The sequence below is a fragment of the Mangifera indica genome, chromosome 10 (assembly GCF_011075055.1).
Source record: "Mangifera indica cultivar Alphonso chromosome 10, CATAS_Mindica_2.1, whole genome shotgun sequence".
NCBI classification, from domain to species: domain Eukaryota; kingdom Viridiplantae; phylum Streptophyta; class Magnoliopsida; order Sapindales; family Anacardiaceae; genus Mangifera; species Mangifera indica.
In genome coordinates, this window is record NC_058146.1 from 1,005,445 (window position 1) to 1,246,742 (window position 241,298).

The window sequence follows — 241,298 nt, forward strand, 5'->3', positions numbered from 1 at the left end:
GAATTTCAGTGCGTTTTTATTTGGTCCAAAAGTTAAGATATCTGCATTTTGTGGTTTGCAGTGGAGATCAGGACAGTTCTATTCCATACTTGGCGACACTAACATGGATTAGGCTTCTTGATGTTCCGATTTTTGATGAATGGCGACCTTGGCATGTTGATGGCCAAGTCGCAGGGTATGTCTCCGAACAACCTCAAAATGTTTTTCAGTTAATCCGTCTCTTTTTTATCTCATTGTAACTTGACGTATTTTTATTGCAGATACCAAACAAAGTATATGAATGATCACTACCGGTTGACATATGTGACTCTAAAAGTAAGAAAATAGAAAAATTTTACTAATCATATGTAAGGGTCTAAATTTTACTAATTATATGTAAGGGTCTTTATAAGTGTTATTGATCTCTTCTATCCGAAAAGCTAGTAAAGTGGATCAATCGGTAGTAAAGGAAACAAAAACCTTCCAACAAACCTAATCACCTTCTGTCAACCAGCAAATTGGGGATGAAGGAGATGGAAACCTCCCCTCGTTTGGGGTTCCAGGGACAGGATTTTACCATCGGATTCCTCCCAACAAACCTGGAGATGGAAACCTCCCCTCATTTGAGTTCCAGGGATGGGTTTTTACCAACGGATACCCCACAACGAACTCGGAGATTAAAACTTCCCTCCTTTGGGGTTCCGAGGATGGGATTTTACCAATGGAAACTCCCAACAAACTTAACAACCTTCTCTCAAATAGGTGGAGTAAAGGAGATAGAAACCTCGCCTCATTTGGATTCCAAAGATAGGAATTTACCAATTGAAACCTCCAAACAAACCCTACAACCTCCTCTCAACCAGTCCAATCGGGGAGTAAAAGAGACAAAAACCTTCACTCATTTAGGGTTCTAGATAGAGCCTCTTCTAACTCAAAAGCTAGCTTAAGGGATAAGGCTTTACTTACGCTTGCATACCCACATCATCCACCTTAATTCCCATCAAATGTGGGATGCTCTAGCATCATGAATTAATTGTAATGCATTATGCAGTAGAGTTAAAGATCTTACACTCTGATTTCTTATTCAGGGTGCAGGTCCTACGGCTCCAGAGTTCAAGCCAAAACAAGCTCTGGCAATGGTTGACAGGTTTTTCGCTCGTTATCCTATTTAATTCATTATGGCGACTCGGAATTCCATTGGCGATAAAAATTCAAGTTTGCAGAGCGTATTCAGAATAAGTTCTTGTAAATTATTAATGTAATCAGGGCTTTCTGTAAAATGTGAACTCTACTAATTTTCCAAGAAGAAAAATTAGATTCAGTACAAGTCTCTGCTTGTTAAAGCATAATCTAAATTTGGCCTTCACATTTGCTGGTTCACTTGAGTTGAATGCTCTCAATTTCAAGTTGTGTTCCATGGAAAATTTTGAGAAAATGTAAGTTTGTTTACTTTTTGTCTGGTTTTACTCTGATTTCTTTTAAAAATTTAGATAATATTATTATGTAATTAAATAATTTTAAATTAAAAATGAATGGTAAAAGTGAATCATATATTCCGTTATTTAAGATAATTTAAATGGCAAAAGTAAAAGGTATCTATGCATGAAAGCATATATTTGAAATTTATTAATAATATATTAAGATCTAACAATTAATTTACTTGATATAATAATTGTAAAACCGATCATTGAATAGTTTTATCGTTATCAAAAAAATATTATAAATTCTCTCTATTTGAGTATTAAAAAATTTATTTTCTATTTATCTATCAAAATCATTCATTACTTTTATTAGTTAAAAGATATTTATGTCATTTAATGTGAATATAATAATCAGGTTTACGTTTTTTAAACTTTATTTTGTTCCTCTCTATTTTTAATTTTATCTCAATTTTTCTTCTTCTCCAATTAAGAATTGCAATGATTTGGTGTGATCTTGATTGAAGTCACAATAAATCAATGTGATTTCAGTCAAAAATCTCACTAACTTAATGCAATTATGGTAAAAAATCACACAAAATTAATGTGATTCTAAGGGGCAATTTCAATTAAAAAATTAGCATCGAGACTCAAATAGACTTTATTTAGGTGGGGGGCTCAAACTCATAAAATTTTTAGAAGAGGTCGATTAAAATTCAGAATATTTTATATAAAAAATTAAATTAAATAAGTGGAATGAAAGATGTTTAAAGGTTTCAGAGACAGGAAAATTTCGTTTTCATTCTTTATCTGTTGGAAGTTGAGAAAGGCAGTTGTACACCTTAAGACATATTGGTACACCCAGATTTTTTGATGTTTTTCAAAACATGCTGAATGGCAACATGGACAAAGGAAATTTGAATTCCATCACGTTTTAGATAAGATAATTAAGGTGAGAATTTGTGTCGTAAAATTTGTCATGCTATAAAGGGGGAACTCTCTCTCACTTATACCAAAATCAATAAGTTTTTACCCCTAAAGTGTAACAAAATGACATCTTTTTTTCACTTTCTATCAAAACTCAAACACTAATTTGAATGGTCCAAAACGGTATTTTCATTCACTTATAAAATATATGAATATTAAGATAAATGAATTAATTTTCTTTCATAAACTTTATAATTTATCATTTAAAGTTTATCTTTAATTGAAAATATGATATTTTAATCTAAACTTTAATTAGGTTTAAAACTATAATTGTATCAATTAAAATAGAAATTATGGTTAAAATCATATTGAAATATTATCATTATGATGTAATGTCGTTTAAATCGCATCATATCAATATAATTTTTGTTATTTTGATGCAAATTTAGTTGAATTCATATGGTGTGACAAGTGTGATTTCAATCCAAATCACACGATTTTGGTGCAATTCCATTCGTCACCAACGACATTCCACAGCCGTGTTGAGACGAAAGCACCAAGTGTTGCTACCCCAACTAACAATTGGTGAAACTTTACTTTGGGATGAAGTCCTTCCAAGGCTGCTGGACGATTAACCGTATTTCAAACAGAATGTCCATTTTCAACTAACTTTTTCACTATCCTCTTTACCAACGTCTACTTTTCTTTTTCAAAATATGACCCCAATGCGGAACAATAATGGATCTACAAGTGCTACTTCACCAACCTATCAAAGCTCTAGGGTTATTCTGATTTAAAAGTCCGTCAAGCAAGATCAAATGGCCGCGTGCAACAAAATGTCATCCTTTTCGTGTTTGCGTCTCTTTCTTCTTCCCATGTTCTCTGCAACTGCTGTTTTCTCTGGCACCATTGTCAAGCCCTTCCAGGTTTCGATGGTGAACTGCCCTTCAAACTTGAAACTGGGTAATTAATAGAACAGAATTTCCACATTTTTCAGCTTGGAATCTGATTGTATTGTGGGTGATTATAGTGATTGTTTTGGCTTTTTTCTTGATCAGGTGCGCGAGAGTGGGCACATCGGAGTTGTTTTACTACTTCATTGAATCTGAAGGAAACCCTAAGCAAGATCCTCTGCTGCCTTGGTATAGTGGTGGCCCTGGCTGCTCTGCTCTCAATGGTCATGTTTACGAAATCGGTGATATAACTTTTCTTTAAACGGCCGAACTTTGTCTGATAGTGGCGATTTAGTGCCAAATATATTTAAAACAAATGGTAATATTTTGTGCTTAAATAATAAAATATTATTATATAATTAAATATTATTTTAAATTTAATTTTTATCCATCTAATCAAATGATAATACGTTTTATTTATATATAAAATTATGTATGTAATACTATTTTTAAACAAAAGGTTAAGCCAAGATTATGTTTGTATTAAGCCACAGGCCAAAGGACTATTTTCCACCCAAGGTATGCGCATTTCTCAAGTTTCTTCTCGTTAACTTTAAAAATCTCATTTACCCACTCGTGCATGTTAAAACTAACGGTTTCAAGGGTAAAATTGTCATTTTTTTATATTATAAAAATAAACTTAAATTTGATTTATTTTCCTCCCCTAAACTCTAAAAACTAACAATTTTCTTCAACCTAAGTTTTAAAAAATAACATTTTCCCCCTAGGGTTTTCAATTTTTTAGATTCAATTTTTCGACGCTGTTTTTTCCTCTCCGGTGACCTCCAGGCAATGGCTATTCCTCTTCAGCGGGGTCTTCTTATGAAGGCTCTCCTGAGAGTGGTCATCAACGAAGACGAGTCGTCTCTATCGAGACAAAGATTAATCATCTTTATTTAGAGACGAAAATGACTTGTCTTCGTCGATGACTGCTCCAATAAGAGCCATCGAAAGAAGATCATGCCGAAGAGGAAGAAACGACACCAGAAAATTGGATCTGAAAATTGAAAACCCTAGGGAGGAAAATCTTATTTTTTAAAACTTAGGTTGGGGGTGAAATTATTAGGTTTTAGGGTTTAGAGGAGAAAATAATATAACTAACAGACTCAGTTAATTTTAATAGTATATAGGTGGGTAAATAAGATTTTCAAAGTTAATGAGGGAAAATTTAAGGAATGCGCATACTTTGGGTGGGAAATAGTCCTTTGGCCTAAGCCAAATCACTATATGCCACCCAACGTTTGTTGAAGTTAATTTTCCATTCTTTAATTTCAAAAGTTAAATTCTCACTCATTGTTCAATTGTATTAGTGAATTTGTTTGACTTTTTTTTATAAATAATTGATTTATCTTTTTATTAAAATTACAAATCCATTATTAATATATTAAAAGTTACCATTTAAACTTAAAAAAAAATAAAAATTTTATCTAACTTATGGCTAGTCAGTTTTTCTTAAGGAATAATTGATACTTTTTAAATTATTAAAGGGCATATTTAAAATTTTAAATTAACAATTAAATCTTCTTAGGCACTTCTCATGGCTGAAACAGTGCCCCTAAAAAAGTGAGAAATTGTATGGTAGACATGGAGGAGATGAATTGGGCCAAGCCGAAGACCACTATATAGCCCAACCTTCCTTCAAAAAACTTGTTTGGCTATTATATCTCATAGCACCTCGGCATTATAGGCTTATCGCTACCAGTCAATATATCCCTCTTCTAAACCTACCTATTGTCATTTGCCCATACCCATAGGGAGGGTTAAACTCGAGCCAAATCAAAACAAGAGTTAATTCAAGCTTACTCAAATCTAAAATTGGTAAACAATAATGTTGAAGAAGGAGAACAGTCACTAGAAAAGATGAAGAATCAAATGTATATGAGATTAGATATCACACGTAGAGTTGTTTTCTACTGAAAAATAAAAGTCTTCAGTATCCAATCAGCAGCTGTCTTCTTCATCTCAGTCCACACGAAGTTCAGTTGTTTTTGAATGTAAAGTAACAGTCTCCATTGTTTGACTTATAAAACCCATTGACTGGTCACTACTACCTAATTTTCAGTTTCGTTTTCGTTGATTATTAGGTCACTCCACGTGCAAAACAAAATATGTCATCCACTTAGTTGGCAGTCCAATACATAAAATCCATTACGTTTTGTTTTCAAAATCAAATCCAACTGCAACAAAACTTTCTATTGTTTTTTTTTTTTGGGGGGGGGCAAAGCTATGGAGCTTCCTGAAGCTGGAAATGTCAGTAGGATTTTCCTTTTGAGTGTCTTTCTTGTACTGGTTTTCTCTCACATTGCGGCCTCTCAAACCATTGTGGAGAGTCTTCCAGGACTTCCTGGGAAGCTTCCCTTCAAGCTAGAAACTGGGTAAGTCATTTTGTAACTTCTGGATGAAGGAGAAGCCGATAAAAATGGCAATGTTTATTTATCATTATTTTTTTCATGTGAAGATATGTTGGAGTAGGAGAGATGGACGAAGTGCAGTTTTTCTACTACTACTTTGAGTCTGAGAGAGACCCGCAGTTTGACCCTCTTCTGCTCTGGCTTACAGGTGGACCTGGTTGTTCTGGCTTTTCTGCCATTGCTTTTGAAATTGGTAAGTCCTCATTTTACTTCACTTCTCATGTCTCTGATACAAATTTACTTTAGCCAATTAAACTAGTTCATGGTTTCAGAAAGGGAAAAGGAATATTCCCACCCATTTTTTAGGCCAACCTTAACTGATACCCACAAGAGATAAAAAACTATTTCTCCCACCTATGATCAAACTGCCATCTAATTTCCCAGTTAGAGACAAGGGCAAAATCGATATTTTATTATTTATATTAAAAAGTTATAAAATTTAGTACTTTTCACCCCCTTTAAGTTTTAGAAACTAACATTTCATCCATAACCAAAGGTTTTAAACTTTAAAAAGTAACATTTTCACCCCCAAACCTAGGGTTTCCATATTTTTTAAAACACAGTCCTCCCCCATAACTTTCAAAAATAGTAATTTTACCCCCATTCTTCAAATTCATCTTTCGACGTTGTCACTGGCTTCCTCCTTCTCCTAGTGCGATGGTGGTGGTGCGACGAAGAGATCTTCATCTCCTCGTCGCACAGTGCGATGAAGAGACAGAGATCTCTTTGTCGCTTCACCCAAACGATGCCTTCGTCACTCGTTGCGTTGTCCAGATGCGAAGATGAAGCGTCATCCTTTGTCTGTTCATCCAGATCTGGATGACGCTTCGTCGTCCTTCGTCACACTTTGTAGTCAGAGATGCGAGATAGGTGGAATGCGTCGGTCGTTGGTGGTGGCTGGAGAAGGAAGCAAACCCTAGGGGTGAAATCTAAACTTTTTAAACTTTGAGGATGGGTTAAGTTATTAGTTTTTAAAACCTAGAGAAGGGAAATGGTGAAATTTTAAAGTTTTAAAATTTTAAATAGTAAAATATCGATTTTACCCCTGTCTCTAACTGAGAAATTGGATGACAGTTTAGTCATAGATGAGAGAAAGAGTTTTTCATCTCCCGTGGGTATTAGTTTGAGATAGGCCTAAAAAATGGGTGGGAAATAGTCCTTTTCCCTTTCAGAAATAGCCGATGTACCATCCTTTCTGAATCTATTAATTTTTTTAACTTACATGTATTATAGTGTTCAGTGACCTGTCTTTCTCTCCTGTTTTAGTACTATCCATTAGTCATATCAAATGAAATTTTTTCGTGGGGAAACACCTGATAACAATATTTCCATGAGGTCGAAGGATTATTTCCCTAACCCCCCCGCCACCAAGATATAGTGTGTTCTCAAGTCACCCCCATGAGGTTTGAAAAACTAAAAATCTCACTTATCAGCTAACTTCTATTAAAAAAAAGTAAAGTTAAAGGTAAAATTATCATTTCATTAATAATATTAAAAAATATAGAATTAATTATGTTCTCCCCTCATTATTTTAAAAACTAATAATTTCACATTTATCTAAAGTTTTTTAACTTGTAAAAGTAATATTTCCCCCTCCAAAATTTAAGGATTATTTTTCAAACATTCTTTGACTACTATCTCCGGCAACTGATGACAAAGATACGTCTTTATTAATTCTAGATGAATCAATGAAGACACATTAATTCATTTGAATCGATGAAATGTTTTTCGATTTTAGAGGAATCAACAAAGAAGAGTATCTTCATCGATTCTTCTAGAATCGACGAAGTAGAGTCTTTGGTGCATCATTTAGAAGGTTCAAAGGTAGACGGTAAGATGGTGGGTTGAAGTGCTTTCTTCGGTGGTCGAAGAGCCTCTAGAAAATAAATCCCAAGTTTTGGGAGAGAAAATATTATTTTTGAAAGTTAGAAACTTTAGACAGAGGTGAATTTGTTAGTTTTTAAAAGGCCAAAGGACTATTTCCCACCCAAGGTTTACTTTTTCTATAAGTTTCCACCTATTAACTTTGAAAAATGCATTTACTTATCCATGGGTTATTAAAAAAAACGGATTCAAGGGCAAAATCATCATTTTATCTGTAATATTAAAAATAAACTTAAATTTAATTTATTTTTTACCCTTAAACTCTAATAACTAACAATTTCCCCCAACCTAAATTTTCAAAAACAATATTTTCCCACTTAAGGTTTCCAAACTTTCGATTGAATTTTCTGGCAATGACCGATGATCTCCAGGGGACCTCTCTTCCTCCTCAGCGTCTCCTCTTTCCAACCGTGGGGCATCTTCCCCTCCTGGGAGTCATCGTCGACAAAGATGATGCGTCTTCAACTCTGATGAAGACAGGTCGTCTTCATCGACTACGACGTCGTACAATATCAGAAGTGTACAACTAAAAGGAGAGGTTGTCAGAGAGGGAGAGTGAGTGCTTGGAGATCGTTAGTCGTCGTCAAAAAAATTGGATCTGAAGTTTGAAAACTCTAGGGGAGAATACAGTTTTTGAAAACTTAGGTTGGGGAAAACTTTTAGTTTTTAAAGTTTGAGAGGCAAAAAGAGATAAAATTTTAAGAGGTTTGGGTTATGTTAATTCTAACTGCTCATAGGTGGGTATTTGGTATTATCAAATATATAAGGTGGAAACTTGAGATTGCAGCTTACCTTGGGTGGAAAATAGTCCTTTAGCCTTTTTAAAACTATGAGAAAAAATTAATATCATTAATAAAATAACAATTTTATCTTTACTTTTTTTAACAGAAGTTAGCCCATGTGTGGGACTGTTAACTTTTCAAACCCCATAGGTGTGACTGATGACCCACTGAAATTTGGGAGGGGAGGAGACATAGGCCTTTGGCCATTTCATAAACTCCAAACTTCGGCCTACTTATGGGATATAAGAGTTTCCTATTTTTTGGGCTCAGAAACCATTTTGGCCCAATAATAAACTATTCAAACTGGAAGTTGGGGTATCCCCAGCTTTAATCGTTCATGTCCCCGACAGAGTCGTTTTCTTCATTGATTTTTGAACAATTCTTCTTTTTTACTTCCGACAAAACTTTTGCTTCTTCTCCCCTTGGGGCTTCTCCAGTGAACTCATTGTCAATCTAAGTGAGTTGCTTTCAAATTCAAATGGCCAATTTAAATTTGAGTCAAGTTTAAGTTGACTCTTGTTGGGACTTGACAGGACTCAAATTTTACCTTGGTCACTTTTTAAATATTGAATGTTGCTTCTTATACGTTTTTTATTGAATTAGTGTTGGAGACTAAAAAAAAGAATAAAGAAAGAGAGTCTTACATCTAATAAATAGAATATAAGAGAGTGGTATATAAATGTGTGGATTGGATCTTAACACAAGCCAATTAGTTTTGTGTAATATAAGTTTCAATCTTCACACTTGTAAACCTAATTTTTATTTCCGACATAGTATCAGAGCACGAGTTAAACGACGGGTTTAACAGCCTAAGTGTTCCTGGATATAAGTGACAATGCACTCAGCCAAAAATCAGCTGAGCCGAAAGACAAGTCTAACAGCCTAGGTGTTTGTACTTAAGTGGGGGTGTTGAAGACTCAAATAAAGAATAAAGAAAGAAAGTCTCATATCTAATAAATAAAACATAAGATAGTGGTATATAAGTGTGTGGATTGAATCTTAACACAAGCCAATTGATTTTGTGTAACATGAGTTTCAATCTTCACACTTGTAAGCCCAATTTATATTTTCAAGAATAAAATAATCATTTTTTAACTGAGTGGAAGCTTATTACATCATGAATGGTATACTGAGGACCCATTTTTATCTTCATATAAATTTTATTTCCTTTATTTAATTTAGCTGTTATCAATAAGTGACTACAAATTTTACTTTCAATCTCCATATGAACTAAGTTTTGACACTGACTGAGGAAAAAACTGATAAAAAGTTATCAGAAATAACCATAAATAATTTTTTTTCATTTTTGCAGGTCCAGTTGGCATTAATACTACAAGTTTTAATGGAGGTTTACCAAGTCTTACGCTGAACCCATATTCATGGACAAAGGTTCATAATTCTTTTATATATATATAAAAAAACAGATTCTAATTATTAATTTATTTACTAGAATTTCATCATAGTACTTCAGGTGGCCAGCATAATATTCATAGATGCACCAGTCGGAACTGGATTTTCGTATTCAACTACTGTTGAAGGTGCCAATAGTTCTGACACTATAAATGCTGCCCAGATATACGCTTTCTTAAGAAAGGTAACTTCGAAATTTGAATTCTTTTACTTGAAAGTGCTTCTTAAACTCAAAACTGACTTATACAAGTTGTAACACAGTGGATGTATCAGCATCCCCAATTCATTGGACATCAAACCTACATTGGTGGTGATTCATATTCCGGCATAATCGTTCCTATTGTGGTGACAAATATACTCGAAGGTTAGTTGGTTTCTACCATTTCAAAATGTGCTTGTAATTTGGTTTCTCGGAGATTCTGATTTATCCCGAACTGCAGGTCTTGAAGCTGGCCTGAATCCGCATATTGATCTCCAGGTACAAGATCTGACTTCAAGTAAGGACTATTTATAACTGACTTGCATTTCATTCACTCTGGTTTAATTTGTATCAGGGATACATAATGGGAAATCCGGTTACAGATGAATACCATGATGTGAATGAAAGGGTACCATACCTTCACAGGGTGTCGATTATATCGGACGCCTACTATGAGGTGATTTAGCGACAATTTTAACTAATAATTTTATTCTTATTGAAATCATCTTACTGTATAGAGCTATATGTGCCATGTTATGCTTTTGCAGGCAGCGAAATTGCAGTGTCACGGTGACTATGTCAACATAGATTATAACAATACATTATGTGTCACAGCAATACAAAATATTAAAGAGGTTTGATGAATTTTTACTTCTGGTTATTCTGATAATTTGTTTTTCTTGATGTTAATTATATCTGTGTTTTTTTGCAGTGTTATCTGCAAATAAAGGTCACACAAATCCTGGAGCCTCAATGTGCTATCACAAAACCGAAGGAACCACAATGGGATGTGAGATCTCAGGAAGCAAACACCCAGGACTACCTTGACGCAAACAAGCTTCCTGAATTGAAATGCAGGGTAAACATTTTGTTTCTCCTCTGCCTTGTCCGCTTGACAGTTTAGGAGTTCACAGACTATTTTTTCACTTTCAGGAATTCGGGTATGCACTCTCCTATAAATATATGAATGATAAATCCGTCCAAAAAGCTCTTAATGTTCGAGAGGTATGCGAATCTAAAGACCAATGCCTTGGAATTTTTCTGGTTATCAATAAATCATCTTTATCCATATTTATTATGCTTTATTCCATCAGGGAACTGTAAAGAATTGGGCCAGGTGCCTGAAAGTCTTCCCAACCTACACAGAAAACATTAATAGCACTGTTGACTATCACAAAAATCTTTCAAACACTGGTATGCGAGCTCTCATATACAGGTGACTCTTATTGCCTTCTCCTGAAATATAGTTTCAGAATTTCAGTGCGTTTTTATTTGGTCCAAAAGTTAAGATATCTGCATTTTGTGGTTTGCAGTGGAGATCAGGACTGTTCCATTTCATACTTGGCTACGCTAACATGGATTAGGCTTCTTGATGTTCCCGTTTTTGATGAATGGCGACCTTGGTATGTTGATGGCCAAGTCGCAGGGTATGTCTCCGAGCAACCTCAAAATGTTTTTCAGTTAATCCGTCTCTTTTTTATCTCATTGTAACTTGATGTATTTTTATTGCAGATACCAAACAAAGTATATGAATGATCACTACCGGTTGACATATGTGACTCTAAAAGTAAGAAAATAGAAAAATTTTACTAATCATATGAAGGGGTCTAAATTTTACTAATCATATGTAAGGGTCTTTATAAGTGTTATTGATCTCTTCTATCTGAAAAGCTAGTAAAGTTGATCAATCGGTAGTAAAGGAAACAAAAACCTTCCAACAAACCTAATGAACTTCTCTCAACCAGCAAATCGGGGATGAAGGAGATGGAAACCTCCCCTCATTTGGGGTTCCAGGGACAGGATTTTACCATCGGATTCCTCCCAACAAACCTGAAGATGGAAACCTCCTCTCATTTGGGTTCCAGGGATGTGTTTTTACCAACGGATACCCCACAACAAAGTCGGAGACTGAAACTTCCCTCATTTGGGGTTCCGAGAATGGGATTTTACCAATGGAAACTCTCAACAAACCTAATAACCTCCTCTCAAATAGCGGGAGTAAAGGAGACAGAAACCTCACCTCATTTGGGTTCCAAAGATAGGAATTTACCAACTGAAACCTCCTAACAAACCCTACAACCTCCTCTCAACCAGTCCAATCGGGAAGTAAAAGAGAGAAAAACCTTCACTCATTTAGGGTTCCAGATCAAGCCTCTCCTAACTCAAAAACTAGCTTAAGGGATAAGGCTTTCCTTACACTTGCATACCCACGTCATCCACCTTAATTCCCAACAAATGTGGGATGCTCTAGCATCATGAATTAATTTTAATGCATTATGCAGTAGAGTTAAAGATCTTACACCCTTATTTCTTATTCAGGGTGCAGGTCATACGGCTCCAGAGTTCAAGCCAAAACAAGCTCTGGCAATGGTTGACAGGTTTTTCGCTCGTTATCCTATTTAATTCATTATGGCGACTCGCAATTCCATTGGAGATAGAAATTCAAGTTTGCAGAGCCTATTCAGAATAAGTTCTTATAAATTATTAATGTAATCAGGGCTTTCTGTAAAATGTGAACTCCATTAATTTTCTAAGAAGAAAAATTAGATTCAGTACAAGTCTCTGCTTGTTAAAGCATAATATAAATTTGGCCTTCACATTTGCTGGTTCACTTGAGTTGAATGCTCTCAATTTTAAGTTGTGTTCCTTGGAAAATTTTGAGAAAATGTAAGTTTGTTTATTTTTTGTTTGATTTTACCTTTATTTCTTTTAAAATTTTAAATAGTATTATTATATAATTAAATAATTTTAAATTAAAAATAAAATAATATTTGGTATTTATTGTCCAGTAATAATTAAAATTATGAGTCAATGGCCTAACCAATGCAATGAACTTTCTGAGGGCCCAGTGCGCCCCATCGCCTTACAGTGACGTTTGCATTATATTTCTTCTGGCACACTAAATTTCATTAACATAGAAGTGCATTTAATCGCTAAATTTCAAGTATATAAATAGGGTTGGATTTAAATAAAGTTTGTATATGATTGAATTCAAATTTAAGTGTTAAATATTTTTGCATTCGAGTTTAAACTTGAACTTTACGAGTGTTCAATTCGTTATACTTACGAGTCAAAAAATTCTCGATACAAATAAATTAAAATGATATTATTTTAATATTTTCGATTAGTTACAATATCGAATCGAGTTCAAAGTTTGATTTAAACTTAAATTCAAACCAAACTTAACCTTTATTCCTCTCAAACGAGTCGAGTTCAAACCCTTTACAAACAAACTCGGTTCAGTTTGAATTCAACTTTATATCTAAGTAGTGTTGAGAATAGGTGTATAATTTGGGAGGTGTTTAAGATTTTCCAATAAATTTTGTAGTGTTTGGTTGAGGAGAATCCAGGGGACAATTTTTCATTAATTAAAAATAAAAATGTATATTTAGTAGGCATAATAAAACAACGTAAAGTTGTCTTACAATCTACAATTGTCAAATTCTATATTTAAAGTTACATGGACACATTTTTAAATGTACAGTTAAGTACATAGATGATGTATTATTATGTGATTAAATAATTTTAAATTTATGATAAAATAACACTCAATTATATAATAAAACATTATTTATATATTCAATTATATTATATACTTAAAAATATGTATACATTATAAAAATCATAACAAGGACACTTTAACAAAATCATGGAAAATATGATTTCTCTATGATATGATACATCTTAAATTCTTAATCATACATTCAAGCCATTATTCAATTATCTAACATGGGTGATTTAAATTATTAGTTTTGCAGCCATGGAAGCTACCAGTCATCTAAAAAACGAAATCTTTGAAAATATTGGATGATGTTCCCATACATTAAAGATAAAATATATTTCTAATCACATCTACCAACATAGAATATTTTATCAGTTCTCTTAAAATGATAGAAAATAAATATATATAATCCTAAATTAACTAAATTTATCAATTTTTTATAATCATTTTCTTCTTCCTCGGTCCTTTTAGTGGTAAAGGTGGCTAAAGTAAAGGTTTTCGAACTTTTACAAAGATTAAATTATATATTTTCAAAGATGTAAAAATGTTAATATATTATGATTTTAATATTGGTGTGAGATTTATTGAAGGTTTATTCTTTTAATTTTTTTCAGAATTTATGGATATGCAAATTATTATTTTACCATTAAAATGTTCATTTTTATATTAAAATATAGTTTTATTTTGAATAAAAAAGTGTAATTTATATTAATATCAAACTATAATGTTTAAAATAGTTAGGTGAGGTCTATAAAAGAGTGACTATTTTCAATTTTTTCAAAAATTATGAATAATAAAATTATTATTTTTCCGTTAAAAGGTTAGCGTTTTTTAATTAGGGTTTGGCCGAAAAGGATAATTGAAGTTATGACAGTTGAAAATTTGTTGGGGTCAAACACTGGGTGAGAAAATTAATTCCCTCACTTTTATATACACACACAAACAGACAGAGGAAAGTTAGATGCAATATTTTGACAGCTACAAACTGATTTTCAAGCTCATGTCAGCATCTTTTTCAACTTTTGAACGGCAGCTCAACAGTTAAATAAGAATGTTCAGCGAAGGTCTTGGTCAGCTCTATTGACAGTCGGGAAAAAGGGACACAAAACAACCCAAAGTCAAACAAAACCCATTAAAATATCGCCAGTTAGTCTCATAAACGAATGTATATATCCTATATTTGAAGAATCCGATACATGGTTTCTGCATCCAGAAAACATTTTTTTTTTTCTTTCATCTAAACACATACAATTCAGCGGCCCGTAAAATATGGAAAACGCTTTCTGGGTTTCCTTTGTTGCATTGATTTTCTCGACCGGATGTGTAGCTCAATATATTGTTGAGACTCTTCCAGGCTATCCTGGGAAGCTTCCCTTCAAACTAGAGACCGGGTGAGTTTTGTTTTCTTTTTTATTTTTTTTTTCATCACCTTCTTCTTCTTCTTCTTCTGGTTAATATTTTTGAAGATTAGTGAAAATGGGTTGTCTTGTTGTTTTCAGATATGTGAGTGTAGGAGAATTGGAGGAAGTGGAGTTATTTTATTACTTTATCGAGTCAGAAAGAAACCCAGTGAGGGATCCTTTGCTGCTATGGCTTACTGGAGGCCCTGGTTGTTCTGGTTTCTCTGGTCTTGCATTTGAAGTGGGTATGGCATCATCTTCTTCCATTTCTTCTTAACCATATGAGTATAACTTACATAATTTTAAAAGTATTGCATCAACTATATTATATACATTTTGATTCTTTGTATATAAGGTTTAAGGCAACTCCTCGTGTTAGTAAAATAAAGCAAATCATTGGCAAAAATTAGCATGGTAGTTGAACACTGGACGGTATAGGATGTCTTGCTTGACGCCCAAATATAGCGTACTGTAATATGCCTGACATGGCCCAAAACATAACTTTGGCTGGAATAGGTATGGCCAGTTAACGATGTGATTATTTACCATTTCAAGCTAATTGACCTTAAAGAATTTGCATTTAACGTAAGGATTAAAAAAAGGCAGCAAGATCCTTAAGAGGTAGTTACCAATGTTACTTTCTATTTTCCAATTGACGTAATCTAAGCCAGCTTGCTTGGGTTTGAATCAATGTTAAGCTTTAACAAGCCAAACTCAATATGGATAGTCTAAGCTCGAGATCAAATTGAGACATTTTGACTTAATTGAGACATAAAAAATTTATCAATAGATTTATTTATTTTAATAACTTTTCTTCTTTTTCAAACTTTTCCCTTTTATTATTATTTTTAATGATTTTTTTATTCTTCTTGGATAGTTTCTCCAATGAATTCGTCATCAATTGAGCAAGTTAAATTGATCAAACTAGCTTTTCTAGATTTGACTTAAGCTTAACTTGGCTTTTATTTAAAATCGGCTCCACTCGACTCCACCCACAGTTGTCAACCTGTAGATTTAATTTTTAGTAAATAATGAAAGGCATATTTAGTCCGACTTACTCATTTTGTATGCTATTGTCTCACCATAAATTATACATAGGTCCACTACTTTATGACTACCGGGCTTTCAATGGAAGCTTGCCAACGTTTGTAGATAATCCATATTCATGGACTCAGGTGATTATCGTTAAATCCTGCTCTCTACTTATAAAATTTTGAAACCAACTGTGAAACTTTTTTCCCAATAGTATTCTGGCTACAGTAATTTTGTATATCAAACATTTATTACTAATTTATTTAAATGATTATGCGTATTTGAAAATAAGAAAAATAAACATTTATATCAAAAATCACATAGTGTCATGTTAATTTGTATAAATAAATTAATAAAAAATATTTATATACCTAATTTTATTTTTCTGACTAACATGAATCGGTGGCTATTTTGCAGATTGCGAACATGATATTTTTGGACGCACCGGTTGGCACTGGCTTCTCCTACTCCACAATCCAGAAAGGATGGCATTCTTCTGACACACTTTCAGCAGAAGCAATCTACAAATTTATAAGGAAGGTGATCAATTAAACACAACACTGAAAGACTGCAAATCTGAATTGCCTTAAAAATCTTTTCTACTTGCAGAATTTTGTTACAAAATATTATTTTCTGCTGTCTTGCTTGCAGTGGATCCTAAAGCATCCCAATTTTAGCAACAATCCTCTTTACATAACTGGCGATTCCTATTCAGGCGTGATTGTTCCCATGGTTTCCCTGGAAATAGCAAAGGGTATGTGTTATTCTGCAAAGTAATGCCTCAAGTGAAATTTATGCCAAGTAATACTTGGATTAATTTTATTGGCCATTTTGTGTAGGAAACAGGGCTAAAAAATACCCAATGTTGAATCTGCAGGTACGGGCATGTTTAATTATTTTCAGTTCTTGTTTTTTGGATAATTTTATCAGCTTTAATTCGGATGCTTGTCGGTTATATATGAAGTAGGGTTATACGCTTGGCAACCCGGTAACAGATTTACACGATGACGAGAATTCAAGAGTCGAATATTTTTACCGGGTGGGACTTATATCAACTGAACTTTATCAGGTAATTAGAATTATCAGGGTAGATTCAAATCGAACCGATTTTGAAATGATTCTTTTGGAGTCTGAGCTGATTTTAGCTAAACCTTGCTTGGTTTCTGTATGAATCAAATCCAGTCGTGAGAATAACCCACTCACCCTTTGGCAATTGTATTTCATTTAATCCTTTTTTTTTTTTTCCCCTCTAGTCAGTCAAATCGAGTTGTCAGGGGGAATATATTTCACCAGATATCCATAACGCTAAGTGCTTCGACGATATTGCACAAATAGCAATGGTAAGAGAAGAAGAGCTAATATTTCTATTCAGAAAACTCAGTATATCCTTTGCCTAAAAAGTATACTCATATTTCAATTTGTAACAATGGATAATAACACGGAAATGTATCAAACTATTATCTTTTTAATTTTTAAGGGATCGAACTTTATTTTTTAAATTGAACTGGCTGAACTCTTTTTTTTTTAAATTGAAAAAATTTGACTATCACAGAAAAGCTAGTGAACCAAACTATTGAATTTGTTTTGCAAGTAAAGAGATTAGTCCCAGTAGTAAGGATTTTCAAAAATTCAGTCTTTTCAAATTAAAAAAAAAGTTCGATCACTTTGATATAAAAAATTATAATAGTTTGATACTTTCAAGTGTTATTATCATATATGATAATTAATTCCAGTGCACTATAAAAGTGAACGACGCACAGATTTTGGAACCCAAGTGCAGTTTTGCATCTCCGAAGCCTCATGGTCTTCACTGGGGACGTAGGTTTTTTGACGATCTTCCCATTGATATAGCCTTGGCAACAAATAAACGAGAAGAGAATTGGTGTAGGGTAAAAAAAAATCATTATTCCTCTGATATATATTTTTCTCTCTTTTTAGAAGCTACTCTTTTGATTCATAGTTGAATATTATTTCTCACAGAATTCCCACTACGTGCTCTCATACATATGGGCAAACGATCAAACTGTTCAGCAAGCTCTTCATGTCAGAAATGTATGTAAATTCAAATCTGTATATCTAGGTGAAAATCGTCTTTATGAGTAAGTAAATTCACTGAATTTTTGTTATCTTTTTGTATTTATACTGCAACCAGGGAACTATAATTGATTGGAAGAGATGCAACAAGACGTTGGATTACGATAGTGATGTCTTGAGCACTGTATATTGTCACAGAACCTTAATGGCGATGGGTTATCGAGCTTTGATATACAGGTTTTTTACAGTATTTTTGTCAGCAACGCACCAAAAGGGTCGAGGACCCCCTAGTTTGAAAAGATTTTAACTCTTAAAATTTTACACCATCCTTTTATATTTTAGTCTTATTCAACCTGTCAAGTCATCTTCCACCACCACAAATTCAATACATCATTTCTGGGTCCAGTGGAATTCATAGATATAGAAAGTAGTCCTGTAAAACAGAGATTTTTTTCTTTCGACCATATTTCTATTGTTAATATGATATATAAGTATTGCTGCTACAAACAATATTACACCCTTGATCTTGACCTTTCTAAGTTTTACTTTTTGAGTCCGTCATTAATTTTTGTTGTTAGCTTTTTGTATAATTTCTTCTCGTAAATTTGGTATTGTTACTGAATTTCTAACTTTCCATTTCAGTGGCGATCATGACATGCTGATTCCATACACGGGCACAGTTTATTGGATCAAGACTCTCAATTTGACTGTCAGTGATGCCTGGAGACCATGGTTCGTTGGGGGTCAAATTGCTGGGTTCGTCTTGAAATTTTCATTCTTTTTTGGTTTTTCCTTTGTTTCAAATCACTTTCTCAATTTCCGACTTTGTTTTTTCTTCATATATAGATTCACAACGAAGTTTTCGGAAGCTGCTACTATTGGGGACGGTCTGGTTTTTGCCACTGTTAAGGTATGATTAACTCTGGTTTTATTTGGAATAATACTAACATAAACTAACTAATTTATGCAATCGGACAATGGGACAATGGGACAATGGGAAAATAACAAAGTTTTATTGGAGGGCCGGACTTTCTAATTTTTTGGTTTTTTGTTTTTATTTTTATTTTTTTTAACAACTCATCATCTATATCTTCTTATTATTATAAGGACTAAAGTTATTATATTTTTTATTTAAAATACTAAACTAATTATTTTATTTTAAAAATAAAATAAATGATTTTAATTATACTATTTTGACACATTCAATAAAAAAATTAAATGTTTAGTTTATTTTATAAGAAAATTTGAAATTTTGATTTTTTTAATAGAAAATTTTAATATTATAATTCATTTAATAAAATAAAAAACAAAGTTCGTTCCTTTCAATAAGAAAAAAAAAGATAGTTTAATAATTTTAGATGTTATCTTTTTATGTAATCTAACATTATCAGATATGCAAACTAGACGAGAATACTTATACCTCTACAATTTTATTCTTATTCTTTAAATACTGATGTTAATAGATAAATATACAAATTATGAGTTTAAGTATAATTTTTTGACCTGAGGTCGAGTTACTCGTTTTTATCTCAAGCTTGATTCAGGAACTTCCTATCTTAACAAGTGTGGACATCGCCTTAAGATTAATATTTAATTTGTTAAATTTTAACAGGGAGGGGGTCATACAGCTCCAGAATACAAGCCCAAGGAGTGTCTTGAAATGGCTGATAGGTGGCTCTCTTATTACTTTCTCTAGAGTAAATCTGATTGTATTTCCAGATATATCTTAGAGAAATTACCCCTATAATTATGTATTATACACATTAAATATATAATTATTATAACTCTCTTTGAAGTGTTCGATTAGAAAGTAATAAAATACCAACTTAGTTAAGTGTTCAGCTTGATTCAGATAAAATTTGAGTTAAAACTTCAACTTAATTTGAGTTTAACTTAAATCTCCTTTCAGTGGCATCATTCATATCATCGATGACACTACTCATTTTATCAACAATCCTTCAACTATATTTTCGGTCAACTCCAACAAATTTGAGTTAATTATTATATATTTAAACCAAACTTGAATTAATCGGTATTCACTGGCGTACGAGACTATTATTTCCAATTATAATAGATATTTCAGTTTTCCTGTAATAAAAAAAGATCAGATGCTCTTAAAGTAAATTTCAGATTGGAAACTTTCCATGATCTGTGACTTTGGTCGTATGCTTAACTTTACAAAATGTATGCCCCATTAAGTCTGGAAGCAGACCTCTGGTGTTCCTGTATTCAGGACATACAATATTTATTTGTAATATACAGAAACACAGCATGAAGCATCAAATTTTGGAAAGTTGCATTCATATAAAACATACAACACAACACAAATCTAATTATTGGCTTCTTTCACTCCAACAAACGCTTATGCTTGCACCAGGCAATAGCTATTAGATACAGGAATATGCTCCCTGTTGTGCAGCCGCCAACAGTCCACAGAAAATTATGCATGCCTGCTGGGTTCTGGTCAAAAATATCAATGTGGATATTCATTCCAAAAACACCAGCCACAACTACAAACGCAGTGATCACAAGGGTTGCAGTCGTTAGCATGACCCCCATTTGCAAAAGATGATTCTGTTTGTCATCCAGCATTATGTTAATGTAGTCTTCTGTGTCATCCATGTACTCCCTCAGCTGCCAAGAAACAAAAACGCAATGATAAGAAAATATGCGAAGTGATTTGTGAGTTTGTATATATAAGCAAAGAAAAGTAACTTCCAAATCTATATTTTTCCCCATGCATCCCCCAATGTGTTGCATGAACCTTTACATAACCATCATTTCAAATTTCAGCACATCCCTTCTTAAAATGGAAAAGCAGAAAACCCTTGTGGAGCTAGTGGAAAGTTTTTAGTTTCTGAAGAAAAGAGCTCCTTTCATGGAACGTGTCTCAGCAACCATAACGAGAATTAGGTAATGACTAACAGTAAACCTCAAAATAAAAATGTCCAAAGCCACATTCACTGCTTCTGAAAGGATTCATGGTAAGAGTGGCTTCTACTTTAAAAATGTTTGTGTATGAGCACATCTGAGCAAAAATGTCAGATTTCTAACCATGATGGAAGGATGAAATCTGAATTAATAAATGCAATTAAGACTCCACAAAGATCACCACTCTGTTATACTGTACTATACTTCTAATATATTCATAATACAATCAATCCTAGGTTTCGCAGCCCAGAGACAATCCAACCTCATTTTTCCCCATCCAACAATAAAACAAAGAGCAAGGAGTAGTCCCTGTGAGGCAACCAGCCAGCAAAGGATAGAGCTAAGGATCATAATCATACTATTAAATAAGTTTAGGCCATGCTGCCACTGACTGATAGACTCATAATCATAGAACCGTATTGGAACAAGGTGGACACTTACAAAATAAAATTCCCATTATGAAGAAGAAGACTAATTAAATCCTCATTGTGTCAATGTACTATGCAGTTGAACTGAGTCAATAAACATCAACATCACAGATCTCTGGGGATTGGAGCATGAGGGGTAATCCTTGTAATGTTTAGGGGAGGCAAATTACAGAGAAGTAGTGAACTGCCTTTTGGAGGAAAAAAGTTTTATATTTTGAAACAACACGGGGCTTTAACGTGTTTACTTTTGGTGTTGTGGTTGCATATATATATTTTCAAACAAGACATCAAGAGATTATCACAACTACTTTAGTATTTAAGTCCTTTATTTGTTATTTTGAATTTAAGTTTCATCAAAGAGGATCGAGTTGTAAAACTGAGTTTCATACCGTAGACAGCTTGTTTAATGTACCCTCAATCTGCACAAAGTATGCCTCCAGGAGCATTTCAAGCTCCTCGATGTCAAGTGGCTTGCCTGTAACACTTTGAGTGGTACTGGTATGAGTCCCATGGCTATCCCTGTCAAGTACATTATGGGCAGTAAACAACTCGTGGGTGTTCTCTGTGTTAAGATCAGCTTCACAACTAATGGATCTCCCAGCAGCATCCACTGATATTTCAGCAGCAGTCCTGGAACAGTAGGAGATATATTGTAGGAGAAAAGCAAAAATAAAACTTAACAATTGGAAAGCCCAGATAGAAGTGATAGAAATTGGCACCTGCCATCCCTATCTGATTGGAGAACTTCATCGTCCATGTCATCTCTCTCATTTATAGAAGAAGTGGAGGAGTTTTCAAGTTGTTGAACCAACTTCTCAGTTAAATACATCTCAGCCATGTCTTCATCATCATCTAGCAAGTGTTCTAATTCATCCCTCACCTGGAGAACACATGCTTGCCGTAGTCAAAAGATTTCCAAAGGAAATAAAACTATCAATAACTTCAGAGCATCATTGATTAGGTGATTTGATATGAACTCTTAAATTGCATCTACAAGATCACTATGTTATACCAGCCTATTCAACAGAGTAACAGAAAACCACATAATCCAAAATCTTGAAATAACTCAACCTTCTGAACACGTCCAGTTATTGCAACCAAGCGACTCTTAATTTGACGGACACGTTCCAAATTGAGAGTACTGATCTTTGAAGTCAGCTTATCTAATGCTGGGTGAGCTTCTTGTTCCAGTGTTTTTGCCTTATTTAGAAACAGGAACCAAGTACAATTATAGAAAACAATAAAATAAATGCAAGATGGCTAAGAAGTAAAGCAGGAAATAAGGTCAATTACTTCAGTTTCTAAGCAACTGCAAGCAGCCTCAAGGCAGGCCTCCAATGCAACAAATTCAAAAGGAAGAACCTTCAATCCATCTCTGTTCTCAAGACCCTGTTTCCCATCTGCCTTACTTTCCTCGTGTTGACCCTCATACCGTGAAAAAACTCCGGAAAATTTTTGAGGACTGGAATCTCTAGATTGTGGTTCGTCCAAATTATACAAATTTTTCCATTGTGAATTATCTCCAGTGCCCTCCTTTACAAAAGAGACCATAATAACAACAAATTCATATAAATCAAAATGAATATAAATTGAAGTTTAAGGCATTGCAGCCCATGTAATTAATTGAGAACTGGCCTTTGACTCAGATAAATGTAATTTATAAAAGTAAAATAATCATCCTTATAAATATTATTGACCTTCCTTTTAAAGATAGATTCATAACAATTTTCATATTTCAAGAGAGATTGCTGATGAAAATAAAACTTTAAAAAAAAAAAAAAACACCTGATAGTGGCACAAAACCCTCCCCTGTAGCTCCTCAACAAAGGGAGCAACAAAAGGGTCTCTAGAATTGAGTAAAAACACTTCCTGGGCAGTAATTATAGCCTTGATGTGCTCCAAATTAATGACAATTGCCCGTTCTCGGCCGAGCACGGTTGAAGGGTACGAGAGTTGCGGATCCAGGATCCTCAGGTCACGCGCCGGAAGCCCCGTGCGGCGCATGATGGCGTGTTTCCCGGCTTCCACCACCTGGGTCTGCCCACTTGAGTCAAGAAGTAGCCAGGGCCGGATCCCCACTCCCTTCTTACGGAGACCAGCGGCGGTGGAGAGGGCCACGTTGGCGGAGACGGTTTGTGGTCGGGTTGATTCCGGGTCATCTTCGGGGTGGGTATGAGTCTGTTTCGTGCACGGAGGGTGGTGGCTTCTCATTTTGCTGTCGGAAAGCTGAACTCTGAACTTTGTGCTGATCAGTTCCAGCTGACGTTTTGAAATTTCATTTCAATTTTGTCTGATGTAGTATGTGTGGCAAGAATGACATACGAAGGCAAAACTTTTATTCATATGACTACGTGAACAATTATTTGAATAAATTTTTATATTATTTAATTATATTATTTTGAATTATAAATAAAATAATATTTAATTATAAAATAATATATTATTATTTATATATAATTATTTATATACATAAAATTGTTAAAATTTTAATTTATTTTATATAATAATTAAGATATTAATGATGAGATTAATCATCAGATAAAAGAATTATTAGTTTCGCGATCATCATTAAATTTTAAATTCCCACGTATTATTTATTCTATTAATGAATTCCTTTTCATTTCCTGAGCACTTAAAGTGTTGACTTTTTATTGTGATAAACTAAACTAATTGCAAGTTGGGAATATAAATTAATTACCTCTTAATCAATCCTAGTTTGTGATGTGATTATAACTAAACCAGAATCAATTACCTAAAATAATAAAAAATTAAATTAAATATTATTTTACAAGTAGATTTGACTTGTGAAGAAAAATATAATATACGAAGATGCCAGAGTGCCATCACTTAAAGATAAGATCCAAAGATTCTCAAGGGTAAAACCAATTACAACACATTATGTATATAATTAATTTTTCGACTATTAGATTAAATCAGGTTAAAAATTTCTTTGTTTTTTCATTTTCATTTATACTTGATTTATTTTACATTATAATAAATATCATAGTCTATTATCAGATCTTAATGTCGCTAATAAAGTCTAGCATTCTAATTTATGCCAGATTTCGAATTGATAAACCTAAATGAGCTCATGTTGGCTATAGTGATGAACGATGTGGGCCTATGACACTCACAATTGGGAAGTTATTGTTTTCTTTTCCGATGAAGATATATAAACTTGTTATTAAATGTATAAATAATATATTATTATATAATTAATAATTTTAAATTAAAAATAAAATAATAGATCAATTACATGATAATACTTAATTATATACTAAAAAATATATACATATAATATTATTCTCTCTTTTTAGTGTTCTTTCATATTAAATAGAGATATAATTGCACTAAAATTTTTGTTTTGTTATTTTAAAACTTTATTTTACCAAAATAAAAAAAAAATTAAAGGGAAAATTTAATTAATAAGAATTGGATAAAATATGAGACAAAATTTAAAAAAAAAAAAGAATCTTATAATACAATTATTATCAATCTTAAGTCTTTAACGGTAGAAAAATTCAATTCCAAAAAAATAAATAAATAAAAGTAGCGGTATCACAAATTTCCATCCAGAAAATTCTGTGCTTTATTGGCAATTCTGATTATTTAATTATATAATTTTAATTTTTGATGATATGAAATAAAACTTGAAAGTAAAAGTATGGCAGAGGAAGAATAATAAAATTTTATTTTCACTTAAATTGCTGATAAGAGCTAAAAATGACTTCCTCTCTCTCACATTTGGCAATGTCTGGTCTGGGTCTGGGCCTAGACGGGCTCCCAATGGCTCCTCGAACTTCTAGTGGCATGTTTATTGTGATGGCTCGGCGTAAATGGGCTTACATGGCTCCCCAAACATACAATACCATGTTTGTTGTGATGAATTAATTTATATTAGGACAGGAGTCGAATCAAACTGGTCTGGTTTCAAATGTTGGTTTGGTTCAATTGACTCAATTTAAATTTGGAATTACATATTAATTAAAATCAAATCGAATTTAAGAAGAAAAAAATAATTGGAACATTGGAAAGAGAATTAAATTATAAATATTGAAGTTTAAAAGAGAATTTAAGTTGAAGTGCGTGTGCTTGCACGTGCAAACATGTGTGTAAATATATGTGGAAGGGGCCGCACGTGCCTACATGTGTGCTCGGTTTTCTTGAAAAGGTGAGCAGTAAAATGTGATGGCATGTGGATTCAGAAAAACCTAGTCAACTTCTCTTACCATTCCCCCAAGACACTGCAACACTCTCCACTCATCCCATCTTCCCTATTTTACATGATATAAGCTTATCCATAAAATAAAAAATCAAAGTATAGATAAACTCAAGCCCTTCTTAAATTTAAAAACTTCAATTGAAACTCATTTGAAGTAATGATAAGTTTGTCAGAAAGAAAATAAATTGTTGGAGAAGGTGAATTCATCAACAATTTTCAATCCTAAATACACACATATGTATGTATTTAAATTTAGATTATTCAACTCAAACTCGTTTAAACTAATAATAAATTTATCAAAAAGTATTTGAAAAAAAAAAGAATTATTTAAAAAAGAAGAAAAGTTACTGAAGAAGATGAATATACCAATAATTTCTAACCTTAAATGAATGTGTTCTCACACGCACACACGACAAAACATGCAAACACGCACATTCTTATTTGTTAATAATCACTATCATTATTTCCCAAAATTATGAACCCATCTCAAAAAATGAAAAAGCTTTTATTTCCGGTAGCTAAAATTATGTAAACCCCTCACATGATAAATAAAAGAAGAATACGCATAAAAAGGGAAAAATAGAGTAAATAAACAAGCCAGTTACTAGATTTGTCTGCAGATATGCATAACATCTTGGCTTTGTTAGTTCAATAATGTTAAGTTCAGAGAGGACCACACGCATATTTACTTCAACTCCCCAACTAAAAACAACAATGTCCATCAAAAGAAAGCAATAAAATGTCTCCAAAAAAAGAAGCATGGCAGAGAAAGAGAGAGATCACCAGCAAGAGATGTGTCCATATTCTGAGGAAGGAGAAAAATGGACGTGTAACTGGTTTTGTTAAGAGGGTAGAGTATGTACACTATGCCTCGCTGTCTCGCACGTGAAGAAGTATTGGCTTTCTCTTCAGTCTTCTCTCTCTTACATGCACCCACTATAATCCCCCTACAGCCCATCCGGGTTTTTTTCTTCATTGTTAATTCCCTCTCTTCCGAGCTTCTTTCTCTTTGCAAAATTATTAACAAAATGAACTTTTTTGGTTCAGAGTGCAGTAGTGTTAGTGAGTCTGGGTGGACTCTCTACTTAGAGCAATCTAATTTTACTTCGCATAGAAATACTAACAAGTTTGTGGATGGTGAGGCCGGTTTTTGTGAAGAACGTTTTCAGCATTTTGATGATGGTGATGATGATAAAGACGAGGATTTATCTATGGTTTCTGATGCGTCTTCTGGACCTCCAACTTTCCATGAAGATGAAGATCGTTGCAATGATGTTGATAGATGTAACCAGTTGCAATATCCTCCTCCTTCCAAAGCTACACGAGAGGCCAATAGTAGTGGGAAAATAAGGCTGAAAAAGAAGGAGAAAAGAAGCCGTGGCCAAAAACAAGAACCCTTGCCTTCTTTTCTTGACGACACTGCTAGTTCTCCTGTTATTAACTTCTCCTCCAAGGTAATTTAATTTAATTTACTTGACATTTGTAGCATGTTTCATAGGTTCTTAGCTCTTACTCATTTACTTGCAGAATAATTTTGGTGCCATAAACAACAATCAGGCATCCATGGAGAGTGTTTTAGATTATTCTCAAGGATACTCAGCAACTCACTTTCAGGTATATTTCCATAGCTACTTTAATTGTTCTAATATTTGGTTGTTTGTTTGCTATGTGTGCATGTCAATGACCATTAATGAGTTAATTTCTTCCAGCGGAGGTCTGCATTTCAAGACCCTTTCAGTTTCCTGCAATCTTCTCACTCTGGAAACCATGTTCAAAATAACCAGTTGAGTAAATATTTTCATTAGTCTGACAATATTTCATCAAATTCAAAGTTTGAATATTTTTATCTGATTGAGAGTTTCAATATTTTGAAATTACAGGTGGTTATAAAGGGTAATTTAAGAGAATGATGGAGAGGAGAAATGGTGCTTGCTGCTGCTGCTATTGCAGAAATGTTGGTGTAGAAGTTGCTCTAAAAGATGGTTTATAGAGCTAGCAAAATGGATCTCAAATTAAGAAGAAGCTAGCTTGTTGCTTTCTCTTTTTCCTTTTCAAGTTTCTATTAATTTTACCTGTCAATGCAGTGGGAAACAACCAACCTGTTGGGAGCAAAAGTTGGAAATAAATTTATTGTTTGCAAAATTCACTTAGCTTGTCTATGAATAGTGGGTGCAATTGAGCTTAAATTTTGTGCAATTATATATGGGGCCCCATCCCCTCTTTATTTCACCATCACTTGCTTTCTCTCCCACTCTTATCACCCAAGAGGCTATGTGTTCATTATGAAATCAAGTATATGAAACACATCAACGCCTTTGCCTTGAGACTCCCTTGAGACTTTCCTTTACACTTTGTACACTTAGCCTCTTTTCTAATATGGAGAATCTGCGAGCCAACAACTCAACAATCTACCCTTACGACACTCTTTACAAGCAATTATCTGGAGGAACTACAAGTCCCTTATTAGGGTTTTACATTAAGTCATCTAAAGAAACTATAGGTTATTGATTGAAGTTTTATATTAACTATTCACTTTTGTAGACTTTTTTAACTATACCACTGTTTGGTGTTATTAGGTCTCTCCTAATCTAAAAGTTAATTGTCAGACTTTCTCTCACACTTTGCACACTAACACTTGGCTCATTTTTTCAACTGATATGAGACAACTCAACAAAAGCGCACAAACAACCCAATAATAAGCAACTAATTATTGCATAATACAATCTGCGAAATCATTAAGAAAAATAACTCTTACAGAGGCAGTGAGATTCTTTTGACAATTCTTTAACTCATAACTCTAATTATATATTTCTTATAGAAAAAAAAAAAAACAAAAAGGACAAATGCAATCACTATGAAACACTTGTTTGGTGGATACTCACTAGAAAATAAGTAAGATCAAATAATTGATTAGGTGGGATTTGCTCAAATCTATTATGAAATTGAAGAGTTTGATGAGTACAAGTAATAGAGCCAGTAAGGACAAGAACTTCATGTCTCTCAGTGTCCAGACAAAGCTCCATCCTCGTTGACACCTGCTATTTTCTCATAATGAATACCAAATTAAAAAAAAAAAAAAACTGAAAATGCAAAGAAAAATGAGACTAGATGATGGGAAACATAATGGGTTATGGGCAGTGAGATCAGAGTTCAGAAAATAGTGAAGGAAATGACAAACTCAATGTTGGAATATTTCATATGCATCTTCATGACCCTTTTTTGAAGCCCAGAAGATCCTGCCTGTGATCTTCCTGACCCGATGGAACATGCTCCATTTAATTTAATACGTACTTTTTATCTCTTTTCTAAGGATCTTCCATTCAAACCATTTTTTTAACGCAATTTTGCTCCCACCAATCCTGTCTGCTTTGTGGCTGTCATTGAACTTGATGTCATGCATAATTTTGTATCTATCTTCCCTTCATTTCTTTATTACAAAACTACTCTAGTCATCAATTTGGATAAGGATCTAATTCAAGTATGGGCTAAACATCTATGTTCTTCCAACTACCACCAAAACAAGAAACTTCATTGCTTTCTTGTTTCTTTCATTTAACCCAATTCTATTCCTGTCTCCATGGCCCTTCTAGCTTCAACCTTGTTTCCATTTTTCATGGCATCAATGACAACTGTCTTTGTCCTTTTATCATCTTCACATTCATTACTATCTTCTTTCCGGATTGTTCTTCATTTTTAAGTATTGCAGGATGTGAATCTGACATGAATTCATCCACATAAAAGATTCGGCCTGTCAAGCCTTATCATTCTTTTGTTATCAAGTCATGCATAAAATATGGAGGGCTCTCAATAATCAATAAAATTGTATGTATTCAATTTTGAATATCTAATTAGATATTCAAATAATATGATTATATGATTTTAAATTAAATATAAAATAATATATAGTAGCATAATAACATACTTTTCGAATTCTTAATTGAATGTTTAAAATTGTATGTATATAATACTAACTTTTTTTTATAAGTGGAAAAAAAAGCATTTATTTATGGCCTGCAGTCACCTAGTTGTGTAACGTCTGCTTCCTCAGTTGTGTACAGAAGTGTTACTTCACCTGTGAAAATGGAAACACGACCCTTGCGAAAAATGCATTTGAGAGATGATAGCCTTGAAAATTAACATGTCACTCCAAAAAAAAATTAAATTAAATTTTAAAAAGTAAATTGATCGTGGGAAGGTGGGACCAAAAAAGAAAATCAGATAAAATTGTCGTATAGTAAAATTACATTGTACGGACGTGAACTAGAAAGCCGCAGCAGCACCGACCATGCGGATTGTCAGTAGCCTTACACTGTTACCATTGACATATTTTTCTCTATTTTTAACTGACATTTTTCCAGTAAATTTTAATATGAAAAACATATAGGCAGTGTTGAGATAAGAATTATCGTCACAAAAAAGACTAGACACTTCCAGACAAACACGTCAAGGGGTTAGCCCGTGCCTGATTTGATGTGAACCGCTATGCCACGGGCCATACCATGCTACCGTCAACCAATGTCTCAACTTTGAAGCTCACCCCACCCTAAACCTTTTGAATTGTGTCTTCATGAGCTTTTTTATGGGTTGATCCATCAAGAATTGATTTTTTCATATTTTTAATTTTTTTTTATCTTTTAATTTTTTATAATTTTAAAATTTTTGTATATCATTTTGAATCCATAGATCTTGGCATAATTTATCTTAACAAGTAGACCATTTCTTAGCATGGACAAACATGATCAAATACTTCAATACTTTTGTGGGGATAATGGATCAATATCCAGCCCGTTAACATATCCCAAAAAACCATTCCACTAGTAAACGTGGCTGAGTATGATCGGAGCCTGAGGGTGGAGCCCAAAAAAGGTGCTGTTGAATTAGGTTTTTTCAGTGGAGGGTGGGTGGTTGTTGAATACTGGTTTGTCTCATGCATTGCCTGTTTCTTCTCAGTCCAACCAGATTAGCTGCTTGTGATGGCCTTACCCAGCCTTTGTCTTTGTGGGCACGGTATTTCCCAACTCTTACCCCTAGAAGTTTTGTATACAGCCTGGTTAGGGGACCCAGATTGCCCAAAATTTGTACAGGAAATCTCAGCCACAAAATTTGTAGGGCCCGGTGTTACCAACAATGAGGGAGGGCAAAGTCAGAATTGAAAGATGATGGGCATGGAGGCAAGATAACATATTTTATAGTTTTTCAAAGAGGAAATTTGATATAACCATACACTCAAGACATGTGCATTGGAATGCCAATAGGGTGGGATAAGAAAAGGATGAATATCCTTACACTCGAAAACATGTGCGTTCGGGTGGTAATAGGGGGAGGCTAAGAGTTGATGGATATCCATACACCTAAAAACATACTTCTTATTTACACAAAACTAGGGATGACAATAGCACAAGAGGGGATGGATATCTTTGTCACCATAAGATGAGAAATCTCGTATTATCCCTCTTATAAGAATTATAAAAATTCATATCGTATCGAGACAAAGAGCATACGAGATAGGAATAATATTTTAAAATAGAGTGTCCAAGCAAAAAATATACAAAGATAAATCTATCTTCATCATTCTTTGGGAGAATTGTTTTGTCTCTGTCTCTACTTATTTTAAAAAAAATTTATCATATTTTACAATACATTCACAATATTATAGTAATTTTCTAATTAATTCTTATGAATATATGGTTAAAAATTATAGGAATAATTGAATCATCAAGCCTAAACGATTAATAATGACATACAAAAAAATGTGGACGTTCATTTCTCTCTAGCATATGTATAAAAACACTAGAGATAAAATGAGACGTGAAGGTGGCGGTCTTATTTACGGTTCCTGTACAACCAGAGGAGAGGATGGGAGCCTTTTAGCGAATGGTTTGGCTTCCACTTGGCTACTCGAGCCGGGATTCTCCGAACGAGTGTCGCAACTTCCACAGGCAGCGGCATCCAGTACACCGATAGGGCTTGGCGGCACTGCTTGCTGCTCGGCTCTCCCGTCCTCAAACCGAGCCAAAGAACACGTGTCGGTCAAAAACTCCCCCATTAGTTGATGACAGCTTCTCACCATTTCCTGTCAAAAAACGCACGTTTTAAAATATTTATATATTGACCCCAACAAAACTATTTTATTCACAGTCTAACCACAAAAAGCTTACTTTGTTTACTCTCTCGTCTATACTCGTTGGTAAGACTAAACTTTCACCGGCTGCGCGTAACACTGCGGCCGCTGCTATTGTAGATGGTGGAAACCCCATGAAAACAACCACTAACGGAAAATAATTAATAAAAGTATTAATAAAAAAAGAAAATATTAGAAATTAAACGGGTCGGGTCGGGAAATACCACGAATGGTCCTGAGAATGAGGTCTGAGGAAGAAGGAAAAACAGAGGTGGAAGAGGAAGAGGGTAGTTTAGAAATGAAGTAAGGAAGAAAATGAAAGGGAGTGACAGATTTGAGTCTCCAATTTAGAACGGACATGACTCGGAGCTCCATTCTTTGAACTGTTTTTGGTTCAAAAAAGAATCTGGGTTCGAATATTTGGAGATCCGATAACGAAGGCACTTGGGGTTCTTCCATTTTCGCTGCTAAGGACAAGCACGCAACTGACAGTAGCTGAAACGGCCACCCACTTGCTTCCTATAACAACAAAAAGAACAGAAAAAAGAAAACAATATCTTCGTAAGTCAGTTTCAAATTCATCTTCATTTTCCCGGATAATACGGCATTTTCCCGGGAAACTAAAATAAAAGTAAAATGAGGATTACCGGGAGAGAATGGGAAGAGAGGAAACGGTCAAAGTAGTTCACTGAAAGCATCGCCGTAACTGGCCTGAAGTGAAAATGGGCATGCACCTACATTGCCATATAATATTATCGACATATTCATATAAAAATATATATAAAAAATTAATATATCATCAGATTTTACCCTGAGGATCCAGTTGATGGAGTCTTGACGAGCGGTGAGGAGAAGGGGCTGGCGTCGGCAGCGATGGAGGTAATCATGGAGAGGCATGTGGTGGGTCTCGGAGTCAATGAGGGATGAAACGGTAATCTCATCGGACGGTGGTGATTGTGGAGGTGGGATGGTTGAAGATATTAAAGAATGTTGATGAGAGATGGAGGGGAGGCCCACGAAAGAACCATCTTCCGGGCAATGCAAGGAGGAAGAAGAAAAATAAGAAGAGTTACCGGAGGAGGGAAGAGACATGGCGGAGGAGAGGGAGAGTCACTTCATTTGGGGTGTTAACGGCAGAATAAATAACATGGTTTAAGTCGCGTCTGTTCGGAATAATTACTTTTGTTTGGTTTTATTTTCTTTGTATCCGTTACGTAAAGTGGTGGATTGGAGCTGGAAAAAATATATATATATATATATATATATATATATATATATATATATATATATATATATATATATATATGTATGTATATGTATATGTATGTAAAGTGATATTTTATATTTAATTTAAAATTATTTAATTATATTATTATAATATATTATATGTATTTATTTGTATATTTAAAATAAAAATATATAATTTATTAAAAAATTTTAATTAAAATGCTCAAAATGACAATGAGTTTATCAAAAACATCGCTTAAAGTTTAAAAGTGAAAAAATATATATGAATTTATCAACAATTTTTTAAATATTTGATTGAATCAAATTAATTCGGCTCATAAAAATAATTTTTTTATTAGGTGTGCTCTTAATGAATGCTATGTTAAGGCATTTTGTGCACACGGAAATAACAAGGCAAAAAACTTATTGCCATCCAAGGTATAGTAAATACCAAATTCTTATCTTTTAATTTTTAAAAATTTAAATATTTATTTATAAATAAATTTTGATTAAAAGTTTCAATTAAAATTAGAGATACAATTGTTATTTATTAAAAAAATTAAAATTTTCTCATATTTTCTTTTTTAAATTTAAAAATCTTATAATTTTTCTTCAATACAAAATTTGAAATGTGAGAATTTTTTCACAAAGGTTTTTTTCCTCTTCTGTCCAATGACCAGTCACCGTCTTTGTTAGTCGACAGTTCTCTTTCCCACTTTATCTCTCTCCCCTGACTTTCCTCGATTTCCTCTTTGATTCTCTTTATCTTAGACATTTAAAAAAATGTTCAATATTCGTATGACATTTAGTGAAATATGATATCGAGAAGTATTGTTTGATACCATAAAATCTTAGAATCCAAATTCCAAATATGTTGTGGAAAATTAGTATAATTGAAAAGAGAAGACAATATTATAAAATTTTGGCATACTATAAAACATAAGAAACAAATACAATTAGAATTATGATTTTGTTTTATTTAAAAATTTAGTGATTAGTTTGTTCTCTCAATAAAAAAAAATTAAAAATTTAGACACCTTAAAAGTAAAATATGAAAGTTCGCTATCTTTGATATAAAATATTATTTTTTAATTATTTTAAATTACTTTTATACCCTTTTAAGGTTAAAGATAACCGAAAAATTGTCATTTTTCGGCTTTTAATATAAGAACTTGTTTTTCATATATAGTTTAGATGGGAAATATTATTCTTCCTTTAATTAACTAAATAATGTTTATTCATACCTTAATGAGGTAATTAAAACTAGAGGTTTATAATATTTCTCCATAAGAAACACTTCCAAGCATAGCAGAAATATTACTATATCCTACATCCTTTGATTTGATGAATACATAAAGCATAGTCTCCAACAAAATATTGATTCTATTTACTGCATTTGAAGCTCTTCATCTGATAAGCCAAAGCCTAAGATGAAGGAAAGAACCTGTCAAGGTTGTAAGGCAGCGAGTAGAACTCTTCACTCCTTGTATCTCGTCCGAAATACCGGAACTTCTCCCACCAGTGCCGCCCACTGTCTCGCCGGGTTGCGCTGTGGCCAACACTGTGAGTGCAGTCTAACAAGTATGCAACCATAAGTGCCACTGTTGCCGGGGACGAGAAAATCACTTGAAATACGTTGTTCAACTGTAAGGAAAAAAGAAAATCTAAACATTACTTAATTGCTTTAAGATACACGTAACAAGGGTGGATTCAATTCATATCAAATCGAGTTTAAGATTGGTTTGAGATCAGATCGAATATATATTACCCAATTCGAACTCAAATTTAAGCTCACTCGAATTTTTGCACATAGTATTGCGACAATGTAATCAAAAAAGCGAATAGTATCATCAATGGAATAAATTATATTATTGTATAGACAAATAAACCAAGTTACTGAACTAAAACTCCAGTCCAACTCAAAATAGGGATGTCAACTTGACCCTTAAAATAGGCTCCCCACCCACCCTATATGGGGAGAGAATTCCTCAACCTAAGCGGTGATATAACAGAGACAAAAACAATCCCTGTAAGTAAAGACTTGAATAAATATATCTCTGATTCACTATGTTTTTTCCCTATTCTATATCTATTTATAAATTATAATTTAGAAAAATTTATTACATTTTTAATTATTTATCACAATGTTATTACTATAATAGTACTTAAACAAAGAGAACAAGAATAGGGTGCAGAAGAGGAAGGAAAAAAAAGAAAATTATTTTTAATAAGAATAGAGATCTCTTTTAATTTTCATAGTAGGAATAAAATAAAAACGAGGATGTGTCCCACCATGAGAGGACAGGAATGGCCATCCCCGCCCCTCCCTCTTTATTGTCATTTCTAACTCAATAATGATTTATTTAAATTAAATTGTAGATTTTATCCAAACTTGGATCAGATCCACTCCTAACTTGGAATCAAGTGAATGAATAGTGGTGAGACTAGGGAACAAGCTAAAAATTGCTATACATACCCCTGTTGAACCAGAGTGCACTGGGCCATGACCGGAAGTGAATAAATATTCATTGAAGTATTGTGGCACAGAAAGCCCCATGAAGAGAGAAAAGCCTATGATGAACATAGTTCTGAAGCTGTTTAGGTTGCAAAACTGGAGTAAACCCAAACCTGCTGAAGCTGCTCATCTCACAAGTGAAAAACAATCCAAGTTAATATGAATTTTAATAGAGATTCAACATTAGATTATAGCATACGCACAGAATATATACAAAATGTTAGAATTGTCAACCACTCCGTGAACAAGACACTTAACTAAGGCATACGAGGCTTGTTGCCAGGACAGTGGGCAGGCTCTACTCGCCGCTGAATGGGTGGAGTTTGGGTTTAAAACATAAAAAACCGTTTCAAGATTTCTTTTAAGAATTTGAATCATACAATGGAAGAGATGAGAAAATATTGAAATAATATTAATTTTTTTTAGCATAATTTTGTTTTGGGTAAATTAAGATAAATCATATATCCTTTTTTTTAAATCCTTGAGTGTGATTGGTTATTTTATTAATTCTATGTACTCTTTAATTCATTCATTCAAGAGGTAATTTATATATCTACAAGTCACAACCAATGCACAATTCAAACCACAACCTTTATAAAGAATTCAACTAGGGATACATACCCACATAGGCAAAGAGGACACAGTACAAAGCTGCCACAATTGGTAATGGTATAGAAGCAAGAACAGCCCCGAATTTCCCTGTTCATGATGCCATGTAATTAATATTTGAACAAAATTCACAAAGATGTTTGGTAAAAATAAACTAAAGGCTGGCAAAATTAAAGACATAATTGAAATACTGGATGCCGCACCTAATAAAGAGAAGAAAATCATAAACCCTGCTGATATTTGAACGACTCTCCGACTTCCATTTCGTGTCAATCCCAAAAGACCTGCATTTTCACTGCAAAAGCAACAGAAATAATAGTTGTCTTCGTTAAATTTGGCCCCCAAAATAATACAATATGGAAGTTTTAAGCTTAAACATTCAGGTAATATATGAGACAGAGGTGCCTCACACTGAAGCAGTGGTGCCACTTCCTGTGCCAAAAGCACCGTCCAGCAGTATACCTATTCCCTGAGATTCGAAAAATTTTAACCAGTGATCTTGATTCCAGAAACTATTGCCACAGGGCATACTACATAACGTGGTTATGAAAACCGGTTTGGCCACTCAGAACAATGTGACCGGGATGCAGGTCAGTCTGGTCCGGTTAAATAGTCTAATGACATCAGTCATTATAATGTCATTAGATTGCTATGAAATGCAATTCAACCGAGCAAACCACACAGGTTTGCAATTTGCAAAATTTTTGGCAAATCTGGGATAAGTCTCAACAATTGAACTACACCCATTGTTCCTGCTAATTTCATTTGAAAATGTCACAAACATTTATTTATTTAAAGAGAATGGATTTTTTCGCTTGACTATTGATCCAAACGGTCGAATTGAAAATACCCGGACCAGGTCTTTGACTAAGTTTAGGGTCGGTCCAATAATTAAAACATTGCTAAATAATAAAGCAAGAAATGATAAAATTGATTGCTACCTGCCAACCAATACCACGGCTAAGTACAGAAGGTGGGATGGGAGTGGCGCTGCCATATCTTGACGCTGCAATAAAAGTACCCGTAGACTGCACGAGGAAAGAAGAAAGAAGTTTTCTCATCATGAATGTAATGTAACTTCCCATTCTACAAGTTCCAAGAGAAGAATGATAATTCAGTTCACAATGGAAGAATGGTTACGTCAATGATTTAAAATTCGGATCAAACTGGTCAATTGGGAACTTTTGTATTGGTTTCCAAAACCAGGGTTACCTTTTGGACCGAGATGAACTTTCTTGGTTTACCCCACATGCTTATGTTAATATGAAAGTTCTACTTAAGTTAGGAATAACCACCGAGTAAAACTATAATATTTAATCCGGTTTGAAAAACATTGGATTATGCATGTATTTTAAGTTTTATCAAGTACAAGAGCTTATGTTTCATTTAGAAGTGTCTAAATTTAGAGAAAATCATTCATATAGGCAGTCATGACAATTCCCCGGTTTAAGAAGCATATCAAGAATTGTCTAGAGAAATCAAACCTCAATAATAGCAACAAAAGAAGAAGCCATCATTGCAAAAGAATCACCAGCATTAAAACTTGGAGAACCCCACTGAAATGGATATGGAACCCTGATCCTGCACATGCATGCTGATAATTCAGCAAGAGATGAAATGAAGGAAGCTTCATGTAGGTTTTTGTACATATGCTCACCATGGAGCAGCACTGATGAGGCCAGAACGATCAGTTCGACAACTGAATTGAGTTTTTGGGGATCTTTTATTGTATGCCCCAGCTAGAGTCAAAACTTCAGCATATACCCATACTATGGCAACGGTAAACAGGACTGCAAAGCGCTCAACTAGGCCTCTGCTGGATTTAGTCATGTGGGGAATGTACTGCAAACACAAAAAATTCAATCTTATTAGGCACGCAACTGGAAGCATGAACTTGAAAGCTATCTGCAGTGGAGAAGAACGGTTGAAAATGAATTACCTGAGATACGAGAACCAATATTAGTAAAGCTGGAAGTCCAATTTCAATGCATTTTGCCAGCTACAAGCACCAATCTTAGAGTCATTTTCACAAACAAATAAAAAGTTGTAAAGAAGAAAATGCAACCCAACAAAAGAGTTTTGTATAAATTAGATGCATCCTGGCTTTGTACCTGTGGGAAACCTAGAGCATAGAGCCCAAGTCCAGTAAGAGTTACCAGAGGGACTGCGGCAAGAGGGCTAAGAAACCTTCGAGACAAGAAAACAAACCCAGGTCACCAAGTAAATATTTTTTGTGATTATAAGAAACAGTAAACCTTAATTAAACATCATACCTTGCAAAAATTCTCCAGAAGCCAAAGAAACCAATTATCATATGAAAAAGTGATGCTATAATTAGTGCCCCTTGTATAGCTCTCATGGACTGTTTAAACCTCTACAATTTGACCCAAAAAACCAGAAAAAAACAAATTATCGTAAGTATGCAAATTCATCATCAAGGTGATAAAAAATGGTAGAGCAACCTGATGAGGTTCGACATTGATGTTGAATCTGTTTGAGATAGCAATGGAGACAGCTGGGATAATGAAAGCATATGAGCCACCCATCACAACTGGAAGCCGAGTTCCAAACCAAGTTTGAAGGAGCGTGTTTATGCCCGCAACAAATAGCAAAGTGTTTATCACTTCAGCCTTCTCTCTCTATTGATTAACATGGCGAAAACAACATTTAGCTCTTTGAATGAACTATAGAAAACGATCGAGATTGAGTTTTCGTAGAATAGTCCTTACATTGCCACCACCCATTAAAGGAACAAGTATGGTTGGGATGAAAACAGCGGTTCCGAGCATCACCAGGTAGTGCTGAAACCCAAGAATTACCCCTTCAACTGCAATTCATGTAATAAACATTAGCAATTTTTACATTCTTATAGCGCAAAAATGTGCGTGTAAATTTGAAATGATAGAATCCGAAAAATAGTCTTGCCCTGTTTCTTTACCACGATGAACTATGAAACAGAACACTTATAAAACTCATCACTTATTACAGAAACAGGGCTCAATATGAACAAAATAAAAACAGAACCACAGAGTTGAACGATTTGTCATTTCCTGGAACATAAGACATCACTAAATTCCAAGAAAAAAACACTTGAAAACGAACAAGAAACTGTGTATGAGATCAATAAAAAATAATCAAACAGTATAAAGAAAAAACACCCGCGGTTTTTTTCTGGTTTACCCAAAACTGAACCATGTTCGATAGATTCAGCTCAATATTCACATTAACCGCTACATGGGCAATGGGTATCTAGAAATATGCTCAGAGTTAAAACAATAAGTAAAAGTAGAAGAGAAAGAGGGAGTACGCCAAGAAGGAGAGCTGGAAACGCAGATGTCGACGCCAGGAAGTTGATCTTTAACAGGATGTGGCTGAAACTCATCAGCTTTTTGGCCTCCTCCTCCTCCTCCTCCTCCCACAGCCATTTTCAATATTTGCTCTCACGTAGTAGACAGTGTTACTGGGTTGTGCTGGTTTTGAAGTTCAAACAACGTGGTAGAGATATAGAAGCCAGAACGAGAAGGCAAGCGTGTTGCGTAAGAAAGAGTAGCGATGGTGACTGTGATGAAAGGCAAGTGTAGGTTAGGCAGTGTCGTTGTGACTATCTGCAACTACTCACGCATTCTCTTCTATTCTTCGCCATGGAGATTATTTTCTCGAAGCAGATTGACTGTGACCTCCCTGACAATCTTTCTTATTATTTTTTTTTCCCCTCTAATAATTATTTGACGTATTTATGGATATTATACGTTATCATGTCCATTAATTACTTTTTTTTTTTAATTGGGGAATAAATACCTACATTTTTACCCAAATTAATGTCACTTTAAAGTAGTTTAAATTATAGCATAGGAGACACCTTAAACTAATAGAGGTGGATTCGAATCCAGTTTGATTTGATGTTAGGCTCAAATGAGCTAAGTTTCATATTGGAAAAAAGACCAAGTTACCACCTTTTTGCTCAAGTTAAGATGGACTTTTTATCAGTATTGTTGCATTAAAAGACTCCCCCTCATCGATAAGATTAGACCCACATTAAGTTAGTTTGGTTTTGAAAGTTAATTTTGGATTAATTTGGTTTAGATCAAATTCATTTTTATCAAATTTGAATCAAATTCGAATTAATCCAGTAGTGGTGGTACTTGATAGGTTCACCTATGTAATCCACCCTTCATACATTTCAAAAACATTATAATGGGAAAATTATGTCGAAATCACATACAGAGACAATTATATCAGAATCACATTCAAAAAGATGAAATTCTTCTAGACTCACATTTAAGAAGGTGTAACTATGCTAAGATTACACCAGACCTTGTGTGATTTCCTTTCGAATCGTATTTAAAGAGATGTAATCTTGTTTAGTCATATTTGCCTAGTGTAATTATAGTAATTTCATCCACAATATCATATCTTGGCTATGATTTCGATCATTGAGTCGCAGCTTAGTTGATGTGATTTAGCTATATTCGACAAGATCACACCTTCTCGGCGCACTTCCAATTGTCAACTTTGGCAAGAATGTTAGTGACTACAATAAGGGATAATATAATAATTTAATAATAATAGCTAATATAAGGTCAATTTATTTTATAACATTGTGTTAATGCCCTTAGAATTAGATTTTAGGTGAAAATTTATAGTTTACAAATTTAGGGGGTGAGAAATTATTTCGTCAAACATTGGGTGAGAAATAGTAAATTAGTCTCTAATCCTTTCTCAAGTATATACTCCTATTTGCTACCAAAATTTAATCGGCGTACAAATGGAGCATGGACTGCGTGTAAGTTGTCTCTGATTAGCACACAAAAGACCCAACCCAATGAATTAGCAACACAAAAGTAGTACTTTGGACTAAAGACAAACACAATTAACACAAGCCATCCAATACTTCTTGCACAAGCTGTGCCATGGTGGTCAAAGTAGATGTGCCAACTCAACTCAGGTTGATTGTTTAATTTAATTAGAGAGGATTAGTATGCCCACTTTGAACTAATTTAATACGACTGATGTTAACACTATTATTATTATTATTGATAATGGTCTCTGCAGGTTGACCTTCCCTTTGGGTCATTCGGATCAATCTTCAGTATGCCCAATTTGTATTACAGGCCCCAAAGAGAAAAATTTAAGAGGCTTAAGCTTGATGGCATGGTTGTGTTTAGACTAGACAAACAAACAGGCCAAGCAGGATACGGGTATGCGATAAAACGGATCAATTTTATTGGATCGGGAATATGCAGACCCGTACTCGGCCTTGCTGATATATGAGTGGATAATCGGGTACCTGTGTGATTTTAGCTGCATAGAAGAAGAGGAGAATCTTCTGTCACAAAGCAGACCTCCAGGGCTTTTCATCAAAGGAAGGTACACCCGCGGAGTTGTATGTGTTTTTGTTTTTTTTTCTTTTTAAGTTGATAAAAAAAATTTATTTAAGTCAGATTATTCTTTTAAATTAAATTAATTATCTCAAATAAATAAAATTTTATCAAATTTATATTTATTATATCAAATAAATTAATAGTTTAATGTAGATATATCAAACACAAGTCCTTTTTGTTGTTTGAATTCCAATATTTTGTTGCCGACCAAAACAAAGAAAACTAAATAAACCAAGATGAAGTGTTTGACTTTGAATTTCTTCCTTCAATTAGTTCAGTCGACATTATGAGATATTAATTAAAATAGATAAAAAAATTTTTGTCTAAACATTTTTATATATACTTTTGTTACAGTTACTTTTTTAAGTAAATTAATTGTTTGTTTCAATAATACACTTTTCTTTTAATATACTTTCCCTTCAGTCATGTTATTTTTCAACACAATCAATGATGATATACTCCAATATTACATCATCACATTAAATACAAGATAATATGATGATTTATATTATAATAAATCTAAACTTTTGAAAAAAACTTGTTGTGAAAACTTTAATGGATAGAAGTTTAAAATTTGGAATGCTGATTTCTGAGAGAAGTTTGATTTTGTTTATTTATTTAATTACCGGTCATATTAGTTGTGTAAACAGTGAATATTTATTGTATTAATAAAAATAGAACAAGTTTTCATGTTAGATCGAAACGAAAAGCAAAAATGTGATTTCTTAAAAACCGAATATGAGTCTAAGTGTAAATACAAAATATGAATATAAGTATAAAGTACGAGTGCAAAATACGAGAATACACATGCACAAAGTCATAAATACGAAGAATATGAAGTGCATCACTATAAAAATTTTATATAAATATAAAAATAATATAAATATTTTTTATATTTATATAAAAATATATAAATCTTTATAAAAAAACATATTTTTATATTTTTATAAAAGCATTTTCACATTCGTACTTTGTGCATGCATATTCTCGTACTTGTATTTTGCATTTACATTTACACTCATATTCAGTTTTCAAAAAATCATATTTTTACTTTCCAGTCTAATTTAATATCAAAATTTGTTACACTTTTACTAATATAATAGATATAAATTATCTAAATAACTAATATAATCAATAATTAAACAAATAAATAAAATCAAATATCTTTCATAAATCAATATTTAAACTTTAAAAATTAGCATTTAAAGTTTAAAATTTCCATCTGTGGGAGTTTCTACAATAAATTCTAAACGAAAGTTTACATTTTTTATTATATAAGTTATTAGAATATAGGGGACGGTCATACTCATACTATAAGGGACAAATTGCTCGCTGCCGATGAATAATGCCGGCGACTGACTACTCAACCTGAGCATAGGGCAGCTTGGAGATTTCATCAGCATCAACGTGCTGAAAAAAAGAAGATTCTGGTTTGGCCTCAGCTTGACCACTTCGCAACTTCTCCCTTTCCTTAAAGCATCTTTTTCGATAGGTTGAACGGAGTGTAAATTTCCTCTCTTTGGTTCTCGAACCGGGAATGAACTCCCCGGGGTTCTAGCTTGGAGCAGGACTAGAACGTGCTACATGGGCATTGTCGTCTCTGTCCTCCAAAGAAAGCTCGTCGAAGTCCTTACATAAAGCAAACATTTGTAGATTCTCTATCTCTTCTAAAAAGTGGTACCAAATTGAATTGTCCATTTCGGCGTTCTTTCTTATATCATTTTTAGAGTCTCAATCGAGCCGGTCAGATCAATTGAGAAGTCAGGCACGAAGAGGCTCCAATAAGGAGAAGGTTGAGGCTTTCCTTGCCTTTGTGGTGTGGAAAGAAACCTCTAGTCATTCCAAGATAAACAAGTCGGTAACCGGTAGCCTAGCTATGTTCTTCTTTCCATGGAAGTTAAAGAAAGGAAGAAGTGATCGGAGGAAAAAGCGATGCCATCTATTTTGCTCTTGCCACAGGTGGGTTGGGCATTAGAAAGAGGCCTAAGCCTAGGATAAAGAAAGTTCACTAAGCCAGAGCTCCTTTCTTCCTATGCAACCGATTCTCCGCCACTCCTGAAAGAAGCCTGCATGCCCACTCTCCTTTCCCCTCCCCTCCCCTCCTATATTGAAAGGGAGGGCCTCGCCTCATTATTGGAGGCTACAGATTCATGACAAGGTGGTTCTACGACAATGCAGGAATCGGCCAAAGAGTAGCAATCATCCACCAAACGCTTTTGCAGTTAGAATATCTTGTATTTAAGTGATAATATATTAATTATATTGAAAAAAAAAAATTGGCTGGAGAGAAAATATATTAAAAAATGATATTACTAAAATAATTGATAAATTTATTTTTGTGCAGTCTGGTCAGCGCATCTGTTTCGGGTTTTCTCAGAGGCCAAAGTGCAAAGCCCCGTAGCCTATCCCTAGTCAGGAAGGTCGTACACACAAAAATTTCGATTTCAATCTAGTTCTAATTTGCTGACAAATCTGGTTCAGTGGCTATTCCATACCGTGGATCCGTCGTCCGTCGTACATGCATATGGATCTTTCTGAGTTTCCACCCCCCTTTTTAGTAGGAGTCAAATTTGTCCTTAGTGCAATGGTAATCGTACTATCTTTGACTGAAATAATAACCCAAAGCAACTTTTTAAAATTAACCATTAATTTTAAAAAATAAAATTGGTTCCTTGTACGTGCAAGGAACCAATTTTTGTAACTGAGTGGTAGTATTATTTTTTGTCATGAGCAACCAACCGGGTCATAAATGTGGATTTAAAGGAGTTAATTCCATTTACCAACTTGGGGTTTAGTTGTTATTACAGATTTAAATACTAGGATATATCAGAATCAATGGCAATGACAAAGTAAAAATGGTTAGTTTGAGGTAGAATTTGGGTCATATTTGAAAGAATTGAATCAACCATAATAATAATAATAATAAATGTAGGAACAAACAAAAGTTCGATATTAATTTTATTGAACTCATTATTGATAAAGTAAAGTATATTCCCTTCCAAGCTAAGAAATAAGCTGTACTCTGCTGGCCTTGTCCTGTCCTGGGTAGACCCAACGAAACTTCGTCTCTAATAAATGAAGATTGAGAAGATGAAAGGAGAAATTATAATTTTTTAAAATTAAAAAATTTTAAATAAAAATAAAATTAGTAATTTTTAAAATTTAAAAAAAATATATAATAAATTTTATATTTTTAATATTATTAATAAAATAATTATTTTATTTTTATTTTTAATAAAAAATTTTAATATTAATTAATCTATCAATAATATTTTAAAATTTTTATATCTTTTAAATATAATTTTAGAAACGTAATAAAACTTATGTGTGGGTAAATCCTTTGGCCGCCGAAAAGAAGATAATCTGTCTGCTCTGCTCTTATCCATCCTTAACCGTGGAAATTTTAATCGTTTCTGTCTGGTAAAAACTGACCGCAGACTTGGTCCCCAGGGGCACGTTATCATCCACCTAAACTTATATAATAATAAGTCATAAATAAAATAGGGAGAGTGCTTAGGTCTTTGGTACGAAAAACGTTGTCGCATAAAATAAAATAAAATAAAATGATATATATACATTTGTCAATCCAACCTGCTTCCTTCATAAGTTACGTCGAACATTTGTCAATTCTACAATATTTATTTTGTAAATCACAATGCCAGCTTCAGGTGATTACTGGGATTTATTTGGCCGCCTCTGCTTTTCTCAGCCTTGTTTTTTGTCATCCTGTAACTTGACAGGCATCCATGCATGCATGTTCATCGGTAAAGTTCCATAATTTTTATGATAGATATTTTTTATTTTCAAAAAATTATTATATATATTCTCATTTTAAAATTAATAATTATAAAAAAATCAATTCAAATATTGAAATAATTATCAATAATAATTACAACCACATTAAAATAATATGATTTTAATAAAATTTTAAGATAGAAGACCATGTGATGAATATTTTAGTTGGTAAGGAAAATAAAATTTGTTTATATTTTAAGAGTATATATATGTTCAGACTTCATAATAATAATAATATTATTAATAATAAATAAAATATATTTAAATTAGGATAATATATATGATATGAGATTTGATTTGATTATGATATATTTAATTTAATTAGGATAAGATTTGAATTTTAAAATTTAAAATATTAAGAATATAAATATGAATGGTTGGACTGAGAAGGGTAGAGAAAATTGAATATTTGGATAATTTGGTTAATCTGATTAATTTATTTAAAATCAAGTCATTAGTTAATTTTGAATTGAATTAAGTCATTATCACGTTTGTAAGTAGGATCAAATTGAACTCTATATAATTAAAGTTTGATTCAATTTAAAAACAAACTGTCTTTTTCAACTCAAGTTTAATTTAAATTCAACTTAAACAAATTTAAACTGAACTAAATTAATTTAATTTTCAAAACTGAACCCAACCCTAGAAATAGCTGATCACCCTCGATAAACCTCGCTACTTCAACAGTCATGAGGTGGAAAGGGAGAATCTTCATGTAAGAATGATTCAAGAAGAATGCGAATAATTTGAGTTGTGATGTGAAAAAAATCCAACCCAACATGGGACTTCAGTTTTGGAATGTTTGTTTTTTGACTCCCAATCATAAAAGACAAATGCTTGTAGGGAAATTCCATGTTCCTATTTTGATTTTTGTACTATTCAATCCCCACAACTATTTTTGGTATAAATACAAACATATAACAATACATTCAATAATGGCCAATGTCTAATGTTACATAATGACACATTTTTGGGGGCCTAATAGTTGTTACAATAGACACCTAATCTTTTCCGAAACATTATTTACTCAATAAACGATAATTTTGTTAATAAAATTTATTAAATCTATTATAATATTAGTGAAAAGATAAAAAAATATTATTTATACAAAATTTAAACAGTATTTTTCCTCTTAAATATTTATAAAATATATTATAAAATTAAAAATTATTAAAAATTGTTATAAAATTAAATATTATTTTTACCTGTTGACTATTATTCCTTTCTTGATGTTATCACCCTTACCTCGTTGCCAACTAATTTTTTCAATTTGTGTGACTAGGGAAAAAAGTAAAAAAAGGTAAGATTAGGAGGACAAAAGGACAATTTGCTAAAATGACAGCCGTAATACATGGTTAAGAACAACATTAAAACTTTCACATATCAGTGCAGTTGACCTTTCAAATTTAAGAGGGACAAGTTCTTTCATAAAAGTTTGGGTGAAAAAGTGTGATTCTTCCTCTGTAGCTACAAGAGAATCGCCCAATTTGTTTCACTAGTTCCGAAGTAACCCAAACGGTACGTTTCAATTTTCCACTACGGATTTTCCCGACGTGCCTAAATCCATTTGTCCATCCAACTTATGCTTATGACGTGTCAACATCCCACGCCCTCAGCTCTTCAACCCACACTAGCCTCCTTTCTTCACCCTACATCTACCGTCCCTATAAGAGCCTGCAAAAATATCTCTTTCTTCCTGGTATTCTCAAAATCCTCCCACTCAGACGGGACGACTTTGCCTAAGCAAGAACACCGAGATCCCTCTTCTTCACCAAACTTTGAACTCCGATAATGAGTTACTACAATCAACAACAGCCCCCCGTCGGCGTCCCTCCTCCTCAAGGTTTCACTCTCAATTTATTCTTTCATATTGATTTTATTTTTTTCAATCTTTTTTCCGATCCTTTTGCTATGCCGTCAGCTTTGTTGAGTCATCGGTGATTTAGGGGTTCTGGGTTTTGTTTGTTTTAGATCTGGGAAAATTAGTTAAGCAGTCTCTTCGATTTTATTATTGATCTGTTGTTGGGTTTTGTTTGGAAACGCGTGATAGGTTATCCATCGGAAGGATATGCTAAGGACGCCTATCCGCCTCCGGGATATCCTCCACCGGGATACCCTCAACAGGGATATCCTCCGCCTCAGGGATATCCTCCTCAGGGATATCCTCAGTACGCTCCTCAATACGCACAGCCTCCGCCTCAACAACAACAACAGAGTCAGACCACCGGTATCTTGGAAGGATGGTATATTTTCTCTTTCTTCTTTTCTTTTGTACAAATTTGGTTGAGTCGGGGTTAGATCTGAGTTAACTCACGCACTAGGTTGCGAGTGAATAGGGTAGGTCGAAGACCGTGTCTGTGTTTAACGATAAAAAAAGAGAAATCTCCGTTCACGAGATATGTATTTTGTCGGCGGTTGAAGGGTGTTTTGGTAATTTAAGTTTGTGGTTGGCTCCCAATACCTGGAGTAATGGGCCTTTGACAGCGTTAATATCCAGACTTCGAGTTGGCCGGACCTCGAATTGATAACATACAGGGACGGACCGGTTCAGTTAGTATTTTTAAAATAATTTTTTTATAATTAATTTAAATTATTTTAACATAAAAATACAAAAATATAGGTAAAATAAATCACAAAAAGACCCAATTTTCATCTGAACTGATGGATCTTTCTTCCCCGAGTTCTAGTCTCCGACTTTTAAAAGCAAATCAATATTTTTGTGTTTAGAGTTGATTGCGGTTTGATCGAAGTCAAACTACGATTTAAGAGGTTTAAATGGTTGGATCGCGGTCCAATTGTTGACCCTGGTTTTTGGAGCAAGTCTGAACGGAGCTTGCCTCAGGTTTAGATAAGACCGGCGTAACCGGGGGATAAGGGTTCTATAACCATGACCTTTGAAATAATATTTTTGTGACATGTGCAGCTTGGCTGCTTTGTGCTGTTGCTGCCTGTTGGATGCTTGCTTCTGATGAGAAATGGTGATCGGATAGATTCGAGGTTGATTTTGGGTGGAGCTGCTGCAATTGTTGAATTGTTTTACATCTTCGTATGTGTAATTGTCGTGGGTTTTAAGTCTGATAATAATATTGAGAATATTTGGTTGGAAGTGTTTAAAATGTTGGAGATTTATGATTCGTAAAAGACTGATTTATGTAAATTCTCATTTGTTTTGATGTTTTTATCAAAGTAAACTTGGACAGCTGCTGTTATCTGTTTGCTTTTGGACTTAGGTGATGGAATAGAACAAAAGAATGTCTGGGAATAATAAGCTTTAGTGGAAGGAGGATCCTAGTTCGTGTTAAGGGGTAGAAGATAGATAGTTCAATTTGAACTTGACCTGATTTAACATAACATGCTTTAGTAACTTATCATTGTAACAGAGATTGATTCAACTCCATTGATCTGTTTTGACATGAGACCATCCGAATGGACCTGTTTTGAAAATACATTATTTGAACACAACGCATATAAGTTGTATTAGGGTTATTATGAAAGATCAATCTGAACATGATTTGCAAATATAAACACAGGTCTATTGTAAAAATCTCAGAACCCATATCCTTACTTTTTGCATGTCGGTCTTTAAAAGGTGATGGTATGTGTCATAGGCCTTATAGTTTTGTGTATTGCTGTCCTTCCTTTTAGTAAGGGTGAACTTAGGTCGGTCATAAACGAACATCTCTTTTGAGCTTGGTGCTTTTTATTTGTGCTAATAGATTTTTTTACTTAACTAAAAAAACAAAGGATAATACGCGATGGTGATCATTTTGTTTCCATGTTTCAATCGTTCAACTTTTGAAAATTAGTAATTTCCATGTGTTTAGAAGATATTTATAAATTTTTGAAAGAGCAATGCTAGGTGTAACTTGGTGGTTCGCATAAATTGCATGGATATCATTTAAAGCAAAAATGATGATATTTTCTATTGGATTAACTGGCAGCTTCCACTTTGATCTAAATCAGTTGGTTGAAATTGACAAGACAGCTTCCACCCAATTTCTGTTTATTGCGTTTCAGGACGGTAGTTTTTAACTATTAAATCTTAAATTCTTATTTGTGAATAGTAAAAATTAACTCTATCACATAAATTTTCAGAATAAAATTATTATTTAATATTAAAAATAATAAAATATTATTTATCTCTTTTTAGATGTAAAAATTAATAATTTTTAAAATTAAATTTTAAAATATTATATTTTTTTAAGGTTTTTTCTTCTTTCATTTCCATGTTTTTAGACACTATCATTGGCTGATTTTCTCTCCCTCCCCTTTCATTGTAATTTCTGATGCTTTCTCTTTGTCTGCATCACTTCTTCGAATGACGATGATAAAGCAAAGGCATAGAAAATTATAATAAAAAGGAAGAGAGAGAGAATCGGTAGGTGACAATGCTTGAAAAAAAGAAAAAAAAAACAAAAAATTATAATAATGTTAATTAGTGTCGTTAATTTTACCCATCCACTGATGGGTGTTGAATTTTCAATAATTAAAGGGTACTATCTTGATAATGCAATGAATTTTGGGTGGGAATAAGTTCTTTGGCCTATATTAAATAATATTTTGTTTTTAGAATTAGTTAAAAAACCACTTTTATTGGTTTGACCAAGTCACCTTTTAAGTATAAAGAATTATGAGTTTAATTTTTTTTTAGTAACATTTTAAGGTAAAATTTTTGACTTATTTAAATAATTAGTTATATAATTGATCATTGGATGTAAAATTTTATTTGCTTTGTGTGATTAGTTCACTCATAAAAAGTTAATCTGATTCAAATATAATCTCTTGTTATAAGAAAAAAATTCGAATCAAATCGAGTTTCAATTTGAATTTTAAATAGTTGGCTCAAATTTGAAAATAATATTAATAAACTCATATCATATTATATTAATAAAATTCAACTAATTTATTTTAAATATAAAGATATAATTAATAAATATATAAATTATATAATTTTTATTTATTAAAAATATAATAATATAATAAATAAATATATAAATTATAACACTTAGTTATAATTTGTTGAGGAGGTGAAGTATAGTAAATCGAGTCCAATTTAAACCGTTAAATCCAATTTTATTTGATTTAATTCGATCTAATAACGAAATGATTTTGAAAATTTAAATTAAATTCCCAACCTAAACGGAGTTGTTGGGGTCCGCCAATTAACCATTTTACTTTAGTTTCCAATACTTGTAAGACTTATCACGTAACTTAATTTTCTAGCATGTGTCAAAATTCACGAATCAACGCACAACGCTCACATTTCGTACCTGGACATCGCAAAAAAAAAAAAAAAAAAAAAAAAAAAGAGCCGAAAATTAAAATTAAAATAAAAGTTGTCATCTCTGGTATGATTCTCTCTTCTTCTTGGTAATAATTGCAATTTCTATTGTGTTTATTTTTTTTGTTTGTTTTTAGTTCAATTTTTGGTGTTTGTTTTGTTGATAGAAAGGTTCTGTCTGTTTATGTTTACGGAGACTAATTATAAATTTAATTGCATTTTTATAAAATTTATTTATTTAGGGTTTTCTATTTGTTTTTTTTTGGAATCCTCTTTTCCATCGTTGTTTTTTGTTGTCATATTAGGTGCTCTGATCTTTCGATATTGTATGATGTGGTTAAATTTATTTGATTAATGAGTTTTTTACCTATTGAATTGATGCTGTTATTTAGTTATAGTGAGAAAATGGGTTTGGTTGAAACTTCTGCGGTTTGGATTTGTGTTGCCAGCGAGATTTATTGAATTAGAGAATAGAAGAAAATATTTCAAAATTTTGTTGAATCAGGCTCTGAATCATAAAAATGCACCATCGTGTTTTAAAATCTTAGTTTACCTTTATATTTACTATTTGGCGCAATGTGCAGTCTTTTTCTTCATCTGGGTAACTGAAGTATAAACCATTTTAAAAAGATTGCTAGTGTCTTCATGTAATGTATGTTGCGTCTTTGAAGTGCACAAATTTGAAAATGATTTATCATAGTTAGTTTAATCATTTTACAGTTACTGTTGAATAGAGTATGCCTATGTGAGGACAAAATATTTCAGTGTATGGTGCTTTCATGGCTTTGATTAAAATAGTTCTGTTGTTTTGAGATTTTAGTTTCTTGTACATTCAAGTAATCACTTTATCCTCAAAAAGGTAGACGTTTGTTGTTTTTAGTCATTTGGTTGGTCTTCTGTAGATTTATTTCTGCACGGAATATGAACTTTGTTTTGTTAACAAGATGATGATACCTGCAACCTTTAATCGTGTAATATTTTGTGGGGGTTAAATGATACTACAGTTTCAACTTTGTATAAAAACATATGTAACGCATGATGAATTGTTGGGGAAACCTAAAAAAGTTAATGCAATTAATTAGAATGAATGGTGTGTCAATAAAAGATTGATGTTACTTGATTTTGTAGACAAAGTTTGTATGTTTGGTAAATGTTTGAAAGTCCTTTCTTTTTGAGAGTTTTGACTGCATCGGTTACTGTCATTTGATTGTTTTTATTTTATCATCTGCACATTAGGTTTGCAGTTCAGAATTTCAGTTGATTTTTAGGAGTTTCTTTAGCTGTTCTTTATGGGTGCTCCAAAGCAGAAATGGACACAAGAAGAAGAGGCTGCACTAAAAGCTGGGGTTATTAAACATGGAGCTGGCAAATGGCGCACAATACTTAAAGACCCGGAATTCAGTGGTGTCTTGTATATGCGTTCTAATGTTGATCTCAAGGTTGGTTGTATCACAAATTTTACTTACCTATGTTGCTGAGAGAAGCATTTTTACCCTTAACTGCCCAACCTGAGAGTGGACAGCTAATGCAGTCCACTTATTGAGCAGGGTTCTATGGTTTGAATGGTGATTGATTGCTATGTTTTGATGTGGGGTAGGACAAGTGGAGAAATATGAGTGTGATGACCAATGGATGCGGATCACGGGAAAAGTCTAGGTTAGCTATCAAAAGAACACCACATGCCCCTAAATTGGAGGAGGACTCTTTGTCTCTTGCTGCTAATGCTTCTTTAAGCGATGAGGAAGAAATTCAAGATGTTAAGCCAGTCCCAGTTGCCAGTGGTATGCCACAGATTGCTGCTGCTCCAAAGGGATCTATAGTAAGGTAGGACTTTTTTTCTGATGTAATTAGTTTTGCATTTTCTCAGTTCTTAACTGATACATAAAGACCCCCCTTAAGAGAGGGAGAGAGAGAGAGAGAGAGAGAGAGAGAGAGAGAGGAAATGGAGATACTTTGGCACATGGGTAATGTTGCCATTATCACTGCACTTCGGATAGGTCCCATACTTTTTTCATTTTTACTGATTGGATTTTTGTTGTTCTTTATATTTTAGTAGCTTGCTTCAATACTATCTTCACTATGGTTATCAAAATTAATTGAACTCAAGATCTATATATATTTTTATCCCTTCATGTTTACTTCTACTATCACAATTGAGTTTGAGAAGTTTTTTTAATGAAAATACTCAAAAGCCTTATCTAAATGTAGTGTCATGCATCCACTCTGGATTTTGTTGTATTCTCCAACATTTAATGCCATTTAAGGTTATACTTCGGTAATTTTAAAACGTAATAAAGGTACAGTGTTTTACCATTATGTATGATTGTGAAATATATTCTAATTCTTTGTTTTCGCTGTTTTAGGTTGGACAACCTTATAATGGAGGCTATAACCACCTTGAAGGAGCCTGGGGGTTCTAATAAGACATCCATTTCTGCATACATTGAGGTACTTCAAGATATGAGGAAAAAATGTTCTAGAATATAATTTGTTCTTATTTTATAGGAATTTCTCTTTGTTTTTTGAGATTTATTTGTAGTTCTATTAACATTTCTGTTTAACCTCATGGTACTTAAATTATAGTTTGCGTGATCTATTTGGTACAGTTCTTCATTGGTCATTGATTTTGTATGAGGCCGAGGAGTATTTAGGTGGAATAAGTAATTAATAGGACAGTTTCTTGACATAACTGGGTCTTCCAGTTTTCCTTAATGCTATAATGTTCCTTACCCAACAAAGTTAGTATTTTTAGCTCATCCATTGATTAATGATGACATTGTTGGTACTAATGCTTTCCATAGTTTGTATTGACTGCACATTCTTCATTAATACAGTTGCACGTTTGGGCATGGTCTAGATCATGACATTTGAAATGGATATGTTGATTATTGGTTATTTTTACGTTATACATATCTTATTAAACTTTCATTTCTTTTAAGAGTAATGCTATGCGTATACACTTTTAAGTACACAAATGATTTGTCATTGTATGATTGAGTGTTATTTTATTCTTAATTCAAAATCACTCAATCGCATGATATCACATTATCTGTGTACTCAGAAGTGTGTACAGATAGTTTTATTGTTCTTTTAAATATGTCATGGCCTATACTTCTTAGTATTGATAAAAGTTTACTTGTCTTATATGCTCGCCTTCGCCTTTTATTTGTTTTGCAGGAGCAATACTGGGCACCTCCAGACTTTAAGAGGCTACTGACAGCTAAATTGAAGTATTTAGCAGCAACAGGGAGGCTCATTAAGGTAGTAACTAGTTATGTGCTGCAAATCTGTGGTGTATTGTTAATTGACTTGGATGCCTGTTAACAGTAAGCTTTGATGCCGTTAACCTTAACAAAAGCTAAAGTATCTACATCATCCTTGTGTGTGTGTGTGTGTGTGTGTATTCTAACAGTGAAATCTAAGTGAATGAAACACTTCTTTATGCCATGTTACAGTAAGCAACTTGGGCCTTTAATAAGTTAATATTCATACATATTCCCAATTGGTGGAATTTCTTATGGACTTTTTGGAGTGAGTTAGATCACACTGCATCTTTATTGACTGTGGATTGCATATGAAGTGAGTGATTAACAAGTTGAGTCTTTTGCTGTTTGAAATTGTTGAAACATGGTTTTTGAAACAAAGATTTATGCAAGAGCCTATGTGGTTAGGATGTAGGCCCTTCTTGCTTGTCATTTGAAAGGGTTTAAGTGAGATATTAAAATCTGAAACAAAGACAATTTTACTGTTTTCTACATATTACTACTATCAGAATCATACAATACTTATAAGAATTCAATTTCTTATATTTGGAATATACATATATGCTATCTAATCTAAAAAGGAACAAATAGTCTGCTTTACATATACAAAAATAACAAATGATTTCTTTCCTAAATCTAAATATAACATATAATTTCTTTCCTAAGTATTCATCAAGATTTCCAGTACTCCCTCTCCTAGTTAGTAAATTTGTATATTATATGCATATTATACGCGTTCGTTGTATTTTACTGTTTTAAACACGTTCATTCATACACTCATATCTTTGGACCTAAAACGTATAAAACACGTATTTTATATACTTACCATATTAAACCTGTATTAAATGCCCGTATTATACATTGCCGTATTTTTTAATTTTTTTCTTTGACAAAGGATAAATTGATGTTATTTTACAAGACACAAAATAACATCATTTTATATAAAAATATATAAAACCCAACCTAAACATTAACAAGTTGCCTTCATTTTCTTCTAAACTTGAAAATCCCTTACAACCCCATATATTTCCTTTTTTATTTCTATTTCTCACCATCAACTCATCATTTTATCTTATAATTTGTTGATATTTCAAAATGACAATTCACTCCGGTGCTCCGATCAAGGTAAGAAACCTATTATCTTGTCAAATTTATACTAGAATAGTCTTGCGATTATAGATTTTGACCTTCATTATTTTGAGTGTAAAGAAAACTTGAACTTGATTAATAATGGTTTGATAAATCTTTTTCTATCTCTATCATTTGACAGTAAGGCCCAATCTTGATTCATAAGTGAAAAAATATATAAGCCTAATTAATTCTATTTAATAATACAATCATTAGGACTTTAAGTTCTTTTCAGTTAGGGCAAATGATATAGGATAAAATAAAAAATTGTACAGATATAATATAATTTCTTTAGATTTTTTTAATTTAGGGTTTAGGTTTTTTTAAATTAATATTTACTTCTAAAGTGTATTTTTATTGTTGAGGATGATATCTATAGGACTTGAATTTGATTCGGCTATAAAGGATTAAAGTAGAATATAAATCATCTACTCTTGTTAAATCTCTTCATGTAAATGTTATGTTTTTGATAGAGTGTAATTGAATCTTGACTATGTATTGTATTTGGAAGTATTGATATTATAATTTGAAAATTGATCATGTATAGTGTTATGTTAGGTCTAATGACCAATGAAATAATTTGATTTGAAATGCTATGTTGATTTTAACTAAATCTTTCATGAAAAGTGCTAAAATTAGAATTGATATTGCTGTATTTTGGAAACGTATTTTTGATGATATGATGCATTAAATCTGTATATATATGTTTTATATTTTTTCCATATTCGAATTTTATAAATGTATTTTTACAAACGTATTTTTCACCATTCGCTGAAGCATATCTGTATATTTCCTGTACCCTTTTTTTTCCTGTTCCCTTATTTATTTGCTAAGCTCTCTTGCAAGCTAGTGAATAGATTTTAGTCATTCCAAGTTTGTTTACGCACAAATCAAAACTAGGTTTAGGCAAGAACTTTGTAAGAATGTTTGTTTCATGTGACTTAGTGAGAACATAGGATAGAGTGATAGTCCCTTGTGATGATTCTCATGTGCTTCATCCAGTCATGTTGAACTGGGTTGTGCACTATGCTTATTGCCGCATTACTATCCCTGAACAATTTTATAGGCTTTGTCAAAGACATGTTTAATTCTGTCATCAACCTTTATATCTAGATGAGCTCACATGGTCCATGTGTTGTAGCTTTGAATCAAGCTTCTGCACAACTTTGGGCCATTACAAATTGTTTCTTGCTCCTCCATGTAACCAGATTCCCCAAGATCTTTGCGCAATATCTGATTGTAGGATTGCTATCCTCAACAACATTTGCTCAATTTGCATCAGAGTATCTGACTACATCTTTGGATTTGGTTTTCCTGGAGAATAGTCCCTTGCTTGGACTCCTTTTTAGATACCTCAAAATTTGATTTCCTACATTCATGTGCCTTTTCGTGGGAGCATGTATAAATTGGCTTACTACACTCAATAAAAGCAATATCCAACCTTGTGAGGGACAAATAGATTAGCTTGCCTACTAGACGTTGATAGTTGTCATTACTTACCGAAGGATCTTCTTTTGAAACTTTCTGTTTCCAAGTTTTTTCTAAGGGCATTCCAGTTGGTTTGCACCCTAGCTTCCTTGTTTCCTTAAGTCAAGTGTATACTTTCTTTAAGAAGTAAAGATCCCATTTTATTCCTTTTAATTTCCATTCTTAGAAAGTACTCAAGAGTTGCTAGATCCTTCACTTTAAATTTGGCCTAAAGTTTCCTCTTGGGGTTCTCAATCTCCTGTTGATCATCTCTTGTAACTACCATATTGTCTACAAGCACCGTTTGTTTTCTAGATTCACCTTTTTTGATAAATAGAGTGAGGTATGTTTGTCTCTGGCTGTAACTGAGTTGCTCCATTACAGTATCGAACCAAGTTACCCATGCTCTTGGAGATTTTTTCAAACCATAAAGGGACTTCATCAGTTTGCATACATCCCCTAAATTCCCGTGTGCTTCAAGGCCTGGTGGAGTCTTTATGTACATTCTTCTAAAGTACCATTCAAGAATGTATTCTTGATGTCTGATTGGTGTAATCTCCAATCCAAATTTGCAACAATAGACAAAAAATTTTTGATTGAGTTCAAGTTGGCCATGAGAGCGAAAGTTTCCTTATGATCAATTCCATCGGTTTGGATTCTTGGCATTGCATTAGAGTTCGTGATCTCCTCGATTAAACATGAATTGGTTTTAGGTCGGTGTGTAACTCTTCCCCTTGACTTGATTACGGGTGTTGGTACACTTTGGTTGAAGAACAACTTGTGTAGGTATAATTAAGGAGGAGACAAGTGCCAGTACCAACATTGTTTTAATTTCATTTGACGGAGAAACAAGCATAGGTATGAGTAAAGCGGATTCTCAATGTTTGTCTCCCTGAGTATCTCTCCTCCCCTGGAGAGAAATTTGGGGGTAGAGGCTTGATATTCGACAAAGGAAACATCAAATGAGAAAAAGGAAGCACTTTGAAGGAGGGTGATAACACTTCTAAACATGATGATACACACACACACACACACACTCCAATGCCGTGGTTTTCTTGTTTGGTACTGCAAATTCAAGTAACTTACATCTATTATTATGATGAGGCAATTCTGCCTTAGAATCACACAAAACTTGACTAACAGGAAACTAAATGTTGATTCCAAAATATTGGTTTTCTGGCTAAGTGGTAGTATTTTCATTTTTTAGGGTTGGATTTTAATGCCAAGAAATTTTTTCTTTGCATGCAGATAAAACGCAAGTATAGGATTGCTCCCACAATACCATTTTCTGACCGAAGAAGAAATTCTTCCATGTTAATCATAGAGGGAAGGCAAAGGGTTTCTCCTCAAGTTGATGATGATGATGTTAATATTCCTACACAATCTCAGATTGATTTAGAGTTAGCCAAGATGAGGAGTATGACTCCCCAAGAGGCTGCTGTTGCTGCTGCTCGAGCAGTTGCTGAGGCTGAAGCTGCCGTAGCAGAAGCTGAAGAAGCGGCAAGGGAGGCAGAGGCTGCAGAAGCTGATGCAAATGCAGCACAAGCTTTTGCAGAAGCTGCAATGAAGACACTAAAAGGAAGAAACAACCAAAAGATGGTAAAATGATATTATATATCTTCATCATGTTGATATCTATGTAATATTGTCAAACTACTAATAATAAAAATAATATAGAGCAGCTCAAACAGAGCTCAAGTTTGAGCTTGTTTGGGCATGATAATTGAGAAGTCAATTTAAGTTGGACTATCGAATCTGCTTGGAGCTGTGCTTGAGCCTGAATTTTGAAGTTCAGCCTGGCTGAGCTGAGACTTTATCTTGAAATATTTTCTCATTGCCATTGCTGAAATTAGTACAGCTTGGCATGTTTGCCCTCCCGATCCTCCAATTCTGATTGCCGAAATCATTATAGTAGTTTCAAATTGATGTTCTGCTGAGATGTTTTTTGAGCATTTGAGTTAATTCATCATCTGTAAACTGTGCAGATGATAAGAGCGTGATGGAAATTAAGGAAGCAACTACAAAGCTTTGTAGACTCAACAAATCGCTGCCATCCAGAATGGACAATGACGAGCAATTGACAAGTGTATTTTCTAGTTGACTTGCTGTGACATCAATGTCCTTTGGTGACATTTGTCTGTATACCTAAATACTACTAGGCCTTTTGGGACAGGTCTGTGCAGGATGACCTTTACATAATGCCATATACTATTAAATTGGTAGATAACAAATAGTTTTTTTCTTGTTGACCATTTGGAAGATGGGTCATATCCTGCTTTTTTTATCTTCATGTTGGCTTAGGTAGGATCTTCTTGTTTGTAGCTGGTATTTATTGATTTTTGGAAATCTGAAAATGCAGCAAAATGCATAGAATTAGAGTGTAGAAAGAAGTAATAAACAGTTGGATTCGTAGTTTCAGACTGAGATGTCTGTTATGTAACCCTTCTTTCTCCATGCCTTCGGGAAATCTGTGATGGAAGTGACTGTATCCGTATTCTTGATGGTTTTTCTGCACCTAATTATGAATAAACCATGTTTCGGGTTTCTCATACAGTAATCTTGTTTTGGGTCTTTTTTATTTTTCCACATCCAATTGAATCATCATTCAATTATATGATGATTCATTATTTGATACTCAGTTGAGTACTTAATACTAGTAGCACAGAGCTTTATTGTTTACCTTTTGCCGTGATTCCTTCAAATTGTTTGAAGTGAGCTGTGAATTTAATTTGAGTTGGATACACCCCTAGACACTCAACTCGAATGTGAGTTGTCTACGTATTTACGATAGGAGGGACGGCTGAGATGTTAAACAAACCTAAGGTATCTGCTAGTTGGCAATGTGTACTGTCCAAGATATAGTTATTAAGAGATGAGTGCTGCTTGGACAACGCAAATTAACCTACACAAATACTTGATAACATTAGGCTTTATAAGTTTATATTTGTACATCAATTTTATAACCAATGCATAAAAGATACCGCGTACCAATGATATGCCCGTGGCCAATCACTAAATCTACTCTTTTAAAATGAACATGACTATCAGTTTTTAAATATCAAAGGAGATAGGCTTTAAATGAATAATAATATAATTAGATAATTTTAAATTAAAGATAAAATAATATTTAATTATAGATGATATAGTATCAAATTACACATGGAAATAACACATTCATCTTATGGATTGCACAACCTATGAGGCAAGTGATTGGATATGATAATATTAATAAAACATCGTTCTATAAATGAACAGTTAATCTCTTCGGTATGTGGGCATTTGGTCTAGTGGTATGATTCTCGCTTTGGGTGCGAGAGGTCCCGAGTTCGATTCTCGGAATGCCCCTATTTTTTAATTTAATCAGCACACCGTACAGTTTTGAAACCGAAACATAAAATGAGAACAGCGTTAATAGTTACAATGGGTGAAACATGTGGAATCAAAATCGACATACCGGCTGTTGTGAAGTTTGACATTATGATGAGAATAGATAAACACAGTCACTGTTATGTCAGTGAATATGTACATCATTTCGAATACTGAAGTTCTGTGTTTCTTTCTTTTTTTTTTTTTTTTTTTTAATTTTAGAAGCTTGATTCGAACTGGATATTCTTATTCGGGTTCAGTTTAAATCCACCCTAATCCAAAGCAATTTATAATATGAGATAAAGTGCCACATGCTTCAGAATCAGATGTATAAAAACCATTATTTCATCAAAAAAGCAGCTCAAATAGCAAGTTTACAACGCAATTCACACCAAAACCTATACAAGACTGGAAATGCTTAATAAACCCAACAATAATACAAGGATGTTTCCCAATTTCTAATGCCAACCCGAACAAAGTATAATAGAAGACTGAAGCCAACTACAACAAAGATAAATGCTCACACATTAACAAACCTTTGATTAGACACAGAGCATATGTCACTTTCTCCACTCTTATATCGGTCAGTTAAATGGAGCCAATACAAGCTCAAAACTACATGAACTGATCACTCAATTCTTTGATTTCGAATGCTTTACCAGCCAGTCAATAACTGAATCAATGTTTGAAGAGTTCTTGCATGATATCATGTAGCAGCAAACTTCTCTATCAGTAATAGACTTCAGCCCCCTGCATTGAAAAATAGAACAATCATATATTGATAAACAAATAAAAAGGGCTGCTACATCTCGAATTTTTTTTTATGAGCAATGCTACGTGTTCGGTACTCAAAACTGGGTTGACATAATTTTATTGATTTTAATATATTCTTTCTTTTAGCTCCATTATTTTATATTCTCAACCTCTCAATATCATTTGCTTATTTTATTGCCAGCACATACTGGGCTAATAAGTGCATGTTCCATTTTTTCCCTGCTTTTTTAGGCAATTTTATGGTAATGTGATATTGATGATAACAGCAGATAAAAGTATTGACAAACCACATAGAAAAGTTCCTGAATCCCTACTTACATTTGTTCACTCAGATTCTCTTTAGACAAGGCTTCTGGTTTATCAATCTTGTTTCCCAGAACCAGTAATGGGATGCCATTCAGTGAAGGCTTACTTAACAAGTCATGGAGCTCACTTCTTGAGACATGCACGTTCTCATAATCAGCAGCATCAACGACATAACTGCAAATTACAACATTGACATTAACATCTCAAGAACAAAATAGTATACCAAATCCAAATTATTGGTTCAATAGACAATTACTTCCTGCAATGTCTGACAGAGAATGCATCATGAAAAATACGAGCATCTTATTTGCAGACAAACCTTAGATCATGAAAGCTTGAAGAATCACATTACTAGTTCACAAAGCCTCATTAGTAAAAAGTTTTTGAAACATCAAGCAAGTAGAAAAGTAAGAAAAGCAGTGAATAACTGCATGTATATATACCATAAATAAAGAAGAAATAATCGGAATGTCAACTGAAAACGATGAGAAAAAATGAAGGGTATGCGATATGATGAGGCTGCAATAGTTTGTAACTAAAACTCCCAGCTTCCTGATCCCAAGCAGGTTATGAATAAGGTTTATGTAGGAAGTTTCATCCAAAAGTAAAACTAAATATAGCAGTAGTAGTTTCAAGAGAAAACATGAGGAAGAAAATATTTATATTAAGAACAAAAGAAAATAAGAGAAATTGAAATAATATGGACAAAAAAGAATGATGAATAGTCTAGATTTTGAAAAAGAAAAATAGTATTAACTGAAATTTTGATAGCATTTGAAAGTCCAATTGCTTTCACTGAAACAAGAATATCTCACTGGAGCATTATTCCTGTGTAACAAGCTTAATGCCCAGACTGATCGAGAGAAAATAAAAAGACAATGATAGAAGATAATAAAAGATGATGCTATGTAAGAAGAATACACTGTGGAAATAATTTTCCTGCATGCATACAAGAAAACAAAGCAAATGGAAAAAAGAAGCACACACTGAAGAGAATAAGTAATATCCCATACAGGACAACAATTCAGAGAATTTATATAAAACAAAAATAAACAAACCTAATGTCAACTGTCACTGTTTTTAAACCAAGAGTAAAAAGAAAACAAAAAACAAAAGGCGTTGAAAGTATCACAGTTAAGTATGTTCAAGCTAGATAGCTATTGGCTTGCACCAGCAATATGTTGACAACAGAATTGTTGGATCTCAATTTTTACTCCAGACTTAAATTAAAAGAAGCTTCAAAATGTTATTCGGAAGAACCCCAAACAGTTGACAAGATAGATTACTAGAGAAACAATCTCCGAAAGAGTAGTAACTTCATATGGTTTTGACAACAATAAATATCATAATCTTCTTTATATAAACAATATGGATCAGAAAATTGATTAACAAATTCAAATGAATTCATATGCAACAAAATAACCAAACAAAACATAAATCATACACAAGAGCCATTTTATAATATTTTGAAAGAAGTAAAAATGACAGAAAGGTTGCTAGTATATATATGGACAAAAATTATAAGTTTAAGGTCATACACAATAGCTGAAACTGCACGGCAGTATCGCTCCCACATACTGCGAAACCTTGGTTGACCTCCGAGATCCCATAACTTTATTGTTACATTTCCTTTAGTCACCTTCCTCATATTAAATCCTACCTGGAGAGAAAAGATGCATAAACCAAAATGTCCACAGAAATAGACTAAGTATAATAGAAACTTGCTGAAATGCACATATGTTGGCATGCAGAGTGCCTTTCAATGGTAAAATGAAAAGAAAAAGATAGCTCTTTCAAGTTAACTCACTGTTGGAATCATGTCTTCGCTGTATCCACCAGTCTGCAGTTATGATTATGAAAATAAATTTAGCCATCAACACAATAATTAAAAGAGACAAGTGAAAGACATACCAAAAAGGAGATTAAATCTCCCATACAAATATTTACTTACGGCTATAACATTCACAAGGGATGTTTTGCCAGCATTCTGAAGGCCTATCAAGGATAGCTCCATTTCTTGCTTAAAAAAGAGACTACAATCAGAAAAGAAAACTATAAGCAATTGAATCATTTTATTCAAAGGGCTGCTCCAGGAGTAATAAATACACACACACACCAAAAAAATAAAAAGTGTGTTTGATCTGGTATCTAGAAAATAGATATGGAGACACAAAACTCATTCAGCATCTTTAAGTTGGAAAAACATTAAGCCCACATACTAGAGACTCTGTTTTAGGTTAAGCAGCTACTAGCAACAGACTTGTGAAAACTGACTTTTTAATTTGCAACATTCCCTTGATATTTTGCGAATAGAGAAAGCCCACATACTAGAGCCTCTGTTGCTGGATAAGCTAGTTCTGAGTATGAAGAAGCTCCCCTCTACAATTAGATGAAGCCCATGCTGTAGAGCTCCATTCTAGGCATAGATGAAGTTCACATGCTAGAGCTTATTTGTAAAGGAAATATGAACCTCCTTACTGTATTAATAGGGGATTGCTATAAGAAATTCACACATTAGAATTTTAAAATTCATATTTTGATCACACAAAACTATATGAATGTGCTAATATCTGGTTTATTCCAAAAAGAACCTTAAATAACATTGCCCCATGACCATTACCATATTCTAATCAACCACCATAATTAATAAAAGAACATTCCAACACCTACACCGTCAGCACAATGCCGTTGTCATAGCTTCTACAACCACTAACCACCATTATCGCTTCTCATCCACAGTGCTACCTTCATCACAAGGCTCATACAAAGAAATACCGCATCCATCAACCAATCACTAAAATCCCATAGTAAAAATAGCTTTTAAAACATAAAAGTAGCTAAAGGTCTCATAAATCAGCTATCCCTCGTAAGATGCTCGATCATGATCACCCATAATCCTTTCCTGATCATCAACCAACTCCACAGAAACTCAACAACGCAGAATCATAACAGATCTTCCAAAAATTTGAATTGTAATAAAATTTTCTTCCTTTTTGTTTCTTTCCTTAAACAATCTTCAGACTCATAATTTATAAACCTATATGTCAAAATCAAATTCAAACGACGCAAAAATCTAACTGAAGCACGAATTCCCCTAATCTAAATTCAAAAAATAAAATCATGATTCCTTCATATTCTGAGCAAAAACGGATAAGAAAGCTTACCTTCGAAGCCAATTGAGGAACGCTTCCCACAATCCCATTTTTTAACAATCTGATTAACAAGAAAAAAAATTAGGGTTTGGAGTTGGAAGTAAAAAGGAAAATTTTCCAACTTTATCTTCACTTAGCTTCGTTTCCTTTTTATTTTCTCTTGAATTCCCTCGCTATTTAAATCAATAAATGAATTGATTCCATTTATGAATAAGTAAAGACAATATAAAGAATGTGTCTCCCACGCGCTGAGAGAGCCAGCCGATCTTGCTTTAGGCGGATTAGTACGACGTCGTTTGTCATCTCCAGTTGTCACGTAATGGAATACTCGTGGTTCCAAGTGATTGGTTGGACGTTGGAGTTTATTTATTTATTTACTATTTAATAATATTGATTTGGTACGTTAATACTTTAAATTATTAATTTATATTATATTATTGTACAATAATAAGATGACGACAATTTATTTTTATTTTTATTTATAATTACACCTTATATAATTTGACCGTCGGAGAGAAATAGTTATCATTCATGGATTGCATACAAAAGACACGGATGCTTACATTGGTTTGATTTAATGATCAATTCAAATAAATTGAATTTAAATTAAAAAAAAATTTGTTGAGTTTGAGATTGGTAATGATATTAAAATTCATTTTGTTGGTAATTTTTTAATATATATATTTTTTTATATTATAATCGCAAGTTAGATTTAAATTAAATTTAAAATAATCCCTATTTGAAGACATTCTTCTATTTTTAATCTTTCCCTTTATAATGTATAAAAAATTGTAAATTTTCCAACTAGTTTTATTTAAACAAATTAATCGTAAATTAAAATTTTAATTTGACAGTTCAATTCACTTGTATATATAGTATGTTACTTTCATCCGAGATACTATTCACTCCTTGGATTATAATATTTATTTGATTATAATTCTTTGGTGCATCATATATCAATTTGAATAAGTTTGAATTCAAATTTAAATTGAGTTTATAGGTTTGGTGTAAATTTGAATTAACCTTAGACTTGATTCTGAATGAATCTATTTGTGAATTTTTCTGCCTTGTATACCTTAGAAATGAACCCAACTAGATTTGGTTATCTTCCTCCGTATTTTTTAAAATAATTGCCGTTATAAGAATAAGCCATGAATGTTGAAATTTTATCATGGTGGATCCAGAGGATATTGGAGAGGACAAAGTTGAACATCCAGTTGGGACCCTCGAACGAAACATCCTCGAACTCTCTTCTATTTCATTTTTTCTGCATAACTCCAACTCTCCCGCCTTCTAATATCAATTTCAGTTTCACCATTTCTTCCCATGCAAACCTCCACCGTTCCTTCTATTCTTCTGCTACATTTTTGTCTTTAAGTCACTTCCCTACTTTCAGTATTTGTTTCTCTCTCATTCTTCCTGCTATAGTACTTAGTGCTATATATATATATATATATATCTATCGTTGTATACAATTCTTTCTTATATTTGAGTTATGGGAATCTTGGTGGAGATTTTTAATGGGGTGTGTGTTTGTGTTTCTACTCTCTGGGATTTGCAAGAAATGCGTTTCTCAAACATTTTTGACGATGTAAGTTTCATTGCAATCACCATTGTCATGGCGGCCCTCTCATGCGTTCTGTCATTCAGAGGCTACTGATGATGATGATGATGATGATAAGGCATGCATATGCATTGCAGCAGAGGATTGCAAAGATTCATACTTTTAAATCATTTTCTTTGTAATTTGTTTCTGTGTTTGAAAGAGACTACTGCGGCTAGCCTCTTGTATTTATGATGTATGTCAATATCGATCATAGATGGGCTTAAAGAGATTGTTTCTTGCTTGTTAATTTCATCCACATGCTTTCTGATTTTCTCCATACTTTGCCCATCAATGGCTCGCTCAGATATTATAATATAAAATATCAAACACAATTTAGAAATTTGTGGTTTAGAAATGGCATCTTTTCTCGATTTTCATTGTCTCCACGAGTAGCAGGGAGCAACTTTATTACAATTAATAAGGTAAAGTCCTATAAGAAGATTAAAGAAACTCTTACCTGCTGAGATTACAGTTAATAAAAGTTTGATAATATTGAATAGATTGATAGCTTCCAATGTTCAAAATAATTTCAAATTAGAATAAAAGTTATTAAATCAAATGAAATAAAGTGGATGTTAAATCTTTATTACTTTAACATTTGATGTGATACTCTTAAACAAATTCTATATCAGCAAAACATAAAAAAGATATTAAGAGATTATTTAAATAATTTTATGAGTTTTTTAAACTGTAAAAATGTGTTTTGAGTTACAAAACCTAAAATCAAAATCATAATAAACTATGTGTTTAAAGTGAACAATAGACTGAACTGTTAAATCAGAGATATTATAAATGGTATCAGAGTTATTCTGTGCATTCTTTAAAACAATCTTGATAATGGGTTAGTTGTGATTATTTACAAATTATAACAGTTGTTCAATGTGTTATAATCATCCATTACAAATAGTTCATAATATCTAATTAAGGTGTTTTCTCACTTTTATATTTAACGATGGATAAGTGAACAATCATTTTTTTTGTAGCACTTAAAATATTCACTCTCGCTCTAATACTTTTTGTATTATTTTTACCGAATTTCTTAAGAAATCTAAAAACTTTGTTGTGTCTGGAAATGAAATTACATTATACCAAAATTGTAAACAGAAAACAAATGTTGTTTATTAAAATTTAAACAATATTTTTAAACACTTATTTTTTGTTTCACTACGATTTGCAGATAGCTGTCAAAATTATTCTTAAAACCTCTTTTAAGGGGTCAGACCTAAATTGATCAAAGAAAAGCATTTTAATTTCATGGAGAATCTCGAAGAAGCAGGGTTGAAGAACTTGTTGAGGGTGAGACGTCAATGGTGTGAACTAAAGAGGCATTTTTTATATCTGGGTGATCAACCTTTACCAGATAATCTCCATGGAAAAGGGAGGTCTCAAAGAGGCCATTATCATCTGTTGTAGTTTGCAGCTTTCTTCTTCCCCATTCATACAATAGTTTGTCTACAACATTCCCAGTTGCCAAGTTGTTGAAATTATTATCAGTTAAACACATCCTGTAACATCCTTGAGGTGACCAAGCACCCCAAATGACTATTCCAGTAACATTAGGGTGACTGTGCCCTTCTCTTAATACCTGCTCTAGGTACCATGCCTTTTCACATAAATCATCCAGGAAAATAAAAACAAGTCAGAACAGTGTCAATGCAATTATCAAGTGTTGAGTTGATTTAAGTTTTTACCTGATTGGGGCCATTTTCAACATCCACTTCGGTGAGCCAAATTGGAACGCCTGCTGCTGCAAGCTTATCAATGGAAGCTCTTATGTATGGAATGTTTGGTACACGGAAATGAGACTCGAGTCCAATACCCAGACGTGCACCTTTAACGAGAGATTTTTGGATCCTTCTTAGCTTCTTAAGGTAATTATCAGGAGATGCTGCCTTATCTCCCATCTCCTCTATTGTATTATAATCATTCATAAACATTAATGTCGATGGATCTTTTCTTATTGCATACTGAAGGCCTCTATGGATGCAGCTGCCCCCATCTTGCTTTCAAAGAAAGAAAAATGCAGGTTCTCGTTAATAACATCCCAAGCAATAAGTTGGCCTTTATATCTTGAAACAATGGATTTTGCCCTATTTTTGGCGCTGAACGAAACGCCGATGGTGAGAGTGAATTCAGCCAATAAGGTTGATATTGTGGATCATCCCAGAAGATGTTGTGACCACGAACTGCAACGTTGTGTTGTTTCATGAATTGAAGCATGGCATCAGCTACTGAATAGTCCTTCTTTCCTTGGGAAGGTTCAGTGCTGTACCACTTCATTTCATTTTCAAATGTCGTTACACCGAATCTTGAAGTGAACCAATCTTGATACTGCTTATTGTTGAGGATGTTTTTGTTTGTTGCACATCCAATTGGGATCTTTGATGAGGCCTTTTGCTGAATGGAGAGTGTTGCATTCGTCAAGGGCTTGCCTTGTGAATCAACTGCTTGCATCATCACTCTTCTCTTATGTTTCTGCCAAATGTAACATATGTAAGAATATACACTGAAGGTATTTGAAGTAGGAAGCAAAATTTCATAACACATTACCTTCTCAATGCTTTGATCTTGATGGGAGTTCCACTCTTCTTGGGTGAATGGCTGTAATGAGATGCTGTCCACCCATATTTCAACTGATGTGTGATTGCTCTGGTGAAGTTATTTATAAAGGTTAGGAGTATTTGAACAAACTAAAAACATATTAAAAACCAAGGTTACAGGATAAATATTTCATTTAGAAAGCACCTTAAAATAGAGCTCAGCAGGGCCTGACTCATCCGCTGTGAAGCCGCCTTTAAACATGGACCAACATTTGGACTCAGCAACAACAGCACCAGCGAATTTATTGCCACTAATTGTTTTGATCAATACAGATATTGGAACTTCTCCTTCACTCACTTGGAACCAGGCTGGATTATCAATTTACCATGAAGTTATGATTATTTTACAAGGGGTTTTAGTTCAAGTAGAAGAAACAGAAGCTGGCTAAATACCTGAGAGGGTGTAGTGCATGTTCTTGCGCAGGTAAAGCTTTTGTGAGATGCTATCATGTGGTTGATTTCTGCTATGACACACCACGAATTTGTTGCCTCCTGCTTGTCTATGTTCCATTGTTGCGTTCCCAAATACGGACCATCCTTCTAGTCCAAGATCCAAATCCGGGTTTATGATGATCCCCCCATCATACTGAGGTTTGTGGGGATTTTCCAAACACTGAACTTGTTGAAAAAAAAAAAAAGTAAAAGTATGTCATAAAAAATAGTAATAATAATGCTGAAAATATATTGAACTTACAAAACAAATATTGAAACTTATATTATATAAAACCAATTGATTTATATTAAAATTCAATCTTCAACTCTTATATACTACTTTCCTATATTCTATTTATTAAATATGAGACTTTTAGTCTCTAATACCTCTACTTAAGTGAAATCACCATAGATTATTAGATCTACTATTTGGGTTAATAAGTTTTTGGTTAGGTGTATTTTCATTTGTATCCAGAAACATTTTACATTGTTAGGCCTACTGTTTGATTCGTGCTCTAATATAATGTTGGAAATATATATTGGACTTATAAGTATGAAGATTAAAACTCAAATTATACAAAATCAATTAACTTTGTTAAACACCAATCCACATATTTATATATCACTCAATTTACTTAATTTTATTAGTGTGAGACTTTTTTTATTTAAGTCTCTAACACTATGACTCAAATATAATCACCATTGACGGTTAGAAATAACAACATATATTAGTTAAGAATGTAAATGATGGGCCACCATAACTAGTTAATTGAACTGGTTTGGTAGTATTTCAAATTGAATTGAATTTCAGATTAAAAAGTAGCATAAAAATTGAACATTTTTTAAATCAAAATGAATTTTCAATTACTTTATCATTTTTAAACTTTTTTTAAAAGTAATTTTAATATTTTATTAACTTCTTGTTCAATTAAAAAAAAACAATTTTTAGGTTAATAGATTTTTAAAATAAATAAATTCCTAACTGAAAAAAAGACCAATGTTTCTATATCTATAAATTGGTATTTGAAGCAATTTTTCAATAATTCATTTTTGGTTTGATTTTCAATTCAAAAATTAGTTTAGTTTGATTATCAACAAATTTTGAACATCCCCACTTAAAAGATTATTTTTATACTACAAGATTTCCCAAAAATTGACTTTGCATCTACAAATTCAAATTCTATTATATTTCCCAAATCAACATTTCGAGTGATTTATGACAAAAAACTATTTATTATTACATATAATATAAAATATAAAATATATGATGGTATTATTTTGAAAAAAAAAAACACAACTATGCTGAAAATTTATTTTTTAGGTAGATCTATATTTTTAAAATTAGATTTTGATTTCACGTATTTTCATGGCCAAAGGAGCGTACAATACAATGAACTTAGTGAAGCATAACTTAATAGAAAATACAACAAAATTTATCAAGGGATTGAAATAGAAAAAGAATTATTTTAATTTTCATAATGTCTATATAAAATAAATGAGTCTATATAATATAATTTTTAAAATCATATACAAGGAAGCTTACCTCAATGGTGGCCGTGTAGTCATATGAAACCCTAGCTTCAAAACCTGCAAACAAAAGAAACGTAAAACGTGTTAGTAATTTAATAATAAATGCGTGCAAAACCCTAAGATAGTAAAATGTTTCAAAATTTAAAAAGGGCTTTCTTGTTGATGAGATAAACCTGAGAAAAATAGTGCCCATAACGGCAACAACAAGAGAATATTGCTGTTTTGCACTCCAAACTTCATCGTCTCCAAAGCCTGAAAATGTTTCCCTGCACTAATCACAAACACAAAAACACATGAAAAATTAGCGAGATTTATAAAAGGGTTATTGGATAATACTTTACTGAAGAAGGAGAAGCCGAATTAGAACACTGAAGTGCAGAAGATTGGATTTAAAAACTGTAAGAGATCAAGTAAATGGTATATACCTAGATTTTGGTTGTGGATTTTTTTCCTTTTTATTAACAAATTTCTTATTCTGAAAAAGAATTAATGATTTTATAGGAAAACATGGAGAATCAATTAATACTACGTACGTAATAACCCACTTTTAAGGTAACACATTTAAGTTTTTAAATAAAAAAACCAATCAATAAATGAGCATAATCAACGTGGCAAAAGGTAATAAAATCTATTAATATTTTTTCCTTTTATATCTATAATTTCAAAATTGGAAATTATTTATGGAAGAATAGTTGTAAATAACGAAGAGAAAATGAATTCTGATAGAGAAGGATTTCATTCTTTTTGGCTTATATTTAATTTCATTTAAAAAACAATTTTATAGCGTCATTTTCTTAATTTATGCAGGCAATTAGATTGCAATTTTCATTTTTTTAATCAAAATTCAATTTATTAGAAACATAAAAAATTAAAAATAATATTTTTAAAGTTAAAACTCTCTAAAAATTTAAAACTATGGTTCAAGATCGAGCTATAACCACTTATTTTAGGTTTGATCAAGTTAAGTTAATAATCAAACTCGAGTCAGTTCGACTCAAATATAGTTCTAATAGTCATTGTAAAAAATAATTCTGAAAGTAGAAATTTTCCTAAACAAACATAGGTTTGATGATTTTAAACCACTAAATTGGTTTCTATGTTTAGAGGAAGAAGACGAGTAGAGAAGTTTAAACTCCATTTTTTAATCTTAACCAAAAAATGTAGAAAATTTCTCTTGTCAGTGAAACAATGGGTAGCTATGTCAACAACAAATAGCTATATGCTAATTTATAACACTATCAGTTAGTCTTGTTACTAATGGGTAGCTCTGTCATCAGTGAATAGTCTATAATTGTCTGTTAGTTTATATTATCTTCTGGAACAACGATCCTTGAAGAACATCCTCCTTCAAGGTGATCAAGATGACTATTTTGTTTAGCTTGCCTTAACTTTGGCTCATCACATCAATCTTTCAATGACAATCCTACCTGAAAATGATTGGTAAACTTGTTTGTTACTGCTTTATCTCTTACCTTCTATACTAGCAATAGGAGTCAATTTGATTAGTTTAGATTTAAGAATATCAATTTAAGCTTGAGGCAATGCCTTTGTAAAATATATCCAGCATCTATTGACTAAAAGGAATATACCTTACCTCTAGTTCTTCTCCCTGATGAAGTGAATATTAATCTCAATGTGTTTAGTTTGGATATGATACACATAGTTAGATGCTAATGCAATTGCACTCACATATGCCACACTATAAAACATGTGTTTTTCCATTAACTTGATTTTTGGCTCTTTAAACAATTGAAGAATCTAGATTGCCTCAGCAACAGCTTGAGCAAGTTCCCTATACTTTTAATTTGTTAATTATCTGGCCACAACATTCTATTTCATTAGTGGCCAGTGAATTAGATTATCTCCAAGATAAATCCACTATTAGATCTCACATAAAATATCAACTGCGTACAAGAAACAAGACTCTAAATCTAATCCGGTAAATTAATTAAGTTAATCAATCACAAAAAAAAATCAATCGCGCATGAAAAATAAAACAAAAATCCACAAAAAAGAACACATAATTTCCCTGTAAGGGAAAAAGCCATGACCCAAATATATGCTATCACTTTGATATTTTTATATTATATTTTTTACTGAATCTCTTGAAAAATCTTAAAACTTTGTTGTATCTGGAAATATATTTGCCCTATCCCAAAACGGTAAACAGATAACCAGTATTGTGTACCCATTAAAAGTTACACACTTTATTTCACTACCTTTACAGATAGTTGTCAACATTATTCTTAAAACCTCTTTTAAGTCGTCAGACCTAAATTGATCAAAGAAAGCAATTTTATTTCACGGAGAATCTTGAAGAAGCAGCGTTGAGGAACTTCTTGAGGGTAAGACGTCAAAGGTGTGAACCAAGGAAGCATTTTTTATATCTGGGTGATCAACCTTCACCAGATAATCTCCATGGAAAAGGGAGGTCTCAAAGTAGCCATTATCATCTGTTGTAGCTTGCAGCTTTCTTCTTCCCCATTCACGCAATAGTTTGTCGACAACATTCCCAGTTGCCAAGTTGTTGAAATTATTGTCAGTTAAACACATCCTGTAACATCCTTGAGGTGACCAAGCACCCCAAATGACTATTCCAGCAACATTAGGGTGACTGTGTCCTTCTCTTAACACCTGCTCTAGGTACCATGCCTGATCCCAGAAATCACCCAGGAAAATAAAGCAGGTCAGACACAGTGTCAATGCAATTATCACGTGTTAAGTTGATTAAGTTTTTACCTGTTTGGGGCCATTTTCAACATCCACTTCGGTGAGCCAAATTGGAACGCCTGCTGCTGCAAGCTTATCAATGGAAGCTCTTATGTATGGAATGTTTGGTACACGGAAATGAGCCTCGAGTCCAATACCCAGACGTGCACCATTACGGAGAGAATTTTGGATCTGTCTTAGCTTGTTAAGGTAATTATCAGGAGATGCTGCCTTATCTCCCATTTCCTCTATTGTGTTATAATCATTCATAAACATTGTAGTTGATGGATCATTTGCCATAGCATACTTGAAAGCTTCTACGGATGCATCAGCCCCCATCTTGTTTTCAAAGAAAGAAAAATGCAAGTTTTCGTTAATAACATCCCAAGCAATTAGTTGGCCTTTATATCTTGAAACTATGGATTTTGCCCTATTTTGAGCGGCTAAAAGAAACGCCCGTGGTGAAAGTGAATTGAGCCAATAAGGTTGATATTTTGGATCATCCCAAAAGATGTTGTGACCACGAACTGCAACGCCGTGTTTTTTCATGAATCGAAGCATGGCATCAGCTACTGAATAGTCCTCCTTTCCTTGGGAAGGTTCAGTGATATACCACTTCATTTCGTTTTCAAATGTCGTTACACCGAATCTTGAAGTGAACCAATCTTGATACTTATTGTTGTTGAGAATGTTCTTGTTTGTTGCACATCCGATTGGCATCTTTGATGAGACCTTTTGCTCAATGGAAATTTTTGCATTCGTCAAGGGCTTGCCATGTGAATCAACTGCTTGCATCATCACTCTTCTCTTATGTTTCTGCCAATTGTAAATTTATAGAACCATAAATCAGTGTTAGAATATATTAGACATATAAATGTGGAGATCAAAACTTGTTAAGGTTCAATCTACTATACTTATATACCACTCACTTACTTATTAAAATGTAAGACTTTTTAGTCTTTAACATCCCCCTTTTGGTTTGGCCTCTAATATAATATACCACTTATTAGATATGACACTTTTTAGTTGTCAATACCTTCTCTTAAGTGCAACCATCATAGGTAGTTAAACTCACCTATTTGGTTTTGGCTATAAAAATTAAACTGTTAGATTTATCCATTTGGTTTGAACTTTGTTAACATATCAGAATATATTATACCTATAAGTATGAAGATTAAAACTCATATTACATAAGATCAATTGATTTATGTTAAGACTCAATCTATTATACTTATATATCATTCACTTATATTATTCTTATTAAATGTGAAACTACTTTTAATCTCCAACAGTAAGAATTTATATGGAAGGTATTTGAAGTAGGTAGCAAAATTTCATAACACATTACCTTCTCAATGCTTTGATCTTGATGGGAGTTCCACTCTTCTTGTGTGAATGGCTGTAATGAGATGCTGTCCACCCATATTTCAACTGATGTGTGATTGCTCTGAAGAAGTTTTTTTTAATAAAGGTTAAGTTTATTTCTGGAAAAAGCATGTTTACATGATAAATATTTCATCAATAAAGCACCTTAAAATAGAGCTCAGCAGGGCCTGACTCATCCGCTGTGAAGCCTCCTTTAAGCATAGACCAACATTTGGACTGGGCAAGAACAGCACCAGCAAATTTGTAGCCACTAATTGTTTTGATAAATACAGATATTGGAACTTCTCCTTCACTCACTTGGAACCAGGCTGGATTATCAATTTACCATTAAGTTAACATTATTTTACAAGGGGTTTTAGTTCAAGTAGAAGAAAGAGAAGCTGGCTAATACCTGAGAGGGTGTAGTGCATGTTATTGCGCAGGTAAAGCTTCTGTGAGATGCTGTCATGTGGTTGATTTCTGCTATGGCACACCATGAATTTGTTGCCTCCTGCTTGTCTATGTTCCATTTTTGCGTTTCCAAATATGGACCATCCTTCTAGTCCAAGATCCAAATCCGGGTTTATGATGATCCCTCCATCATACTGAGGTTTGTGGGGATTTTCCGAACACTGAAGTTGTTCAAAAATCAAAAAAGGAAAAGTATGTCATTATAAAATAATTATAATATCATCACATATGAGTTAAAATCATACAAATAGTCTAACCCTAAAAAAATTGCGAACTTTTAAAAATCATAGATAAGAAAACTTACCTCAATGGTAGCGGTGTAATCATATAAAACCCTAGATTCAAAACCTGCAATCAAAAGCAATGTAAAACGTACTAGTAATTTAATAATATATGCATGCCAAAACCCTAAGATTATAGTAAAATGTTTCAAAATGAATGATATGTGTTAAAAAAAAAATGGAGTTCCTGTTGATGAGATAAACCTGAGAAAAATAGTGCATATAATGGCAACAACAAGAGAATATTGCTGTTTTGCACTCCAAACTTCATCGTCTCCAAAGCCTGAAAGTATTTCACTACACTAATCACAAACACAATAACACGTGAAAAATTAGGGAGATTGTGACATTGAAGTGCATGCAGAAGATTGAATTTAAATACTGACAGAAGTAAATGGTATACCTAGTTGTAGATTATGATTTTTTTTCCCTTTTTAGTAACAAATTTCCACTTCTTAGGAAGTATAAATGATTTTTAGGAAAACATGGAAGACCAATTAATGCTTCGTACGTTATGACCCACTTTTAAGGTAATGCATTTAAGTTTTTAAATAAAGAACTAACTCAATAAATGAGCATTCAATTATGCCAAAACTAGAATTTAGTTATGGAAGAATGGTTGTTAAGAAAAATGAATTCCATTAGTCAAGAAAAATGAATTCCATTTGGAAAGATATCGGTTTTTTTATTTACATTGAATTTCGTCACACAAGTAAATTTAGAGTTACATTTTGCAGTTAGTTTGCCACACACACACACACACACACACACACACACATATATATATATATATATATATATATATATATATATATATATATATATATATATTTTAAATTAAAAAAAAATTGTTGAGCTCGACTCCCATGGATCGCAAGCTCGAGCTTTCTTAAAACTTAAAATCATGGCTCAAGATCAAGTCATGACTACTTATTTTGGGTTTGATCATGGTAAAAACAATTCTAATTATGAAAACTATAATAAACAAATATAGATTTGATGATTTTAAACTACTAAATTGGTTTCTACATTAAAGGAAAAAGATGAAATAGAAAAGTTAAAAACTCATTCTTTAATTTTAATAAGAAAATATAAAATATTTCTTTTGTTAGTGAAATAATGTGTAACTCTGTCAATAATAGATAGTTATGTGTCAATTTATAACACAATCTATTAGTTTTATCAATAATGGATAGTTTTGCCAACAATAGACTATAGGTAGTTGTCTATTAGTTTATTTTGTTTATTTCATATTAAATACATGTCAAAACCTTAAGATGGTAAAATGTTTCATAATCAATATTATATCTTAAATAAATGGAATTCTTGTTTACAAGATGAACCTGACAAAAATAGTGTTCAAAATGGCAACAACCAAAGAAGGGAAGAAGAGAGCAGTGTTGTTTTACACTCCAAAACATAGTAATGCAATAATGTATTATATTGTATATTAAAAATTTAATTTTTGTATTATATATTATAGGATATGTTTTTTTTTTTAAATAACAAAATATTAATAATAAATAAAAATTTTAATTACCATACCATCATTTCGAAAAATATCATAAACATCTTTTAAAATATGAAATTTATTCAATATATCCCTACCACACTGTTATTTTTCTAAAAGGTATATCAACGAATGAATTTATATATATTATAACACATTAATTTAATTAATATAAAATAATATATAACAAAATAACACATATTAAGAATATGTGCTAATATGAGAAATCATATATCTAGAATATATTATAACATAAAAAATTATATATATAATATTATTTATATGATCAATGTATATTTTAAATATATGGTTCTTATTATACATTATTATATATTTTTGTTTCTTTATTGAGTTACTCTTTTTAATTTTAAAAACTTATACATTTTATCTTAATAACGAATTGGTAATTGGTTATGGGTGCTTTCCTGCAATCTCAAAAAATGATTTAATACTTTGTCAAAATTAGAAATTTGTTGATAAAAAGAAACCCATAACCACAACTCAATGAACAATATACAATGAACAATTTACAACCAAGTAAATAGAGCTAAATCTAACCTATTTAGGTTTAACATTTACTTATCTCACAGTATTTAAATCCAGTCTTCTGCATTTCAATGTCATAAGTCGACTTCTCTCTTTTTCAATGTGTTCTTGTGTCTGTGATTAGTGCAGGAACAGCTTTCAGGCTTTGGCAACCATGAATATTGGAGTGCAAAAGAACGACATTCTCTTCTTGTTGCCATTATGTACACTATTTTTCTCAGGTTTATCTCATAAACAAGAACTCCATTTTTTTAAGATGCATTTGTTATTAAATTACTAATACATTTTACATCTATATTGATTTGCAGCTTTCGAAGCTAGTGTTTTATATGATTACTCGGCTACCATTGAAGTAAGCTTTCTTATATATGATTTTAAGAAGTTTGCAACTTTTTTAGGGTTACACTTTTGTTTTAGCAAGTGAACAAGTGGCCCTTAACTCGAAAACTGAAAAAATGAAGGTGCCTTCTGCATGCAAAACAAGTACTCTACCATATGAGCTACACCCCCATGCTTCTTAGGGTCAAACTGTTTGTACACTCATTTATTAAACATTATGAAAACAATAAAATTATATGTATCCAGTTTTGAAAATCATATTAAATATTTAAATTATTTTTCATAATATAAATATTTAATTACATAATAAAACATTATTTGAATATCCAATTTAATAATCAAAACGAGCTGCACATAACATTTCTCTTATGAAAATGAAAATGATTCTTTTTTAATTAGATCCTTTCAAGAAAGGCATGGGATTTTGTTGTATTTTCTATTAAGTTAAGCATCAAAGATATCATTGCATGCCTTGATCATGAAAATACATGTGAAATCAAATTCTAGTTTTGAAAGTGTATCTAAATAAAAAATAAATATTCAGAATATTTAAAAAAAAAAATTTTCTAAATAAATGTAAGTTCTTAACTCTTATAAATTGTTATTATTATTATTTTATCATGACATACTTTTCCTTTTTATTTTTCCAACCGATATCAGTGTTTGGAAAATCCCCTCAAACCTCAGTATGATGGGGGGATCATCATAAACCCAGATTTGGATCTTGGACTAGATGGATGGTCCATATTTGGGAACGCAAAAATGGAACATAGACAAGCAGGAGGCAACAAATTCATGGTGTGTCATAGCAGAAATCAACCACATGATAGCATCGCACAGAGGCTTTACCTGCACAAGAACTTGCACTACACCCTCTCAGGTACTAGCCACTGATAGTTAATTCTTATTTAGACCACTAAAATCCCTTGTAAAATAATCTTAACTTAATGGTAAATCGATAATCCAGCCTGGTTCCAAGTGAGTGAAGGAGAAGTTCCAATATCCGTATATATCAAAACAATTAGCGGCAAAAAATTTGCTGGTGCTGTTGTTGCCGAGTCCAAATGTTGGTCAATGCTGAAAGGCGGCTTCACAGCGGATGAGTCAGGCACTGCTGAGCTCTATTTTAAGGTGTTTTCTTAAAGAAATATTTATCTTGTAAACTTAGTTTTTCCAATTAATATATTCTCAGTTTGTTCTAATAATCCTAACATTTGTAAATAACTTCGTCAGAGCAATCACACGTCAGTAGAAATATGGGTGGACAGCATCTCATTACAGCCATTCACCCAAGAAGAGTGGAACTCCCATCAAGATCAAAGCACTGAGAAGGTAATATGTTATGAAATTTAGCAACCTATTTCAAATACCTTCAATATATATTCTTAGATAAGCTTCTATAAATTTAAATTGGCAGAAACATAAGAGAAGAGTGATGATGCAAGCAGTTGATTCACATGGCAAGCCCTTGACGAATGCAAAACTTTCCATTCAGCAAAAGGCCTCATCAAAGATGCCAATCGGTTGTGCAACAAACAAGAACATCCTCAACAACAATAAGTATAAAAAATGGTTCACTAAAAGATTCGGTGTAACGACCTTTGAAAACGAAATGAAGTGGTATAGCACTGAACCTTCCCAAGGAAAGGAGGACTATTCAGTAGCTGATGCGATGCTTCGATTTATGAAAAGACACGGCGTTGCAGTTCGTGGTCACAACATCTTTTGGGATGATCCAAAATATCAACCTTATTGGCTCAATTCACTTTCACCATGGGCATTTCGTTTAGCCGCTCAAAATAGGGCAAAATCCATAGTTTCAAGATATAAAGGCCAACTTATTGCTTGGGATGTTATTAACGAAAACTTGCATTTTTCTTTCTTTGAAAGCAAGATGGGGGCAACTGCATCCATGGAGGCTTTCAAGTATGCTATAGCAAATGATCCATCAACTACAATGTTTATGAATGATTATAATACAATAGAGGAGATGGGAGATAAAGCAGCATCTCCTGATAATTACCTTAACAAGCTAAGACAGATCCAAAAATCTCTCGTTAAAGGTGCACGTCTGGGTATTGGACTCGAGGCTCATTTTCGTGTACCAAACATTCCATACATAAGAGCTTCTATTGATAAGCTTGCAGCAGCAGGCGTTCCAATTTGGCTCACCGAAGTGGACGTTGAAAAAGGCCCCAAACAGGTAAAAACTTAATCAACTTAACACGTGATAATTGCATTGACACTGTGTCTGACCTGCTTTATTTTCCTGGGTGATTTCTGGGATCAGGCATGGTACCTAGAGCAGGTGTTAAGAGAGGGACACAGTCACCCTAATGTTGCTGGAATAGTCATTTGGGGTGCTTGGTCACCTCAAGGATGTTACAGGATGTGTTTAACTGATAATAATTTCAACAACTTGGCAACTGGGAATGTTGTCGACAAACTATTGCGTGAATGGGGAAGAAGAAAGCTGCAAGCTACAACAGATGATAATGGCTACATTGAGACCTCCCTTTTCCATGGAGATTATCTGGTGAAGGTTGATCACCCAGATATAAAAAATGGTTCCTTGGTTCACACCTTTGACGTTTCACCCTCAACAAGTTCTTCAACGCTGCTTCTTCAAGATTCTCCATGAAATTAAGTTGTTTTTCTTTGATCAACAGCTCTGTTAAACTAACAAATAGATAAATACTGGTGTGTGTACAGTAATTTGATAATAAATGCGTGCCAATGCCATAAGATCGTGAAATGTTTCAAAATCAATTATATTTCTTAAAAAATTGGAATTCTTCTTTATGAGATGTGCCTGAGAAAAATAGTCCATATATTGGCCTCTTGAGGATAAGAGAATAGTGTTGTTTTGTTCTGCAAGATAAAATATTAAAACAATAAAACTCAGAAAAAATTTTTAATTGTTATATCATTATTTTAGAAAATATCATCGATACTTCTTAAAAATTTAAAATTTATCGATACACTCTTATCATCGATTTTTTATAAAAATATATCAATACATATCGATAATATGTATTATCTTATATGATATATTTTATGTATTATACTAATTTAATATATTTTACGATATATAATATTTTTCATATATATCATATTGTAGGATACATATTATATATTATATGATATTGATATTAATACCCATGCTCCAAACTCGAAAGTAATTCAGTACACTAATCACAAACACAAGAACACAAGCAAAAGGAGGGAAATTAATAAAAGGTTTATTCGATAATTCTATACCGAATAAGGAGAAGTCCAATTATGACATTGAAATGGAAAAAGAAACTGGATTTAAATGCTGTTAGAGAAGTTAATGGTATACCGAGATTTAGCTCTCATTCTTCGGTTGTAAATTGTCCATTGACATTGACTTGTGGTTTTTTCTTTTTCCTTTTTATTAACAATTTTCTACTTTTGAGTTTTGACAAAGTATAAATGATTTTCAGATATAAGAGGAAAACATGGCAAACAAATTAATAATCCGATATTACATACTTTCAAGTCAATACACCTAAGTTTTTTAGCATAATCAGTGTAGCAAAAAGTCTATAAAATCCATAAAACACACTTTGCAAACTGCTCAACAACAAAACGAAGATGTAATCCAAAGATTATTTTTATATCTACAATTTCAAAATTAGGAAATTTTTGCATATGCTTGCCAATTGCCATGGCATTATTGTAGGAGGTTGCATATACTAGGTTTGTTGACTGTATAGGCAATGAATATATAGTCTAATAAATGGTGGTTTTTCAGTAAATAATTGTATGTATAAATAATATATTTTTATGTAATTAGATATTATAAATACATAATAACATTATTTATATATCTAATTATATACTAAAAAATATAAATATATAGTTTTATTGAATAAGGGTGACATGCTGAAGAGAGTAAACCATTTTTATATATAAGTTGCCGTCATATTAGGGTATGTTATCATTCTCTGAAAATTTGCAAGAAGTCATTGGTGTTTGCACAAAAATCAATATATGTTAGGTTTGTCTTTTTGAGAGGATCCAAGATATGCTTGGTCTAGGTAAGATAAAACACCCATGGCTCGAGAGTATTTCAATCATTTCATTTTATTGAATTATTTATTTTTAAAATTTGTTAAGATGAGTAGTCATGCATGTTGGTCCTACACTCAGTTCATGTGGTAGAATCGTTTATATAGTGTGAATGATCATAAAAAAAGATAAAATAATAAATTAGATTTAATGAACAATCATTTATTATCAATAAATAATTGTTTATGAATAATAATTATAGATAAATCGTGAATTCAAAGATTGAGGAACACGATCTAAGTGGTTAAATTAGTCTGACGATCGTGCATAAAAAATACACAACCCTAGATGATGTTTTTATCTAAAATTTTATATAAAGTTATCATATTTGATCAGGAGAAGGGTTTTTATAATTTTTACAATCATCTCACAAATAAAAAAGAGGAAGACCAAGAGTGTTCAAAAGTTTAATGCCATTGCCAAATTTGGGATGACATAAAAAAAAAAGAGTTATCGAAATATCACTATTACATGAAGATTAAGGTTATCAAAAGAGAGATAAATAGACAAAAAAAATCTTATTTATGATTTTTAAATATCAGAATATTATAACATATAATATTTGTAAATATGAATATTTTGATATGAAATGAGTAATTCAGAAACATGATCTTATATAAACCCGAAATTATTTGAATATGAGTATATGTAATATTTATGATGAGACTCAGTTTAAATATGATTTAATTTTAAAAGGCTGATGAAAATGTACTTACTTGAGAAATTCGGAATGAGATTTTAATTCTATTTAATAGGGCATAAAGACAAATGTGGGAAACATGAGAATAAGAATTCAGACAATGGTGAACGGTCATTCATAAGAAATGTACGGTCATTCACATGCAAAGAAGACGACGATGAACAATAATCGTGCATGGGGTGCATGATTGTGAATCTAAGGACGCAAAGTTGCCACTAGGACTATGATGTCCATGCATGTGAATAAAATAGTGAACTGCTATGAATCAACTATTGACACACATTCATAAGATTAAAATTATAAAAATACCCTTGAACTATGTACAATTGACAAGAATTGAACCGATATTACATTGTGTAGATGAATTAATGCAAACTTAAATTGTCTCTACAAAGGCATAAATCCCTAGATATTTGGATTCATGGTTTGTAATACAAATTCATTTTAACAAACCATTTACTTATTTAAGTTTGACGGAATTTTAAAATATATTCCAAATATATATTGAATATATTGTTTCTTATTTTAGCTTATACTATATATATAATGTTTCCTATGTACATGACTGTATATTGATTTTTGTTTCCTTATTAAGGTTTTTTTTTTTAAATTTAAAATTTGAACATTTTATCTTAATAAGGAATTATCGATTGGTTACGGTGGTTTCCTATGATATAAAAAAATCATTTGATACCTTGTCAAAATTAGGGATTTGTTAATGAGAGAAAACCATAATCCTATTATACATACTTGTATACTGGTTTTTGTTTCCTTATTGAGTTACTCTTTTAAAATTTAAAAACTTAAACATTTTATCTTAATAATGGACTTTTAATTGGTTATTGGTGCTTTCCAAATCATTTAATACTTTGTTAAAATTAGAAACTTGCTAATAAAAAGAGACCATAACCACAAGTCAGTGAACAATATACCATAAACAATTTACAACCAAGTAAATAGATCACAGTATTTAAATCCAGTCTTCTGCATTTCAATGTCATAAATCGACTTCTCTCCTTTTGCTTGTGTTCTTGTGTTTGTGATTAGGGCATTGAACTGCGTTCAGGCTTTGCAACCATGGATTTTGGAGTGCAAAACAGCAACATTCTGTTGTTGTTGCCATTATGTTCTCTATTTTTCTTAGGTGTATCTCATCAACAAGAACTCTATTTTTTTAAGTTTTCTTTATGATTTTAAAACGTTTTACTATCTTGTTGATTTGACATGCATTTGTTATTAAATTATTAACACATTTTACATGTCTTTCGATTGCAGCTTTTGAAGCTAGTGTTTTATATGATCACTCGGCTACCATTGAAGTAAGCTTTCTTATATATGATTTTAAATAGTTTGCAATTTTTTAGGGTTGGACTATTTGTACATAAAGTACAGATTATGTACACTCATTTATTTTTTTTCGACCAACTTCAGTGCTTGGAAAATCCCCACAAACCTCAGTATGAAGGGGGCATAATCATAAACCCGGATTTGGATCTTGGAATAGAAGGATGGTCCATATTTGGAAACGCAAAAATGGAACATAGACAAGCTGGAGATAACAAATTCATAGTGTGCCATAGCAGAAATCAACCACATGATAGCATCTCACAGAAGCTTTACCTGCGCAAGAACATGCACTACGCCCTCTCAGGTATTTAGCGAGCCTCTCTTTCTTCCACTAATTGAACTCAAACCCCTTGTAAAATAATCTTAACTTAATTGTAAATTGATAATCCAGCCTGGTTCCAAGTAAGTGAAGGAGAAGTACCAATATCTGTATTTATCAAAACTAATAGCGGGTACAAATTTGCTGGTGCTGCTGTTGCCGAGTCCAAATGCTGGTCCATGCTTAAAGGCGGCTTCACAGCGGATGAGTCAGGTCCTGCTGAGCTCTATTTCAAGGTTCTTTCTTAATGAAATATTATCAAGCAAACTTGGTTTTCCCAATTAATATATTTTTAGTTTGCTCAAATAATCTTAACATTTGTAAAAAAAAACTTCGTCAGAGCAATCGCACATCAGTTGAAATATGGGTGGACAGCATCTCATTACAGCCATTCACCCAAGAAGAGTGGAACTCCCATCAAGATCAAAGCATTGAGAAGGTAATGTGTTATGAAATTTCGCGACCTGCTTCAAATACCTTCGATATATATTCTTATATAATTGTTACATTTGGCAGAAACATAAGAGAAGAGTGATGATGCAAGCAGTTGATTCACATGGCAAGCCCTTGGCCAATGCAAAACTTTCCATTGAGCAAAAGGCCTCATCAAAGATACCAATCGGTTGTGCAACAAACAAGAACATCCTCAATAACATTAAGTATCAAAAATGGTTCACTTCAAGATTCGGTGTAACGACCTTTGAAAACGAAATGAAGTGGTATAGCACTGAACCTTCTCAAGGAAAGGAGGACTATTCAGTAGCTGATGCCATGCTTCAATTCATGAAAAAATACGGCGTTGCAGTTCGTGGTCACAACATCTTTTGGGACGATCCAAAATATCAACCTTATTGGCTCAATTCACTTTCACCATGGGCATTTCGTTTAGCCGCTCAAAATAGGGCAAAATCCTTAGTTTCAAGATATAAAGGCCAACTTATTGCTTGGGATGTTATTAACGAAAACTTGCATTTTTCTTTCTTTGAAAGCAAAATGGGGGCTGATGCATCCGTAGAAGCTTTCAAGTATGCTATGGCAAATGATCCATCAACTACAATGTTTATGAATGATTATAACACAATAGAGGAAATGGGAGATAAGGCAGCATCTCCTGATAATTACCTTAACAAGCTAAGACAGATCCAAAATTCTCTCGGTAATGGTGGACGTCTGGGTATTGGACTCGAGGCTCATTTCCGTGTACCAAACATTCCATACATAAGAGCTTCCTTTGATAAGCTCGCAGCAGCAGGCGTTCCAATTTGGCTCACCGAAGTGGATGTTGAAAAAGGCCCCAATCAGGTAAAAACTTAATCAACTTAATACTTGATAATTGCATTGACACTGTCCTGACTTGTTTTATTTTCCTGGGTGATTTACGGGAACAGGCATGGTTCCTCGAGCAGGTATTAAGGGAAGGGCATAGTCACCCTAATGTTGCTGGATTAGTCATATGGGGAGCTTGGTCACCTCAAGGATGTTACAGGATGTGTTTAACTGACAATAATTTCAACAACTTGGCAACTGGGAATGTTGTCGACAAACTATTGCGTGAATGGGGTAGAAGAAAGCTGCAAGCTACAACAGATGATAATGGCTACTTTGAGACCTCCCTTTTCCATGGAGATTATCTGGTGAAGGTTGATCACCCAGATATAAAAAATGCTTCCTTGGTTCACACCTTTGACGTCTCACCCTCAAGAAGTTCCTCAACGCTGCTTCTTCAAGATTCTCAATGAAATAAAATTGTTTTCTTTGATCAATTTGGCAATGTTGTATGCTATAACAGATAGAGAATTAAGGTTTGATGTATGATCAAGTCTTATGCTTTTGTAAGATTCGATTGATTGAATATTTATTTTTGCAATATTTCTTAGTATTTTTATCTAATTTTTTCTCCTCCTGTACTTTTTCTTCCTTTGTCCAAAGTCAGTAGCTCTGTTTAAAGGGTTTGCCATAATATATACATATATATAGCGGAAAATCTGATACAGATGGACAGAAATTTGTTTTTTCAAACTTAGAGTGATCGTTACATTTTATTAGAACCTGGGTGGAAATAATTCAGTTCGCCAACGATTAAATATGTGAGCAGCTTTGGCTGAGGCGTTATGGAGCTGGTCATTTATTTTCAAACGTGCCACTTATTGTGGCAATTATAATTGAATTATGTATGATATTATATATTAAAAATTTTATTTTATATATTATATATTAAATATTATATTGTGTAATATAGTTTTTAATAAATAAAATAACAAAAAAATATAATGGATATATTATCATTTTAAAAAATATTTTAAACACCTTTAAAAATTTATATATATATTTTTATTATATTATCATTTTATTTAAAAAATGTATTGATTCATATCGATAATATGTATTATATTATATGATACATTTTTTATATTATATTAATTATAATATATCTCGTAATATGTATAATTTTTTATTTATATGATATTATATATTGTAATATACTAATAAATTTGATTAAGTATGATCTCTTTATTTCCCAACATGACAACTAAACTAAACTACTGAAAACACTTGTTTGCAACTACTAAAAAAATGGAAGTTCCAAAATCCACATTCTCTTATCCAAATCCAACAAATTCTTCTAAAACCCTGATTACATCCACTTCAATCATCCCAATTCCCAAACATTCTCTCGTTGCACCAAAATCCCATCTCAATTCTCTGCAATAACCCACCACCCTACATGAACTTAACAATGCTATCAATGAAGCTGCAACCATGCCAACCATGTCCGATATTTTGGCCTCCAAACTCATGGACCCTTTTTCAGAATCACAGCCAGAAGCTTGGAAACCCAGAATGAGCTCGGGAGGGCTGAGGGGCTCATAAGGGTCTGGTTGGGAGGCAGGGTTCTTCACTTGGACTCCATTAGAATCAGGAGAGAAACGCTGGGCATGGAGAGGTCAAGTTTTGGTACTGGTTTGTTCATTGGAGCTGTTGCTGTTAGATATGGGTATGATTGTGGCTGTGCATGAAGTGACTGGCTCGACAATGGGGGACTGGAGTCATATGTTGGTTTGGGGAGGATTTGGTACCCGAATGGATGCCACTGTTGAAGAGCTTCTAGTAAAATGGTGCCACAAGCTCAAATCTCACAGTTAACTTCGCTGTGATCTTGCTGCTTGAACAGACTCTGTAGAAAAGTTTGTTACTATGAAGGTTTGAGTTGAAATATGATCCGAACTGAAACCAATTGGTTACCGAGCACCAGAAGACCATTTTAGTTTAAACTTGGATCTTAGCACTGTACTGACCTCTTGCTCATAATTCAAGGCTGAAGCAGGACACGGAGAAAAAGTATCTCTTTTAATTTCTGGTATAGATAAAATTATAATTTATGGCTAAAGAAAGAGTAACTTTTTAGCCACTGGATTGGAAAAAACATTGATACTCAAGCTGATAATTGTTCTTGGAAGTTAAGAGAGATAATTTCTAACCACCCACGTTCTGAAAGAGAAAAAGGGTGTATCTGCATTTTATCCCCTTTCCCTATGCCAGAACAATGAACCACAATCATTAAAGGGTATGAAAGTTTCTTATCCTGCTTATTTACTATTGCTGATTGAAAGACCCTTCAAAGCTTGAGAGCCACAGCCAAGCCAATTCTAGGAATCCTGTAAAGAGCTTTCATGTCCACTTCACCAGAGATTGATAAGTGTGACTTCGGCCTGAATTTATGTCTCAAGAGAGTCTCGAGCTTTCCCTGATTGTTGAGCTTCATCTTTACTCTTGTGAGATGATCCACAATGTATGATGCTCCAACTGTAAAAGTACTTTCCTTCTTTGAGAACGTCCTGTTGATCTCTGCCCCCACGGAAATCTCCTTTGGGTGTTTAAAGCGGTGGACATATGAGGCTTTCAGCAAGTCACCCTGGTTGGCCCTGAATGTTTACAAGCAAAGTAGCTAGTATTAAATTTTGCTCATTGGGGAAGTATTAGTAGACTTGTGTGCAATACAATGCATGTAAAGCATCAATTGTTATCATATCCATTTCCCTTCCTCTTTCTCAATCCCAAAATTTAGCCTCATACGAGTGAGATTTGATCTAAAAGAACTTTGGTACAACAACAATAAACCATTTGAAATAAAATTAACTAGTTGGCACCCATAAGTTAACAAGTAATCAAATTGCATCAACTCTATGTTAGAAGATGTATTATTGCACCAAAATGCATAAGGTTATAATTTCGGTTTCTTTTTCAGTGTTTTTCACTTGGGAAAAAAATGACCTACAAAGTTATTGAAGCATTGCACTTGGGATTTGCGAGTTTTATGCCTACATTATAGCAAGCAGAACAGCTTTTTGTCTTGTATTTTGCCTCCACACCTAAAGCAAATTTTGGAGTTCCTATAGATGCTGACAGCATCACTTCTGGCGACTGGTTTAGAAGAATGGACGTAGCTAAAGCAAAGTTTTTGTGGAAGTAGCAAATCTTGAGCTGCATAGAGAAAAAAGAAGGTACATGCTTTGCAGTTAATACCACAGTCTTAAGTCTGGGGAACCAAATAGATTCTTATGGAGTTGTTAGGTTTACAGATTATATGATCTTAAACTACAGGATTTCCATCAGTTGTATACGATTTCTTTTGATGATTGCATAATTTATGAGCTTTTCAATTTTTTTGGGTGCTCAAGATGTGAAAAACGTGATTTGTTTCTTAAACGTATGTTATATAATCCTATCAGGCTCAGTATAAACCACCAGTAAACCTCATAACGACAATCGTAGTCACAACTAGCAACCAAGTGATTAATGGTCTGCACCTCACTGGAGCTGCAATTTGGCAATTTCAAGTAAGCTATAGTCTTCGTGGATGGAGAAAACTTTCCACTGAAACTGAGGCTTCCTGAAAGCTGCCACAAGAAACAAGAAGAAAAATATAAGTAGATGGCCAATGCTGAAATACGTATAAGTTAATGATATTTTGTAGCAGAGAACAACTTTTACAATTGATCTTGGATCACTTTAAAGAAAATAAACTTACCTGTGATTTGGAATCAATGTTTACATCAATGGTAGCAGTCTTGCAATTGTATTTTGCTGCAAGATATGCAGAAGAGTACTTTCCAAGTTTCACAGAGGCTACAGCTGATGTAAGGATCTGAAAACAATGCAGAAGAAATTATAAGTTTGCTTGAAAACATAAAAGAATGTAGTGATTAGGTTTAGAAAAGTTGTATTTAGCTCTGCATATTAGCAAGGTTACTAGCTTGTACTTAGTCATGTGTGATTTGCATGCCTTTTCATCATGTTATGAACCAGTAAGATTACTTATTTGAACCTGGCAAGACAATGTTAGGACCTAGGTTTTGGGACATATGTCCCAATTCTACAGGGTATGGCTTATTATATATATAGCGTAGTGAGGGTTGAAAAATAGAGGAAGGAAGAAATTAGGGTACACACAGCTTTGGCTGTAGGCAATCTTTTAAGATGGTTTGGGAGGTTTCCAATGTCTTGAATGGTTGGAATAGAGAGCTCACGGCTCCTTGAATTCCCAGTTTATTCACTTATTATAAATATTGAACCCCATTTATCAATAAAATAGTCATTTCCTTTGTTTAAGATGTTGTGTTTGAATATGCTTACTATTGATTGATTAAATATTGGTTGGGTTTCTAACAAACAACCATAGCATAGACTTGCAAAATTACGGGCTTGTTCTCATGCATGGCTTACTCAAATTTTTATGCTTTAGCATGTCATGGATTGGATTGACCCTTGCTTGTCCTAGATTGACCAAATTTTTAGTTTTTACTTGGTTATGCATGTAAGTTACTTATAATAGTTCATAATTTATGAGCATTTTAATTCTATGGGCGTTCAAGTTGTGAAAAATGTGATTTTTCTTAATCCAATGTCATATAATCCACCAGGCTTAGTATAATCCACTTATTAAACTCACAACTACAATCTCATACACAACTGGCAACCAAATGATTTATGCCTCACTGTAGCTGTAATGAGGCAGTATCAAGGAAGCTAAGTCCTCATGGATGGCAAAAACTTTCCACTGTAACAGAGGCTTCCTAAAAGCTGCCAATTCCATAACAAGAAAAATATGATACACGCTGAAATGCTCAATGCTGAAGTATGTGAAAGTATATAATGTTTTGCAGCAGAGAACAACTTTTAAATTTGATCTCGGATGGCTTTTAAAGAAAATAAACTTGCCTGTAATTTGGAATCAAATTTTACATCAAAGGTAGCGTTCTGGCAATTGTATTTTGCTGCAAGATATGCATCATAGTACTTTCCAAGTTTCACTGACGCTGAAGTAAGGGCCTGAAAACAACGCAGAAGGCATTCTAATTTTGCTTGAAAACATGAATGGATGCAGTGATTCATTTCAACATTGAACACTAAATAATCACAGATTTACAATGGGATGGCGGCAATGCTGTCTTTATTAGTGAAATTCAACAATTAAATGGCTTTTGTAATTCGTTGATCATTCATATCCTGCTTCTGTTCTGAATTCAGGTAAGAGCTGTACAGTGCATTTATAATTGAACATGAACATGCATAGCAAAATACAAACTAATTATCTTGTTACCCCATACCACAGTTAAGCTTGAAAAGTCAGAGACGAAGGAGATAGTTGGATAGATGAAGAAGAAACTCTTACCTCTCATGTTGTGAGTTGCTTTAAGAATCTGTTTACAGAGGAGGTTTATCTCAAGAGGCATATCCAAACCTCCAGCTCTTTTTGGTCTATCTATCATAATAATAGCCGTGGGCTCATTAACGTGGTTGTCACTGAAGTTTTTCATGTGGTCTGAAGTATGGGAGCTTTCGAAGCTTCAGGCCCTCGGGTTTTTACCAAGCCAATTGGAACATTGTAGGCCACTCTCACAGGCATGGTCCAACAAGCTTTTTGAAAGGGCTCCATTGATAATAAGATCAATGAGAGTGTCATCTCTCTAATTCCTAAGATTGAGATTTCCAAGATGCTTTCACATCCCTTTGCAATGTATGCTTACCAAGGTGATAACAAACCATTTGAAAACCTTTGCTGTTTCAGGTTTCTTTTGTTCTCGGAAGACATATCCATGCAAACATTGTTATGGTTCAGGAAACCTTTCATTCAATAAGAAAGATACCAGGAGACAATATATGACTGTTAAGATTGACCTTGAGAAAGCATACGCCAAACTGAGTTGGAGTTTCATCACAAAAACTCTTGATTTGGTTGGTATACCTGGTGATCTTGTTTTTCTTATTATGGATTGTATTTCTTCTATCTTTTTCCAGGTCCTATGGAATGGTACCCGAATCGAAGCCTTCCCACTGTTACGAGTTATAAGACAAGGAATCTCATATCCCTTACACTTTTGTCCTTTGCATGGAAAAGCTGATTCTTCGTATCTCTTATGGAGTCAGTAATAGTGTTTGGCGTCCCTTTGAGGTGGGTAGAAATCTCCTTCAGGTATACCATTTGATGTTCGCCAATGATTTGCTCCTTTTTGCCAAGGCCAACTTTGATCAGGTTGAAATCATTAGAATCTGTTTGATGGTCTCTGGTTGCTTTGTGAGAACTCAAACCATTGGAAACAATTTGGGTGTTCCCATTTTCTCAAGCCAGATTAAATGACAGGACCCATCCCGACCCGTTAATCCTATAACCTCTGAGAATACCATTATACTCTTAGAAGGGCGAAATGCATCCTGTATTTTTATTTGAAAAACTTTTCTACACCATATCCTAAATCCATAACATGCATAAAGGAAACTATATATATATATCCATTTTTTTTTTCTTTTTCTCTTTTGAGAGATTTTCACCAATCCATTCCACTATTTTTCAAAGATTCACAATAAATACCATAAAATTTCACAAGGTTTTAAATATAATTTATACCCAAAAATTTATAAAGAAAAAAAACTTATTCCCACTCACTGATTTGGGTTGTCTCCAAGTCAGTGTTAAAATCTTTTGTTATTCTCCCTTTTTCTTCACCTATTCAAACCAATTGAAAACAACATGGTTAAAATTTTGGAAATCCCCAAATTGAACAATGAAATCAAACCCTAAAATTATTTGAACAAAAATTGAATATCCCAACCCCTTTTCCTATCAATTTCTTTTTCCCTTCTTTTCTTCTTCCTTTTCTCCTTCTCTCTTTTTCTTTTCCTCCTTCTCTTCGTCGACGCCTCTGGAGCTTTTCGTTGAAGAATAAAAGAAACTAAAGCCTAATGGCTTTATTAATATTTGGAATGATAAAGTCGGAGGCCTGATTACAGGTTTATTTTATGATTTTTTGGCTTTAATCAGGATGTATTTTGATATGTACTCATATAAAGGCTGAAGGCCTATAGATGATATTATATTACGTGCTAGGATATGGGGTTGAAAAGTTTTTCAAACAAAAATACAGCATGCATTTTGCCCTTCTAAGCCTATAATGGTATTTTCAAAGGTTATAGGATTAGCGGGTCGGGATGGGTCCTATCAACTTGGTATCAGAGCAAAGGTTTTAGATTCCAAGGGCATTTCAAGGCATATAAGTTTTCTAAATCAATTTTAATTGCATTGTAGATACCAATATGAGGCGACGTGGCCAAGCTCGCACGAGACCTCTTGGGGATTTATTAACTCCTCAAATTGTAAGAAGGGAAAATGAATCAATAAAGGATGTGGTGGGAGAGTCGGTTGCCCATGGACCAGATTCTCAAGTGCCACTTGTAGACTCTGTTGTACATAGTCCTGATGTAGGTATTGAACCCGTAACTGAGCCAAATGTGGAGCAAGCTATTGGTAGACTGACTCAAAATTAGATTCTAGTACATCAAGAGAGTGTAAACACCATTGAAAGGGCAAGATAATTGGGTGTCAAAACCTTTGATGGGATTGGATATCCTACAGTTGTAGAGTCCTGGATGATTAGGACTGAACGTATATTTGAGGTGATGGAGTGTTCAAACTCTCAGAAACTACGGTTTGCTACTTTCCTTTTGGAGGGTAAGGCATATCATTGGTGAAAAATGGTACAACAAAAATATAAGGATTCGACAACAATAACTTGGGAAAACTTTTGTCAGAAATTTTCAAATCACTACTATTCAAGGGTGTATCAAGATACAAAAAGAAGTGAATTTCTTAGACTGACCCAAGGAAGTATGTCGGTGGAGGAATATATGAATAAATTGGCGAGTATTTATGTAGCTGAGATTGTACGTCTTCATGGTGTTGATGGGAGATAGAATTTGCGTACCAGATCACAAGGAATTAAAGAAGGAAATTTTAGAAAAGGTTCATGCCTCAGCCTATGCCTTACATCCAGGTAGTACTAAGATGTATCGTACCTTGAGGGATCATTATTGGTGGCAAAGAATGAAAAGAGAGATCGCAGAATTTGTTTCCAGATGTTTAGTGTGCCAGCAAGTGAAAGTTGAACATCAAAGACCTGCTGGACTTTTGCAACCGCTTCCTATTCCTCAATGGAAATGGGATCATATCACCATGAATTTTGTGTCAGGCCTTCCCCGTACCAAGAATGGGTATGATGGCATTTGGGCCATTATGGATCGTCTAACAAAATCAGCCCATTTTCTGCCAATCAAAACCACACACTCACTTGATAAGTTGGCGAGTATTTATGTAGCTGAGATTGTACGTCTTCATGGTGCTCCAGTATCTATAGTATCAGACAGAGATCCTAGGTTTACTTCTCGGTTTTGGCCAAGTTTACAAAATGCCTTGGGTACAAAGTTGAAATTTAGCACAACCTTTTACTCTCAAACTGATGGACAATCAGAAAGAACTATCCAGACCTTAGAAGATATGTTAAGGGCTTGTGTGATGGAGTTCAAAGGTAGTTGGGATAACTATTTACCTTTAGCAGAATTTGCCTACAACAATAGGTATCAAGCTAGCATTGGAATGCCTCCGTATGAAGCCTTGTATGGTAGAAAATGCAGAACTCCATTGTGTTGGAATGAAGTGGGTGAGAGAGTATTGCTAGGCCCTGAGATCATATATTCCTCCACCGACATATTTCCTTGGGTCAGTCTAAGAAATTCACTTCTTTTTGTATCTTGATACACCCTTGAATAGTAGTGATCTGAAAATTCCTGACAAAAGTTTTCCCAAGTTATTGTTGTCGAATCCCTGTATTTTTGTTGTACCATTTTCCACCAATGATATGTCTTACCCTCCAAAAGGAAAGTAGCAAACCGTAGTTTCTGAGAGTCTGAACACTTCATCATCTCAAATATACGTTCAGTCTTAATCATCCAGGACTCTGCAACTATAGGATCTCCAATCCCATCAAAGGTTTTAACACCCAATTTTCTTGCTCTTTCAATGGTGTTTACACTCTCTTGATGCACTAGAATCTGATTTTGAGTCACTCTAGTGACTAACTGAGCCAGTCTACTAATAGCTTGCTCCACATTAATCCCATCAGTTTGAGGCTCCACATTTGGCTCAACTACAGGTTTAATACCTACATCAGGACTATGTACAACAGAGTCTACAAGTGGCACTTGAGAATCTGGTCCATGGGCAACCGACTCTCCCACCACATCCTCTACTGGTTCATTTTCCCTTCTTACAACTTGAGGAGTTAATAAATCCCCAAGAGGTCTCGTGCGAGCTTGGCCACGTCACCTCATATTGGTGTCTATAATGCAATTAAAATTGATTTAGAAAACTTATATGCATGCTTCTTGAAATGCCCTTGGAATCTAAAACCTTTACTCTGATACCAAGTTGACAGGACCCATCCCGACCCGCTAATCTTATAACCTCTGAAAATACCATTATAGGCTTAGAAGGACAAAATGCATCCTGTATTTCTGTTTGAAAAACTTTTCTACCCCATATCCTAGCACGTAATATAATATCATCTATAGGCCTTTAGCCTTTATATGAGTACATGTCAAAATACATCCTGATTAAAGCCAAGAAATCATAAAATAAACCTGTAATCAGACCTTGGACCTTATCATTCCAGATATTAATAAAGTCATTAGGCTTTAGTTTCTTTTATTCTTCAACGAAAAGCTCCAGAGGCGCCAACGAAGAGAAGGAGGAAAAGAAAAAGAGAGAAGAGAAGGAGAAAAAGAAAAAGAAAAAGAAGAAAAGAAGGGAAAAAGAAATTGATAGGAAAATGGGTTGGGATATTCAATTTTTGTTCAAATAATTTTAGGGTTTGATTCATTGTTCAATTTAGGGATTTCCAAAATTCTAACTATGTTGTTTCCAATTGGTTTGAATAGGTGAAGAAGAAGGGAGATTAACAAAAGATTTTAACACTGACTTGGAGACAACCCAAATCAGTGAGTGGGAATAAGTTTTTCTTCTTTATAAATTTTTAGGTATAAATTACATTCAAAATCTTATGAAATTTTATTGTATTTATTGTGAATCCTTGAAAAATAGTAGCATGGATTGGTGGAAATCTCTATATATATATATATATATATATATAGTTTCCTTTATGCATGTTATGGATTTAGGATATGGTATAGAAAAGTTTTTCAAATAGAAATACAGGATGCATTTCACCCTTCTAAACGTATAATGATATTCTCAGAGGTTATAAGATTAGCGGGTCAGGATGGGTCCTGTCATTAAAAGGCATACTTATGACAAAATTTTGGACAGAGCTGAGCTTAGGCTTTCAGGTTGGAAGTCTAGAACTCATCCTCCTGCTAGCACATAGACTTTTGTCAAGTCAGTCCTTTAGAGTCTCCCTCAATATACAATGCAATTAGCCTATTCTTCCCAAAGTTACGATCAATGATGTTGAGCATATACAAATCAAAACATCTTTTGGGGGTGATATGAATAGTAGAAAGATCTATATTGTTTCTTAGAAAGTTGTTTGTCACCCGAAAAGTCAAGAAGAGCTTAGTCTCCTGTCCTTGTATAAAACAAAGACAACATTTTTTACGAAACTAGCCTAGTCTTTGGAATTAGACCTAGTATCAACTCAAGATCGAGCTCAACTTGTCCAATTGACAATGAGTTCATCAAAGAAGCCACTGAAGAAGATGAAGGGTCGTTGTCAGAGAATTAAAAAAAGAATCATCGTCAAAGAACAAGAAAAATTGTTGAAGATAATGAACCTATGGACAACTTTTTGGCGACTCAATGTCAAGCTAGGGCTACCCCTTGTCAAATTCGGCTACTTTGATTTGAACATTGACCAAGTTTGAGCCGCTCAAATTGAATCCATCCTGAAGCAGAGAATGTTCATGGGTGGTTTTATGTTGCCACTAGAGTTTTGTGCACCCCTAACCATAGAATTGTGGGCTATTTACTATGGCCTTAAGTTTGCTTGGATCATCATTTGCCCAATATTCTACCAAAGTTTGATTGCAAGGATGTTGTCCATCTTGTTTACAACGAGGAACCCATTGTAGGTCATAACATCAGTCCTATTATTGGCATTCAAAGCATGCTTTCTTTGAGTTGAAACATAAGCAATTTACGTTCTACCCGAGATGCCAAACATGCAACGGACTAGGTTACGAAAAAACATCTAATATTCGTTAATGCTTTCTTTGTGTTCTTTGAAGACCCTCTCAAACCTATAAGAGATCATTAAGCATGATTTTAGAGGAACCTTAGCTCCTCCTTGATCCTTTTTTTCCTTTTGCTTTTGGGTTTGCCCCTCACCTTACCAGAAAAATTAATAATCTTGCTAGTCCACATTATGGATTGAATATTGAAAGTCATAATGATCATGCATGGTTAAGTTTAAAGGTATGACACATATATGCATATATATAGTTGACCCATAGCTAAAAATTGGTGTTCTTAAATTCAAGTACCATTCCTGTGCTCCTTTGGGCTGATATGCTAAATTTATGATCCTTGACGTACCCCTTCTCAAACAAACCTGCAAGTTTAGTTAAATAAAAATAAATTTCAAGTTCCAGAGAAGCTGCATATACAAATACATAGAAAATTCAAATGCCTTGTCCTTACGGCCTAAGTCATTTCCTGATTAGAAAAACTACAGAAGAGGTGAACAACCAACCGTATTAGTAGGGCTGAATTCCATTTGAACTACCCGAGCACGAATCGAAGGAGTCAGGTTCAAGTCAAGTATTGGGTTCAAATTCGAGTTGATATGAATATCCAAGATCAAACTGATTTGGATCGAATCCAATTAAAATGTTTTCAAGTTGAGTTCAAATCTCAGTTCGTCAATTTCAAGTTTGGATTCAAACCTATTTCAAACTAGACCCAGTTACAGTTCAGCCTGGATTGAATCCAGCCCAACCCACTACCAAGAAAATTTCCAATACAAATAAGACAGCAGGTTTTTAAAACCAGAAGAGGACGGTGATAAAGAAAGGTCAGTCTTCTCTTCAATTCTTTTCACGTTTCGGTTGGACCTAAATTCCCTTAAAACCCTATTGTTTCCAATGATTCTGTTCAGCTTAAAGTAGGAGAGACTAATTTCTTGCTTGGTATCTTTATTACCTTCCAAAAGAAATCTAACTTCAGAATAAATTAACATTCAACAAAAATCAGAGAAGGTTTAATTGCAAACAGGAGAAACATGTAAGGCAAAGTATCGAAAGATTAAGATATAAAAAGAACCTCTGGCTTCTGCTCCAACTTCAGAAAACAATGGTGGCCCTTTGCTTATGCCTTTTCTCTTCTTTTTCCTATGCTTGGAGTTGGAGTTCGTCATTCTTGGTTTGCTGCATACAGTTGTGAGAATCTGGGTTTTTTTTTTTTTGGGTAAGTTAAGAATCCGGGTTGAGTCAAGAACAAAAGCACCAAATGGAAGAGGCTTGGCCTAACTTAATAATTTGGAGAAAACCTAGAAAATAGTCATCATATATAAACAAGAGTGTCACCATGCGTTGAAAATAACACCCTGTATTTTATTATGTTTTCGAAAGACGATAATCAAACCAATACAAACAGAAACATGAGCTATTAGCTCGGGTAGTTTGCGGCCCTACGATTCTATTACAACTACAAACTTATCACTAACTTTTGTCATCAACTAATATAATCTTTTAAGAAAATTTCAAGGTTATTTTTCTCTGTGTTGACTTGTTACGCCATCCTGACCGTACATTTTGACCAGTAATTTGATCGTGTGGCTGTGAGCACATGATGATGCCATCTCATATAAAATATACAAAAACATACTTTATTGTATTAGCAGCTTCTACAGCCACTGGAAGAACCCTAATTCTCTAAACCAACCCAATGTCACGACGCGAGGGTCGGGAAACTGACTCCAGACGACACCGTTCTAGATATCACCGAGAACCCAGGTACAATTTCCTCTCTTTTTTCATCGGTGATGTTAAAATCCAGATGGATTTTGTTGGATTGCATGTTGGTTGAAAATGCCCAGTCAATTTATGAAGAATCAACTGCCCCTTAAGGTTTTTCGTTCATTTTTGAAGTTAGGAAAATGTAATTTATTGAAAATCTATAAGTTGTTAAGCATGAGTCTTTATCTGCCGTTAGTACAAACTAATTTATCTAGTCTAAGAAAAATGAATAAAAACATATCCTTTCAAGCACAGCATATGAAAACTGTAAGTTGGAAATGCAATCTAGTTCGGATACATTTAGTACATACATTTTCATGAAAAAATTCGTGTACTTATTCGCTTATTCATGCATTATGTAATGCAAGCGCTTATTGCTGTATCTTATATTGTAATTTGATGTTGCGTGACCTCCTTTGCCTGCTCAGTCTGTTATTAGTTGGAGCATATCTGTGAGATTGGGCAAATGCAATATTGGTGAATCGTAGAAATTTTAGTTATTCATTTTGATTACATGTTCTGAATTATGGGGCTTAGGGGTGACGTTTTATCTGTGATGAGATAAAACATATAAGGAATGGAAAATATCGGACTCTGATTTTTCACCTCTGAGTTTGTAATATTTTAATCCACGGTGGTTGCTTATTGTTCCTTATATGTTATTTACAGGTGAATTTGGAGCAACAATTTTCCTTCTTCCACTAATTTCAATTATGTTCTTTCCCTCTTTTCTTTCACATGAATTTAGCTGTGCTATACTGAATTACATTCATTTTTTTCTGATGAGTTTGTAGGCTAATTGTCTGATATATGACTGATTGGTGTGCTTTGAATGCAGTATCTTTTTTTTGTGAATTTAAATGTATTGAAGTGTGGCATGATTTTTGTTCCCTTAGCTTATTTGGCAATTTAGGAGCATGTGATAATTATTTGTGGTCTTTAAATCCTAGTTTGGCTTCTTATAAATGTTGGTGTTCTTAGTCCTAAAAAGCCTAGAAGGGATGGGAAACCTGCAACAGAAAAAGTACCCAGCAGCAATAATTTGGATGTTGAAGACCATGTAGATCAGGATCAAACACGCCGCCACTGGCTACGAGATGCATTACCACTTGGGACTCCATCTGCACCTGATTCTAAGGTTGAAACTGGTTCTCTTACCAAAGAAACTGCCCAGAACCCCAGTATTCTGGAGAAAAACAAGCATTCTTCTGATCCAACTGATATACCACGCTATCAAACTTATTTTCAGGTTTTTGTGTCAGTTTATGACTATTCATTATTCAGTTGTTTATTTTTTCCTCTTAACTAATTTTGGCTGCTTTGCTTATATAATTGATTATTTATTTGACTGCAAAGTGCTAAAAGATTACATCTAAGATATTTTTAGATTTCATCTAAAAAACATTAGTGCATATAGTACCCACTGAGTAGTAAGAATTTTTTGTATCTTGATTAGGAATGTCAACAGCAATTGAAGTAAGAATTCTCTATTCCTATCAAAAAGTAAGACTTTCCAATTTCCTTTTTTTACCCAGTGTCTTTCCTAAAGGAAATAAAGCGGTTCAAATAGCTGCAATTCTAGTGTTTATCTGGGTTGGCTGAGATGTCTAGATATGGTTTCATTGATTCAAGATGATGAATAAATGAAGGGAACCCATTTGAAAGCAAGGGGGCAATGTCCACTGCTTGTCTGAATGTTCTGTTAAAAGAGTTATTTTGTCAATTGCAGTGATGTATGTCTTCCCTTTGTACCAATTAAATGTGACCAACACTCCTTATTCTATATGTAAAGGGGTTTTTGTGTGTGCATGTGCTTACATTATAAACCATAATAGCTACAGTAATTAGTCAAATGTAATAGGCTCATTGATCCCGTTAAGGACAAACCCATATAATATAAAAATAAGTAACTCTTGCTTGCCTTTTGAAATTCTTATTCAGGTGATTACCGTTTTAAACTAAATGGAAGCCAATTATGTTGCATGCATCAAAAGTATTAGTGAAATGTGCAATTTTGCTCCCACTTGTTTGAGAAAGTACCTGGTCATGCGTATGTGTCTGTGCACATACTGTGCCCAAAGTATTTGACACATGTTTCCAGGTTGACTAGGAAAATTCCTCCACCCTCCAGATTGATCGTTTTCTCAACTAAACAGCCTGTATTTTCTGTTGAGTTCAATTACTTGGTTGTTATTCAGTGTATGCAAACCTTTTTTCTGGGCTGATGTTGCGGGATTCTTGTTCGGCCCCATGCATACGAGTGCTTCCTTGTATGTAACAATCTTAGGCTTGCCTGTGCATGTCTTATAACAGCACCATGAGCGTGGTAATGCCGCGCAAGTTGGTCAAAGCTTTAGTCGTGGAGCTACTTCTGGTGAGTGTTGAAGTTCCTTATCAAGAAAATTTTTTGTTATATTACTTATTTTTTAAATTGAAAAAGGCATGAGTGTCATGTTAAATTTGATCCATAATGCCATGCCATTTAGCATTGTATGAATGTTATTTGTGTCTAAACACTAGCTGATGCTTCTTGATCCTGATATCCATTTGCATATATCTACATTCTTAGTTGAAGCTTTTATATTGTTTCTTGTGTCAAATTTCTGTCTCTTACTTAATACTATTCCTTCTCTTTAAGATCGAGAATGGCGGAGGGATTCAAGGATTCAAAGAGATGAAAGAGCTGCTGACAAGAATGAAGCATATGATACACAGCTAAGAGATGAAAAATCACAAGGTAAAGGGGTTAACAGCAGTGTTTGGCACCATGATGAATACTTCAAATTGGAGACTGATCCACCACCACCTGCCCAGAAAAGACGAGCATTTAGGGAAGAGAAGATCTCATTGAACTCTAATATTGTAGATAAAACAGCAGAAGAATCAGTCAATGTAAGGAATCCTGTACGAGGAATTGATAGAAGGGAGCAGAGGGTTCATGACTCCCACCATTCAGATAGAGCGGAGAAGCCATCTTCAGGAGATAGGTTGCCAAACAGGGGAGAAGCACAAAGGGTTGGGTATCTTTCGAGACAGAGGTATGTCAACAGTGGTCGTGGTGATTTTAGGGGAAGAGATAGATTTGATGGAAGGCAAGGGCTTCGCCCAAATGGTGCTGGAGGTGAAAAGTGGAAGCATGACCTGTTTCAAGATGCTAACAGGAGTCCCAGTCCAAAGGATGAAGAAGATCAGATTGCAAAAGTGGAAGCACTCCTAGCTTCATAGTAATTAGCAACTTCAGGTTTATATTAGATTACCGTTTGCAATGCTTTTTGTGGTTTGGTTTTGAAGTTTTCATTTGATACAAAAATACAGTAATGGTCTCAGATAGTACAAGTTTTTTGCTTGTGTTCATGAATACACTATGTTTTGCCGACCTTCCTGAATGGACTATTTTCAAGGTTTCACTTTCACCTTCATGAATGGACTACATTCAGAATTTGATCTTTTTTCATTCATGTGGCTTCATTTGCTCTTGTTTATGTATAATCGAATACCCTCTGAGCTGGTTCTTTAGGTCAATTCAATGCAAGCAGCAAAGAGAAAATATCAAGCTTTCAGAAAATTCTTAGAGGTACGTATAAACTGATAAGGGGTCTGATGAGAATACCGTTCAGCTTGACTGACATCGAAGAATTTGATGTCTGACTCTGATTATCAACTGCAACTCCCTGTTGTCCTCCACTTGTGTTTCAATTTTGATTTTGATGGTATTTATGACTGTGTGCAAATGATGAAAGCATGTGGAATCAACTTAGTCTAAATTCAATAGGTTTTTTGTATCTGATCTATATAGTAATTATTAATAGCAGTTGTAATTTATCTCATAACCTGCTCATACATACCAGCAAACTGTTTTGACATGCCTATCCTTCCGTCCATTTTTGTTGCATTAACTCTTAAACAAATTTTGCATACATGAGTTCTTGAACTGTTACATCAGGATGTTACTTGCAATTAAATATTAAAGTATTCTTTGATGGTCAATTCAAAACTCATATATACACTCAACGTGTTGCCAAAACGCAGCCATCATTGACCTGTTAGACCACAAATTTTGTCTCATCCATATCCTCATTTTTGGATGATTGGCCTTGACGCGTTTGTTTAATGAGTTATTTTACATATATATATATAGTTATTATGTAATTGCAGCTTTTGATTAATTTATCATATATATATATATATATATATTAGTTTCCGGCTGTGATTGATTGATTGATTGATTGTACTCGAATTTATGTTTTACTTTAACAAATTAAATTTAAGTTAAAATTTTAATTAAATAGTTTGATTTAAATTCAAAAAACTCATCAAGGGTTCTTTACTAATTCTTTTTCTTCCCCAATTCTAATCATTCTTCTTTTTCTTGATATTATTATTTACTATTTAAGTAAGCTTTAATATTCTGAATTCAAATCTATTTCAAGATAACCTTCAATTTAACTTAAATTCGCCATTAATTTTATGATTGGTTGAATCAATCCTAATAATAAATATTAATTTGTATATTAATTATGATATATTATTATATAATTTATATATTATATGTTATTTAATTCACAAATTAATATTTATTATTATCGAGCATAGTATTACACAATTAAAATCTCTTAATAAAAAATAATTTCACAAATGAAACAAGATAGTTAACTTTCAATAATAAAAAGGAAATTATCAAACTAACCTCCTATTCCCTCAAAGAGGCTTTTATACAATGAATTGTAACAACATAACAGAATTGGTACCATCGTAATAATAATAAACATTTAATTCTATGTACACTTATAACAATCCAATTGAATCTTCAGTTTCAACGTCTTCTTCTTCGAAGCCTGGAAGAATCAAGAACTTCTGCCTGCCTTTCTCATTTGCTGAGGATTTGAACCAACCTCGAACCCACTGCCCACAGGAACTTTGTTATCGTTTCGCTGGCGAATGATTTCATTTCCAGATGGATTTTCGAAGAATTCCAGGGGAGGAGGCTGAAACTCTGACCTCGTTCGCCTGTGGGAACTAAAGCCATTGACGGAGTCACCTCCCCCTAACAAATGGTAGCTTCGATTATGGCTGGAACTATCAGACAACGTCCTGTAAACGTGCGCAGGCGTCGGCTTCTTCACGACGTGTATGAGATAAGGAATCAAGCCCTCCATTGTAGTTATCTTGAACTTTCTGGCTCTTGCTTTTCTTCTCTCAGAGATTGAATATTTGCTTTCGATGTATATGTTCTGGTTGGTACAAAGTTTAGGAACAGCAACCTCTATTTATAGTAAAGATAAATCTAGAGATAGTTGGCAAATTTTGTTTTTGTATTGAAAGTCATACATAGCCATTGGCAAGGTCTATTAACGCGGTCGCAGTCAACAAAAAAATGCAAAAGCAAAGTCAAATGTTGGACTTTCTAATTTGTGACAACCTAACATTGGGGTATAATCAGAGTAGTTTATATCTGTACCAGGTTTATAGTTTCGGTTTTTCTTAGTAAACTCCCATAGTTTTAATGAAATTTCCTGATAGTTTCGAAAATATGAGTCTAACTGAGGGTGAATTCAAGTCAAGACTTAACAAGGATCAGATTAAGCTCAGCTTAAAGCTAATTCAAGTTTGACGTTAAGCTTAACTTATTTGAATTGATATATCATCACCTAATTGGGTGAGACTTAAATCTTATGTTTCCTGTTTGGAGTATTTGTTCCTGTTTATTTTCTTTAACATATATAATGCACTGATTTGCGACTGTTTTTATCTTATATGTTGCATAAACTCAAAATTGTTTTAGCATTTCCGTTCCTATATATATATATATATATATATATATGCATATGCCATGAATATGATACAAGAAATCAAAAACATGAGATCTCAAAGCCAGCAAATTAAGGAGAGAACATATTGTGATTGCACATGCATTTCCATACTAGAGGATAGTACTCATATTCTTCCATTTCCATTTCCATTCCGCGGACTGAGATTTCAACCGGCAAACAAGGCCTGCATTCCAAGCACCTTCCACGGCAACTTGCTGGCATCGATCCCCTTATCATCACCTTCCCATTACTTCCCCGATGAACAGTTTCGCATTCGGCTCTTCGATTGTTGCCTGTAGAGAAAGAGCCGAAAAATGTCAAGAACCCATCAAAAGAAAAAAGAAAAATATACAATGAAAAAAAAGAAATATGTAGTGAGACTGACTGGAGCAGGAGAAGGAGAGCCAGCTAGTTTTCGTGGCTGAACTGAGCAACAACAAATAACAAATAAGAAGAGGAAGAATGTGATTACTGCTGTTTTAGGTGATGGTTTCAGTTCCATATTTGAATAATTTCTTGTAAGGTTTCGAATGTAGTTGGTGCAGTTTTATGGAATGGGAGTGGTTGAATATATTTCGTAAGCATGGGAAATTGTCAAACGCTTTTTCATGTGTGCAAGTTTGAAGAGAAAGCTCGCGAGTGAGTATAGCTGAACCTGACTCAGATAGCAACTGCTCAGTCAGAAATTTGGTCATGGAAGAAGCACAGGATGTATACATATGTTGCTGAGAAATGGTCAAGATAATCAAAGGTAAAGTTAATGACAAAATGCATTTTGAAAAAGTTGGTTAATGTAAGTTAAATCGAAGAGAACAGCACCAACAGCATTTTAGCTCTATTGATATAAATTAGAGTGATCATAGAATTCTATTAGATGAGAAATAAAATACAGGGACAATTAATATAATAAGAATTTGAGGATATTGAGGATTTTTTATATAATGGGAGGGTCTCAGATCGATAAAATGAGTATTTCAAATAATAAAATTTTAGAGTAGAATCTTTTCAAAAGAGAAACAATTGTTCTAGATATTATAAAAGAGAAGAACGATCATTCGTTGTTTATATCAGAAACACTTTAATCATTTCGAGATGTTGATTTGTTGGAAGCATACTGGGAAGGAAAATGGTCATTCCATGAAAAATAAGCAATATCAAAGAACAAAACAAGTGTTCCATCGACACATATATAGCAAGTTCCATCAAGCGAGAAGAACTTTTTGTTAGGGCATTATTGTAATTGTGACTTACAAATGTCTCTAATGTATAAGAGAAACCCTAGTTTTCATAATGAAAGAGTAGAAAGATATTTTCTTCAATTTAATATTAAGAACGGCAGCTTCATTGATGTACATATACTGTCTAATCATGTAAATTTTTCTATTGTGCAATTCAATTCAATATTTTAATATCTTACCGAGATCAGAGTTTAAAACTCAACATATATTCCACAATTTGCACATATTTTTGGCACGTGATTAGATCTCTGTGTTTCGTTTTGGTTTTGTAAATGATTTGTGGTGTTTTCTTGAAGCTTTTTCAAGTGGTCCAGAATGATTCTTGATATTGACATGATTTCCTTGAATGGACTATGATCGATATTAGCAATTTCTTTGAAGACACTCTACATTGAGTGCACAGCTTGGCTTGCTCTACAAAAAATTCTTTTGCTTTGAATACCATATTAACTGTCTTATCAACTTACTAAGTGATAGCTATTATTTGCTTTAAATGGATGTATATGGTTGCTTTTTATATGGTTGTAGAGGTGTTTTGGGTTGATTTGTTGATTAGTCTTTGTGTCCTTTGCTTTGTTTAATACATTCTTACTTAGCAAAAAAATAGTAATAGATATTATAAGACATTAATTATGTCACAGCTATTACTTACTGTGACAGTAATCATATTAAAAAAATCAATAAAACATCAGTTTCATATAATATTTACTATATGGTTATATGTTGTATAGTAATGATTTGAATTCTGTAAAGGGTTATTCGAATCCAAAAAATGTAAATTCGAAAGGTAATTTCAAGGGTTTATATAGATCTTTCTTAATTCATTTAGATAAATACAATAATTAAGATTTTAGCTACTTGTTAATTTAACCAAACATAATAGATATGACATATTGATCGTAAACTACTAATTACTATAGTGCATTAACAAGTAGTGAAAATTATTTTCATCTTATAATCTTCTTCATTTATATAGTGAAATTATTTCTCCATCATTTGCGCATGGTTTTAACAATTTATATATCAAAATTCTTTTGATTCAGGAACAGATATGAATGGTGAAGATCTCCATTTAATAAATACAGTGTGGACCAAAAACGCAAGTACTGCCACTGAGAGCTAAAGAAAGAACCTTTTGTCTTGTCTAAGCATCAATAAACAACCTTTCTTTTACTCAATCCAGAAGCAAACTTCGATTTAATTTAGTCTCAGATAAAAAGATTGATGCTGATGGACTTGCAGGCCTTCAACCTTCTCCTATAAAACCCTGCTCATGCTTCGTCTATTCTATAATGTTCCAAACCAAGTTAGAAAAAAAAACTAAATTACACAAGCCATGAAAACCCAACATCTCTTGCCACTTTGCCTCTTATTTCTCTCAAAATTAATGCCATGTACCTCTCAACAATTTGCATGCGACAAGAGCAATACTGAAACAAGCCAGTTCCCTTTCTGTAACACCTCTCTATCTTATGAGCAGCGAGCCAAGGACCTCGTTTCACGCTTAACTCTCAAAGAAAAGGTGCAACAGTTGGTAAACACTGCCCCAGGGATTTCCAGGCTAGGAGTGCCAGCATATGAATGGTGGTCCGAGGCACTTCATGGAGTCTCAGATGTTGGTCCAGGGGTCAAGTTTAATGGCACAGTACCAGGTGCGACGAGTTTCCCGGCTGTAATTTTATCGGCTGCTAGCTTTAATACAAGCCTATGGTTTAAGATGGGGCAAATTGTGTCAACTGAGGCTCGAGCCATGTACAATGTTGGTCTAGCCGGGTTGACGTATTGGAGTCCTAATGTCAATGTGTTCCGTGATCCAAGATGGGGACGTGGCCAAGAAACGCCTGGTGAAGACCCTCTGGTGGTGTCTAGATATGCTGTAAATTATGTTCAAGGTTTGCAGGAAGTGGGCAGTGAAGATAATTCTACTACTGACAGTGACAGGCTTAAGGTTTCAAGCTGTTGCAAACATTATACTGCTTATGATGTTGATAATTGGAAAGGTGTTGACCGGTTTCACTTTGATGCCAAGGTACACATACATATCATTCTTTCATTGTCTTGCAAAAGGAGAAATGGGGTTTATTTGGGATTTTGCAGGTGACAAAGCAGGACCTGGAGGATACATATCAGCCTCCATTTAAGAGCTGTGTTGAAGAGGGACATGTTAGTAGTGTAATGTGTTCTTACAACAGAGTAAATGGAATCCCCACCTGTGCTGATCCGGACCTTCTCAAAGGTGTTATCAGAGACCAATGGGGTCTTGATGGGTATGTAAATCCCAATTTAATCCAAGATATTGCATATAAAAGACTCTCATATCTAATTGAAACAATGATGCGATCATTGGGCAGATATATTGTCTCAGATTGCGACTCTATATCGGTTTATCATAACAGCATTAATTATACTGCCACAACTGAAGATGCTGTAGCTCTTGCCCTGAATGCAGGTTTTGCAATTGCTTAATGTTAATATCTGACTCAAAATCATAGACTATTTATAAATGTATTTAACATTTCAATAGTATTTTGCTATATGCAGGGTTAAACATGAACTGTGGGGATTATTTAGGGAAGTACACTGAGAATGCTGTTAACTTGAGCAAGGTTGAAGAGTCTGTTGTGAACCAGGCCTTAATATACAACTACATAGTTCTGCTGAGACTTGGAGTCTTTGATGGGGATCTCAAATCCCAACCATTCGGGAATTTAGGACCATCTGATGTATGTACCGAAGATCATCAGTTTTTGGCCCTTGATTCTGCAAAACAAGGAATAGTTTTGCTAGACAACAATGGAGCTCTTCCTCTGTCTGCAAATACCACTAAGAACTTAGCAGTTATAGGACCAAATGCTAATGCCACTATAGCTATGATTAGCAACTATGCTGGCAAACCTTGTGGCTATACTAGTCCCTTACAGGGGCTGCAAAAGTATGTGTCATCTGCGACTTATGAACCAGGCTGTAGCAGTGTGAAATGCAGAAATGACAGCCTTATTGAGCAGGCAGCTACGGTTGCAGCGACAGCTGATGCGGTGGTGGTAGTGGTGGGGCTTGATCAGTCTATAGAAGCGGAGAGCCTTGATAGAGACAACTTGACTTTACCAGGATATCAAGAAAAGCTGGTGATGGAAGTAGTTGATGCAACAAATGGAACTTTGATTCTTGTTATTATGTCTGCTGGTCCTATTGATGTCTCTTTTGCAAAGAATATTAGCAAGATTCAAGGGATACTCTGGGTGGGATATCCAGGTCAAGCTGGAGGAGATGCCATTGCTCAAGTCATTTTCGGAGACTACAATCCCGGTAACCTCTCTAGTCCATTTTCATCAGGAATTTCATATTTCACACTTCCAAGTTCCAAGCATTCTTCTTTCTGCTAAGAGACTAATAAAATCTTCATAATGTCAGCTGGAAGGTCTCCTTTTACATGGTACGTGCAAGAATATGTGGATCAAGTTCCAATGACAGACATGAGAATGAGGGCCGACGCCACAGCCAACTTCCCTGGAAGAACTTACAGGTTTTTCTCTGGAAAATCCATCTATGGATTTGGCCATGGACTAAGCTACTCATCATTCTCCAAATTCATAATATCTGCTCCAACCACATTACTCATCCAGCTACTGCCACACATCATCCACTCTTCCAATGGAGAAGCCATTGATGTCTCGACAATAAACTGCAACAATTCACAATTTGATGCTGTCATTGGCGTGAAGAACAGCGGCCCAATGGGCGGTGCCCATGTGGTGCTAGTGTTCTGGAAGCCACCACCAAGCTCAGAAGTTACAGGCACACCCAATGTGCAGTTGGTTGGGTTTGAAAAAGTGGATGTGAGAAAAGGCAAGACCGTGAATGTCACAGTAAGGCTGGATTTATGCAAGGGACTTAGTGTGGTGGATAGTGAAGGAAAAAGGAAGTTGGTGATGGGGCACCACATGTTGATTATTGGGTCAACTAGTGAGCGCCAAGTGAGGCACCACATCAATGTAAGGGTTGCAGAAGCAGCAATGGCGGAGGCTACGCATCTATGTAGAATCAGCGTTACTTATACCAACACCAGATTACTAGAGCCCAGTGCAAATTTGTACTGCAGTCTGCAGTGTAATAATATGTAGTTCTGGGTTCAGAAATATCTATTCTAGATCTTGGTTTATACTTTTCCCTGAACAAATGCGTTATATTCGATATGACTAAGGTAAAGTTAGCTATGTAACTGATCCATTAAAGTTACATCTCTTGACTGTAGTTAATGGTTTGATTGTAGCTCCATTTATAGATAGTTTTTTCGATGCATTAAGATATATTGATTAATTTTAGATAAAGATCTTTTATGAAATACCTCATATGATAGCTAACAATGTGTTGTACAGCAGGGATTTAAAGTCTCGAATGACTTACTTGAATTAGAATTAGTGATTAGGCTTCTCAACACATCGAAGTTTGTGCAATAGATAGGATCTTGTTTGCTTAGTTGAATAAAGTTATTGTAGTATGTATTGAGTGAATTTAGAGTAATTTATGATAAAATAAGTATAACTTGTAGGAAGGCGTGATATATTGTAGAGCAGATCTTTTAAGTAAAAAGAGTTGATGTGACCACAAAAAAGCTAATCGAGTAAGGATATAATATATGTGTCAATTTTCTAAAAAATTAGGTTTGCATATAAAAGTTGTACTAAAATATATGATAATAATATATAAAAAAAAGTGTTGTATGTCGTCTTTAAATGAACCAAGTTTTAAAGCACAAATAATCTCCTAAAAAGAGAGTATTGTGTCAATGTTAAAATGACTTAAGTTTTAGAGCACCTTGTAATCTTTTTCATCAATGGTAAATATTTTCTCCAATTATTGCCATGGTTTTTTATTAATTTGGGTTTTCTACTAAATTATAGTGTCCTGTATTGCTTATTTTTTAAAGAAAAAACTATGTATTTTGTATATATGAATATACACTAAAGAGTAAAACCTATACATGGAAAGTGAAAAATGTACAAAAGGAAATTAATCAACTATGCAAAGAAATCTAATCAATAAATTAACAATTATAACTTTAAACACTATAATAAAACCTATATACAAAAACTAAATAATGTATACAAAGAAACTAAATCAACAAATTAACAATTATAACTTTAGCAATTTTGGGTTTCATTTGTTATTTAATATTCGGGTTTCATAGCAAATTGGTTTCAAAGCTCAAGGTTTAAACAGTTCCATCCAAAAACTACAAAAAGATATTGATCCATTTGAAGTTCTAAACTACTAAAAGAATTGGTAATTCCTAAGTCTAAATTAGGGAGAGGTTGTCTTCGATAGTTTTTGAGTCTCTGATTGAACTGGTTGAGGGGAGGTTGCTAGTTTTGGTTATAAGAGGTGTTAGACCAACAACTCAATGTATAAGAGGGAAACCATTAATAATCTCACATTAACTGGAAAATTTAGACCTGAGTATATATGTGGGAGGAGAAGTTGTTTTTTCATACTATTTTGGGTGGGAGAGTCCAAGCCCGCTAACACGTTGTTCTTTCAACCAGTAAAGCGGTTTTTGTGAAACTTCCGGGGATCATTGTCAGAAGAAAACAACCCACAACAACTCATTCCTGAATCCTTCTTATTTTCAATAAACCATCTTTCATCTGTCTTAGACAAAATGGCAAATTTGATTCCTGGTGTTCTCCTGAAGCTTTTCCAGGAAATGACTATGGAGGAAAAAGAAACAAATGGTTACATAAAACCAGTTTTGTTACAAATAATCAGCATAATACCAGTTTTGCTAGAGGCCGATCATCTTTGGCCTGACCAGGGCTTTTTCCTCAAAGTTGCCGACTCTTCACATGCAATGTACGTTTCTCTGCCTCAAGAACTAGATGAAATGGTTCTTTGTAACAGATTACAGCTTGGACAATTCATATATGTTGAGCGACTAGAGGCAGCCTATCCTGTGCCAATGCTCAAAGGCATTAAGCCTGTCCCTGGAAGGCAACCCTGTGTGGGGAACTCAAAGAATCTTATTGCCCTGAACAATTTGGATAGATTTTGTGGAGTTTCAGATCAAATAAAAATGGTTGTAGAAGAATGCATTGTCCAGAAAAAGAAGACTGAAACGAAAACAATAATTCCTTGTCATGCTGGGAGAAAAAGCTGGAACGGGGAACCATTTTCAGGACTTGGAGAAGTTTCAGACTTCATAATTACAAAGCATGAGATCAAGCCAATTGGTGTAAGTGCTTCAATATTATTATTGGTTTTAAGGATTCAGTGTTTTTGTAAATACGTTAAGATTTCACATCAGCCTGTTACAGATTTGTTGTACCAATTTTTTGCTGCAAGTCTAGAAATTCAATCAAATATCTGAAAGTTTCATAGAAGTTTGGTGAAGCTCTGCTGCTTCATAATTATTTGCAATTACAGGTTTCCAAACTCCCGCATAGCTCTGACAAAAATTCAAGCTCCAGATCAAGAAGAGAAGACATTGGTCTTGCCAGAAACCAAGCAAAGGGTTGTAATCAGAGTAAAATCTCTCTGTCAATAAGAAATAGTGAGGAGTTTTTAGACCCACCAAAGAGATTTGTTCCATCTAAAGATAGGAGATGGACAGAAGCTGATATAATATGGGATTCCCTGCCCTCAAACCTTGTGAAGCTCGGAAAGGTATTCCCTTTTACTTTATTCTGATTGGGTTGTATAGCTTAATTTGTAGGAATCCTGCGTTGGTTGGGTTTTGTGTTGGCTGTGGGTAAATGAGTGTGAGGAAAAGTCTCACCCGTTTCAAATCCTTGCAGGAGGTTTTGTGGCAGAGAGATATAGCTCTTCTCACTGCTGTAGCTCTTCTCACTGCTGTAGATATTCTGCAAGAGGCTTCTGTTGCTGAGAGATTGCTCAAGTGCCTAAGGTATGCAAGCATTAAAATTCTCTTGCTTTTTTCATGTAATCTTGTGTATCATTTTTTTCACATGAAGGATGCATTTATGGACTCACCTTTTACATTCACTTTCAGCACATACTCAGAGCTTCAGTCATCAGAAGAGGACAATGAGCAGCCTGCATTGGACACATTTTTCAATCTTCAAAAGGACTTAACTCAAACCAGACTAATTTTTCAGTCATTAACAAATATCAGTCCCTTAAGAAAAACTCACAGCTATCCGAATGATCCTGGTACCGTCAGAGAAATGCGCAAACTCAGATTCGATCGGAAAAGGAATGCCCCTTCATGGATGAAAGCCGCTCTGGCATCCGATCTTAACCCTTCTTCTTCCCCCACCAAAAGGGTCACCTCAGAAGCTAATAGTGCAGAAAAAAGATCTAGTAAAATAAAGGATACATTCATTGTTAGAATGCAAAGAAGCAATACTGAATTCCAGCCGGAATTGGCAGCCCAGAAGGACAATGAAGGGGGGGAATGGATGAAGGGAAGTGCATTGCACACAGCTCAGGACCTGGAAATGTGCTTGGACGAGGAATCTACAAGGTGGTTTTTAGCTTATGTTGAGAATTATTTAGATAAACTTAACATCAAATCCGTGTCCAAGCAGTCGGACAGTCAAATAGTGGAAATGATGCGGCGGATTAAGCGAGTAAGTGACTGGTTAGATGTGACTGTAAACAAGGAGCGAGAGAAGGAGAGTTCCACACTGAAAGATTCTGAATTGGAAGCCGCCCATGGGAGGGTGAAGAACCAGATATATGAAATCCTGTTAAAGCTTGTTGAGAGAACTGCATTGGCTTTGAACATATGAATGCATTTGCTGAAAATTGATTCCATTTTTTTTATTTTAGAACCTAAATGTGTAAATGTAATCAGTGAACAGGAGTCTGCATTTAGAATTCCATTTTGTTTTTCAGTTTTTTACGCACTTTAGGTAGACGAATCAATACTCCTTTGGAAGACTGATAACATGATAAGATACTAGTCATTTGACTATCATAGTAAAAAAATTGAATGAACTTTAATTAAGAGGGAGGTTAAGAAATTGGAAGAGGGAAGATAGAAAAGTTAAAAGGTGAAATGTTAAAGATGGTGGTGAAATTCAATATCCTATTCCTCATGAAAGTAATTTTATTTATAATTTAAATTATACATGAAAAACATCATTATTTATGTTTAAATTAAAACTTATTATAAAAAAGAATGACAATTTATTCATATAAATGGGGTCTTGGGTCTGTCTCTCTCTGAATAAAAAGGAAAAATAAAAAAAATTAAAATTTTTATAATCAAAAATAAAAATAAATATATTATTGATTTTTTTAATACTTAATAAACTCTTATATATTAAATTATTATTTAAAGAACGGTCAAATTACTGTTTAAACAGGACGGAAATAGGGTACGAAATTTCCCTTCGTAAGACATGAACCGGACGGAATTAGGTATTTGACTGTTATGACATAATTTTATTGCTATTAATTAAATCGAATCGAGTGGCTTTGTCTAAGATACGGACAACTAGGTCAATCCAGTAAAATAATATCCATGTATCTCCAGTCCAGACGTTGATACTTATTACAGTATAAAGTAGATGAGATTATTGTTATAGTAATAGTATTGTTTTGTTTTGATTTCTAGCGTAAACCCAGATTCGCGCTACACACGTTTCTTCCTACTTTATAACCAAAATTTCAGTATTTAACAGACAAAATAGATTTTGTTTCCCAAAGCACAAACAACGCATCTCTATTCTTACCCACTTTGATGTTTTAATCCACTCGATTCTAAATGGAGATTAGAAAACCCATTTGGAATGTCTTTCTTCTTGGTTTTCTGTTTCTGTGCTTAAATTATGCGCCCCGTTCTGTGGCCCGGTTTGTGGTGGAGAAGAACAGCTTGATGGTCATGTCGCCTGAGAAGATTAAAGGCTCTCATGATAGTGCGATTGGGAATTTTGGGATTCCTCAATATGGAGGTAGCATGGCTGGGACTGTCATGTATCCGAAGGAGAACCAGAAGGGTTGTAAAGAGTTTGATCACTTCGGGATTAAGCTTAATTCCAAGCCAGGTTCTTTGCCCAATTTTGTTTTGGTCGATCGTGGAGGTATCTTGGCTTTTCAGCTCTTTTTTGTTGGTTTGCTTATGAGCCCTTTTGATCATGTAAATTAATTTTGTTGGTTTGTTTTTGGTATTATTGTTTTTGTTATTATTATTCTAAGCTTGTTTTAGTCAGGTCGTGTTTTGAAGTAAATTTGGTTGCTTTCCTGAGATGTGAGGGTTTTATTTTCCTTTTTTAGTGGTAATGAATTGGAAAGTCGGTTCTTGTAGTATTTGATTCCTATGGAGCATAGTCGCCAGAGAGTTCTAGCTATGATAACTAGGTGTCGGTTTGATCTGAGACTCCTAATGAAGCTGCCTGTCAATTATTTTAAATTTAATGGAATTGGAAATTTTTTAATGGAATTTTTTAATCGCCTTAGGAAAAAAACCAGCTCCTTCGCCTCATCTTTTCCACTGAGGCAATAAGATCCCTTGTCACCTTTTGGCACTTTTTGCCTTTGACAACTACGGGATATTCTTTGATATGGATAATTTTGCTTGCTTTGGGTTCTATTTAGTGATTCTCACAGATAATTGTTTTGTGATTAGATTAATGCTTGTTTTGATGGTTCTGTTTGGTTTGACATACAGGATTTCTTTTTAGCTGAATCAAGTGCACTTTTTGTGTTTTATTGGCATCTATCTCTCTAAACTAAGTAATTCTTTCATAATTATGACATCTTGGGTTATAAGTAGTTTCTTATGTTTAATTGAAGAGTTGATCTCTTTGTTACATTGAGAAAATCTGGTTGGAAGTATGATGTTTAATTGGTTTTCTGGGATTGATTGAGAAGTTAATCATCTTTTCTACTGCTCTAGATGCACATAATACTTTTTTTTGAACCAACCCTATTTGCGTTTTGAAATTCTAGGTTTTCATTTTGTTGAGTGACTATGACTCTTTCTGAATGAGCTATGAAAGTCCAAAGAACGTTTGAGCTATATTTGTTTGTGGTTCTCTTTTCATGTTATGGTGGGAGAAGTTGGCCTTCTAACATGAAATGTCTTTTTTTAAGTGTCCAACAGAACTGAAATATTATGTCTTGTTCAGCCACTGGAAATGATTCTACCTATAGGCTTAATTATTATCATACTCATGTTTGATGATATTGTGATATTGTTTCAATTATTGGGGCCAAATGCTGTGAACAGTTGTCATATTGTAGATGCAGGGTAAAGTATTCCTTGTATTAATTTTACCCCAAGCCCCTTTGATATACAAATGCATTCACAGGTTTCTTGTCACCCATATATATGTTTTTTTAATGTTGGATGTAATTTTCTATCTGCTTGGTATGAAATCTTGACCGTACTTCTTTTATAAGCTATTATCCGTCTTTGATAATTATTCTCTTAAACTTTTGGACCATGAAATGCTGGTTTGTGTTGGAAAGAATGTAATGTAAAATTGACAATTGAAGTTTTTTATTATTTTAGGAATTTAGAGATATTACTTGATTAATTCATATCCGTTGCTTGATTAAGATTTAGCTTCCCTAGATTAGGTTTTCCAACTGAGTAGAATTTAAATGACTTCTTGAAAGTAGATTCATTGGTTCTTGTTTTGTTTAGGACTTGGCTCTTATATATGAGCCAATGATTTTGTCTTTGGGATGAAGACTGATGGAAGAAAATAATATGATGAATGATTGTGTTCCGATTAATTTTTCTTGTTGTTCTTCTAAATTTTTTCTCCATGTTATCCCTGTTTACTCAAATTTTTATTTAAATCTATTCTATATTTGCTAACTTACTCTCTCTCCAATCTCCTTTGATCTATATCCTTTCTCCCTGTCCCATATCAAAGTATCTTTTTTTTTTTTCATTTGAAAGTAGAAAAAATAATCTCTTGTTTCAAATTTTAGTCTTAGACTATGTTTTCTACCAACCTTAATCATAGAAATGATGTTTAGTGCTATATCTTTCTTTCCAGATTGCTACTTTGCTTTGAAGGTTTGGAATGCCCAGAAAGCCGGTGCTTCTGCCGTACTTGTTGCAGATAATATGGAGGAAGCATTAATAACCATGGACACACCTGAGGAGGATATTTCATCTGCAACATATATTGAGAATATAACTATACCCTCTGCACTTATTGATAAAAGCTTTGGTGAAAAATTAAAGAAAGCTCTCAGTGATGGAGAAATGGTAAACGTGAATCTTGATTGGAGGGAAGCCGTTCCACACCCTGATGACCGTGTGGAGTATGAGTTGTGGACCAGTAGCAATGATGAATGTGGAGTTAAATGTGACATGTTGATGGCATTTTTGAAGAATTTTAGGGGTCCAGCACAGTTACTTGAGAAAGGTGGCTACACTCTTTTCACACCCCATTATATAACTTGGTATTGTCCTAAGACATTCACTTTGAGTAGACAGTGCAAGTCACAGTGCATCAATCATGGAAGATACTGTGCCCCTGATCCTGAGCAAGACTTCAGTTCTGGCTATGACGGAAAAGATGTTGTTCTTGAGAACTTAAGACAACTATGTGTATTTAAAGTGGCACATGAGTCCAAAAAGCCCTGGGTATGGTGGGACTATGTTACTGATTTTCAGATCAGATGTCCCATGAAGCATAAAAAATACAATAAGGAATGTGCTGATGGTGTAATCAAATCTCTAGGTAAATAATATATCATCTATCTTCTGATTTTTAGTTTACAGGACATTTATGGCCACATGTAAAAGAAGATGCGGGTCTTTGATGACAAATGATAAATAGATGTTCAAGTGATGTCTCAACAGGGCTTGATAGTAAAAAGATTGAAAAGTGCATGGGAGACCCAGAGGCTGATGCTGACAATCCTATTCTGAAAGAAGAGCAAGATGCCCAGGTAATTGTCCTCTTATTTTGTACTCGTATTAAATTTTAGTACATCTTGATATGTTTCAGTATGTTTAGCCACATAAAGTTACATTTTGCAAAGTTTTTCTTTTTCCCGTTCTGTTTCAAAATTTGTGTTCTTAGCTCAATTATACATAATCACTTTGACTAGAGCACTTTGTGCAGGTTGGTAAAGGATCAAGGGGTGATGTAACCATACTGCCAACCCTTGTTGTCAACAATCGTCAATATCGAGGTCTGTATGTGATGTTTTGTTTTGTAGATAGAAATGTGCACTTTTTCCCTTTACTGAAGTATGTGCTGCTTCTTGCAGGAAAGTTGGAGAAAGGTGCTGTCTTGAGGGCCATCTGTGCTGGTTTTGAGGAAACAACTGAGCCAGCTGTTTGTTTAAGTAGTGGTAAGTTTTAATTATAGTTTGGTATTAATTAAGGAAAATGTGTTTAAGTAGTGGTTTTTCTGTTACAATTGAAGTATCAGAGCTTCTTACCTCATGTGTGCTAATTTAATCTTTAAATTTGAGAAGTTAGAACATATTAAGGAGTAAGGACCCTTTTGTGGGAGTTGGAACCTTCACTGTGTATGGTTTAATTACTGGAGATAAGTTCATGAGCGAACCTTTTTCTGTGGCAGATGTAGAGACAAATGAGTGCCTGGATAATAATGGGGGTTGCTGGCAAGATAAAGTGGCCAACATCACTGCCTGCAAGGTATAGCTGTAACCATTTGGCTGGGCAGGTTATTCTTTTGCTTCATTTTATTTTCATTGATTTTTTTTTTTTTTGGTTTATTAGCTGAGTTGTTTACTCCTTTGACAGGATACATTCCGTGGGAGGGTATGTGAATGCCCCCTGGTTGATGGTCTGCAGTTCAAAGGAGATGGCTACAACCACTGTGAAGGTGAGATTGTTGTGAATGTAGCCTCTATGTTTGTGTAAGTTTAAAGAAGAGATGAATTTTGATACGATAAATGCATTGCTTGAGAATCATCATTTCACATATCATACACTAGAGATTTTCTGCTGAGTAAACCAAGGAAATGATGTTAACCTAACAATATTTCTAATTTATATTCACTGTGCTTTTACTTTTTACCCGATATCGTTTTTTAGCTGGTATCTATTTCCAATTTTCTTTTTCTCTTGGAGGAAAATTATTTACTTTTATGTGTAATATTATTGTGAATATTTGTTTGACAAAGAATATAAGAATGTGAGTTGCTTACCAAAGTATTTGGAGAAAAAAGAGGGAAATCATAAAGTCTTCACAAAATAAAACTGTATTTGGGATAAATGTTGGCGCCATGCAAGGCTTTCTTTTGGGAAGGTAGTAGTTGGAACTTCAGAGTAAACCTCTCCCAACACAGATCAATTCAAGTTTAAGTTTTTCCATGTATCACCTGAGCCTAGGTTAAGATATGTATATATTGTTGACTCAGGCTGAGCTGTGAAATGTGCATTTATCAAAATTCACAAAAAAAAGAAAAAAACACCCTAATCTCTACTTATGGGCCAGAATAAAGCAAGATAATCATAAATTTTGTATTTGTGCTTCACATCAGATGTTGAATTTTTAAGTTTTAATTTCAGACACAACTGTGGTGTATTATTATTTAAGCAAGACGTATTCCCTTTTTTTAACAGTTAGTGGTCCTGGAAAGTGCAAGATAAATAATGGAGGTTGTTGGCATGAGTCCAAGGATGGGCACACCTACTCTGCCTGTTTGGTCAGTGATCTTCTTTTAACAAATTCTTATGTTTTCAACAAGCTTTTGAACTCAGCACCAGAATTCATGTTCTCACATATTCATAATTCTTTGAACAGGATTCTGAGGATGGAAAATGCCAGTGTCCTCCTGGTTTTAAAGGCAATGGTGTCAAATGCGTAGGTGAGAGATACTTCTATTATTATCTTATTTTATTTTTTCCTTGCCAAGATGAATTGAATGTAAAGTTTGTTTTACTGAGAATTAGCGGTATGTGTCATGAGAAGATTCGCAGCTCTTTTCCACAACAGGCAGACAATTTAACATGTCATGTGTAACTCTTTCAACAGCATCAAAAGCAATGGATACAAGGAATCATGATGACTTGTGTGAATGATAGTTTACTTTGGCAATTACACTGAATGGTCAACAGATGTCGAGGGTCTAATTTGATTCTGAACAGAAAATAACACGCCCAAAGAAAGCTTCAACAGTAATGAAAATTTTGGATTATTCTGTGTGTTTTTTAATGTAATTGACAGGGTACATATTTTTTTATTTTGGTTTGCAGCTAGTTTTGGAATATGGAAAAAGTAATATGTAGTAGATGTGGGTTTGCTGCTTTCTGCTAAAATTTTTCCTTCGCCATTGAAGACATGTTAAAGAGCCAGAATAAGTTTCTTTAGATTCTTCAAATGATATTTCAGTCATCTAAATATTTTCTCTATACATATAGATATTGATGAATGCAAAGAGAGGAAAGCTTGTCAGTGCCGTGAATGCAGCTGCAAAAATACCTGGGGGAGCTATGATTGCACTTGTAGTGGGGATCTTCTGTACATCAGGGACCATGATACCTGCATAAGTGAGTTTGCCATCCCAAGATTGCTTTTTGAATACTTTCTACAATAAATATGCTTATGTTTTGCTATGGTTTTTCTCTTAATGTTCTCTCCTTTTTATTGACAGGTAAGAGGGCTACAGAAGTTAAATCTGCTTGGACTGCCTTTTGGGTCATTCTAATTGGCCTGGCTATGGCTGCAGGCGGAGCTTATCTTGTTTATAAATATAGACTAAGGGTGAGTTTGGGCCTACAAATAAATATATAGTCTAGGTTGCATTTCTCTGTCTCACTAATGTTGGTTTATATTGATTCCATACAACCCCTTGAAATGTTGCTTTTTATCATTATATGGGCAAAATTTATCTAACATCCGGTATATTGTGACCCAAACAGGCAACTCATGTTGTCAAAAGGTTTCCATTAAGGGAGGTTAATAGCCGATTCAAGGATTACAAATTTTAAAACTGCTTGAATCTATCTATAATTTTAGTTGAAGGGTATAGAAGGATCCTACCAATCCATTAGTATAGTAGTTGCCTGGTGAACCCATACAAAATAAGCATGCCTCTTCTTGAGTGATGAGTCCATACACACTTCATTTGTTATTTCATGCATGAGGGCTGATTATACAAACAAGAGCCAGCTAATTCAATAGATATGCAAATTATGATTTTGTTTATTATGGGAAAAAGAATGGTGGTAATACGATATTTTCACAGTTTTGAGTTGTTGATCTTTCTTTTCTCATTCTCTGTTGCCTTTGCAGTCATACATGGATTCTGAGATCAGAGCCATAATGGCTCAGTATATGCCTCTGGAGAATCAAGCTGGAGTTCAAAATCATGTTGATGATGAGCGCACATGAACTGGGAACCATGAATTCTTTAAGGATTCTGACAACACCTATAGTATGTGTTTCAAAGCCATTCTTTTTTCCAGTCTTAAGGATTTGAAGCATGGATAATGTCTATGCAGTATAAATGTTGGAATTGGACAAATATGTAATGCAGAATAGAGGTAGTTTTAGGAATTGCATTTGGGCACCAGAATTTGAAGGGATTCAGCTGTAATGTTTAAGAATTTTTCCGTTCCCATCCCTTTAAGATTATTATTTCCCCTGATTTTCATGACAACTCTAAATTCATTTTAGATGGGGATGAATATTTTCTCTGTGACTGTATTTTTTTAATTTAATTTTTAAAAGAAATCACTTTTTTATTTGTTCCTGTTAAGCTGTTTGGATTATGGCTATCAGTCAATCTTTATTGTGAACACTGCATGGAATATCTGAAACTGAAATTCTTAAGAATTGTTAGAAGCGGAAATTTGATGTGGGGATTGAAGTTAAAGACACGCGTCTGCTGATTTTGGTGTCTTTTCTTCCTCTAAGAAACCTTTTTTTCTGCTTTCAACATGTACTCTTATCTGAAGCAGGGTGATGTACAATGAATATATGTATTTTTATGGGCTAACTTGAAAGGAATAAGACAGAATCTCCTTCCTCTTGATTAGGGGTCCATTTGAAATGAGTTGCTTTGGATTTAAATTTATGTTTGACTTAAACGAGTCCACTCTAGTTGAAGTTTTAGTTCAACTCCAAGGGTACCCTATTGATTCTTTACTAGAGCTTATATTCTTTGGTAATACTTTTTTCTTTTCTTTTCTTTTTTAAGCTGAGTCTTCTATTTTTTGGGAGACTCGATGTTATCTCCAAAGTCACTATTTACCATTAAAGTCGGCTCAAATTTGAATTGGAGTTTGTCATTTTGAATTTGAGCTAAATTTATATTGGTTCTTATTCGAACTTAAGTTTGGTTAGAATTTAAAAGTTTTAGTTTTAGTTTGAGTTTACTTGCGTTAGCATTAAATTCGTTAAAAAAACTGTCAAAAATGTTGAAGAATGAAAAAAAAAAATCCTCAAAGATGAAAGAAGAAGAATTGTCAGATAAAATTTTAGAGAAAAAGAGTTGTTAGAAAAAATAAATCTATCAACGATTTTTTAACAATTCATTCAAGTCAAACTAGTTTAACTCAAGCTCAAATTATGAAGCTCCATAAAAGGGGAATTGGATAATGAGTTAATAGCTTGCCTTTTATACCAACAAATACTCGGAAGAGTAAGTATAGTTCAAATCATTTCTATTATATTCAGCCGATGAATAAGGTTGAACATATACAATGAGTTTCTCATAAAAATTACTCTCATGAATTTGATAAGAGAAAACTATGTTTACATGGTAAAACAAATAATTAAATTTATTGCATAATGGCAAAACTTTTATTTTATGTGAACTTGCTACTTGTATTTAGCAGAAAACTCAAGAATGGCCCTCAAGTATCTTCCGTATTCACCAAGGTACAGTGACTTAATCAAGTCCAATGTTCTTTCCATTGTAAGCAATGGGAGCATACATCCATAGATCATCAGAGCTCAAGAGCTGCGAAAAATGAAACCAAAAAATGCGCAAGAGTTAGATCATTTAATCCATGTATTTTCAAGTTCTACATCAACTTCTTCATTTTGCAAAAGATCTTAATTTCCTTGATTTGAAGCTGTAAAAACTTCACATACTGGACGGCTTCTTCAAGCATAGTGCTAAGATCAACCTTTGTTGAACTGGGGACAAGCTTCTGTAAAATCCTCAGCCTCTCATTGATTTTTCTTTTCTGGAAGATATAAAGGGGAAGATGTTCATGAATCAACTTTCTAATAACTGGCAGAAAAATAGAACTTCTAGATACTTACTTACCCTTCCATAAAGGCCTTGAGGATCAGTTGGCAGAGCCCCCACTGGCTCTTGTTTTGCCATTGAGATTGAGAGCCGCACCCCCTTTTGGGATCAAACTCAAAGTCTCTCCTCTGTTTTAGTTACCTAGAGACATTTGAATCGCCATCATCGTCTGAGCAGCCACTGCTTGAGGCCTGCCTGTTAGGACCACCATTATTACTATCTTCCTGATAATTGTTATTTGGTGAAAAAATCTTCAGGTTTTTCCTCAGCCTGGAAATTTTCTTATTCTTCTGAGCCTACATTGTCTAACAGTAAAAGCTTTAACCACAGCTAACAGAAAAAAAAAAAACAAATTGGCAGTAAATATTCCATGCTCACATCAATTCTGCCTCTGGATCTTAGAGTTTTCAGATGAGTCGTTAATGAATTTTTCTTCAGGACCCGGTTCTGGAATTTGCATCCTGGATTCATTTTTGGGCTGATTTTCCTTGCTTAAACATTTGTCTCCTAAACAAAAATCCATTGACACGGAACTCAATTAGTAGCTTTCCTGGCTGGAAGAAGTTGGAAAAAGAATGCAACCTGGCAAGTTCATTGTTGTTGATTCATGATGGCCATCTAAATCATTCGGAAACTGACAGTTTCCGAGAAATTGGGCCATGAAATCAGCCTCCTCATTGGTGTACATTCCGCTTAGAGATCCCCATTCTCCCACTGAAAAAGCTCCCAAAGGCTCCATATAATTTGTCCTTTAGGTATAATGTTTTCAAGTGTCTTAACAAGAAGAGAAATAAGCTCTGAAATTCGGAAAATTGCTTGAATGAGAAAGAGTCTTGTGAGACATATTTATACCCAACAAATGAGAAGAATGTCCGCAAAGCATTGACTTCATCTGTGTAACAATATCTCATTTCATATTTATCAACTATTAATGTACAAAAACTCCCTGGAATTAATTTTCGGAGTTCCATAATGGGGCCAAGGTACACCTCAGAGGGAGACCAAGTCCGTTCGATAATAGAATAAGCAATGATATGTATACACATGTTTGAATATATAATTAAGTATATATACGATATATTATCATATAATTAATTGATTTTAAATTAATAATAAATAATATTTAATTTTATAATAATACATTTCCTATATACTTAACTGTGTATTTAAAAGAATAGTTTTATTGTAATATAATTAGGGGTGAATCCAATTGAATCTACTACCCAGTTGGAACAAATCGATTTTAAATTGAAGTTCCAGCTTAATAACTCAGTTCAAGGTGGACTCACTGTTTATTTCACCAGCAACAGAGTTCACCCTGCAGTGGCCCTTCGATGAAGAGTAGAATTGCAATTCGTCATTGAAAGAACTGAGATCTGGGATTAAGAGAATCGCACCAGGCAATCTTGAGAACCTGGGGGTGTTTTAATTAAAATAAATTAAACATAAAACAGTATGAATATGAAAATTGTATGTCAACAAATTAAAAGGACGGCCAGATCGTGGATACGATGAGTATATGACATTAATTCTGAAATACTACCTGGAATCTGATAGCATTATTTGTTTACTGGATACTTGTCACCTCCCTTCTTCATTACCTCAAAAGTGTTTCTTCAAACTTCACAGATCCGAATCCATATCTATCAAATTTTCTATTGGACTGTGAAACCGGATTTCTTGTATCTTTGAACATTACTGTAACCCTAATTTCATAGTTCATGGACATCATCTAATAGAAAAGAGGAAGAGGAGACCATAGAGAGTAACATTAATTCGAAATATCTCCAAATCATTGAAAATGTACAAACCCAATCGTTTTCCAAATTTAATGAACATAAAATAATAATATCTACCACTTTACAAATCTACATTTTCTCTTCAACTAAATCTACCTATCTATTACTATCTAATAAACATTAGTCCATAAATTTGGATCAAACCCCCCAAAACAAATTTAACCCTATAATGCAAAACTTGGGTGAATCTGATTAGAACTAGCTGGTTTCAAATTTATCATTCAGTTCAAACGAGTTAACCTTTAGTTAAAACTTTAATTAGGTAGTTTGATTTGAGATCGGCTTAATTGTCTATCCGATGACAATGTTAATTTTACTGATAATACTATTTCTCTTTGAACAACACAACAGTCTTCTAATTACGTTGTATACCAATTTGAATGAATTCAAAAGCTCAAACTATGTATTAGAATTTCATTTGAACTCAAATCATTCTTAAACTCGGCTTAAATTGAATCTACCCCTGACAAAGAGAACCTATCCAACGAATAATGCACTGAAAAAAGCAGTGAAGAACTAGTCCAAATCCAAGGCCACATCCCAAAGTCCCAGGTTCCAGCGACTAAGGCCCCATTAACGCTTAAAATAAAACGAGTTTCTTAAACAAAAAGTAAAGGAAGCTTCCCATATGAATACAGATAGAATTATGTACATATATATCATTGAAATAATATATAAGAACTCGCCGGCCGGCCATTTCCACGATCTCTTGTTAGCTGGTGCAAAAAGGTTATTCAGTACGTGAGAATTCAAACAACTCGTTTGGGTGGGAATAACATTAAAAAACCTTCATAAAATCTGATTTTGTTCAGCACGTGAGAATTATTACATTTCTTATTCCTGTTTATGGATTCATTCATGGCCGGCTGCTCGGTCTCTCTTCGATAGAGCAGGAAACCCTTACCCATTAAACAAGCTCAACATATTGACAAATTTATATAGAGCAATGTTACATGTAATTGACCTAGGATTTAGTAAAACTGATGGAACATTAAAAGTGCAGATAGTTTTATTGATTTATACAATATGATTTATACAATATTTGTCTCTGTGATGGAATGTTAGTTTCATTTGTTTATGTTCATTCTCAAGCCTAAGCTGATTTAATTGTTACATAAGATGTTACATCTTAAATTTTAATGTGGTTATGCATTAGTACTTTACTGCATGAGGGGTTGTCATGTTTAGAATAATAGAATCTCTCCGTGTAAAGGTTGATTCAATTCAAATTGTTTGAGTTCTTATCAGAATTCAGCCGAAAGAATCAAGTTAATAAATTTCAAGTTAAACCCTTTCATCATGCCAATATTCCAGCATTGGAACTGATTGTTTAGAATCTTATTATATAGCAAGATTGTCTCACGTGTTGATTAAACAGGTAAACCCAATTTAATAAATTTCAATTTGAACCCTTTCATCGTGCCAATGTCACCACATCGAAGTGTTTAGAATCTTACTATATAACAAGATTGTCTCACGTGTTGGTTAGACAAATAAACTTAAGACATAATGATCAGACTTATAACTACTGTACCAGATAATTCAATATTGCACAAACATAGCAAAAACTCAAACCCAGGGTTCACCCTGTAAGTTTTAATATTCTATCAGTTTTGCTAACCCTTGAGATTTCTGTAAAAACTGTGTTAATTGACCCAAACAAACAATTCACAGCTCCAATTTCAGTAGTAATATATAGTTTGTTTCATCCTCAAGAAGTGATTGCATTTGTAGAATCTTGTACAAATAAATAGCTGAAAGAGATAAAGAAATTCGTATTTACTTGAACCCCGGTCCAATTATAAAAACAATGGCTTCTAAAAATGGTACTACAAAATCAAATTTAATAACCACTCTCATTATTGAAAGTAACACACAATCAGCACAGGATATTGTAATTTATAGAAATTAGGCTTAATAAGGAAATACAAGAACAAAAAATCATAAGAAACATAGCAGTAAATTATTACAAATATTCAGCCACCATTTCCTTTTTTTCGAAGTCTATCAACTAACTAGACATACTTACAATACAAATCCATTTTCGACACAGCATGTTGTCTTAAAACCTGATTCAAGGCTTCCACTCCAAAACAGATAACAAAGGGGCAAAGAGGAAAGAGAGCTAGGAAAGGCTACATACCATTCAGTGTCATCTGCATTTAAAAAAATAAGACAAGGAAAAAAAATCTCTCCTACCATTTGTATGTGAAGGAAGCAGGCACCGCCATTAATATCCAGCACATGGCATTTGTATGTTCAACCACAACCTTAAATCATAATCACTGCTGCTCATCATTGGGCAGCCCTTTCCCTAGAGCCCGTTGCGCAAGTCTGTAATATAGAATCCCCATTGTAGCCATGCATGCCCTGTACATGTTAATAGAGACAGAATCAAGGAATGTAATGACTGTTTGCTATAATTATCCAAAGAAAGATAGCTATTTGTTTGATGGGTACACATCTCCAAATTTTGCGTCTTAAACCAGACAGATACAGTTACATAAGCAATATGTCATAATATAGTGAAGGTGATTCGTTTTTATTGTTGTAACAGATCCAGGAAAAAGGAATATGTTGATGGCAAAACACAGAGAGTCTTCAGCAGATATGCATGAAAATGTAGTTACACAAACATCACAAGCATACATACAGTACAGAGAATGAAAGGCAGACATTACATAATTGCTATTAAGAGAAGGATTTTCCGTGGATCTGTCCTTGAGGGTCTTTGATGCCGCAATCGACCTTCTGGGACATCATCTGCATTTGATGCATCTTTACGTGGAGGAGCAGTCACTGGTAAAGTTGGTAATGCACTTGACCAGAAAGGCAGCAAAGCTCTGAGAAACTTATGACGGAGGGGACCTACAATGGCTCACCCCAATCAGCTTTACTTTTAAGTCTAATATCAGAGTCAAGGACAGAAGTCAGAAGAATTGACAAAGCATGCATTGAGCAAAAGCACAGATCATAAAGAAAACAAGACAAGTACTCCACACATTGGCAATGCTACATGTTAGCAACACTCCACAGCAAGAAATTAGTATTCATGCAAAACAGAAACTCAGAGCAGTTCAGTTCCTAAGCTGAACAACTTGTTCATCATAAAAATGTACTGAATGTTTTACTTACCCCTCCGTGTATACTTCTTACGATTCCCGTCTTCATCATCTGCAAAATATGAAATTTCAGAGTTCTGTCGCTCAACATGGGCTGTACTCTTTCGTGTTGTAGCCCCAGGCTGTGTTTCATAACAATATCAAAAGAAAAATAAATATAACATATTAAAAACACACACAACCAAAAGGACTCTTGAAGAAAAACATAGAAAATTACATATACATCTTATTTTAGATTCAATAATTAACTACAAAATCCTTACACCAGGAGAACCAGAGCTTTTGATAAAATTCCCTGTTGAGCTAGGACTCTCTATCTCCATAATTTCTGACACAGAAGTTGGCGCCATGTATCCTTCAGTTATGTTTGTTCCATCTTTTGCCACAGAGGGTAACGAGTTTGCTTTAGAAGACATTATTGGATCAGATGCAAATGCAGGGGGAGGACTGCGGGGCTCCATCACTGTCAAAGAAACTGGATGGTTTCCAAACAAATTCTTTTCCAGCCCAGTCTGCAAAATGTAAAGCAGGAGTTGTTTAAGATCTCAATGAACTGAAGACCCTTATAGATCAAAATCAACAAAAATAGAAAATCAATAACAGTCCCCAGATATTAGACCTAATGCACATTCCTGTTACAAAGATGCATGCCTTTTACCCCATATTAGTAAACATAAGTCTGACATATAGCTATCTAAACCTATGGTGAAAGCACAGAACTAAAGGATGACAGCAAAAGGTAAGACATCTATATCAACAGTTGATAACGAGTAGTTATCATGATGCTCACAAAAACAATCTTCAGCTTTGATGGAACAACAATTAGATAATCAATGTACTGGGTAACAATAGCCAGTTTCTACTCAGAATGAACATTTATTTACGACAATCTTAGAGGGAAGCATGAACTCACCTGCATAATTGCTTCCTTCAGCAGTGAATGAAGACGGGACCCAGAATCTTTAACACTCTTAGGAGGCCATATCTGCAAAAAAGAGAACACCATGCGGAAATGAACCATTGCAGAAAATATGCTTATCTAAAAGAAAATTCTAACCAACAACCAAAAAAGTGAAACAGAATATGACATATGTCAAGCAAAATTGTCAGAAGGTGTTAGGACACACATATTTGTATATGCAGGAGACAAGAAAATTGGGAGCACAGATGGCACACCATGGGAAGGAGGGACCACTTGGGACAAGAAGCACCCTTGGCAGCAAACTAGTCGGGTGGTTATGAGAGGAGCTAGGATAAAGAGAAAGTGTGGAGAGTAGGAAATAGGGAAGCAGGAAAATTCTAGGAAACTATTAGGAGACAGAACCTGGTCTCTCGAATACCAGGCCTAAGGAGTGTGTAAAAACTCTCTATTATTTTCTTTTGCTTTTGAAAGTTGTTTATGTAATCGGAACCACTGTTAATAATACTTACAAAGTAAAATCAATACAAGTTCAGTTAGCATTCAATCAACTTTGCATACAATTTTTGCATTTACGATTCAGTTAAATATGGATCTGCTATTGGATTGTCTGTGGGTTCCCATCAACCATTCATTGCAATGGAATGTACTTGCATGTGGACCATACACACCCACAACCACACTTACATAAACTGAAACAAACATCTTAAGATTTAAGTAATGCAATAATGATATTTAAAGATTAGAACACCTGGTAAACCTAGCTCTACTACTATGTTGGCTGACCACTCAATCTAAAAGGTTAAACTAGCAAGGGTGGGCCTAACAAGGATCATTAAGCTTGAAAAAATACCGTGCTCTAGACTGCCATAAAAGCAAGTCTCAATTTGTAAAGAAAGGATTTAAGTTATTATTTTATATCACAATTCAAAACTCTGGCAATTTTCCCATCATATGTATATTCATGAATTCATCATTATGATTTTTTTTTTTGGGGGTGTGTGTGTGAGTTCCCATCAACCACTCATTGCAATGACATCTTAAATTACCTTTCAATATAGTAAAAGAGCATGCTGAAAAGTGTTTATATATCACCTGAAAGACTACTCTATATGAACTACTGACAAACATAACAATGAAGTCAAGAAAAACAGATATAACAAGATTAAAGTACAAGCGATATAAGAGTTACCGCAGTAGAACATGATGGACACACATATCCAGCCGGTGCAGTGTGAGGAGGAAAGCTTTTGATATGCGAAGCCAAACAACTTGTATGTATAACATCTAAAATGAGGAAAAATAGTTGACTTTATGTTCAGCAGATGAATTCATCATGCAATCTCAAACCAAAAAATTTGAAAGAGGATTTAACAATATCTGAAAAATTACATACGCAAGCAACCCAAACGAGTGATTTGAGAGCTGGTCCCCTCTTCAAGCACTGCTTGGCACTGGCAACACTTTTGAGGCCAATCATACTCTCCATCTATTACCCACTCTGAGTACGTACGAATCTACAAATGTGAACAAAATAAATAAATAAGGAAATGTGCAAAATCTTCATGTCTAGCCAATGCAAATAAACACAAAGTGCATAGAAGTTTCCAAGATAATTTATAATCAAGGTTCCAATTAAAACATGCATCCTAAAGGAACTAATTGTTTACTATTCCAGGCAATTGCTGCCAAAGGTTTAAAGATCAAGATTGCAAGTTACTTGGTTAAAAGATTTAGAATGCAGCAACCAAGGTTGACTAAGGACAACTCTGACAATGATACCTTCAAAATCTTTATAACTAGAGTAAAATAGAGTCTACACTTATAAAAAAGAAAAATGCACTGAAAAATACTTAAAAAGGGTGGGAAAGGAGGAGGGGAGATCATCTAAACTGGTATGGAGATTCTGTAGCTCAACTCTTATGAGATCTAACTATAATCAGCCAAATTTGGTTTAACATTGATTTAAAGCTGATAAATGTTTGAAAACCAAATATTGTACCTAACCATTATCCAACATTGGAATCCCATGCGTATGTATGATTACATTCTTCATATAAATCTTAATAACTTCCATTATTTAGTCTTTCTCGCTTTACAAAATAAAGCTGATCTATGCTTCTATTGCTATACCATAATCAGCTCTAAAAAATCCATAAAAACCCAAAATGGCATAGTAGGATGCATGATTATAGCCTTCACTAACTCCACAACACAACAGGATCCAGTAAATCAATGCACATTAGAAACAAACAAACGAAAAATTCACTGTACTTACTACACAAATTTGGTGCTCTGGAAAGCAAATGCATTCTCCACATACGGGAACCTTGTGCACGAAACAATATAACTTGGTGGCCTGAAACACAAAAAAGAGGCCACATAACAATTCTCCAACATAACAAAGACTAACAATCGGTAAACAAAAATGAATGCGGCACTTTTTTCCCTGAAATGAATCGATCTAAAACAGTAAGAAAAACCACGATTTGAATTACAAACGATCCGACTAGATCAGAAACAACAAAATATTGAAACAAATCAGATCTAAAACCTCAATTAATACACTCTAAGTCTCGACGCGAATCAAATCATTCTGGCATTAAAAATATCAAACACAACTTCATTAATAAATTTGGACGAATTAAATCAAGTGATCAGCGACAAGAGAGATAATACCTTTCGGCATTTGCAGACCACCATTGCACCGGAAACCGAGCAGACACAAAATCGGCAAGTGTGACGATTAGATGTTGTTAGAGATTAATAAATAGATTGCAAATTTATTATCTAGGGTTTAAGCTGAAGCTTTGACAGAATGGTTGAAACTTGGAAGAGAGATCAGTTCAGAAAACAAATGGCTAGTGTTGTTTTGTTTACAAATTTGTTCGGTTCAGGACTGTCAACTGGGTTGGGTACCCGAGCTCCGGCTGGTAATTAGAGGGAATAACTAAAATTAACAAAGGTAAAATGGTCTTTTTAGTATTAAAGTATCTGTAAGACGAAGTCAATGACGACGAATGGAACTAGTGAAGTAATTTCATATCCGCCTTATAGGTTGATGAATCAAACCGATAGCGGCGCGTAAATGAGTTTGTTCGGATAATAAAAAATATATATTTTTATCATAGTTTAACTTAATATTTAAGAATTTCCGTTTATAGTTATATTATTTATATTTTTAATAAATTTAAATAGAATACCAATAGTAATACATAAAATCTTTCTAAAGGATTTAATTCAACAACCCTCACTAGGGCTGGATTCGAGCCGAGTTGGCTCGGCTCGGCTCGATTCGAGCCCGAAACGAGCAGGGTTCTGCTCGGCTCGATCAAGCTCAAACCGAGCTCGAGCTGGCTCGGGTTGGCTTGATAATTTTTTTTTTTAATTTTTTATATAAAACGACGTCGTTTTGATCCATATATATATACAAAACGGTGTCGTTTTGATATGAAAAATGAGCCGAGCCGAGCCATAAACTAGCCGAACTTGAGCCGGCCATAAAAAAACCGAGCCGAGCCCAAGCTCGCTCGACTCGAATCCAACCCTAACCCTCACCCAATGAATAAAATGATAGTGATAGTGAATCTTATTAGTAAAATCAAGGAATGTTATCCCATTCTTTATTTTCTTTTCATTCATTATCGTGATGATGAATCTTATTAATGTTTTTAAAATGTTTAATTTATATACCAAACTTTGGAAAACAAAAATTTATATTGTCTCTCTATCCAACAAAACCACCTCATCATTTTGAATGAATTCAATTTTATAATTGAATTCGAATCAAAACTCAATTCCAACTCCTGTTGTATAGCATGCTCAAATTCCGCTTTTTCCCGTAATTGTCAAATTTTGTTTCAAGGTTTGACCCATGTATCATGTCACAACAAACGAATAGGCCCTTTTTCAACTTCGATGGGAATTCGACATCCGACAGCCTTAAAAAATTTTCGTCTTTCCTCTGGTTTGAAATTGACCGATGGGGCAATTTGTATTCTTTTCGTTCTCTGAATTGTTCCACCGGACGAAATCAAGCGGCCTGGAATCGTTATAAAATGAATTAGAGAATTGGGTTTGGTCTCAAGGTTGGGCTTCGATTGTTTAATCTGTGTGGGTTTGATTAATTCTGTTTGGGTTTAATTGTGTAGGGACATTTCTGCTGGGTTCGGTGAAAGTGTATGGGCTGTGAGGGCTATTTGTATTAGAGTTTGAATAGAAGTGGGTTGGGTTTGGTTGGGTGAATGTGTATGCTACGGTCTAGTCGAGTCGGAAGAGCCAACTTATTTTTTAAATTGACCAAACTAAAGTTAGAAAAAATTCAACACAGTTTAACTCATGAATCAAAGTATGATTCAATTCAGTTGAATTATGCTTACAATTCGATTTTGGTTATATCAAACAATTATCAAAACTATATCATTTTGTCAATAAGTTACAAATTTAAGTCATAAACTCAAATCGAACAATTTTTATTCAAATCTAACTTAAGCTATCCTAGATTTTGACTAGATGAATTCAAACTAAATCTTTTTTCATTCAAGCTAAACTCAAACCATAGAGTGTTCAAGCTTGGTTCGGCTTATATTCATCTCTAAATCAATCACTTGATGACATGCCAATATGTTATACACATTCATAACCACCATTTAAACATGTGTTGTCCCATATATGCATAACCTTATGTACCTTGAATAAAACTACGTACAAACAAATATTACTAAATTATTCATACAAATTGAAGTGTCAATATGCAATTGGATTATATGATTATTAACTTTTTCTCTTATTACAAAATCGCATAATTGCATGCTTTCACATTAGGTTATATGAATAAGTTAATAAGATTTGTCTATACATATAATATTACTCTATATGTCTCCTACACGCTAAGAATACTATTTGGGGTTAGCTATCCTTATCTTTCAGAATTAGTTAAAAAACATTTTTATTACCAATAGATTTATATGTACCTATTTTTCATATACAATTCATATATACAGATGATATATTATCATATAATTTAGTGATTTTAAATTAAAGATAAAATAACATTTAATCATATAATAATACATCATCTGTAAATACGAATTATATATCAAAACTGGATACACATAACATTACTCTTTTATCACTTATATAATAAAATTGATATAAGAAAACCACATGAAATTTTATCTAAAAAACAACCAAATAAATGAAGTGCACGATTATTCCTCTTTTGTGATCTTGTTTAATTTCCAAGCTAGTGACTAAATGTCAAAGAGAGCAACATTGGTTAGGTTCATGTAAACTCCAATTAAAGCATATAATTAATTAGTTAATCTCGTAAAGGACGTTCTCATTCCCTTATTTTACTAGTTAAGGCAAAGAATATTCTATAAGGCTACGTTTGGATTGAATAGGAATGTAATTGCCTTTATAACACGGCAAGTTCACAATTAGAAGATGAAACTCTTCCTTGTCCGAATTTGTATGCAGGACATCTAGCATGTTATGATCAATAGTTAGTTACAGGAATAGCAACTTAACATATCTATTATCCGTCAATCATTCAAAAAGTATGGATAAACCTCTCATTCAAAGACAACAAGAAGAATTTTGTAAAGTAATATATCTTTCTAACGTTTATAATTGTTTTCTTATTATCTCCTGTGTCTATAAGTTATCGTTTTTTTATCAAATTAGAATAATATTGTTAATATAATTATTTTGTTTTTGTTCAAATAAAACATAAATGAATATTGAGAACAATTTTTGAATTAGAAATATCTTGATACATTATTTAAAAGTAATTTTTTTTCTTTTTGTTATATAAATACGAGAGACTGATATGAGGAAAAAGGTTTTATGCATAAGAATTATGAATACTCTCATAGAAATACAATAATTCTCATTAAGACTCATATCTAAAATTAAGTCATTCTCACGATAAGTCGCATTATCTCTATAATAATTAATAACGTAATTGTAAATTTAGGTTTTTAACCATTAAATCAAATTACGTTAAAAATCTCTGTGTTTGTCTAATTATCATTCAAGTTTTTATCTCACACAAAACTTTAAATTATATACATTGATTGATAATAAAAAATCTCATCAACATAATGTAACATATCTTGAATGTTGGGATGTAGCTATGTTAAGCATGAACTAACTCTCGAGAACAACTTTAACGCCGTGTTTGGTGGGAAAGAAAGTGAGGGGAAAAACCAAGAGAAGAAGGTGGGCAATAAGGGGCATGTGATAATAAGTAGTCCAAAACGATAATATAAGAATGTGGCAGGTCAGGAGAACGAGAAAGGCAAAGCAAGAATTGACTTTTATTATATATGAATAAAAATGTAACAAGTGTCAAGAGGCACGCAAAAGATGCAAACCAGAGAGCTGAAGAATGCAGATGAAATGAAGAGGAGGATGGAGACATGTGCATGGAAAGCATGAATCACATGGGTTGGGTTGGATTAGATCGGTTCTAACCTATCTTTTCTTTTAACACAACGTCAGTTGGGTTCTCTACGACTTCTTCTGATTAGAATTGATTCAAATTAAATTATAAATATAAAGTGGTTTGAATTTGGTTTAAATTAAATATAATTAATCTTAAATTTAAATTTAAATTCATTTGATCTGATATCAAAAAACAGTATAATCCATATAAAAATATTTTTATTATTTTTATCATGGTTTGTGGAATATTTGATGGGTTCCTTGCGTGACAATTAAAGCCACCCATTGCCATTTGCAAATTACTTGAACTAGTAGGCTCCAGCCGTTTGAAGTCTGAAATTGAACATTTTTGCTTGGAATATTTAATTATATAATAATTTATAAATAAAATAATATTTTATGAATTAGTAAATCACATTTTCCCACTAGAGGTTTAACCAAAGATACATTTTTGCCCCTTGATTCATAAATTATACTTTTACATATAAATCAAGCTCCTAAAAAAAATTGACATTGAGGAAGAAACTATAGTCACCATATTTCGTCAAATATAAGATTTGTTTTACTTGAAACCAACATACACAGAAGAAGGATTGACAATAAGTAGGTATTCTATGTTTTTACCTCTACTTTCACTTCCAATGAACTCGCAAAGAAGGAAGCCGATATAACACATTATAACTTACCTAAAGATCTACGGAGAAGGGAGAATCATAAGTCAATTCTTTTTTCTTTATAATAAGATAGGTTGTGAAAGAGATTTGTAAACTGGTGGTGGTGGTGGTGACTCAATTGTTTGGTGATGAAAAAAAGAGAGAAGAGACTCGAAATAAAGAAAATGATTTTCCTTTTAATTTTAGAAAATTAAATAAAACTTTTCCTTTTACTGTCGGCTTTTTGATAACGGAATTTGATTTTATGTCAAAAAATGTGATTTTATTGTATCATCAATGGGGTGAATTGTATTTCGACAAAGCTTGGGTGGGAAATTGCGGTTCACTCTACATGAAGCCCAGTACTGAAAGAAAGAATGAATGAATCACACTACAAAGACGAATTCTCTGTACAGGTACGATTCATCTAAATCAAAGATAATCCAATTTAAACAAACAAAAATCAATAATCTTTTTTCATAGATGACGATCCATAATTATAATTCAATCAATCTTTCTTAAGAACAAAGTCTAACATCTTGCAGTTTCTTGATCCATCAGGAACTTGGGTTTCTTTGTCGCCAAGGGACTCTCCACTTCCTGGGACCAGAACTCCGGCAAGGCCGGCAAGTTCAGGTCAAACCCCCGTAGACTGTTTGACCCACCGCCCTCAGAAAACGAACCACTGGCTGTAGCACCAATGGAGGAGGCGTTAATATGATTGCTGTTGTTGTTGTTGCCGCCTTCATAGTGGCAACGCTTGTGACCTCCCAAGGCTTGACCAGAAGGAAAAGTCCTGTGGCAAATTGAGCACTCGTGACTCCTTCCACTGCCGCCGCTTGTGAAGGCAGTGGCCTTGTTGACTTCACTGGAAACAGCAGCGGTGGCGAAGGAGGAGGAGGAGATTGATGTTTCAGTGGAGTTCTTGCGGTGACTAGCCTTGTGTCCACCCAGAGCTTGGTAAGAAGAAAAACCCTTGTTACATACAGTACACTTGTAAGAAAGTTTCAAACTTGGAGGCTCCGGTAACCGCTCTGGCCGTTGCTCAGATGACGACCAAGATGGGTTTCCAGCAGTGGAGGTGGTGGAGGTTCCACCACGAGCAAGCATGATAAGACAAAGAGCCAAGTACTCTTCCTCAGTAGGAGCTGGAGACTCACTCCGGGGACGCTTTGATCGCTTTCTTTTGGTCCATGAGTCTTCATAGCTGAAGGCCTGAGTGGAAGCCGTTGGAGAATTCAAAGCTTGAAGAGCCATTGAAGAGATTTTAGAATGAATTAATGGGCAAGAAAGAGTGAGAGTGGGGTGATATTTATATATTGGAGCTATAAAGAAGACTAATTCAAGTCAAAACAAAGCAACGCCTGCCTTACCCATGTTTGAGTGGGTCACTTCTTCTGAATTCTATAAAATAGGTAAAGCCCTAATTCAATAATTACTTTCAAAACCACTACATTAAATTAGTCAAAATATTAAATTACATTAAAACTCTTGGATACATGTAGACACATGTTATTATTTTCATATTAACAATTATTTAATTACTATTTAATCCAAATTTAATCACCTTTTAAGAAATAGTCAGATTAAATAAACCTATTTGATTGGTTTAACCATCAATTAATTCGAACTAACCTTTTTACTTATGGATTTTTTAAATCATTATATTTTATAATATGGTATCTCAATTATATGTTTGTGAGATTATATTGCCTAATTATGTTTTGGTACTGGTATTTGGTAGATAGGGATTGCTTCTTGGTTGCTATACTTGAGCATTGTTTCAAGATTCTACATTTGTCTACATTTATTGTTTGTATTCTATTTCCATTTTCATATTTTGATATGTAATTAATTTAGGATCTCCTTATACTTAGAATTACATTTATGTAAATAATAAAATCTATTATTTGATTTCTTTTAAAAATTTACCAAATTGAGTCTAAGGGAGCGTTTGATTTGGGTAATGTTTTATTACTAAAATAGAAAGATTACCTTAAAGATAGATTGCTTAGAAGATTACTGAGTATAAATGATTACTATGTTTGATAAAATTTGGTAGATATAAATAATTATTATATTTTGTTAAAAGTAATAAAAGATTATTAGTAAATTATTTTACCTAAATGCCCTTGAATATAATTATTTTTAAATATTTTTTATATTATTTGTCATATTAATTAAAAATAAATTTATTTTTGTTTCAAAAAATTAATAAATAATAATATAATTATAATAAAATCAAGATTACCTTGATAATATTTAAATACCTAAGGTGAAGGTGGTAATCAGATTACCACCTATATTATCTGTCACGTCAGTATTGGTAATAGAAGATTATTATAATATTTTATTACTGACAAATCAAACAAGAGAATAAAAGATAGATTACCAAGGTAATCTTCAAAAACTGAAATCAAACGGCCCCTAAGTGTGAATACAAATAGAATTGAAACATTTTTTTAGTCGAATTTAATTCGAATAAAAAATAATCTAACTCTTATTCGTTGAGTCAAAATTAAAAATAATTTAAATTGAATCAATTTGAGTTAAACTAATTTTTAAAACCAAATTAATTTGATTCGATTCGATCCTATCTAAGTTCATTACAGATTAAATTCCCAAGTTTGTCCCTTACTATAGACAGGTATTATGCAGTAACATCACCATCATTGGCACCTAGGTTATAGCAACATGAAAACAAAAATGAGGATATTCCACTTTGGAAACAAACAAAAAAAGGTAAATATTAGTATCAATTAATTAATTTCGTAAATTTATATTCTTTTTTTGTCTTAAATTACGTACATACGAAGCTCGATCAAAATGATAAATAATTTTTTTAATTTAAATTGAATTATTAAATAAAATTTCAATCCGAATTTGATAAGTTAAACAAATATTAATTGGGATGGTTGGGTGGTGTACAGAGTAAAGTGTACAGTACGCAACTTGGCTCTTTTAGAAGCGATGGACACGTGGCAGTCTGCAGAGTTAACTGACTTGCATTGTCACATAAATAAAGCTGTTAGCCGTCCATTGATTGGGAGTGTCTGTGTAGGGACGCAACGTGGAGAAAAATAAACGTGGTTATGATGCCACGTGGCGGAGCGGTAGTTGAAGAACGAATCTGCTTCAGAATTCTAGTGGGTGCAGTAAGGTAGGCCCTACAATCTTCTAATTCAATCTCACGTGTACACATCTATTTAAGTGACTTAATTGTGAAGAACTGTATGAGTTAGATGTTGCACTTCAATAATTCACATGTACACTAACTCTGAAATGTGATGGTTTCCCTGATACTTTATCCTACTTTATCATCTTTTATACTACTTTATACGTTTGTTATCCTACAAATCAAAAGCGCATTCAAGCTTTCGAACATTAAAATTACCGCATACATAGTATTTGAAAAATTGACGTTTGACATGGCGTCATAGGTTCAGCCAATCGGGTCAGTAGAAAACAAACGACCAGGTCAGGTCAGGTCAGGTCAGTTGCGCAGCCTTGGCGTCAAAGCTGGGATATTTTGTGCCGTGTGTGAATGCATACAAGTAAAGGTAATGAAGTCATGCCATGCCTCACATCACACGAATCAAAGTAAAAATAAAACTTCCCAAGGAACTCTACTGGAAGCTTCAAGAAACTCGCATGATTTGTTTTTAGTTAGCTGTTTAAGAACACGACTAGTCTGGAATGTTAACATGTTCACCCACGCCCTTGGGATCGCTTGATTCGTCTTCGTCAATCTTCTATCCAGACTTAACAACTGGAGTCCCTATGCAATGTTTTCAAAATGGAACGGTTTGGAATTAGTAATCACACATAATTAGGGGTGTAATTAGTTAACTCGAACTCCGCCTAATGACGTAACAAACAAACTGGTCGAGCATGAACTTTGGGATTATCTGACTTCTGCCGATTTAACCCAGTAAGCTTGCTGGGCGGTGGCATGGTAGGAGCCTTGCCCACGCATGGAGGCAATTGGACAAGTCATAAGACAAAGCATGGTGACGGATGTGACAATGTAAATTAAATTTCTGTCGTCTCTTTCACAGTTAACATATGCATATTGAGTCAAGTCCCACGTTCTGTAATTGTATTTAGGCCAAACGACTATTTCCCACCCAAGGTTTAGCGTTTTCTCAAATATCACCCCTTTAACTATGGAAACACCAAACACTCACCCATGACTGGTTAGATTTAACAGAACTCTAACGCCTAAAAATTTAATCTCATTTTCCCCCCTAAAAGTTTAAAAACTAACATTTTTTCCCTAAGCTAAGTTTGAAAAGATTGCATTTTCCCCCCTAGGGTTTATTTCCAAACCCCTCCAATTTCCAAACCCTTCTCCGTCGCTTTCTCCGGCGCCATCACCGGCCGTCTTCCCCTCCCAACGGTTTCTCTTCCACCGACGACCCCTCTCAACTTGACCTCAACGCATCCGATGCAGAGAGAAGCCGTTTGGGAAGAGAAATCATCTTCCCAGACGACGAAGACGAGATCGATGGATCTCGTCTTCGTCGTCTCGGAAGACGATTGTCTTCTCAGATGAAGACAACTCGTCTTCCCAACGGACGACGAGTCGTCTCGTCGTCTTGTCTTCATCTGGGAAGACGTCGTCTTCCCAGACGACGACGATGACTGGGAAGACGAAGAACTTCGTCTTCCCCGACGAAGTTCTTCGTCTTCCACAGCTTCTTCGACTCCGATTGGAAGTCCAAATGGGAGGAAAGAGATCTCCGGAAGGTGAGGATGCTTCGGGAGGGAGAGACCGTCGGCAATGGAGCCGGAGACCGTCGGCAATGCTTCAGGAGGGTGAAACTGCGATTTTTTAAAACTTAGGCTGGGGGGAATTTTAGTTTTTAAAGTTTAGGGGGGCAAAAATATTATATTTTAGTTTATTTTTAATATTCTAGAGAAAATGACAATTTTACCCTTATCACCGTTAGGGTTTTGTTAAATCTAACCGGTCATGGGTGGGTGTTTGGTGTTTCCATAGTTAAAGGGGAGACATTTGAGAAAACGCTAAACCTTGGGTGGGAAATAGTTGTTTGGCCTTGTATTTATGAAGTTTTTTTATTGGCCAAACGACTATTTCCCACCCAAGGTATGCTGTAATGACAAGTTTCCCCCCTTTAACTATGGAAATACCAAACACCCACCCATGGCCAGTTAAATTTAACAGAACCCTAACGCCTGAAAATTTTATCTCCTTTTGCCCCCCTAAAGTTTGAAAAAAAAAATTTCCCCCCAGCCTAAGTTTAAGAAAATGGCAGTTTCACCCTAGGGTTTGGTTTTGAAATCTCCGGCGACCTCTCCGGCTCCGTTGCCGACGGCTTCTCCCTCCCGAAGAATCCTCTCCTTCCGGTGATCGGTTTCCTCCCATTTGGAGGTCCGATCGTCGCCGGAAAAGCGGTGGGAGACGAAGAACTTCGTCGGGGAAGACGAAGTTCTTCGTCTGGGAAGACGAAGAACTTCGTCTTCCCCGACGAAGTTCTTCGTCTCCCACCGCTTTTCCGGCGACGATCGGACCTCCAAATGGGAGGAAACCGATCACCGGAAGGAGAGGATTCTTCGGGAGGGAGAAGCCGTCGGCAACGGAGCCGGAGAGGTCGCCGGAGATTTCAAAACCAAACCCTAGGGTGAAACTGCCATTTTCTTAAACTTAGGCTGGGGGGAAATTTTTGTTTTCAAACTTTAGGGGGGCAAAAGGAAATTATATTTTAGTTTATTTTTTAATATTATAGAGAAAATGACAATTTTACCCTTAACCCCGTTACTTTTAACTGGCCATGGGTGGGTGTTTGGTATTTCCATAGTTAAAGGGGGGAAACTTGTCATTACAGCATACCTTGGGTGGGAAATAGTCGTTTGGCCTTTTTTTATTTGGCAGTTTCCAGTACAGTCAGTTTTGACAATTCATTTCAGTTGAATAAGCAAGAACATATTGATGTTCAATTCAAATAAATCAAGTTTAAATGTAGGTGGTTTTAGCAGCTTTCTTTTTTTCATCTTCTTTGATAACTTTTCTTTCTTTTTTTCATCTTTGCAGATCCTTCTTCCTCTCTAGCTGCTTTTTTTCAGGGAAATTTTCATCAATTGAGTGGGTCAAACTTTGTATTAAACTGATTATTTTAAATTTTAGTTGGGTTTGATCCGGCAGTTGTTTGGTTTTCAATCCAGACCTACATAGCAGCGGGGCTGCAATGCAGTAAGTGTGGGCCTGGCTCAGATACTAAGGCCCGGCTAAACTTAAGCTTATGTAGTAACATTAGACTGTTCTACCAGCAAAATTGGGTCAATTTCCCTTTTTCTAGCCCAATGCTAACCCCAAAGAATTTAGGTTAGTGTTTTTACTTTTTAGTCCTTCTTTCATCTTTATTCAAAGCTTTCGTTATTAAAAAAAAAAAAATCACAAATATGAAATGATAATAATTATCGTAACTTATGTTTCTCCCACTCTAAAACTTAATTTTTGTATTATAAAACAGAGAAAGTGACTGTTTAATCCATGCCAAAAAGGCAAATTTCACCCTTAAAGTTTTTTAAATTAGGTAAATGATTTGAAAAAAAAAACTGAATTTTATATTTTCTATTAAAAATTAAAATTTTTAACTGAAATAACTAATTTTTCAGATTTTTTATAAAAATATTAAATTTTCAATATTTTTAAGTATCAAACAAACATAAATATAATAATAGTGAAAATTTAATGTATTTATAAGATAAATATGATAGTTGGATATATCAGCTTCTTGTTATTTCTAAATAATTTAAAGACATTTAACACAAAAAAGGGTAGAAATGGAATAGCGTAATATTATAGAACAGTATAAGCCATCGGATGTGGTCAACATTACTCTTGACTGCAGTATTTTCATCACATCCAACGGTTCAAATTTCAGGGCACAAAGCAAGACCCGAACCGAACCCATTTTCCCATGGATTCGCTCAGCGGCACCCTGCCCCGGGCACTGCTGTTCGAATCATTTACACACAAATTACTTCATCTTCTTCCAAACTGAAAAAAACCTCGGTCTTGTCTTGTTTCTCTCATGGCGACTTCTCTGTTGTCTCCACTTTCATCACTCACCAAAGAGCTTCCGAGTCCCATGACCGCTCTTCCAAAATCTTCTTTTCTCTCCAACACCAGGGTCTTTAACTTCACCCCTTCTTCAAAAGCAAAACGCAGAGTTGAAAGGTGCTACATAACTCCCCGGGCGGAGTCGCTGGACCACATTCCCAAGCAATTCAGGGAACAAAATCTGAAGGATGGATGTGGGTTTTCGATTATCATCTCTTCCTTTTTACGTTCCTTCTTGTATATTTTACCGGTTCTGGTTTTTGATTGTTCAAAGAACGAATTTTTATTGGTGATATGCAAGCTAATCCATTTCCCATTATTTACTCTTGGATTTGAATTGAGCGTATTATTGGGTTGCTTAATTCGATATTGTTTTATGTATGTGTAAAAAGAAAAAAAAAATTATACAACTAGAAGGGGGATGATATCATGTATATACTTTTCAAGATAATAGGATTGTATGCAGAAACTCGATGATTAGTCTTAAAACTGGAGTAAGAAATTTAAGTCTTTCTGTTAGAAATCATTTTTATTGTGTTGGAGAGCTATTTAAACATGTAATGATGAAAGTTTGGTGGCTTTGGCGGAAGGATAAATTTGGAATAAATAATTGGAATGGGGAGACGGTAATGTATGAGTATGAGCAGGCTAATGTGGGATATTAAAATTAACCTTTTTTTTTCCCCTCTCTTTTTGATTTCAGTGAGGTAGATAGATTTCCAAATTAGAACTATGGCATCCATCACCTGGTTATTCTGTGGAACTTTAACTTTGGAATTTGAAGTATTATGTCCATATAAACTTGGTTTTGGCACACTGCAGAATTAGAGAGTAACCGTTTGAAAGCTTTAGTGAGTATTTCTCCTATAATTAGGTTTATGGAATTTTACATCGCATTTGAAGTATGATCATAAATAACCCATTTAGCTAACACTCATAGATGCATTTTGGTGGATATCATGTGATGGGATTTGGTATATCTGCTCCATGAACTTTTGGATCTTAGTGATTTTTAGTACCCAAAATATTTGGTTTGAGAGTAATTTGTCTGTGCTCATTTGGACACCATTTTTCTGATTATCATTTGGACTCATGTATCCCCTGATTAAGCTTTGCTATTCTTGTACTCTTTTCTGTTAGTTTTTGGTAAAATTTATAAAGTAGAAAGAAATGTCTCATATTAGAACCAGTGAAATTATTGTTGTATTGATCTTATTTGATCTTCTCATGTATTTTTTAGTCACTTCAAATTTGTTTTATCTTCAAGAAAGATTCATTCAAGTATACTTCTAACTTCTTTTTTGCAGTGACGGACAACTACAAGAATGTTCCTCAGTATCTTTATGGCCTTAGTGCTTCACAGATGGACATGTTCATGACAGAAGATAACCCTGTTCGCCGGCAATCTGAAAGAGTTACTGAGGTTCTTTCTTCTTTCATGCTTTTTGGTAAATTTGAGTGGATTAGTGATGGTGTATAACAATGAAAAATAATAACTTGTTAATTGCTGGTTAAAACATTTCCTTACAGGAAAGCATTTCTTCTGCCCAAAACTATTTGAACAATGGGGGCATGTGGAGTCTCTCTGGCATGAATGATAGGGGTCCTTCAAAGTACAGTATGAGTGTGAGCATGTATCGAGGAGGGGCCAGAGGATATGGAAGACCCAGAACTCCCCCTCCTGATTTGCCATCTTTGCTTTTAGATGCTAGGATATGCTATCTGGGAATGCCGGTGAGTCTCTTTACCATGCTGCATCACCATTCTGGCTTAATATTTGGATTTTACATTGCCATCTCCTTTCTGTTTAATCCAGTGCACCATTCTGATAATTTACCCATCACTGCAGATTGTACCTGCAGTGACTGAGCTTCTAATTGCTCAATTTATGTGGCTGGATTTTGATGATGCTACCAAGCCTATATATTTATACATAAATTCTTCTGGGACACAGGTTTGTAATGGAAGCTCTTAATATATATATATATATATACATATATACATACATACATATATACATACATACATATATACATACATACATATATACATACATACATATATATATATATATATATGTATGTATGTATGTATGTGTTGATGTAGAATCAACCATCATAGCTTGCCGGAAATGCCTCCTTTTTCTGCTAATCATTGGTTAATACGGTTTTGTCATGTGATTTAGAATGAGAAGAAGGAATCTGTTGGATCTGAAACTGAGGCATATGCTATAGCTGACGCCATGGCTGTAAGTTTTTTTTTTTTTTCCATGGCATGTCTATGACTGTCATCTGTTCAAGGAATGCATATCTTGGGCCGTTATGAGTGATTTTATTTTGTCAACACTTTTTGCTCAAAGTCAAGTTTGAATCCTGCTAATATTTCACCATACTCTTGAAAAAACAGCTCCCTTTAGAATTCGATTTCTATAATGTGGTTTTAGATTAATATTTTCTTTTTGTTTCTTTCAAGTAATTTGATTTTGACCTGCTTTATGTAACCTCTGCATTTCTTTTTTTATTTTTTCTGAAGTACTGCAAATCAGACGTTTACACTGTGAATTGCGGCATGGCGTATGGTCAAGCAGCAATGCTTCTATCTCTTGGGACGAAGGGTTATCGTGCTTTACAGCCAAATTCCTCAAGTATGAATCAACTTCCTTTTAAGTTTTATAGAGTAGCATGGATTTTAGTGAATAATTCTAATGCTGTATAAGCTTGTGAGGGGGACACTGTTTCCATCTTCTACTTCATTTGGTCAATGAACATAATTGGATAATCAGCTTTTACTTTGGCATATCTTTGTAATCATTTCTTAATTCAATTTTCAAACTAAATCTCCAAGCAAATTGTTCTACTATTTGATTGCTAGAATAATGACTGTAAAGAAAAGAATTTTGGAAATGGTTGACGACATTGAAATGGATGAGTATTAATTTTATGAGACCTTAATAGTTGTGTGAGAATGATAATGGAGAGTAATGAATTGCTGGAGGAAGTTTGAGCATTGGTGAGGCAGTTTGTCGATCACATACACCATTGACATTATGCTTCAGCATTGTATGACCACTTCTCTTCCTTCAAAAACATTAGTTTTGATTCTTTTGAAGTTTTAGAAATCATTCATTCGTCAATGGTCCCACCTAATCAGATCACTTATCACTTTGTATGTGCAACCATTTGAGGACCTGCATTGAGGATTCGACATGCAACTCTCTGATATTAGTAAATATAATTGGTTTCTTTGTATTGTTTGCCTTTTTGAATAGGGTTGATAGTGTTTTTTTTTTCCCCCTACTTGGAAGTAAATGTGGTGCATCAACCAAGGTGCTGGTCAAAACATGCATTATTTTTTTTAAGCATTGCCTGCAAAATTTTTACATATTTTTCCCTTTAGATTTGTCACAATGGTATCTCTTATATTAGAAGAACCTGAAAGCCAAGTTTATTTTTTCCACCCTCGTAAATTATATCTCGTTTTTTCAAAACACCCTTCAAATTTTGTTTAATGTGACTGAATCAAGCAAGACGGGCTCTGTTGCAACAATGATGCCTTTTTCAATCAGCCAACGTCAAGACCTGCAATAGAATCCTTGAATAATGCTTATTTTTTATCCCCAACCTTTCCTGGGGTGGCAACCTTATAATACGTTAACGTCGGTTGCTGGTCACTGAACTATTATGAAGTCATTTTTGTTACCTGTGGCTTCTTATCATCTTAATGTTGAATTGCAGCAAAACTTTACTTGCCTAAAGTCAGCCGATCAAGCGGGTCTGTCATTGATATGTGGATTAAGGTGCTCCCTCCCTTTCTGTGAATCTCCACTTCTTTCTTTGAGTTTTTTTCTGAACACAATTGCATTCAGGCCAAAGAGCTCGATTCCAACACCGAATACTACATTGAGCTACTAGCAAAAGGAACAGGCAACTCCAAGGAAGAAATTGCAAAAGACATTCAGCGACCTAAATATCTACAAGCACAAGAAGCAATAGATTATGGCATTGCAGACAAGTTGATCAGTGCCAGGGATACAGCGTTTGAAAAACGGGTAATGCTCTCGCTTCTTTGATTGCAAGCTTATTCTTTTTCATGTTTCATGTCATGTCTCTGTTCTTATAAATGATTTCTCTCGAGACAGGACTACGATAAGCTTCTTGCTCAGTCAAAAGCCATGAGGCAAGCAGCAGGAGGGGTAGGTCCACAGGCAGCTCCTTCAGGGTTTAGGTGATTACAAAGCTGTAATGTATGCGCTTAATATATACATAGAACAGATATTAGCTCATGAAATGTTTGTTTCCATTTGTGATGGAGCCATTTGCTGTAGTTGGCGCTTCTGCTGATCTATAGTAATAATGCAGACAGTAGTGGTGTTTATTGTATACGTTGTATCTGGAAAATGGGTTAAAGTTAAAAGTTCTTCCGCGAACATTTGGAAGGTGAATTTTGCCTTGCCTTAAAAAGGGTGAATTTGAGCTAAGTTGACTTAGATTTAAATCTATTCAAATTGAACTTATTAGTTTAGCTTGAGTTAAAGGGTTTGATGATGATTCCTTACCAGAACTTTTCTTTGAAGATTATTCTTTTTTGGTTTCTTCTCTTTCATCAATGACTTGTGATCTTCTTCAGTGTTACTGTTTACCATTCGAATTAATTCGAACTTGAATTTGAATTTACTGTTTCAACTTCAAGCTGAACTTAAGCTAACTTTTGTTCAGGTTTTGCTCAATTTGAATCACACTTGCGTGGCTCTTATATGGAGAGATAATTTTGCATTTCATGCTCTTAGGGGTGTTAATATTGTTTCATGTTCTTGCGTGCAAACTAAAATAATTAAGCAAATCCAGGCACTACACCTAAACCATTTAAGCTCGAATCAAATAAACTAAATTTGAATCAATATAAATATTCTAAGATTGAGTTAGTTTAAATTAAATTGTTTTAACTATATTCAAACCTTAGTTCTTTTAAATAGGAATTGATCTCAAATTGAGTCTTATTTAAACTTGATTCAGATCAAATTTAACCTTAGGAATAATTACCTTCTTTTAGTCAGAGAGGTAAATCTATTTCATAATATTGTTTAATCAAAATAAATAAGGTTTAGCAAGAAATTAACCAAGAAAAGAAGACTTCAAACCTCCGTAAATTTATCATCATTGCATTAAGTTGAACCAGAAACCTACACGAACAAAGAGATGAGAGAAAGCAAGACGATTTATCCCAACAACTATGCTAAAAAGATTAATTCACAAGATTGTAAAATTAAAGAAAGGGTAAAAGAAATTGCAAACTATGATACAGAATCAGTTATCAGATTAAATTTTGACAAGCTTCATCAGAAGAAAATGAGGAAGCCTTAAAGATTACCCTAATTTACCACGTATTTGGCAAAAACTATAGAACAAACACGGATGATATCTCAACAGAAATTACGCTGGAGGGTTTGGGAACACTTTTGGCTTTGGCTTGACTTCTATTTCGTTTACACTGCGTACAAATATAGCATCTGGTTCATGTCTGCAAAACGAACAAACACATTTTAGGCTTTAGCAAATATGAAAACCAGTGAGAATCGGAAAGGGAGTAATTTCTTACGGCTTATCTCCCTCTTCGAACGTGTAACTTGATGCCACAGCCAGAAGACGACCATCTCTGCTAAATGAGAGTGCAGCAACACTTGATGGGTATTTTGAGTACTGCAGAAGAGTAGCACGAGGATAATAATAATACACAATGTTTTCCCCAGGTCAAATTTGATAATCATCCGAAACAATTACAAAATAACACAACTGTTTACCTGATACAGCCTCTTTTTGTTGTTTCCATCCCAGACATTCACAAAACCATCGCAACCTCCAGTAGCAAATGTACCATAACTGCAATTTAATTAGAAGCAAGTATGAGCAATCATGTGAGTGCACAGAAGAAATGCTGAGTTCATAGAACAATTTGTTTTAAAAGTCTTGAGTCAACCCTTTAGCCAACTCTCAAGTGTACAAAACTTATACTAGATTGTATCAATTATATCATTTTTTCAATTTTTAAGCAAGAAAAAAACTGATGTTTAAAGGACTTCACATTAAAATTCACAAATGCATATTTCACAATTCAATTACTCAGATTAGGTTATCTACATTTAAGCCAAACATACTCTGAAATAGGGAAGAATTTCTTTATGGGAATTGTGCCGTGCCAGTGGTGTATTGGCTTTCATTCCGAGTTGATCTTACTATTAACTAATTTATGGGCAACATGACTACCATATGTGCAAGAAATCATTTGATTTGAACCATCCAACGGAAATAAAATGCTCAACATAATGTTATGAGACCAGGATCTTAAAAAAAAAAAAAAAATTGCAGTAAAAATTCAATGACACGACTTAGAAACTTACATAGGGTGAAATGCAATGGCATTTACTGGATAAACAATGTCTCTTCCAGCCTCTGATTTTCGGTGACACTTAAATGCATATCTGCACAACTTATAAAATCATTACTATACAGTTAAACAACAGATGAAAAGAAAAGACATTCTGTGCATAACAATAAGTAAAAGCATACATGCATCTCTGTCCAATATTGTATCATCATAGGGGAAAAACTGTATAATGACTCATATCCAGTCGGTGATAATTGTACAGATCAACTCAGAGAGTGTCAGTTGTAATTAAACTAAATCAGTATAATATAATAGACCATGAAAAGATAAAGAAACTCCAGATTTTCTGAGAAGCAGAAGAGGTTACCCATAATTTTATTTAAGATCATAATTTAAATTTCAAAGTGGAGAATATTTGAGAGCTCAATTCAGCAAGAGAAAAAAGGGAGAACCAACAATTACCTCAGTTATATGAATTACAGAACAAAAAAAAAAAAGGAAATACAACAAAGAGCTATCAATTTTATATCGTAAAAGAAACAATTCACACATACTTTTTGGCTTGACTAGCTTCTGACAGATCAAAAAACTCCATTGCAACCCGTCCTTCAACAGAACTAAGAGCATATCCTGCATACAGTTATGTGGATGAAATAATATAATGGCCTAAACTGAAAAAAACTAAGGGCAATGATTAATCATGGAGACAATAATAATTAGACCACTATCAATCTTGAAGCTCTAGTATGTCCTCCCTGTGATTAAGGAGTAACTTGCACCTGTTCCATTGGGATAACAGTGCACACATCTAGTCTGATACTTCAAAGAAGATTCCCTCCTTTGCTCAGGTTGAGACATATTTCGTAAATCATACACATTTACATGTCTTCCTGCAGTTGCCACAACTAGACGATTCCCAACAAGTGATAAAGAGTAAACACGCTCAGGTTGAGGGTACGTTCCAACAAGAGTGCGTTCCTGGCCGCTTGCACCTCTAGGATCCCAACACTTGAGAGTTTTGTCCCAACTACCAGTAATCACTTGCCCTGTATGCAATAAAAATACAGAACGCAACACTGTGGTTTGAGAAATTTCCACACAGAAAAGCAACAGAAGATTAACCCTTCCCCAATCCTATGCACTCAATCACCAATGAAACAATTCACAGTGTCATCACAAGTCATTGTAACTAACTAAAACAGGACATAAAACAATATGATGACAATGGCATCTCCAAAATGACACTGAATATCGATTAACAGTAACCATCTGATACATTAAAGCATATAATTTTAAATTTTTATATTGATCAACTATTAAAACATAAATGGATATAGCACTTTAAATTCTACAAACCAATACTACACCTGTATGCATGTCACTACGCTACAAGAGTTTATTCAAAATGCATGTTAATCATATGTCCATTGTTTGAAAATATCAAGTCCTTTTACAGTTATCTCTCAAAGAAAATCCAAAAGAAAATGACATAATTAATCAAAAACATCAGTCACTCAAATCACCATAGAGCACCATCAACAAGCACAGCAAATTAAATAATAAAGGAAGCTAGTGAACTATAACTGACCTGCCGCATAAGAGTACTCAACACAACGAACAGGTGCATCATGCCTTCCCAATATATCCTCTTTGCCATGGTTGAAAACTAACCTGAATCATTGATATGACAATCTTAAGCTAGACAAAATACTCCAAGAATGTAATTCACACAACATATTAAGAAAAATTCAGATAGCAGAGATGCATCTCATAGACAATCAGTTGTAAAAAAACACAAATCAGATTCAGTTTAGAAACCACCTTATATCTAAAGTATCAATTGGTAATAAGAAATTGCAACCAATCATATGCAAATAAAATCCAGTTTTTTCCAACATTCACACGGACAACCATCGGTATCAAGAGATCAGCACATGATTCTCACAACCAATGAGTCATCATATGTGATCAAAAGAGAGAACAAGTGAGGGAAGGTGAGATGAAAACTAATTCCCATGGTTCAAAGAACAAACCAAATTAATATAACAGTCGATTCATTGACTGGGCAAAAAGAGTCAGATAGATCTGGCCACTTTTCATGAATCAATGGTTTCGATTCGAAACCAGTGATTCACGGTAAAAAAAAAATAAGAACCCTAAATCAAAACCATTACAAGTTGGTTCGTAACTGATTTAGAACCAACATTGAACCGTCGGTTCCGGTTTATAGCCTCGGTTCGAAACACACAGTTTCGATTCATGGCTCCAATTTAATTTTTTAATTAATAATTATAATAATTAAAAATTAAAAAAATGTTTGGATTTAATTTTTCAATTAAATTTCTTACGTATCCTCTTGGGGTTTAAAAGAATCAAAACTTACGTAATTCTCTTACATTCAAGTACCCAATAGCCGACGATACCTCCTTACCTTATCATTCACCTCCGTTTTCTTGATTATTAGTTCCCGTCATCGAATTATTCGTAGTTAAATCAAGAGATTCTTTATTGAAGTCTACTTTTATATCTTGTCGATGTAATTCGGCTCTTGTCCAATCATCCATGCATTCTTGGACTTCAATAGATTCGGGAGTCAAACTCGATCGTCTCTCGTCCAATATATTGTCCCCTTAACTAAAAGTTTGTTTTACTACAATAATTGATATCGGTGCTGCTAAGACTTGTTTAGCAATAGCAACTAATGTTGGGAAGATTGACGCATGCTGACTCCACCATTCTAAAACTAAAAAGTTTTTACCTATATTGCTATCACTAAACTCAAAAGTAGTGGTTAGATAAATTTCTAGCTTCAAGGTGAAGTCTGATGTTCCTCTTGATCTTTTGTCCCTTTACATCATAATACGATCATCATAACTAATATTTTGGGTTCGTGATAAGACAATAGGTGCATTATCAAATGAAATTGAAAAAATTTTAAAACTTAATCTATATTCTTCTAATATTCTTTTAATTATTCTATATATATTATCGACCGTATACCGATCTCCAAACGCCCTAAATGTTAAAATTCTTTTTTGTAATTGAAATTTATTATCTATCCAATAATAAATTATACCCATATAAGAATAAATTTGTCAATGACCACTTTACATATCACTACATATAGACATACGTCTATCTAAATTTGTAAATAATTGAATTAAATTTTTTTGTTTTTTATATAAACCTAATAATATTTTTTTTAATATGTTTCTACGAATAGTTTTATGTACAAGATTCAATGCACTCTTATAATAATTATTAAAACCTAAATTTTCATCAAAACTAAATGCTAAGTGATCTATTGCTACTATTTTTGCAAATTCTTTTTTACTTTTATTATCACTATAAATAAATAGAGATTTATGTAGAGCACTATATTCAGTTATTTGTGTTTGACCTTTATTTTGCCTAATTTTTTTCGGATGCTTCAACTTCAAGTGTCTTTTGAATGTCCCATATCCAACTCTTTACTTGAATTTATAAATTTGCTTACAATAATTGTAAGCAACTTCAAAATTACCATCTTCTTTTTGTATTTTTTTAAAATGAATTTTAAAAATATCGAAGGTAAGAATTTTTTGTGAGTGTTATTCCTTCTCCATTTGTTGTTGTTGTAGTTCCACCTCCACATATTGACTCACTTCCTTGTATTGAAAAATCTTCTACAAATTGATCTTCATCCATATTTGATGTATATGAATATTGACCAAATCTCTTATTACATGAAGAATTTTCACTACTTGTTATTTTTTGATAATAAATAAAATTAATTATATAATTAATTATGAAAGACAATAGGAAAAATAATAATAATAGATAATAAATAAAATTAATTATAAAAATAAATTATATAATTAATTATGAAATTGTATAATAGAAAGATAATAATAATTAAATTATAGAAATTAAAATTAAAATTGATAAAAATAAAGAGAGAATTTAATTGAATTTGAAAGAATTTGATTAAAAGATTGAGAAAATACTGAGAATTGAGAGAATAACAAATGAAAATAAATAAATGAGAGAGTTCAAAGATTAAGTGAGTATTTATAAGTAAAATTTTTTATAAAAAAAATTATTAGGCCTAACAGCCATATTTGCAACTACTGCAAAACAAACTTTGCAGAATTTGCAAGGGACCAAATTTAAACTTTTTTTAATTTAAAAAATAAAAAAATTTAATGATTTTCATTTAAAATTAATAAATTTTTTAGTTAAATTATTGAACCACCGATATGAACCGGTGTTTCGACAATTCAAAAAAAGAAAGACCTAAATTGAACCGTCAAAATCTGATTCTAGTTTTATATGGGTTGATTCATGGGCCAAACTGGCCTATGGCCAAGACTAGAATCAGACACTTTGGTAGATTTGAATGCATCTATGAGTTTCTTCGATATTTCTTAGACATAGCAAGAATGGTTTCGGTCCATTACCCTGAAAATCATTGTCAAGGAAATAAGGGCATTCTATCATGCATTTGTTATGTCAAACAGCAGTCATCAATAAAAGATGCAGCATTAGATGACAAAGAATCAAGGTGCTAGATCAGCTCACTATGTTTAAGCTAACAGCCCTTTGAAACTTGCCTTGCATCCACTTCTTTGTTACCGTAATCCACTGCCAGATACTCTGCGGTTGGTATTAAAATTTTACAGTTAAAGTTATATCTGGGGAGGTGATGAAATGCAACAACATAAGGTAAGATTTTTGTCATCATCTCTTATTCACATACAAGTCATTTCATATCTTTATTACTCATAAAATCGAACACAGTTGTGTTACACTGTTGTTAGATTCGTAAAATAAGCATTGTGATACTTATGTACCTTGGCTTTGTTGTTCTTTCTCCCTTTTATGTTCATCTCCATCTTTAAAAGTATTGTCAAAGTACTACCCAGTTCCACCTTGCATCCCACTCTCTACAAGAGAGAGAAAAAAATGGACAAAGTAACCTATAAGCATGGTGGTGCAAAACAAGTGGAGATTGTGTTCTTCTAAATTCCCTTATAACTAGATAGTACATAATATTTGCACAAATAGGAGGCAGCCTTTAAATTTTTAACATAGTGTAAACAAATCCTACCGAAAAGCTAAGCCGATATTGAAACATTAACTACCATATAACTAGCCTTCCTAATATCATAGAGTTCACCAGTGTTGGACCCTAACATAAATGACCAAAAAAACAAACATGAAATAACTTCCATTTATTATAGTATAAAGCACAAATCAAAATTTCAAACTTAATAAGAAAAGGTATAATCAATGGTTTATAAGAAAATAAAAAGTCATTGAGTTTCATAGAGATTTAACCAAACGACATAAAGAGATCATGCTTTGAAAATAGGCAGAAACCTAATTTAAGTTCATAAAGGTTTGTAATTAGACCAGACATTCACCTTAACAAAGGCAGATCACAACGAAAAAACATAAAAACGCTCAAAATTTATAAAATATAATCATCTAAACTAGTCCTGGCTACAAGCTGGTTTAGCCCGTGAACCAAATCGGAATGGACCCGTGCAAAACCATAATCGGCCTAAACCAAAACCAAATTCTGACAGTTCTATTCAGATTTTTCTTTTTATAAACCATCAAACCGTTTGTTCATGAACTGATAGTTCAATTATTTAATTAAAAAAATTTATTAATTTTAAATGAAAATCATTAAATTTTTTTATTTTTTAAATTTAAAAAATAAATAAATTTGGTCCCTTGCAAATATGGGCATTAGACCAAATAATTTTTTATATAAAATTTTACTTATAAATACTCACTCAATCTTTCAACTCTCTTATTTATTTTTTCTAATTTGTCATTCTCTCAATTTTTAATACCCTCTTAATCTTTCAATCAAATTTTCTCAAATTCAATTAAATCCTCTCTTTATTTTTATCAATTCTAATTTTAATTTATATAATTTAATTATTATTATCTTTTTATTCTACAATTTCATAATTAATTATAAAATTTATCTTTATAGTTAATTTTATTTATTATATATTATTATTATTTTCCTCGTTATCTTTCATAATTAATTATATAATTTATTTTATATAATTAATTTGATTTATTATCAAAAAATGACAAGTAGTAAAAGTTTTTCACGTAATAGGAGATTTGACCAATATTCATATACATCAAATATGGATGGAAATCAATTTGTGAAAGATTTTTCAACACAAGAAAGTGAAAGTTAATATATAAATGTGGAGCTACAACAACAAGAAGTAGAGATGAAACAACAACCATAAAAAATTTTTACCTCGGATATTTTTAAAATTCATTTCAAGAAAATACAAAAAATAATAATAATAATTTTAAAATTGCTTACAATTATTGTAAACAAATTTATAAATTCTAACAATAAGATAGATATAAGACATTCAAAAGACACTTAGAGTGGAAACATCTGAAAAAAAATTGGATAAAATAAAAGTCAAACACAAATAAACAGGTATGATTCTCTACATAAATCTCTATTTATTTATAACGATAATAAAAGTAAAAAAGAACTTGCAAAAATAGTAGCAATAGATCACTTAGTATTTAGTTTTAGTGAAAATTTAGGTTTTAATAATTATTGTAAAACTACATGAAATCTTGCATATAAAACTATTCCTAAAAACACATTAAAAATTCATTATTAGGTTTATATAAAAAACAAAAAAAAATTAATTCAATTATTTACAAATTTATATAGACATGTGTCTACATATAGTAATATTTAGAGTGACCGTTGATAAATTCACTCTTATATGATATAATTTGTCATTTGATAGATAATAAATTTCAATTATAAAAAAAAAAAAATTAGCATTTCAGGTATTTGATGACCGACATACAACCGAAAATATTTATAGAATAATTAAAGAAATATTAAAAGAATCTAAATTAGTTTTTAAATTTTTTTCAATTTCATTCGATAATACAACTGTAAATACGGGCTCAATTACTAATTTAACAAAAATTTACAAGACCAATTTAGGTGATAGATTTTTTTATATTAGATATACATATCATGTGTTAAATTTATGTATATAAAATGGTTTAAAATATCTTAATAATTTTATTAGTTTAATAAAAATAACAGTTTCATTTTTATGGACACATCCCCAAATAATAAAAGAATGTGATAAATTTTGTAAAATACATAATAAAAAACCAAAAAGATTTCCTAAAGATATCTTGGAATTCAACATATGAATTATTCAACGAGTTTTTTTATTATAAAAAATTATTGTGTATATTTATTTCACAAAATATGTCACAAGTTATATCGTATTACAAATATTAAGATATTTGTAAGACAATTTAGACATTTTAAGAAATTTTAATAATGTAACTTATACTTTGAATGAGATTTATTATTTCACTTCCCATTTGTTTTTAAATAAAACCCTTAATATTATTGAGGTTTTGCAAAGAAACCGAAAAAAAATGTTATTTTAAAAGAAGTTATTTTTTTAATAAAAACAAAATGTTTAAATTACTATAAAGAAATTCCAGAAATTTTTTTTGTTGTTTGTTTTTTTAATCCTACGTTTAAATTAGATGACATTACAGATTATTGAACATTATATTATGAACGCATGCAATTAAATTATGAAGATGAAGTTAATATTCCATTGACTATAACTATCATTATAAATTTAATTAAAAAAACTTATGTTGAATATTCATTAGTTTATGGGAACCAAGGTTATTCATCTTCTTCTCTATCACTTATTGCCCCATCACCAACATAAAATATTAATTATGGTGATCGTATTATGATACAAAGGCACAAAAGACCAAAAGGAACATTAGATTTCACCTCAAAGTTTGAAATTTATCTAACCATTACTTTTGAGTTTGGTGATAGCAACATAAATATAGACTCTTCAGTTCTAAAATGGTAAAGTCGACATACATCAATTTTTCTAATATTAGCAGCTATTGTTAAACAAATCGTAGCAACAACGACATCAACTGATGAAGTGGAACAAATTTTTAATTAAAGGGCAATATATTGGTCGAGAGGTGATCAACTTTGGCTCTCGAATTTATTGATGTCCAAGTATACGTGAACAATTGGACAAGAGGCGAATTACGTCAACAAGATATAAAAATGGACTTCAATGAAAAACTCTTAATTTAACTACGGATAGTTTGATGAGAAGAACCAGAAGTCAAGAAAGTAGAGATGAATGATAAGGTATGAGGGTACCGTCGGCTATCAAGTATGCGAAGGTAAGAGAAATACATAGGTTTTGATTATTCTAAACCTCAAGAGAATACGTAGACAGTTTAATTGAAAAATTAAGTTCAAACTTTTTTTAATTTTTAATTATTAATTAAAAAAAGGGAAAAAGACAATTTTCCACCCAAGTTTTAGTCGAAATTTCAAAATCATACCCACGATAAATAAAAAACTCAAATACTCATCCATAGGGTAACTGTCGTCCAAATTTTTAATTAAAGACAAAGGTAAAATCGTCATTTTACCTATAAATCTTAAAATTTTGAAATTTTTATTTTTTTCCTCCTCAAGTTTTAAAAATTAACATTTCAATCCATTCTCAAAGTTTGAAAAGTTTAGATTTCACCCCTAGGGTTTGCTTCTTCCCCCAGCCACTATCAATCTAACTGACGATCGACGCTTTTCACTATCTTCTATCTCCGACTACGAATAAGAATCCTTTATTGTCTAGATCTAGACGATGAAGCGTTGTCCAAATCTACAAGAAAAGACAAAAAATGACGTTTCATCGTTGCTTTTGGATGACACGACTTCTTGCAGACCTGGACGATACTTCGTCGTTCAAATCTAAATAACTAAAGGTCGACCTTTATAGCCGGAGATAAAAGATTAGTAGAAAGCATCGGTTGTCGATTGGAATAATAATGGTCAAAGAAGAAAACAAACCTTAAAGGTGAAATCTAAATTTTTCAAACTTTGAGAATAGATTGAAATGCTAGTTTTTAAAACTTGGGAGGTGTAAAAATTTTAAAGTTTTAAAGTTTATAGGTAAAATAACAATTTTACCCCTATCCTTAACTGAAAATTTGAATCGCAGTTAGTCTATAGGTGGGTATTTGGGTTTTTCAACTCCGTAAGTATGATTTTGAGATTATGCTAAAATTTAGATTAGAAATAGTCATTTTCCCTTTAAAAAAAAAATCGAGATTATGAATCGAAACCGATAGTTTAATGTCAGTTCTGAATTAGGGTCATAAACCAGAACTAATGCTCTATATCAGTTCCGAATCGGTTACAAGCCGAGCTATAATGGTTTCGGTTCAAAGTTTTTATATTTTTGAATTGTGAACCGGCAGTTTCGAACCAAAACCACTAGTTCATAAACCACAGCCAGGCCTAATCTGAGCTCATGCACCCATCTTAGAACTATTTTAGTGATACACGTGAGAATTTGAACTTTTGGCATCTTATTAATAAAACAAGGCATGAAATTTCATATTAATGAGAAACTGTAAGAACGAGAAGAGTATACTAACCTTCTCACAGTATGGTCGGCGCTGGCACTGAAGCCAGAGGAGTCATCATGGAAGCAGCAATCAAGGACGGGACCGCCATGCATGAACTCTCCTCGCAGAACATTTGCACTCGCGTCGTACAATCTCACACTCTGAATCACCGATCAATCCAATTCGTTCATCAAATTTATAAACAGGTGTTGAGAATAGAGATAGGTAAGTGAGAGTGTACCTTATCCCATGAGGAGACGAGCAGGTGATCGCTGTGGTTGGAGAAGCGAACGTTGGAGATCCCGTCGGCCGGCGGATTGATGAGCTCGCGCCCGGAGGTAGGAGGCGGATGGACAGCCGTCATCGCCTGATTGGTTAGGGTTGTGCTGCGGGCGAGAGAGGGAAGGAGATTTGAAATTCTGGAGGAAGTGAATTCTTGTTTCTTGTGAGATTTTTTTTTTTTAATTTTATTTATTCAAAAAAATTTGAATTTAAAATGTTAAGGCTTAAGAGTGGGCGAGTGAACTTGTCTTGTTTTGGGCTTTTGTCGTTAAACAAAGTAGGCTTATTGATTGGTTCTAACTAAAGCCCACAATTTGAAACACAATTCGTTGACCCAAACTAAGATGACATGATTCGTTTATCCCCGGATTATTAAATGCCCATACTATATTAAATTAAATTCTTTTTTAATGAAATTTAAACTGTTATTCCCATATTTGGACTGTCAAGCCATGTGATTGAAGAGGATTTGAACTTTTCCTCTCATATTTTGAATTTCACATTTTTACCACTCAAATAATACCTTCTCATATTTTCCAAACGGGAAAAGGACTATTTCCCACCCATTTTTTAGGTCGATTTCAAACTGATACTCACGACAGGTCAAAATCCACTTTTTTTACTCATGACTAAACTGTCGTCCAATTTCTCAGTTAGAGACAGGGGTAAAATCGATATTTTATTGTTTAAAACCACAAAACTTTAAAATTCACCATTTTCCTCCTCCAGATTTTAAAAACTAACAACTCAATCCATCCTCAAAGTTTAAAAAGTTTAATTTCACCCCTAGGGTTTGCTTCATTCTCCGGCCACCACAGACGGCCGACCCATTCCACCAATCTCGCATCTTCGACGACAAAGGACAACGAAGGACGATCCTTCATTGCTCAGATTTGGACGACAATAGACGAAGGATGACGTTTCGTCGTCCTTCATCGTCGCGTCTAGACGACGCAACGAGCGATGAAGGATGATGAAAAGTTGTCCTTCGTCATCTGGGTGGAGCAACGAAGAGAGATCTCTTCGTCACATCATGTGACGAAGAGATCTCCGTCTCTTCGTTGCACCATGCGACGGGGAGATGTAGATCTCTTCGTCACACCACCGTCGTCGTACCGGGAGAAGGAGGAGGTAGGTGACGATGTCGGAAGATGAAGTTAAAGAATGTGGGTGAAACTGTTATTTTTGAAAGTTATGGGGGGCGGCTGCGTTTTGAAAAATATGGAAACCTTAGGTTTGGGGATAAAAATGTTACTTTTTAAAGTTTAAAAACTTTAGGTAAAGGTGAAATGTTAGTTTCTAAAACCTATGGGGGGGTGAAAAATAATAAATTTTATAAGTTTTTAATATAAACAATAAAATAACTATTTTACCCCTCTCTTTAACAGCAAAAATGGACGGCGGTTTGGTGATGGGTGGGAAAAGTGGATTTTGATCTGTTGTGGGTATAGGTTTGAGATTGGGGTAAAAAATGGGTGGGAAAATAGTACTTTACCCTTTTCCAAACTAAACCAACTCTCTTGGCGGTGGATGCCATGATTAGTATATCCTTCTAACCTGGTGGGTGGCCATGTGCACTCTCTCTGATTACTAATTAATTAGAGACAACAATTTAAAAAAGAAGAATATCTTCATGGACATTTAGGCAGTTTCTGGATTCGTTTTCTCACTCAAATGTCCCCCACTAGTTTAAGCTTCATTTGTATTATGTTTCTCTTGTGTCTCCCTACTTTGCATTAACCAATCAATTGGATGACCCTTTGAAAATGATGATTCTGAAAGGAAATTCATATTCATAATGCCATTAATGAGCTGGGAAAATTAAAATAATCAATCTTTAACTAAAAGTGACGGTCTAATCAGATTTTTTTAACATGTGTGACATAATATAAAATTAGATGTGTTATATGGTCAAAACTTTTCCTCAATCATACTCATTAGTATAATGTTTGTGGAGATGATCAACGAAAAGTAGACAAATGTCATGCCAATTTATATGTGGGTATAAGATGTAGACGATACAAGATCTCATATAGAAGTTGTAATATGGTTTTTATATTATATTAAAACTAATTCTTACAATCTCAATAATTATAATCAAAATACAATTATTTTTATATTATATCGGAATCATAATAACACTCATTAAATCACGAAATTACGCACTTTATCTAAAAAATTGTACATCTTATTGTAATCTTTATTAGTATAAATTTTTATATCACTCAAATAATATCGTTATCATTGACATAAACTACTAATTTGTTGGATCCACCACATTAAAAATTAAATATCTTTTGATCTTGTCGTGTCTCTTCACACCATGATGAAAAAGAATCCCTTCGAGATTTGGCACAAAGGGAATCAAGTCCTTCTGAAGAAATCTTTTCTTTTATTATAAAAGAAAGAATATTGGAATATCTACCAATGTTTACATTTAGTTGATTGGGTCAACAATCACTTGAGTTTTTACCCGCACTTCATTGCCATTGTACTTATTAATTTACACAATCCTTCATATTTGTATGGTTCATACATAGACTTTGATTGAGATGTGTAATCCACTCAAGTCAAGCAATATTTGGATTTGAGTTTGATTCGATGACATTAAGATAAAGTTCAACTTTATCAAATTCAAAAGTTATTGACTTAAGTTTAAGACAGAAATAATTGACACAAATTTAACTTAAAAAATTATATTTACATATACTAATTTATATATTTATAATTCACCTATTTTATTCTAAGTAAAATACGAAATTTAAAATGTTTAGAGATTTTTTTAGTATTCTACCCAAATTAAGTCATGAATTCATGAACTCGTAGAATTAATGGATAGTAAAATCTTTTAAGTATTTTATTGATACTCATATATTATATTAATCAAATCATTTTAAATTAATATATAATTATTGAAACTTGTTTAGCATCTTTTCATGAGCCTACATCTACGTTTCCAACAAAAAGAAAAATGAAATTATAGATGGCCTGATCTGTAGACAATAAATATTGACTTTGAAATGTGGTTGAGTGACCTGTTTCATTATAAATACCAATAAATGCAGAGAAGAAGAAGATGAAGTCTAGCACTTTTGTAGGGATGTGCTCTAGTGGAAATATGAAATGTTGTTGCCATTTTTATATAGAAAATGATGAATCATTTTCTGCTTTTCTTGATGATTTTATGTGGAGAAGGATTCTTGTCTCTTTCTTCCTCTTTCTCTCTCTCCGAAAGCACATGCAAATACACAGAACTGGTTAGAGCTAAGCTTCTGAACCCAGAAGCTGATGTAAGACTCAGCTCAGTGAGAATCTCTCCCACTTTTTAAAGAATCAAAGATTGAGAAAATATGAACTGTAAGTAAGTTTAAACAATGTACAAAGTTCATTTGTGTACATTTTGGCAGGCTGCAGGGGTGGAGTTGAGGCAATTGTCAACTCGGTTTGGACTTTGACTCCAAACTAGTGAAATTTTGGGAATGAGTTTAATTTTAAGATGTTGTTTTTTCGCCATTCAAACTATAATACAGGGATTGTATCCACCAATTTATATACAAAGTTTTGCCGGCATAATATAAAGGGGAATACTGTTTAAATATTAAGAAAATATATATAAGTAACACAACTGAGTTTAAGCAATGTACATTATAATTTTTAGAAAAAAACCTTTGAGTTTGAGTTTAATTTTCTGTTAAACTTGTAAAACTCTGATTTATGTGAATCTAATTAATATATTCGATGGTTATACAACCAATCAATCCTGGGGTGTTTTCCTGGTTTAAAGAAAATTTTCATTTGTCAATATTTATGGAACTGGCAAGCTAGCTGTTGGCAGCTATATATGAATTAGAAAAATTATATGTCTGATGAAAGTTACATACACGGCACAGAGTCATGATGAATCAAGAAGAGAGAAAATGCATGTATGTTGTTCAAAGCTGCATTTAACGCTCACAGGATGTTAGGTTTCGCTATTTAAGAAAATGCAAAAAATATATATTCAACTTCATGGACATATTCAGAAAATGTTAAATGAAAAAGTTCCGGTTTTTTAAACAAAATTGAACTTTGTTTCTACGTCAGCTTTGGTTTCTAGACGATGAAGCTGACTTATTGATCTAGAAAGAGTGATGTTGGGTTCGGTTCTTTAGGAATTAGGATGCAATCCGAGTAAAGGGTGTTAGAGAGATACTCAGTTATTAAAGAAATTAAAGAGAAGCCATGTGTCAGAGCCTTTGGCGTGCATAATGAAGCAAGGTAGACACTAGTCACTCCCTTTAACTCCCCAAAAATTGAATGAATCCAACTTTGCTTTTTAACGCCACTACTCTTTAAACAAACAAAGTTCAGCATTTTCGTGTTAAAATTTCTAGACTCGGTGCTGTTTCTTGCATCCTACAGACTGAACGGAAAACACATTCCTTAAACTATTTGGCTTTCCACCTGAGGCGTTCTGGTTCCTTAAGAGTACATAAAATCTCGAACTGAAAAAAGCAGCTAAAGCACGCTGAAGGGCAATTCAAGTTTTCGGTTTTAGCGTTTTAGTTTGGTGGGTTTTGTGCAAGTCTTTAGTATTTTTTGTGGGTTTGGTGCTTTAGACTCAGTGAGTTAGCGCTCATGCTCATGCATGGCCCATTTATAATGTGTGACAATGATACTAAAATTGTGGTATATCTATACAGACTTAAGTTTGGTGAGTTTAGATTAAATTAGTTAGCTTTACCAATTTAGAGCGATATCTCTATTGTTTATTTATTTTAAGCGATCTGAAAAAGTTTCTAGCATCTGTTGGTTGATGTTACTGAATCTTGAAGTGGGTTGATTTTATTTCTACTTTAATGCTTCAATTTAGGAAACATTGTTCATGGGTTTATAAATTTGATAGAATTGTTCTTGGGTTTTGTTGGGGTTTCCACGGAGAGTGGCTTTTGGGGATTGACTTTTTGTTTATTTAACTTAACCAACTTGATGAAAAACATATTTTGTCATGTGGGGTTTTACAGTTTTACAAATATGATAGTACAATGTGATCTTTGGGTTTATGATTTGATTTTGAGTAGAATTATTTGATATATTCTGGTAGATTTCCTAGATTGCTGTTGAATTTTAAGCGATTCTTTTGCTTGGTAGTTGATTTTTGATTGTTCATTACTTAGATGAATTTAAATTAATTTTTGTGATCTTTCTCATTTATTCTGTATAAAGATAGATGCTTGTTGTCTACCGTTTTGGTGGTTTTCTAAACTGATACCGAGATGCTGTTTTCAGTTGCAGGTTTTTCAAACTTCAACGGTTGAAAAAGACGCTATTTATAATTGATTTGGAACTTGAAGCTGTAAAGAAACTCAATTAGTCTTGGTGGCATGAATCTTTATGTACTTTTATATTTTATTTATGCAGAAAACAAAGAAACAGAGTAATCAGAGATCAAAAGATAAAGAAATAGTTAGTGAGGTGGAATCAGATTTGTGCTTATGGGGTGTAGTTTTTGAATAATTTAGTGCGGGTAGTGATAATTATTTAGTGTTAAGAGTCTGCTGGCTATGTCCCCTGAGCTAACTGGGTGAGCCCGGGCTCCATGGGCTTTGCCGCCGACCAAGGAAACAATCTCTTCTTTGGCTCTCCTGCCATCTAAGAGAACCTTTTGTTAAAAAATTACTTAAACCTTCTCTATCTTGCCTTCAATTTTCTATTCTTCTATCTTATTAGGACTCCCTGTCTCGATTGCTGTCAAGATTCGGTCATACCCTTCAGGCATATATCCTTACCCTTCCTTTTAGATTCTTTACTCTCTTTTACCCAAAGAGTTTGTCTTCTCCGATTTGGTCCCCACAACTGGGGAATTCACATTCCATTACTGGAAAATTTTCCTCAATTTCAGTAACGTGTGTTTTACTACTGGGCATGTACTGTAGTGAGCTGATAAAGTTTGATTTAGAAGTGGTGAGCTGAGCAGTGAGGGAGTTGGCTTTGACATATCAGTGGAAAAGTAGATCCCTTTCTTGCGAAGATGAAGTTTATGAAACTTGGATCAAAGCCGGATTCCTTTCAAAGGGATGGTAATAACATTAGGTGAGATCTCATTGAACCTTATTCCTTGCTCATCTTTTTCTAAGAAGCTTGTATGTTTGTCAACTGGTTTCGTGTTCATTAAATTGATTGTACCCATCTTTTAGTAGCTTTCCCATTTTGTTGATTCTTAAACTGGGTTCCTTCAGGGCAGTATGAAATTTTGTCAGCAGAATTGAGGTTTCTCTCATTTTATGATTTTCAATCTGTCCACAATGTTGTTTTACTCATTTTATGTAGTTAGAATATTGGACTTACATTCTGAACTATCTCCTTCAACAGTATGGCCATTTCTGGGAACCTTGAGATTCAAAAGGTTGTGTTCTGTTTAATTGATTCTCAAAGCGGGAAATTTCTTGCTGTTAGAGTCTGTAATCATGTCTAGTGCAATATTCTTCAGAAACTTGAAATCATTTGGTGTTTCTCACTGTTGGTACAGTGAATTTACTATTGGTTTTATGCGGTTATAAATTAAATATCAATTGACTGTTATCTGATTCCTCGATGTATTTTGGACATTCAGTATAAGTGCTAATTTGGTATTTGCAGTTAAATTGAATATGAATGGTAATTGCGAAGAGAAAACAACATTTCATAAGAATTTGAGAAACAATAAAATTGTTTTGAAATGTATGCAAACTTTGGGGATCCTAACCCACTTTTCTTATTTACGGAAAAAAAAAATCCACTTTTCTTACTATAACACTTAAGCATGGAAGGATGTGTAGAATGTAAAGTGAAAGATTTTCTGAGGCAGCTGCACCATTTACATAACAAATTTGCATATTTTATTCGAAATAAAAGTCGAAAATCTTATTTCTCTGTATTGCTTTGGCATAAAGAAACATGCTTTTCAGAAGGATCTTAGGTAGCAACAGTCATCTCGTCTAGTTGAGAAGCTTTGAAAGAAAGTGAAAGTAGTTATTGTAAAAAGTTAGATATGCTTCACTCCTGATAATCAGTTTAATTGTATTTGTTCTTTTTTTATTCTTGTTATATAAAAATAATGGATAGATTTTAGCAACATTATGAAGGGAAGACATTTTGTTCTCAGGTATGCAGCAAGTGAGTTGGCAACCGACATTGTGGTAGTTGTTGGGGATGTAAAGTTTCATTTGCATAAGGTATGATTTTATTTTTTCTGAAAAGTTTAGTACATGTGAGAAAATTATTGTCAGCATTTCTAGTTCTCCTGTACCTTCTATCTTCTGTATTGATGTTCTTGCTTTGTGGTAGTGATGAAAGGAATATGTGGAATACATAACTACTAATGCATTTTCATTCTATTCATATTGACTGATCATTAGTAGTTAATATAAAATATGCTCACTGATAGAAGCCTTGAGCTGTGGTTCATGGTTTTGATCAATGTTTTCTGACGCAAACCAGGCATTGAACTGGTCAAGGGGCCGATCTGGGTTTTTCTTGGTCGGATCAGTCAGATCGAGACATAGGGACTGTTGATATACATATAATTATAATACATATCCAAATGGAATTGTGGTATGATGGTGCATTGCATGCCTTGGCAGTGTTGCCAATTTCTGGGACTCGAACTTTTTTAATAGTCATGCGGGCGTCAGTTAATCCATAGGATAGAGATTGAACTGGTGGTTCAACTGCAATCTGGCACAGTTTGCCTAATTCAACACCCTTTAACAACTTCACCCAAACTAGACTGGCCACTAGGTCCCAGTCAAATCAGCTGGTCTGGTTTGGGTTTCAAAACCATGGTTTTGACATACTGATCCGGGGTGGTTTAAGAAATCTGACCCGGAGCAGAATTTGTAAAACTTCAGGAATTCTCCTGATAAATTTATGTTTATTTATATGAAGATGAGCTCATATACTCTCTAAGAACATGGATTCATATTCTAAAACTGATATTGAAAATTATTATATGCAGTTTCCTCTCCTGTCAAAATGTGCCTGCTTGCAGAAGCTGGTAGCGACCTCTAATGAAGAAATAGACATTTCCAACATTCCTGGTGGGCCTGCTTCCTTTGAAATTTGTGCCAAATTTTGTTATGGCATCACTGTGACCCTCAATGCTTACAATGTTGTGGCTGCTCGATGTGCGGCTGAGCACCTGGGAATGCATGAAACTACTGAGAAGGGGAACCTCATTTACAAGATTGATGTCTTCCTTAGCTCCAGTATTTTTCGCAGCTGGAAAGATTCAATTATTGTTCTACAATCAACCAAGTCTTTATTACCGTTATCTGAAGATCTCAAGATAATCAACCATTGCATTGAAGCTATAGCAACCAAAGCCTGTGTTGATGTTTCTAAAGTCGACTGGTCATATACCTATAACCGTAAGAAGCTCCCAGAGGAAAATGGGAATGATCCAAGCTGGAATGGTGTCAGAAACCTAGAAGTACCGAGGGACTGGTGGGTTGAGGATGTATGTGAGCTTGAAATTGATCTATATAAGCGAGTTATGATAAATATTAAAACCAAAGCAATTCTCCCTAGTGAAGTGATTGGAGAGGCATTGAAAACTTATGCTTACAGAAGGCTGTCAGGTTTGAGCAAGGGTATGATCCAGTGTGGTGATGTGTTAAAGTATCAAACAGCTGTCGATACAATTGTCTGGCTGCTACCTGTAGAGAAAGGCTGTGTCTCTTGTAGTTTCTTGTTCAAGTTGTTGAAAGCAGTCATTCTTTTAGACCTGGGAGATACTGTCAAGGAGCAGCTAATAAGACTCATAGGACAGCAACTAGAAGAGGCATCTGTCAACCATATGTTGTTGTTAATGGCACCTGAAGGTGAAAGTACCTTGTATGATGTTGACACGGTACAAAAAATTGTCAACGAGTTTTTGATGCAAGATCAAAATGCTGAGCTTGAGTCACCAGAAGAAGATCAAGAGATAAGAAGCCGAGGGATTTTATCTGATGCTTCCAAGCTGATGGTAGCAAAACTGATTGATGGATACCTGGCTGAAATTGCAAAGGATCCCAAGCTGCCACTGTCAAAGTTTGTTGATCTAGCCAATTTGGTGTCAGGTATCTCCAGGCCAGTGCATGACGGGCTTTACCGGGCCATTGACATGTACCTCAAGGTAAGAATTATTCGAATCTTTCTTCATCACATAATCAATCAGACACCATGTTTTTAGCTCTTGCATTTTGTTATACAACTTTGCACTATAATTTTTCTTAAAACATGCTTCGGTGCAGGAGCATCCAACAATCAGCAAAAGTGAAAGGAAGAAGATATGCAAGCTCATGGACTGTCGGAAGCTATCAGTCGATGCATGCATGCATGCTGTACAAAATGAGAGACTTCCACTGCGTGTTGTTGTCCAAATACTCTTTTTGGAGCAAGTCAGGTTTGCTGGCTCATCAGGTTGCAGCACTCCTGACCTACCAAAAGGTCTTAAGGATCTAAAATATGGATCCCTTGGGAGCTCAAGGTCCGCAGCAACCAATCCAGAGGAAGATTGGGATGCTGTGGCCACGGCCGAGGAGCTGAAGGCCCTTAAGGGGGAGCTTGCCGCCCTGAGGTTGAGCAATGGAATGGGAGGTAGTGTGAGTAATGGTGGCGATATTAAAACTGATACTGTTGACAACAAGGCTGCCATTAGTAAAATGAAAAGTATGCTTAAGTCCAAGAAGATCTTTGCAAAGCTCTGGTCAAGCAAAAGCCGACAAGGAGACAATAGTGGTTCAGATTCATCGGATAGTCTTGGTTCCGTGATACCGGAAGAAGCTACATCCACACCATCTGGAAACAGAAGGCATTCAGTTTCTTAGTAGACTGAAGTTATATAGAGTTGTTTCTTGGTTCTTTTACTTGCATATTTTTGGCCTCTACCTGCCTTAATGACATAGAAACTTCAGAAACTAGTGTTTATGTTTTTAATTCATCAAAATGAAGCATATATAGTTTGGTAGAAGAGTTGGGATTTTTTACATTGCAAATATAAATATTGCAGGAAATCTGAGATTAGCTATGTTTTTTATAGTAGTTTAACTCATTTGATTGGGACTCAAAGGTTAGTTCGGTTCGGTTAACTTTAAACTCGAGTATAGAAGACATTCAATTCGATAAGTCCGTGCACCTGAAAAGTTGGATTCAAATCGATTAAAACAATATTATTTTAATTAATATACATCAAAATATTATTATTTTAGTTGATTTTGATTTGGATATAGTACCAAGCTTAGTTCAAGCTCAATTTGGTATTATAACCAAACTCTTCTCATACTAAACAAAACTTAAATTGATATGAGAAGAGTTCGACTCCAATAAGTCAAATTAAATTCGAGCTCAATATGGGTTAAATCCACTACTATTATGTCCTGGAAAAAGCCCGGTCCAAGAATGAAAACATTGACAAAGGTCTGGGTGGACAATAACTAAATATTAAACCTAGTAAGTTCCTGCAGGCTGAATTTAAAAAACACATCTCTTAATAGTCTTACATTAAAGTTAAAACATAAAATAAAAACTTTAAAACTATCGACACAGATATGATCAGTTTCCTCCGACACCCAATTTCCGCAAAACATTATCCAGAAGCCGCATAAATGTATGTGGCGTGGCGATCAGGGTGAAAATTATGATCTTAACAAAGGATACTTAATCAACATTAACCTGTAAAAATTGAAATTAAGCTTGTACTTTTCCCTTTCCCGTTTATCTCAATGAGGCCCTTATTTCCAACATTAATTACAAGGCTTTGACTTCCAGGTATGATTGAATTCAAATTGAATTATTTTTAAATATAGGTTAGTATAAGTTGGGTTCGAAGCTTAAATGGTCAACTTAAATCCAAACTGATTGAAATACTGTTGGAAGTCATCGGTGGAAGGAATAATATCATCAACGGGATAATTAATATTATTACTGATAAGATGAATAAAATTATTAATAGAATAAATATTAAAGAGTTATATTATGTGTATAAATAAATTTTATTAATTTATTAATATAAATTAATATAATAATATGTAATCGAGTGATTTTGAAGTAAATAAGACATAATCTACTAGGGCACTAGGATTCTCAAGGAAAGGTCTGAAACGGAGAGGAAAATGAGATTGAGAATCCAAAGCCGACCTTTGATTCTTGCCCAGTGCCATTCTCCAATGTCGAAACCTCAAGTTTCTTTCTAATACCTGAAGAGACACTCAACTATGCAAATAGATTGGCTATGTCCCACTCGAATATTGATAAAACAATCATTTCTATCTTTTAAATTAAAAAAATTAAATTATTCACTCATTTGTTTAATTTACTAATAAAATCTATTAATTCTTTTATAAGAATAGATAAAAATATCTTCTATTTTTATTGATACTAAACAACAGAACCTCTCAAAAATATACATAATTAAATATTAAAAATCTCATAAAACAATACTAAAAATTGAGGGAACGATATCATAAATAAGAGAATAATATCAAAAGATAGAGAATATGCTTAAAAGCAACTAAAAGGCATCGGAAACAGAAGAACAATGTTGAAAAATTACCAAAACAATGTCGAAAGCTGAAAATATGAAAAAATTGTATTGGATCTTTGGGTTTTTTTGGATACACAAAAAATGAGAAAACATTAAAAAAATAAAGAGAAAAAAAGAAATATATAAAATAATTAAGATAAAAATTTAATTTACTTATCTAATTAGAGGTATAAATGATATTAATCCTATTAATACTCTTTAACAGTTAAAACTTAACTTTTTACTTAAACAATGAACAAAAAATAAAATTTCAAATTGAAAGTATAAAAATTATTTCATAAAAGTTCCGGTGGCAAATAGTAACTCAACCTTTCCAAGTCATGCAAGACAAACCCACAAAAAAACCGTCATGCTCTCAGTCTCCTTAAGACATTTGGGCTTTGTCTTTACAAGTATACCCCAACGCAACCCCACCTCATAAAAGTGACCTAACCGCCCATTAAAAAGGACAATTCAAGGAGGACAAAAATTCTTGAATTGTTTAAAGCTAACCCCACGCCACTCCTCATGGATTGGCTTGGAATCTCATTCTCCACAAACTCAAATTTGTTTTCGGTCCAATCAATTAAAGATGGTGGTCCAATTTGGATAAAGCCGCCACGTAAGTACTTGAAACTATAACTTCAATGCTTTTGTTTCGTTCCCACATTGTCATCTTCGCCCATTTTCTTAATCTTTAACTTATACATTGGTTGGTTCATTGTACAGTTGTATTTAAAATAACGCAATATTATATGTATATATTATTTTTTATATATTATAAATATATAAATAATATATTATTGTTTAATTAAGTATTAATTTTTTTAAATTTTAAATTATTTAATTATATAATGATATATTATTTATTTACTCAAATTATATATTTATAACTTTATTGTTTAAATTATGTTTAACACTTAACGATAGAATTAAGGTTAAAAATAAAAGATCTATGTAAAGTTAGAGATGTAATTTTATACTGATAATAACAAAGAAAATAAAATTTATGAAGTAGTTTAAGCTATTGATCAAAAACCTACGTTTATTATTATGTTATTAACTATAATGAAAATATTTATATAGGGTAACCGTACGATTTTTGTTCTATACAAGAGCAAGAGGAAATGGTATTATGAGTAACAGAATAAGATATGAAGATGTTTAAAAAAATATATTGATTGTGATATCTCATAAAAATAGAATATCAATGTTATTACATGGAGCGTATCATTGAAATTTAATTGAGCAAATTGTGAAAATTATTAAGACTTATCCTCCACGTTATTTTTAAATAAAATGATTTTAACCTATATTCCAAGTAAACATATATATATTTATAGATGGTGTATCTATTCATTACATATTATTCGTTTATTTTATACAATTTCTGTATAATTTTTTTTTGAAAGGGAAGTCTCGATAGACAATAATATAAGTAATTTTATATACATAAATAATAATATATCATTGTATAATTAAATAATTAAAAATTAAAAATAAAACAATATTATGGATAAGGATAAGACTTGGAATCAAACAAATTGAATTAGTTGCACTTGTACATTGAATTTATGATTAGCCCTACTGAAAATGGATAACGTTGACCCCTTTGACTTAAATGGTCTTGAAGGTAACGTTACCCTAAATACTGTTTATTAATCTAAAAGTGAAATTATTTGTGCTAATTTAGGAAATAAGCCAATTCAACCGTAATTAATTAGTTCAATTAAATAGAACATGAAATAATGCCATTTGAAAAGCAGCAACCAGAAGTCCAAAAGAGAATCAAACGGTAAAAATTACCCACAATTGAAAATCCAACGGCTGAGAGATCCCCAACCAGTTGCGGAGACACGGAGCCGCACTTACCCATTTCTTTGGAGCCCAAACTAACCTCACTCAAACCCATTAAACTAACCATGGTTAAACTTTACTTGTCCAGTAATTATGGCTCTCTATAAATGAACTCTCCTTTTCTTCTTCTTCCTTGTTGCTTGAATTATTCTCGAGCTTATCTTCTTCTTGCAGTCCACGTAATTTGACCTTGCTTTTAGTTTTTATTTTCTTTTTTATGCGAAAATGAGTTGCAGTGGCTGCAGAATCCTCAGAAAAGGTTGCAGCGAGAACTGCATGCTTAGACACTGTCTACAATGGATAGACGGCCCTCAAGCTCAGGCCAACGCCACCGTCTTCGTCGCCAAGTTCTTCGGCCGAGCCGGTCTTATGTCGTTTATCTCCGCCGTGCCTGAAACTCAACGTCCTGGTATGTCTCTCTCAAACGACTACGTATATACGTCTCGATTTTATGAAGAATTTTCAGAATTTTACTCGTTTATTAACGCATTTGAATGAATTTTTTGACGGTGTTTGAGGTGGTGGTGGTTGCAGCATTGTTTCAGTCGTTGCTATACGAGGCGGTGGGGAGGACGGTGAATACGGTGAGCGGAGCAGTGGGGCTGCTGTTGACGGGGAACTGGCACGTGTGCCAGACGGCGGTGGAGACGGTTCTTTGCGGAGGCGAGTTGCATCCACTGCCAGACGTGTTGACGTCGGAGTTTGATGACGTGTCAGAATCTGGTGTACTCCACTGTACATCTCTTTCGAGAGAGGTTATTTCCGTTCCCTTGAAAAGGAACAGCAGTGAACCCCAGGGAGATCTCGATCTGACTTTGACGACTTGTTTGCCGTCGAGAGCAGTGAAACGTCCCGCACCAAGTCCGTCAGAGGAGTCCAAAACGACAACGTCCGGAAGTGGGCTTGAAAATTGTAGTTCTGAGGGAGGTAAAAGGAAGCTCTTGAGACTGTTCCTTTAATCTTCCTTTTTATCGTAATGGAAATGAATTTTGAGTTTTCCTGATTAGGAAAGAAATCTTTTTATTCTTTGCTTTTCATTTATTTTTTCAAAATCCTCTTCTTTAAAAAAACTTCCTTCATACATATAATCAAGTTGTTTTGATGCTGAAAGTTTTCGAGCTTTAAACATATAATAAAATATGTAATTACTGTTAGTTTTGATGGGAGTGGGGAAGAAGAAAGAGGTGTATATTGCGGGCATAAGGGGTTGATTTGGGTTCGCTCAGCGCGAAAATATTATTGGGTTAACTCAAACATCAGTTTTACTTTAATAATAATAAAGATTAAGTTTAGTTTGTCAATGTTTTTGATAATATTATTTATTATTTTGATAATATTATTTATTTATTTAATAATATTATTTATTTCATTAATAAATTTTTAGTGATATCATTATAAAATCACATTAAATTCAAACTAATTCTAAGTTTAAATCAGGTCTAATCAATTAGGAGTGGTCTCTCAACCCTGTTTTAAAGTAAAAATTAAAGAAATAAGAAATAAGATAATATTAAATAATAAAATTATATATATTAATTTATATAATAATAATAATATTATCTTATTATAATTAGTGATACATCACCTTTAATGCATGTACGTGATTTTAGGAAAAAGGTAAATGGGCTTTGGATAAAACCGTAAAAGAGGCAAAGTTGGAGCATTGGGGTATGAGCCCGTAAGGCCTGACCTACCACAGGAATGAAAAGAGAAGGCAGAAACAAATTGTCCTGGAAAGCAAACAAATCTCATAGCATAGACAAAGAAATTAAAAAAAAGAAGGGAAAAGGACTATTTCCTATCCAAATTTTTGTTTAACCTTAAAGTAATATTTATGAAAAATAAAAAACCTAAACTTTTATCTATAGCCAAATGGTTGTCTAAATTTTCAGTTAAAGATAGAGGTAAAATCGTTATTTTCCTATAAACTTTGAATTTCAAACTTTTTATCATTTCCCCACTCCAGGTTTAAAAACTAACATTTCAACATATTCTTAAAGTTTAAAAAATTTAGATTTCACTCCTAAGATTTGCTTCTTTCTCCAACCACTACTGACGGTCAACTCTTTTCACTGATCTTCTTTCTCCAGTTACAAAGGATGACAAAGGACGAATCTTTATCGTCCAGATTTAGACGACAAAGTATCGTCCAGATCTAGAAAAATAAACAAAGAACAATGCTTCATCATCACATCATCTAGATGCGATGAGCTACAAAGGAGATCTCCTTCTCTTCGTCATCCCAGTCGTGTGACGGGGATGAGATGAGTGTTTGTTTTTTGGTGGTGGCGGGGAGCATGAGATGAATGTTTGTTTTTTGGTTACTTTCAACAATAATGTTTAATGGAGTGAAATATTAGCCAATAGAAAAAGGGTGACAACTGGGATGGTGGGATCCACAGGGGTGATAATGCCGTGATGGTATTCTCCATTGTTGTTGGACTAATTTTCTCTTTAATTTTTTTTTTTTAACGCTCTGCTTTGTTTTGTTTTATTTGATAGATAAATTAGTAATCAGACACATGGTTATTAAATCGAATGTATAGGTGTTCCCACATCAAACACTTTGTCCTTTATATTTCTTCTTAGGGTTAGAAGTCAAGCGCAACGGCGAAGGAATTGTTCTTAGCAAATAAAAATATGCACAAGATGTGGTAGATGAAATTAATCTCGACAACTACAAAACTGTCAACACCCTTATTCCTCAGTAGCACGACACAAATCCAGAAAGCGTAGAACCTATGTAAGATGTTCTTTTCCTGCTGTCGCTTGAATGGGCGATTCAATTGTCTGACCTTGATAAGACTCGATTTAGCTTATGACAGTTCCATCTTTTTAGTCAGTTCTTGCAACAACCACAATATCCGTACTTGCATTTAGCTAAATTTATCATGTGATATTTCGCGTCCACCATCAAGCAAGGAATCCGCTTTATAGGCAACAACCCACTTGTTTTTTGAGCTTATAGTGATGCAAATTGGAGTGCACGCCGCTCAACAAGATGGCCACTCTCTGTCATGACCCTATCATGTGGAGATCTGAAAAACAACTCATTGTTACCCTATTCTTTATCGAATTTGAGTATAGGGTTACGGCCAAAACTACTAAATAAGGTTTGATTGGTTCACTCGTTGAAAGACATGTTTCTCAAAGTTTCTTGACCCATAAACTACTTTGTGACAACAATGTTGCTATTCAGATTGCCTCAAATTCAATTTTTCATGAAAGAACGAAACACATTGCAGTCGATTGCCATTATATCCATCTCCAACACCAAGCCAAACTTCTTAACTTTTGTCATGTAACATCTCATAAGCAACTGACATATAGATTCACCAAGGCTCGTGGAAGTGAGCAATTCCACACCCTTCTGCACAATATTACTTGAGTGACACTGTTAAGAGTACGAAGTGAGCAACTGGCAGATAAATTCATCAAGTTTTCAAATGCAAACTCTGATAACGTTACTGAACTGACGTTTATCATTGGATTTATTGACATGAAGCTCGTTTATATCCCCATAGAATGATCAAATCATAATCAATATCGTCACATGCACTATAGACATAAACATGAGACGAATTTAAAAAAAAAAGAATTCTACATAGACAAACGTAAAAATATGTGATTGAATAATTTTAAATTCAATGAATATAAACAATCACATCCCTCAAACATATATTGTCATGACAATTTATATGAATACACAGGAACTTGGTCCAAAAAGACAAAATCATTGATTGTATGAATATGTAGTAGCTTGAAAACATGTTATATTCGTTTCAAAAAAATAGTAATTGTTAGGTACCCAAAAGACATCATTGCCACTGAAAAATGCAGTAACTTGGTCCACCAAGAACTAAGTATTGAAGGTTGCTAACTACATATCTAGCCATGGCCCTGAATGGTCACATTCAGCTTACTAGCTTAGGCTCGCAGTTTCATGTACACGTTAAAGGCTAGAGAGTAAATTCATGAACCAATTCAATAAATCTAAAAAATGGATCCCCACATAGAGATAGTACATTACTGCACATAATAAATATATCAAGGAACATGAGATGACTGGTGAGATAACTTGATGGGATATGATGAATTTTAGATATATACATATGCATTACTTTTCTTTTGCCTGAAAAGCAGGAATAGTTGATGTATACAGCCTTAGTTAGGGAGGAGAAAAGCCACATCTTGAAACATTCTGATGCAAAGATACATTGAATACATGCAAAGGAGACCATGACTGGTTCCAAAAATGAGAAACAAGAAGCCAAAACTAGCTATTCAGCGCATTCTTATTACCTCCAGTGTGCCTCTACCCACACGAAAAAGAAGAGGGCCTTCGTAATGTTAGCGATTTGTGTGAATTGTGTCAAATGAGATCAGTTCTACACACTTGTTGTCAGGTTTGGGTTTTCCGTACACGATTTAGCTGTATTATATGTGTTCTCAAGCTACAATCTTTAACCTGTTACATGGAATTTTTTTATGGTTCAATAAGCATAATAAGGGGAAATTATTTCAAGAAAAGCACGGCAGAAAACTCACTTACCTGCATGGCTGCTAAAGTGGATGAGAAATCTTTACATTGTTCAAGAAAAATCCTTTCTTTTGCAGTCACATTCATGAGTTCAGCCATCAAGGAATTCATGTTCTCCACCTGCAAACAACAAACAGAATTAGATGTTTTGGCAGGAGAAATACCAAGTATACAAACTTGCCAGACAAACCAAAGTGACAACCTTGAATGTTTGGTACATCATCCACTTTAATTTGTTTACTTTATCTTTTCTTGTAATTTATTTAATTATATAATATGACATCAGTTTGTACGACTTAGCTTATAGACAGAGTATGTGCAATAAAAATGCTTTTATGTTCCCCCTTGTTTTTTAGCAAAGGCTTAACCAGAACTTAAAGCAGCTTGTTATTCATCACCAAGATGATGTCGTATCAAGAAATTTCAATTTTGGGTGCTATAGGAGTGGGACTAGACACCACAAGCAAGGAAAACCATGCCGATTGGGTTAAGCAAAGATGAACCAGTGGTGGAAACATTCTTTGTGCTTATCAGAATAGTCCCACTCACTAATAGTGAAATAAGCTTAAAAAATTGACAGTCTCCGTTCACTAAACTTAAAAGAGAGAGAGACTCAATCCTTCTTTCCAAACTTCAGAGGTCAAACAATGGGAGCTAAAACATTATCATTTCCCTCTTTCCTATGGGAAAAAAAAAAAGATATCCCCTTCAATAATATCCTGATACAATTTCCTTGCTTACAGGTCACTGTAGAGCCCACAACAATCAATTGTAAGCAGCAGAGGCAAAAAGGTTATTCAACAATTAATGTTCGGACATATCAGCTTCTGCCTCACAAAGCAGACAACGTAGGTATAGCCCCGCTAGAAACACTAAGGTCTTATATACCATAGTCCATGTAGTTTCCTTTTCAGCCAGTCACAACTAATTAGCTGTAAAAATCAAATGAAAGGTTTGATAAGGCTATACAAATTATTGCTCTATTGTTCAAATGGTGTTTCAATATCAAATTATGAATAAAAGAGATTCAACAGGCTCCAATTTGATTTTCTCCTTCTGGTGTATCATCTAACAACATAGCTATAACACACATTCAGAAAGTTAAAACATGTTATATGATTCACTTAAAGATATGTATACTATTGAGGAAATGCTCAGGTGAGGCAAAGCCACTAGTACTTATTTTACTTATCCATTATAGTTAGTACAGAAAACAGAAAATGGCTGCAGCATAGATGTTCTCAAGGTTCATAGCATTCAAGAGCATTCAAGTTCTTAAACTTCACATGAATAATTGACAAAAATAGAACAGTGGTGTAGTGGAGTATTTTGTAGTGATTAGGTGTTTGTTTTTGTTTTTTGCCTTTTAAATCTGATAAGAAAGCGACTGTTAGGATGTTCTAAGTAATAATGGTGAGTTGAATAATTTACCTTTGATGACAGCAAGTATATAGAGGAAGCCATTGCCTGCATTACATCAACTGCTGAACTGATGGCATCCTTTAGTTTTTGGATATCAGCCTATTATTTAAAAAAGGAAATAGACAAGAGAAAAAATAAAAGAAAAACAAAAGTAAGTTTCTTTTGACCTTAGAGAAACTGACGCCTTGTACCAATTATCTATCCCAGTATAAAGTTAAAAAAAAAATAAGCTGCAGGCACATACGATTGCTTTTCCAACAATTGGAAGACGAAGGGTACTGGCCTTCAAAGCTTCAGTTGCTCCCAGTAAAGAACTTGAATGATCTTTGTCTAGAAGAGTCCATGCTTCCAAAAAAGACATCTACATTCACCAAACATAACAGAGTTCAGACTCTTAAATAATTTATTTAACTGCTCAAGAGAACAAATGTGAAAAACTTTTTTAAAAACTGTCGGACACATCTTAGGCCCCATGGAAAGCAACTACCATTTTTAAATAATTTATGGCTTTAAAATAAATGTCTATCCCTTGAGAGCGGGACATTCTGTTAGTTGATCAGAATGAACGAATCACCCTTCTAAAAGAGAACTTTAACTTCTACTTTTCAGATTACAGTCACCAGTTTTGGGATCTTTATCTTCATATGAATTTGCTTCGCCACAAACAAGGGCAAGAACGAATAAGTTTTTCTCCTGAATAAACTAGATAATGTAGCATACAGACTGAAGAGAAAATAATTTTGTTTGACAACTCCTCATTTAAAGGTCAAGAAAAGCATCACAAAGATATGGAAGAGGCACTAAAAACGTCTGTGAAAGTTTTAAGACATGAAACACATCTGAGAATGGTTAACTTTCTAAAGCCATCTACCTGGTTCACCTCTTTCTTTAGTAGAAGTGATCTTCTCCCTTATTGAGAGAGATAGCTGAAGGTAGCAAACTCTTAATCTTCAATGTAGAAGCCACAAGTTTTTGCAGCATGTATGTAAAACTAGAAGGTCAGAGATGCACAGCAGGGTGGTTTATAAGACTGACATTGACATTTATTTACCAGTCTTAACACAATAAGAAAGGTGTACTTTTTTATGGTGTAATTTGATCATTAATAAAGTAGCAGCAAAACAAGTGCACTTAGTAGAAATAATTCACATCTTGACTGATCTATTGGAAAACTGCACATCATTGAAACTCAAAAGAAAATTCAAAGGAATTGTTAGGTATACTGCATAGGTTGGGAATTAAGTTGGGTATGAATGTAAAGTGTGAGGAAAAGTCTCACCCCTTGAGCTAGCTTTTGGGGTAGGGGAGAACTAATAACACTTTTGTGTTGAACCAACAAGTGGTATTAGAACCCAAAGCTTGGAACAATTCCATCCAAAGGCCCACTTAAGCGGAAGTTGCTTCTTACTCCCTGGTTGGCCTCATTCAGAAGGATCAAATGAATGGGAGGTTTGGCTAGTTTACTCCCGGGTTGGCATGCCTAGTTGAAATGGAGGTTGTTGATGGACCAATGTGTGATAAGGAGGGGGAGGTTTGGCCAGTTCACTCCCTGGTTGGCATGCCTAGTTGAAGGGGAGGTTGTTACTCAACCAATGTATGATAATAGAAGGATTGTTAAGTATCCCACATTGGGAAAACCTCACCCCTTGACAGTTGACCTAACTTTTGAGGTGGAAGAGGCCCAATAACACTTCATGGAGGCCCGACAAGACTAATAGTTTCATAAATTATTTGACCAGAAAACCTGAGTGAACTGGCAGAGATGTGTTAACAGAAAATAGTAAGTAAAACTATAAGCTTAATCTATCCAGATAGTATACTACTTCAGAATAAGGTAAACAGACAGAGTTATTATTGAGAGTTCTGCATACTAACAAATTGCAACCAACTAGCTAATTAGATGGGCAAATTTTTATCCGTATGAAAACATTCCAGAGACCTGGTAAGATAAAGATTAAATTATCAACAGTTTAAAGGGGACGTCAGCAGCTAGGGAAGAGATAAGCTAAAGACTAGAACATTTGTGCAATTGTCGTAAAACATCCTGATGTCACAAACACATTGATTTGCGTCACAGTTTAAATATTTTGCGTACACTAAAAAAAATTTCATGGTTGTGTGCACTAAAAAAAATTAACACTAATTTTTGTATATAGCAGAACTAATCTGAATGGCAGTGACATATCAGAAATTTTTAAGGTCCAATAAGGAAAAAAAACAGTATTTATGAGGGTCTTCAGGAGAATAACAGGTTACAGAATGTAGTTGCTAACATGGCAGCACCTACAGCCTTTCTAACATGATTCTCAGATTTCAGTTAAATAGTCACTGACAGATATAGTTGAACCATATGAGAACAGCTGTTAGATGACAAAAAGGATAATGATGGTGGATCAAGCACTGAAAAGGCAATAACTATAATAATATAGAAGAACTAACTAAAGAATAACCTATAAAAGCCATTTTCTGACAAATGGCACTTGGACAGTAAGCATGGGTTTCTGGTATGCAAAGACATGACCACAAGTAAAACCACAATCCTGATTTTCACAAGTAGTCAAATTAAACAGTTCAAATTCGTATTGGACACCAGCAACCATGTCCTTATGATGTCTTACTTTCACATTTCCATTCTTTTAAACCAAGATTGCTAGCATCTCAATACATTTGTTCCGTGCCGCTAACTTTAAATTTTCAGAAAACAGAAGACCAAGCTGTTTCCTGGATTAATCGAAATCAATCTACAGTTCTCAAACCATATGAAAAATAAATTACTGCTAGAGCAACAATTTTGACTCCATAGAAAATAGTCTTTATCTTAAAATGGAGCAGGATAACAAGCTAAAGATCAATGTGGTAGAGCTAAAAATAAAGTAATCACCCATACCCTGGGAAAACATACAACACCAAGCAGTTTAATGGACCATCACCCAAAACCTGAAAAACATTCACTGTAATAGCCAAAGCTTGACTTCAATAATCTTGACAGTATGCAGCTCTCTGTCGAAGGACTTATGCTTTCTTTCATTGATGTTGCACTAGCAGCAGAAACTAGTTTGATTAAGTATTTAAGAAATCATAACAATGGACTTCTTCCTGTAGTTGAGCATCATATGCTTGTGTAAGTTCCATTAAGAAGTATGGTCCTCATTTGCATCTTCAAGAGCCATAATGAAAATACACTAAATCACAAAAACCTATGCAGAGGATCAATAGAAAGGCCTTGTAGTTTGCCGAACTGAAGTTATCTGAATTCTTTTTTTCAGTTGGATGGATGTAAATTATTGTTCAGGTTACTCCAGTCATGCAAATGAATGTTGGCACTTTCTTAATAAAAGATTGATAGTGCATTCTCTGGGTTTAAGAACCAGGCAGAGAAAAGACAGAAAAAGTATGAGACATAACCTTATGAATCTCCTATTATCAATGCTCATAGGATTTAGAAACTCGGAAGAATGAAACTACAACTCTTACTTGTCCCTTGAGGATGGAAGTCAATTTCAGTTTTTTCCTCAGCAATAGTAACTTGATTCTTCTGAGAGTGACTGAATGTAGGAGTTCTGAAATTGTTACCCATGCATTCCACAGATTTTTCTGGTAAAACAAAAAATTTTAGATTATAAAACTGCAACAGATAACAACAAATGCGAAAAATAAAAAATAAAAATAAAATTGTTCACAGGGCCAAGAACGAGTTCCAAAAACAATAACAGGCTATTTCAATATTAGCAGAGACACAAATTATCAAGAAAAACAATTTGAGGCAGAAATTGTCTAGGCATTTGTTCAGATGCTCTGTAACAAAGCATCAGGTGCATAACAAGTCAATCTTGATTGAACTAAATTAATCGTGAACCAAGCTTCATTGTATATATGTTTAAGAAGGGGACCAATCATCTGGCCAAATCAAATAATGTTTGCAAACTCATCTATTAGCAAATCCCAGGAAAATATAAACACCCATATAAAATAATTTTAAGAAAGAAAAAAAATGTTTACTCCAGTTCCAAAGTGAGGACAGACTATAAAAGTTAAATTCAAGCAATCTAGATATGTTCTCATGAACCTACCTCCACTTTCTTGAGCAAGAAATTCCATAGTGTTAGGCATAACGTTTCACCAAATAGATATCACAAAGTATGTTATCAATTCTTCTACAAATTTACTTATACCATAATTGTCAGGATAATCGGCTGAAAAATATTTTTCCAAAGTCCAAACATAATCCAAGATCCATGAGTTTAGGCTATTAAGAAGGTGAACATGAGATGGATCCTTATACGTTCACTAGATAACAGTTTAAATGAGAGAAAACTCAGAAAATTCATAACTGGACCAGAAAGGGACTTCAGGTAGGCAATATTTTGTTTATTTTCCACATTAAAGAGTGCATTAATTTCAATCATATAATTCCTAGAAAGCATCAGTAGACACCCTTAAACCAATGTTGGGTTAACCGGCAGTCAAACCTGGGCATTGTTTAAATAGATATTAAAAAAACAATATTCAAACAATTTTTCCTATTTAATCATTAAATATCAAATCCGAATTATAATTAATTAAAATTGGATTTAGCCTGGTGGTAATGCATGTTTACTTTCATATATAAAGTGCTGAGTTTGAACCCAAATACAGTAAAAAAAAAAAAAAAAAAAATCCGTTTACATTGATGTCAGCGGGTTTGGGCTGGTTTGAGCATGGCTCATCCCGGTTCAAAGCCTAAACTGAGTTTATAACATAATAGGACCAGATTGGCTCATAGTTTCTAGTCAAATTGACTGGTCCGGTCTAATTTTCAAAACATTGCCTTAGACCACAAAAGCTAAATTTTATGAACACAGAGGTCACTGATGCAGTAGAAAGAAGTATAACTGCAAGCTCACATAGGCCAAAGTGTTCTAGAGTGAAAATCAATTTTTATCCATAACTACACCTCAAAAGCTAACTATTAAGATTGGAGAGCCCATAGTCATATAAATCTCACACTAGAACTTCATACTTTCCAATGTGGGATTCAAATCTCATACCTTACACTTGAGATCCTAAGACACTCATACAATCTTAAGTTCCTTCTATAAATTATCTACTCCACAAATTCTTAAACAAATACATATGCACCTTACCTAGCTTAAGAAACTTAATTCACTCGTAGAGGCAACAATGCTCCATGTAATAAATTAAATCAGCACTATCATTCCATATTTACAATCCCATCGTCATAACGGACTACAATGCAATCAGAAGACAGCTGAACAAAGGCAATAGAATGAGTGGTAGGAGTCGTAGACGGCTACTGTGCATTATTATTATTATTTTCTTTGCCACATAATTTATTCAATAATAAATGTTATTTCTCCATCCTATGTTTTGCAGACCAAAATATAATTCTATGTAGATGAACCTTCAATATGAAACGCATAAATGCAAATAGAATTTTATGCAAGTATCAGTTGGAAACAAGGATATTGGCTAACCAATTACCATACCTCTGCATCCAGTTTCTGCACCCTGAAGGTGGCATCTGCCCTAGCATTTACAAACCGCCATTGTAAGTATCGGTTATACAGAAGCCTCAACATATGTGCATAAAAAATTCGATCGTCTCCGATCTTCCCTCTCCATACATCCGCAGAAAAACTAAGAATTGAAGGCGTATTACTAGTTTTCCCACTCAATGCACCGCCAACCGCATTTCTCACTCTAGAAGGACTAGCAATTCCCCTTGATGGAGACATACCAGGACCATTCCAAACTTTAATCGGAGATGACGGCCTAGTGGCTCCCCTAATGGGAGAAGCCATTGTCCTTGGGGACATATTCACTGCACCATCACTAGAAAATCTTTTTGGTTGCAAGTACTTTGATGGATTACTACTCATTCTAGACCCAGGGCCAGGCGATAATGGTGACCTTGGATCTTGTAATCTCCTTAACCGGCTATTAGTTTCTTGCCAAAACCTTGCAGAAACAACAATGCCACGAGCACCATTTTTAATTCTTGAAAGAACACCGGAATCTGGCACTCCAGAAGTGTTGGTACTACCAGAGGAGACACTATCAGTATCGTCAGAACTTACAAGATCAGCAGGCTCATTTACCAACAAATGCCCATCTGGGTTCTGCTTAGCACTGCTCAAATCCAAACTCAATCTACTCTCGTGTTCAATCAAAGATTGGTTCAACGACTTGGTCACCAACCCAGATCCAACCCCGGCCAACTTCTTACTTTCAACACTATAATCCAAACTCCTTGCTAAAGGGTTAGAACCTGTCCGGGTCCGACTCGGCCATGGCTGATCTCGAACAGGAGTGGCTCTTCTCCTCTCAGGAGTTGCCTTTGCCCTTGCTTTACTTATAGGAAGAGAAAAGGCCTCTCCTTGAAAGGAAACAGACAGACTCCTAGTCGAAGTGACAAGCATTTTTGTTGCAGTAGAAAGCTCTTGACTTGCATTGATTTGTTTAGAGTTTGGAACCGCCGTTGTTGGGCGTGGAGTAGTGGCACTAATGGGTCGCCTTCTGTCAACTGATAGCGATCTTTTAGGAGCTAAAGATTGAAATGTAGTTTGTGTAGAAGGTGAATTGGTGGAACGAGACAAGACTGGGGATGAAAATCTTTGGCTTGGGCTTGGAGTTTTAGCTGAAATCGTTGTTTTTGTTGAAGAAGAAGAGGAAGATGAAGGAGAAGGAGAAGGAGAAGGAGACAAATATCTAGAAGAAACTTGTCTTCCTCTTGGTTTTCGAGGATTATTAACGCCATTGCGTGCATTATAATCTTTCTCAGAAGGCAAAAGAGGAGGTCTTGTTCCTGAACTAGTTGTTGGGTTCTCTTGTTGCTCTTGAGAGTCACCATTTTTGGCTGTAGCAGCTGCTGTTGCTACTTGTTGAGGAATGGCAGCCACCATTCTGTGAACAGAATCTTTCCTTCACATTGCTTGTCTCTCCTCTCGAGAATAATGTAACTTGAACATTCTTCCCTTTAAGCCACAAAGCAACTCTTCCTGCTCACTGCAAGAACCAGCAAAAAGATTCGCACTTGAATAGATTCCTCCAAGTAACAATGGCTTTAGCGTTCTGGGCAAGAGTAAAAAATCAAAACTTAGAGAATTCTCAGAGAGATAAATGGGAGTAGGTGAGATGGGGAAGGAGAAAAAGGAGAAGAGAGAGTTAAGCAACAGTTGGCCTTTGCGCTTGTTTAGGTTTTTGTGCATCTTTTTTTAAATTAGTATTATTTATTAAGCATGTAATTAATATCAGGTATTCATGTGTTTATTATTTAATTGCTCCTACGAACGGACTCTAAATGAATTATAGGTCAAATTTTAGTTATGTAGGTGATTGCCTTGATAGGTTTGGAGCAACTTGTGTATGTTTGACATCGTTTTATTAGGTTTGTTTTGTTTTAAGTTTATCTCGAACCTAATTTGTATGAGTTTGAATTTATACCTATTACATCAAACTTGAACATTATTTGTCATGTTAAACTTGAGTTTTTATGTCTTAAAATTTATTAAGCTCATCGAACTTAACATTGAGTTTGACTTTTTTTATATCAAACCTAAATTTGATTCGAATAAATTATGTGCCCGTAACCAGTGTTCAAAGATATAAGTATATTGGGCAAGTAAACTTTCATCATGCTTTAAGATTAACCTCAATGAAAGGGAAAGATTGGTTGATACTGTGGAAGAAAGAGCTTTTCAACTTAATTTAAGAGGGTTATGCAAAGGACAAAACAAATAGCTTGTGATGGTTTGCGACCTAATAATAATACTGTAACATTTAAGATGCTACGTCATTTTAGATCTCTCTCACTCCATTATTTATATATCCCTTGCATTTAACGCATTTCCCTTTAGTTGGCAATCAAAATTAAGGGGCGGTTGATTATAGTATTTAAATATTATTTTAATAATTTATTTTTTATTATTTTATTTAGTTTATTAATAATAAAAAATTATGATAATTTTATATTATTAATATTGACGTAATAAATAATATAGTTGATAATGTGAGTATCATCTTTACCTTAAATATTAAAATATTACTAAGGTAATCTTGATTTTATTATAATTATATTATTATTTATTAATTTTTTGAGGTAAAAATAAATTTATTTTTAATTAATATAATAAATAATATTAAAATATTTATATTCAAAAGCATTTAAGTAAAATAATTTACTAGGATTTTTTTATTATCTTTAACCAAACATAATAATTATTTATACCTATTAAATTTTATCAAATATAGTAATTATTTATACCCAGTAATCTTTTAAGTAATTTATTTTCAATGTAATTTCTCTATTTTGGTAATACAATATTACTCAAATCAAATGTCTCCTTAAGAGCTACATAGAATTATATGTATTATTATACTTTAAACAAATTTTCAATACAGTTGAATTTATGCATAAGATAGTATGAGTTTAAATTTTTTTCTGTGACATTTAATATTAATTTTTTTTATTTATTTAATTCGATAATTATGAGATTAATAACTAGATACAAAGTTTTAATTATTTTATATGGTTGGTTCAGTCTCAAATATATGATTTGACTCAAGTGAGATTTTTTGTTATCCAAGAAAAAAAAACTAACTTATTATACTCTCAAAGATAGTTTGAATAAAAAAAAAAAATTATAAAATATAACAATAAGAGTTCAAATAATTTTCAATAATATTTCAAGATTAAACATTTTACTTATTTAAAAAAATTTACTCGTTACGTTAGTAAATTCATCGATTTAGTTACAATTGTTATCCCGTAAAAATATAAGATAAAGATAAAAGATTTGAACAAATCTTGGAGCATTTTTGTAAGTAAAGCTTCTTGCTCCATATGAAATAATAAACTAAGATTAAATGTCAAGTGAGTTTAATTTATATAATAAGGTAGATCCTCATCCAACAACCTACTGCTAAGCTTGCTACTCTCTAATAAATAAAAACACTAAGAATAAAGATCTAAGTAAATAAATATATTATTATTTTGTAGAAATAATATTAAAATTTATTAGATATGATCTTATTTTTTGGTGAACCAAGATAAATTACTTGGAATATTAATTAAAATAATTTATATTTTTCCCTTATATATATAGAGTTACTTTTTTTATATTATACATATATAACTCAAAATATAAAATATCTAAAATATTTTTAGGCTTTGTACTCACTCAATCAAACATAAACTCATCGAGCCAAGACTGAGATATGAGATAAAAATATAAAATTTTTTAACTACTTTGACAATGGAAAGGTTAGTTGGATGATTAATAGGTTAGCGAAACATTTAACTAATTAATTTATTTTTAAAAAATTGATTAATCATATGGTCGATCATCTATCCAAACACTTAACCAATCAATTTATTTTTAAAAATTAATTGATCAAGTATTTGGTTAGTTAATTATAATTGACTAGTCAACTAATCTTATCAATCCATTCAATTAATCTTAAATTTTAAATTTTTTTTTTAAATAAAATAAAATTAAAAAATAATTATATTTAAACAGTAAAATAATTATATATATAAAAAGAGTTATTTTTGTTGTGACCTGAAGTCTCACATCACTCCCGTGCACTCCACTGAGCGTGTATATACGCAAGGGTCAGAAGCCCTTAACTTGAATGACGCGTTTTAAAGCCGTGAGGGCTTGAAGCCCAAAGCGGACAATATCGTTCAGGCTGTTTATAACACGTTATCAATACGATTCGCGATGGGGGGGGTGTGTTATGACCTGAAGTCCTATATCATTCTTGTGCAGTCTACTGAGCGTGTATATAGATAGGGACCAGAAGCCCTTAACTTAAATGACGCGTTTTAAAGTCATGAGGGCTTGAAGCTCAAAGCAGACAATATCGTTCAAGCTGTTTATAACAAGTTTAACTAATATTCAAATTACTGTGTTCTTCTTTACTTTTTTTTTTTTTGTAAGGATTCAAAAGGAAACAAAAGTGGATTGCTGGAAGACATGAAAGGACAGAGAGTGGATGGAGAAGTCAGACTGCTAAACCCACATGTAACCAAACAAATTTAATGATTGATGATCTTTGATTAGGAAAGTAACCGACAATTAAAGCCAATTAGCTTCTTCATCCTCCCTCCCCTTCCCTTCTTCCCAAATACCTTTTCTATCCTATATTATCAAAGATGTCGGTGATACAAAAAAGCTCATGTAAAATGAAAGCTTAGAGTCTTAAATCTATATAAATTTATTTTCTTTTTCTCCCCCACAAAGTCCTTTGAAAAAAAAAATGAGATCGAGAAAGGTTAATGTCACATAATTTTAAATGACTTGTTATGTCTTAATTGACAAAACATCAATAGTAACACTATTTATAAAGACAATTTATAGTGTTCTTTTCAAACTTTTCAATTAAGAGATGTATTGATATTAAAAATTTTATATCAAATATGAATAAAAATATTTAAATTAATATAAATTCATTATCTTTCTTACAAAGTACCTTTTTAAAGTAATACTGTGAAGTTCAAAGTGAATAATATTTCTAAATTTTAAGTGATTTTTTATGTGTAAATCTATACAATATCATTAGTGGGTATAAATTATTTAGCATTAAAAGTTGTATTTGTAGGTTAAGCTATGGCTATATTGTGTCATAGTGAAAGCTGGCTGAGTTAGTGTGTTGTGGGCAGTGGGCATGTGACTTGGGACACACTCAATTTTGTTTAATTGGTTTGAAAGTAACATAAGGTACCCACTAAGTAAGTGGTGTTTATCACTAGACATATCGTTGTTTGCTTGATAGTAACCTTGGCCTTGCCACAATTATCTTCCTTCTCTTGTCACTTCATCCCCACTTTCCTATACCATGGAATGCTACTTTCTACTTTTTTTTTTTTCTCATATCTAGAAAAGCAAACATATTTCACATAAAAGAAAAAGACTTTCACAAACTCAAGGGGTATATTTTATTTGTTGATAGTTAAAGTTAGGACTATAAATCAGCTCGACTTGCTCACAAATTACTCATTATTTAAGTATTATACTTGAATCAAGCTCAAGATCGTTGTTGTTAGGCTTTATGAGTTTATGATCTCACTATTCGGTTTAGTATAATCATAAATTTTTAAAAATTTAAAATTTTACACTTACACTCTTTAAATTCTACTTCCTTAAAATATAGAAGATTTTTAATAAATATACAAATTATAAGGTTTAATTATTATAATTTTTGTAGTCAAACTCAAGTCTTTATTTTTATTTTCAAGTCTGATTCAGCAATACTAATAGGAGTTAAAAAGAAAATTGACACTACAAATGTTCATAAAAAAGTTGAAGTCCAAAATCTTTTAGGAACATACCACAAGTCTAATCATTTAGCTAAACTCTCATTAGGTATTCCTTGTTAACAAAACAAATCACTTGTGTTATGCATCGTTAAAGTGTGCTTTCTGAATCAAATTGGTAGGCAATGAATTTTCTTAGAACCAAAGATTCTATCTTTTTTGTTTCTTTTTCTAAAGGATTGAGAAACTTTTGAGGGAGTTATCCAAGACCCACTTTTCAATTAAGATTTATTAATTACATGCTTTGGCACATGTTTCCCACTATTTTATTTTCTTCTTTTCCAATTAGTCTTTCAATTGAGGCACATTTGAAAAGAAATGGATGCCACATCCACACTAAATTTCATTGAACAAAGGTTAAAATGGGTGATAAGCAAAACTAAAATTAAATCATTAAGGCAATTAAGGATGACAACGGGTAAGACTGGGAGGAACATCTCACTTGCCCTCTCTTTCTCCAAATGATGAAATATTTATCTGTTTTTACTTTATCCCTATTTTAAAGATGATAAGAAATCATTGATTTAACTAATAGGGAAATTAATTTTTCTTATTTGCATTGTAACAATTCTTTGTTAAAGTTATTTCGTCACTCTCTTTTTTCTTAGGATGTACACCACCTTTGTGGACAGCTCAGGATAAAAGCAGATAGAAGCCAAAGTGACTGCAATTATCCATTACCAACCTGCTTCTTGACTAACATTTCTCCCTTTTAAAGCTATTTCCAGCTGCTCCCTTTTGGTTTCTTTTCAAACACAGATCAGTTACTTTGTCACTAAAGGATTAAACTGTCATATCCTGAAGGATAAAAGCATCCTAAGTTTCAACATAAAATACTCACTCATCAACGGATATATTTCATCTGCAATTTGATCCATTGAAAACGTAGTTAAAAGTTGAGTCTATGATTGTTCACTAAAGGACACCCAATAAGGCGACAAAGTCATTTTGAAACGATAAGCTGTATAGATGATGACCAAACACATTCTTGATACATACAGTTTGACATGTAGGTAGAAGCCCCTTTCTTAAAGGTAACAACTTACTAGAATATATTTCATTCGTATATAATGTTATATAGAAAAACAGTAAGTCCTTATCAAGACATTTCTTTCATAAACTTTATTAATACGCTGCTAGAACATTTTCCAGGGACTGATTCAAATGAAATAGCTATGGATGCACACTCTCTAACAGTTGATCGAAGCATATTAAAAACCTCTTTTATCTTTGCTGATCATTCATATGAATTTCATTTACTCACATAATCAACACCATTTATCTACATCCCATAGTGGATACAGAATTATATAGCTAATTTCAATCTCTATTATCGTCTCTCTTGTGCAAAACTCATAATTACATAATTGGTGTACGTAAATTCAGATCAATATGATCATTAACTAACTGGCGAATGAAGGATAAAATAATCTCGGTATGCATACAGCAAGATACATAATGCTGAAAGAACAGATTAATAATATGCATCAACTCAAGAAATAAATTAATACAGCAGACTGAGCGTGAATCCTTTATAAAGTTAAACAATTGAAAAGCTAATTATTATCCTAATATGGCATAGACATTTCACAGTGGATCGAATTCCTTCACTGAAAGTTTTAAGCTGGCGGAGGAGGCGAAGGTGAGCCATAATCAGGGTGCTGGGGACTATTTGGAGGGGTCAGCTTTGGAATGCAAGGCATGACAGGAGAGCCATGCTCAATCGCTCCAGATGTTATCGTAGCTGATGACCTTGGAATTGGATCAACAGGCTGGTAATCCTCCAAGTTCATGTAGTCCTGGTTAATTCTCCTCCGAGAATTACTTTCCTCCTGGACTTGGCAAATTAAGCAAGAAAAGACCTTCCAAAAATTAGAACTACACTTGGATATCATGAAGACAAACCCTTCTTCAGCATAATAATGGTGATTATATGAATTTAAAGTGTACCTTCGGCTGACTGCCTGATGTAACTGCTGTCACACTTTTGCCACTGATTGAGAATTCCATATCTGAGACAATTCAGAAATCGTACATACATTTACTCAAGAGTTACATCATGTACATGCCTAGCCTCAGAGTTCATGAATCATGAAAAAGGAAAAGTTTTGTATATATAGAAAGATTGATTATCTGTCTCAGTTAGAGCAAAGAAGTAAAGGTTTCATGTGCAAGCCTAGAAATGGAGTCCAAAGCCAGATAAAAGTTTCTTTCATATAGCAAGACATTGGTCTTAGTTGCTTGATGTTAATGTTATGGAGCAAAACCAGAGTAGAATTTGAAGCAGAATGCAAAGAAGTGATTGTTAAAGAGTTACCATGAGTTGAAGAAGCACTGACAATCAGGAACATGCAGGCTGCCTCAGCCACCAAGAACAGAACCCAGAACTTAATCATTTTCCTGTCTATCAATGTACCCAGTTGAGAGATATAAATCTTTTTTTTCTTCTGGGATGAAAACGGGTTTCTTTGCCTCTGTAATATTAAATGCAAGTAAGGCGTGAAGAGCATTGAGTTTATATGGTAAATGAGGCCATCTGGAACTTGGAAGACGGTGAGGAATTAATGAATAGCAGTTAGGATTAAACAATGAACTGGGTTCCTTACCCAGACGGTTCACTGACAATAATTGCACAAATCGAGAAGACTATTTATTTCACTATTTCAGTGTGTATTTTATTGAATTTTTTTGCAGCAATATCTTTAGACACTTATAAGGGCCTGTAATTTACATAAGCCTGCAAAAAGTTTATCACAGAGTCATGAAAATAGTTTCCAATTCCTGCCAAACCTTTAATATTGCCGGAGCAACTTCCTCTTGTTGTCTTACGTCATGTAATGGTTATTGAAGTCACTCGATCTAAAATTTAACTTATTTGATATCTATCAAAAGTCGACATGATCACTTTAACTCCATAACATAAGACTCTTATCCCAATTGACGAAATGACATATAGATTGCTTAGAAGATAGGGCTGCAAACAAACATGCACAGCTCAATTCGGCTATTGTGAAGCTGAGATTAAACTGAAAACAGATCTGAGTATTATACTTTAGTCACGTTGAAACTCATTGTTTGATATAACATCAATAATCCCCTAAAACTTAATTTACCCACTTTAACATCTATGATGACAATTTTTATCAACCCTATGAAGTTCTAAACTTTAAATAGGCCAAAGGCCTATGTCCCACCCAAAGTACGCTATCATCTCAAAGTTTCCCCCATTAATTTTAAAAATCTGATTTACCTACCCGTAAATTGTCAAAATTAATAAAACTTTAACCCCTTAAAATTTTATCTCTTTTTTCCCCGTAACCCCTAAAAACTAACTATTTTCCCCTAAATCAAGTTTTAAAAAATAACATTCTCCCCCTAAGGTTTAATTTTTAATCCCCGACATTAAATCTAACGTCATCACCGACAACGAAGCTTTCCCGACGCACCACCATGCTCTAACGACCTCTCTTCTCTTCTTTGGAATGCCGATCAACCTAGATCCGACGTCGTCTTCGTCTAAAAAATTCAAGAGTTTCATCGTCTTCGTCTAATAAGACAAAAAGCTTCGTCTCCTGATGAAACTCTTCAACTTTTCAAACGAAGACAACACCAGATCTAGGTCTATAAACGTTCTAGAGAAGAGAAGAGAGGTCATCGGAGCATAGTGGTACGTCGAAAAAACTTCGTCATCAACAATGACGTTAAAGATTGAAAACTAAACCCTAAGAGAGAAATGCTACTTTTTAAAATTTGACACGAAAAAAAATGATTAATTTTTAAAGGTTAGAGTGAAAAACTGAATTAAATTTTAATTTATTTTTAATATTATAGATAAAATAACAATTTTACCTTTTAAACAGTTAATTTTAAACTTGAAAAAATAACATTCCTTAAGTGTGAAATAGTCCTTTGGCCTTTTAAATACAAGATAAAGATGTGTGTGTGTGTGTGTGTAAATAAGCTTCTATAATAACCAACAACACTCTCATTGCATCCCTAATGCAATTTGAAATTACCAATGCAAATTTCAAATTGCGTATCAGGATTCAGTCATCCAAAATGTCCAAACAAGTCCCCTGCTTTCATTTTTCCTAAGAGATTTTACTTTTTGGACGGTTGGCCCCTGTGCTCCTCCAAATGACTAGTCATTCATTTCAACCCATTTAAATCACTACTTTCAAGGGAAAATGGCGACCACAGAAGAAAACAAATTGTAACATAAAAAATGGGTAACTTTTTCGAGTTAAAGAGTCGTAAATGTTCTTAGTTCAACAATCACTTCAAATCAATCAAAAACATAAGCTCATCTTAGCGTTCCTCAATATTTTAAACCACAACTGGCACAATACTTGCCCCAAAATTACTATCAACTACTCCAGCAAAAGTCACCACTGTTCTTGGTAAGACATTTTAAATCCTTTAGCGGTACTGCAGAGAAATTTCCAGAAAATCAGACCGACTACAATGAATAAATGGTGTAAGTTTGATGGATGAATTAGAGATCACATCATCAGCAAAATACTTCTAAATAATTACCTTAATGAATCCAATTTCCTTGGCATTGCTTCGGAAGCACTGTCTGCAGCACATGAGCCCATACTTCCTGATCAACCCATGTGGGTTCCCACATACCCGGCTATAGAATAAAATAAGAGAAAATAATCAAAAGGCATTATTCTTCAAATTGAGAGTGATAAGTGATATACTAACAAATATGCCAATTATTCCTTGAATCTTCTGCCAATACCTTTATATGGAAGAATAATGCAAAAATGATGCTTAACCTGATAAATTAATAAATTTACCAAGAAAATACAGAATAGCAAACTTTATAAATAGAATAACATACACAAAGCATCAAGTAGAACTCTAGTTACCCATACCAAGAACAATCCACAAACAGAATTTGTCATCCAAAAAGGTTGAGGCCACACATCTATAGAGATGACAGTTTTACCCTAGAAACCGGGTCCTCACCTCACCCAGCCCCGTATGGGGAAAAGATTCCCTAAAATATGGGAGGATGGGGATGGGAACCAAAATAAATCCCAGCAAAAGGGAACAGGACAGATATCTCCCCACCGCACCTAAGCTAAACACAATCGTATACCTTTCTTGGCAAAAACAATGTGAAATTATTATTATACTGTTTTTTCACACGTGAAATTGAAATTGATATTTGCATTTTTATTCGATTAATTAAATAACCACCTATATATATTTGAGCTTCAATATATTTTTTTTTTCCATTCTCTCTTTTCTCTCCTAAAATTAATTTAACAATACACAGCTGGTCAAAGCTCAGGAGGGTGCAGTTTGGCACAATGAGTAATCAGAAGCAGGGATGACCTCCCAGCACCAGTCCAGTCAAACCAAAAAACCTACAGCATCTGCTGCCGGGGATGAATATTTCCCTGAGGGTAGGAATGGGGATTCCCTATCATCACCATAGTGGGTCTGGGGATTGGAAAATTTGGCCCGGCCTTGTTGCCATTTCTACACATCAGCGACTAATAATAAACGAACCAGTTGTTATCTTAAAAAGTGCAAGTCTATTCAATTTGGGGAGTGAATTATTTAATTTATACATTATAAATTAACTTCAAATATTCAATTTACAACTAAATGCAACCTCAACATTAAGAAATCAATCTCACATTGAACAATAAATTAAAAAAATAAAACTAATGAACCCCTATATTAGCACTTAAGCAGAAGCTGAGCCTCGACTTAATCAGGAAACTGAAAATCAATCTTAATCACTAATACCACAAACTAACAATCATACTTTCATAAAAAAAATAATAACAATACATAGGAAAAAAAAAAGGATTAGATCATACGCAATATTTGTATCAGAGAAACCAATTGTCATTTTCAGTTCTTCGATTAAACAATAAAAAATCATCAACAAACAAACGGATTTCAACAGAGCACATATATGAGTTCTCATTACAGCAGAATATACATATGGGAATTCTCATATTCTTAATCTGAACGACAACAACACGAATACAATTCTTACCAAGTACGAGAACCAGGCCCGTAGTTCTTGGGGTGAGAATTCCAAACGTTGGAGTGACCCATGATTAGCTCTAGCTTCTTCAAGAGAGTCGAGGGCTGCTGCGCAGAGAACTACAAATTGAAAACCCTGGAAAATTGCTGAGTAGATATAGGTCTGAAAAAAAGTGAATATTTATAGCGATGTCACAAACCCTAGATTTCTATTGTGAACATGGTGCGTATTACGCATACTGATAATATGACGTGGCTTGTAATTGTTAATGGGCCGATCTAAGGGTATAGAAATAGCCGTACCTCGCTTTTGTCATCCAAGCCAGCCCAAATAGCTCAGCCCGTTGGTTGACACGACATGGTCCATAAGCATCTTGCAAATTAAAATTATCATTTGAGTTTAAATTAAAATTATAAACTAATAACATTGTAACCAATCTCTCTTAATCTTATAAATACGAAGGATTGGTTGAAGGAAGAGGGGGAGACAAAGAGAGCTAACAATAGAGAGAAGTCAGATATCTAATATGTCCTAAATTAGGTGAGGACAGTTTCCAATACCGTATCCGAAATTGAGTCATTCTTCAAAAGTAATTAATATCATAACCGTGATGTAAATTTTTAAACATCGGATCAATCCATATTAAAAAATAAATTCATATCCAACTTTTTCTTTGCATATATTTTATATCACTATAATCAATATTAAAATTTATTAATAGATTTTCATTATAATACTATGTATACAAATAATCACATGATAATATATCATTGTTTGTATTTATTATTTATATACATAGTTTTATTGTTAAACACTGCACAAAGCTCTATTAGATAAATTACAGTTGATTATATAACTTAATATATTTATTAATTACCTCTTTGTTAAAAGTTACAGTATAAAACTTCAAACGTTTTAATAGTTTGTTGATATAATACTTGAATTGAGACACAAAGTCACTAGTTCAAACAACAAACAAGCTCTCAAATTACTCAAGTTCAAGCTCGAATCGACAATAACTGAGCCAAACATGACTCAGCTCATTTGCAGCCCTATGCATGAGGGATCAAGTGATCAGCCTTACAAAAATCCTTCCATTTCAAATTACCATGCCAACCAACATAAGCTAATTTATCAAAGTTACAATTCTATAAACGTAACATATAATTGATGTACAGTTTTATCAATCTGGTCGACGTTACTTGAGTTTTTCATTAAATTTTTTTAATTGGTATTTGGCTATTTTAATATTTGTCTATTACCAAAATTTTGTAGCTCCCTGTACATCGCATGTCCGTTGCTCACAGTCCAGCTTACCCCACCTTGCATCAACTCGCTCACAGGGGAAAACCAGTTTGCCTAAGCTGTTTAAATCACCCAACGTTAACACTAATAAGTGACTCAGTTGAAATACAGTTCAGGTTTATAATATGGTATACACCTTCAATTTAGAAAAACAAAAGTTTATCAGCAAGAAAATAGAGACAGAGTTACCTTCTATTAACCACATTATGCACATGACATAACCACTGAGAGAACTCAGAATGAGATCCGGCCTGTACAGGATTTGCTCTGTCATAGGGGATTCAAACATGCGTCCGTCAGTATTTGAAAAAGAAGGTAAAAGGGATCATTTATATTAGAGTAATATTATATGTACCAATTATAAATACTAAATGACATATTATCATATGATCGAGTAATTTAACTGTTTCACTTACTTACGTCATAATATGTTAGTTTGTTTGTACTCAATAGTATCCAACCATTTATACATGTAGTATTATTGTTTTTATTCTTCAAAATAGACTTTAGAATGTCTGTCCACTAATTTAATTCACAAATATTTTATTGATTGATATTATGAGTTTGAGTGTTTGACCATAGTTATATTACTTAGGGTTCTTGTTTTAAATCATATTTCTTTTGATTCCCACAGATAAAAATTTTAGTGGGGGTGCAGGATTGTGGTTATCAGACAGAAAATGGACTCACATTTAAGACTAGAAAATCCATCAATAGAGAGAGGGAGGTGAAAAGAGATACACTGCACCTTAGGACTTCTTTGAAGTGATCTGCACACTCTTTGCATGGGTACATCCGAGATAATATAGCCATCTGCAAGCCAAATATGATCCTTTCAGTTAGTCTAAATAGGCAGTAAAAACATTCAGTCACTTTTACTATAAATCCAGTTTTAAATCTCCAAATAGTTTACTGGTGTCAAGCCTACAATTAAAACACACATGCAAGAATTATGTCCAAATAAATTAAGCTGACTAAACTTGACCTCAGCATCAGCTGCTAAAGTCTGAAGCTGTAATAAATTAGGTCAAGTGAATGACAGGATGCTCTATAAGAATCGGCCCAAATTTAGTCCCAAACCTGAAAGACCCTACTTGTGCTGCAGCACTACTTTATGCTGTCTAAGGGTTTTTCAGATAACCCTTCTAACTTATTCTAAAGTGCTTTAAGCAAGTTCACCAGAAGGTTATTGGCATCATGAACTGCTCTCACTGCCAACTGATAATTCCAATAAAGCTGCAAAGCTTCATCTTTTATCTTTCTGTTTGAAGTCTAATTTTCAAATACTTCTAGGACTTGTTTTTCCTCCATTGTTAGTGGAGTGGAAATGGCAATATATTCATAAGGACAAAATTTGGGTAGAGAATTATATTGAAGTGGTCATACTTGTGAATGGCCTTTCAGTATCAGAGTGTCAGAAAGCATCATACCAGCTCTTTTACATCCTTCTTTTGTTGTCTTGTTGGTTCTTCTGGATACTGAAACAATAACAAAATTATTTTTAAAAAAATCTTCTATTTACATAAGCAACAATGTAATTCATAATAGAAAAAGATGATTATGATGTGATTTGATCATCATGAGTAGTAAAGCTACATCAAGAATTTTCCCGTCTACTTACGATGATGTTGTTTTGAAAGCAGCATTTGATGTTAAGAAGAACCAAGCAGAGTCCAGGAAGACAATCTTCATATTAATACAATATTACAATACCCTAAGATTAAGAAATACATAGATAAAAATAAATTTTGTTGAGACGAAACTATTTATTCCATTTTATTCTGTCATCTATCAGCAAAGGAATGGCTTTTAGAGGTCTATGCAAAAACAAATGAAAATTTCTTTTATGCTGTCAGGTGATAGATCCATGTGTCAAGTTTTGTCACAGTGATGCATTACATGACAATAATAAATCATCTGAGAAGCAAAACCCAATTAAGGATTTCACACACAAAGAATTAGGTTTTATAGATGAGTATCAAATGGAAAAGATCAAAAAGTTGTCACATTGTTGCTTTTATGAAAGAAGAATACAGGGAAGTTTTAAAAGTCAAGTTGTTTCCTTTTCCCCGTCAATAAGAAAAATTACTTTTACAACAGGGTATGAGCAAAAGAAGCTGGAACTATGAAGAAGGTGAAAAAAGAAAAAGTGATAATAAAGAAAAGCAATCACAAGCCTCTAACATCCATAATTCTTGTAAGCAGGATTCAGGAAGAAAACCAACAGAAAAAAGAGCAAGATGCGAAAAACGATGGTAAGACCTGAGCAGCAAGAGCATGAAGAAAAGTCCAAGTTGCTCTCCCAAGCTCTTCTTTGGTCACGGGAGCGGCAGAGCTTCCCTGAAAATAGCAATTAATCAAACAAGTGCACCATTAAAAGTCATAGAGTATATATAGACTCACCAAGTTGATAAAAATCCTCAAACATTTTTGCAATCAAACAATATCTAAGAACAGGAAATCCATATAGTTGTATGTGATTAAAGATCTCCCTATGTCTCCATCCACATGGTTATATATCATACTACAAAAAATCCATTTCTTCTTCAGCTATTTTGTGATAAGCTCTGCTCTATAGATGGCTCAAAGGAAAAGTGAAAGTAGAAAATAATATACTGTCACATTTTTCTAGTATCTAGTCCCTATTTACAACAAAAGATTTGCAATGGCCACACAACCATCCAAAAATGAACAGAGATTTTTCCCACAAATGTGTAAGAAACAGTAAACATTTTTAATTCTCTCAGGATAATATTAAAAAAAAAAATCAGAAGGATTACTTTTCCTTTCAGCTACCAATGAAGCACAGACAAGACCAACTGGTATTTTGATTAACAAGACTGTAAAATCAATCTCTCAATCTCAAACTAACTTTCCACTAAAAGCACAAAAAGCACTATCTCCCATAATCTAACCACGTGTTTCTAAGCGAATTCCGCTTCGTTTTATTTCTCCAAACCCTGTCATTTTGTTGTTAACAGAAACAATGGCCACCAAAATATGCCATCTATTTGTCAATTAAAGTTTAAAATCGCATTCAGGAATTACCTTCCATCTTCTTTTGATTCAAAAGAATAGCAAAAATAGAAGCTCTAGCATGTGAGAAACATTATATATACACATTTTCCTCTAATTCCCGTCCCTATTCAAACATTTAGCCAACTATAATGAATTTAATTTCTATATTTAAAATCTCATCAAACAGGTAACCATCCTTGCATATAAAGCAATCAAATCCTATAAATTCAGATACCAAATCACCCCATCAATTCAATGAAGACTCTCCACTCAGGACTTACAGCAAACACTTAATAAGCATAAACCCTTTGGCATACCAAACAACCCCAAAACGACATGATGGGAAAAGGGGAAGTAAATATTATTATATATAGGCAAGTAGGCTAGCATGTACCTTCAGAAGAATCTGATGGGTGGGGTCCTTGTTCTGTTTTCCGAGTGATGGAGAGGCAGAGAGGAAAGGCTCCTTCTGATTGGTGAATGATGGTAGTGATGGTGACGAGTGACGTTGAATGAAATTAGAGAGATGGGTTTGAACACAATTTTTCACCTTTTGGAAGTTTTGAAAGCATATCTGTAATGGATGATTTTCAGCCATTTTCAGAGAGGGTGAAATGGCGGGAAGACGAAAGATTGGTTGATCCGTTACCGTATTGTATTTATTATTTTTATTAATTTATCATATTTCCGCAAAAATAATAATTCAACATTATTTCCTAATTTTTAATACTTTATTTTATCTATCCTTTTGTATGAAAATACTCGGGTAAATAAGTGACATCTACGCCGATCCGAATATTAAAACATCGTTAAATGTTTGTTAGTATGATTCTGCTGTAATTTGGGTTTGGAGCACTACATTTCTATATGAATTATGCGAAAACAAAAAGTTACTATAAATTGAAATAATAAAATTATGGGCCAAAGATTTTCTATCAAATTTTACCCTAATCTAAAAAACACATTCATAATAGATAAAAAATTTGAACACTCACTCACCCATGAACTAACTCTTATTATAATTTTCATTAGAGACAAAAATAAAATTATTATTTTACCCTTAAACTTTTCTACCCTACAAATTTATGTCATTTTGTATCTTTTATTTAGAAAACTAACAACCCCCGTTATTAAAATTTAAAAATTTGCATTTAGCCCAAGGGTAATTTCTTCCATCTTGGACGATCAGTTGTCGTTCTCACCATTGGCTGGCCTTCCAACTATCTTCTTCTCTCTCGACCAACATTTGTCTTCATCCGATCATTCCAGTGGGAACGTCAGGTAGGGGAGAAGAAGATGGTGGGAACATCAGTCGACAACAAGAACAACACTTGGTGGTCGAAAATGGAAGAAAAAACCTTATGAGAGAAAATGTTGTTTTTTAAAGTTTAATTTATGGGAGAAATTATAAGTTTTTTAAAATAAAGAGGGAAAATGACAGAATGTTTAAAGTTTTAGGGTTTAATGATAAAATAACAATTTTATCCAGGACTCTAATAAAAAATTTTAACAAAAGTTAGTCTATGAATAGGTGTTTCAGTTTTTTAATTAGCATGAATATGCTTTTAAAATTAAACTAAAACTTGGGTGAAAAATAGTATTTTACTCTAAAATTATGTGTATAACTTTATACATAATTTTATAATTGAATGTTAGTTTATTTTTAATTTTTAACTTTCTAATCATATGGTTTATTTAACATTTAAAAATAATAATAATAAATATTGAGAGAAAAATGATAATAAATAATAAGTAAATAAAAATAAAAATTAATATAATTAAATGAGTTTAACAAGGGGAGCCTTAATATATTGTCATAAAAATTTTAACTTATATTTTTTTATACCACTTAAACTATATCTTAGAAGTAAAATTTTAATTTTTTTAAATTTAAAATTTTCTCATTTCAACTAAATTTGCCTGATATATATATATATATATATATATATATATATATATATATATATATATATATATTATTTATTTATTTGATTATGAAAAGACCTTGTAAACATTGGAACTTGAGCTTCCATGGCGGCGGATATAGCTAGACTAAAAGGGAGATCAGTTGGCTCCCCTTAACTTTTTAAAAAGTCTATAAATTTACAAAAATTTAAATTTGACTTTTTTAATTTAGATAAAAACCATAATTTATGTGTGATTTAATAAATTTATCAATAGATGAATAATAGTTCAATTATTTATATGGATAGATATAAATTAAATCGAATCTAAATACTTTTTTATTTGAGTTCAGTTAAAATAAAAAATAATTTAGTTTTAGTTTGACTCAAGTTTATCAAACTAAAATTTAAGGTGATTTGAGATCAGTTTGAAAAAAAAAAAGTTTGTTTTGATTCAATTTAAATTTAAAATTTGAATAATGCATCGAATATATGGTTTGAATTTATGGTTTATTTATAAAACAATATTGTTTTATCTATTATTTGAGTAAAATAATATCATTTTGTAAATAAACCATAAATTTGAATTAAAAATCTAAACTATAAATTTAAGTCATCGATTTAAACTATAAATTCATATCGAACTTAAGCCATAAATTCAAACTACATATTTGAACTATAAATTCCAATGAAACTTGAGTCGAATACCTAAACTCAAGTTTGACTTAATTTAAAAAACGAATCAAATTTTTGTATTTGAATTTGATTTGAACTAAATGAATTTGAGTCAAATCAAACTAAATTGAACAAATTTTTGAAATCGGACTAAATCGATTCAGATCTAATCATAATTGCTTATAGAAAGAATAATATATTTAATAGTATTGATAATAAAATTATTTTATAATATTTAAAAAAAATAAAATTATGTCAATAATAATATTAAAAATATTGGTTAATAAATATTTTATTAATTTAGATATATATATTTTTATTTTAACATAAAATTTACTTTATTATTTTAACTGTAACCCTCTAAAATCTACTTCTGGTCCGCCACTGAATACCAATTGTCCCTTGCGAACGAGAAATTGACAATGTTCGCAAATTCAACCTCACGTTTTGCTGACAAAAGAGTACAGATGGAGACTGGAACGAGTCATGCACGCAATCCAATGAAACTCGCTCAGTCACCCCACGTCTCAAGGGCCATCTTCTTCAATCTCAGTTGTAATAATCCCCACCTGCATCCACAGCGCGTATCATAACAAGCCCTCTTCGTCAACGCCGTGATATTTTTCTCCAACAACCCATGAGACTATCAATAGAGAATCTTTTTCAGCGTTAAACATGCACCACTCTTTGACAAGACGAACGTGCTGATGCAGTTTCTAACTTTGACTATGGCTTTAGTTTCAAACGAGGGCTAAATGTGCAGAACTGGTGTAGGTGGAGATCTACATCCTCTGTTCAATGAAGCGAAACGAAATTCAAGGCATGCAAGCACGACCCTTTTCAGTGATTCGTCAAAAGAGGTAGTTTCTTAATACAGATTTGTAGATTTTGGTGTTTATTGCTTTATGGGTTTGAAGAAACTACCGCCATAAACCTCAAAGATATGATTTATATGATTAGTTGAATTGCTTATTGATCAAGTTTTGGTTTGGCCTCTCTACCTTCTGACTGGATGGGTGAAGAGGGGATGGCAAGTGATGTACAAGAAAAGGCTGCCAAAACAAGGCCAAAGTTAACTATACTGCCTCTTATTGCTTTAATATTTTATGAGGTATCTGGGGGTCCTTTTGGTGTTGAGGATTCAGTGAAGGCAGGAGGTGGCCCTCTTTTATCTCTGCTTGGTTTCTTGATATTCCCTTTGTTTTGGAGTATCCCAGAAGCTTTAGTCACAGCTGAGCTTGCAACGAGTTTCCCAGAAAATGGTGGCTATGTTATCTGGATTGCTTCAGCTTTTGGTCCCTTGTGGGGTTTCCAAGAAGGGTTCTGGAAATGGTTTAGTGGGGTGATGGACAATGCCCTTTATCCTGTGTTGTTCTTGGATTACTTGAAGCATTCATTTCCAGTCTTTAACCAGTTAACTGCTCGAATTCCAGCTCTTTTAGGGATTACAATCTTGTTAACATATTTGAATTACAGAGGTCTGCATATTGTTGGGTTTTCAGCCGTTTCCCTTGCAGTATTTTCACTTTGCCCATTTGTAGTAATGGCTGTTCTTTCAATTCCTCGGATAAAGCCTCAGCGGTGGCTAGTTGTGAATTTTAAGAAGGTGGATTGGAGGGGTTTCTTCAATAGTATGTTCTGGAATTTGAATTATTGGGACAAGGCCAGTACTCTGGCAGGGGAGGTTGAAAATCCAAGTAAAACATTCCCCAAAGCACTTCTTGGAGCAGTGATTTTGGTTATTTCTTCATATTTAATCCCACTGCTTGCTGGGACAGGGGCTTTAAGCACTCAGTCCAGTGAGTGGAGTGATGGTTATTTTGCAGAAGTTGGTATGTTGATTGGTGGGTTTTGGCTCAAATGGTGGATTCAGGCAGCTGCTGCAATGTCTAATTTGGGGTTGTTTGAGGCAGAAATGAGTGCTGATGCTTTTCAACTTCTTGGAATGAGTGAGTTGGGCATGCTCCCCAGTATATTTGCTTCAAGGTAGTTATTTTACTTGTAATTGGCTAATCGCAGACTTGATCAAGAACATTCTGACTGTAGGATTACTGACATGGCTGTTGCATTCAAATGCTTTTTGCAGGTCGAAACATGGGACTCCAACTGTTAGCATTCTTTGTTCAGCTACTGGAGTCATTTTCTTGTCATGGATGAGTTTCCAGGAAATCCTGGAATTTCTGAATTTCTTGTATGCTATAGGGATGCTTCTTGAGTTTGCAGCTTTTATAAGATTAAGAATAAAGAAACCAGATCTTTATAGACCATATAGAGTTCCTTTGCACACTTTTGGAGTATCGATGCTTTGCCTGCCACCCGCAGTTTTACTCATTCTGGTTATGTGTCTTGCTTCTCTAAGGACATTTTTAGTAAGTGGTGCAGTTATTGTGCTGGGGTTCTTCTTATATCCGACTCTAGTTCATGCAAAGAATCGGAATTGGGCTCGATTTGATACAGAACCACCAGTTGCTCCTCCTCCTGCCAACCCAGAAGGTGCTTTAGTAGTTTCACAACCGTATCCGGGGGCTGATGAGGCTTCAGTCAGCCTTCTCTCAGACTTGTCATCTGTGAAAATAGAGGAAGTGGGTTCGGAAATTATATCAGGAGGAGACTTGAAAGCAGAGTAAAAAGCAATTGCTTATAATTGTATGAATGTATCAGATTGTCAATAATCTAAAGAAATATACATGGGCACCATTCTTGATTACATGCAACACCATTTTTCAAATCTGAGATTACAGTTCTCAGCTTTTCAATATGTTGGTCTTGTTTTAAAGAGCAATCTTTGGAGCCATGCCTGAGCTTTAGGGTCAAATTCTACACTTAGAGGAGATATTCAGGCTAGTTCCCAGCCATTATTGGCAGTGGTTGGCTGGTAACTATTGGGCAGTTTTGATATTTTGTATTTTTATAAAATTTTAATTATTTTATTAATATGATTTCTGAAGTTAAATTATAAATTAGAATGTGTTTCACCAAACACATTTGATTGCTTATAGAATAAATGAGTGTTGTAGTCATTACACCATTTTGAACTGTGATTCAGTGGAGAAAACCACGCAGGTGAATCACTGATTAACCGTAAAAATAATTTATCTGAAGTGATAATTGATGTCAGCAGAAACTGAAAATAATGAGATTGACATTGAACCAAATTTTTGAAGAGGAGATTAACACGGGATAAAATTGGAAACGACAAAATCAGTGCAAGGAGGGGCTTGCGGAGAGGATATCAACATGGGATAGAGCCAAAAATGACAAAATTAATGTCTAAAGGAGTTGGAATAATTAGAATAATATTGGAAAAGGGTGCCAAGAGAAGATCGGGCGAACAAGGTTTGTGTAGTCTGAGAATAGGATTTTTTCTGAAACCCTATACTTTTTTTATATTTCTTTTTAGAAAAGTCACTTTAATCACTTTGCAAAATGAAAACCGACATAATTACTCTTATATTTTTAGCCTTTGAGTAAAAAAAAACAAACTCGCTTTTAAACAATTTATCGGTTCTAACTTTTGGTCCAATCGATCTGATCGGAGAATGATTTGGACCGGGGCCATGGACCGGGGCTTAACCTGATATGATTATTAAAACCATGTCTTTCATATGTAATCTTTTTCAAATGACTGAAGGACCCGTCCGATTTCGTTGGATAAATAAACAGCGACCGAATCTACTGCTGTTACACCTTTATTAATACGAAAAAACAACCGGATGATGTCGGTCTCCTTCAGACACGGCCCTTGTCTTGTCTGCTAACAGCGTAAACGGATGAAAACGAAGGTAAAATAAGGGGAATCTGACCAAACAGGCCCTTTAAAAATTCGCATTACAACCTCAAAAATGCGCACGTGTGTTGAATCCTGAAGAGAGTGAAAGTCTTTTAGATAATCTCTGTTTGGTCTGTTTCTGTTAAACATAACATTGACAGTCTTTAGATAATCTCTCTTCAGAAACTACAGACAAAGAATCGGTCATCAAGAAACTTATTAAATTAAAGAAACAAAAAGGACAAATTCCACCTATCTTGGTACGTATCTCTCACTTAATCTTCTTTCATTTTCAATTCATTGTTTGGGTTTGTGATTCCCATCGAAATGTCAAATGGGGTTTCGTTGATTTTGGGAATCAGTGCTTCAATTTGTCAATTTCGTTTTTGGTACCTTTTTCTTTGAAAATTTGGTGTTCTTGTAGTTTATGTGTATTTATTTTTTATTTTAGTTTTAGCGATTTATGAAATGCTCTAAGCTTAAACTTTTTTTGGGTTTTTTTACGTCTTTGTACATAATGATGCTTTTGCATTGATGGAGGTGTATTTGTTTGCAGATTGTCTCCTCAGTTTGGGATTAGGGTTTTAAATTCTGGGTTGAAGACAGTTTGTTGTACATTCTGGTTTTATTTCAGGATTTGATGTGGATTTGGCTTAGATAAATTGGAGGAATTTATATTTACAAAATGGAGGGAAGTCCAAACTTTACTCCAATTGACACTTTAGATATAAAAGCTCTGATTTTGCGGAAGATAGGGCATCAAAGAGGTCAGAGCTACTTTGATCAGCTTAGCAGATTTTTTAGTTTTAAGATTAGCAAGTCTGAGTTTGACAAATTTTGTATTAGGACTATTGGTAGGGAAAATATCACTCTTCATAATAAGTTTATTAAATCAATTGTCAAGAATGCGTGTGTAGCCAAAGTTCCGCCAGTCAAACATATCAAGAAAGTAGGAAGCAGCCTTAATATTAAAACAGTAAGTGGAAGCCAGAGAAGTAGTCTTCAGTCCCTTTATGGGGATGCATTTCCCCCATCTCCTCGGAAGGGTAGGTCTATGGTTAATCGTGATAGAAAATTTAGGGACCGTCCTAGTCCGTTGGGGCCTCTTGGAAAGCCCCAAAGTTTTGCTGCTGTTGAGGAATCAGTTTCTAAGGCACAAGAGCAGCAAAGTGCAACTGAGTTACTTTCGCTGGGTAGTAGACCTCCTGTGGAAGTCCTATCTGTTGAAGATGGAGAAGAGGTTGAGCAGGCAGCTGGAAGCCCAAGTGTTCAAAGTAGAAGTCCAGTCACTGCTCCTCTTGGAATTTCCATGAATTTTTGTGGAGCTCGTGAATCTCTTTTCAATATATCTATACGTAATGACTACCATCCAGTGACATGTCTGAACAGTGCTGAGCTACCTGATACAAGATCATTAAGAAGTCGTTTGGAACAAAAGTTGGCGAGGGAGGGAATTACTGTCTCGGTGGACTGTGCTAACCTATTAAATAATGGGTTGGATGTGTATTTGAAGAGGTTGATCAGGCCTTACATTGCTTTGGCTAGGTCAAGGTATCAAAATGAACACCTGAAACAACAAATTGGTCGCCTTATACCCAGTTTCAATGGTATGAGGTACATGCAAAGGCCTACAAGATCCAAGTATGCATCTATGTTGGACTTCCGAACTGCAATGGGGTTGGATCCCAAAGTACTTGGAGAAGCTTGGCCAGTCCAACTTGAGAGAATTTGCTTCTATGCTTCTGAAGAATGAATGAAACATCTCCTGGATACAGTTTAGAAATTTATAAGATTATTTCAATATAAATTGATGATTACTTTTATTAAATCAATTATTTTACCTTTTCTGTAAAGTTTCTTCTCTATCAACTATGGAGTTCTTACAACCATTAACCCAGTTAAATAAGTCGCAAAAGCTGTCAGATGTTTTGGATCAGGTTGACAAAATATCATTTGAATGTCAGCAGTGATGTCTGTTTAGAAGGGGGCCATGTCTATATGATACATGTATAGTTTTAGATAGTAATGAAAAACTCAGTGTTTAGGTGTTCAAAACTGTTCTTCAATAACAATCAAGTTGTGCTTGCCCCTTATGATGTAACAACATTAGAATGAAAGAAAGTATTTTTAAGTTATTAAGGTCAGTTGTTCAACCTTTTTATTATTCCTTTTTGATCATGCCTGACTCTCTTGAAGATGGTATGAAGATAATTAGATTTGAAAAGCTACATGTAGGTCATGTATCAATGTCAGTTAATTACAAACCTTTGAATAACTATTCTTTCAGCATGGCAGCTTGATTTAGGTATTGATATTTTGCATCAATGTTGGATTAGTGGATGGTTGAAACTCTATAATGATGCCTTCATCTTGTTCAGTAAGATCTGGAAATTGATAAGATTTTCCTTTGCCATCAAACTGTTGCACTCTTGTCAGTCTGCACCGACACATCACTATTGTCAGTTGATCTTATTATCATTCTAACATTTGAGACCAGCTTAAAAATGAAGGCACTTTTTGTTTGGTTTGTTGTTGCGGTGTTTACTTTCTAAGCAATGTTTTTGCCTAAGAAATCACTTCATAACATCACTGGAACTGAGTTATCATTCAATTTGAAGTTCTTCAGAAGGCATTTCTTAGATTGAGATCTCTCTCCATTGGTCCTTAGTACTAAAGTGCAATTCTGATTGAAGTTACAAGATGTTTGCATCCTTTCACAGGTGAGTTTTGCTTTTTCACTTTTGTTTCACTTTCAGGATGGATGAATACAGAAAACGATATGCTATTCTGTTTGAGCTTCTTTCAGGGAGGCTGTGAGGAGATTAAGGCTGTAGCATATCAAAATATGCTTCAGCATCCACATTCATGTATAAAAATTGAATGCATAAGTACTGCATATATAGTCATTTTTTATACTGTGCATTCCTCTGCATACATTCACTATACCTTGCATTTGGCTGACTTATTGTAGAGCTTAGTGACCAAAAACTGTCTAGTGTGCATCATTTGATTAATGTTTAAAAGCCCGACACATCTCATTTTGGGTGGTTGCTACAGAAGTAAACATATTTTTTCTCTGAAAATATCTGTTAATGTGAACGCTTTGTGAATGGAGATCCTTCCAGTGCGGCATGCTCTAGAACCAGATTGATATCATGTTCTTAATGGTTTAAAAATGTCTGACTGAACATGTTATAATAAAACAATCCAATTACCACAATCTATGAACTTTCTTTATCATCATTGAATGCAATGGAGTATGAAGGTGTAGACTGGTGTAGACTAAATGTTTGTCTTACCTAATATTCGAGTCCATATTGTGCGACTGTTGTCACAAGATTATCCTACTGCAGGAAGGTTTAGGTGTTTGGTGAGTTCGTAACTATGAAAATGTTCAGAATGTTTGACTGAGGATTCTGCAGTGGAATGGAGAAGGCAGCAGACATTATTCTTCCCCTCGGGAGGAGCATGAAATGATTGTTAATCTCACAACTCCTGAACCTCTTTTCTCTGAGCAAAATCGTCAAGGTCTTGTACTGAGGGTACAGCGGTAACTTTAGTAGTTTCAGATTAGTCAGAATACTTTTCAGTATAAATTTAGTATTTTCTATTCCGGGCATGTTGCCGGAAGCCAGGGACTTCAAAAGAAGTAATCATCATGAAGAAACACCAATTTGAACTCAGCTCGAATCAAAGGCTGGCATGAGATCAAGATTAACTCACTCAATTGGTGAACGGTTATATTGGAGAAGAAGGAAAATTACTGACAAGACAAACTTTGAGGCAATAATGCAACAAGACATCAATCTCAAACCAAGTGAAAAAAAGGTCTTTTGAGCCAAGCAACAAGCAAATATCCAAGCTCAGGTTGCTCAAATCGAATTCACCCATACTTAGTTCAAGACTGATCTTTGACTGAATTCTCAACTGTTTCCAAATCTTCGAACTATTTTTTCCTGTCAGTAGTCTGCTATAAGCTAGGTTAACCCTCACAATAAATTGTTAGAGCAGAATCATGATAAATTTGATAACTGGGAAACAATTTAAATTAAGATGGAAATGATGTCTATTACAGAAGTTTAGAATGTGTTTGGTGAACAAAAAATGGGGCAATACTTGACTAACTTTCAGATTAAACATCTGTAAGACTAGTACCTAACTGCTTTACAACCTTAACATATTTGTCTATTTGAATTACTGCAAAGTAAATGTAGTTCTCCTTAAAAAATTAATTAATTAAATTGGAAAAAATGGTTGCAGCATGATCTACATCAGAAATGGATTGAGCTCATAAATTTCTGCTTTGACCTAGCTTCAGATGAAGATACTGCAATTGCCAACCTATGACAACAGTAAAAGATTATACATGTAACACTGCATGCAACCACCAGCAATTTTATGTAAACCTTTATCTTGAGGCTTGTCAAGGCTATTTCAATCAGCTATGCCGGCTTTGTCGAGGCTTGCCATGTATGTCAAATAGATTGTCCATAGATATGAAAATGAATTGCTCACCAAGGGCTGTCAAGATACAACACCACCAACAAACTCACAAGTAAGAAAATCAGTTTCTCACAATGAAGAACAGCAAAAAGCTTGACCACAGGCAGGGTAGTCCCAGCTAAGCCCTTAGCACAAGGGAATAATAACAAAATGCTATAAAAACAAAAACTTCATCACATACCTGTAAATGAACAGGGATAAATTTGAATGTGATAAAATCGCATAAGGGCCAGTACATAATGCCACTTATCAGGGTAGGGAGCAGGTCTCGTTTTAATCGAGCAACAATCTCTTCACCATTCTCACCTAAACAATCATAACAAATACTTAGAACTCCAACATATACGTATTCTATAGAACACACCTTGGTGGCTTGGCCATCTTCAGAAAAAATATAGATAGTATATTTATTAATTTAACAGTATTTAGGCACTTCCTAAAAAAACACATGTTAAAAGAATATTCAGAAACTTGTATGAAACAGATGTTTGCCTTCAAACAGGATATCCACTATCAATCCCAAAATGTTTAACCCAGTAGTATTAATAAAACTTGGTATGAACATTGGCTGGCTGGTTACAATTTTACTTTGTCAAACATACCTGAACATAGCTTTAGTTTTGTTAAGACTCAGTGGTGCTATTTATACTACAAACTAAGACTCAATTAACTTGGTTAAAATTCAGCATCAAAACATGATGAAACTATTCAGAAATTTGCAGCATTTATATGGACATTATAAAGCATACTGGCTCAGTTGTACAACATGTTGATTTTAAGCATTGTGCCATGTGATGGTAGTAGTTTGCAACATCACCAAGAATTTTCCAACTATTAGATTAGCACAATTTGCATAATCAAATCTAATATGAGATATACCCCAAAATCAAGGTTGGCATGTTGAATATAATCTTAATCCTGAAGGATTAATTGACCCCAGCCCCATACCATCCTTGTTCACAGTACAAACTCAAAAGCTGAATGCCCAATAATAAGGTAGGCACATAGGAATCAGAAATGCTAAGCATAAATGTGCACATAAAGATTCTGAAAAAGCAATAATATTTAATGAAAGGCAAGATAATTTACTAAAATTAATCCAAGGCATGCATTAGCTCAAGTATATAAAAAATAATAACCATCCATGCAAAGCAATAGTCATCTTGAGAAATTCAACAAATTAAAAATCCATTGTACCTTGCAGACATGCATTCACTGATAAGAAAACTACTGTCATTAAAGGCCCATAAAGTATCTGTCCCATGGCGATTTTCTTCAGGGTAGTTATTAGATCTCGCTTAGGAAAGACTTTCGACACAAAGTTGAACCAAAAATGCAAAGATGGTCCTAAAACTATCATCCCATATCCAGCCATACGTAAAGTCCTCACCAAATCAAAAGGTTTTGAAGATGAAAGAGTCTGAAGAAGATTTGACAGTAAGTACCAATCAAAATTAGGCAGAAAGCACCGTAAGTAGAAAAAATAGTTGTGTTGAAACGAGGAAGGAATGCAAGCAATAACATATAATATCAAATATATAAATTTACAGATTAGCAAAGGTAATTAAAAGAAATCACAACAACAAGAATAATCAAACAACTTAATAGTATAGAAGCAGAAAGGGAAGCCACAAAGCACATAGATATAAAAATAAGGAGCGAAATACAATCTAGAAAATTACTGTCAACCCCTTTTCAGTAGCCTATCATCTCACTTACTACCATGGATAGTAGAACAGATTTAAAAAAATAATTCATAAAGAAGAGACAGGTCTCTCAATGAATTTTACTCAACAAATTAAATCACCTCATGAGGAACAAGGGGTTAACTGTAAATCTTAATCACAACAATAATAATTTGTTGCAGCCATTCATTATTTTTTATTTTTAAACTTTAAGATTCTGCAGACATTGATTGAATTTGACACTCAGACCAGCAGTTCTCTCACATCCTATAGTAACCATATGTTTTCAATTCTCTGAAAGTATCATCAAATTGCCTCCACAGCATTCAAGTCCTTCCACAGATTTTATGATAAACCTACCCTATTATTTCGAAGTTATGGAATCCATCATTGTTTGCTAATATATATGCTACAAAGGATCAAAGTCAAGATATTATGCAAGATCAAAGTTTTTCGCATGACATGAAAGACTCTTTAAGATTCTAAATATGTCTCTATCCCGGGATACTACATCACTACAATAAACCATAATACAATTACCACTGTAATATAATTAGCTCAAGGATACTTAAAGTGCCAGCATGATTATAACTCACATTGAATTGAGCATGGGCAGAGCCAGCATAGGTCCAAGAGGGTTGGTCCTCATGAACTTTTCAATTTTTTCCTTAAGTTAGAGTCGAATGGCTGATTCTTTAGAAATTGTTAACCGGCAAAATTAAGTTTCCTTAAAGAACTACATTTTACTTCTTCAACAGGCTGATTAGAGCAGCAATAATCAAGATTTATTGCATCCTGTTCGGCAGATACCAGTAATATTTTTATGACTTTTTTATTTAGCCCTTCTATGTTTTGATTGATTAACATCTTGGGAGTAAAAATGGTTGATAAGATGAAATAAAGACTTAAAGATATATTATGTGATAAATTTATTATTAGTATTTTTGTTGACAATTTTGAGTTTTGTCATTTCCTAGATCTTGCCCCTCATGGATCGCATTCACAGCTCTGCCAATTAGGGTGTTGCTTGCATCATTATTTCACCCTTGACATACATTAATCTCCAATGGCTTTAAGCTCGTGTTTATGAGTTAAAGCTAACAAAATGTTGGTGATGGAATTAACACCAATGAGACAAACATTGAATAATGATGGTACTCAGTGTAAGAAAGCATGAACACAATGAGATTTTTAACATGATTTAGTTTGCTGTTTTGAGAAAATAGGAGTATGATTACAATGAGTGCACTAAAAGTTGTAGAAGTTTTCGATGTCCCTAAACCTTTGTACGATCTTTAATTTATAGAAGAAGAAACAAACGTTACATGTATAACTATCTCTGTCAAGTGTAATATCATCAATCTGGATGGGTGCCATTATCATCAGTTGAACGTGTGCTCTCGATATGGTAGGAAAGTAAGTGCACTTCAATTGTAAATAATAATATCATAGGAAGTGGATTATCTTGGTTCATGTTACCCCATGTTTAGGACCATGGCATTACAAAAATTCCATAACCTATCTCCATTAAAGCATATCGGTATCTATCCATAAATTTGAACTTGTGAATTCGAACCTTAAATTTTGTTAACCACAATTGACCAACTCAATCCACAACAAGAAATCAAACACTACTGAAAACGTACCATACAAAAATAAAATGTTCCTGTCAGTGAATTGAAGCACCATTTTGTTTCATATTAATATCAACAATAAACTAACCCCAATATTAGTTGAGTAATCAAGGACATGACCATGTTTGAATTCTGATTCTTCAAGGCACCTGCCTATTGAAAAGTCCAAAGATGGTAGAGTTTGAGGAAATAAAGAGGCAAAACAAAATAAACTGAGAGTTTTCCACGGTCAAAGCACAAATACTAAAAACAGTCCAATTTATATCCTTCTATGTTAATTTTCTCATCAACCAAACAGAAACAAAACAGAAATTGAATTCTGATACCAGAATCAAATCACAAAAACAAAGAAAAACCCACAACTGGGAAAGCATTTTAAAACTTATTCATTTATTTAATTACCTGAGACGACAAATCAGCAGCAGTATAAATAAGCGCGCAGGTGATACTCTTTGTAAGCACAGGCCGTGACTTCACCATCCCCAAGTACCACCCCACGAACCCAGTCTTCGAAGACGACGGGGTTCGGGAAATAAACGCAGAAAAGACGGAAGAAAATGGGGAAGGAGAGACCTCATTGTATTCCCTGACGGATTTCCTCCAAAAATTCGGGAACTTGTTGTAATCTTTCTGCGCCTGGTTTTTAAGCGGGCTTCGGTATATTCTGGCAACCGGGTCAGTGAAAAAGTCGTTGAATTTCTTATTGTGTGACTGTAAAAGCTGGGAAACGGTGGCGTTTCTCTTGAGAGCGGCTCTCATTTTGGATTGTGAGTGCAGGGTTTTGGAGGGTTTTTTAGTTTTTATAGAAAAAATGAAAGAGACAGGGGGCTGATTGTCACAAATTCAAACGTGGATTGCGTGTAGCGACTTTACTTTTGCATACAGTTTATTGATGGGCTTGTAAGAGCAGTTACCGCGAGTGTAAATTAGTGTATACTCGCTTTTTGACCCATTAAATCCATGCTTTCCTTTTTCTACCTTGACTAGTTGCTCTTCTACCTCGAATGTTTTCATAATTAATTAAACATTGATCCGGTAGAGGAAATGTTTAGTCGATCAAATAGTTCGATTGATAGCTTGATTGATTTATTATTTAAAAATAATGTTTCAAATAATTTTAAATAATTTATTATTAAATATATAATTAAAATTATTTTTTGTTGATGGGTGATAATCCAACTAATCGAATCAATTAGATGATTCTGATTTTTAAAACTATGCTTCAAATAAGTGTTCTTTAGATAAAATAATTTTTGGTCTGATTTTAAAAACTTTGACTCTTTTTGACCTTAATAGAGATAAAATTTTTCAATAAAAATAAAAATATGACAGGGACAAAGGTAAAAAATATATTGTAATTAGGGATAGAGATACATGTGTCCCCTCCTCTCTCCGACACATCCCTTCCCCTATCCTCGTTGTTGTCCTTGTCCCCATCTTTGTTCCTTTATATTAATAAATTTACTTAAAATATTAATATATATTTATAGTTTTAGATTATTTATGTTTTTTAAATTTATTTAGATTTTTTTATGTATATTAAAGTGGTTAATATATTATATTTGTGATTTTTGAAATAGTGGGTTGATTTTAATTTTACTTAATTTTGTTGTTTAATATATTTATATTATATTTAGAGAATATGAAGAAAAAAAAAATTTTACAGGTACCGGAAAAAGATTTTTTCCCTCAAAGATATAGGGAAGATGGAAAAGAGATTTTTCTTTACAGAGAAATGACAAATAATCATTTTCATCCTCATTCTCATAACGAGAATAAATCAGAGATAGAAATTGATATTTTCTGTGCCGCTCCTTGTTTCCATCCCTAATGTTCTTAACTTTTTTTTTTATTAAAAAAAAACTATTATTCCCGTTACAAACTTTAAAAATGATATATTTCTACATTCACGAAGATTTTCTTATTAATTCTTGTAAAATTCAGGGAAAAGATTAAAATACTTTTCATATTTGATTTTTGAAGTTTTAATATTAATGTAATAAGTTCTTACTCTCACTTCACCAATCTCCTATATCATACTCACTAATAGATGACTATTGGAATTATATTTCTTATATCCCACTTGTATTATTAAAGTCATCGTGTTTTGATTAACTCTTATCAATATCATTTTTTTCAAAGCTTTGATCTTGTCATCGTGTGAGATTAAGAGAAGAAAAAGATTGAATATCACCATGCCACCCCTCCGATAAGCATGTATCTTGCGGTGGTGTGAAATTGAAAGAAAAAAAAGGTTAGACCTAATTAATGTTGTCACCTGCCCAAGCACCTAGCTGGTTCTCCCTTAACCTAAAATATGAAAAAGAGATTTTGATTTTATAATTGTTTTTTATAAGCCAAGGAAAGGAATTCCTGGACACGTGACTGGCTATTATAGCGAGTGTAAGTTAATCCTTAAGGTAGCAAGTAGGCTGACTGTGTGAAACTCCAGGAATTCTGGCTGCTCATTGCCTTCTGTACACGAGTCTTCCTCTGCCATTCACTGCGCGCCACGTATCCCTTACCTTTACACGTCGCATTCAGACTTGACTTTGCTTAGGGCTTGAAATTTAGTTCTTGCAAGCTTCTTCTAAACAGATGCCAAAAACCAAACCTGTTCGACTTCATTTTTCCTCAATGGTAAAAATACTAAAGCCGAAATTTTAAGTCCATTCACTATTATTACCCTGTTATAATCTTCTGAAAAATCACATTGTTTCTCGATGATTGAAACCAATTGGCCCAATGATTCACTGTCCATCATAATAACGACCTACTCGATGGAACCACACAAAGAGTTTCAACAATGCATGATGGGGATGGTGGCATCAAAAATGTTGCAAAATTTGACAATTGATTGGAATTACCTGGAAGAGTTACCGCTATGTTGGTTGAGATGGAAGAGGAAATCACGAAAGATTTGGCAGAAGCTTTGTTTCTGGTGGTGGTGGTGATATTGGTCAGTTAAAGCGGCATTGAGTGGTAAAAGAAAGGAGACAAAAATGAAGTGGGAAAGGTTGTCGAAAAGGTGGGGCTGCCATTGTCCATACCTAAGAAAGGTGGTTTATGTTGAATTGTTTTAGTAGCCTGTCAATATTTTGGATGATAGGTTCCTAGAGAAGTTGATTTTCTCTCAAATTTCTGATCCCATGCAAGAATCTATTGTTCAGGCAACTCATGTTCAAGGAATGGTTTGCTCTGCAGCATTTAACATGAGTGTGGCACAAGCATTAGGAGGAAAAAAATAAGTACCATCAAAACTTAGTAGGTAGCTTCACTCACTGCAGCTGATCTTTAAAATGACTTTGGCACGTCCTCAGTATGATTAAGGATTTCAAGGTTGAGGGCTTACTAGTAAAGAGCATTATATACGCGATGGCTGTATGAATTATGAAAGTTAGAGATGTACGAGGGCCATTTCTCCTGGATAAACTCAAGGGTGCAAATGGCTACCTTATTAGGGATATGCCAAACCTTGGATCATCACTTGCCGTATGCTCATTATTTTCTTTTACTAATTAAAATTTCAAGAAGATCCCTTTGTATTCCCCGCCGTCTGCTTCTGCAAGAGAGAATAAAAAGCACAGTAAAAAGCACGGCTGCAATCAAGAGGCAAGATTGCTTAGTTTAAATTCAACTTAATTGTATTTATACAGAATTTGAGCTACTATCTACTCAAACTCAGCTCAAGAAATTAAAGTTAATCTTTATGAATCATATAAAGGATTTTTGGGCCTAACTCATTTAAAGAATAAAGACCAGATAGTTTATATATTAATAATAAATATTTATTTATATATTAATGATAATATGTCAATATGTTTTTTAATGTTATTTTATCTCTCAGTTAAAATACTTGATTCACATAATAACACATTAATGTTAATACACAAATGATTAGTTACTTTTCTTCATATGCAGCCACCATACAAATTGCAGAAACAGTAGCATTTCTCTAGATGGATGGTAAAATTGAGGTCTTAACGCTTCAAATTTCTTTAATCTCATTTTACTTGCTATTGTTACTAATGAAATGAAAAGTGTGGCACTGTCAAATACATAATACATTTAGGCATTTTATTCTGCTACTTCACCATATATAAGACTTAGCTATTACAGTCTTCAACACAAGTCCCATGTTTCTTCAGCATCCAAAGTCATAAGGCACCAGTCCTTGCAGCTCAGGTCCATTGAGCCTATTGCTCTCAAAACTGAATAAGAAAGCAACAAAACACATAATTTGAATACCCATCAAAACAACATTTGTAAAGTATAAAAGAGTAATGCTTTATGCACCTCATTTTGAGTATCCAATTGAATAGTCAAATGATGTGTTATCATGTGATTGAGTATTATTTGATCTTTAAATAAAAATCACTTAATCACATCATGACATATCATCTCAGTATCCAAATGAATACTAAAAACTTGGTGCATATAGTTTCAATGAGAATAAAATGTATCAACAGTAATTTAGCTACTAAAGAATCATGGAAAAACACTTGTTAATGCACCTTTACATGATATATAAAGATGCATAAATACTTTCCCTGTTGCAGTAAAAGATAAGGCCAAATAATTTTCCTGGTAAACAATCAAAACTTTCACCCGCTTTACGTATTATATGATTCTCACTGATTGATCGGAAATTGAATAAACCAAACATTCACATAAATCCATTCAAACCCTCAATCATAGGAGAAGTTTATGCCTTAGTACATGTAATTGTATGGCTAACGGCGATAGCAACAGTGGACTATTACCTTTCCATCGAAAAGCTTGCGAAGGGGCCATCAACTGGGATTGTTCCACACAGATTATTGTTGGAAACATCACTGCAACATTGGAAAAGGGTATCAAAATACAGCTAATAAAAGAATCATCCAAGCAGCGAATAAAGGTCTTGGTTCGACAATTTTTTTTTCTCTGTACTTACAAGACTTTTAGGTCTGATAGAGTGGTGAGTTCCCTCGGAATAGATCCTGTGAGCTTGTTGTTGTTTAACCGCCTGCGACATTGATTCAACCATGCCGAAATGTGAATTTCAAACTAGATTCAGAAGGTTTAAAGTTTTTGGCCAATCAATTGTCAGCAACAAGATACTCACAGAAATCTAAGTGACTTCAATTTGCCAAAAGACTTGGGGATTTTTCCTTCAAATCTGTTTTGATACAAATCCATGCTAATAAGGTTTTTCAGATTCCCCAACTCCTTTGGAATTTCTCCTCCAATGTCATTCCTGTAAAGCTCCCTGCAACCAATAAAGAAGCTCCCACACAATCACTACATAAAATATATAAATCAAGCAAGAATTGAAAATAAAGAGAGAGAGAGAGTAATACAAGTACTGCAGATGCTGAAGCTGGCCAAGTTCAGGCCCCAAAGACCCAGAAATGTTAGAGTTTCCCAAGTCCCTGATATTAAAAGAAAAAAACTGTAAATCAACAAGAATTGCAGAATGAAAGATACCCCAAAAAAAAAAAATCGAACAAGAAGAAAGAATCTGAATCTTACAAGCGAATCACGTGATTGTTGGCATCGCAGGTGACATGAAACCAGGTGCAGGGATTGACAAGAGATGGGTCCCAACTCTGCAACACATTTGTAGGGTCATTAAACCTGCTTCTCAAAGCATGCAAAGCATTTCCTGAAAACAAACAAAATAACCCACAATTAAAACAAATAAAAAAGAACACAAAATCTGCAACTCAACTAAAGAAAAATTAGAGGAAAAAAAAAAACAACTTTGCTTAACCGAAATGAACACAACATCGAAGTTAATTTTTTTTCTTATTTTCTGCACAATTTCGAACATGGGTCATGTTATCAAAAGAGAGGTCAGAAAGCAGAAGATTTTTTTTTAAAAAAAAAAAAGAAATTTCAGAGATAAAAGAGCAGAATGGCGGGGAGAATACCTTCAGAGTTGGTGGCGAGAGCCGGGGAAACGAAGAGAAAGAAAGAAAGAAAGGGAGAGAAAAGGAGAGAAACAGCAGCCATTATTAGACAGAGAAAAGAAGAGAAAGCAAAGCAATAATAAGTAACAAAAATACAGAGAGGAAGAGGGGAAAAAAGGAGGAGGACGAAAGAATGAATGGGTTTGGTGGGTGTAGTCAAGTGAAGTCAAGTCAATGGGCGTTGAAGAAAGTGAAGAGAGTTGAAGAGTTCAAACTTAGAAGTAACGTGAAGTGGAGACGAAAGTCAGAGTGTGATTGGCTGTGGAGAGTTGTCTGCCGCGTGATGCGGGTCCTGAGGTCCCTACTTGTTTGAAACTAACTGGCAACTTGGACTCTCTTCTTCAACACCGTGTATGACGGGGTGCTTGATTTTGGAGATGGTGCTCCCTGATGGAATCCCCACTCCCGTAAGTGCGTATTGTTTGTTGAATAACAGGGTTATCCTATTTGTGGGTGAATACATATTAAACTAAATTTGAATACTTTATGGTTCAAATTTTGTTTAAATAAAAAATATTTTAATATAAGTTTGATTGGAATTTGATTAATTAAAATTAAAGGTAATTAAAATTCAATTTGAATAAAAAATAATTTGATTTAGTTTACTAAACTTCGTTGCTCAAATATATTGTTTAAATTTATGGTTTCAGTTTACAATTCATTAACCAAATAACATTGTTTTATCTAATAATAAATAAAATAATATTATTTTAAAAATTATTTGACATAATCAGAATCAGACTCTGAACCAAGTTTGAATCAAATCAAACCATCTCAAGATCAAGATCATGAGCCAAAACAAGTTAAACTCCCTTTAACTTGAGTTCAATTCGGTTTTAAAATGAACTAACCATTCCAACTTAAACTTGACTTGAGTCAAGTTAGAATATGAGTTAGTTTGAATTTAATTTAAATCCAAATAATCAACTGAAGTTTATATATGTTCAAATTGGTTAAAGATATTATCAATAGGATAAATAATATTATAAATGAGATAGACAAGAAATAATATCACCGATAAGATGAATATCACTATTAAGATGAATATCACTATTATCCGAATAAAGAGGATTCAAGCTGAAAACTCAAGTGTGATATCAAATTGAAACTCTAAATGAAATTTAATTTAAATCTAATCAAATAAGCAGCTAAGTTGGCTTGATTCAAATCCAACACTATTGGACAATTAATTTCTTTACGTATTTTGCTATATATGATCTTTGGTTCTTATAATTTTATGATTTGATAATTGAATATTAATTGGGATGGTTTTGTTTCAAATTTTTATCATAATTTTATGGTAATATTTGTTGAATTTTTAGCAACGGCGGATTTCTGCATTTCAGGCCCTTAAATTCCAACTTCCTAAGTTCTTTATATATCCTGGCAGGTTATTACTCAAGTCTTCTTCCTGTGCCAACCACCCCAAAGTAGGGCTGGACTGAGCCTAACATCATTAAGTGGAAAATTTTATATGCAATGACAAAGAATGTCACACAGAGAAAAGTGGAGTCAAGGAAACAAGTTTAACAGGAGAATAATTGCTTATGTAATTCAATTTCATGGATACTTGGTGCTCATAGTTCAATCCTGTGAAACTGAGTTCAAGAATTACTAAATAACAATCATTTAAAAACCCTTCAACATATGAAAGGATTTATTTTGATTATGAAAGAAACATGCTAGAGGAAGCTCCTCCATGTTGATGAATCAATCAACAGTATCTCACAGGAAACAAATAGAAGTATACAGAGGACTGTATATGTTACAATTTGATTTTAACTTGAACACTCTACTTGGGGAGAAAAGCTACACTTCCTCCATTGCTTGCCTCCTTTCCTCCTCTTCAGCTTTAATCCAAGCAGCCTGAACGAAAGAAAGAACAAACAAACCCATCAAAAGATCAATTCATTTTATACTTCTGCACGAAAAAGCAAGCCAAAAACACTAGAAGCAAGAATGAGGGGAAATTACCTTCTCTCTTTCAAGTTTAGAAAGATGTGGCCTAATAGAGTTTCCTAAGCTCAATCCTCCCCATGCTTCTTGCAATTCTCTCTCCCTTGCTTCTCTACGAGATACTGATGATCTAACGGGGACTTCTGGTTCCTCAGCAGCAGCTGCAGCCACCTTTTCTCTCTCCAGTCTTGATTTATGTTTAACCAAAACTTTGTCAAGACTAACCTCTTCTTCATTCATCGATGAATGCGTGTTTCTCTTCACTTTTACGATTTCTTTGCTTGCATTGGACATCATTTTCTCCTTTTCCAATCTAGAAACATGCTTTACTAAGACTTTGTCCAAGCTATCACAATCTGTTACACTGTTCCCTATTTGTTTCTTTTCAGACCTATTGTAACCATAAGTATTTCCCTTGGACAATGCTTGCATTTTCTCCCTCTCCAACCGATGCACTGGCTTTACCAAGATCTTGTCAAGACTATCATTTTCAGAAAATCTAGCATCTTCCTTATTCAGGTCAAAATTTTCTTTCCCCACCACTGTAGTAGAAGAAGAAATTTCACTTTTCTCAGATTTTGGGACAGAATTTAAAGAATTCTTCTCTGTTGAATCAGTCACCCTGCTTTGAACTGGGTCATTATTTCTTCGGCTCCTAGCTTCTTGGACCTCTTTTTCCAGTCTCGAGACATGTTTCACAAGATACTTATCTAAACTGGGGACATCTTGAACATCTTCCTTCTGACGACTAACCACCTGGTTTGGCATTCCTCCTATTTCCAAGTTTTTATGAATTATCTCCAACTTATTTCCAGGGTTATTCTTTGCTTCTTCAACCTCTTTCATGAATTTTGAAGAACGCTTGACAAGAACACTTCCCAAATCAGAATCAGCCTCAGATTGAGAAGTTTCATTTTGTAACTTGACCAGTCCATGTTCAACTCTACCAGGATACTCCCCAGTAGTTTTCCTGGATTCATTCATTCTGGAATTCTTGGCTGCTTGCACCTCTCTTTCAAGTTTCGACATGTGCTTAACCAAAAACTTCTCTAGACTTGGGAGTTCTGACTCAGTATGTTTCCTGATTGCTGGCACATCCATAAAGTAATCAAGGTTAGTTTTTTTCGCTGTTCCTGCTCCCAAAGAAGACATTCGTCGGGGATTAAGAGCTGAAGTGGAGCTATCAGTAGCAGAGCTTGAATAATGTATCTTACAGTTCTCTACTTTAGCTAAGGCAGCATTTAAACCACAAGTTGCAACTATAGTGGCAAGAGATGAAAGTTCATCTTCCTGCAGGTGACTGAGCCTCTCAAGCATCATTTCTATCAGTTTGGTCATGCTGAACTTGTCGGAAGACTGCCTCCTCTTGGATTTTCTTTGCCTCATCCCATTAACTGGCATCTTCAAGTCCAAGTCTTGAGAACCAGAACCAGTATTTTGAGACACTGTTTCAAGTTCTGACCCAGACTCTGTTTCACATTCTGAAGAAAATCCTGATATTTCCTTATTACTGTCATTTGTGTCCGGATTCTCACTGATTTTATGCAGCAAATCTCTAAATTCATCTTTACTGAAGGAAGAGCAATTAGCAAGTCTAATGAATGCAGCTTTGACTGCTGCCGCAACTTCTTTATCTACCTCAAATGCAGTTTCAAATGATGCTGTAATGGTATGAGTAGTGGACACTTCACTGTTTTCAGCAGATGGTTCTATTTGACAATGCTTTTGAGGACAATTTGGCGTATCATACATGATAACTCCCATGGCTGTTGCTGCTTCAAAAGCTTCAGCTGCCGCTTTCTCAGATTCTGACAGAAGGGCTTCTGCTTCTTTGTTTTGGATCCTGCAAAAAAGAAAGAAAACTTGCATATTATGGGATCCTGAAGAGAAACTTAATAACTAAGTAATCATGTTCTCCATTCTCTCAAAAGTTTACCGTGCTGCTTTAAGTATTCGACACCAAGATGCTTCCACCAGTGCAGCTTTCCGAGCCTCCATGGCTTTGTGAGCAGCCTCTCTTGCTGCAATTTTCTCTCTAAGGACTCTTGAGTAATGTGGATTTGTGTCACCTAGTGTCTCATCCAGAGTTAAATTCATTCCATCTACTTCCTGAAATGAGAACCTGAGCAGTAGAATCTTGCTTCTACAAAGTAAACAAAGAGTTCTCATAAATATAAAAAAGAACATAACATATGACACACCTGCAGCATTCTTATCTTCCTCTTTAGATAGGAGTCCACCTTTTTGCGAGGAAACCAATTGATAGGAGAATTTTTTCGGTGAGGGGGCTTCTTAATTTGCGATGTAAACTTGTTTAGAGCATTCAACATTGATTGGGATGTCCCTTTTGGCGATCTACTCTATATTACTCAAAAAAAATTAATAAGCATAAACATAAAAGGTCAAATAACAAATAATACTGACATTTAGCAAATGGAGAATTTTTCGATGTTGCATACCACAAAAAAAACCTTACAACAATTGAATAAAATCATAAAGTTTCACCACATTGATAAAATTTCTGTTTGTTGTACAAGTTTAATGTACGGACATGACAAGAGAACATAATTCTTACAAGATATGATACTATGTCAGGATCTATTCCGTTTATAAGTATATTCCACCACATAACCATACATAAACAAAATCTGCAAGAAAAAAAGAGAAAACCTTGTATTTTTTTTCCATTAAGCTTTGTATCTCACCATAGTCAGCCTATAACATTCATCACCGGAAAAAGCAAAACAACTGTACAATAGGTGAACCATATACATCTCAATATCGTTCCTAAGCAGCAATCAGAAAACAAGTTGAGCTTGACTCAATATTATAGCATTCAAAGCTGACAGACAGAAAAGAGACACTATAATAAATTTTAAATTACTGAACTTGAATAAGGATTCTTGCTGTGAGGCAGTAACTTGGGGGGCAAAACAGAACAGCAAGGAACCATCAAATCACGTGCTAATTTGATATTCAAGAAAATTAAACAACTTCAACTTTTATCAACGAGGGATCGATTCAAGCCAAACCTGAACAAAGGTCACCTCGAAGCTAGGCTCGTTCGATTGGTGAACAGTTTCAATGGAGAAGAAGAAAAATCATTAGAATTCAGAAGAACCGAACAAGAAGAAGAAGAAGAATAGCCGAAAAAAGAAGAAAAATATTTGGCTATTGGCAGACGAGCAGACATCAACAAGAGGGTTCAGGCTGAACCAAGTTCAAGTTGAACTTATTCAAGCCAACAGCGATCCAAGTTTGACAGAGAGTTTCCAAGAACAATTGCAATATTGAGGTTTCTTTTCATATCAAATATGACAGAGACACAATTATAACACTCATAATTCACACTTTAAACAACGCAAACCACTATTGTATGATTCCAATCCACAGAAAACACTAGCAATATTAAAATTAAAAAACCCTAACATAAACTCTAATCCAAGAACGCAAGTACGTAAATTAACCCAAACACTCAAAACGCAGGTTTAAAACAACAACAACAACAACCGAAAAAAGAAATCTATGGTAATAGAAGAATAGACAGATATATCGACAAGAACCCAAATCTTGAAAGCGAAAAAACACAAGAGGTTTACCTTTCCGGATTTAGAATTGGCTGATACGGGCTCGTTTGAAACGCTTTCTTTGTTCGTAGAATCAACTGCTCTGTCATTGCTTAACTTGTCTGAGACTGCGGTGCAACCCAAGTCCAAGCACCCAAGATCCATTGTCAGATTAAGGAGATATTGTTGAGAGAGAAGTTTTGACCAGAAGAAAAATGGAATTGTGTGAGAGAGAATGTAATTACGGGAAGGGTGTCGTTTTGAGTAATACTGACTGATGATGTTCTGTTTTGAGTTATGTTTTTTTTTTTTTTTGTGTGTGTGTGTTTTTAAAATGTGAAGTAGCCGTTACAAACGAGGTTTTTGGTGGCAACGGTCGTTTTGGATATTGGGGAGTTATCTGGTACACTGGGATGTAGCGGCCCTCGTAGTGGTGAGACGTCCATGAGTATGGCACGGGGGTATTGAATCATAACACGAAACAAGAAAGGAAATCAAGAGCAAGCGAAATCAACCCATAAAACTTACCCAAAAATAAAAAAATCAACCCATAAAATTTAAAAATTGCCATAAATCCATAATTAATTACATAAATTGGGCAACATGTGAAACGTAATTTATCATTTTAAAAAATAAAACCTAGCTTTCCAAACTTACTTTCTCTATAACATTCTCAAGGTTGTTTCACACCGAGCGGCGATATTGGGCCTTGGCCAGTAAATGCAGCAATCCCCCCATAAATGTAGGGAGGGTTAATTTGAACTCTGGGTTTTTTCAAGGCCAAAGGACTATTTCCCACCCAAGGTTTGATGTTTTCTCAAATATCCACCCTTTAACTATGAAAATACCAAACACCCACCCATGAGCAGTTAAAATTAATTGTGGTAAGGGTAAAATCATCATTTTCTCTATAATTTTAAAAAATAAACTAAAATATAATCTATTTTTGCCCCCCTAAACTTTGAAAACTAAAATTTTCCCCTAGCCTAAGTTTTAAAAAATAGCAGTTTCATCCTAGGGTTTCGTTTTGAAATCTCCGGCGATATCTCCGGCTCCATTGCCGACGGCCTCTCCCTCCCGAAACATCTTCTCCTTTCGGCGATCTCTTTCCTCCCATTTGAACGTCCAATTGGCATCGGAGAAACCTTGGGAAATGAAGAACTTCGTCCTTTGTCTTCCCAGACGAAGAAGAAGACGAAGTTATCGTCTTCCCAGAAGAAGACCTCTGGGAAGACGACAGCTTCATCTTCGTCTCCCAAGGCTTCTCCGATGCCGATCGGACGTCCAAATGAGAGGAAAGAGATCGCCGGAATGAGAGGATGATTCGGGAGGGAGAGGTTGTCGACAATAGAGTCGGAGATGTTGCCAGAGATTTCAAAATAAAACCCTAGGGTGAAACTGCCATTTTTTAAAACTTAGGCTGGGGAAAAATTTTAGTTTTTAAAGTTTAGGGGGGTAAAAAGAGATAAAATTTTCAGGCGTTAGGGTTCTGTTAAATTTAACAGATCATGGGTGGGTGTTTGGTGTTTCTATAGTTAAAGGGTAGATATTTGAGAAAACATCAAACCTTGGGTGGGAAATAGTCCTTTGGCCTTTTTTCAAACCAGTGTACATTATAATTAAAAGATTATTGATAAGATAAACAATATCATTAATAAGATAAATGATATTAATGATAAAATAAATAGTATTACTAAAGAGACAAATTACCTAAATTTAAGTTAAATTAAAATTTCAATTTGAATTCAATTTGTTCGAGCCAACAAAAATTCAAATTTAAACTAGCTTACTTTAAATTCACCTTTGGAGAAAAGATCTATTTTAATTTGGTAAAAGTCTTCTAAATTATGAAATACTAACAAAATTTATATTCTTTTAAATTGAACTCAACTCAAATCTATAATGTCAATTTGTATTCAAACTCATTCGACCAGATAAAAAATATCACTAAAAGGCTATCAACGAAAAAATTGTCACCAAAGAGATGAATAATATCACCAGCAAAGCAAAGTCACCACAGACCAGCCAAACTTGAGCAAAGTTAAAGCTCCAACACTTTGAACACTTTGGTCAAACTAAATATAGATTTGAATTGGAGCTAACTCGGCGCGAATTCACCTCTTGATAAACATCTACTTTAACGTAGTGAAAGTCTTCTCAGCTAAGAAAAACCAGCAAAATTTATATTCTCCTAGTTGAGCATCAAATTCTGAAGCATAAATGCTGTCACAACCATATTCAGGATGATTTTTATTACAAGTTTTACACTTTCACACAATCACATTCACGATGAAACCCATCCGTTGTTATTAACAGCATTGGATATCAAATTTAAATGTGATGGAGCTGTAACTTAAAATGTTTCTCTAAATCAAGGATTCTTGGAGCCGCCAACATGAAAACTTCCATAAGGATTGCTAGCTAGAGAGGAACTGATCGTTTATTAGTATATAATTAGTTTGAAGCTTTCCTAGTTCTAAATGTAAAAGACACTCTAATAACCAAGAGACCGAATTCGGCCTGTATTGTATTTGACGGTTAGTCCTCTTGCTCTTGATCTCTAATCCACTTTGTTGCCACCCATTTCTGCCCTCTTATTACTGGGCAGCTTCCATGAAGAGATGTCTGCAAAAACATTCAACAGATTGCTATATGAGAAGACAGAAAAAAATTTTGGCAGAGCTATTCCCACCACCCCAAAAAAATTCTGGTGCTCTATTACTTCCCTGAAATTTATTTTGTACCAAATGATAAAAAGATAAGAAATACCAAATACAGAAAGCAATAAGTTACACACATTAGTTTTTCAAACAAATTTGGATTAAGTGTGCAAAAAATCAAAGCAATTCTGAAATTAACTGGAATTCACAGACTAAGCTTTCTTATGTTGCAGATAAAATTTGGTCAAGCTTCTTTAGCAATGTAGTGAATGACAAAAGGCCTATCAAATGAAGCAGATGGATTCCAATCAAAGTATATCCATACCAAAAATAATTGATACTTGATACTTGAATCCACATAGAGATTTGACTGTTCTTTATTTATATGTTTTAGTGCAAGTGTTATTCAAGATACTTTTATGCACCATAGATGGAGATAAATTAAGGTGGGGCTAGAGGTCAGTTGATAAGTTTATAAGATGGGAACAGGTGTTTCATATAATGAAAGGTCATGAAGAAGAGGGCACAAGTAAAACAGAGGACAGTTCAAGGTGAAGCTAGTATACCGTTATGGAGAAGTAACAGTTTAGTTCATCTATCATCTACTCTTCTTTGAAGAGGACATGAGAGTTCTAAATGCAATTTACACAGAACTCAGATCAATTCCTATTTTACCACACTACCAACAGACCAATCCAGTCATATTATGGTGAAATGGTTTATTCCAAAATAATGAAAGACTAACCATCATGAAGTTTTAAGAAGAGTTGAAAGGTACCACCATTACTGTTACTGATAAAATCCTCTATGTATGGTATGGGAAGTTGTTGCTATTGTAACCAAGGAGAAACAAGCTTAGCATCAGAAACTTCCATCCATATGACCACTAATTAGATCATGCAGACAGGATAAAGAGGAAAAATTGACAAGAAAATAGATTAATGGAAATTTTCATATAACATAGAACTTGCCGGAAAGGTGGGATTATAATACAAACATGAGCCTAACCTGTATGTTCAAAAAACCTAAACCATCTGTGGTTTCCTCCAACATAAGATGGTATGCCCAGTACCACCATAATTTTCAAGAATTACAATCCTCAGTTAACTTTACTATCCACTATTCTGATTAAATTAGAGGATATATCTCAAACTAGAGTTCCCTGTATTAGCAGAACAAACAGCTTATATGGATCAAATATGATTCGGAAACAAACAAAATTACCCGGTCAATTGTGCCATTTGGAAACAGTGAATAAAATAGAAGCCCATCCCCTCTCCTTGGCTTCACCTTTAGGCCAATGCATTTTTTGTAATCATAGCTCCAAGTTATTTTTGAGCCATTCTACATATCAAAAATGGAGAACCTGAGTACTGATGAGCAAAATGAATGAATAATATTAAAAACTAAGAAGATAAATCATGATATTTCCAGGTCTACCCCAAATGGGAACATGGTTTCTCCACCCTGCTCCACATCAGATAGATACAACAAGAAAGAAGCCATCTGCGAGTGCAAATCAAGAGCAATGGTGTAAATCTTGAGGGAAATTCGTTTTCATATGAAAGCAATTTCATAAGAACAAGATAGTATCTTACAATGATAAATTATTATTATTATTAGTTTCTTTTGTATAATATTCCAGCTACTGAAACTAATACTAAAAGAGGATCTGCAACTGCTTTAGCTGAAAATTATAGATTTACAGACATCCTATCAGATTAAGCACATAGGATAAAAAAGCATATGAACATAACACAAAATAGAACAGGAGGAAAAACCTAGAAACTTCCTTTCCCAGCACAAAAAGAAAAAAAACTTTTGTATGTAATATGACACAAGATGACAATTATAATATATGGCAGATAAAATAGGCCTAAAACCATTTTCAACATATAAACCTTACAGATCGTATAAGGTATGATAGAATGGTTTTCTTGACATAGCATCTTTTATCAACTAATTCATTATTATCCAGTGACGTTTTCTCTTCCTAAGATCATGGATCAATTTTTTTATTAAATGCCTGTAGAAAATAGTTGACTAGCTACAAAATCATGATGTTTTGGAGACACCTAGTAAGCAATTACCCTTTGGCTCTTTTGTGGGCCATATTCAGCCGGGTTGAATGCATCATAATGAGAATCGTACTTCTGGCCAATCTCATACTGTAAAACATTAAATGCCTGCAACATGGTGAAGCCATGTATTACTCAAACTAATTTATTAACAACCTGTAAAGAAAATTGAACTGTTGAACTTTTCATAGCAATGAAGAACCAGGGAAACATGGAGAGATGCATTATGTGACAGGAGAAACAGAAACAAAAATCAGTACCCCAAAATATGGCCCAATTTGACAAATAAATTAGAATCATGATGTAGATAATCTAATTGCAATTGCTACCAGGAGACACTAAGGTAAATTATAATTAATTTTGTTATTCTTGAATCTACCATCTACCCCATTCCACCCATCATTCTACACTAAACCTTGAGACACCTTCTTATGCATTTTTGAAACAAGAGTCATTCAAATCCAAGAAGTTTTCTACTTTTCCCACAATCACCATTTATCATACCAGAATGGACTTAAAACCTCACACTCACAATTCAAACAACTGACGCATATTAAGTTTTTGCACCCAACCCTAACACTACCCCATTTAATCATCAACCCATCTCAAAAACTTAGTAGGGATAAAGTAAGGCCCATATGAACAGTAACTTCTAGATTCCTTTGAACGTGCACCAAATATTTACCTTATTACCATATAAAGCAAACAAAAATTTGATACAAGATTGTACCTCCCCATGGGTCTTTGGGATCATAGTAACCCTTGCAATTTTCTCCTCAATGAAGTTCAAGGTTCCACTTTTATCTTCATATGCAGTAATAAATGTGCCTGAACTGTTGCAAAGAAATGTGAAAACCAAAACAAAGATTAAATACTACAAGCTGCAACCAAATTACTGTCTTATCAATTATTAACACATCAGAAACAATATCTTTCTATATGATCAGTACAAATAACTAAGAATCTACCGTCCTATCCAATTCTATACCTTTGCATTAACTACTCTTTGTACTTGCTAAGTCTTTTACTCTGATAAATAGTTTGGAAGAAGTAGATTCATTAAGCTCAGAAGCAATAATGCATAAGAGTATAATATTTGAATGACAATGGCACAAAAACCACCTTGTTCTAGTTCCTTTAGTACTCTCAGCAGTTTCTCCCTTTCGCAAAGCCAGGGTTGATGGCTTAAGGCGTGACTTTGCCATTTCAATAATGTTTTGGCATTGTTCTGCAGTTGCAAAGTTTGGGAAATAAAGAGCTCGTGGTTGCCAACTTAAAACCTGCACTAATAAATAAAAAAAGCCAAAAGAAATTAAAGAAGAAATGGCAATTGTAATAAATTATCCAAAAACTTGCTCCAAGAAACAATGCCTTAAGCAGCCAATCAAACAAACCTTCCCTGCACAATAAACAATCTCTACAACTAATGCAAACTTTATAAACCTTTAGACACAAAAATGAGCTCCTAATTAGTAAGATATCATCCAGAACAAGATATAGCAAATCCATATCAAAAAACTGAAAATTATAATAAAATATTTTTAAAAAAAAATCACCTGATACGGAATTGAATGAAGAGAAGGCTCCCCAGTTTCGCCATGCGGCATCAACCCATTTTGCTCCTCCTCCTTCTCCACTCCAAGCCTTCTCAGCCTCGGCCGTACATTGGGTACACCCTGCAACACAACCACCAAATTAAAATCCCGGTAAGATTACCCACCAAATCAACCATTTCGAATTACAGCAAAGCCTAACTTATTTACTAGCCCGGTAATCTTACCTGGGAAAGGAGAGTGGCTCCGAAAAAACCAGAGACGAAGAAAAGAAAACACAAAACAAAGACAATCGGCAACCCTAACTTTGGATTGGATCTCTTAGTTTTGGCTTTCATCTAGCACTTTAGCTCTTAGATCTACGGCTTCTTCTGAGAAGTTTTTGCTTTCGTTTTGTTTCCTTCTAATGGAATTACGGGAGAGTAAAAAGCGTTATTGGAGGGAGTTTTCTTCAGTTTTTCATGGACAAGACGTCAGAAGTTCAGTGGCCGCGCAGAATCTAAAGCAGCTCCTAGTATTAGAAAGCGTTTTTTTAGCAGAAATTGGTTCGCTTTTAAAAGCGTTATTTTTAGGCCCAAGCACCGACCCAAAGTACCTGTTTCTATAACTTTCCATCCCTGAATTTTGAAATTTTCAAACACCCCACCATAGGTGATTAAAGTTAACTAAACTCTAACCCCTTAAAATCTAATATCATTTCCCCCTCTAAATCTTAAAAACTAATATTTTACCCTCTAGGTAAAGTTTTAACAAATGACATTTCCCCCTTACGATTTAGTTTTCAATCTCCTACATCATTATCAATGACGAAAAATCTTCGACGTATCACCATATTCTAATGGTCTTTTTCTCTTCTTTGAAATATCGATCGATGAAAATCTCATTTGAGAAGATGAAGAGTTTTATCCTAAAATAAATCTTCATTGGTCAATGTTTCAGAAGAGGAGAGACAAAACACTAAAGCATAGTGATGTGTCAGAGACTTTTTGTTACCAATAAGGCACCGGATTTGGCATCAAAGATTTAAAACTAAATCCTATGAGGAAAAATATTATTTTTTAAAATTTGGTCTAAAATGCAAACTTTTAATTTTTAGGATTTATGAGGAAAAAGAGATTAAATGTTAATTTATTTTTAATATTATAGATAAAATAACAATTGTGTTATTGAAACTAGGATTGGATTCGAATCAAATCTATTCAAATTCGAAACGAGTCAGACTTAAGTAAGCTCGACCCAATATTTTAGAGCTCAAGCCAAGCTTGAATTTGCTTGTTAAAGTTTGTAAATTAAGATTTTTGATACAAAACAATATCGTTTTAACTAATATGTATTGAAATAACGTTGTTTTAATAACAAATTAATCAAAAGCTCGAATTCAAAATGAGCCGAGTTCGAGCTAAAGCATAACAAGTTTGACAAGCTCGAGTTCTATTATATAGAAGTTGAGCCAAACCCGAATTCGATTTGATTTGAATCTAATCCTAATTAAAATTAAGGGAAATTATAATAAATGGCCAAATTACCCCTCTATTAAGCAAAAATGCCCTAATTTTTTTTTAAATACCAAATTACCCTTCATCATATTTATGTAAACTCTCTCACTCTCACTCTTATTATATACATTTCTTATATCACTTAAATACTCATTTTCACTCTCATTTTTACATAATATCAATTACTACGGGTTCGTTCAGAAAGAAAAAATTTGTATTTCTGAATTCGAATCGAAAAAAATCAATTCATGAAAACTATATTGAAAATAACATGTTATGAATAAATAAATATATTGAAATACCCTAGAATGTCAATAATAAAAAAATTACTCGAAAATCTAAAAACCGTATCTGAATTTCAAAAATTACATGTTCAAATAGCTTATGAACGAGAAAACCAAAAAATCGATCAAAAATTTCGTAATTACATCGTAAAACATGTCTAAAAAAGCACATTGTTATTACAAATATCAAATTTGAAAATTACATATCAAAAAAGTCTAGCCCGGTCACAAACAAACTCAAAATCATAAAAACCGAAAATCTTAAATTTGATAAAACAAAAAAACTGCATAATACACATTGAAACAGATTTATTTTGGCCTCCAAATTCGGCGCAACCTGCAAAGCTAATTGTCATTATAGAGATCGAAACGAGCTTCGCGTTAATATATTACAGACCCTGTAACTCCTCTTGGATCAAAAGTTATGGTAGTTCAAAATCTATCTCATATAGACCTTATAGTTTTAAAAAAGTTAATTTCCACCACGGTTTTCACGGACTGCCCCACGGTTCAGTGTAAAATTTCTCATGGAACCCCGTGGATCTCCCCCTGTCCCCCCTTCCCCTAAAATTTTGAAAACGTTAAATTTCCCCCCATCCCACGGGGGCCCTGGGAGATTACACAGCATTAGCAATCTAACCCATTTTTCAGCAAAAAATCGTCATTTTAGTCTCTAATTTCAACACAAATTAAATCTACATATCTAATAACACAAAACCCCTCAAGAAATTCAAGTAAAACAACCAAGAATCAAAACGTTTTATCCATTATTCAAAATCGGAACCCTAAACATTTAAACCTCAAAAGCTCTTTCAAATCTCAATAATCCTACAATAAATTGATTCAAACAAGAAGTGAGATGATATACTATCCTTATTTGTTATTTTCGGTTGTAAAAAAATACAAAAAATCAATGGAAAAGATGAAAATCCATAGCGCCTGTGGGAAACCTATGAGAGACTTGAATTTTGCTTTGATTTTGAACAGTAAAACTATGGGAAATGTGGGGTTTATATATAAAGGCAGTTTGATCATTTCTCAAATTGAGGGCATTTTTGCTTAAACTTTAGAATTTTGGGTAATTTCATTTAACACCCTTTAATTTTGGCTATTTAATATAATTTTTCTAAAATTAAAAGTCTTAACCTCCTATAAATGGGTATTTAAAATTTTTATAATTAAAAGATAGAAACTTCAAATACTTGAGGTGGAATAAGTCCTTTGGCCTTATTTTTATTAAATAGCTTAATTGTTTCTTTTTTCCATTAAACTTTTTCTGACTAGTTATATCTTGACTAATTTTGAATAAAAACTTTTTCTGACTAATTTTGAATAAATATTGCTTAATAATTTATCTATCCAATCTTGATCAAGAATTCTGGGATATTAATTAAAATAGGCAAAAAATTTTCCGTTTATACCTTTTTAGGTAAACACACAGTAATTTTATTTTTATAAGCAAATTTTTTTGTAACTCCAAAAATACCCTCCCAACCTTGTATACGTAAGCGTTGGAAGGAAAACTTGAGTACGTGCGGAGTGCGCGCGGTGCGTGCTTGGTGCGCGCGATGCGCGTAATGCGTACGGTGCGTGAGCAGTGTGCGCACCCTGATTAATATATATAAACAAAGTGTGAGGGTGCGCGCACCCTTTCTTTTATATATATATATATATATATATATTAAATATTATAATATTTAATATAATATATATAAATAATAATAATAATAATTTTTAAATATATATTATATTATAATATTATAATATTTAATATAATATATTATTATATATTATATATATATATATATATATATATATATATATATATATATATAAAATATATGTACAGTGCACGCACTGTGCGCACCGCGCGCACCCACGCACTCCGCACGCACCCACGTACTCAAACCTTCCTTCCAGTGTCTACGTATACAAGGATGAGAGGGTATTTTTGGAGTTACAAAAAAAATTGTTTATAAAAGTAAAACTACTGTACGTTTGCCTGAAAAGGTATAAGCGAAAAAAATTTTGCCTATTTTAATTAATATCCCAAAAATTCCTGCATCGCTCATGAATTATAGATGTATACGAACACATCCAATAGTTAGTGTTAGATTTAAAATTAGTCAAAGGATAAAAAAAAATGTAAACTTAAGCTTGACCTGAATTTATAATATTTAATTAAAATTAAAATTTATTATTAAAAGAATATTAACAATATAAACTATAGTGCGGTAGGATAAAATAATACCTTTAAATAAATAGATAATATTATTGTAAAAATAAATGAGTTAAGTGAAACTTTAGTTTGAGTTTAACTTATTTAAGTTGAGCTTAAATTCGAATATAAGTCAATTCAATTTAAATTTATCTCTCTCAAGTTCAACTTGTTTGAATTTGAATACAAACTAACTCAGTTTAAGTTCAACTCTCTTAATAAAACACATAATTATATCTCTATCTTTTTTTCTTGTATTTTGGTTTAGTTCAACTGTAAACACTTAATTTAAATGGCCAAAGGACTATTTCCCACCCAAACTATGCTCAATTATCAAAGTTCCCCCTGTTAACTATGGAAATATCGTTTACTCACCCATAAACAGTTAAAATTAACTATAGTAAAGGTGAAATTATTATTTCATATTTAATTTTAAAAATAAACTTAAATATGATTTCATTTCCCCTCATAAATTTAAAAAACTAACTTTTCTCCCCTAAGCCAAGTTTGAAAAGATCACATTTCTCCCCCTGGGGTTTAGCTTTCAAACGCGTTCACTTTCTCCAGCGCCATCGTCGGCCGTCTCTCCCTCCTGACGGTTTCTCTTCCACTGACGGCTTGTCTTAACTCCACCCCAACCTATTCCGATGTCGAGAGACGTCGTCTGGGAAGAGAAATCGTCTTCCCAGACGAAGACGAGTCTTCTTCATCTGGGAAGACGATCGTCTTCCCAAACAACGATTTCTCTTCCCAAATGACGTTTCTCAACGTCGGATGGGTTGGGGTGGGCCATCGGTGGAAGAGAAACCGTCGGGAGGGAGAGATGGCCAGCAATGACGGCGGAGAAAGTAAACGCCTTTGGAAACAAAACCCTAAGGGGGGGGAATGTGATTTTCAAATTTGGCTTAGGGAATAAAATGTTAGTTTTTAAACTTTTAGGGTGGAAAATGAGATTAAATTTTTAAGGGTTAGAATTCTGTTAAATTTAACCGATCATAGGTGAGTAAACGGTATTTCCATAGTCAGTAAGGAGAACTTTGAGAATTGAGCATAGTTTGGGTGGGAAATAGTCCGTTGGCCAATTTAAATTTAGGAAGTTGACTTGAAACAAACCAGTTTGGTTTAAATTTGTAATCGACTTGATTCAAACTGAATTTAATTTGATAATTTAACTCAAGTTTAATTCAAAATTTCTTCCAACGATACTATTAACGTCATTTATAATATTACTCATCTTACCAATGATACAATTTATCATATTAATAACTTTTCAACGGTATTTTTAATCAAATTAAATTCAACATAATTAATCCAAATCAAATTAAAGTCAACTCATATTAAAATTCGACTCAATTTGAATCTGCCCTAAAAATTCATTTATCAAATATCACCATATCCAGTATTTAATCTCAATTAATTAACAAATTAATAAAATTTGTTATATTAAATTTTATAGAGCCCAAGCCCCTTCTTGTGGACCCTGACTGGGTAGAGTCTTTGGGCCTGCATTTTAGCCAGCTGTCAAAGCTGCAGGCACACGAGGGCTTCCCAGTCGTCAGTCGTACCCAGCCCAGAGGAATTGGCGAACCCACAATTTTCTTTATCACGCGCAATGCAGTCCTCCTGGCCGTGAATCATATTCGATCCTCTGATTTTGCGTGTGGTGGGGGATGCGTTACTAGTAAGTGTACCCGAGGTACCAGCTACCAAGTTGTCATATCACATCACAATTTCCATATGTTCAAATGGCCAAAATACTTATTCTCTCCTTAATTCATTCTCAATTTTTGTCCATTAAACTTTGAAAATTCAAACGCGTATGTATCATCCAATTTATGCTAAATTTTCCTGTTAAGATAAAGAATAAAAACATCTTAAAATAATTTTATTTTAAAAAATAAAAATTTACCTGTTTTTCTTATTTTAATTTTAAAAATTAAAAATTTTCACTGTAATTTAATTTTAAAAAGTTATTTTTTAGTGATACTATTTAGAATTTTCATATTTTAGAGTTAAAAATTGTCTTCCTCAACAAATAAAATCTTATTTTTTAAATAAAATTTTTATTCACCTGCACTTCTCTGTGTAAACTTAACCTTCACCAGACATCGTACATTGGAATTTATTCCATGTCTTCTTCAACACCATGCATAATGGTGTTATAAGAAGATATGGGATATATTCCGCTGTACTTTCACTATATAAACTGCATGTTGCCTCAAAGCTTTTCAGACTTGCAAGAACTGATCAGTACAGTAATTGTACTTAGTCGAAGAAAGAGATTTGACAAGAATTTTCCAGGCTATTATCATGGCAAGAGCTGGGATCCCAAGAGCAAAAATTTCCATGCTTAGGTACGTAATCTTCACCACCATATTGAAATGAATTTCCGCGATTTTTTTTTATAGTGACGAATTCATGATATTGTCAGCTCTTGGAAGGAGGCTAGGGAAGTTGATCGTCGGTGCTTGAGCAACACTGGGGCGGCGTTCGACGATGATCGTCACCAAACACAGGATAAAAACTTAACCGGAACGACGTCGTGGAGTGGCGAAAAGAAGAGCAGTTCTTCGAGTTATTGGGTTCCACATCCACGTACAGGGATATATTTTCCGCAAGGGCAAGAATGGGTGATGGACGATGTGCCGAAAGGAGCGGCTTCTTTTGTGCAGGCTTATTGGCTCAGGACTGAAGACGGTGTCGAGAAACCCGACCCAGACCATGGTCATCATCATCACTGGGATTCCAGTTGCTTCCATGCAAGCTCTTAAATCTCAAACAGTTCTATCTATGCCAAATAATATAGCATTAAAAGATATTATGTAATATCGGGTTTTATTTATACTAGATGACTTGATCTTGTTTGTCATAAGCTTCAATTCTTTCTATCGTTCATCTCAGTTTCGCTTTACGACACCGTTTCATATAAGACGATAGCCGGAAAGGAGGACACCTTTTACCCTCATTCAAAGTTGAATTTGAACAAGCAAGCTTACGTTTGATCGCTTTCTTGGCTTGATCAAGTTCGAATCAAGGTGATTTTAGGGGAACTTCAGTTCCTAGGGTGTGGTAATATCATTTTAATTTGGTTTGAGGAGAGCTTGTAGACGTAGGTTACACTCTTTTTTTAATTGGGTCGAATTAAAGCTGAATAAAATTTCAAATCAGCTTAGCTCAACTTAATTCTAAGTCAATTCTTACTCAAGTTCTCTTTGAAACTTGCCTTACCAGCAAACTCACAGTTGTATATAACAGGAAAAATTAAGTTATTAAAGTGAAATATAATATGGTATTTGAGTAATTGAAAGTGTTAATGTTGGCCAGCCAATTAGTTTCAGTTTTTAAGAATAAACAGCTCAAATCAAATCAAATCAAATCAAATCAAATCAGATAGTGTTAATACAATTTCAGGACCAACCATCTTAAGATATGAACGTAAAAATTCAATATTCGATAAAATATTTGAAATATATCCCTAAAATCTCTAATAATATAATAATATATCACCCACTTATAATTCAGATTCTTTCTCATATTTCTTTATGTTTCCTCCACATGCGTGAGCATTATGTCATTTTATATTGCTCTATATTTCTGCATAAAAAGTAAGCCAGTTACTTACAGTTGCTTTGTATTATTCATTCATTCTGAACTTATTTTGACCTCACACTTCAATTTTGAAAGGCATCGATTAAGTCCCTTAACTTTTATTGGATGTTAATTTTTGTGCATCATTCAACCCTCCAATCAAAAGGTTTGGGAAAACACTTGATTATTCATTCCCGTCTTTGTGATTTTTGATATTGACTTAAAATCCTCGACTTTTGTTAGATGTGAGATTTTTGATATTAACAATTTGGATTGTTTTGCATCGTTTAAATATATATAAATGGTCTATTTGAGAATGCATAATTAAATGAAATTAGTTGGACGTAGAATTAGGACGACCAACGCCTAGAAATTATTCTTTGAATCAAAATCCATAATTGTGAGAACATATGCAATTGCATGATTTGCAAGCGCAGCATAATTCCATTTCTGACTAAAATATTAGCTGTCAATTTTTTCTTGTTAATTTAGAGGCTTAAGAAAGAAGATGTTCCACGTTGGTGCTTCTTGTCGCTTTCTGATGGTTCCATTTGTCATTAGATAGGCTTTTTATAATTGTAAAACGGCCTGGTAATGGCTATGAAAACCTGTTGGCATATCTACACTGTTGTGTTAATGGCTTCTTCACACCTGCTTGGAGCTGGTCATGTCTGTTTTGATTGGGCCTTTCTCTTGGGCTGCAGCCTCAGTATCTTCCATTTATTCCTCCAAGTTTGGGCCTTCCTCTAGGGTTTAAACTTGAGCATTTTCTGTTGATTCAAGCTTCTCTTGACTTTGATGAAATTCACAACTAACCCAAATGAGTAAATTTCAAATTTAAACTTTAATTCGATAATTCGATTCGATATTAATTTGTTTATCCACTCGGTTACAATTTTTATCTCATTGTTAATATTGTTTACCTTTTCTAACAATACTATTGATACTATCGACAATTCTCCAATAATATTTTATATAATTCAAATAAAGTTGAATTCAAACCCAATCTGGGTATAATAGCTTCAATCCAAATAGAGTTGGATCCACACTTGGCTTTGCCAGCTCAATTGAATCCATTCCTAACAGGTCCTAAAAGTAATAATATGAAAATAACGATGTTTATTTGTTAGTATCTTTACAATTTCTTTAAGATTAAATAACAATTTCTTATCAAACCACTTCTTACCATTTTAAAAAAATTACAATAAAATGCAATCACTCACATATCATATTGAGATAACATAATAATGATGATATTTATCAAATTATATAATTTTATATTTTACTTAATCAATTATATATACACCCTTAATCTTCACTAATATAAATTCAATATGACAGAAGTACTTAGAAAATGGACATTTTAGGCATCACACTACTACTCTAACATTATAATAATATATATATATATATATATATATATATATATATATATATATATATATATTTATTTATTTATTTATTTGTTAAAACACTCAATTAGTATCAGTAGTATGATTATAAACTCTTAATTTATTAATTGAATCACATTAAAAATTTTGTAGTCGATGCCTTTATCATTACCTTGTGTTGAAATTAATGACAGTTTAATATGCTTCTTTCTACACTAATCTCATCACTGACATAAAATGGTCAAATTGGTTTGATGATGATCAAGGAATCAATGCTTACCAATTTGCTACTTTGCGTTAAACACGCAATGGAAATGAAATGACCCAGTGAAGTTCCCCACCACCACAATTTGTATTTGGGTTGGGAAGCATTCAATTTGTTTGGATTTTCACATTATTTATAGAAATACTATAACTTAAAATTGTTAACGTTAGTCAATTGATTCTTACCCTAGTGTCTTTTAAGTTTTTGAAACTCTAGCCTTGATTGAATCTCATCATCACTATTATTTTTGATTGATTTACGATGTCAAGGCTAACAAGAATGATAAGATTATGTAATAGAGACTAGAGATATATCTATCCATGTCATGAAAGAAGATTGTGAAATGATATAATTAGTTTCCGAGCATGAGTAATCAAAGATTTGTTAATTGGAATGTGTTGGAAATGACAATATCATTGTGGAAATGAGTCGATAATAGAGAAACTGAGGCTAGAGTGGATTTGGAAATTGAATAGAATTAAAGATGAGTCATCAAAAGTGAAAATGATGAATAGGATTTAATTAACCTATAGGAAGAAGAGAATGAAGGTGAAAGTTAAAGAGAAAAAAAAAAGTAATATAAATATGACTTTTAAAGGGTTTTTATTGAATTTTTGTTCGTTTAAAGTTAAATAATATTTTTGAAAAATAAAATATTTATACACTTATAAATACTTATAATTAGATATAA

The 241,298-nt window shown here is 33.7% G+C and overlaps 34 protein-coding genes, 1 non-coding gene and 3 pseudogenes across 45 annotated transcripts; 19 read left to right on the top strand and 19 right to left on the bottom strand.

The window, feature by feature from the left end:
* LOC123228077 overlaps positions 1 to 1,433 on the top strand; it is a 5,114-nt pseudogene extending 3,681 nt beyond the window's left edge.
* A 3,442-nt stretch (positions 1,434 to 4,875) lies between these two features.
* LOC123228082 (serine carboxypeptidase-like 13) lies at positions 4,876 to 12,574 on the top strand. Its single transcript, XM_044653284.1, has 14 exons — positions 4,876 to 5,652; positions 5,736 to 5,881; positions 9,667 to 9,743; positions 9,826 to 9,948; positions 10,026 to 10,128; positions 10,205 to 10,242; positions 10,319 to 10,420; positions 10,512 to 10,598; positions 10,676 to 10,822; positions 10,897 to 10,968; positions 11,058 to 11,179; positions 11,277 to 11,390; positions 11,476 to 11,530; positions 12,283 to 12,574. The coding sequence occupies exons 1-14, from the start codon at positions 5,504 to 5,506 to the stop codon at positions 12,364 to 12,366; spliced, it is 1,419 nt and encodes a 472-aa protein (XP_044509219.1). The 5' UTR covers positions 4,876 to 5,503; the 3' UTR covers positions 12,367 to 12,574.
* Positions 12,575 to 14,603: 2,029 nt separating this feature from the next.
* LOC123228083 (serine carboxypeptidase-like 18) lies at positions 14,604 to 19,772 on the top strand. The gene is made up of 14 exons (XM_044653285.1): positions 14,604 to 14,856; positions 14,965 to 15,110; positions 15,964 to 16,040; positions 16,315 to 16,437; positions 16,549 to 16,651; positions 16,737 to 16,774; positions 16,865 to 16,966; positions 17,151 to 17,237; positions 17,631 to 17,786; positions 17,878 to 17,949; positions 18,050 to 18,168; positions 18,574 to 18,687; positions 18,778 to 18,841; positions 19,544 to 19,772. The coding sequence occupies exons 1-14, from the start codon at positions 14,735 to 14,737 to the stop codon at positions 19,625 to 19,627; spliced, it is 1,407 nt and encodes a 468-aa protein (XP_044509220.1). The 5' UTR covers positions 14,604 to 14,734; the 3' UTR covers positions 19,628 to 19,772.
* Positions 19,773 to 20,040: 268 nt separating this feature from the next.
* Positions 20,041 to 23,609, bottom strand: LOC123228081 (magnesium transporter MRS2-3-like). The gene is made up of 6 exons (XM_044653283.1): positions 23,076 to 23,609; positions 22,584 to 22,823; positions 22,362 to 22,490; positions 22,010 to 22,170; positions 21,680 to 21,920; positions 20,041 to 20,565 (listed from the first exon to the last, which is right to left on the bottom strand). The coding sequence occupies exons 1-6, from the start codon at positions 23,499 to 23,501 to the stop codon at positions 20,278 to 20,280; spliced, it is 1,485 nt and encodes a 494-aa protein (XP_044509218.1). The 5' UTR covers positions 23,502 to 23,609; the 3' UTR covers positions 20,041 to 20,277.
* Positions 23,610 to 26,344: 2,735 nt separating this feature from the next.
* Positions 26,345 to 27,662, top strand: LOC123228347 (protein SOB FIVE-LIKE 5-like). Its single transcript, XM_044653708.1, has 4 exons — positions 26,345 to 26,966; positions 27,040 to 27,126; positions 27,222 to 27,295; positions 27,393 to 27,662. The coding sequence occupies exons 1-4, from the start codon at positions 26,370 to 26,372 to the stop codon at positions 27,400 to 27,402; spliced, it is 768 nt and encodes a 255-aa protein (XP_044509643.1). The 5' UTR covers positions 26,345 to 26,369; the 3' UTR covers positions 27,403 to 27,662.
* Positions 27,663 to 31,207: 3,545 nt separating this feature from the next.
* LOC123228352 (cyclin-D1-1-like) lies at positions 31,208 to 32,843 on the bottom strand. Of its 2 annotated transcripts, none has more exons than XM_044653721.1 (5): positions 32,444 to 32,843; positions 32,281 to 32,367; positions 31,858 to 32,152; positions 31,671 to 31,744; positions 31,208 to 31,585 (listed from the first exon to the last, which is right to left on the bottom strand). In XM_044653721.1, the coding sequence occupies exons 1-5, from the start codon at positions 32,723 to 32,725 to the stop codon at positions 31,340 to 31,342; spliced, it is 984 nt and encodes a 327-aa protein (XP_044509656.1). In that variant the 5' UTR covers positions 32,726 to 32,843; the 3' UTR covers positions 31,208 to 31,339. The 2 variants fall into 2 exon arrangements, with proteins under 2 accessions (XP_044509656.1, XP_044509655.1); XM_044653720.1 differs by having other exon boundaries at positions 31,671 to 31,780.
* A 1,231-nt stretch (positions 32,844 to 34,074) lies between these two features.
* LOC123228139 (nucleobase-ascorbate transporter 4-like) lies at positions 34,075 to 39,450 on the bottom strand. The gene is made up of 14 exons (XM_044653392.1): positions 39,292 to 39,450; positions 38,714 to 38,811; positions 38,447 to 38,623; positions 38,258 to 38,358; positions 38,096 to 38,171; positions 37,924 to 37,983; positions 37,642 to 37,826; positions 37,469 to 37,565; positions 36,926 to 37,012; positions 36,395 to 36,453; positions 36,188 to 36,279; positions 35,997 to 36,074; positions 35,337 to 35,497; positions 34,075 to 34,504 (listed from the first exon to the last, which is right to left on the bottom strand). The coding sequence occupies exons 1-14, from the start codon at positions 39,407 to 39,409 to the stop codon at positions 34,286 to 34,288; spliced, it is 1,608 nt and encodes a 535-aa protein (XP_044509327.1). The 5' UTR covers positions 39,410 to 39,450; the 3' UTR covers positions 34,075 to 34,285.
* Positions 39,451 to 46,820: 7,370 nt separating this feature from the next.
* Positions 46,821 to 48,359, top strand: LOC123226849 (cysteine-rich and transmembrane domain-containing protein WIH2-like). Its single transcript, XM_044651367.1, has 3 exons — positions 46,821 to 47,003; positions 47,211 to 47,403; positions 48,084 to 48,359. Exons 1-3 carry the CDS (start codon positions 46,952 to 46,954, stop codon positions 48,127 to 48,129), a joined length of 291 nt encoding a protein of 96 aa, XP_044507302.1. The 5' UTR covers positions 46,821 to 46,951; the 3' UTR covers positions 48,130 to 48,359.
* A 2,005-nt stretch (positions 48,360 to 50,364) lies between these two features.
* LOC123228138 (telomere repeat-binding factor 1-like) lies at positions 50,365 to 58,852 on the top strand. Of its 2 annotated transcripts, XM_044653390.1 has the most exons (7): positions 50,365 to 50,508; positions 51,678 to 51,880; positions 52,039 to 52,265; positions 52,805 to 52,889; positions 53,619 to 53,702; positions 57,548 to 57,898; positions 58,285 to 58,852. In XM_044653390.1, exons 2-7 carry the CDS (start codon positions 51,731 to 51,733, stop codon positions 58,297 to 58,299), a joined length of 912 nt encoding a protein of 303 aa, XP_044509325.1. In that variant the 5' UTR covers positions 50,365 to 50,508; positions 51,678 to 51,730; the 3' UTR covers positions 58,300 to 58,852. The 2 variants fall into 2 exon arrangements, with proteins under 2 accessions (XP_044509325.1, XP_044509326.1); XM_044653391.1 differs by lacking the exon at positions 50,365 to 50,508 and having other exon boundaries at positions 51,677 to 51,880; positions 51,989 to 52,265.
* Positions 58,853 to 59,572: 720 nt separating this feature from the next.
* Positions 59,573 to 59,644, top strand: TRNAP-UGG. The gene has a single exon. It is a non-coding gene; the product is annotated as a tRNA-Pro (tRNA).
* A 348-nt stretch (positions 59,645 to 59,992) lies between these two features.
* LOC123228311 (ADP-ribosylation factor-like protein 8a) lies at positions 59,993 to 64,091 on the bottom strand. The gene is made up of 6 exons (XM_044653664.1): positions 63,910 to 64,091; positions 62,697 to 62,778; positions 62,553 to 62,585; positions 62,284 to 62,405; positions 60,758 to 60,919; positions 59,993 to 60,415 (listed from the first exon to the last, which is right to left on the bottom strand). Exons 1-6 carry the CDS (start codon positions 63,945 to 63,947, stop codon positions 60,298 to 60,300), a joined length of 555 nt encoding a protein of 184 aa, XP_044509599.1. The 5' UTR covers positions 63,948 to 64,091; the 3' UTR covers positions 59,993 to 60,297.
* Positions 64,092 to 66,597: 2,506 nt separating this feature from the next.
* Positions 66,598 to 70,496, bottom strand: LOC123228310 (annotated as a pseudogene).
* A 1,625-nt stretch (positions 70,497 to 72,121) lies between these two features.
* On the bottom strand, positions 72,122 to 75,162 carry LOC123227753 (endo-1,4-beta-xylanase 5-like). Its single transcript, XM_044652875.1, has 7 exons — positions 75,096 to 75,162; positions 74,915 to 75,018; positions 74,552 to 74,771; positions 74,305 to 74,468; positions 74,123 to 74,221; positions 72,805 to 73,590; positions 72,122 to 72,717 (listed from the first exon to the last, which is right to left on the bottom strand). Exons 1-7 carry the CDS (start codon positions 75,160 to 75,162, stop codon positions 72,367 to 72,369), a joined length of 1,791 nt encoding a protein of 596 aa, XP_044508810.1. The 3' UTR covers positions 72,122 to 72,366.
* A 1,939-nt stretch (positions 75,163 to 77,101) lies between these two features.
* LOC123227755 (endo-1,4-beta-xylanase 5-like) lies at positions 77,102 to 79,927 on the top strand. Its single transcript, XM_044652876.1, has 7 exons — positions 77,102 to 77,168; positions 77,256 to 77,299; positions 77,947 to 78,166; positions 78,254 to 78,417; positions 78,520 to 78,618; positions 78,704 to 79,489; positions 79,577 to 79,927. Exons 1-7 carry the CDS (start codon positions 77,102 to 77,104, stop codon positions 79,925 to 79,927), a joined length of 1,731 nt encoding a protein of 576 aa, XP_044508811.1.
* Positions 79,928 to 83,158: 3,231 nt separating this feature from the next.
* Positions 83,159 to 85,626, top strand: LOC123227756 (endo-1,4-beta-xylanase 5-like). The gene is made up of 7 exons (XM_044652877.1): positions 83,159 to 83,205; positions 83,331 to 83,400; positions 83,513 to 83,732; positions 83,820 to 83,983; positions 84,088 to 84,186; positions 84,264 to 85,049; positions 85,136 to 85,626. Exons 1-7 carry the CDS (start codon positions 83,159 to 83,161, stop codon positions 85,484 to 85,486), a joined length of 1,737 nt encoding a protein of 578 aa, XP_044508812.1. The 3' UTR covers positions 85,487 to 85,626.
* Positions 85,627 to 87,064: 1,438 nt separating this feature from the next.
* Positions 87,065 to 97,736, bottom strand: LOC123227576 (putative mitochondrial outer membrane protein porin 5). Of its 2 annotated transcripts, none has more exons than XM_044652625.1 (7): positions 97,354 to 97,736; positions 96,576 to 96,643; positions 89,967 to 90,077; positions 88,777 to 88,893; positions 88,556 to 88,645; positions 88,024 to 88,229; positions 87,065 to 87,670 (listed from the first exon to the last, which is right to left on the bottom strand). In XM_044652625.1, the coding sequence occupies exons 1-7, from the start codon at positions 97,445 to 97,447 to the stop codon at positions 87,364 to 87,366; spliced, it is 993 nt and encodes a 330-aa protein (XP_044508560.1). In that variant the 5' UTR covers positions 97,448 to 97,736; the 3' UTR covers positions 87,065 to 87,363. The 2 variants fall into 2 exon arrangements, with proteins under 2 accessions (XP_044508560.1, XP_044508562.1); XM_044652627.1 differs by having other exon boundaries at positions 87,517 to 87,670; positions 88,071 to 88,229; positions 97,354 to 97,732.
* Positions 97,737 to 97,867: 131 nt separating this feature from the next.
* Positions 97,868 to 101,502, top strand: LOC123227577. The gene is made up of 4 exons (XM_044652628.1): positions 97,868 to 98,045; positions 99,030 to 99,297; positions 100,362 to 100,422; positions 100,687 to 101,502. Exons 1-4 carry the CDS (start codon positions 97,978 to 97,980, stop codon positions 101,271 to 101,273), a joined length of 984 nt encoding a protein of 327 aa, XP_044508563.1. The 5' UTR covers positions 97,868 to 97,977; the 3' UTR covers positions 101,274 to 101,502.
* A 4,798-nt stretch (positions 101,503 to 106,300) lies between these two features.
* Positions 106,301 to 109,255, top strand: LOC123227578 (probable beta-D-xylosidase 5). Its single transcript, XM_044652629.1, has 5 exons — positions 106,301 to 107,125; positions 107,194 to 107,363; positions 107,448 to 107,545; positions 107,638 to 108,402; positions 108,508 to 109,255. The coding sequence occupies exons 1-5, from the start codon at positions 106,433 to 106,435 to the stop codon at positions 109,215 to 109,217; spliced, it is 2,436 nt and encodes an 811-aa protein (XP_044508564.1). The 5' UTR covers positions 106,301 to 106,432; the 3' UTR covers positions 109,218 to 109,255.
* Positions 109,256 to 110,755: 1,500 nt separating this feature from the next.
* LOC123227757 lies at positions 110,756 to 112,844 on the top strand. The gene is made up of 4 exons (XM_044652878.1): positions 110,756 to 111,325; positions 111,517 to 111,756; positions 111,888 to 111,997; positions 112,103 to 112,844. The coding sequence occupies exons 1-4, from the start codon at positions 110,756 to 110,758 to the stop codon at positions 112,842 to 112,844; spliced, it is 1,662 nt and encodes a 553-aa protein (XP_044508813.1).
* Positions 112,845 to 113,567: 723 nt separating this feature from the next.
* Positions 113,568 to 120,756, top strand: LOC123227579 (vacuolar-sorting receptor 3-like). Of its 2 annotated transcripts, XM_044652630.1 has the most exons (12): positions 113,573 to 114,140; positions 116,070 to 116,762; positions 116,885 to 116,973; positions 117,150 to 117,219; positions 117,298 to 117,381; positions 117,615 to 117,691; positions 117,800 to 117,881; positions 118,625 to 118,707; positions 118,806 to 118,869; positions 119,423 to 119,551; positions 119,656 to 119,765; positions 120,297 to 120,756. In XM_044652630.1, exons 1-12 carry the CDS (start codon positions 113,825 to 113,827, stop codon positions 120,393 to 120,395), a joined length of 1,896 nt encoding a protein of 631 aa, XP_044508565.1. In that variant the 5' UTR covers positions 113,573 to 113,824; the 3' UTR covers positions 120,396 to 120,756. The 2 variants fall into 2 exon arrangements, 1 of the variants encoding a protein (XP_044508565.1); XR_006504540.1 differs by lacking the exons at positions 119,656 to 119,765; positions 120,297 to 120,756 and adding an exon at positions 119,037 to 119,179 and having other exon boundaries at positions 113,568 to 114,140; positions 119,423 to 119,553.
* An 896-nt stretch (positions 120,757 to 121,652) lies between these two features.
* On the bottom strand, positions 121,653 to 123,283 carry LOC123227758 (annotated as a pseudogene).
* A 2,661-nt stretch (positions 123,284 to 125,944) lies between these two features.
* LOC123226831 (zinc finger protein-like 1 homolog) lies at positions 125,945 to 131,167 on the bottom strand. Its single transcript, XM_044651341.1, has 9 exons — positions 130,782 to 131,167; positions 130,381 to 130,461; positions 129,499 to 129,619; positions 129,295 to 129,389; positions 128,097 to 128,168; positions 127,447 to 127,695; positions 127,197 to 127,305; positions 126,743 to 126,929; positions 125,945 to 126,431 (listed from the first exon to the last, which is right to left on the bottom strand). Exons 1-9 carry the CDS (start codon positions 130,803 to 130,805, stop codon positions 126,344 to 126,346), a joined length of 1,026 nt encoding a protein of 341 aa, XP_044507276.1. The 5' UTR covers positions 130,806 to 131,167; the 3' UTR covers positions 125,945 to 126,343.
* A 4,485-nt stretch (positions 131,168 to 135,652) lies between these two features.
* LOC123228188 (zinc finger protein ZAT10-like) lies at positions 135,653 to 136,510 on the bottom strand. Its single transcript, XM_044653482.1, has one exon. It carries the CDS (start codon positions 136,460 to 136,462, stop codon positions 135,737 to 135,739), a length of 726 nt encoding a protein of 241 aa, XP_044509417.1. The 5' UTR covers positions 136,463 to 136,510; the 3' UTR covers positions 135,653 to 135,736.
* Positions 136,511 to 142,176: 5,666 nt separating this feature from the next.
* On the top strand, positions 142,177 to 146,733 carry LOC123226855 (ATP-dependent Clp protease proteolytic subunit-related protein 1, chloroplastic-like). Of its 2 annotated transcripts, none has more exons than XM_044651375.1 (9): positions 142,177 to 142,486; positions 143,600 to 143,715; positions 143,823 to 144,026; positions 144,142 to 144,246; positions 144,478 to 144,540; positions 144,825 to 144,936; positions 146,027 to 146,088; positions 146,158 to 146,340; positions 146,431 to 146,733. In XM_044651375.1, the coding sequence occupies exons 1-9, from the start codon at positions 142,264 to 142,266 to the stop codon at positions 146,518 to 146,520; spliced, it is 1,158 nt and encodes a 385-aa protein (XP_044507310.1). In that variant the 5' UTR covers positions 142,177 to 142,263; the 3' UTR covers positions 146,521 to 146,733. The 2 variants fall into 2 exon arrangements, with proteins under 2 accessions (XP_044507310.1, XP_044507308.1); XM_044651373.1 differs by having other exon boundaries at positions 142,205 to 142,588.
* A 689-nt stretch (positions 146,734 to 147,422) lies between these two features.
* On the bottom strand, positions 147,423 to 158,608 carry LOC123226856 (mitotic checkpoint protein BUB3.2-like). The gene is made up of 9 exons (XM_044651376.1): positions 158,389 to 158,608; positions 158,178 to 158,308; positions 150,262 to 150,344; positions 149,453 to 149,719; positions 149,228 to 149,303; positions 148,687 to 148,767; positions 148,090 to 148,168; positions 147,888 to 147,988; positions 147,423 to 147,809 (listed from the first exon to the last, which is right to left on the bottom strand). Exons 1-9 carry the CDS (start codon positions 158,509 to 158,511, stop codon positions 147,722 to 147,724), a joined length of 1,029 nt encoding a protein of 342 aa, XP_044507311.1. The 5' UTR covers positions 158,512 to 158,608; the 3' UTR covers positions 147,423 to 147,721.
* Positions 158,609 to 162,781: 4,173 nt separating this feature from the next.
* On the top strand, positions 162,782 to 168,402 carry LOC123226857 (BTB/POZ domain-containing protein NPY2-like). Of its 3 annotated transcripts, none has more exons than XM_044651379.1 (5): positions 162,782 to 162,978; positions 163,698 to 164,501; positions 165,553 to 165,622; positions 166,405 to 167,565; positions 167,684 to 168,402. In XM_044651379.1, exons 2-5 carry the CDS (start codon positions 164,440 to 164,442, stop codon positions 168,257 to 168,259), a joined length of 1,869 nt encoding a protein of 622 aa, XP_044507314.1. In that variant the 5' UTR covers positions 162,782 to 162,978; positions 163,698 to 164,439; the 3' UTR covers positions 168,260 to 168,402. The 3 variants fall into 3 exon arrangements, with proteins under 3 accessions (XP_044507314.1, XP_044507312.1, XP_044507313.1); XM_044651377.1 differs by lacking the exon at positions 162,782 to 162,978 and adding an exon at positions 163,123 to 163,242; XM_044651378.1 differs by lacking the exon at positions 162,782 to 162,978 and adding an exon at positions 163,139 to 163,555.
* A 3,528-nt stretch (positions 168,403 to 171,930) lies between these two features.
* On the top strand, positions 171,931 to 172,816 carry LOC123228184 (LOB domain-containing protein 38-like). Of its 2 annotated transcripts, none has more exons than XM_044653477.1 (2): positions 171,931 to 172,219; positions 172,329 to 172,575. In XM_044653477.1, exons 1-2 carry the CDS (start codon positions 172,036 to 172,038, stop codon positions 172,514 to 172,516), a joined length of 372 nt encoding a protein of 123 aa, XP_044509412.1. In that variant the 5' UTR covers positions 171,931 to 172,035; the 3' UTR covers positions 172,517 to 172,575. The 2 variants fall into 2 exon arrangements, with proteins under 2 accessions (XP_044509412.1, XP_044509411.1); XM_044653476.1 differs by having other exon boundaries at positions 171,936 to 172,219; positions 172,345 to 172,816.
* Positions 172,817 to 175,879: 3,063 nt separating this feature from the next.
* On the bottom strand, positions 175,880 to 184,959 carry LOC123226879 (QWRF motif-containing protein 2-like). The gene is given in 7 exon segments (XM_044651426.1): positions 175,880 to 176,221; positions 176,224 to 176,278; positions 176,363 to 176,470; positions 177,782 to 177,871; positions 178,017 to 178,133; positions 181,247 to 181,366; positions 183,259 to 184,959. Coding segments are annotated over 7 exon segments (1,929 nt in total). The 5' UTR covers positions 184,675 to 184,959; the 3' UTR covers positions 175,880 to 176,198.
* A 5,503-nt stretch (positions 184,960 to 190,462) lies between these two features.
* Positions 190,463 to 192,315, bottom strand: LOC123228228. Its single transcript, XM_044653548.1, has 3 exons — positions 191,407 to 192,315; positions 191,040 to 191,101; positions 190,463 to 190,921 (listed from the first exon to the last, which is right to left on the bottom strand). The coding sequence occupies exons 1-3, from the start codon at positions 191,597 to 191,599 to the stop codon at positions 190,709 to 190,711; spliced, it is 468 nt and encodes a 155-aa protein (XP_044509483.1). The 5' UTR covers positions 191,600 to 192,315; the 3' UTR covers positions 190,463 to 190,708.
* A 985-nt stretch (positions 192,316 to 193,300) lies between these two features.
* On the bottom strand, positions 193,301 to 195,273 carry LOC123227174 (40S ribosomal protein S29-like). Its single transcript, XM_044651861.1, has 3 exons — positions 195,115 to 195,273; positions 193,626 to 193,725; positions 193,301 to 193,517 (listed from the first exon to the last, which is right to left on the bottom strand). The coding sequence occupies exons 1-3, from the start codon at positions 195,174 to 195,176 to the stop codon at positions 193,509 to 193,511; spliced, it is 171 nt and encodes a 56-aa protein (XP_044507796.1). The 5' UTR covers positions 195,177 to 195,273; the 3' UTR covers positions 193,301 to 193,508.
* Positions 195,274 to 196,065: 792 nt separating this feature from the next.
* On the bottom strand, positions 196,066 to 200,090 carry LOC123227391 (FAD-linked sulfhydryl oxidase ERV1-like). The gene is made up of 6 exons (XM_044652170.1): positions 199,823 to 200,090; positions 198,673 to 198,750; positions 197,841 to 197,888; positions 197,159 to 197,223; positions 196,600 to 196,677; positions 196,066 to 196,469 (listed from the first exon to the last, which is right to left on the bottom strand). Exons 1-6 carry the CDS (start codon positions 200,024 to 200,026, stop codon positions 196,364 to 196,366), a joined length of 579 nt encoding a protein of 192 aa, XP_044508105.1. The 5' UTR covers positions 200,027 to 200,090; the 3' UTR covers positions 196,066 to 196,363.
* Positions 200,091 to 202,476: 2,386 nt separating this feature from the next.
* Positions 202,477 to 204,714, top strand: LOC123227065 (probable polyamine transporter At3g19553). Its single transcript, XM_044651693.1, has 2 exons — positions 202,477 to 203,993; positions 204,094 to 204,714. Exons 1-2 carry the CDS (start codon positions 203,020 to 203,022, stop codon positions 204,632 to 204,634), a joined length of 1,515 nt encoding a protein of 504 aa, XP_044507628.1. The 5' UTR covers positions 202,477 to 203,019; the 3' UTR covers positions 204,635 to 204,714.
* A 957-nt stretch (positions 204,715 to 205,671) lies between these two features.
* On the top strand, positions 205,672 to 207,915 carry LOC123227339. 2 transcript variants are annotated; one of them, XM_044652108.1, is made up of 2 exons: positions 205,672 to 206,036; positions 206,333 to 207,915. In XM_044652108.1, exon 2 carries the CDS (start codon positions 206,462 to 206,464, stop codon positions 207,527 to 207,529), a length of 1,068 nt encoding a protein of 355 aa, XP_044508043.1. In that variant the 5' UTR covers positions 205,672 to 206,036; positions 206,333 to 206,461; the 3' UTR covers positions 207,530 to 207,915. The 2 variants fall into 2 exon arrangements, with proteins under 2 accessions (XP_044508043.1, XP_044508044.1); XM_044652109.1 differs by lacking the exon at positions 205,672 to 206,036 and adding an exon at positions 206,046 to 206,165.
* A 1,966-nt stretch (positions 207,916 to 209,881) lies between these two features.
* LOC123227124 (protein SYM1-like) lies at positions 209,882 to 214,377 on the bottom strand. The gene is made up of 4 exons (XM_044651809.1): positions 214,001 to 214,377; positions 211,477 to 211,699; positions 210,461 to 210,585; positions 209,882 to 210,297 (listed from the first exon to the last, which is right to left on the bottom strand). The coding sequence occupies exons 1-4, from the start codon at positions 214,355 to 214,357 to the stop codon at positions 210,211 to 210,213; spliced, it is 792 nt and encodes a 263-aa protein (XP_044507744.1). The 5' UTR covers positions 214,358 to 214,377; the 3' UTR covers positions 209,882 to 210,210.
* A 3,201-nt stretch (positions 214,378 to 217,578) lies between these two features.
* On the bottom strand, positions 217,579 to 219,711 carry LOC123227130 (leucine-rich repeat protein 2-like). The gene is made up of 7 exons (XM_044651817.1): positions 219,514 to 219,711; positions 219,113 to 219,245; positions 218,941 to 219,012; positions 218,706 to 218,849; positions 218,535 to 218,606; positions 218,362 to 218,433; positions 217,579 to 217,809 (listed from the first exon to the last, which is right to left on the bottom strand). The coding sequence occupies exons 1-7, from the start codon at positions 219,593 to 219,595 to the stop codon at positions 217,743 to 217,745; spliced, it is 642 nt and encodes a 213-aa protein (XP_044507752.1). The 5' UTR covers positions 219,596 to 219,711; the 3' UTR covers positions 217,579 to 217,742.
* A 1,366-nt stretch (positions 219,712 to 221,077) lies between these two features.
* Positions 221,078 to 225,309, bottom strand: LOC123227297. Its single transcript, XM_044652039.1, has 5 exons — positions 225,108 to 225,309; positions 223,710 to 223,868; positions 223,445 to 223,617; positions 221,527 to 223,351; positions 221,078 to 221,418 (listed from the first exon to the last, which is right to left on the bottom strand). Exons 1-5 carry the CDS (start codon positions 225,237 to 225,239, stop codon positions 221,362 to 221,364), a joined length of 2,346 nt encoding a protein of 781 aa, XP_044507974.1. The 5' UTR covers positions 225,240 to 225,309; the 3' UTR covers positions 221,078 to 221,361.
* A 1,927-nt stretch (positions 225,310 to 227,236) lies between these two features.
* LOC123227203 (probable prolyl 4-hydroxylase 9) lies at positions 227,237 to 231,890 on the bottom strand. Of its 2 annotated transcripts, XM_044651905.1 has the most exons (8): positions 231,593 to 231,886; positions 231,369 to 231,488; positions 230,935 to 231,092; positions 230,543 to 230,645; positions 229,825 to 229,920; positions 229,175 to 229,240; positions 228,959 to 229,078; positions 227,237 to 227,699 (listed from the first exon to the last, which is right to left on the bottom strand). In XM_044651905.1, exons 1-8 carry the CDS (start codon positions 231,701 to 231,703, stop codon positions 227,613 to 227,615), a joined length of 861 nt encoding a protein of 286 aa, XP_044507840.1. In that variant the 5' UTR covers positions 231,704 to 231,886; the 3' UTR covers positions 227,237 to 227,612. The 2 variants fall into 2 exon arrangements, with proteins under 2 accessions (XP_044507840.1, XP_044507841.1); XM_044651906.1 differs by lacking the exon at positions 229,175 to 229,240 and having other exon boundaries at positions 231,593 to 231,890.
* Positions 231,891 to 237,576: 5,686 nt separating this feature from the next.
* On the top strand, positions 237,577 to 238,235 carry LOC123228226. Its single transcript, XM_044653538.1, has 2 exons — positions 237,577 to 237,717; positions 237,795 to 238,235. The coding sequence occupies exons 1-2, from the start codon at positions 237,674 to 237,676 to the stop codon at positions 238,132 to 238,134; spliced, it is 384 nt and encodes a 127-aa protein (XP_044509473.1). The 5' UTR covers positions 237,577 to 237,673; the 3' UTR covers positions 238,135 to 238,235.
* Positions 238,236 to 241,298: the final 3,063 nt, after the last annotated feature.

Excerpts from the sequence above, each read along its gene's own strand:
- LOC123228082 (XM_044653284.1), top strand. The coding sequence starts at position 5,504 with ATGGAGCTTCCTGAAGCTGGAAATGTCAGTAGGATTTTCCTTTTGAGT. Across the intron at positions 9,744-9,825 it reads ACCCATATTCATGGACAAAG|GTGGCCAGCATAATATTCAT; the intron begins GTTCATAATTCT and ends ATAGTACTTCAG. Across the intron at positions 11,180-11,276 it reads ATGCGAGCTCTCATATACAG|TGGAGATCAGGACTGTTCCA; the intron begins GTGACTCTTATT and ends TGTGGTTTGCAG.
- LOC123228083 (XM_044653285.1), top strand. The coding sequence starts at position 14,735 with ATGGAAAACGCTTTCTGGGTTTCCTTTGTTGCATTGATTTTCTCGACC. Across the intron at positions 17,787-17,877 it reads GAGAAGAGAATTGGTGTAGG|AATTCCCACTACGTGCTCTC; the intron begins GTAAAAAAAAAT and ends TATTTCTCACAG. Across the intron at positions 18,688-18,777 it reads GTTGGGGGTCAAATTGCTGG|ATTCACAACGAAGTTTTCGG; the intron begins GTTCGTCTTGAA and ends CTTCATATATAG.
- LOC123228081 (XM_044653283.1), bottom strand. The coding sequence starts at position 23,501 with ATGAGAAGCCACCACCCTCCGTGCACGAAACAGACTCATACCCACCCC. Across the intron at positions 22,824-23,075 it reads GGGTTTTGTGCCACTATCAG|GAGGGCACTGGAGATAATTC; the intron begins GTGTTTTTTTTT and ends TCTTTTGTAAAG. Across the intron at positions 21,921-22,009 it reads CAATCAGATAGGGATGGCAG|GACTGCTGCTGAAATATCAG; the intron begins GTGCCAATTTCT and ends CTACTGTTCCAG.
- LOC123228347 (XM_044653708.1), top strand. The coding sequence starts at position 26,370 with ATGTACACTATGCCTCGCTGTCTCGCACGTGAAGAAGTATTGGCTTTC. Across the intron at positions 26,967-27,039 it reads TTATTAACTTCTCCTCCAAG|AATAATTTTGGTGCCATAAA; the intron begins GTAATTTAATTT and ends ATTTACTTGCAG. Across the intron at positions 27,127-27,221 it reads ACTCAGCAACTCACTTTCAG|CGGAGGTCTGCATTTCAAGA; the intron begins GTATATTTCCAT and ends AATTTCTTCCAG.
- LOC123228352 (XM_044653720.1), bottom strand. The coding sequence starts at position 32,725 with ATGTCTCTTCCCTCCTCCGGTAACTCTTCTTATTTTTCTTCTTCCTCC. Across the intron at positions 32,153-32,280 it reads TCTCTTCCCATTCTCTCCCG|GAAGCAAGTGGGTGGCCGTT; the intron begins GTAATCCTCATT and ends TTGTTGTTATAG. Across the intron at positions 31,586-31,670 it reads TAGACGAGAGAGTAAACAAA|GAAATGGTGAGAAGCTGTCA; the intron begins GTAAGCTTTTTG and ends GTTTTTTGACAG.
- LOC123228139 (XM_044653392.1), bottom strand. The coding sequence starts at position 39,409 with ATGGCTGTGGGAGGAGGAGGAGGAGGAGGAGGCCAAAAAGCTGATGAG. Across the intron at positions 38,624-38,713 it reads CTTTAATGGGTGGTGGCAAT|AGAGAGAAGGCTGAAGTGAT; the intron begins GTAAGGACTATT and ends GTTAATCAATAG. Across the intron at positions 36,454-36,925 it reads GCCGTGGTATTGGTTGGCAG|GGAATAGGTATACTGCTGGA; the intron begins GTAGCAATCAAT and ends TTCGAATCTCAG.
- LOC123226849 (XM_044651367.1), top strand. The coding sequence starts at position 46,952 with ATGAGTTACTACAATCAACAACAGCCCCCCGTCGGCGTCCCTCCTCCT. Across the intron at positions 47,004-47,210 it reads CGGCGTCCCTCCTCCTCAAG|GTTATCCATCGGAAGGATAT; the intron begins GTTTCACTCTCA and ends AACGCGTGATAG. Across the intron at positions 47,404-48,083 it reads ACCGGTATCTTGGAAGGATG|CTTGGCTGCTTTGTGCTGTT; the intron begins GTATATTTTCTC and ends TGACATGTGCAG.
- LOC123228138 (XM_044653390.1), top strand. The coding sequence starts at position 51,731 with ATGGGTGCTCCAAAGCAGAAATGGACACAAGAAGAAGAGGCTGCACTA. Across the intron at positions 52,890-53,618 it reads CCATTTCTGCATACATTGAG|GAGCAATACTGGGCACCTCC; the intron begins GTACTTCAAGAT and ends TTTGTTTTGCAG. Across the intron at positions 53,703-57,547 it reads CAACAGGGAGGCTCATTAAG|ATAAAACGCAAGTATAGGAT; the intron begins GTAGTAACTAGT and ends CTTTGCATGCAG.
- LOC123228311 (XM_044653664.1), bottom strand. The coding sequence starts at position 63,947 with ATGGGATTGTGGGAAGCGTTCCTCAATTGGCTTCGAAG. Across the intron at positions 60,920-62,283 it reads CGTGCAGTTTCAGCTATTGT|TTATGTCGTTGATGCTGCTG; the intron begins GTATGACCTTAA and ends TGTAATTTGCAG. Across the intron at positions 60,416-60,757 it reads GAGAATCTGAGTGAACAAAT|GGGGCTGAAGTCTATTACTG; the intron begins GTAAGTAGGGAT and ends TTTTCAATGCAG.
- LOC123227753 (XM_044652875.1), bottom strand. The coding sequence starts at position 75,162 with ATGAAGTTTGGAGTGCAAAACAGCAATATTCTCTTGTTGTTGCCATTA. Across the intron at positions 75,019-75,095 it reads ATATGCACTATTTTTCTCAG|GGTTTTGGCATGCATATATT; the intron begins GTTTATCTCATC and ends CTATAATCTTAG. Across the intron at positions 74,469-74,551 it reads CATGCACTACACCCTCTCAG|CCTGGTTCCAAGTGAGTGAA; the intron begins GTATTAGCCAGC and ends TTGATAATCCAG.
- LOC123227755 (XM_044652876.1), top strand. The coding sequence starts at position 77,102 with ATGAATATTGGAGTGCAAAAGAACGACATTCTCTTCTTGTTGCCATTA. Across the intron at positions 78,418-78,519 it reads CTGCTGAGCTCTATTTTAAG|AGCAATCACACGTCAGTAGA; the intron begins GTGTTTTCTTAA and ends TAACTTCGTCAG. Across the intron at positions 78,619-78,703 it reads AAGATCAAAGCACTGAGAAG|AAACATAAGAGAAGAGTGAT; the intron begins GTAATATGTTAT and ends TTAAATTGGCAG.
- LOC123227756 (XM_044652877.1), top strand. The coding sequence starts at position 83,159 with ATGGATTTTGGAGTGCAAAACAGCAACATTCTGTTGTTGTTGCCATT. Across the intron at positions 83,206-83,330 it reads ATTCTGTTGTTGTTGCCATT|ACATTTTACATGTCTTTCGA; the intron begins ATGTTCTCTATT and ends TAAATTATTAAC. Across the intron at positions 83,733-83,819 it reads CATGCACTACGCCCTCTCAG|CCTGGTTCCAAGTAAGTGAA; the intron begins GTATTTAGCGAG and ends TTGATAATCCAG.
- LOC123227576 (XM_044652625.1), bottom strand. The coding sequence starts at position 97,447 with ATGACGAACTCCAACTCCAAGCATAGGAAAAAGAAGAGAAAAGGCATA. Across the intron at positions 88,894-89,966 it reads AATTTGATTCCAAATTACAG|ATCCTTACATCAGCTGTAGC; the intron begins GCAAGTTTATTT and ends CATTGTTTTCAG. Across the intron at positions 88,230-88,555 it reads CAAATTGCAGCTCCAGTGAG|CTCAAGATTTGCTACTTCCA; the intron begins GTGCAGACCATT and ends TTCTCTATGCAG.
- LOC123227577 (XM_044652628.1), top strand. The coding sequence starts at position 97,978 with ATGTCACGACGCGAGGGTCGGGAAACTGACTCCAGACGACACCGTTCT. Across the intron at positions 98,046-99,029 it reads AGATATCACCGAGAACCCAG|TCCTAAAAAGCCTAGAAGGG; the intron begins GTACAATTTCCT and ends TGGTGTTCTTAG. Across the intron at positions 99,298-100,361 it reads GCTATCAAACTTATTTTCAG|CACCATGAGCGTGGTAATGC; the intron begins GTTTTTGTGTCA and ends GTCTTATAACAG.
- LOC123227578 (XM_044652629.1), top strand. The coding sequence starts at position 106,433 with ATGAAAACCCAACATCTCTTGCCACTTTGCCTCTTATTTCTCTCAAAA. Across the intron at positions 107,126-107,193 it reads GGTTTCACTTTGATGCCAAG|GTGACAAAGCAGGACCTGGA; the intron begins GTACACATACAT and ends GGGATTTTGCAG. Across the intron at positions 107,546-107,637 it reads AGCTCTTGCCCTGAATGCAG|GGTTAAACATGAACTGTGGG; the intron begins GTTTTGCAATTG and ends TGCTATATGCAG.
- LOC123227757 (XM_044652878.1), top strand. The coding sequence starts at position 110,756 with ATGGCAAATTTGATTCCTGGTGTTCTCCTGAAGCTTTTCCAGGAAATG. Across the intron at positions 111,757-111,887 it reads ACCTTGTGAAGCTCGGAAAG|GAGGTTTTGTGGCAGAGAGA; the intron begins GTATTCCCTTTT and ends AAATCCTTGCAG. Across the intron at positions 111,998-112,102 it reads AGATTGCTCAAGTGCCTAAG|CACATACTCAGAGCTTCAGT; the intron begins GTATGCAAGCAT and ends ATTCACTTTCAG.
- LOC123227579 (XM_044652630.1), top strand. The coding sequence starts at position 113,825 with ATGGAGATTAGAAAACCCATTTGGAATGTCTTTCTTCTTGGTTTTCTG. Across the intron at positions 116,974-117,149 it reads AAGAAGAGCAAGATGCCCAG|GTTGGTAAAGGATCAAGGGG; the intron begins GTAATTGTCCTC and ends CACTTTGTGCAG. Across the intron at positions 117,692-117,799 it reads CCAACATCACTGCCTGCAAG|GATACATTCCGTGGGAGGGT; the intron begins GTATAGCTGTAA and ends CTCCTTTGACAG.
- LOC123226831 (XM_044651341.1), bottom strand. The coding sequence starts at position 130,805 with ATGGTGGTCTGCAAATGCCGAAAG. Across the intron at positions 129,390-129,498 it reads CACTCGTTTGGGTTGCTTGC|ATGTTATACATACAAGTTGT; the intron begins GTATGTAATTTT and ends TCCTCATTTTAG. Across the intron at positions 128,169-129,294 it reads GTCCATCATGTTCTACTGCG|ATATGGCCTCCTAAGAGTGT; the intron begins GTAACTCTTATA and ends TCTTTTTTGCAG.
- LOC123228188 (XM_044653482.1), bottom strand. The coding sequence starts at position 136,462 with ATGGCTCTTCAAGCTTTGAATTCTCCAACGGCTTCCACTCAGGCCTTC.
- LOC123226855 (XM_044651373.1), top strand. The coding sequence starts at position 142,264 with ATGGCGACTTCTCTGTTGTCTCCACTTTCATCACTCACCAAAGAGCTT. Across the intron at positions 144,247-144,477 it reads TAAATTCTTCTGGGACACAG|AATGAGAAGAAGGAATCTGT; the intron begins GTTTGTAATGGA and ends CATGTGATTTAG. Across the intron at positions 144,541-144,824 it reads CTATAGCTGACGCCATGGCT|TACTGCAAATCAGACGTTTA; the intron begins GTAAGTTTTTTT and ends TTTTTTCTGAAG.
- LOC123226856 (XM_044651376.1), bottom strand. The coding sequence starts at position 158,511 with ATGACGGCTGTCCATCCGCCTCCTACCTCCGGGCGCGAGCTCATCAAT. Across the intron at positions 149,304-149,452 it reads CTGTTATCCCAATGGAACAG|GATATGCTCTTAGTTCTGTT; the intron begins GTGCAAGTTACT and ends AACTGTATGCAG. Across the intron at positions 147,810-147,887 it reads TTCGAAGAGGGAGATAAGCC|ACATGAACCAGATGCTATAT; the intron begins GTAAGAAATTAC and ends TTCGTTTTGCAG.
- LOC123226857 (XM_044651379.1), top strand. The coding sequence starts at position 164,440 with ATGAAGTTTATGAAACTTGGATCAAAGCCGGATTCCTTTCAAAGGGAT. Across the intron at positions 165,623-166,404 it reads TAAAGTTTCATTTGCATAAG|TTTCCTCTCCTGTCAAAATG; the intron begins GTATGATTTTAT and ends TATTATATGCAG. Across the intron at positions 167,566-167,683 it reads CCATTGACATGTACCTCAAG|GAGCATCCAACAATCAGCAA; the intron begins GTAAGAATTATT and ends GCTTCGGTGCAG.
- LOC123228184 (XM_044653476.1), top strand. The coding sequence starts at position 172,036 with ATGAGTTGCAGTGGCTGCAGAATCCTCAGAAAAGGTTGCAGCGAGAAC. Across the intron at positions 172,220-172,344 it reads GCCTGAAACTCAACGTCCTG|CATTGTTTCAGTCGTTGCTA; the intron begins GTATGTCTCTCT and ends TGGTGGTTGCAG.
- LOC123228228 (XM_044653548.1), bottom strand. The coding sequence starts at position 191,599 with ATGCTCTTCACGCCTTACTTGCATTTAATATTACAGAGGCAAAGAAAC. Across the intron at positions 191,102-191,406 it reads CAGTGCTTCTTCAACTCATG|ATATGGAATTCTCAATCAGT; the intron begins GTAACTCTTTAA and ends GAATTGTCTCAG. Across the intron at positions 190,922-191,039 it reads CATCAGGCAGTCAGCCGAAG|GAGGAAAGTAATTCTCGGAG; the intron begins GTACACTTTAAA and ends TGCCAAGTCCAG.
- LOC123227174 (XM_044651861.1), bottom strand. The coding sequence starts at position 195,176 with ATGGGTCACTCCAACGTTTGGAATTCTCACCCCAAGAACTACGGGCCT. Across the intron at positions 193,726-195,114 it reads GGGCCTGGTTCTCGTACTTG|CCGGGTATGTGGGAACCCAC; the intron begins GTAAGAATTGTA and ends TTTATTCTATAG.
- LOC123227391 (XM_044652170.1), bottom strand. The coding sequence starts at position 200,026 with ATGGCTGAAAATCATCCATTACAGATATGCTTTCAAAACTTCCAAAAG. Across the intron at positions 197,224-197,840 it reads AGAAGGATGTAAAAGAGCTG|ATGGCTATATTATCTCGGAT; the intron begins GTATGATGCTTT and ends TTTGGCTTGCAG. Across the intron at positions 196,470-196,599 it reads CATAATGTGGTTAATAGAAG|CTTAGGCAAACTGGTTTTCC; the intron begins GTAACTCTGTCT and ends TGATTTAAACAG.
- LOC123227065 (XM_044651693.1), top strand. The coding sequence starts at position 203,020 with ATGGGTGAAGAGGGGATGGCAAGTGATGTACAAGAAAAGGCTGCCAAA. Across the intron at positions 203,994-204,093 it reads CCCAGTATATTTGCTTCAAG|GTCGAAACATGGGACTCCAA; the intron begins GTAGTTATTTTA and ends TGCTTTTTGCAG.
- LOC123227339 (XM_044652108.1), top strand. The coding sequence starts at position 206,462 with ATGGAGGGAAGTCCAAACTTTACTCCAATTGACACTTTAGATATAAAA.
- LOC123227124 (XM_044651809.1), bottom strand. The coding sequence starts at position 214,357 with ATGAGAGCCGCTCTCAAGAGAAACGCCACCGTTTCCCAGCTTTTACAG. Across the intron at positions 210,586-211,476 it reads AGTGAATGCATGTCTGCAAG|GTGAGAATGGTGAAGAGATT; the intron begins GTACAATGGATT and ends ATGATTGTTTAG. Across the intron at positions 210,298-210,460 it reads TTATCCCTGTTCATTTACAG|CCCTTGGTGAGCAATTCATT; the intron begins GTATGTGATGAA and ends GTATCTTGACAG.
- LOC123227130 (XM_044651817.1), bottom strand. The coding sequence starts at position 219,595 with ATGGCTGCTGTTTCTCTCCTTTTCTCTCCCTTTCTTTCTTTCTTTCTC. Across the intron at positions 219,246-219,513 it reads TCTCGCCACCAACTCTGAAG|GAAATGCTTTGCATGCTTTG; the intron begins GTATTCTCCCCG and ends GTTTGTTTTCAG. Across the intron at positions 218,850-218,940 it reads CTTCAGCATCTGCAGTACTT|GGAGCTTTACAGGAATGACA; the intron begins GTATTACTCTCT and ends TATTGGTTGCAG.
- LOC123227297 (XM_044652039.1), bottom strand. The coding sequence starts at position 225,239 with ATGGATCTTGGGTGCTTGGACTTGGGTTGCACCGCAGTCTCAGACAAG. Across the intron at positions 223,352-223,444 it reads CGAATACTTAAAGCAGCACG|GATCCAAAACAAAGAAGCAG; the intron begins GTAAACTTTTGA and ends TCTTTTTTGCAG. Across the intron at positions 221,419-221,526 it reads CTAAACTTGAAAGAGAGAAG|GCTGCTTGGATTAAAGCTGA; the intron begins GTAATTTCCCCT and ends TCTTTCGTTCAG.
- LOC123227203 (XM_044651905.1), bottom strand. The coding sequence starts at position 231,703 with ATGAAAGCCAAAACTAAGAGATCCAATCCAAAGTTAGGGTTGCCGATT. Across the intron at positions 231,489-231,592 it reads GAGCCACTCTCCTTTCCCAG|GGTGTACCCAATGTACGGCC; the intron begins GTAAGATTACCG and ends GTTGTGTTGCAG. Across the intron at positions 230,646-230,934 it reads ACTAAAGGAACTAGAACAAG|TTCAGGCACATTTATTACTG; the intron begins GTGGTTTTTGTG and ends TCTTTGCAACAG.
- LOC123228226 (XM_044653538.1), top strand. The coding sequence starts at position 237,674 with ATGGCAAGAGCTGGGATCCCAAGAGCAAAAATTTCCATGCTTAG. Across the intron at positions 237,718-237,794 it reads GCAAAAATTTCCATGCTTAG|CTCTTGGAAGGAGGCTAGGG; the intron begins GTACGTAATCTT and ends TGATATTGTCAG.